Genomic DNA, 253,549 nt, shown 5'->3' on the forward strand with positions numbered 1-253,549 from the left:
GGCTAACATTGAATCCATGCCCAGTGCAGCAAGGCAGGTTTCAGCTTCAAACTCATCTGTATCGACATTGCAAATGTCACTTACCACATCTCTTACATAATCATCAAAAGAAGAGTGTAGATCTTTCCTGGACTCATTCACTGTATTGACTTCAAACTCTTTCTCAATTAATGCTGCTAGTCGGAATTTTAGAGAAGCATTCTGAGAGAGAACATTGTTCCTCAGGTTTCTGAAGTTGAATTTGCACACAACTTGTTGAGGCTTGTTTTCCAATAAGCAATGTTTTAAAGCTTCATGGATTTCTGGCACTTCCATTGTCATCAAACCTTTGGCTTCTAAGAATTTTTGATAATCTGCTTTGTTGAACAGAAGACCTAATTTAAGAGGCCCCCAATTGATGGTCTGTCCAGCAAGTCCAACATTACGCCGGTAGTGGCACAAAGAGTCTAGAAATGAGTTGGCTGCTGCATAATTAGCCTGGGATGCATTGCCAATAAAGGAGGAGATGGATGAATAACATACAAAATAATCAACTTTGCTGTTTAAAGTAGCATAGTGAAGGTTCAGTGCTCCACTAACCTTTGGACGCATGACTTTTTCAAAGAGAGTCTTATTAAGTGTTTCAAGTAACCCATCATGCAGCACAGCAGCACTGTGAAAAACCCCTTTTATTGGACAAGAAGGGAAGTTTTGTCCAATGGCAGTGACTGCTTCCAGTACCTCATCTGATACAGACACATCACACTGGAGAGTGATTATTCTTACTCCATACCTCTTTTTAAGGTTGTTGATATGCAGCTGTGTCTCCTCAGATGGAGCACTCCTTGAGAGTGTAGCAATGCACTTTCCACCCCAGTGTGAAATGAACTTGACTGTTTCAAAACCCAATCCAGATAAACCACCTGAAACTATGTACACTGCAGTCTGTGAGAAGAGCTGCATTGGTCTGGGTTGTAGATATATCTGAGATCTACCAGCCATAGACCCATTGTTATACAGAACAATCAAGGACATAGTTTTAGCAGTGAAGTATGATCCAGCATTCTCTGTTTCACCTTGGGAAGACTGGAAAGCCTTGTTTTGTAAGGATAAAAAATTCCTATCCAAGTGCATCATTTTTAGCCATCTGTGCACATCAGAACTCTGTGTTTTGAGATTAGGTTTCTGAAAAATGTTGCACAGTTTAATAAAGTGGAAGCACATATTCTCACTATCACTTGGAAGAATGCTTGTTGCAGGTTCATTGCTGTTACAGACAAGAAAAATGTGCTTGGCACTGGACGTACTACTTAACTGTGCCAAGCATGACTGATCATAAGGAGGTATGAGGACAAAAACAGGACACTGGTCTAAATGTTGACTAAGTGCATTCAATTCCATTTCTGTAACAACATTCCATCCTGACTTGTTCGCTGTGATGGTTAACACCTTCATCAGAGCAGAGTCTGGAGTTGTGGAGAAAATGCACAATGTCTTGTTTTGTTTGACCTTAAGTAATGCACTCTGCAAAATCTCCCAAGCAAGTATAAAGTAAGAGAGACAAGGAGTGTCCTTCAAAAACTGAAGCTTTCTTGTTTTATGGCAAGCATCCTCTGAAAGGATAACCTTGGAGGCTGCTACACTGGGGTAACAGGAGACTATATGGTCTCCCACTTTCAGTTTCCTTACATCTTTTCCCACAGCTGTAACAATCCCACTAAAATCAAGAGCTAAAAGTTTGTGCATCTGAGATGTATGTTTGTTCCAATATAATGCCTGGCCAAATTTAAGGTCAGACAGACTGACTGGAAAATAGTCTGAGGAGTGCATGCAAATTTTACAAAGCTGCACCTCCACATTTTTTCCATCGATTAAATCATGTACATCATTAGTTGGTATGGCTGACAAACAAGCCATTTCATATGGGTTGGCTGTCTGTAGGGTGAAGCACTTAGACCATGGAGAGTTTACACCTTCGGGTATCTTATTAAGGGCTGTTCGTGTTATCGCTGTTGATTGGACCTGCCCTTGACTTATCAAGACCTCTGGGTATTCATGGCTTTTATAGGAGCAAATTACATAACTCAGTGCTTTTATGTCCTCACTTGACAGTGTGGCAAGATCTATCAGCTGAAAAGAAATTTCCGACAACTCAGCAGCACAGGCCCTTGTCATGCCTGATAGTACAAATCCTGGACTAATGTGATCAGTGGTGCTTTCAGAGGACCTATAAGTTATGACATGAAGCGTGCGCAAGTGCTTGCACTTCCTCATTGTCAAAAGAAGGTGACGGTAAAGCTCACAAATGTTAGCCAACTGCTCCAGGACTGTCTGGGTTTTAAGAAAACTGAGGTTTTGATCGCTCCAGATAAAGAGAATTTTCTCCATATCAGCTGTACAGTGGTCCAAGTGTAATAGTAAATCTGGAACTTGCAAAGAAGACAAACCTACATCAGCAGAAGACAAAAATACAGATGAAGGGTCTAAGTATGTCTTCAGTGCATTAGCAATACCTAAAGAATCCTCAAAGACAACAGCTTTTGGTTTGCTGTGTATGCTGGTAATTGCAGGGAGAGTGAATCTTTCATTATGAAAGAAGTAAAAGTCAGTAACTTTCGCAGCGTCTCCTACAAGTGTGATTCTTACATCCCTCAGTTCAACCAATATGTGTCCTTTTCTGTCTGTGAAGCAACCACATACCTCAAAATATTCTGGCATCTCCTGAGTAAGCCTCATATAGATGACCATTTCCTTACACAGAGGTGCAGTTATCACCATGCTGCCAATTGCAGAGGGAAATCCATGTCTAATAGTGCTGTTACTCAGAGTTAAAACAGAGGTCATCTGCAGAAAATAATCTAATACAACAGGATGCAAATGGTACTTGTATAACTTGTTTAGCACTTGATCTGGTATCCTGACATTGGCTACTGCTTCTCTGAAATCCTCTCCATACTGGATGTCACCCAGCTGTTGAAAGATTGGCCCATACTCAAAGCCTGCCTGGTTAAGTGTGACATATACCTGTTCCCCTGGTATGACTGATGGACATCTCTTCGAAATAACGTCCAAGAGAATGACTTGATGGTCAGTCACAGCTGGTCCTGCTGTATAAGCAATGGTACCTGATGCATGTGTTGTAGCAGAAGACTGAATCTGAAACAAAGTCTTGCCCTCATGTCGCTCAAGTTGCACCTTCAGACAATGTGAGCTCTTACTAAGAACAAGCAAATTCTGAAAGTTTACTGTAAGTCGAAGTGAAGCTAGAGGTATCTTTGGGGTCATAGATTCCATGACAGAAGCCAAAGCCAGTTCAGTGTACAGGGCACCAGGAGCAATGACTATACCATTGCTTTTGTGCTCCCAAATGTAAGGGGTGGTTTCTAATGACAGATTGCATTTGAACATTCTGTTATTACATTTATGGGGCATTATCAGGGGATGGGGGCAGAAAGCTATCATGTCATTACCTTGCCTTACTTCCTCAAAGTATACATCACTTTTAGAACAATCAAATTGATAGACCGGGTAAGACGCAGGTGGTGACTGAAACCCATTATAGAACTGGTCCCAGTCTACATTGACTCCAAGCTCAAATAGTTTGTACACAACAGTAAATAGTGCATCTTGATCTTTGTCTGGTTGGATTGATGAGAGCACCACTGTGTCATTTCCTAATGTCTCCATAATGTTCCTCTGCAGAGCCCTTCTTGGGCCAATCTCAACAAAGATGATGTTCTTTTTGTTGCTGGCCACTTCTCTTACTGCTTGTTCAAATTTAACTGGATGTCTGATATTCCTTGCCCAGTAATCACCAGTTACAAAATCTCCCGGACAGCACATCCTTCCTGTTACTGTGGAGAACAATTCACATTCCAATTCGTGTTGATTTAAAGACCCAATGCTGTCTCTAATTTGAGTCAGTACTGGATCCATCATATGACTGTGGTAGGCAGCAGGAACCTCCAAGACATGAAGGAACATGTTCTTTGCTTTGAACGAGTTCTTTAACATTTGGTGCACACTTCCAATAGCATCTTTCTCACCTGATAGCACACATGACATAGGACTGTTCAAAGCAGCTAGGCACACTTTCCCTGTGTATGCTGGAAGAATTTCCAAAACGTCTGACACAGCCATATTACCAACAACAAGCATCTTTCCTCCAGTGACTTTGCTTTGTAGAACACTCCGATAATAGATTACTTTCACTGCTTCCTCTAGAGACAAAAGCCCAGAACAATGGGCTGCAGCAATCTCTCCAACAGAGTGCCCAAGTACAGCAGTAGGTCTGATGCCCCAGTGCTTTAGCAAGTGAGCTGTGGCAACCTGAGTTGCAAAAAGGAGAGGCTGGACAATGTCTGGCTTTGAAAAATCATCATTGTCAAAGCTGCTTGATATTTTCTGCAAAATGCTTGTAATCTTATAATTCTGAAAGTAGTTTTCAACCTCTCTGATCTTTTCTCTGAAAACAGGCTCCTCTTTCAGGAGCTGCTTGCACATTCCTCTGTATGTAACCCCATTCCCACAGAAGACGAAGACTACCTTGGGGTCTGGTTTAATAGCATCAAACTTCTTGTTTAGGCTAGTTTTCAGCTGTTCCTCTAAATCTGAAAGAGATGTTGTAACATACACTTTCCTGTATTTGTGTTTCATGTGACTTCTTCGGCATGCTGATGTATACAAGAGAGTTGTTAGGTCAACTTTGTTTTCTGTGCTGATTCTTTGATAGGTGTCATCAATACACATTTCAAGAGATTTACTAGTGGCAGCAGACAATGGGAACAATTTCCTTGAACCAAACCTTTCTAAGTCAGAGGATGCAGCATGTTTGTATTCTTTGAGGATAGCGTGTGCATTAGTTCCCCCAAAACCAAAACTATTAATTCCTGCTACCCTTTCTATGGAACCTGTGCAATGCCATTTCTCAGCTTTGGTGGGAATTTTTAGATTGAGAGCTTGAACATCTATGCTAGAACTGTCCTCTGAGTAAAACACTGACGGTGCAATAGTTTCATGCTTCATCATCAGAAGTACTTTAATCAGTCCTGCCACTCCTGCTGCAGATTCTGTGTGTCCAATGTTACTCTTAACTGAGCCAATAAGAAGTGGCCCTACCTCTGAGGGCCGTGCCTTGGCAATAACTTTAGAGATGCTGCCTGCTTCTACTGAATCTCCCACCGGAGTCCCAGTCCCGTGAGCCTCTACGTACTGGATATCAGACAGGTAGGTCCCTGTAGAATAGATTCTATTGAGCAACTCCTCCTGCTGGACCATAGATGGCTTCGTGATTGGAGTGACAGTGTGGCCATCTTGATTAACTGCTGTTTTGCATACAATGCCCCAAATATGGTCAAAATCCTGAAGAGCCTTACAAAAAGAATACAAATTTCTAAACATAAAAGTTGAATATACAATTTGAGTATATTAAACTGTACACCTACCATGTCAAGAGAAGAAGAAAAAACTTACTTTTTTCAATGTTTTTAGAAGAACTATACCACAGCCTTCCCCTCTTCCATATCCATCAGCTCTTTTTGAGAAAGGTTTACTGGTGCCTTCAGGTGAAATCATTTTAGCTTTGCTGAGAGCCACAAAGATCCGCGGTTCAAGAATACAGCTAATGCCTCCACAAAGTGCCATCTCACAGTCACCTAGTGAGAAGAAAAAATATGTCCTAAACCAAGAGAAATAAAAACAATAACAACAACAATAAATGAAATTACAATGTGTTTTCCTTCCATTGGTTACCTTATAGCTTGTAACTTTCATGTTCAAATTATTTGATTTTATTTTTATTGTATATTTATTATTTATGTCTTACACTTAGAACTAGTTAATTCACATCACGGCAAATCCAGCAGTTCATCCAAAAATGTCAGGAGTACAAAAGATCTCCATGACAAAATAGTCGGACCTACCAACTAATTTTTTTTATTACTTATTTTCTTTTACTAAAAAAATTCTTATTCCTCAGGCACAGCCCATACCCTTCCTATTAAATATCACTAACTGAATTATCATGATAATAACACTAATTAAAGAACTACAGTGGTTGTGGAAAAATCAATCTATTCATGTTATCAGAGGCTATCAGGCTATTTGCTTTTATTACAGAGACCAGATAGAGGAAGAATTTGTATTACACACACATGCACGCACACACACACTAGTAAAGGTGGCTTGGAAACAATACATAGCTTTGTTGTTCTGAAAAAAAAAAATCACAGACAGAACTTTGCTCAATGTCCAGAGTATGGCCAGAGTTTTTTCCAAGGGGGCTGTAGGCATGCTGTACTTTATGCTCAGAAAGCCCTTACCTTGTCTGATTGCTTGGCAAGCAGAGTGGACTGCAACTAAAGAGGAGGAGCAGGCACTATCAATGGCAAATGAAGGCCCAGTGAGGTTGAATGTGTAGGAGATCCGGTTAGCTGCTATACTCATAGCTGTCCCTGTGCCATTGTAATGAGTTATTGTACTCGGGCTGTTGTTCAGTAGTGTTTCATAGTCTCTGTTCATGAGCCCTGAAAAAAACAGAATAACCAGAATGTATGCATACACAGCTGCTGTGCACGTGTCAGTGACACTGCTGAACTGATACTGTTCTGTGGTGTGCTAAAATATACTGAAATATTGTTATTATTACCTATATAAACACCTGTTCTGGAGCCACTGACTTTTTCCATGGGAATGCCAGAATCCTCTAATGCTCTATAGGAACACTGCAGAAGAAGCTTCTGCTGAGGGTCCATAAAATTAGCCTCAGCTTCAGAGATGCCAAAAAACCTGTGATCAAACTCATTGAACCTGGTAGAAAAGTAGCAGAAAAAACTATTTTTTTGTAACCAAGAAAATTATGAATTATTGCTATATACTACAGCTGAATTTTGACAGTTTCATTTCTCATATTTTTCTCCTCATTATTTTTCCAAAGTCAGCTATATATGTATGTATATATAAAATAGAAATGGACATGTATTAGGGTTTTTGTAGCAGGATTTTAAAATACTATAAATGCTATGAAAAAGAGCAGACTAAGAGTTTTAGAGCAATGATGAGTACTTCCAAATTAGATAAACTGTGCAGCTATTACACTTGTATATATTAATAATACTCCTATTTTATTGGGCCAGAATTATTGCACAGTTAAATATGTTCACTAAAGCACTGAAAGTGAAATCCAACTAAATCCAGTCATGTACACAGAATTTACAGCAGAGCAATGACTCAAGCTTTGCTGCTAAAATCATAATAATAAACTACGTTTATAATGCAGAACAAAGTTTTCAGAGTTAAAAAGTAGAATGTTTTTATCCGATCACCTGAACTGAACCCCAGTGAGCATTACAATTACTGAGGGGAAAACTAAAGGCAGAAATCCCCACAACAAGCAGGAAACTAAATATCACTGTCTTCAGATGAAAGGTTTCTCTCGGGGAGGATTGGTTTATTGCTACCAGTGACTTTTGCCAATTACTTGCGGCCAGTGATCAAATCTGATGATTTAAATTAATGGGCCTTTATCTAATAAACTATTAAAAGCCATAAATACTAAATAAACAATCAATGATACGTAGGCATAGATAAGCTGTGTGTTAACCTCATAGTCACTTTAGGAGTTTTCACTTTTCACACAGACTGTATAGTAAAAAAATTAACACTATATATAATTATTATTAATTATATCATCATTATATCATTATAATTAATAATTATCTTTATAGATAATACATTTCACGTGGACAAAAAAAAGGCAAACAAGGTTTAATAAAAATAAAGGGAATAATTCGAATAAGAAAATAATAGGGAAAAAATAAGTTACCCATCTATGAATGCAGCTTTAGTAGTTTGCATTTTCCCAAGAATAGTCTCATCAGGATCATACCACTGTGCTATATCAAATCTCTGCTCTGGAATATCCACAGCACAATTTTTCCCATCAACAAGAACATTCCAGAAATTGTCCAGTCCCTCACCTGCAAGGATGCCACACAAATCCTAATTATGTATGTACAATACTCAGGGAGAAACTGTGTGGAAAAGATTAGCACTTACCCCCTGGGAAGCTACATCCAATCCCAACAATAGCAATGTCTTCATCCATGCTGCTTGCCTCATCAACAATTCTTCATCATATTTAGAAACTTTAGCACCGCACTATATACAGCTTCATCATCACTGTTATTCCTGTTACTAAACAGAGTGAATGTGCCCATGTCCACCATATCCCAAGGCCTTTATAAAGCCTCCTCATCAACAAGAACTGTTTAAAGTCTCTTTAAAGAGAGGGCTATTGAGTTACATGTAGGGTTTTCATGCAGCCCACAATTAAGGTGGTTTGAAACAAAAGCCATTAATTACATGGCTGGGTAAAGATAAAGAAAAGGGGGTAACTTCCTATAAGGGGGATATAATGGAGGCATTTTCTCCAGGCTCCAATAATACAGTGGCATTATAGAAGTCTGAACAGTTAGAAGAGCATTCATGTAATCATATATCATTGATGTGAAAATCACAAAGCAGAAAATTACCCCCAAAACAGATCAGTTTCCTCTGTGTGTTCTTTAAAGACAGGCAGTGGCTATTTAAAGCAGTTGTCTCGAAATTATTTTTTAGGTAAAGAGATATAGATTATTTACATTTTATTAAGTCGCTAACAATTATGCTAAATCTCTGAAGTACTTCCGACAGGTTCATTATAGGGAATCTCAGTTATTTCTTTAGGATTTTAAATCTGACATGATTGTGGTACATTTAACTTCTCTGTTGGACAAAACACACACACACACACTCATACTGTCAATTTCCAGCACACTTTATTAGTTATTCACAATTGCTCCTTTTAACTAGGGAAATAATTCTCAGTGAGGATTAATTCACAGAGCAGACACAGACATTACATAGACTCTTATATACAGGGTTGCCATCATAGCTGCTTTACCAGCCACAAAACTGGCCACAGTTAATCAAATACAGATGACTTCCATCAGCACCATATCAAGCTACTAATAAATAGGGCACTAAGTAAAATCAGATTTGCTCATACAACTAAATAACGTATCCTTTTATGATATAAAAGACAAAAGAAAACTTTTGGTACTTAATCCTGTAACTTTTCAATCATCATCACTTCACCCTTTTTCTTTCCATAAAATTAACAGTTTTCACTTTTGCAAGATGGAGGCTGCTATTTAGAAAAAAGCTGATTCTTAGATCTTTTTATTGAAGTAATACTGATGTTACATTCTTAGCTCATATTTAATGAAATGATACGTAAAATTAAAACTCTACTTTGAAGACCGCACAGAAGATTTATCTGTTTGTCCTGCAAGACACATAAAATATTCAGTGGGTGTGTGTGTCTGCCAGATTCAAGGATAACTTCAGGTACACTACTACTGAGACCGTAATTGTTTTGTAAAAGATTTTTAAGCTGCAGCTTGAGTTCATCCAGAAGAACAAGGGTCAAAAGAAAGGTGCTGTTTCTTTATGACCAGCAAAATGCTTTCATTAATGGTGCCACATTATAGCTATGACGTGGTTATATTAGACCAATAAGATCTGGCAAGTTTAATGGCTCTGTTGAAAGATAGAGGTCTGTTTCTGTGGAATGAACAATTGACTGACCAATTGAATGAACGAAAGACCGTCATTCATGGTCTTATCCCAGGGGGCAATTACTGCACTCGTATTTTTACAGGACCTGTAACAGTGAAAAATGCACCAGTTGGAAGGTGGTAATCATGCCTTTCTGCACACACAGGATGACAGAGTTCAGTTGTCAGCAAGTAGCTGTTGTGCAAAAGTGGAAATAAATAAAAAACGCACTGTTACACATACAAAGAAGTTGAAACTGCAATAAGTTGGCTTGGGAAACTGCAATAGCCAAAACAGCTCTATCAAAGTGTCTTTGGACATGAAATTTCAGAAATAAAAATTAAATAGAAATATTTCTCTTCATATTATTTGTTTCTGCTGATTGATAGTGGAAGAACTGACATTATATTAGTGTCCTTCCTCATTCCATCACCTCTGTTTAAATGAATGCCTTTTAGCTCTTTAAAGACATTCTTGAGGACATCATCATCTGGGGTCTAGAGATTTGCCCTCCAGAACCATCTGAATTTCTTTTGCATCCAGAGTCTCATAGGCCAGCAGAGCATCTGCCAGTTTTTTGTGCTCTTTGCTGTATGTCTTGAGGAGTTTCTTAGCACGCTCATATGAATCCTGATGGGGGGAAAAAAAAATAAAAGAACAAAACATGAACAAGTTCAGTATGCCCACTCCTTAAGAGTATGAGCATGTTTTATTGAGTCACAATGAGAAAGGTACCTGTAGCAGCATCCTGACTTCCTGGTCAACTGCAGCTTGTGTTTCTGGGCTATGCTTGGACAGGTCAGAGTAGGTCATGACACCCAGCTGGAAAAGGCAGAGAAAAAAAACAATTGATTCAGACTGATTAGGTTACACAATGAAAAAAAGAGTGGGAAAAGCGACAAGATACAAACAAATAATGTGCATATCACTACTACAGCCCACTTCCTAGAATTAAGAAGTAAAGCCTGGTTATACTTCTCTCTTGACAGGAGTGCACACTGCACCGCAGAGAGGGTTTTTTGATAAGTGTGGGCTGCAGACATGCTTTGCTGCTTTAGCTTGTGTTCCTCCAGGGAACTTTCCTTGCTTTCCTTGTGTGTGTTCATGGGCTGTGCATCAAACAGCCATTAGGTGAATGCTGTCAGCTTGGAGGGAGGTATATCATGTTGCACACTCAGAAACACTGTGAGGAGATGGTGTAACCTTTCTTTGCTCAATTTCTTTCAAAAACAATGATTTTAAAGTGGCATTGTTGTAAATAAGTCTCAGTTGCAAAGGTCATAATTTTAAACAATAAAGCATAAACAGAAAAAAAAATCAAATACAATAAAGTTTCCCTAGTCTTATACAACTATTGTGCCTTCTTTTTATTATTCCTACAGAGAAATACAGAACTTGCTTTTGCATTTGCTGTCCCTTTAATTATGGTTTAACTCATGCAGCACTGCCCTCTAGTGAACACTCTTACATTAAGTTGAAGACTGACCCTTTTATGAGTGCGCACAGGTCCTGATGTGCTGTAAATTAGCCCTAACTTTGTAAATACATTTTCCTTATAGGGCTATAAGATGATTAAAGCAGACAAAATAAACATTAAAAGTTGAAGCTCTAATATTAGAAGTATAGGAACCATAGAAGAGCTATTCATGAATTTTCTTTTCTTTTCTTTTTGTTTAATAAAACTGTGCAATTAAGTGTTTAAAAATTCCGACTGGAAATAAAGTTTACCAGCTACTGATTACTGATGAACTTAATCTCGCTGAACAGTAGAAAACAGACAAATTCTTGCATCATAAACAAGAAAAAAAACATTTTCAGAAAAAGAGGAGAATCACAATAAGTCATAAAACCAATAATTTATAAAATGCAAGCAAGTCATAAAAAACTATCTTCAGGTATTTAATCAGTGATCATACCTTGTCACTCATTCCAAAGCGTGTAACCATCATTTTGGCGATGTTAGTGGCGCCATCAAAATCACTTGATGCTCCTGTAAAGAATGAACCATACTTTAGGAGTGACCCAAACACACTGAACATAGAAAAAATAATTTATCAGTAAAGATGCCGACCTGTAGTGATGTTTTCGTCCCCAAAGATGAGCTCCTCTGCCACTCTGCCGCCCATACTGACATCCATCTGAGCCAACAGCTGAGCACGAGTCTCACTCCACCGATCATTTTCTGGGAGCATAGACACCTGAGTGCCAAAAAAGAGAAAGAAATACAAAAAAATGCTGAATTCATCTAAAAGAGTTTTTTGTGAAATGATTTTAGCATTGACAATAACAAAAACTGCATCAGGATAATTACATGACCAAGGGTGGGTCCACGTGGCATGATAGTAGCTTTATTTATGGGCATGGCGTCTTTGGTATAATACGCCACAATAGCATGCCCAGATTCGTGATATGCAGTGATCGTCTTGTTTTTCTTGTCGATCTCCGCACTCCTGCGCTCTGGGCCTGGTGAGAAATTGTGACAACTTAGTTGCTGGCCTTTCGTAGGCGTCAGGTCCTCCGGCTAGAATGCCTCTCCCCTGTGCACACAGTGAAAAGTCTTACCCATTAGGATCTTGTCTTTAGCAAACTCCAGTTCCTTTAACGTGACCATCTCCTTTCCATCTACAGCAGCTTTTAGTGCAGCCTGATTCACCAAGTTCTCCAGCTCAGCTCCAGAGAAGCCCACTGTTCCCCTGGCAATAATTTCTGCATCTACATCTACAAAGGCAGAAAAAAAAATCAAACAAAATAAAAACAACAAAAAACTCTTATTAAAAATATATATATTACACAAATTTGTATTCTTCCATAATACAATAATACTACTACAATATTTTCTCACCAGGGTCCACTTTGATTTTCTTCAAGTACCAGTTCAGGATCTCAGTGCGTCCTTTTACATCAGGTCTGGGGACTGTGACTTGCATGTCAAACCTCCCAGGTCTCACAAGAGCACTAAATACATACACAGACACAAGAAAGAAAATAAGCCAATGCACTAAAAAAAAAAGGCTAAAAAGGTCATGATATACTCTCAGTACATTTTTTTCTTGGTTCATGAGGTGAGTGGGAGATCTTCATTTAAACACTTTTACAATACACACCGGGTTCTTGCTGTTTTTTTGTGAAAAATGAAATCCAAACCTTTTTCAGATTTTTACAGATACATTTTTAACCTGTCACACTTTCTATGTTCAGTTTTTAAAATACTGAATGTGAATAAATGCATTAGGGTGGTAATGTACCAAATGCATCCAGGTTTGACAACAGACTATTCATACCCAAATCTTTGCTTCCCAAAATGTTTCTGAAATCTCATACTTCCATATTTGCCCCCTCTTGTTTACCTCTCAGGGAAAAAAAATCATTATTTAAACCTTTCCAATTACTTACTTGTCCAGAGCTTCTGCAAAATTTGTTGCTCCAATAACAATAACCCCTTCATTTGGCTTAAACCTGAAATTATACAAGAAATTAAAAAAATAAATAAATAAATAAATTTAGGGCTTATGAACATGCTTTTATAAATACTTTGAGAACAGGACAAAATACTAACCCATCCATTTCTGCAAGGAGCTGGTTAATGGTTTGACGTGAATATGGATGCATGGGTGACTCTATCCGCTTTCCACCCACACTGTCCAACTCATCAATAAAGATCACACAAGGGGCATTAGCTTTTGCCTCTTCTGCAGGAAAAAGACAACAGAAGTATGTGTTTCACTGAATGAACAAGACTTGTAGAACAATAATCTTCATAGAACTAGGTATGCAACATCATCCTAACAGCACTTCATACTCACTGAATAGGTTTCTGATGCGACTTGCTCCAACACCCACAAACATCTCATCAAACTCAGAGCCTGAGGCATAGTAGAATGGCACATCTGCCTCCCCTGCCACAGCTCTGGCAAGCAGAGTCTTTCCAGTACCAGGAGGACCAACTAGGAGGACACCTGCAAACATGGTGTTAATTCAGTCAAAGCCTTTAATGCATTCATTTTATAGACCATATTTTTTATTTTGTTACTGTTTTGGCTATTTTTAACTATCATTAGAGCTATAGATTAGATCTACACCTTTTGGTAGCTTTCCACCAAGTGCAGTGAATTTCTGAGGATTCCTCAAGAACTCAACGATGTCTTGCAGCTCACTCTTTGCCTCCTCCACACCTTTCACATGCTCAAAGGTGACGTTCTTCATCTGGATTGGATCCAGTGCAGCATCCAGACCAGATGTAGTACGGAATCGGACTGTTAACAAACAAAACAAAATGAGGAAATTGATAAAACATAATTAATGGACTTTTTTTTCTTAGATTGGAGTAACAGTGTTAACCTACAGGCAGGCATGTTTTAAAAATCACTTCACTTCATAAATTAGTGGACGGGGTCAACAAACAAACTGTCTGACAGTTAGGTTAATTTTATAGGGATGCTTCAGGTTGGTATAATACAGCAATTTGCCAACTTGGCTATTAGATGGGGTAAAAACGTGGTGCTCATTTACAGATTTTATTTTTGTAACAGATGTATTAAACGTCTAACTAACATCAGTCATGCTGTATGTACTGTAAATAAAACTTTCAGTACAACACTAAAGTTGTATCACTTTGAAAGAGGTCAGATCTTTTTGATCAACTTTGTACAGACCAAACTTGAACACGCAACACACTCTGAGCACTGTAAACAAACAGGTTTTGTGCCATGCATGCAAACACTGAGAATAAGTAAGATGGGAAACAAACCAGTATCAGAAAACGAGCCTTTACCCGAGAGAAATGGGGTTCTTGACAAACCATAGATGCCAACAAGCAAGAGGACAAGCAAAATCAAACGTGTCCTCTTAAGTGAATCTGTCAAAAACAATAGTATTTTTGTGATATACATCTCATTTTCACATTTGGCACCTTACACATAGAAAAGTCTTGTGTAATTATATGCATCAACAAAGGAAAAAGTCTTGTTAAGTCTAGTCTTGATAAATGCATACTAACAATGCAAGTAAGCAATGAACTAAATATTAAAGGTTTAAAGATTATCAAAAGGGTCATGCCTTGGGTCTTCTGCATTAGGGCTTGAGATTTCATGAAGCCCTCGGTAAAACCAGTTTTAAAGGCATCTTGCTGATTATCTGGAAGATTTCTTTGTTTCATTAACTGGTCAAGGCTCTCTGTATCAGCTTTTTCCCTCATAAGAAAACCCTGCAAAGCAGGAGGAAGGTAAAAAGAAACAAAGGTTACACAAAGGAGAGAGACACTCTTAGAATTTCACTAAAAAATTATGCCGTATCATTCAATAATTCAGTAAAACCACCCTTTTTCTTGTGTTATATTGCTTAATTATACACATCAAGACTGCTTCCGAACCTTCATAAATTGTGGGGTATAGCTCTCCGATTCTGCTGGACTCTCATAACTGGACTGAAGGCGCCTGGTTTTGGACCTCAGAGTTTTAAAACCTCGGCTTTGGACCCATACTTTAGAGAGAGAGAAAGAGAGAGAGAGACCCAGTTGCATTGCATGGAGAATTTATAGAATATAATAAAAACAATGTGCTGTGCATAGATAGCTGAAGTGTGTTAAGTTACAAGACAATTGACTTTCACTGAATAACCTTGATTTTTAATAAATGTGGGTTCTCTGGGTTACCTTGCAAGTGCTGAAGATCTGAGCAAAGACCCCGAAGAGGGTGGGAGTTCTGTCTATGGAATATTGGCGAGCCAAAGAGTCCTGGCATACTCTGAGAGAAACCTGGTGAATCAAACAGCAAAACCTAAATATTTTTAATTATAAAAAAACTAATTTTTAAAATGGAAATTAAACAATTAAACAACCTGCACATGTTGAACAAATGGCTCTGTGTAAAACTTTTCCACTCAAATTTTATAATCAAAGCAAAATCTGGAAAAAAAACAACACCACTGGAATGTGGAACATCTTACCATGTTTGTTGTGAAAGAAGGAATCTGTAGACGTGTGCGATGTTCTCCATCTTGAAGATGGAAGACAGACCCTAAGGTCGGTGCTGTCTTTGGGAGCTCGTGGCAGCAGCCTGTTTAACAGCTCAGTGACTCCACTTAGCTTCAGCTCCGAGATCCCCAGGTCTTTATGGATTTGCTTAAGCTGCAGGATAGTCATTGACAAATATGCAAATGTTTGGGTATAAACATGCCAGAAAAAATGTTCCCAGGGTAGCTTCTAAGATAACAGCTGTGCTAAACAAGGAGCTAAATGAAAATTTCAAGTTACAATCTTTTTATCTTTATATATTTAAAGACTTGTGCTTACGCTTCAGAGTTCTGTTTAAGACAGTTAATAGCAAGTATATATGGATGGCAGATGGCTAATCCTGTGAAAGTATATGGTTCTTGGCCTAGTAGCAAAAAATCCTTTCAAATATAAATAAAATAAACTTAATCTTTTGCAGCTGGGTATTATACACAATATTGCCAAAAGTTTTGGAACACACCTCCAAATCATTGAATTCAGGAGCTGGGCTTGGCCTTTTAGTTCCAGTGAAAAGAACTCAATGCTTCTGCATACCAAGACTTTTTGGACAACTTCATGCTCCCAACTTTGTGGGAACAGTTTGGGGATGACCCCTTCCTGTTCCAACATGACTGCACACCAGTGCACAAAGCAAGGTCCATAAAGACATGGATGAGCGAGTTTGGTGTGGAGGAACTTCACAGAGTCCTGACCTCAACCCGATAGAACACCTTTGGAATGAATTATAGGGAAGACTGTGAGCCAGACCTTCTCATCCAACATCAGTGCCTGACCTCACAAATGCGCTTCTAGTGGAGTGGTCAAAAATTCCCATAAACACACTCCTAAACCTTATAGAAAGCCTTCCCAAAACATTTGAAGCTGCTCCATATTAAATTCATGTGCATGTAAAGGCAAAAATCCCAGTTTTGGAATGGCTTGCAGTCTCCACTCTAATTCATCCTAAAGGTGTTCTTTAGGGTTGAGCTCAGTCAAGTTCCTCCACACCAAACTCACTCATGTCTTTATGGACTTTGCTTTGTGCACTGGTGTGCAATCATGTTTGAACAGGAAGGGGTCACCCCTAAACTGGTCCCACAAAGTTGGGAGCATGAAATTGTCTAAAATGTCTTGGTGTGCTGAAGCATTAAGAGTTCCTTTTATTGGAACTAAGGGGCCAAGCCCAACCCCTGAAAAACAACACCTGAATTCAATTATTTCAAGGAGTGTCCCAAAACTTTCAGCAATATAGTATATTATCCCATATTAAGTATGATAATAAGGGCTTTAATATAGCTCTTACTGGCTATTTTATGACACACACCACATTGTTGTTTCACTTTGCAAATGTCTTTCTAAAGACTACAGCTCACCTTTTGGCTTTCACATCTTACAGCTCTTACACCTCAGAGAATCTCACAATGTGCAAACAATGCAAACAAAACTGCAAAGCCATTTGAATGACCCTAATCTACTCTTCCCTTTTTTTTCTAGCAAATTCCCCACACTGTAGTATGTGAACTGCATATATGAAATTTTTTATATTGTCCTACATGAAAATTGGAACCTGGAAACAGTGTGCAACAAGTGATATTAAATTAGCTAAGAGGATCATGTGTAATGTTAGGGGTTTTTGTATAGTGATGATGTATACCTGTGTGTCAGGGCTGTGAGACAGTATGTCCTGATCAGCTGAAAGCTCTCTGTGTAGACTCTGAACTGCCGCAGTGGCAGTGGAGCTGGCTGACACTTTCAGCGAGTGCACAGCATTGATTATATGGCTCAGTGGCACAGTTACCTGAAGGACAAAATACAAACAAAATAAAATGGTCAATAATTCGGAACACACTTCATCTGTAGAAGACGGTGGTTCTCAAAGTGGGGTTTATGAAACATTTCATAACTTTGCTAATGATGGCTTTTGATTTCCACCATTGGAACGAAGTTATTACAATTTTTATTTTGTTCTTATAGTTACACTATATTGACAAAAGTTTTGGGACACCAAATCATTGAATTCAGGTGTTGGGCTTCTTAATGTCATTTTGGACAATTTCATGCTTCCAACTTTGTGTGAACAGTTTGGGGATGGCTCCTTCCTGTTCCAACATGACTGCACACCAGTGCACAAAGCAAGGTCCATAAAGACATGGATGAGAGAGTTTGGTGTGGAGGAACTTGACTGGCCTGCACAGAGTCCTGACCTCAACCCGATAGAACACCAACTGGATGAATTAGAGCAGCTTCAACTCTTCTGGGAAAGCTTTCCACAAAGTTTAGAAGCGTGTTTATGGGAATTTTTGACCATTCCTCTAGAAGTGCATTTGTGAGGTCAGGCATTGATGCTGGACGAGAAGGTCTGGCTCTCAGTCTCCGCTCTAATTCATCCTAAAGGTGTTCTGTCGGGTTGAGGTCAGGATTCTATGCAGGCCAGTCAAGCTCCTCCACATGTCCATATCTTTATGGACCTTGCTTTGTGCACTGGTGTACAGTCATGTTGGAACAGGAAGGGGTCATCCCCAGACTGTTCTCACAAAGTTGGGAGCATGAAATTGTCCAAAATGTCTTGGTATGCTGAAGCATTAAGAGTTCCTTTCACTGGAACTAAGTGTACAACCCTAATCCCTGAATCCAATGATTTGAAGGGGTGTCCCAAAACTTTTGGGATTGCAGTGTATGTTTAAATGGCCATAACCTTAATACAAGATACCCTAAAACAAGTAGGCTTACTACAATACACCAAAACAAGTATGTTTATAAATAATACCAATTTAATTATAGGTACAATTTTAATCAAATGCTGTCTGTGAGTTGTAGGTTCTAATAAACATACAAAGCCAAAAGTAAATGTAATTATACACATTTATATAAGTGCTCCCTCCTAGTATTTGAATAGGGTTTACATTTAGGGCTGACTAACAGCAAAGCAGTCCGAGATCCCATAGTGTAAGCTACAGTTTATGAAAGAAATCTTATGATGTTAATCATTTCCGTAAAAAAACAAAAACAAATTATGTTTAAAAAAAAATAAATAAACAGTTATACAAAACAGCAAAAGCTGACTAGTTTCAGGAGCACACCCCCATCCTACACACTGACCTACTGACATTACTGATACTGAAGTGGCAACAAACTGAAAGCACGCTGTCAGGGCTTCTTAACTAGCTAGTTAGTAAAAAATAAAAATAAAAACCTAGATGTTCAATGTCTCCACACAACCTGCAGGCTAACATTAGCCATATAGGTCACCAAATACAGATAGCGTAAAAATATACATAGTGTAGTATTAATCAGAGATGTTAGCTTAGCTATCCGGCAACACCGGCAGATGTTGCATAATTTCTGACTAGCATGGTCACACTAGGTACACGGTGAACTTTGCTAACTTCACCAGAGCTAACCAGTGTTAGCCAGATAGCCATTTCTAACCTAATGTAATTTAATGATACACTCACTTCAAGTGCTTAGATTAAAACCTAAACATGAAATGACTTTTAATGTCCCTATCTAATACAGAATTAACTTAGAAAATAACTCAACATAACTCAGAGCAGCAGCTAGCTAGTCATCTACTGACTTCAGTGTTTTGACATATTCAGTCAGTTTACTAGAGACAAAACACACACAATCTCATCATTACCTGAGGCTGGAAGGATGTGGTTAGAGAGAACATTGTTTATAAAAAGTGGAGAAGATCTCCGAAACATTCACTGCAAATTCAATCCTCTGCCCTTTTGTTTTCCCCTCTGAGCTAGCTAGCTAGTAAAATACCCTCACGCAAGGTTGCCAGGTCTGTGAGACAAAAAAAAAAAAATTAAATAGCCAGAGATCAATACAGCCAGGTTGAAATAAATTGTATTTTTTATTTTTAGGAAAAGGAAAAGGTTCCTAAATCATGCAGATTATTTAACTAAGCACTTAATATTATTTTGTGTTATATATATTAACATAAATGTAAAAACACTGACAGAAATAAAGACACCAGCTGTACTGTACTGTTGCTGGAGTGGTAACATCAAGGGAACATCTTTTGTACCTTTAGTGAGCACTTTATATTTTATTTTGTATTAGTTTATTTTATAGTTTATATTTTACCCGGAAACTTGGAAGGTAGTTGGACCTTCTAGACCACTGATGTACCTTTTACAGCCTTTATTTTCCTTTAAAAAAAAAAAAAAAAAACCCAAAACAAAACAAGTTTTTGCACAAAGATAAACAATAAAGGTACAAATGATGTAGTATTGATAGTGTTTATTTATGCTTTATTTCTGTGAAGGTTGTTACAAACATGAGAACATAACATACATTTACACTGTAGGCAAAATGACACTTTACATATATTTGCCATACATGAGCAATTCCTATTACCCTATTTTTTAGTTAATTCACCATTCCCCCACCCAACACTTTATTACAACACTTTATAAATCATTATAACGTATTATAAGGTATTATGACCTGCAGTTCACAGAACTCCAGCACCGAGTGTTTGCTGCTGATCTGGCAACACCGGCCACTGGTTTCTTCCTTAGCTGTCCCGAGTATTAAATGATATTAACACACACTGCCATCTTCTGGACACCACCGCGGGTGATCGTAAAGCTCCCCAGAGGTTTAAGTTATACTTTTATAAACGATTTAATTTTTAAAATATATATTTCGTATTTTTGTTAGAGTTGATTGTTTATCAGCGAATAATAAGCTTCTGGTGAATTTACACTATAGAGCCAACGCACACTTACAGTATTTGGGTCTTATGACTGCCTAAAAAACGTTCGTGTATGCTGTTGCATTACAGTTTCCCTTCATTGGAACTAAGAGTCCCAAATCTGTTCGGGCATGACAGTGACCTCAGTGAACTGGATGAACTGGAACGCTAACTGTGCTCCAGGCCTCCTCACCCAACAACAGTGCACAATCTCACTAATGCTTGTGTGGCTGAATAATAATTTTTACCCTAACATTAACCTAATGTCACTGTAACCCTAACATAATGTTTTACTGTCCAGTGTCACACAAATGAGGAGGAGATTCCCTTCTGAGCCTGGTTCCTCTCAAGGTTTCTTCCTCATATCATCTCAGGGAGTTTTTCCTTGGCACCGTCACCCTCAGGCTTGCTCATTAGTAACTTAACTTTAAACTTTATAATTTGTTTTTCTCTATGTTTCTATACTTCTGTAAAGTTGCTTTGTCACTGTCCATTGTTAAAAGTGCTATACAAATACACTGAACTGAATTAATGATGACTCATTTGAATGCTGTCCTTCTTACCTAAAAAACATCAGGCCACCATCTTTTTAAATATAATTTTATTGTGATTTTTTTGTGTACAATTCCACCTTCCTTGCACCAACGTCAGAGTCCTGCTAAATCAGAGAGATCCCGCTACCTAATAATGTTCGTAAAACTGTCTCACTTGACAAAAGACTAATCTGGAGACTCGGGTAAGACAAGCCCGAGTCAGTCCAATCAAAAGAAAAAGACAAAAAGCTAAGACATTTGTTGTCTCCGCTTGAGTGGTTCTACTGTTTCAGTGTTCAGCTAGTTGAAATTAAAACCTGTCTAACAAATAACCTTGCGTTTCTGAAACCACTTTCACACTCAAGATCTCGGTTACCAGTTAGGCCTTTTCTGATGTAATGGCATGTTTAAGTTAAAATAATAAATAAAAATAAATTGCTGAATACCAAACCAAACTATAAAGAATCTGCACAGTTAACGTTTCAACTGATTCTGGCTAACATTTTAAACAGACTCATATACATCTGGAATTAGCATTCAGTGGCTGCATTAGCTCAGAGTGACATATATTTAGTCAAATCAACATGATCATTCCATATAACAAAACATAACAACAACAAAAAAGCATTTGTTGGATAAAATATAAATAGACAAAAACTGGCAGTGCTATATGCCACAACTAAAGATGGAAAATTCCTTCAAGAGTTTACAGGTGAAATAAGAGCGGCTCATGACAGAAGTATGCCCCGGAAATGCTTAGATGAAGTACGTGCATAGGATTTCCAGATGATCGTACACATCAGACAGGAGCACTGTTAAATACCAACATCGCTGTTTGCCAACCTCAAATCAGTCACTGGGAGTTACAAAAGGTCTGTGCAGTCTGTGATGCATAGAAATCTCTAGTACTAACTCTTTAGGACTCAACTCTTGAAAGCATGAATCTCCTTTTCACTGAATCCCTGCTGCTTGACCAGCCTGAAAGGTGATAAAGATATGACATATGCATGGTGGTTAGAAAAAGTGACAAACTATTTTTAAAAGAACCTGACAGCAGTTAAATCTGATTACTTTTATGTTCATCTGTTACAGCAGAACCTCTTGGAGAAGCTATTGATTTCTAGGATTATGTATAATTCTTTAATAATAATGTAGTTCAGTGTTAAAATCTTCATACACAAAAGATTACAGACACAATACTTACTGCACTGCCAGCTCAGTGAAACCAGTTGGCCCACACACACACACAAAGCACTTGGAGTCTTCGGGTCTTTCCAGGAAAGTCTGCAGCATAGTGGTGTCTATTCGTCCTCCTTTACCTGTCCATGAGCCCACAGGCTCTGAGAGAACGTATTCAACCTGAAATCTGTCAAAAGGCAGGATTAAGTGCTTCTGTGATGACGCAAATGTTAGTATGAGCGATGTGTGCACAGCTTATTGGTTCTTATTTGCAGTCAGTAAATGGAACATGCAACAAGTTGCTTATTACTGAGTTATTAACTGGAGTGAAAAGACTTTACCTCGCTTCCTCTGCACACAGCTGCTCCAGTTGAGAGTACCACAGGATGTCTCTCTCTTGACGATTAAAGAAAATCAGCTTGGTCTTTCTGAGAAGGGGAAACATTATTAAACACAGGAAACTGACTGTGCTGTGCACAACTCAAAAAAAAAAAAACCCATACATATATGAGAAATCACATCATCTTCAATGTGGAACTTTTTTTGTAACAGTAAATTTCTGTTATTAACATATTAAAAATGGAAAGAGTTCATTTATTTAAATAAAAAAAATTGCACTATTAACTAGAAAATAGTTTTAAAGATAAATCCATAGCTAGTCTTTTAAATACTCTGCATAAGAGATATTTGATCAAGGTTATTAAAAACAAAATCTGTCATTTTTAAAGTTTATTATTTTCTTATAACGTGACACATAAAGGTAATATATATACGACCTAGTGTTTTTCATAGTGAACTTCATATTTATATTTATTTATGTTTATATTTATATTAAAGTTATATAATAAATGATGAAACAAGGCTAAAAAAAAAAAAAAAAAAAAAAAAAAAAAAGTACTAAAGTTATCCCTAAAAAGTGCTGCAAAGTTAGGTAATTCCACCCAACCTGACAGAAGGGAGGTCCTGTAAGGCTAGGCAGAGGAGGCGAGCCATGGGTGTGAAACCAGTGCCAGCAGCTAAGAGGTACAAATGAGTGACATCATGTAGACTCCTGACTGTAAAGGGACCCTCTGGACCGCTCATGGACACAGAGGCTCCTGACAGACAACAAACAATTTACAGGTAAATGTATGATCATAAATACATACAACTTTAAATTTACATTTTACTTGCTTTTAGACTAAATACTTGTAATGAAGTGTATGAAAGTTCTTAAATAGACAATACATAATGAATTCTACCATTCATGTTGTTAAATAGGTACAGTAAAATCACCAGGATTAACAATACACACACACACTACAAATATTACACACACTACACATGCGCACATACACACACACCGATGTCAAGGTTGCCCAAATGTTGTGTGAACACTCCATCAGGATAGACCTTAATCATCAGATAGATTGCAGAGCTCAGTGTGTTGCTGGAGTGAATCTGGGGCATGAGCACCTGGTCTACTGGTGTGTAGGGCTTTACAACATCGCCGCCTGTTCATAAGAAAACATACATTTATGTAAGTTATGTTTAACTTGGTTAAGTACAGTTTCTATAAGTATAGATCTAATTCTCAATTACATATTTATATACTGGGGATAAGTTGAGATAGTACTTGAGGAATTACCCTGAATGGAAGCTTTGAGGTAGACATGTCTCCCCACAGGGATGTGCATGTGTGCTCCAGGAGGTAACCGGAAACAGAAGAGCTGTGTGTCATGTGTAACTTCTTTCTTCGAAACCAATACACAGTCTCTGTAGAACAGTCCTACATTTCCAACATAAAATTCACAGCTGCATTCACTCAACAGATGTGCACACAGAGTTATTGATTAATGACAGTTTTGTCAGGCATGTAACAGAGGACAGGCAGCTGACTTACCCCGCTGTTTACTCTGAATAAATGAGTCATGGGATTCTAGGGGTTGACCCACTTGTGTCCACTTGGCTTTGGGCACTTTGTGCAGGCACACCTCCACCTTCCCTACTGAACTCACTGTCTGAACTGCCAAAACAAAAAAAAAAACAAGAGAAAACTGTCAGGACACATCAAATCTAACTTCAGGTACTGATGATAGTTTGAGTATACTGAGGTTATGAATTTTAGAGTGAATATTTTAACTTAAGGTAGGTTTTGTATAAAATCCATGCTAATGAGACTCTTTAAGGCTGGTTTTCATTGTCCATACTCTGGACTTCTGCTCTAACAAACCTCAGACATGAGCCATTTCACACATAAGTAATATAATTAAAATAAGAAAAGGATTACTTACCATCAACATTTTCTTCTACTTCATAAGAAAGATCTGAAAACACATTAAATACTGTATATAAAGATATAATACAACTATGCTGGGTCCAAGTTGCATATCAACCTATACAATTACAATGTGGTTTTGAATGGCATTCAATGTATTTTGTAATGTAATTTTGAGTAGAATTGCGTTTTTTTTTATTTAAAATGTTAACCATTAACTGTTTCCCACATTACCCAAATTGCCTTTCGACTACTTGTGAACAGTGATGCCAGAAAGCAATAAACTCTAGCTTAACAGAGTGATGCAGCAGCTCTTTCGTCCTTTAATCTGTCTCACCTCCTCATCTTGGTCACTCTGTTCAAGTAGATCATGTTCCATAGCTTTACCTTTCATGCTACTCGCAACTGCTCCGAGCAGGTCTCCAGCATGGGAGGCAGGCCCTCTAACAAGGAGGCTAAAGGCTACAGCCTCTAGCGTCAGTCGCTAGCTCGCCTCTTGAGATCAGGGGAGTGAGGTTTACCTGCACAGCACCTACTGCTGGCCTCCGTTACACTAATTCTGGTGACAACACCATCCTGCTCATCATATCACAGATCACTAGCTGTAGAAGTCAAATATTTGCAGTACTACCTTCTGTAATGTCCAATTCAACTCAGATTTCTCAGATTCTCTAACTTTGAGACCTGTCTGCTTTCCCCACTTTTTCTGCTTCGTCTTTCTTTTTGAACACTGTAAAATGTTGAGTGATATACAAAGCTCTTGCTATTCTGTTTTTAGGAGCCAACAGCAAAAAGGAGTCATTACTTATGTCTGACATTTCTTTCTCCTATTAAACTCCACTCAACAGTGTAATACTATGATATATAATCTGTCACAGGAATAAATAAAATAAGGCACCAAACAACAAATTAGCACCAGAATCACATCACATTATTTTAACGTAAACATAGTTAATGTGATTTCCTATCAGTTTCACAAACCCCAGAATGGTGGTAAGTGTTGTGTACATTTTGAATGCAGAAATGAAGATCACGCAACTCACTCCAGTGAAGTAGATATGACCAGTGTCCTAAGAGCAGCTCTATCCGCAGAATGTTTCCTTGAAGGTCCACTACTGTACAACCAGATCTAGGAATCTGACCCAGAGGGGAAGGAGGGAGATGGGCAAGAGGATGACAGAGAAGCCACAGAGAATGAAAGAGAGCAGGTTGAAACATGAGAAGTGAGCTGCCTTTCACATCGTAACAACATTGTTATAGTAAACTGGCACGATGAAAACAGTCCAACCTTACGCTTGGTGTAAATAACAATATTAACAGTTTCGTCTGTCTGGAACCAGTCATATCTATAAAAAAGAAGGGGAAAAATATATATATTTTTTTCTGGACCATGCTTACAAATCTAAAATCCTTAATTAAACACATTCATTACTTACAGCTAATAAGACTAATTCAAGTGTTCAATAAAGCTAAAAGATCCTCACTGGAATCAACAGGATTTTTTATAAGCAAGTAAAAGCATACAGAAGCCTAATCAACCTGGATAAATTCTGATGAATGAAATTTCAGCATACCGAGGGCGATTGTCTTTCGGCACTGGAGCAGCTGCTGCTGAATTCAACAGCAAAGTAGCAGGAGGACCAAGACCTAAAATGCAGATAATCAGCTCTCATTAAAGAGCAACTGGATGCTTAATGTTTGTTTATGATGTAGGAACACCTTCATTTATCAGTTATCCAGACATTTACAACTAATATTTAAACCTAAATACTTAATATTCCTCAAATGCATGCTTGCATTCTTACCATTCAGATGGGTGTTCTCAGCTTTCTGTGGCTGTGCTGTGGGAGCATACAAACATCTCATTAGCCACCAAAACTGCTGCACAGCAAAACGTCATTTGTAACTCTTGTAATTTTGTGAGGTGTATAGTCATATCCTAATTAATGACATTGATCATACAACTATTACAAAATCAGCACTCAATAACAGACTGAAAACTTTTATGATGTTGCATTTATGCATGGCTTAAAAATATGTGGATGTTTCATTAAACTTACAAATTATAGACACACAGCATACACTATATTACCAAAAGTCTGACCATCACAACCATGTGCTATCTAAACATCTCATTCCAGATTTTTGCTAACTCTTTTCTGTTATAGTAAATTCCACTCTTCTGGAAGGGTTTACCACTAGATTTTGGAGCATGGCTTTTGAGTTTCACCCATAAGAGTATTAGTGAGGTCAGTTACTGATGTCAGGTGAGGAGGCCTGGAGTGTGATCGGCATTCCAGTTCATCCAAAATATGATCAGCTAAGGTAGGAGCTCTGTGCAGACTCAGTTTGTTCACAGAGGCATTGTCATGATGTGCATGTTTTTAGCCCTTAGTTCTAGTGAAGGTAAACTGTAATGCTATAGCATGCAAAGGCATTCTACATGATTCTGTACCTCCATCTTTGTGGCAACAGTTCGGGAATGGTCCACATACAACTGGACAGTGGAAACCTATGTCCTTATGTAATGTTGGTCATTTAGCTAAAAGATATTTTCAAAAATGATTGGTCTGTACCTTTTATTGCTGTACTGGCCTTTACCACCATCCTGCCCACCAGGCACTCTTTCAACATGGACTCATAATTCACCCAACGGTGGACCTGTCATTGGACATAGAGCACATGGTCTCAACACTATCTGTAAATGTTTACGCAATCATAATTCATTGCTGCGCCACTTAGTGTTAAACTTTACAGAAGCAATACTTCTTGTACAGAAACACACACACACTCCATCTGCTAAACAGTTGAGCACAGCACGATACACAAAATCAGTTTGGGGAATGTGTACACTTTGTGTTACAACCATTTCGCAACATGTTATTTACCTGGTCAAACAGGTCAGTGCCATCAATACCAGCTGCCTTCATCAGCTCCTCCTCCCCACCAGGGTGAAAATCCATGTATGCACTCACATTATACACCATACCTGTAGTAAAACACACAGAGTTAGCAGGGCTCAAGCTGATCCTTATGATTTATCAAACAGCTGCTGATGGAGTCAAGTCAGGATTGTTGAACACAGCTGGAAGGTCCAGATGAAAAAACCATCTTAATCTGACCAGCTGCTGATACACAGCATGAGCTGGTCTAGCTGGTAAAGCAAAGACTTTCTGAGTGAATGCTACTGTGTGCACTTTGAACATGTAGCACTCAATTAAAAATCTTGTATGATAGCACTATTTGTTTTGTCCTCAGATTAATATACTGTTTTGCTTGTATTTCCTTATATGCAATTTGTTCAGGATAAAAGCATCTGCTAAATGATTAAATATAATGCAGTAAAGTGGTAGCTCAGTGCTTAAGGTGTAGGACTACTTATCGGAAGATTGTGAGATCAATTCCCAAGACCACCATTCTTCCCCTGCTGGGCCCTTAATCAAGGCCCTTAAACCTCAATTGCTCAAAAGTACAAACAATATAAATGTAATTCAGTCTGTATAAGGGTATCTGCCAAATACCATGAATAATGTAAATATGACTAATGCAACATCACAGAAATGTTAGCTCTAAGTAAATAACTCAACATTAAGGACATTTCAAATATTTATTCATTAATTTATTCAAGTCGTAATAAAGTGAAAAATGACTTGCCAGATGACAAAGATGGTCAACCAGTCTGACCAGCTAAGCCTGTGTTTTGACAGCTGGTCAGACCACACTCGACTTAATTAAAATATATACCGATCAGCCACAACATTATGCCTAATATTAAGTTGGTCACCCTTTTGCTGCCAAAACAGCCCTTACCCGCTGAGGCATGGACTCCACTAGATCCACTAGAAGGTGTGCTGTGGTATCTGGCACCATGATGTTAGCAGCAGATCCTTTAAGTCCTGTAAGTTGTGAGGTATGGATCGATCCTCCATGGATCGGACTTGTTTGTCCAGCACATCCCACAGATCTGGGGAATTTGGAGGCCAAGTCAAAACCTCAAACTCATTGTTGTGCTCATCAAACCATTCCTGAACCATTTTTGCTTTGTGGCACGGCGCATTAAAGAGGCCACAGCCTCCAGGGAATAGCGTTTTCATGAAAGGGTGTACATGGTCTGAAACAATGTTTAGGTAGGTGGCACGTGTCAAAGTAACATCAACATGGTTGGCAGGACCCAGCACAACACTGCCTCCACCGGCTTGCCTTCTTCTCATAGTTGACAAAATGTTCACTTGCTGCCTAATATATCCCACCCACTAACAGGTGCCATGATGAGGAGATAATCAGTGTTATTCACTTCACCTGTCAGTGCTCATAATGTAATGTCTGATCAGTGTATATAGCACTATTTTGAAAGCACTGTTCAGAAGGGTGGAACTGAACCATGTGCCATAAACAATGTACAAAAACTGTTTAATCATATCATAAAATCATAAAAAGAAAAATAAGAAAAAAAAACTAGCAGTCACCAGCACTAAATGGCTTTTTAAGAAGAATGCCTGTCTAACATTTTTGTTTCATTTGGCCTCACCTCTTATACATGTCCAACAATCATTTCTTGTGTTGTGTTTCTTTAGTTCCTCTTCTGTCACCTCGATCAATCTCCCCTTCAGTCCAGTCAGATCACGGCCACTTTTAGTAAGCCTTATCCAGTCCATAAGACTATGACCTGGCTTTAGGGCCACCTGAATAAACACAAGCATTCTCAGTTAAGTCTCTTCTGAAATTGAGGCACAGGGGAAAAGCTGAGTAAGCTGAGTAAACTGGAACTTGTTGACAGATAACAAGCTGGAATCAACTGGGATTATATAAACAAAATCAGAAGCCAGACTGTTAGAAACATGATGACAACAAGCAGCACACTAATTACAGGGAGATCCAGACCTTGTTCCTGGGCTGGCCGGAGGAAGCGACCCGCTGCTGTGAACTCACTGCAGGGAAAGACTGCGAGGGCACGTTCAGCATCTCTGCTCCTCTAAAACAGCTCAAATTCAGAAGAACCACTGCAATTACAGCGTTAGATTTCAAGCTTCACGGCAAACTACAGCAATAACTTTACTCAAGCGGAAATGTCAAGCTGAGGATGACGAAATGTTTCTTCCTCAAAGCCTGAAAAGTTGGAACATTTCCCCATCCTACAGCTACCATTCTGCACAGTTGCAGCAACTCGCCAGTCCTCTCAGACCGGCCAAGTGTTTTTAATCCAAATAAGCAGCTACAGAAAACGGACATACAAGTACATTCCGTCTTATAAACGTCATTCTTATAACTTACGTCTACATTTAATAACGTTAGCACCGGCTAAGGTGCAGCTACCACAGGCGCACCGATTCGCGTCACTGTTTTTGCTGTTCTAAAGAAACGTCGCGGAGATATGACGACACGGCACATAATAAAAAGCGCCCTCTGGTGTAAAGCTATATTTAAACAGATTTTGCCTCAATAAAATCGCTTAAATTAAACCATTTCTAAATATTAAGAAATCCCTGAAACTGCTCCCACAGTACAAAAAACATGTAAATTAGATGGATTGGTACTTCTAAACTGTCCATAAGTGTGAGTGTGTGTGGTTGTCTGTCTATATGTGGCCCTGTGATGGACTGGTGACCTGTCCAGGGAGTTCCCCTGCCTTTTTGCCCAATGTGCCCTGGGATAGGCCCCAGCAGACCCCCGTGACCATAATTAGGAATAAAGCGGGTATAGACAATGGATGGATGGATGAAACTGGTAACAATTTATAATGCTTTTTCTTCCTTATATAAACTTTATAGATTGTGCCATATAGATTCTGTCACCCATGATTTCTTTTTTTTTTATTATTATTTGGAAGGTGTCATATTTTTGTAAATTGATTTAAGTTGCACTGAAATGCAAATATCATAAAATTATAGTGTTGATTTTACAGCAATTCCATTCATCTTGTAGCACTGGTAAATCTGTGAGATTATGCATAGCCTTAAATATGTAAGTCTTAAATGTCATTTATCACTAATAGCTTTATTATAACACTGCTTAGGAATGGTGTTATTATTTTTCATTTAAGCTATATTGCTTAGCAGATTCATCATTATATTCATTGTTATATAGAGCAAAGACAATAAAACCATTAGCTGAAATGAAATATGCTTTGAATTGATTTATGTCCATCCATCCATATCTTGTACCACTTATCTAGGTCACAGCCTGAAGCCTGTCCCTGGGGACACAAAAGCACAGGACACCCTGAACATAGTGCCAAACCATCACAAGGCACAATTACACAATTTAGAAACGCTAATCCACTTATAACACCTGTCTTTTGACTGAGGAAGTCCAGAATGCAGAGGGGGAACATGCCCCATGCACAGAGAGCAGTGGCAGGAATCAAACCCCCAGCCCCAGAGGTGCACAGCAAGCAGCACTAAGCCACCATACCCCCTGAGTTGAGTCACTTGAATATAATTATTCGTCTTTTTTTTATGAAGAAAACCAAAGAAAAAGAAAAATACAGTCTAAAGGTTTCACCTTATATTTTTAACATGTAACAAAAATCTAAGACAACATTGTTATCTTTCAGCACTATTAACTGTACTGCCTTCAGATTTCCTGTAGTCAGTTTTGTGAAGTTCTGTTCCCTAATCCTAATGAACTGATTATGTTTCAAAACCGTGTGGATGTGCGATATTGCAGAAGACTACTCCAGGACTTCAACTGGCAAAATTATTATCCAGAAAGGCATTTATATCAGTACTACTGTTTACTGATGTGCATAATTAATTCATGTAATTCACACTTGATAATCAGCATTTTGACATCAGGGTGTTTTGTAGCAAAGTATAAAATGAATAATAAAATAGCCTGACCTTCAATCAAAGATGAAAGCAAAGACTGATAACATCTGTCATCCTCCATCTTCACATTTTCTCTTTTTCTGCACTTCTCCTTTTTTATTCCATCAAATCAGTCCAGGCCTGGATTCATTAGGATGTTACTCTTCAATCAGGAATTCTGGATTTTACTCAATCCCTGTTTGTTTGTTAGTTTCAAGAAGATTATCACTGTGAGGTTAATTAGCATTCTAGATGCAAAGTCACATTTTAATTAAAAGTCACCCAGTATGGCATGCGAACAGTACGTTCATGAAGACTGTAGAGGGGACATTTGTAGATCCTGGTACAGGGCTTTTCTTCATGGCTAATCTGCTTAGTGTCACCAATAAGATCTGGGAAAGAAAGCCTTTAAGAAAAATGTCAATGTAAAAGTCCTTAGTGAAAGTATTAAAACAGTATTGATGCATTTGCAGCTCAAGTACAATACTTGCCTCATTTACATAATAGATGGGATTATGGGATATACATTTAGTCCTCAAAGTTGATGTCTTAGAAGCAGGAAAAATGGTCAAGCGTATGGATTTGAGCGGGTTTGACAAGGGCCAAATTGTGATGGCTAGATGACTGGATCAGAGCATCTCCAAAACTGCAGCTCTTGTGGGGTGTTCCCAGTCTGCAGTGGTCAGTATCTATCAAAAGTGTCCAAGAAAGGAACAGAGGTGAACAGGAGGCAGGGTCATGGGCAGTCAAGGCTTATTGATGCACCTTGGGAGCGGAGGCTGGCCCATGTGGTCCGATCCAACAGACGAGCTACTGTAACTTAAATTACTAAAGTTAATTTTAATTAACCAAAGTTAATGCTGGTTTGGCAATATAAGACACTTTATACAGTTTTACACTACAACTGTGTGTGGCAGTTCTCAGCACACATTTACTGTAAGACTTATAATCACTATATTAGACTGAAATCATTAACTACTAAGCACCTACTACACCTCTGTTATTGTTAGTAAATATATTAATTGGTATATAAAAGGTGGATAGTATGTTTTAATTTATATACCCATGCTCACAGCCAGGGAATTCATTTCCTGATCATGTAGCAGATGGTTTTAATTTTACAATCACATAGTACAGTGGTGATATCAGAAACATGTCTTAAGATGGTGAGTAACTTCATGTAGATCCTTCAGCAGTATATAAGAGTAAAAATATAAAAAATATAAAAAAAACTATTTATTTCCTTGAACTGTGCATTTATTGCTGGAGGAGTATAATTATTGGAAGACCCTCTGTACACACACACACACACACACACACGCAAACACACACACACACGCAATTGTATAAGCTTATTATTGCTCCACTGGGCAGTAATGAAGAGGAACGAGAAATGATGATGAGAGAAGCACCTGTTCATAGCAAGGAGCTAGGGAGACCAAAACTAGATACTGGTCCTTAGCACACCTTTCTCTTAACACAAAATTATATCAATTAAATAATACATTTTAAACAAACATTCCTATATTTATATGCTATATTATTTTAGTTTTCTGAACAGTAGGTATATTTGCACTGACACACAACCATTGTTTTTAGATAGCCATCCACAAGATGGTAGTAGTCCTCCAATTTTCAGTCTACGTGCAGTTTAACACTATGCATGAGGTGGCAGTCAACCATTAAAATAAAGCAACACTTCATTTCATGCATGAGTTGATTTTTAAATCCTTGTCTTAGCCAACTTATCTTGGGAAGTATTGCTCCTAAGAATGTGAGATTTCTGCAGTTGTTTTGAGAAGGATTTCTAGGATTGGAGCACTGCTGACTTAACCATGACATACCACTGATATTGGAATAAGTAGGAGGAAAACATGTAAAATATGATTTTTTAAAAAAGAAGCTCGCATAAGACCTCAGATAAGTTCTTCACAAAAAGTAACAGCCTTTTTAGAGACCACCTGAACGTTCTTTGCACATGTTTTAAAATACGTTGCTGGTCCGGGACATGGATAAAATGGCCAGTGAGAGAATGAATATGCATTACTTCACAGTGTTGTGCCATATTTGAAATATAATACACCTGGGAGGCTTTAGAGGGCTTTCTGAGGCTCTTCTTTAGCACATTCTAAAGTGCTCAAGCACTGCTGAGGGGAGTAGCACAGGTAACATAGTGATTGGTCAGGTCAAGTGTTTACGCTAGAGAGAGCAGAGCGAGAGCAATCTTTGCTCAGCATCCTCTTTGTCTACACTTAGTGAAGATCAATGGCTCAATGACGAAGCCTGCTATATTCATCGCGACAATACTGATAACACCACTCCATAGCAGGGAACTTTCATGCTTTTTTTTAGGTAAGAATCACTTGCTCGGATAAAATCCTTTACATTTTAACCTTCATCTCTCTCTCTCTCTCTCTCTCTCTATCTCTCTCTCTCTCTCTCTCTCCCTCTCTCTCCCTCTCTCTCTCTTACACCCATGTCCCCCACCCACACACAAAACCTAAGCACAACGGCACAGGGTAGATAATTACAATTTCAAAACCATTTGCCAGATCATTACCACCTAATCCCCTGTTTCATCTGATGAGTCACGCGTCTCATTTAGCATGGTGCTGGACAGCTCAGAGTTCTTTTTTTTTCTTTTCATAAACATCACTGTCCCTTGGTTTTCCGGTCCATGAGGGCCACGAGGGCAGCAAGAGTACACACACACATGCACATCCAGGCTAAAAAGTATAGATCAAGAAAAAAATCAGGTTTTCTCTTGTCTCTTTCTTACTTCAGCTAGTTTGTTGACTTGCCGCCCCCCCCACCCTTTTTGCTCATTTGAAGTAATTTCAGAGTATATCCTTTCAGCATTTGTCAGCTAAGCACTTATTTGCAAACCTTTTATTTTCTTCATAAATAAATCATAAAGAAGAAGATTTAATGATAACTATATCTAAGTGCTTGAGTTGTTCTCTTTCTATTTCCATTCAAATTGAATTTAAATAAGAATCTGATTTTAATGCTTTCTCTCTTGATCACTTGGTAACATCTACGACGAAATTCCTTCTAACCAAATCAGACACAATTAAATGTCAGGTTTACCTAATCTTTCACATGCGTTCACCTCACCATGTGGTAAGCATGGACTAGATCACCATAGCAACAGTATCAAGCACACTGAACTGATAAATGGGCTGGATGATTTTCATTACTCTGTGTCCAAATATTGTTGAAAAATATTTCCTATTGCCTTTTCATAACTTTATAGCATTACTAATGTTCCTATATATAATCAATGCTGTAATATATTTAATATAACTGAACTTATTTGGTCTGACCTGAGAAAGTTCATGCCAATGCAAGACCTTAAGAGGCATGTGCTAGAGCCAGGTATTTCATTATTACACATGTGACATGATTATAAACACAACTTTATGTTTTGTCATAAATCTTATTCTTGACTTATTTGTCTTCACTCAAAAAGCCAACAACATATGGAAAATTATATCAGCTCAAACAATTATTTATTAATAGCAGTACTGTTTATTAAAGTTTTTTTTAAAAATCTTTTTATATTGAGCAATTAGCACAAATTAAAGTTAACTGAATAAATTCCATGGTAAATTATCAAAGAATGTTACTACATATATGCTCAGATTGCTTTGATATACATCTGTTCAGCCTGCTAATTTGTAACAAATAAAATGAGCTAAAAGATCACAAAGGGGAGTTTATTGGGTTTAGTTTCCAGCCTCTCAAATCAACAGCCCATGTTTCACTGGCCTCCATTTTGACCTCCTGACCTCGTGCTGAGTGACCATGCAGACCGGGCCAGTGTCGCCGCCACAACTGCACAGGTCCTTTGAAACGGATGGTGTTAGTCCAAAAGGGCATAGCAGACCTCGCAGATGAGTAGGTCAGTACTCAATAAATCATGTCTGACTTGTGACCTAAGGTTCAGAGAGGAGAAAAAAGGGAGATCAATGACACAACTCATGCTCCTGTCCCACAGCTCTTACCGTCCACCTTTACCTCTAGCTCTGATTTGTTTATTTTGTCTGCTCCTGGCAGAGGAAATGATTTTTAAAAGTAATCGACATATGACAGGAAATGTTTTCTCATGGCCAAATTGTGTTACTCTGACACTCACCACACTCGTATTGATGATAGATGTGTACAAAACTGGAGCTTGATGTGCTGGAATGTTGCATTCTTCCAAAGAGAGGTCTGCATGAATGGAATGTGTGTTAATCACAAAGGAAAATCTTGAGCCATAGTAAAATTGATGCATTGGGATCACCTACATCCAGATTCATAGCCATAGTCAGCCCCCAGAAGACAAGACCATATCCCATAATATAACTCAACAAATTATGTATTGAAGCACGCTGCAGCTGCAAAGCCCAAGCTAAATGAATCGAGGCGAAACAGCAAAGACTGTATTACTGTGGTAAGAACATACACTAAAGTCAAATAAATCTTTCTTCTTTATTCGTTTTTTAAAGAATTAGGATCAGAATGCTGCTTTTACAACAGTTCATGCCATGTACCATAAATGTTTATGACCCCTTTAATGCTGCCTGTCACAGAATATAAATTATAATCTGTATAATAGGATGTATCACAAAATTCACATCATTGCACAGGATTCCTTAAACTTTTGTAAAAAATTTTGAATGAATATTTGAACATGTACATTTAGAATAGGGCTGCTGTGATTTAAGAGCTGTGACAGATACACACACACACACACACACAGATTGTGTTGAGGGGTTAGATAGGTTGAATAAACAGTTATGTTTTGTTGTAATCCCTGTAAACCCAAGTCCAGACTACGCGCTCTGTAGAGATGAGAGCCGTCACTCACAGTATTAATCTTCTTCTCTCCACCACCATCAGCTGATCCGCTTTCTGATGCAGCTAATTTTCTTTGTGTGTATGTGTGTGTGTGTTTCAAATTCAAATTTTATTTGTCACACACACACAAGCATACACAGTACGGCGTAGTGAAATGGATTTTCGACTGACCATGTCATAAAAAACTAAAGGGGGAAATAAAGAATAGAATGTTCGTGTTTGTGTATTTGTTTTTGCATACATCAGACAGAGGTAAGTAACACATTTGTAGAGAGTTAAAATTACAGAAAGCAAACTGAATTACTATCACATACAATAAAAGCTTAGAACTGATTTTTCTATTTTGTTATGGAGATAGAACTTCTGTGAAAATTTTAAAAAATCTGTTTCAGATCAATCACCTGATTTATATATGAAATATTTATGTGTATTTTACCTTTATTTTTTTCCACATGTGATTTTTATAAACAGTTCAGTTACTTTTACATGTTAATATTTCATGTGGTTTTATATTTCAGATTTGTTCACATCTAAAAATAAACACTTTTGCAACAAATTAGTGCAATTTTAAGGCAAAACTATTCATGTGATTTTGAATTGTTTACATAATCGTTTTTAACGTTCACATCTGTATTGAATGTGATTTTTCTTTCACAGTGTAGTCCCTTGACAGCATAGAAGCCCTGTATGATATGGACACATTTACATCATCTTCACACTTCTCATACTGGTAACATGGAAAATCCATGGTAATGTTGTCCATTTAAGGTCCATATAACCCTTTGTCTCTCTGTTGTTATTAGGCAAGAATCCTATTAACATGTTTACTCACATGTCAATTCACACTGACAGCTAATAAATTGCATCCTACTGCTATTTATAGCCATCACACATGAACAATGACCATACTACTAGTGACATCGACTGGTTATTTTTCTAATATCCCTGCACTGTGTATATAGTGTCCTGGTGTGTGTCTGGTCTGGTAGTAGTTATGAGAGATGAATAGGGGCCTCGCCTCATGTTGAACTAACTTTGATTCTGCTGTATGTGGGAGAACCGCAAGGGTTAAGGCACATGTTCTGAAACAACAGATTGACACTGGCCCCTGAGGAAGATGAAAAGCTCCTCCATCAGCCTTGGAAAATGTTGGCATAATGTGTTTTTATTTACTGGAACTTTCTTTGAACTTAAACACCACATGGTATTTTTTTTTGCAAATCCTACAAAAACACATGGATGCAATTAACTTTTAATTAATAAAAACAAAAATAAAATCTGCAATCTAATAAGTTTGAATGGTATTAATCGGTCACTGAAATGTCCGTGTTTGCTATAATAGATAGATGTTAGTGTCATGTTCAGAAGTAAATGTGTGTGTGTGTGTTTTCTTATTGACAGTAAATAGTCTACAATGTCATGGGTTAAACAGAATGGCCCATCTTAAATATTCAACTCTTGTGGTAATTAGGTGCCTTTGGCGAACTCAGTTGTTTAGCGTGGAACGTGCAGGCTGGCTGACAGGCTTTATCAAGAGCACAGGGCATAATAATCAGTGGAGCAAATGTCATTATCTCTCCCACACACTCTTCCTCATTAACCTAACTTTGGAAATGAGAGTTGTCTTTTAGGGCATAAACAATAAAGGGGCCAAATGAAACAAAAGAAAAAACCCTCTTGATTTCTCGACTGATAATGAAGCAGAAGCGAACAGCTATTTACTACAATTACTAGTCCTATTTTCGTCGGCATTTTCAAATGTACAGAGCTAAATGAAAAGCTCCTAATAATCTAAATCTTGGAAAAACACACATGTTGCACCTCAGAGTGGACATGCATCAGTGCAATTTACATTACATAATTTTGAAGTTAGAACATTTTTAGGTCAGAAAAATAACACAGGGATATACAAGACAATTCTAGAGAGAAGAGACAGGCCAATTATTACTTAAAGATTAGGTCAATTTCTTACAAATACCTTGCAGTAATGATCAGATAGCACACAATGTTTATGATAAGAAAAAAAAAGTTAGGGTTTTTATTGAGTTATTCTTTTGAGAATGTTCATTACAAAATAAATAAACTACAAACACTGTACCTCTACATGGGTTTGGAATAAATCTAAGTGCAGTTAAAAAAAAGAGATAGCACGACATATATAGAAGTCTAAATAAATGAATGAATGATTTGATAAATGGATGATAAATTGATTTCGAATTGAGAATGTCCGTATCTACAGTTAGCACAGGTATAAATGAATACTAAAAGAACTTATACACTGCCACTAGTGCTATAATTAGTTCAGCAAAAATACAGAAACTGTCCTTTACTTTTTTTGTCTCCAGAAATGCAGAGAAAGCAGAAGAGGAGTACATTCTCTTCAATTAATTACGTGATTAATCATTTGGTGCCCACTCTCTCCAAATGACTCCCACTGGATTTTCCTAAACCGAGTTAAAACCGCAGCGCAGTCGTCTGCCCAGACGTTCTGGGTGAAATGTAAATCATTTGCATTTAAGTGCAATAAATGCACACAGCTGGAAGTGCTTGCATGAACTAAACCAGTGAACACACTGTTTCAAATTTTACTTTGCATGTGGCATATTTTGGTTGGGGGGGATTTGTCTCATGTGAAGATTTTTTTCCTCACCTCTTCTTTACACTACCTACAATACTTTCACATCCATTTCACATACTGTTATGGCTTTAGAGGTATTGTACAGTAGGCTGTACAGTATTATTTAAAATACTGAACATTTCTATTTCTTGTTTTGTCCCAGCTGAAACTGTTGCACTGGGTGAGGTAGCGCACTAAGGTTGAGATTTATGCCTGCCGGGCATGGAGTCAAGCTGAGTGTTAATGTGAGCAGAGTAGGAGTACAGCTGGCAGACACTCTTACTATGAAAGAAACACCTCCTCCAACTCCTCTATTCACTGTTCAGTAAAAACAGCAGCACTGTATTACAGCCTGCAGCACAAAATGATGTAATTAACAATTCCCTGTATTTTCTACAACTTAGCAAAAAAAAAAAAAAGCGTGTAATGAGATTTGCCTGTTACTTTCTGAAAGCTATTCAGTGAACGAACCTCCCTATTGAAACAGGACCGTTCTCTGTAAAGTGACACTTCCATCTCTGCATCTCTCTCTGTGTTTTGTCTTTGCATGAGCATCCTAAATAACTTGCTGCTTCCTCGCAAATAGACTCCTCTCTCTGTCACTGCACACCTCTCCATCAGCCTCATTGACAGAAAAACACATCCCTACTACAGCCTGGAATAAAATCATTGTCTCTGTTAAGTACAAGGTTTATATGTGTAGTAACAAGTAGGAGTGAAATTTCACACCTCAAAGATAAATACGAAGGCTCCCAGGCTGCAAGTGTGAATGTGCAGGTAAACAGGTTGACACTGTAAGCACAGCTGAGAGCGCTTAACTCGCCTCTTGCTTTCTGTAACAGGCTCGCTATTGTTCAGCAGTGATGCCTGTGGCTGTTTTCCTTATGAAAATTAAACCTCATTTCACTACATGAGGTAGTAAAAAGCACACCAACAAATTTAACACACACACCATACAATCATCATGAGGATCTTTTAACCTTCCAATGACAAAATTATTAATGCAGCTAATTAATGCTATGTCTATTTAATTCTAAACCAAGCCTTTGAAAATAAAATGTAATTTAAAATTAATTAATTAATTAATTAATTTATTTATTTATTTATTTGTCTGTCTGTCTGTCTGTCTGTCTGTCTGTCTGTTTCTTTGTTTGTTTGTTTGTTTATTTATTTTTTGAAGCAGGTTTCCTTGTGGAAACCAACCAAATGTCACTACAGGTCCAAACTCTTACATATATATTGTGTTTTTATATCTAAGATCTAAAACCACAGCACACACACACACACTACCGATTTGTGCCTTTTTGTGTATTCTTTGTTTTCTTTGCTTAAATCTCATCAGAGTCTGAAGTACTACCAGTGTAAATACTAAAGTCAGTGTAATCTGAAGAAACAACTACAGATATATTTTGCAAACACCAAAATTACTTGGACAGACGATTTGGGAAACAGATTTAAAATGCTTGTTCCTTTGACCTGTTGCTGTTGATATCCATACGTCATCCCTCAAATATCTTTCCCCAAACATTAAGGTCAACAAATTGGATCAAGTCACTCAAACTAGTTCATTGCAGACAGTGCCTTGTGACTCGTTGCTATGGTGTTAATAAACTTAATATCACTAATGGCACACTACAGGACATCTAATCTCCATCTCTAATATTTTATTCTCAGTCTAATTATGTAGGTAAATATGCTTTGAGGAAAACTACCTGTAGTAGGAGGGTATGGATAAATGAGGCAGGAGGAAATAAACAAATCATTTACTGGCATAACTACCATTAGTGAGCGGAATTAAGGGCACAGATGGCAACCACTGCCACAACTCTTAAGTCTTGTACCTGCTTAAAGGACATTGTGCTTGTCAGACATCTGTGTGCCAGGTTGGCATAAAGCCCACTCAGCCACATACCGCCATCTGTCCGCCCTGGCATTTCAGAGTGTCACTCCTTCTTCTGCTTCTTCATCCCTCTCTTCCTTCATCCGTCTCTTCAGGGCTCCCCTTTAACAAATGTCAATTGAAACAAGTAGACAGATGATACCAGAGACACTGCTCACCCCCGCTACACACACGCATACACACACTCATCCAACGCCTCACTGCACCAAGCCCACTTCAGCCCAACAGCAAACACATGCCTGGCTAATCAGCTTAGCATTTAGCGCTGACACTCTCTCTTTCTCTGTCTCCTCCCACCCCCCAAAGTACCCAAATCTACAGACTCACACACACACACAACACTTTGGTGCAGGATTAATATCTAATTATGTCAGGTCACTCGTCCAGATGGACCCTTGCTCATCCCTTTGTGTCCCCTTCACCTCTCACGCAGGCCCTCTGACCTCCCAAGTCGCCGTGGCAACATGTCTCGGTGTCTCTCCAAGGGTAGGATATGGGGATGAGACACACAGGTCCCACTCTCTGGGTAAGGATCACTGAAGACCCAGTAGTTGGTATTCTGGGCCCATCACACGCCTGGTTAAGCCCCATGAATAGATGGATGTAGGAGGGAGGATGGCCGTGGCCATGGCTCTCTGTGTCTGGTGCCAGACAGATGGTCCAGTACACAGAAAACAAGCATTCATTTGAAGAGCATCAATGGCCATAATGTGCGCTTTTTTCTCTCATTAATGTTGGAGGACATAATAGTAGAGAATTGGGAGCTCGTGGTGTGAAAAGAATACGTCTGTGAGAATTTGTAGACTGACATGAAAAGCCCCCCCCCAACACCGCTGTGCTGCCCACGCGCACACACACACCCACCCACACACACTCATACACACACACACTTCTTTAATAACAAGATAAAAGTTCCAATAATAGACATACAGTATATTTTATGTATAGCATATCTTATCTGCAAATAACCACAACGAACAGTTGTTTAACTGTAATTGAATAAAATATCTGTTCTCTAATCTCAAGTAAGATTTGCTTATTCATATCAAGGCACATGTTTACACTGGCACTCTTATCAAAGCAACTTAATGATGTAAGCAGGCAGCTAATTGGCTCAAGTATAAACAATATAAAAAAGTTCAGCGTAAGTAAATCAAAACAGGCGGCTCGGAAAATCTAATAATCAGGTTTTGTTAGAGCGGAACAGCAAGATGGACCACATTTACCATGATGTAATATAAAAAGAAATAGGGACTACAATTGATAGTGTGAAAATTCATCCTGAATTCATTATACTACATATTATAAATATATATATATATATACATTGTATATATACATATATATATATATATATATATATATATATATATATATATATATATATATATATATATATATATATATGTATATATATATATATATATATATATATCTACACCAAACACCGGTTTGTTTGCAGACTGTTGATTGAGTAACAAAAATATTGTTGTCAGATCATTTTTTTAAAAACAAATATGAATTTGTTTTTTAGTCTTTTCCAAATGTGTCTTAAGTCTTTAATTATTTTGACAATTCAACTCTAAAATCTCAATTAGAAAAAACAGACAGAAAAATATACAAACAAATAAAAAACCTTAATAGTGTCTTAAATAATCTTAAATAATTAAATACAGTCAATAATAGTTTTAAGAATTCAATCAATAATAACTTTAGGAATTTAAACAACATAAATTCAAATAACTGTTAATTCAACAAATATTTAGCATTTTTCAACAAATATTTAATCTGAAACAGTCATGTGAACAAAATGGAGTCTGCTGTCTTTAGACATTAGAAATGCAGTTTGGAATATATATGATATATTTGATATATTTATATATTTAATTTCAAACACGTGCAATTATGTTTCAGTAAATGTATATGATAGAAGAGCAGGAGTAGACGTGATTCACACAGGAAGCATTCTGGTTAATGTAATGATTTGGTGAAGAAGGCCTTTGTGGAAACGAACAAATAAAACGTCTCAAGTAATTCTGAAGCACGAGTTTTAGTTGGAAATGTTGCTAAAATGTGGCTTCAGCGCCAGCGCTGCTGAACTTTCAAACTTGACATCAACTACATTCAGTCATTACTAACAATGTATAAGTGGCAGTCATTACTTCCACTTTCAGTACTTAGAGAATTTCTAAGACATATTAAAATTCTTTAATATTAAAAAAATGATGGATTAGTTCCACCAGTTTTCTACATAACACAGCAGTAGAGTAATAATGGTGTGTAGGTCAAGAGGAAAAAGAGTTGAGAACCACAGACCAGAACCATTCTCCAAATAAATCTACAGCACAACAGTTTAGAGCTGTCTTTTTAACAATAGATATTTAATGGGCATCTATAACATGACCAGATCTGTAGTTAACAAAAAAATCAGGCACATCTTCTGCTGTGAAATGTCACATCTGAACATACTTGCTGAATGACTTGTTTTCTGGGCAATACAAACTGATAGCAGTCTGGGGAAGAGATGAAAACAGTCATTGTGGTTTAGCTTTTCTCCAGCTCTGCAGCACACAACTTTCCAAATGTTGAAGCACAGAAGCACAAAGCAGATGGGGGGGGAGGTTGCAAGGAGGGGAATGTTGATTTCTAAACCATCAAGCTTTACGTAGGACTACAGCTTCATGGACATGCCAAGGTTAAAATTTCCATTGCTAATATGAACTTTGCATAAGTGCTTATAATCACAGCATCCCGTCTGCGTGGTTATTGTTTTTCCACTAAAGTAAAGCAAAGCCCTGAAAATTCCTGGGCAAATATAAACTTTGCTTAAGTACTTATATGGCTGTTTTTTCTCCCCATATGGTGGCCAAAAGCACAAGGCCCAGAGAAAATACAAAGCAGTTCAGCTAAGCCAGTCTCCACCCCCACACAAAAGACACAGCTCTTCAAAGGAGCAAAGTCCCTTTAAACAGTTAACAGGAGTGTTGAAGCTCCAAAACGTGACAGTGTTTGAGAATGATTTGCTGAATTAAAGAAAAAACACCCAGAAGCTCACTCAATTCCTCTTAGCTCAGAATCTCACTCCACTGAATTAGAGGAAGAGATGGGATGCCACAATGGTTTCTTTTGTTCCTTCCAAAATAGTATAGGATGCTGAAATAACATCTTTCATTTATAAAGTGTCAAAGTCTCTAGTTAGGGTAAATAACTAAAATAGTGCCATTGAAGTAAAAATGCTAAATAGAAACATGGTTACTACTCAGAGTTGAATCATTCTGAAAAATATATGAAATAATTTCTTTTAAAATATTAATATTTGAAATAGTTTTTACATCTCTTAACTGTCCATTTATAAGGAAAGGCAACTAAAGGGATATAAATTTAATTTATTTTTAATATTTTATTTTTGTTTGGAGCAATTTTTTTTTACTTTTTTGGTTTTATTATTTTATTATTTTCTATATGTAGACTTGCATGAATCAGGTGATTAGCAGCTTATGATGTGAAGACAGAATTCTCAGATTTTCTCAGTCATTGTCATTCATTACATAAAAATCTGTAATTTATATGAAAAGAAATCAATTAATCCCCTAAGCTGGACAATAAAAACGCACAAAAGGACGTTGTTTTTTCCTACCTGCCACATGTGTAAAAATATTGAAACTGTGTGTGTGTGTATATATATAAATTGTTCCACTGTTTGGTTGTGACAGCTCACGGGAGATGCTTTAAGCCCTAACTGGTGTATAAAAGGTTCAGCCTGCAGTCATACTTAGTTTCTATTCAGGAGATATATTATTCTCTGTTCACTCTTGTGTAATATAGGGATAAGAAGAATATTAAGATTTCTAACTAATTGAAGACTTTCATTTCTCTTCCATGGCCTAATTTCAGCATCTCATTATAGCTGAAACATCTTCTTAATGCAAGAAGCATGTTTGTATGTATATTATTATTATTATTATTATTATTATTATTATTATTATTATTATTATTATTATATAATGTATGCCAACATGAAGCAACTTTACAATTTATGTCTACTCAGCAGCCTTGCTCACTTATACGTGCATTAAGCAGTAAGTGTTGATTGTACCGTCTACAGTATAACAGTATAACATGATGGCGCATCGCTCTCCCTCAGAGAGAGTGGTAATTACCCTGTTAATATATTAGTGCACTGAATCGATTACTTGGCTAATCCAATCACAGGCATGCCATTGATCCCTCATTGAGCGTGCCAACAATAAGCACTTTCAGCAGAGCACTGCTCAATAGTGCACACACAATAGGCTCTCTCACAGCTAATTGGCTAAAATAAGCCAAACATTTTGCTTTCTCTAGCAGGGCTCGGATCAATGGCGAGTATGGGTGCTGCATTTAGATGACTTTCTTAACCGTTGGGGTCTCTCTCTCTCTTTCTCTCTCTTTCTCACTCTCTCTCTCTCTCTCTCTCTCGTTAGATTTTGCTGTTTTTAAAAATAAATTTGAATATCCCTCAGCTTCTCAGTTTACATCCCATTTCATTTCATCCTCTATCATATCTCTGTCTTATCCTCTTCTCCTTCACCTCTACTGTTCCTCCCTTTTCAGTACTTCACTCCTTCTCTCCTTCTCTAAGAGCTCCATGTGATGTGCAGCTGGCAGCTGGAGTGGCTGGAGCAGCTGAGGGCCATAAATCAGGTGCAGGCAGAATTCCATATGTGGCGTTGGCATGCGCTCTGTCAGCCATGAAATAAAGATGTAGCGGAGTAGCAGGTCAGAGGTGCCAGGACCATACTGGCTCTTCTTCTCAAACACACACAAAAACACACTTTCATACACACACACACATACACACACACACACATACACACACACTGGATGCTTAACTTCATCATCAAACCACACACTGTTCTCATGTCCCACAATGCCATGATCACCCAGATCAGGCTTCCAACCCCCCGTTGCTCTGTTTGTCCTTCCTAGCACCATGCAATAACTCACAGCTTGTAAATGGACCTGTAGGTTCCAGTGTGATAGTAGATCCCAGCGTGTCTACACACAGATCGCCCTCTCTGTGTAACAGTAACATGACTCTGATGCAGAGTGTCTGAAATGATGTCCAACAAGTCTCAACTATAAGCCTTCTGCCATCATATCACCTGCCTACAGCAAAATTTTTAGACCCATAAGGCTCCTCACAGGCTCTGTGTGGCTCATGTCTGTGTATGGCATATCAACTGTGGATATCTATGATACATTTTTAATAAATAGGAACTAATTTTTGATAGGAAATAGTGTCTTTTTTAATTAGCTTACAAATTTGGTGCTGAGCAGATTACATTTTCTTTTTGCACAGGTGAAGATAAATTTTAGCAGTGTAAATGAAAACATATAGTTATCGAATTTTCAGTATGTTTTTATTTAACCATTTTTGATTTGATATTGTTTATGGATATTGTTCTAGTAAAGATCAGAATCTTTTTTCAGGTTCAGGATACCCTAGTGTTACCACCTGAAAGCCATATTTTATTTACACAACCTGCTTATAATCATCACAAGATAAATAAACATATATAACTCATGAATCAAAGGACAAGTTTCTTCTCACATACATGTGAATCCCTTTTCACCTAAAAGCCCAGACAGTTGATCTCTTAGTCAGGGTCAGGTAGTTGAAGGGTCAGAGGTTGTGGGTCAGTAACAACGGTCTTTGTTTGCATTTGTATTCATGTTTCTCCACCTTTATTGTCTTTGTGGCCTCGGATGGTCAAATTTGTTTACCGTCTACCTTGCAGGAGCTGAAAGAGGTGAAACTACATACCACGATAAGACAAATGGCCACCATGACAATACACACAGACATTTATTTACTCACTCACTTTCCCTTATCACTTATCACAGCATCTATTTTCTCTGACACCCACTGGCATACAGACTCTCACCTGTTTTTCACACACACACACACACACACACACACACACACACACACACACACACACACACACATAATCATTGTAAAAACCTTCCACTGACATAATTATTAATGCAGCTAATTAACGCTATGCTACACCTACATCTGACCCTAATCCTAACCCCTGCTAAGCTATGGGTTTTGTTTCTGAAAAATAGCTGTTTTGTAGAAAAGCATTTTTCCTTGTGGACACTAGCCAAATATCCCCACAAGGTCAACACTCTCAAATATTCCTATCTGTGTGGGGGCATTTGGTCCCCACCATGATGTAAAAACATACCCCAACACATGCACACACACACACACACACACACACATACACACACACCTGTTCCTTTTCCTGTATTAGAGCCAAATCAGAATGAGACATCAAAGGGTAAAACTCAAACAATGACTAAGAGCATGTCTCCAGTTTAATAGCTGCTGGGTTTTTAGTCCATGGCTGATGAGACTAGTCTAAGACCTGTGAAACTGGAGGTTAACCATACACTGTAAAACCAGCTCTGTGCTGCTCCATCTTGTGTCTCCTTTGATGCTGAACAAAGGGCTGGTTTGTCTCAGGACTAAGTCCACTCAGACAGGGCCTGTCTTGCCCACCCAGGTCGATGACAACCGAACAATCCCACAGCACCAAATTCTCACTGCTCTCATCATCCTTCTCACTCCTGCCACCAGCAGTCATAAAAGCAAAAGAGCAAGCTTCAGCCATGTGCCTAAACCACAGTCGTCTCTAGTATTACAATGCAGCTCCCTTAAAAGTCTGAGGACACTGGCACTATGAGCGTTCATGTCATATATATTGATTACAAATAGATTGCTTATTTGCCAGAGAGACTTACTGTAACTTGTATCATCAGTGTAAGTCCACACATAGCTTTTGTAATATTTAATTTTCCACTTTAAAAACTATATATACTGTATATATATATATATATATATATATATATATATATATATGGAGGAAAAATGTCACAAACGACAATAAACTGTATGTAGGATGTCATGATATAAGATAAATATTGTCAAAATAATAATGCTGTGCTTCATAGCAGAGGTAGTAAAAATACAGAAATACTTTACTTAATTAAAAGTGCAGTTACTCTGTTAAAAACACAAGTTTAATTAAATATAAATTGAGGTAAAGGTAGTGTGTATACTAATATATATATATATATATATATATATATATATATATATATATATATATATATATATATATATATTAGTATACAACAACAATATAATAATAAAACAAAAATAATCAGCTTACCTAACTTTAATTGTACCTTTCCAGCAGCATGTATGTCTATAAAGTTAGTAACAAGCCAAGTTGTGTGATTCAACGCAACCAGTCTCTACATTCGTTAAAAAAAGTTTAACAAATCACAGACTAACAATTATATAATGTAACTTTAACTTGAACATATATACATACATTTGAAAATATAAAAATAATAAGTTTGAACATGGAGAAAAATCTAATTTGTACAATTATTTTTATATTTTCCAAATATATCACATATTTATGGATGTTCATGGATATTTATGGACTTTTTACACATCTTTTAATGTTTACAAACATCAAGTACAAAATGTCAAACCTTAATTAGACTCCAGAGTCCCACTTCTAATAATGTGGTGTTTATTGCATTCCTCCCCATCCAGCTTTTTTTGTACACATATTATTACATCTATTTGGGTGGTCATGAGACACAATATATCACTGTGAGTAAAATAAAACTTAAGAAGATGCAGAAGCAGTGGAAGAAGAAGAAGTACTGCAGTCTGACACTACCTCGTCAGTTCCTGCAGAAAGTTCATGGGATTTGTGCAGAAAACATACCCCTGGATGCAGATCAGATATAAAATATCAGTGTCAGTTTTATTGTGATCCAGGAGCATCCTGATCCCACAGATCCCTCACCCGGCTGAATAAACCATGCAGCTGTTATTATGGTAGCAATTAACCGATGGTCACATGGTGCGGGTGATTTGATATGTTTCCCTGAGAGAGGATCTGAACATAAATAACGGTGTTTAATGAGCCCGCTGGTTTTAATAACTCTTGTGCATAGTCTTTACATCTGCCAAGTCACTCACAGCAGTGGCCTGCGTGAAACAATAGTACTCCATTACAGGTATAAAAGTCAGCTAATCATACAGCACAGACGTTTCTCCATACACTGTAGGAAAAATGTCACAAATGACAATAAACTGTATGTAGGATGTCATGATATAAGATCAATATTGTCAAAATAATAATGCTGTGCTTCATAGCAGAGGTAGTAAAAATACAGAAATTCTTTAATTAACTAAAAGTGCAGTTACTCTGTTAAAAACAGAAGTTTAATTAAATATAAATTGAGGTAAAGGTACAGTAAAGGTTGAAAAAAAGTAAAAGATTTCTGTCTCAAGTCACACACTGATTTTAGCTACTGATGTTAATTTAGTGCGTCTTTCACCGAGGAACAAAGGCATGTATGAAGACATTACATTGGTCTAATCTATCTAATGTTAGATAGCATGACATTAACTGAGTATACAAATGGGTTGAATACTAATAACTAGCTTAGTTAAAAAATACAAAGCAACAGAAGCAACACATGTATTACACTGATGGGAATTGGATTTCATTCTTGCTGCTAGATCTGTTAAAAATTCCTTGAAGCTGTATGATGCTATGTTTTTTCAAAGTGAAACATAAGTAAAAATCATGTACTTCAAAATAATTCCAAATAAAAGATAATACAGAGGTACACAGAGTGCACATAGCATAAAAGTGTACATAATTTATATATTGAGCTTTGAATACTTATACATATAGTCTGTGCACTGGGAAATTCGGTGCGCTAAATGCTCTATGAATACTATGATGTATTAAAGGTCCACAATTTAGAATTTAATTAGTGATTGCTCCAGTGGAGATTCTTCTGGAATTGTTCTGGTATTATATTGTACAGAGAGGTGAAGTGTGCACTATAACCATTTGGTTTTCCTTAGTGCAAAATGTCAGTCTTGATTTCAAAAGTTATCACAATACACTCATTCTCTCTCTCACACACTTTCAGTAACTGCTTTATCCTGGTCCTGGAAGCATTGGATGCGAAGCCTCTGCTGGGTGTAATGGAAGAATACACCTTGGATGGCACTATTATAATATATTTTTTAAAACAATCTTCATTTGAATAGTGCTTTAGTGGTGGCTGGGATGGGGAGACTAAGTGTTCTTGGTTAGCAGTGTATACAATACAACTAGGCAATAGCTGTTTTTTGCAGTTCCAAATAATTTGTGAAAGTATTAGACTCATGAGAATTCCAAATAAGCTGGTAGGAGGAGCCCCACACTTTTCAGACTAGAGCCATGCAGAAACAGGGAGAACTGGAGGTGGAGGACCGTATGATGAAGTCGGGAATGGAATGCTCCTTAAAGCAGGCTTACAAAAATATCTGATTTTGATGTAGAATGCTAATGAGCAAACCAGAGGTGACAGTGGCAGGGGACAAAACTTTGAGAGGAACCAGAGTGAAAAGAAAGAAACTCAGAGACTGTAATCATGTAATCATTTACCTCATAACATACCTCAATGCTTTCCTGCTAGTGTGGAAGTCAAGAGTAAGAAATAATCATTTTATTTTGCACCTACTATTTATTCTTTTGTGGCTTTAGTGTCACCTTCCTGTGCCAAGTTGCATTTCAGGATAGAATAGAGTCGAACACATTCACAAGTTATCTGGAACTGCAAAAAAGCTTTTGCCTAGTTGTATTTTGTACACTGCTAACCAATATGGCTTAGTCTCACCACCCCAGCCAGCACATGCTGGGACTTTTGAAAGGTTTACTTCACCTTATTTTATTTCCACCTCAGAATCAATCATTTTGGTGATGGGGTTATAAGAGCATGTTGATATGAAGCAATCAGTTCTGTACAGCTATGAAAGACATACACACCATGTGTTTCTTCACACTTAAAACGAGGAATCAATTGAAACAGGGTGCCTCCAGAGCAGGGATGGAGTGATCTGGTCTCTCTAGAGGTGGTGACAGATCCAGACAGCAGACAGTGCCGGTCAATGCGCTTGGAATGAGGTTCAGATTGAGATGCTGGCATGAGGCTGGACTAAAGAGGGTTGAGGTGTTGGTGGGGTGGTGGTGGTGGCAGCAGTGCCGGGGCTCTATAGTGTCTGATAGGTATGTAGCAATATGGATGTCACTGTCATGTCTGGCCTATATGCACCTCATGTCAATAAGCCATGCACGAAGAGGGTGAGCTGGAGATGAAGAACCATGTGAAGGAGTCGGGAATGGAATGCTCCTGCAATCTACACTCAAAAGATACATAGCCACCAGCAGTTACTTATTACAAAGCCCTGGCTATTAAATCACTTTGCTCTCAGTTAAGAATTTCACAAAGATATTCTAAACACTTTAACTTATTCATGGCAGTAACGCAAACACTTGTCTTGCTAACATATAACAACTGTAGCTTTGATCAATACAAATAATTAACACAAATGGATTTTTCTAAACAACTACTGCAGTAAACAGCTAATTAAAACACACACACCACACACCACACACAAACACACACACACACACAGAAATAAATCTACCCCTAAACTTAACCTGAGAAACCAAAAGAAAATCTGTTGCTGGCTGTTTCAGGTTTTGTAAAAAAAAAAAAAAAAAAAGGACAATATACTAAAAAAACATATTAAAAAATATTCCTATCACATGCAATTTGCTTTTTATACACCCTTTTTTTATACAACTCTATTATGATATATTCATGACTATGAATATCGATTTATAATAATATAATATATTATTACACATATAATTATGCCTAACTGAATCCAACACATTTCATGTGGAACTGGTGTGTCTTTAGTTTTAAATATTTCGTTTTGCATTTATGTGCATAAGTGTTTCTTTTAACAGCTAAAGCATCCGAAAAGTTCATCTATATTTGTCAGAAACATATATGTAAACCGGGTGTCTGTGTGAGAGTGTGTATACGGGGTATATGATCCTCAGCTCCTGTCTCATCAGTTCTCCCTGCAATGCAGACATCCTGTCTAGAATGCAGCATGTCAGACTCAGGAGGGGTGAATGTCCCTTTATGACCTTTTCAGCACCTTATGACCTTCCCAACAAAAGTCACTTTTCTCAGAGTGTGCACACACATACTGACACGTGCAGAAATTCTGATCATCTTAAAAATTTCCCAGGCAAGACCAGCCTCTCAGTGATACTGCACATCTCCCTGTAAGCTCTCACCAACATATATCTTTATCCCCTTGCATGAAATGTTGTCTTTGACATAACAAGAACTCTACAAAACAGGTTAAAGTAATACTGGAGATAACGATAAATGACAAATTGCTTAACACTATATTAAATTATATCTAAACTTACCTAATAATTAAATGTGTGTAATAAATACACAAGCAGTGTAAACCTATTACCAAATACTGTTTCTTGTATTTATATATTTACTTAATAGTAATTCTGCAGACGTGACATTCCTAATGTTATAATGCCTGGAGCCTGGAAATACTTCTGAAATATTTAATGGCAATATTTTTCAAAAACAAATAATACCACTGAGAGGTCATGGAAAACATCCATTTTATGAGGCATGGTAATAGGCATGTAACACTGACATCTAAAGGAAATGAATACTAGAAACCTAACACCATGCTGAGCTCTGTGAACATATCAGGGCATTAAATGTAACCTTAAATTCTGGTATCCTCCTCTTTACACCTCTCATGTCCATCACACCTACATCTCTGGCACAGACTAACACCTTTAGAAATCCTGATGTCGTATATACAACATGGTGAGCATCCTGATGCCAAATATGCCAAATACACATGGTGTATTCCCTGATCTAGAAGGAACTGTCTTGGCTGGAGGTGCATGGGGATGAGCATATTGCCTGCTTTTGTTAGCACAGTAAGCAGCAATATAATGGGGATAGTGTTTACGCAGGTGGGGGCTTCTTCTGTCACTGCTGACGTAAATCTGCCACTTTTGGGTCCGTGTACATACCCACCTCACAGGGTCAGTCAGAAACTATTGCTTCTGTCTGACCTCCTGCTTGTGCCTCCTGTGTTCATTCACGACTACGGCTTAAGTTTTTTTCTGTTTTATGAACCTACTTGAAATGAGCTTTAACACTGCTATGTTTCTGGAAGGTTCTATCATGCTTATATACAGGTCATTATTAGCTTAGACCAGTTCTATGGCCAGTTGAACACTTTCTTTTGTCCGTGACCCTCCCAGGTTGTAAGCTAAGTTTATTCTGTCGAATTACTACAATTTATTCTCACTTTTGCTGCAGGGGACTGAGAAAAGTTGGAGGTGGAAATACCCTGCGGTGCGAGCGACCTTAGGTTATGCAGTCAATAAACCCCCACACTCAGGGCAAGCTGTAAAACCCATTTACACACTTCCTGGTCTCACTAATGCCTAACTCTACATATTAACATCCAATAACAGGCACTTTAACTGGCTCGTTCTTGTCCATTCCAATGCTGATATGTTTTAGGACGTGTTGGTCAGTGAGTTTAGAACACCTTTATGGCTAGACTTTTATGGTTGCACGTGACAAAATATTGTGACTGTCTCTGTAAACTGCCTTGGGTTCTCACTGCAGAACACGATAGGTGCTTTCTGCTTACTCACTGTGCATTGAGGTGAGGTGTTAGCTAATTTTTAAGTGTGTGTGTCTCTCCATATACACACAGCTGGCTGCAAGGTGTGTGTAAGGCAGCTGTGAGGACCTAGCCAGAGTAAACAAGGCCAGCATGGGGCACCTCACCTCCTCTCTCTTACCTTTCTTGTCCAGTGCTAACAAAGCAAGACAAGCAGATGGTCCCACATCTGGAAGGGCTCTGCTAAGAACCTTAATAGACTTGCAACAAGCCTGTTTGTCTTCTTCAAGAAGCCCGACCATTACTTTACACTACATACAACCAAAGCACATTGCTGAAAGAGAAAGGGGAACAAAGAGCTAAATATTTGCCAGTTGTATTTAGTCAGAGAGTGTGTACAGAACATACAGTATCAGATAGCGCATATCGGTTCATTCTTGAGGAAAATCAACAATAAAATCCTAGACTAGACACTGATAAGAACATTAACATTGGAAAAACTAGACACTTCATGGGACAGTGAGCGTTTACTAGTACATATAATAATTCTGATACTTCAACTCAAGTAGTAGTGAGCTCAGACATGTAACTTAATGTATGTACTCTATACTGTAACGGATACTGCAATCATTAAAAATCTTTAAATTGTAAATGCTTTGTGTGTGTGTGTGTGGGGGGTAATTTATTATTATTTTCAAATAAAGCCATATAAGGTATTGATTTGCCTGAAGTTAATAGCTAAAAAATGAAAAATGCCATTATCTACATACACACTAACAGAGTTACACACAAATACTATACATTACCCAATTATCGTAAACAGAATTGCAATAAGAATGTAATTATTGTTATAGGCTATAGTTGAATTTAGCTGCTCCACATTATTAATTCAATCCTACTGTAATTAGAGAATTAGAGAGTCACAGGTTGTTGACTTATTAATGTAATTGTTGCCTTTCTAAAGGTTAGAAGGGTAGAAAGCAATCAGCTTGTTATCTAGAAGAAGAGAAGAAAATGAGAACATTTTGAGAGTGAACAGGGAGGCTGGAGTCTCTAATGGAGGGGTGGAAAAAAAAGTAAAGTGTGCCTCCCAGTTGGAAATCCACTTGCTGTTGACATTAAAATGTAAACCACAAAGGTCTCTATGGTGGTCAGTGAAAAAAAAAGCTCTTAATGTGATGCGATCTCTGCAGAGCTAATCTCTAACCATAATCAAAGTGTGGGGTGGGGAGGGGAGGGGAGAAAAAAGACTAAGAGCTTTGAACAAGAAGCACCAAATGGTGTGTGCAATTAATCTCAGATTCTCCAACACAAAAAAGCAATTTGTATGTTAAAGAATGGGAGTAGTGGGCCACCAGCACTGGGGAGACTCAAGGGATGACCCCCAGGTACCCTCAGCACCAATCTGTTGCCTGCCTTTAATAAGGCACCATGTGCTGGATGAACACTAAGAAGCGGCTGTCTCAGTCGGGAAGGAAGAGGAACCTCTCTCTCTCTCTCTCCCTCTCTCGCTTTTGTCATCCACTATCTCTTTTCTTCTTATACAAGCTCTGACTGCTGTCACCTATTGCGTTCTCATGGTGTGTGTACAGACAGATGGCCACAAGGACCCCTCCACCCTCTCCCTCTCTCTTAACACACACTACAGAGGCTTGCAAATTTAAATGATCAAACTGGAATTACAGCTTTGAGTGAGTGAATTAAAAAAGAGGGAAATAATTTTACACTGCTCAGAAGCATTTTAAAACATAGGAGTCTATTTCGATTTTTGCTGATGAGACAAAACTCTTAGAAAACAATGTGATTTTAATAACTGGATTCCAGGAACTGCATCTTAAATATGGCACTATGCAATGAAAATCTCTCTAATATCACTTCATCAAAGTAATTTTCCTTTTTTATGCATGAATAATAATGAATCTGAATAAAAATATATTACCACTTTGATTGCACCTCATGATATACCCATATGCTTCTCTTTTAATAGAAGCATTACCCACTGGAGTCCAATACAATTAAAAGAAAGGACAAATGCCCTGCTGTATGAGGCAAATAGCTCAGTGCTCTCCATATGTATGAAATTAGCTTTGCGTAACCCTGCAGCGCTAACTTTAATTAGCTTTGAAAATAGCTTGACTTGATCATGTTTTTGTTCAATTTCTGGCATGTTTTGATCGATTCCTTCTCAGGGCAAGAGGAGAAAGGTGACTTTTCTCTTTATCGGTCATACGCCTAGTCCGTGATGTTTGAAGCAAGTAATGCTGAGCTAATATAGCTTTAACTGAAACTAAACCCATGTACGTGTCATAGTAATTAAGAAGTGATCTCTTACCATGAGGAAGTTTGCAGCCAGACCTCACCCAAGCACAGACATATCAGCCAAGACAGACAACAACACTTCTACACAACGGCCTGCACAGTAGTAGATTAGCGAGTCATCAATGTCACAATCGATGCTTTTATATTCATCAACTCGTTGTAACAGCAGAGGTTAATTGGTGTGTAGTGACATTATACAGATCCCACTGCATATGGTGTGCGCCACTGCCAAAGCTTTCTTTGAGTTTGATGTAATTAGGCTATAAACAGGACGGCAACACCATCTGACATTTTATACTGACTGGCTTTGCACTACATGTGTCTGAAAGGTCTTTTTGGACTTCTGGCATTTGGGTGGAAATCTGCATGAGAGTGCAAGTAAGAGGAACCATGCGTGATTTGGATCAGTTTCACACAAGTGGTCTTCTGTAACTGGCATATATTTGTAGCAACAACATCGCACTCATCTCATCCTCAGAGGCTCAGAAGGGCAAGGCTCTGCCTGTGCTGTCAGACTTAAGCTTGATTTTGATGTGATCAGCGAGACACAGAGAGAGGAGAGTCTAGAGAAAACAACACACACACACCCACACACACACACACACACTGTAGGAAAAGAAGAAAGGTGTTCTGTTTCAGGATCAGCCGGCATTAGAGAGAAAAGGTTGTGAAAATAACACCCAAGCACAAGCTGTTCAGAAATCGTGCGTGAAATTGGGAACAGAGGGATTAATAGGACTGTAAAAAGAGCATTTAAGTCTCTCTCTCTCTCTCACACACACACACACACACACACACAGGTATTCATGAGCATACAACACTGTAGCACAAAAATGCTCAGGGGGGTCATTATTCAGGAGTTACAACTCTTGTGGGAAATAACAAGATGGAAAGATGTGGAAATCTTTTTTTCCCTCCACATTGATAAATTCATCACAATAACAGAAATGATGGAATAATTAGTTGAGAGATTATTATAGCGATCCGACATCCATGTGTGTATGTTTTTGTAGTGCTCCTCTGCTTGCTACCTGCCACATTTTGAACCCATCTGTCCATCTTTTAAAAAAAAATAGCCCACACTGCAGTGTCCTAGGTTTATATCAGTTTGGAATTTGTATTTTATTTGTAAAGAATTGTGTACAGTTATAATAGTACAGGAAATCAATCACTAATTCATCTGGTTGTGTATTAAGTTTTTTGTTCATTCAAACACAAACATACAGTGCACACAGATTCACACAATTTTCTCATCTCTCTCTCTCTCTCTCTCTCTCTCTCTCTGTCTCTCTCTGTCTCTGTCTCTCTCTCTTACACACACACACACACACACACACACACACACATGATTGCCACTAAGTTCTAGGTACTGTGCAGTCTCTGTGGGCCTCTTTCCATCTCTTTTAGTCCCATAAGTGCTCCATACACCTAGCATCTCCAGATTTTACCCACTATTACCCACTGTGATGCCCTTCCACACACACACACACACACACACACACATTCTTAAGGCTGACAGCAGGGGTTCACCTGTCTGGACTGAGCTACAACGAGACTCTCTGGTTTCGGAACACAGCGTGCTCCTAAGCCTGGTGGTAAACAGCGTGGGATTAGTCAATCTTCATTTGCACCTTCTTGTCTTTCCTTAGGGCCGACAGTACAGAAATGTGTGCCTTCTGTTTGGTCATTCTGGGCTGTTGCCAATTCCTGTTTGCACTTCTAGAAGTCAAGAAAGAGAGAGACTATAAGGCTTTATGATTGCATGGGATTATATCAGCGTGTATGATTTCCTGTGTCTTACTCACTTTCTCACATTCACACATTCTCTACATCCTGACCTCAGTATCATGTAGTTCTATCTGCCTTTTTTTTTTTTTTACCTACACAGACCCTTACAGTAATGACATATCTTAACATAATATTGCAAATTTCTCAATGAGAAATTATGTGGAATAATTCTGTTATTCGGTAAAAGGGAAATTGAGCTAAGAAAGACAAGTCGATGTTGAGAGACATTCTAACAGGTCATGATTAAAGCCACTCTGTGAATGATTACAGGTTTGTGTAATGGATGACTGAGTGTGGAGTGGGATCGTAATGCACCTCTGCCACGGTTATTCAAGCCGAAGTGAGAGAGAGGAAAAGAATCCAGCGTCTGTAGAGAGAGCTTTAACACGCTGCTGATCCGCACTGCTGCCTCTCCCACCAGCGCTGGATGGGAACAGCGCACAAATTTCCTCCTGTGGATTCCTTCTTGAAGATTACAATCTCCTGCTTCATTCAGTCAGAACATCTGCATGAGTATACAAGCAGCCAGGCGTCAGAAGGAGGAGGAAAAGTGTTTTGTAACACAAATCTGTTTAGGTGGCTGAGAAAGACGACATGCTGCCCTATAATGTGATTGCTACATGAAAAAAAATAAAGTTAAATCTCATCACGTTTTAAAATAAGTGTGAGACAAATGCTGGATATTGGTGTAGCACAAATCCAGACAGCAAGATTTCCATTTTAACAAGAATACATTGTGTGCCAGAAGGCAATCACACAATCACGTCTTTGTTGTAGCAAAAAGCAACAAAGATCATAAACTTTTTCCCTTCGACACTTTTTAGTGGTCACTGCTGTTTAATATGACACTGTCTCAGACAGCAAGATTTAGACTTTACATCTTTCCACACTAAATACTCGAATCCAGCCTGCTGGATAAGAGCATTATTGTGATGGTATTTTCATAGCTTGTGTGAAATAAATCACACTTGCTCCCCATAAATCTGAACTGAAATTAAATCGATGAGACTGCATATGAAATGTAAAATACCTCGTAACACGCTCAAGTTTTGCCAAAACGTGTATTTTTGCAGGGTTGTTAAGTCAGGCTCTCTGCAGACATTTCCTCAGGTCATTTAGATTCCCTGCTCTTAAAGCAGTTACAGCAGCTGTTGGTGAATGAATACAAGCCCCTTAAGGAGCTAAATAACAGAAAGAATTATTTCATGTCATCTGAGTCAGTTTAGAAAATGATTAGAAAATTAGAAAATGTCTGTTTAGAAAATTATTAGGCTCTTTCACAGTAGCATGTAGTATGGTATAAGATACACAAGCCATTTTAAGCAGAATTGATTACACATTGTAACCAGCACTTGGGTGAAATGAGAGGAAGATTCCAGGCTTTGCTATATTTAAGCAAAGTGCAGCATCTATATTTAAATTAGCAGTAATTGTGGGACATGTTTTGAAGGCGAATAAAATGAGACATGAAAGGCAGAGAGCAGAAAGAGCTTTCTGGGAGACAGGTCAGAGGTGTGTGTTAAGTCTGTCTGTGTTACTCACAGTTGCCTGGCAACACATCTGTTAGGACGGCACCGGTTACCATCATGCCGTTCACACTGCACAGAAAATATGGAGGAAAACCCAGACTGGCTACAACAGATCAGAGTCAACAATCTCCAGTTCTGTGGCGAGCTTTCCCTCAAAAATGTCCTTCTGCTGCTGTTCTGGAGAAGTGTGGATTCATGTCATAGGCTTAGTTAAAAAAAAAAAATCACTACAGCAAACAGTAAACATCTATCAGTGGACAGGAGGAAAGCCACCCTGCTTTGTTGACCTCTCTGATCCCCAGTTTAGTCAAGACTAATTGGAGATCCTTCCCTATCGATTTTCATCTGTTCTTTTATTTGAAAAAGCAGCCACACATGAGCGAGGCACATTTATTGGACTTGAAATGGATAGGTCTGAATCTTTTCAAATTGTTTGCCAAAAAATGATTAGAGCAAACACTCATACACTATATCATCTCCTGTTGCAATGGAGTCTGAGGTATTGTTATTTTGGGTTGAATGCTTTTCTATTTTCTCTGAAGCTCTATTTTCACTGCAGAAAAAGGAGTTGATGGCATAAAAAAAAACAGCATGTGTGTATCTAAAGAAATTGATAAACATTTAAATTTATAATTCATAATTACCCATTGAATACCATTCTTTTTAATATTAATTTTTTAAAATATTTTTAATATCTTACTTACATATTCAGAAAATCTGCAGTTGCAGACTGTTAGTGTTTTACAGCAATTATATGTAATTATATAATGCATTTTAAAATTACAGCATGAAGTATTTTTATTTTGTAATGTTTTATAGTTTAGAAATAAAACTTCAGCTTTCAGCAACATTTATTATTTTTGCTGTGAAGGAAATTTAGCATTTAAAATGATATGATAGGTGTAGAAATTTACTGAAAATGTATTTAATGATAGTATATGATTTAAAGTATTCATTCTGTAATTATTTAATTTATAAAGTACAGTGCGGAAAATAAATAAATAAATAAATACAATTTATTAGATTAGATAAAGATAAGATAAAATTTTGATTAGATAAAAATGTATTATTACTAGCTTTTATAATTAAGTGAGGAGAAATGGGTTTTCATACTGTCTAAACTTTTAACCATTTTAAATAAATGTCTATTTACAAAAAAATAAAAAAAACTATGTGACTGGGTACACTTGCCTATTTTATCAGTGGATCGATTGGTTATAAAACTATATAATGAATAGCAATATAATATAATAAGTAATCCAGTTTAAATAAATAAACAAAATAATAATTTTTAAAAAATTACAAAGATTTTATAATGCATATTGTACTATAATGTAGCATTTGTTTGTTTGCTTGTGTTTGTTTACTGAAGTGTGTAATTGTAATTTAGGTCTGTACAATTTTAATTCAAAAGTCTGAGGTACAAAATTAAAGAGGACACTCTGGTATGACTGGAACTATATTTAAAACCAAAATGAAAACTTTTTTTTCCATTCACATAATAAATACATTTGCCACTTGTGCATCAAAACATATTTGAGCTTATTTACATCATAAATAAATTTAGAGAAGGATCTTCCTCACTGTAAGAAAACACTGCAGAATCAAAGAGTGCCGGTTTCTCCCGGCCAGAAAGCAGCCTGAGAGCAGAGGAGACGGACGAGCTGAGGCTCAGACAGCTCTGTCCCTGTCAGTCTGTATCAGTCAGAGTTTCATCTCACAGACCACCAGACCTATCACACCTCTATTACTGCACCTCCTTCTTCCATAGCCATCACAGCTACATTCACTCAGTTCACAATCGCACTGTTCAGTTCCACATCCAGCTTCACCAGTTACAGCCTGAAGCCACTCGATTTCCCCCATCAGGCCATGTGTGTGTGAAAAATATATGAAACTGAGGTGATTGGAACTGAAAAATTTCAAATTATACTGCTAAAAAGTCAGAAGTTCACTGCACCTGCGATTCTCAGTAAACAGCCTCACTGATTAACAGAGCACGGCTTGCTTTGGATTGTAGAAGAGTTTTGGGATATTTGTTTGTTGAAATCAAATGCTGGTATAAGACAAATACTCTGACACATCGAAATATTCATATTTAATTCAGTATTTAGAATTTTAAACAATAATTGTATATATTTCTTGGACGAGTTTTCCAATCGCTGCAATCTGTAATATTCAGAAATACTCACATTGGCATGGCAGCTAATATATCAAACCTGTGGCAAAACCCACCAATAAAAAAACCCAAAACAATGAATTATTGTAAACCTTTAATGTAAGGTCAGATTACTGCTAGATTCAGATACGATGTGTCAGATATTTGTTTGTCTCATTTTTTCTTCATCATACATGGAAAGTGGCTTGTATTTAAAAAGAGACTAATTCATTTGCTTGTGAAAACAATGAATGGGACATGAAATGGGAGCAAGAGCACTCAAATGCAAAAGGTTAAAAGTAACTCATGTCACTCAAATCACCAGAATCATTAAAGACAATTAGATTATTCAATCCTTTGTATAAGTTAAAAAACAAACATAAAAAATACTCATAAAAAAACAAACATTTGATGCACTTACATTTTTTGAGGAGATAATCGCAACTTGTATTCATCAATAACTATGATTTTTGTCTTTTTTCTCATTGGGTCATAGCCCTGTTTATAATATTAGTCTTTCCCCTTGACCAGTCACTTCCTTTTTCAAATTTGTGACATAAAAACCTCCTTAAACAGCTACTCTTGTAAAATATTTTTTGTTTGTTTAAATATTGTTCCTCTGAATCATCAGTACTTTAAATGCATGAATGGAGTTACCTTAATACAGAGGTCTAGAATCCTTCTAAGCAATGCAAATATAAACATAACCGATCTCAGAAGAGGAAACTACAGAACTATTGAGTGTTTTGTCTCTTTTGGGAGACATAGTCAGGGTCTGAGCGTCAGCTGCCATTGGAGATGATGACGGAGGTCCCTTTATGGCTGGTGGTTTGCTCGGCTTGCATGCGCAGATGAGAGGTCATGTCGTAGTGGGAGGAGCTTGCGCAGCCTAGTGCATATCCTCTGAAGCTGTCCGCCTCATAGAGGTGCTCCAGTGTGTAGCCGCTGAGTGAGTAGGCTGTGTGTTTGTCCAGATACTGGCGTGGATGAGAAGGGTAGAGTGCAGGGGTGGGAGAGATGGCGCAGGAGCCTGCAAGGCCCATCTGTTGCTGCTGTTGCTGCTGCGGAGAAGAAAGATCAGTTTGCAGGAAGTCTTTGGCTTTGGCCAACCTCTCAGAGCTGGGGCTGCTGAGACGAGACAGAGGGGTGGGGCTGGGGGCAGGGCTGATCACCTGAGCTGAACCGCGACACACAACTCCCGGTAGCGCTGACTGGGCAAACTCATTACTGAAGCAGGAGCTGGTGCTCTTTGCTAGACCATTGGCAGGCCCTAGATTAGGTTCGGTACCACTCTTCCTCAGCTGCAGCCGGTTCTCCTCCTCTTTTATCATCTGCTGTGTGGCCCGGATCAGTGTCTCAATCTTACTGGGCTCTTGCGGACTCGAGCGGAAGTGCTCAATTCGGTATCGGTCGCCTGAGTCACTGGCTGAGCCAGCATCTGGAGAGCTGACCGTGCTGTCCTCATCCCAGTGGCCTCTCACTGCAAACACCAGAGGCAAAGCATTAGACCAGAAGTCTTCAATCTTATCCTGACAGAGTTGATGTGACTAAAACGATAAATTCTTCATTTGTATTCACAGCTACGCAATACATCATTCAATACTGAAAGCTAGACTTACCATGTAGGCTGTGGATGGAGGTGATGTGGGGCATCGCACACTCATACCCATCTCCATTCTCAGGTGGAGATTTAGGTAGAGGCAGGAGAGAGCGAGCGGCGCCCCACCATGCCTCACGCCCAGTCTGTGGAGTACCCAGGAAGTACCTGCCAGCTTCACAGCGGCCACGCTCACAGGCCTGAGAATGACTGTGACCTTGATGATCACTGGAGGTGTGATGCTCCTCAGACAGAGGCAGGCTGTAGCACAGAGGGCGGGGTTCTGGAAACTGGCGGTACACACAAGACGCATCCATGCTTTCACTTTGATCTAATAGCTGTGGGGAGGCAGAGTCAGTCAGGGGACTCCCACCCCATGGGCTGCTGTCCTGATCAGATTCGGAGCGCTCAGTGTGGAAGCCTGGGTACTGCACAAAAACACACAAACAGATGTCCATCAAACACTGCCTCTGGATATGAAAGAAAGACCAGATATATGCTTCCAGATGTATAGTTGACTGATTTAATGAACAGACTCACGTGTGGGTATGGAGAGAGGCGTGTTTTGGGTTTGGTGCGCGACACTCTGCTTTTACTCGCCTTCCTGCTGTCGCTGACCGGGTTGGATGGGCTACTGTAGGTGAACGATGGTTTGTTGGATGCCGCTTGGTCTAAGGACAGCTGTAGACCTTTATACTCAGTTTCCCTGTTGAGAAAAATCTAAAGCTGAAGTTACAGCTGAAGTCCAACAGGTATTGCACTCAGCAGGCTTAAAATCAATACTTTCATTACCCAAAGACAAGCTCTCTAGCAGAGTGGTGTGGGGCTGTTTGTATAAGTGTGTCTCTGGTGTGTTTGTGTACTAGGGCTTTTTATTTCAACTCTCCCAATGCTGTAAATGCAAGCTAACATCTGTTTGGTAATTAAGACGCAATTGCTCATTTAGAAGAACCCGATGTGAAAGTGTTTGTGTGTGTGCAGGAGAGAAACTGTGTGCATGTGTAAGAAAGGAGGAGGTACAGTTGGAAACCATTGTTTCTCCTGCAGATTGGAGCAAGGCTTTTACAAACACACGACAGAGGGGAAGCGTCTCCGTTCAAATACGCAGTGAGATTAAGAGCTATGTCTGGCTAAACCAAGCTCACACGCAGATCCTGCATGAGGAAATGGAAATTGATTTCTGAGTAAAGTGCGATATGGATTTTTCTTCCCTATGATGATTCAACTTTCAAAACTAAGAAAACTGTCTGGAGAGTCCAGAACATGTCAGCCAAAGATCAAACCATACAGAACATATATACACACACACACTCTCTTATTGAATGATCTTAATTTGAGTTAAGAGTCACTAGGTAAACAGGAATCTATAGCTGAGGTTACAGTTTGTAGATTGGAGCCAAAACAAGCAGAAGGTGATGTGTGTGTATTTTACTTACACACACACACACACACACACATACACACAACTTTCCATTGAAATACTTATATTAATTTGTTACTTATAATCTAACTCTAACTTCAGTAGCCAAAAGGAAACCTGTTGGCTTTATTAATGCTTTCAATAAACACTGGACCAAGGTTTTCCTCATGGGGACCAACCAAATGCCCTTACAATAGCAGAACTGACAGATATTCCTGTCCTTGTGGAGACATTTGTTCCCCACCAGTGTATAAATCACACATGTGCTCCACCACCATACAAACACACACTCACACACACACACACACACACACTACTTATATTTACTATCCTTGTAAGGAGGGTCAACTGACATAATTATTAGTGTAGCAAATATTTTAGATCTATACATTATTTAAAAAAGAGAGAAACCAAAAAATATTTTGGATTTTTTTAGTTTTCCAAATAAAAGCATTTTCTCCTATACAATACACAATGTGATTATAAGGACCCTTAAACATTCAGACACACACACACACACACACAAACACACACACACACACACTTTTACTTTACACTTCATACTGCAGTGAATAAGCAGACATTCTGATAAGCTAGGATAAGAGGCCAGACATATTCACCTGCTTCTGCTGTGAACAAAGATTAGCTTTGCAATTACGAGACAACACACACACACACACAAAAACACGCACACACACACAACAGGGTCAAACAGGGAGCAGGTCTCAGTACCTACATTCACATTTTTAAGCTATAAGAGCACTGAACTGTGGCTCAAACACACCGCTGTCATAACAGGGAGGAACAGAACTCTTAGCAACACACTTAGCAAGCTGTGTGCTATAAACACTCATCATCTTTACAGCCTATTAATTAAGGCTCATAAACACTTCTTTTTATGACTTTGAGCTTGGGGAGCTGCGTGAAGCTGATCTCAGCTCCACATTAGCATGAGCACGCAGCACCTCTTTTGCTTAATGGAGGCTTTTATGGAGCCGAATCATTCACATCTGCAACAGGCAGGCTAAATGAGAGCTATGGCACGGATGTCAGGTGATAGCAATGCTTCCACATGACTATCTGGATGTGCATAGACACACAAAACCTCATTTGACTCATCTGTGCAGCCCTCACTCCCAGCCCCAACATGACGGATGGCTCCTCAGCCAGAGTCGCTTCATTCTTTACTGAGAGTTCCGGAGAAATAGTGATAATGCATCCAAATGCATGACAAATAAATCAGGCTTGAATCAGCCACCCATATAATTCATGTAGTGAACAGAGCCACAGCTGAGGGTGTTGTTTTCACACAGATTTGCCACCTGATAGAATAGCACTACAGCAGCCATGACCAGGTTCCCTTGTGGTCATTCACAACTGTTTACTAACAGCTTATATGTGTAATAAGCACTGCATTTATAGTCAATTCTAAGACCTTTGCAATGATATCTGACATCACTACCCAAGTACTCATAAAAAAATGATGAGGATTTAGCTGAATTATTTTAATAAAATATATAATTTCTCCGTAATTACATTTCGAATGACTGTAGCTTACGAATTTAGGGTTTTTCTTGTCTCCCACTTTAGTAAGCCTTTTTTCCTTTCACACAACAGCAGCACTAACCTCCAGGGTAAAGACCAGTGCACCTTCTCCGATGTGTATAAACGTGCCTCTGCATACTAATTTCTGCTTCTCATGCCACCATGAGCACGAAAGGTTGCACAAGCAGAATGACATGGACAAAACGGAAGTGCCCATTTACGGTACTCGACAGGTGCACGCTGTGCAATTTTTTTAAGCTACAGACATGTTTCAGAGCGGTGCACAGTGCGATTAGCTGAGCAGAAGCGAGAGCACGTCCCGGGTTACTGGGGTCAGCATCGCTTTCACCATACATGGGTGTAATTGTAGGAGTTAGCTGTGAGAACAGGACAGTAAAGCACTAGGCTTATCAAATAAATAAACTCCCAGCAAATCCATAAACCTTAAAATAAACCTTTTTTCCGGTCGTCATAAAAACCTTATTTGTGTTGAAATAATGCTTGATTATTACTTTATTAGTTCATTCTGGCCTGCGCACAGGACTGTTATTTTTCCCAAAATAAATGCTATTCTTAAATATTTTTATTGAAATGGCATTTCTCCCTTCGAAACTATGCACATGTAGTGTTTGGTATGTGTAAAATGTATGTATTTGATAAATATTTTCACATTTAGTTTTTTATATAGTTTGATTGTCCTTGCTAGTCATTCAGCTAACGTTTGAACAATGGTTAAACTGACATGTCGCAGATAACAACAGTAAAGCCGTCAGGTTTATTTAACACGCCGATCACGAGTTAACATGACATCCTAATTAAAATTGAATTCAGCAGTCTTGCAACACATATATGCTATGATAGTAGGCTAACATATAACAGAAACAAATCCCTTCTAATTACATGTAGACAGCAGCTAATAGAACATTATATTTTAGCTGCAAAAATACTTTTTTAAATTTATTTATTTAAATCTTTACGTCCACACAAATAGTGAACCATATTACATTAAATTGAAGGCGTATTATATGCATGTCAACCTGCCTGACATCTTTATAATGAAAGCAAATAACCTCTCGTGATTGCTTTATAAATAGGGTTCAGACCACAAAAGCTGACAGACGTTATCCTTAATGGTGATGTGATGAAAATAGAAAAGAAACGAATAAATAACAAAGCGCATACTTACGTGAGGACATAGTTCACACTGACAATACAGTGAGGTCTGGAGGATCTGCTGTTGTGCACAATGGTTGCATAGCTCTGCACCCACACCCAGCCGCCTTCCTTAGCCAAAAACCTGTAGTACTTTGTAGTGACCTGACCCTTCACCAACACTGCAGACACACAGCGAGAAACAGATCTCACATTAGAGGACTTTAGATGTCTAATTACCTGTTAATCTTATAAAGACAAAAAAAAAAAAACGTTACTGAAACATTTATTCATTGCTCAAATGTTGTAGTTATACTATGATATACATTAGTTGAGCTCTAACACAGTTTCAGTGTTGGATAATCTGCGTCGCCCGCCACCCCCATACCCCCAACCTTCTCCTTCACCATGTATTCCTTCTCTACATTTAATCAGCAGTAATTTGCTGTAATATTACAATGATTAAAACACAAACTCTTTTACAGCTGTGTTTATTGTATTAACCAGCATCTCTTAATACATGGTAAATAGCATAATTGTTGCAGATGTCAATAAAACAGCAACATTAGTCAACTTACAGTTGAATAAATTACATGCTTAATTAAATTTAATACAAATTTAAAACAGTATTATTATACACATTTACAATCTGCATAGACAATAAGCTTGTGCTTGTCTGTGTGATATGAGCTGTATTAAAGATAAAAGATATTAAAGTGAAAAAGAAAAAAATGAACAGAAAACTTTCATTTGAACTCCATAACGCCACTTCTTTCTTTTCATTTAGACTAGGTTTTTTTTTTCCATGGGTTAAGTATACTTTCTTGAAATAAAGCAGTTACGAAGTTTAAAATTCACTACATTCATAATCGGTTCATGAGTGTGTTTTTATTATTCATAATGTATGGATTTATAATTTATTTATAACTCTGTCTTCGTGCTGTATAACTGTAAGGCATTAATATATTAATAGCTCATTAAATGAGAGTGAAGTGCTGTGTTCATTATGAGCAATGGTGTTGTGATTATTCCTGTGGCTACAATATGACTGGCCATGTCAGTGGAGGAAGGTAACCAGAGGAATGAGCAAAAACAAAGCTAACTCACACAAGTGGTGTGCACAGCGTAGGTGAAAGGTGTCACAGCTGTGGACGTGATGGTAAAGAGTCTTCTCTATTAAATCCTGTGGCTCATAGCCAGTAAGCTCCGCCACCCTGGCAAACCGACATGGAGAAGAATAATTACATTGCCAATGTGCACACACACAGCCACCTACACACGCACACACACAAATACACAAAAAGAATTTGTACAAATATAAGCCTAACATGCAAACATGCATGTTGCACAAAATAACAGGTGCATATGCATGTTCATGATGGAACATAAATATACAAACAAAGCTTCACACATCAACAAACACACACATACACAAACACACACACATACATATATACATACATACATACATACATACACACACAGGGGTAAGCTTTGATGGCTGAAAATATTTTGTAACACCAATGTGCCTAATAACAGTACATTATAACTGTAGAGATGCACAATCCATCCTACAAAGGATGTGGATGCAGACTACCTGGAGTCAAGGAAGATGAGCTTCATATCCAGGCTGGCTCTGAACATGAACATGTTGCTGTGGAGCTTGATCTCCGTCACCGCACTGGGAGGCAATGAGTGACCCACGGCGACCAGACCCACGTTCTGATAGCAGCCGTCAAACAGAGACATGTCTAAACTGTACTGCCGGATTTTTAGGTAGCCACTGCAATGGATCACCTTCATGAATTGAAGAAAAAAAGCACAGGGGAATAAAAAATATGAGCAAACAGATACATGTAAAAAAAAAACAAAAAAAAAACCAACCCTCATGTACACATATACATGTTATGTGTATAATATTTCAAAATCATTATGTGTTGGGGCTTACTTAAGCAACATTAAGTGAAAAACGAAGTAAGAAAGAAAGAAAGAAAGAAAGAAAGAAAGAAAGAAAGAAAGAAAGAAAGAAAGAAAGAAAGAAAGAAAGAAAGAGTGTTTGGTGCAAAGATATATCACGTGCAAGCGCCGTGGTGACAAACTAATTCAACAATTCAACATGATTTTTCAACAAAATTGAATTTATAACATTTATAACATATATAACATATTCAGTACACAGGTTTTACAAGGGAAAAGGAAATCCGATCAGATTAGCCAACCTTATAGCCGCCGCACGTCAAGCCTGCGTTTCTTTTGGCCAGGACGCATTTCATTCTCAAAAAGAAAGAGCGCTCCATCTCATACTCTAAATATAAAAAGAGGAGAGATCAGGAGGATCATTTTAAAATCATATACATGCTTGTGCAGTGGGAATGTGTATGAGTTAGGCAGTGTGTGTGTGTGTGTGTGTGTGCGCGCGCGCGCTCTGTACCCTGTACGAAGTGAGAATGGTAAGGCTGGTGCGCGGTGAGCACTGCGGTCATCTCATCATGATCAGCGGGGTGGATGTACTCATAAATACTGTTCCCCGTCAGCTCTACCTGTTAAAATGAACCTCTGTCATCCTGCTCAAACACGCTTTTAGCTACACGAACACAGCAAGGAGCCATGGGGCTCGTAAATAAAATAAATAAATAAAAAAAACAGATAGGAAGAAAATAGAGAGAAAATTTTTGCATGTACTTTACCTGGGACAGGCCTAAATGCACAGAAGCAGTCTCAGAAATGTACATGATCTTTCCATCCGGGGCGACTACGAAAATAAACCCGTCCAAAGTCTGAAAAATAAACAGTTCTAAATGCATGCTATAAATATGTTCAAATGTTTCTATGAAAATGCACACGGATTTAATTGGATTAATTCATTGTCCAAAACGCCTTCTCATGCAATGTCCTTTAAACGGCCGTTTCTTTTCTCTTATCGGTTTCGGTCCCATTATAATCTCTTTTAATATCACTTAATAAATGTTCACAGATATTCACAAAACTGAGTGAAGCCGCTGGATTTCCCGCATTAAACACTTAACATTTTTTTTTAATTAGATCGAAATGTATATTCAGGTGTAATATTAAAAATATTACATTAGCGCAATTTCTTATACAGAAGATTACAGCTGGAAATGTGCCATATATTAAACCAGGCATTATGAAAAACCTGAATAAACTAAAACAAAAGAACTCACGTAAATTATCTTATTAACCACAAATACCAAATTATTCAAAAGCTAGTACACTGTTATTATTATTATTATTATTATTATTATTATTATTATTATTATTATTATTATTATTAGTGTTGGCGGTTGTAATTAATAGCTATTAACAGTAGTACTATAAATGTATCCTACCTGTAGTAAATGGGATCCGAGCTCACGGCCCACATTGTCCAGAGAGCTGGCTCTGCTCACGTGGCCCCATGATTCCCCCAAACCTGGACAATAAATACATTACATTTGATATCAATTCAGCAAGTGTATTATTATTATTATTATTATTATTATTATTATTATTATTAAAGTTGTTGCTGAGCTTAGGCTATCGAACTGAATTACATTTTGTACGATCCGATTTTGAAAAGCAGTGTGAGTATCGTGTAAGAGAAAGTGAGTAATTTGGGATTAAACATGCAGTCCAGCTGTCAGTGTGATGCAGATGCAGTGAGAGGACAGAGCATGCTAAGAGCAGTGCGGAGGTGCAGTCTGCTCTCAGCCCTGACGCAATCCCCTATTGAAATGCAAATTTGCGAAAACAAACAAGGATCACAGCAAAGCTCCGATTCCCATTTTAATATTAACCAAATATACACTTCGGGTTTACACAACAGAAACAATCAAATCATTGCTGAAGCACAACTCAAACACAGACGGCCTGCACATCCTCATTCACCTCTAAACTATGTATGGCTATCCTGAAATATCCAGCACTGCGTCCATTTATACAACACTTCAGCTCATCTGCTAGTGTATTAACATCATGTCTGCTTTAAAAAGGACACTATTAACAGAATCTGATGATGATGATGATGATAATAATAATGAAATCAGACGAACACTAAAATGACATTATTTGGGGAAATCACGTGCTTTTCGGGGTCGACTGCGAAATTTAAAGCTTATTCCCAACAAACAGCTCGGACACAGATGCGTTTAGATATATATACAAAGTGTTGGGAATTTGTGTGAATTTGGGCTTGACTTAACGCGTCAAAGCTTCTAAGGGTTTTTTTTTTTTTTGCATTTGACCTACCGCAGGGGGAAGAAAAACCTAATCTGTAGTTTAAGATAATTACAAAATGAACTTTGTTTGGCTGAAGAAATGAGATCTCTGCACTCTCGCGACTTGAAGAGTTTGTACCGAGCTAAGCGGCTTTCAAACAAAAGCGCTCGTTTGTGCTGATAAAAAAGTAATCCACTGAAGCGCTCCACAAGAAACCTTTCAACTGCTTATAGGGCGAGAAAATCACCTCCATCTTTCCAGCATTACAGACTCGACTGGAGACTTTCCAACAGGGTCCAAATCGCCTAATAACCTGGGCAAGCTGGATGAAAACATGTCTACTTTTACCAATACCCCGCTTAGGGATAGTTGCCTAAATGTCTGTATTTTTAAAAAATAATAAATTCAATATTAGCATATGTAATAATAATAATAATAATAATAATAATAATAATAATAATAATAATAATAAGCCTGCTCTTTGTGGGCCGTGAGATCTCATTTTCTTCAGGTATGACTATCATACTATTGATAATAGCTACCGCCAACACCGCCAATTATTATTATTATTATTATTATTATTATTATTATTATTATTATTATACATTTATTATTTATTATGAACAATTATATATATTTAAAATTATATATATTTAAAATTATATATATATATATATATATATATATTAGTAGTAGTAGTAGTAGTAGTAATATTCCATTCCATATATACAATAATTATATGACTATATAATGATAGAAAAAATATTACAAAAAATGTAATGGTATTTTTGCTTGTTTTTCAGTTAGGGACATTAGAAAAACTAATCGAGATGAAAGGTAAAAAAAAAAAGAAAATGTTGAGATTTCGTAATTACGCGCGTAAGAAACACTCCCACTTGTTAGTTTTCAAATAAAATTAGATTTTCTTCGACAACGCAGAACATTGCTGCTCAGGCTACTAGCATTGTGCTATTACACTGACCCCGATCTGAGCATGCAGACAGCACAACGAGGAGGAAGAGGATGGCAAGAAAATGATGGTTAAAGCACATGTGCTTCTTATATCTGTCCATAGCCAACTGCGCCACTGATGGAGCTCTCCAGTGTCACTGGGAGGACAGCAGCTCACACTCTGGCCTGTCTAATGAACACAAATGTTTAAATGTCTTTATTTATAATCCCGGTTTATAGTTCAGTACACGAACCTGTTCTGTACAATATTTAATCGATTGTATATTCCTGTATATATATATATATATATATATATATATATATATATATATATATATATATATATATATATATATATATTTAAAAAATATATACATTGCCCTTGTATTAAAGGTACTCCTGAAACAAGCAAGTAATAAATTTCACAATGCAGAAAGTGTTAAAATCGCTACTAAAATACTTTTGGACGAGATATTTAAGCTCCAGCACGAGCTTTAGCTGTCAACAATATGAACAGTGAAGAAAGACAGAGGCTTCCATTTTATAAGCTTATTTCCTAAACTTTGGCTGCATGAAGCTGATGATGGAGACTCTCCATGCAGAACCTCAGGATTAATGATCGCTTCAAGTCCTCATGTTCTTAGCTACTCCATCCGCATGTGAAAGTATTAAGGGTCAACAGCAACCCTGACGTCTCGACATTTCCCCACTAGAGCCACTATCAAAAGCCGCCCCACAGTTAACATTTCACTTTGATATGCGACTCCTGAAAGCATGATACTGGGAGGGACTGGCCGAGCCACTTTTTTACATCCTCACGGCCAGGTTTGTACAGGTCTGAAGCCTGTGGCTGGTGCTGGAAGTGTTATGCAGAGCGACATGTGCTGGAGAAGATCAGCGCTAATTGGCGCGGCGCTCCTTCACTCACGGCCCAAAGCTGAGAGAGAAGATTGACTAATCCCCTTTAGCAGCTCCACGCCTGCCTGACTCTGAAAAGACTACATCTATATACATACAAATCCAACACAATCAGTCACTTATTTCAGTGCAAAACGCGACCTAAAAATAACCTAGAGCGAGTACTACTACTACTACTACTACTACTACTACTACTAATAATAATAATACTTTGAGGCATTTCAGTAGGGGACAAAATGTCCGCTTTTATTATACAATTAATTCGTCACCTTTTCTGGCAAAAAAGTGGTGAGCTAATTAAATTACTATTACAAGAAAGCAAGAAGATATATATATTTTATAAATCTATATATTTTGAACAAATTAGTAACCTAAAATAAGAATTAATTTCTAATTTGCAAGACTAGAACATTATTTAAAAATCAACTTATAGCTGATATAAAGCACTATAAAGAGAAATAACTGATATATAATTGTGTGTGTATGTATATATATATATATATATAAAATAAAAAAAGTTGTTTCTATTTTTAACAATAATAATAATAATAATAATAATAATAATAATAATAATAATAATAATAATAAAGTGCAGTAAATAACAGTAAAGTAACAGTTTAAGGTGATGTTTGATGGTTATTATTTGTCTAACCTTCAGGAAACACCAGTCTCATTTTCAGGTAGCTGGTGGTCAGGCGGATGATGGACGCTTTATCGAGCTGAGACGTGATGGCGGAGGGCAGCGGCAGCAGCTTGGCCAGCTCATAAAACTCACTGTTCTCCTTCTCCCGCCGAGTCCGGGCCGCATTTTTCGACTTCTCTTTCATTATCTTCAAAGCTGCACGGTGCTCGACACCCCGCCAGTGTTTGGATCGAGCTTCCAAGAACCAAGAGCAAAAAAATAATAATCACACACGCACACACACGCACACACACGCTTTCACTTTAGCGGAGTTTGACCATCATCATCATCATCATCAGATCACTTGTACACGGAGCCTGGAGCTGGCCTTCTCTCAGATGGAGCGCGTGAGTCGCACACATTCCTCAACGTTTCCCAAAAAATGCCTAACGACTTTGGAGTGTCTTACAAGCATAACGAAGCGACACTGAGACTTCATAGTGAATAAAATAAGCGCGGGTTTTGCTGAGGTTTATCCGTATTGAACAGCTTGTTTCTTCATTCAGTGCCGAATCCACTGGGGCCCTGCACGTCTTCAGACAGGAATAACATCCATAATGAAAGCCGCGCGTGCCTGAAACAACACAATCATAGCACTGAAATTAAAACGGGATCTTAAGAATTAAAATATGTTATTTTATTATTATTTTTAATTGTGCATGTACATTGTGGAGTGAGTGTAGATAAGCATAACTATTCTGATACCACCTGGATAGTGATAGTGAATGGTTAGTGAGATTCAAGGGATGTTACCGATTAACTTAATCGTGACACATTATTTAGAAAACACAGTGGAACACACACACACACACACACACACACACTCACTGACAGCTACATTCAGAGACAGTAAAACATGCATGTTCACCTTTGCATCACAAAACAAACTTTGATTTTCTCTCGCTCCCGATTGAACCATTCCACAACATGAAATATCCAGACTCAGTCTCCTGCCGGGATTCAGCGGGGAACTCCAAAGCAAGTGCAGGAAGAGAAAAAAAGTAGGAGGATTTTTATCCACAGATTTCTGCTGGAAGGATGCGAGAGTCTTTAGTTTGCTTCCATGCACTATTCCAAACTCTCTAGTTGAGCCTGAGGAAAGCCCCGCCTCCACTGTTGTCTCGCTGCCGCCCCTGCTCTCATTGGCTAGCTCGAGCACGATCCTCCGCTCCTATTGGACAGCCGCATCTCGATGGCCGAAGTGAAATGTGGATTTGCGAGAAATGCTAACCTTTGACCCTTACAGATAACATGGGACAACTAGTGCAATAGATTTGGGTGTGTAGAATAGCCTATAGGCTTATCATATAATATTAACCCATTACATTTTTTCCCTCAAACCTTAATATTTTCAGCTATAGGTTTGCCTATTTATAAAGGCTATTATATATATATATAAATAAATAAATAAATAAATAAATAAATAAATAAATAAATATATAAGACTTACATAAATAAACATGGTAAAATATGAATGCAGTAAAGTTTGTACTGGCTTCTACAAGTCACAACCTTCCACCTTTCTATTAGTTTTGATATTAAATTTTCAATACTAAATTATTTAAACCGTACTAGGTCCCCCCCCCCCCCAAAATCTTGTTTATTATACAGGCTATTTATTGTAAATCAAATTCTCTGTTTAATACAAATAACAATAATTACAAATAACTCGTTTCCCTGTTAAGAGAAGCGTAACTCAGCTGAATGCTAAATGCACTTCATTAAAAAATAAATGAGAGTAGGTTATGTTTACCAACTCCACCAGCCACGCGATTTCTTTAAAGTCTATCACAGCAAATAAAGAACAAATAAAACAAGTCCATGTAGCTTAATTAACCGTTATAAGGATATTTTAATTATACTGAAATTCCCGGTTTTAATCGCGCACATTGTAGGCTTTATTAAAATCCTGGTCTATATTTACGCATATAGCTGGAGTGAAAATTTATGTTTATTTACAGGTCACTGTCCTGAGAGAGAGAAAGAAAAAGGGAAAAAAAACAATAATATATATATATATATATATATATTTTTTTCTTTTGTTAAAAAAAAAAAAAGTGAAGGAGTATTTAATTTGTGCATTCTCCTCATGTCATCAATAGCCGTGTTTGAGGAGGCAGCTCAGAAGCAGTGATTATGTGAATAAACTGGAGCTTCCTCTCGTCCTCACCCGTGGTCTTTGTGCTGTTTCGATACGGATGGCTCCTTTAATAGGAAATCACCTGCAGGGAGCGAGCTCAGTAAATGAGGGCGGAAGCGCGCTGAGCACGAAGCACACCGCGCCGCTTTCACCTTTTCCTAAAGCCCGAATTTACTGCTAATTAAACGGCGTCGGCGGAGAAAGAGAACAAGTGAAAATAGCCCAAAATATGGAGGTTGTTCAGAAGAGATTCGAAACACATCACCGTTCAGAGAGAAAGAAAGGAGAAAAAAACAATTCAGGAATTAAATGATGGTGCTACTTTTTTTTTTAAAAGTGCGTTTTCGGACTCGAACGCTTTAATTACGCGTAACGAGACAGCGGCATTTGCATTCATTACCACAAGACACCAAAACACAGCTTCCAATGGTGTAACATTGTAATTTCAAATTAACATAAAACCTAACTCACCTACACACGTTTGAAAATATTTAGCACATTAGTCAAATGCGGCAATTAAAGTCTCCAGAAATGTCCTCTCTGGCATTAGACATGTCCTCTTATTAGCCTGTTTTTTTTTTCTTTTTAATTTATTATTCTTATTATTATTCATAATGCAGGATAAAATGCGACAGATTAATAAACATGTTCACTCGCGCATGAGACTCACACACCATGTTGCTGCTGATCTTTAAAAGTGTTCAGTAAAGCCACAAGACAGGAGGCAGGAACAGGAGAGACACGACTGATGTACAGTAGCTTCAGATAAAGGCAGAGGGAATAAGGCTATTAACACTGAGCAGGAGAAAAAGAGCACAGTTTAAACCCCGTCGAAGAAAGTTATTCCCCAATTTTATTTAAACAAATAGATCAATAATGAAATAAGAATCGATACAGAGTTGACCTGTATTCGTAAGACAAATCTGAAGAAAATCGTGTTAATGTGAAAAGAAAATGATGGTCAGTGATCATATACTGGAAATATGAAGAGAAGCATTTTAAAAAGTCCTGATCCTGATGCACAACAGAGCGGGAGGATAATATGGAAGGTTTTAATTGTGTGTAATAAACATGTTCTGTCCACTTAACATCAACATTCCTACAAACCCATGCAGAAATAACAGGGAAAAATGGCTATGCATGAGGAAAAAAGAAAGAAAGTAAAACCATATGAACATCTGCTCGGTGTGTTATTTTGAAATGCAACAGAGAATAAGTCAAAAGAAGACCATTAAACACATTCATCTGCAATCACATCCTTTTATTTTTCCTGAAGGCAAACAATATATTCAAGGGGCAGACATCATTTAAAAAATTATTATTAAAAAAAAAGAAAGAAAAAAAAAAAAAAAAAAAGAGTGTATGAGCTCTGTTTGGTAGCTAAGCTGTGAAGAAACAAAACAATACATAAACACATGTAAGTTCTTAAACCAATTTCTTTCGTTTTTTTCTTAAATAAATTATTTTTTCCATGACTTACTGTAAACTTTGGCACCTGTATGTCCCTGAGGCTTTCTGGTGCAGGGTGTTAAGGACAGGTGGGGGGCGGGGTGAGAGAGAGAGAGAGAGAGAGAGAGAGAATTTCACGAACCAGATGACTGTCTGCCCAAACGCAGACCTTCACAGAGGAGCATGTTTCACACACCTGCACAGAATTCCTAACCTTCTGCTCTAGCAAGTTCTTTCCAGCCTCTCTGAGCTTGCACACTTCACACACATAGAAACAAACATGTGGCTCACACACTCAAGTCAACTAAGCAAGCGTATTCTAATCCCACCATAATGTGCTCCAATGTTATTATATGTAGTAACAGTAATGCTATTACTATTAGAATCTTATTACCAATCAGCTGTCAGACTCGTATATTTCTCCTTCAAGGCCATTTCGATCACTGCCTTCTCATGCTGCCACACCTGCTGATCTCTACAGCATCCTCCCTGAAACAACTGGCCTGTCTTAGGCTGTGCCACTCTTACACACAAACATGGAGACAGCCAGTATGTGTGTAGTATCACTGGAAAGAGGTCACTTTAAGTTCATTTTGCTCATGCCATCAGTGACCTCGGTGTTGACCTGGGAAGCGATGCTGGCAGGAATCACATTCAGGTGGATGTCGTACTGCTGATCCAAGCCCAGGTAACTGTCGCTCATCAGATAGAGTGTGTAGATACACCTGCAGCAAACAGAGGAATGTTATACTAACATACTGCTGGATAGGAGATGTCCTACAGCTTTGTGTATGTGTGAGTTTCACTTACTTCCCAGTCTGCTCAGGTGTGTAGAAAGCCACCGATGTCAGGTTCCTGTTGCGGATGTATCCCACTCGTTTGATGGCCAGAAGCTCTCTCTTGTCTACTTCACCCAGCACCAGGAACCAGCCCTCGTCTTTGGGCTTGGGGAAACGCGGGGCCTGCGCCTTACTGTCCTGCTTCCTCTGTGAGCATTCACAAAACTCAGTCAGGCAAACAGTTTCAGACTATCAATTAATAATTAAACAGTCTAAAGCAACCAAATCAGGGTTCACGCTTATTTTTAGAACATTATTTCGCTAAACCTTTCCTAACAGATGGAATGTCATCCGAGAATGAATCCCATCTTGCAAAAAAATAAGGCCTTACATCTCCATTTGCTAGATTATATTTCTCAATGAGCTGGAAATGATGGATACAGCTGGACAAACTATTGCGTAAGCTCATAAGAAAACAGTCCAAAGCGATTAAAATGATAAACAACATAAAGAGAAGTTTTATGATGGCATGTGTTAATGTAAGCTCTCTCTACCATGCACTCAGATACATCATTCTGTCTGCATGTCACACACGTCTGTTCCAAACTACAACTAGGCCTATGAACGGATGCTTAAACAGGGTATTAATGGCTAGAATACTGACACATATGTTAGTGCTGAAATGGTTAAATAGCCAATATCAATGGATTAATAGCAAAACCTTAGACAGAACTGACTTTACCCATTTTCTTATTTTCAGTTGTTTTTTTATCACTCCTAATCTAACCTATAAATGTCTCGGTCTTCCAATATGCGTGGGAACCATGTTATGGAGACTGAAATGGTGTGTAGTGATGGTATATGTGTGTGTGTTCTCACTCTTTGTCGGCCTGCATTGAGACGCTGCATGGACACTTGGAGCACATATTCCTGGTCAGCGTGAACAGGTAACCAGCTGCTCTGCTCCCTGATGTTGGTTACACTGGTGGATAGAGCACGCTCAGTCTGTTCCTCACAGCCATTCCACCAGCCCTTCACAGTCAAACTAACCTCCAGCACAGGCAAGTGACTTAGAAAAGCCCATGTCTAATAGATAGGGAGAGACAATCAGAGATAAATAGGGATGATGAAGTTTGTACCACAGTGTGGTTAAAATCCTCAAATCTGATTGGTCAGAAGGTGCTGATCAGTTTTCTATAACAGCAGCTCTGAGAGCCGTGACAGCTGGAATCCAAATCACAGGTTTATATTAATGCTCTCGTTTCTATAATAATTGTTAAACTTGCAGGGACTTTAATGGAAGATGATCTACATAATCTAAGAATAATAATAAATGGATTAAATAACTGTTGATATGGTGAAGCTTTCTGTAAGTATATGCGTTTTTTCCCCCATAACATTCATGGAAGGAACGTTAGGAGTCAGTGTCTACAGACATGTTTATGCTTTGTAGATTCTTAGTAAGATGACAAGGTGCATTTTTTGTTGTATCAACTACAAGAGAGAGAAATAAAGAGAGGCTGCTGAGGGAATGACTGTTGACAGCCGCTACAAAGTCCTGTAAGTGGAAGCTCAGTGGGATTAAATGTGATGTATATACAATATATATGGATGAAAATCAACATTGTTCATTATCAAATTAAAAACTGTAAACACTGGCAAATTGCTGTGGCATAAAAGGAATAAAACACTTGTTATGTTTTCACAAGAGCATGCGCTGTCATGTTTTATTCTTTATTCAACAAGCGATCTCACCAGAAGCAGAATGGAGGCCTACAGCTACACATGAGCTAGTTTCTGCTAAAAATAAGAAAACCACTAATTCATTTCCATGTACACTATAACACACACATGCCAAACAAAATTAAAAAAAATATATATCATATTTCTGTCAGCTATGCTTTATGTGCTTATGCTAGCACCAACATGAGGAAGGAGCTGTATAATAAAATATTAAGAACATGTGCAGTGCGTGCATGTATGAGTGACAGACTGATAGAGAATGACAGAGCTCGGCTGCTGCAGCTCCGTGAGTATTAGAGCCATGAAAGGGGGGGAAACAGCACAGATTCACCCTGCCAAAGCTATTTATGCGAGGATTACATTTCCTCAGCGAATGAGACGAGAACGCGGCGGCGCATGTGCTTATTTAATTAGCAGGGCCGAGGCTGCTGGGGGTGTGTTGTAGAAGGTGGGGGGTGGCTAGAATACTGATGGGGAATGGGCGCTGGGCTCGCCGCTCTGCCCGGACGCTCTCATTACCGTCGCAATTAGCACTTAGATTGGAGCGCTAAACCCTCTCATTTGGGAGGTAATTGGGGATCCTGGTGCTACCTGAGACCACCGTGACCGTCTGCTGCTTTCTGCAAATCACATGTTTGTGAGTGTGTGTATGTGTGCTCTCGGAGGTGTGCGTATTTCATTCTTAGCGTTACAAGAGACAATCTTAAATCCGACAATCTTTTAAGATACTGTCCATCATTTTGCTAACAATAAAATCTTTGCAGTGTAATACCTTTCAGAATGTTGGCTTATATCTCAGTGAACATGTTATTTTTGCGTTCTGTGATGTGTGTAATAATGTGTTACCTGAGTGATCTTTTGGGGCTCTAACTCCTCCTTCACCATGGCTGTAAAAATCTCCTCTCTTCCATCACAGGCAGCTATGAGCTCAGGAAGCCCGTCGATTGGGCCTTGATAACCTCTGGTTCCACCCTTCCCACCTTTGGAGCTCCATTTCCTGTTGTAAACAGTGAGGAGAAAAAGGCAGTCATATAACCGCCTTCATGCCCATTTCGATGGCTGAGCTCTTCCTGCTGTCTCAGCATGGCAGGACATCCAGCCTTCCTTTATCCTCGTCTTACCATTTTTATTGTCTTTCTACCAAATTACACTTCACGACGGGATGTAACCACACTGAAATGAATTATACGGGTAAAAGAAAATCCGGTGCCAACCACAGCTTTGTGTGTGTGTGAGAGAAAAGGTGCACTGGGGCTGTGTTTGAGGCCGTCCAGAGGACAGTGCTGGCAGATAAGCAATGCTAATGGTGTTTGCAGAGTTTGAACAGAGGTGGTAGATGGATTAGGCATGACACCATGTGACTGAGCTATAATCAAAGCACCACAGGTGAGAGGCACCCCTCTCAGGACACTGCTGACAGGAAGTGAACAGTCTCTCTTCTCTCAGACATGAGCAGGATGCAGACAACACTGTGAGTAATGATAAATTCCCTACATTCAAGTACAATTTATATGTCTAGAGAGGAATTTAAGGACAGATGGTGACAGATTTGAAATGAGGTGTAATTATACTAAGTATTATTCAAAAGCAAGTATTAAAATGCATTAATCATACAAATTCATAATCTTCTAAAGGAAGAATCTGTATATCATAAATACAGTTCAACAATTTGAAATGTACACTGATATGAAGATGGTGACAATGCCCAAATTTTACCTAGATATAATAACTTATGCTGTTATCATAAAAACATGTCCTCATCTTAATGACTCAATAATAACTTGGCACTTTATAGTACACACTTGTGCTCTCAGGGAGTTCACACTATAGCCTCTGGCTCACTCATCAGGAAGCTAAATCTACATATAGGCTTCTGTAAAGCTGTTTTGGGACGATGTCTATTGTTAAAAGCAACTGAATTGGTCATTTAATAATGGAGAATGCATATCGGCTGCTTGTAGTTCTCTAACAGTGTATGGATTCAGGATCTTGAGTTTCTAGGTAAATGGGAATCTACACACCTGAAAAGGTAGAGGTTCCGCTGGTCTATATGAGGCAGGGTGAGCAAAGAGGAGTCGTGAAGCCACCTAGCTTGAACAATCATCTGCACCAGGTTACAGACGCTCAGTGCAGATACCAGCCAGCCCTCATTCGCTGCTACGTCCAACATGGCCTGCAGAAAGAAGCCAAAAAAAAAACTGTCACACAAACAGACTGAAAGGTCACTATAAGATGTAAATACATTTATTTAAATATTAAAATTGTGTAAACATTTTAAGCAAATCTATTTATGATTGATATCATTAATAATGTAGAAACCCTTTACGCAACTGAATGCGAATCTACGGCTCAGTCCGACTCTCTCTTCTGTCTGCTGCTCTTGTCTTCAACATAAGGTTAAAGTTTGCTGAGCTCAGCTGCGCTAACAAACTTAATTAATCAAAAAGTCATTTCCTCGGTAACTATGACTAAAAAGCACCTTGAGTGCAGCAGCAAGCCTAGCGAGTTAATCAAAATGCTAATGCAGTACAAATTAAAGTTGTGATTAACATTTCACAGTAGCTGCTTGAGCAAACTGGAGACAGCAATGGGCTGATGTCACCGGAGCCTCTGTGAAGGAGGGATGGAGAAAGGCTGAGGGAGCGAGATCGAGAAAATAAACGATGAGGAGGGATGATCACACAAGCGCTATGTCTCGTTTAACCTGTCTACTAAAATTGCTCTCCACTGCTGCTGGAGAAAACAGATAGAAATCTGTAGCCCTTCCAGTGCTCAGAGCACAAGCACAGCTATAAAGTACCTCATTAGCACAGAGATGACAGGAATTATTTATCTAACCATCAGAGATCTTCTCAAAGCCCGCCCTAATCCAAGTGTGTGTGTGTGTGTGTGTTCCTGTATTCTTGTATATATTCCTGTACACACACACACACACACATATGTCTCAGGAAGGTCTTCTTCACTTTTTTTTTTTCCTACACACCCATATACAGTATATAAACCACTTCCTCTACAATAATGCTTAAAGTCTAGATATATATATATATATATATATATATATATATATATATATATATATATATATATATATATATATATATATATATATATATATATATATATATATATATATATATATATAGATATATATATATATATATATATATATACAAAGTTAGATATTCTTTAATATGTTGACGTGAAAGGATCATGGAAATACTGCTCAGTTTACACAGGATGGCTCTCTATGTACCGAATACCGACATCACTCTGATTAGGCAAGATAATCCCAACAAATGGAGTGGATGTGAATTAAGACTTTGAATTAAGACTCGCTGATATGAAATTGGCTGGTCAGCCTAGCGGACTGTGCTGATTAATCCTCAGACAGAACTCTGTAGTTAGCTCAGCTGTTTGCTAGGAAAGGCTAGCTTTGGATACATGCTGAGAAGACAGGCAGCTGCTGGCAGAGGAGCTACAACCTGGCACAGCAGGAACCTGAAAAAGTAACCACATGGACAAGCATGGCCAATCACTCCCACACACGTGCACATACACACACACACGCACGCACATGCACACACACACACCGGCTGTAGAGAATCAAGCACATCCACAGGCATGAACAATGTCTTACAGATCCGCAGACAGATCCATTCCCAAAGCAAGGCTGCCAGCGTGAACAATCAGCACAGCGCACATCCTCAGAGCAGGCATAACCAATCGCAAACAGATCCACAGGCGTGCCATCAGGCATGAACAATCAACGACAGGTTATCTAGCCAGCTTCGGATGCTTTTATGACACAGCCAGAAACCTGACATCCATGTGGCAATAAATCATCTCCACACCTCCGCCATTTTGCCCCTGGCTCACTGCGGCATTCAAAGAGACTGTTTGTTGTGTGTGTGATGTTCCAAGATTTTATTGGGGTTTATGCGTGATGGAAGAAAAGTTAGTCTTTCATGCTGCAAAGGTAAAAAATTCAATTCAAATGCCTCTAGAATGACAACAGCCTAAATTTAGCATGAAGATACTTTTATGTCTGATGCAGAATTAATAGAAAAAAAAATCTCCAGAGTAAAATGACTTTATGTCAATCTCTATTTGGCGACAGTGACATTTGCTTTAGTGGGAGAAAGCAATGAGCTGCACTGTTGTTTTAATGCATTTGATCTGTGAAGGGATGTGAAATGCTGTGCTGTCTCTAAGGTGCTGTAAGTGTCTGCACTCGCACTGTATTTATAGGCCTCCGGACCCAGGCATACTAACAGCGTCATGAACCAGTTACATGAATAACTGCCAGTTTAACAACAAACCTGGACACACACAGTAAATGCACAAGAGAGAGAGAAAAAAACATTGTTCATCTTCCTAAATAAAATCAAGCATAGGTGTTTTGCAAAGTCTTCAGTCTGGCATGATTCTTTAAATGTCATAAGACGTAAGAGAAATTTCCCAGTGTAGAGAAAGAATGATTTGAGTGGAATATGAACATAAAATTCTGAAACATATGTTTTATGGATTGTACTGTAACTCTATATAGCTGCCTTTAGAGTGATTGTTGAGTGCAGTTCACACAATGCTGTGTAACAGGGCAAAGCCTGAAGTCTGCATAAACCGAGCCTTAGGTCAGGTCTCAGTTGTCACATTGGAAGGGATGAATTTCCTTTTTTTTTTTCCAAAGGAACATCCGAGAGGTCTTCACTGACACATGGAAATGTGCTCAGCTATACCATACACAGGCCTTAGCATCGATTTTATGATGTATGAAGACAAGCAAATCGCTTTGATGGCAATGAAAGCCCCCCAGATGATGGAAAGGGAGGCCGTAGTAAAATGTATAGGGTTTGGATGGCCTCCACTCTAATGCAGCATATGCCAAGAGAACATGAAGGCCCAGCAACAATGGAAAGCAGATCTGATGCACATACATCATGAAGATCAACACACACACATACACAGATACACACACACACACACACAGATGTGCGCTAACCTGACAGATGCGGATGGCGTTGTCCAGGACGGTCTTTGTGTCTGTGCTGTAATCAGTGCAGGGCAGCTGGGCTCGGCTGAAGTGGGCCTGTAACAGCAGGTTGGCCTTGGTGTGCGAGCTGTCGTACGAGTGCGGATTGACCTGCAGGGGAAGTCGCTGGGCTAGCTCGCTGTTCAGCTGATCTTCGTTATGGCGCACAGGAAGTTCAGCATATTCCTCTGCATCCTGAACACAATGCACAGAGAGGGCTGAGGTTATTTGGGATAGACACTCTCACTCCCTTGCCATTAAAAATACACTGCATGAACTCTCTAAAGTAATGAATTAAGAAGAGTGGTGTATAAAGTATATTTTTTTAAAAATAAAAAAAGACTAACATTCTGCTTAGTAGACAGAATTCTAGCATTTTGGATAAAGGCCTTGGTTGAAAAATGGATGACTGTGTTAGTGGGAACAGCTGTATCAACTGGAGTAAATCTCTCTGGTTTTAACATATAAGCTCTTAAAATTCTTTTATATCTAATGTAAAAGGCAGATTTTGCTGGCAGGTTCCTAGATAGTTGACCTTTGGGTTAAAATGCTGTGAAGGGAGATCTTTTGGAAAAAATAAACCCAGTAATTTTCAAAAACGGAGGAATAAACTAAAAGGAAAAACTACATGGTTAAAACAATGTTTAAGATGAATGCATGAAAAGAAAGACAAGATAAAAAAGACAACCTTTCCATGTCAAAATTAACATCAGCACACAGTACTTTTCTTCGTACACCTGGAGAAGAGAAAGGTAAGGGTTTTCCTGAAGGGCCAAACTGTGGCCCTAATGACAGTGAATGGGCTTGACCACACAACCTACTGTTCAGTAGCATGAAGCCTTAACCACTGAACAAATGCCTGACACAGTAACCTTCATCACAAATAGAGGACATGTTTGCTGGTTGCATGTATGAAGATCCATGAGCCAAATTTAGCTGAGATGCAGGACAAGTGTATAGCTATCATTTTATTTTTTAATTATCACACCACAAAATACACTTCACATCCTCTATCCTTATGTCATATGTTTTTGTCCATTTTTATATTTCTTAATTAAATGAAATTCAAAGCTCCCGTACAACACTAATAACAAATCACTTAATATCATAAAGTTCTATCCTCCATTACAACTTAATTCAAATAGAAACTTATAAAGGCCATGAAACATCTGACACCAAACATCTCTTGACTGATTGCATTTTTTCTGAATGTACCCTCCCTTGCTTTTTTCCGCAAGCCTTCGCACAGACTAGGAACATAAACACATTGAAAATCCAAGCTGATCTTGTTTCCAGGTCTAATCTCAGCATGGGTACAGTGTGCCTGTTCACTGCTGTTAAGCATAAATGCGAAGGCACGAGTTCTTGTGTAAGGCCATTCTTCTCCATTTTTTTTAACATACACTTGTAAGAGGAGGCAGTGAGCATATTAGTCACAGCCCTGTGCTTCCCTCAACCACTATCCATCAGTGCTCCAGCTCTGCGCTTAAACACCTCGGAGCCAGGAAAGTGAGAAACGCCGGAAAAATGAAGAACAAAAGAGCATATCAGTGCATGACTTATTATTTCTGAGGGCAATGAGTCAGCATACGAGCCTACAGAGGATAAAAGAAGGCAGCTGATCTGTAAACAGAAGCACTGACACCAAGCTCTCGTACGATATTCTCCGTCTCAGCTGACATTTACATACACAGAGTGCGACCACGGCGCTTTAGAGAGGCTGAGTGAGTGCTTTTGATTCTTCACCAGAAGTGCAGATTCTTTTGACATCCTGAACAGGACGAGTGCTCGTCTGACTAGTCTTTTGGAAAAGACATTTTGAGTGCTTTAACAGCATCATTCAACTCTACAAGCATTCAATGATATTTAGAGGAGTGAAACATAGGATTTAATAGCAGGAGGTGAGAAAGAGGGAGGGAGAAAGAGAGAGAGAACCAAATAGAGAAAGGGTGGAAGAAAGAAATCGACTGGGTGCCTCATTATGACCACGCCACAGTAATTAGAGGCCATTGAGGGGATGGGGGGTCTTTGTGTCCCTGACAGGAGGAGTGAATTGAGGGTATTGAACCTCAGGCTGGGGTGGAGTAGGGGGTTGGCATGGGCCCAGTCTGCCTCATGTCATGCTTTTGTTAGCCAATCTGTGGGGACTTAAACACTGAGACATGTTAAAGGATAATAAAGTAGTGTGCACGTTAATAGGAAGATTGGGACCTCTGTGTGTAACCCAGCCAACAATTAGCACTGCAACATGTGCACTCCCGCTGGCACTGGAGAACATGCACACCATAACTGCCAAAAACAGTGTCTTACTGCTCATGGCACTGCAACAGCTACTGTACCAGCTCATTAACACCAACCACACACACTGTGCTAAATGCTGCTAATCAGTTTTAATCAACTTGCCATGACTTCAGCAGTTCTGAATGCCTCAGTGGGTTAAAAAAAAAAAAAAATTCACAGTAGAGACATATGGCAGCGGCCAAAACGGTTTTGTTTATTCTATTAAAATTGACTAATTCAAAAATATAGACTTGATAATGTAAAGATCAGTTAACTGACATTGGACTATAATTGAAATTCAATATTTTAGAATTCAGATTTGTATTCTACTTGAGATTATTACTTATGCTCAATTTTCTCCAACTAAACATATTAATAAGTGAAAAAGTCCGTCAGCTCCTATTACTGGTTGACATTCTGCAATAAAATTAAAAGGTGGTGATTAAAAAAAAAAAGTGACCACAGTCATTAGGGCTGTGTAACCAGGTGATATAAGAGTATTCTGTAAGAGTTAAGTGTATGGAAATGAAACTGGCTCACATTCTGGTTGTCTATAGTAACTGCTTTGTCTGTCTGTGTCTGTGTGTCTGTCTGTATCTATCCATCAATAAATGTTATAGACTGAAGAAGTCCAGGATCAGGATAGAAGAAGCATAACATTTATTTGATGGACAGACAAAAAAAAATAAAATAAAAGATAAAAGAAAATACACCAGAACTTCACACATGACCCCAAGTGGTTTTCTAAAACTGTACCTAATCCATACCAAGAATAAGAAGAAAAAAGAAAAGAATTAAATTCACATTAGTCAAACACCACACACAAAACTTCACAAGATGAAGAGTGACAAAAATATAACATAATATTTGTATATAATGTGTGAGGAATCCGTGAGGCTCAACCAGGTGCTCTGAATTTTTTTATTTGCTACAGTGGTGAAAAGTTCAATAAATAGCCAGGATATTATTCTACATATTTAAACGATGAGCCTAGCACTTGAATAGATCATGAAAAAATGGTATTGAGTAGTTTATTGAAGTTAAAGCACCACTGGGTTAGACCATTTTTATCATACAAGAAAAATCCCATTACAAATGCCAACTGGTCGCAAAAAAAAACCCATAAGCACATGCTAAAAGAGAGCTCCAGGCAATGGATTTAACATTTTTCTTTGTATCTCTCTTCCAATTTTATCTGTAACTGCTATCCATCTATTCTGTTCTTCTTTTATACACTGTGCTATGGGACGATGCTCTAAAAATCTAATTATCCTTATGGGACCATTAGTTTAAAATTTATTATGTAAGAGGCTATTGTTGCTTCAATAACATAAAAGAAAACATAAAAGTCTTCAATATTTAACAAATCTATCTGTATAAATGAATATAAAATTAAAACAACATAATGGTGTAGTTTGTGAAAAGCATCAGCAGCTTGCCTGCCTGCTGTCTGCATCCACTTCATAGTGTGTGTGTGTGTATGTGTTTGTGTGTGTGTAAGAAGTGAAACAGATGTGATGTCACTGGTCACCACTGAAGTGTAAAAAAGCTTTATGTCCCAATTATGTCAGCCATCAGCAGAGAGGAGGAGGTCAGAGTCGGTGAGCCCCGAGAGAACAGAGGATGTGAAACAGCCCTCTAATAGAGGGAAAGTAAATAGGTGCTAATTGTCCCACTACCCTAGAGAGCCGCAACTGTGTCTCTGTGTGTGTGTGTGCTGGCTGTGCTTACGGTCCTCAGTGAGGTTCGTGTTTTGGGAAGTTCTTACCTACCGTCCAAGCAGGATACGAGCTGTCAATCATCTGACAAGCTGGACGCAGTGATGGTGTACTGATCTAACTGGAGCGTCATTTGTTCCACGTGTGTGATATAAATGTTTAGATCATGTTTCTGCATTAGTGTCTCAGTAGAAAATTTGAGTATGGAAACTTTCCTTTTCCAAAAATGAAATAATTTGTCAGTAGGAAACAAGGACATTAAGTACTAGACCCATTTTCAGGTAGGCATATACTCAGGGAATTGCCTACAGAAACACAAACAAGTCTACATAGGACTTGCAGCATGTATAATATTTTCATTTTAAATTGAAATTTATTTTCCATAACACAAGATACACAACACATAAAATAGTGTTCAGTCTTGGGCTATATTCACATCACATCCTTCTTCGCACAATTCTGCTTTGTGTTGTTTTTTTTTTTTTGTTGCTCAGACAGGATCTGATTCACATTCGCAACTGCACCAAGTGACTCTTATCTGTTTTTAATTTGATTGCACCTGTGCCCTGAAGCTCGCTGCATGAGCGCATTGATTTCTTGTGCAATTATTTCGCTACACTACTCGTTTCCCTCAAGTTCCTTCTTGTTATGCTTGGATTTCGTTTTTCCTTTCACTGAATATACTCATCACTGTCGCTGTCCTCACACTGCTGTTTTGCTGCACTGGATGATGATGATGATGATGATGATGATGATGATGACGATGACAATGATATGCTCACTAGGTAAAAGTGACAAGAATTCTGAGCTGACCATTTTTACTCATGTCACAATACGTATCTGATCTACGACCACGTAATCCTGAAAAAAATCTGATGACACATTAAGACAAAAAAAACCCTATTTTTGCCACTTTAACCTGCTGAGGTAAACGTAGCCCAGGCATGTATAAAGATTCTTTTGGAAGCTTAGTTAAAACCAATACTGTTTCTCTGTATTGTTCTCTGTTTTTAGTGGAATGGGAAATGGCGGGGCATTTTTTAAACACGATGCACATTTTGACCAGTTTAGGATCCAAATATTGATCTGATTAGTTATGGAAGTTTAACAATGCACTACATTAAAAGCAATAACAACTGTGTAGGATTTTGGAATACATGTTTTCTCATTTTCAGTCAAATCTTTCAGCAACAGTTTGTTGGAATTTCTGCTAAAACAGTTCTCCAGACCCCTTTGATGTTACACAGCAATATTACTTTTGCTATTTTATAATTGTCCATGTAAAAGCATGTTTAAATCAATGTGCTCAAGCCACTGATGTTACTGACCGGTTCCAACCTAGTTGAGATTTGGTTCTCTGGACTCTGAATTTCTGCTAAAATTGTTCTCCAGACAAATTTGATGTTACACAGCAATATTACTTTTGCTTTTTATAATTGTCCATGTAAATTATTTAAATGAATGTGCTCAAGCCACTGATGTAACTGACCGGTTCCAACCTAGTTGAGATTTGGTTCTCTGGACAAACAAATATTGGGTGAGAACTAAAGCTTTTGCATTGGAGAAACGGCAAATTGTTTGAGTTTATGCATCAGCACCTTATCTGTGGAAAAGAGCTAAAAAGGGTTTAAAGAGGGTCTTTCTCCATATTGTGTGTGTGTGTGTCCTCACCGTGAGAATGGACAGAAGCTCCTGAATAGGAAGCTCTGACTTCAGTCTCTCCTTGAACATGCGAACAGTCTGGTGTTTCAGGTAATAATAAGAGGCGATGCGGCCATACGTGAGAGGTTCGATGGTGCACTCATCCTGCAGATAAACACAGATTTATTATCCAACCCAAACAACAGCTATAATTAACCTATAGGGTTAACCTGAGGACTGCCAGGACCCCTGCTCCTTCTTTAAAATAACACTGAAGTATCCCAAGTTACTCCAGGCCTGTTGCTATTTTTATTTATGATATATACACTAAAACAAAAGATGGAGCAGTCTGATGTTGCTCTGGTTAGATAGGTGAGTCTCAGAGGATTCAAAAATATGCTCACAAATATAGATTTGTCCACTGAGATTTGTTCATTTCTTTTTGTTAAGGATCGCTTGGTCTTCTTGGACATTTACGATCTGTCAATTAAAATTAACCGAAATGTCAAGACACAAATTATAGCACTGAAGTAGAGAAGAAGAAAGTCTTAAAAGGAATTATGAAATTTACTTCAAATCTCTAATAAGTGAAAAGTCCACATGGAAAAAATATATTAAAAATGTTTTTTTTTTTTAAAAATCACACTAAAAAAGCTACAGGTATATCCTAAGTTGCTAATGATGAGGAAGAGGTAGTAGATCACGTACTGCATAAATGAGATCATGGTATCTGGTCTCCAATGGCTTTTATGCCCTATTAGCAAATTTGGTTAATATATTCCATTAATTATTACTTTAATATACTAAGCACACATACCTCTTGTATTTCCATACAGTAAGAACATTCCAGATCTCTGAGGCTTTTTTCTACCAGATTGGACAGGTACTTGTTTATAGTCTCGTGGGTGATGTCATCTAAATTGTAGTAGCTAGGCATGAAGAAAAAAAAAAAAGATTCATTCAATTAGCTTTAGAATGGTTAGGGCCAGAATTCTTGGCACCATTGGTAAACATTAATCTTATAGTGACTATACGAGTGCAATCTAACCTTCAGTTAGTTCAGCATTTAGTTGAAATTTTATAAGTACTTCACTCATGTTTACCAAGGGCACAAATAATTTTGGAGCTAAGCAGACAGAATACATAAAATTAAATAATTTCACATTCTAAAAAATCTGGGATCACTTCAATCTCAATAACAATTCAAGTATATGTTCATCAAAACCACTCTGTCAGGAACTGTACTGCTTTACACAGTTGTTCTTATATACTTTCCCCCACATGCTTTGATGCTTTGTAGAGCAGGGATGTCTAGTCTTATCCACAAAAGCCCAGTGTGGGTGCAGGTTTTCATTCCAACCGACCATAAACCAGACGCAAATCTACTGAAAGCCAAGATCAAGTGAATAAACAGGTGGAATCAGGTTTGGCTCCTGCCTTATTGGAATAAAAACCTGCGGCCCTTAGTAGATAAGACTGGACATCCCTGTTCTAGAGAGATGCTCTGCCGTACAACTTCCTAACTTCCTACAACTACTTAACTTACTGCTGAATGTGTTTGGATTGTTGAAGACGAAGAGTCCAAGAGTATATATATATATATACTATATGTATATATATATATATATATATATATGTATATATATATGACGAGTATGTCATTTGTGTATGGATGTATATTATATGCTTTGACAGTGTAATGAATTCTGGGTCAGTAAACATCACCGCAATGTAATTTTATTACAACTTGTGTTCAGTGAAACATAACTTCTACATTTTCTCCAACAGTAAAATAACTACCAGCTTACAGGATGCAGGCTGGCAGACGCCGTGGAACTAAAATCACTTCCATGTTTTGCTTAGCATGTGAAAGCTACCACATGAGCCAGCAGACCTGCATACAACAATGCACTTAATTTTACAGAAAACATCTAAGAAAGTGTGTGTGTGTGTGCGCGTGTGTGTACTTGAGAAAGAGAGACAGAGAGAAAATTAAAGAAACATGTACATTCCCCTCCAGCATGCAACACTGTAAAATTAGTTATGCCTGTACAATATGGTAAAACTTCTTCTATGCAACAGAACCAGTTTGCTTATTACTGTAGTGTTCAGTCATCAATCATACTGTGACAATTTCGCTGGCATTTATAGATTGTACTGCTTTGTATGGGGAACTATGATGTTTGTGTGCACTCTGTCATACAAACAGTGCTCTGTACAACATTTTGCCAATAATAGTTTCTAATCATATAAAAAATAAAAAGAAAGGAAAGCACAGTTAACTCTTGAGCACCTTACATGTAGCAATGCCAATAGGTAAAGTTATCCTAAATTAAAAAAAAACAAAACAACTAAGTCATAGTAGGAACTTATAGGAGAGGGAAATTTACTGCTTCTGATTTTCCAATTGTAAAAGTGGTGCTATTAAACTGACCATGTCGATGTTGGTCTAGTACTTTTAACTCAATGATATAGTCTAATAAAAGCAGATAATAAACTGCAACTGAAATCAATTTGTGGATAAATAATAACCATCCTAAAATGTTTGGCTTTACTTCCAGCACAGCTTGGGATATTTAGCCAACCAGCATTGTAAAATCTCATGCCTGACAAGATGTTTTTCCCCAAAGAATAAAGTCAGACTGCACTCCAAACCTTCCTCCAAAGACAGGAAGCAACCAGCAGAATATCTAACACACACACACACACACACAAATCTCTTTCCCTCTCTCTCTATCGCTCTCTCGTATAAAACACAACATACAACATAACTACTAAATCACTTAAAAAAGGAAAGAAGGTTTAATATAAAAGTGACAGATAATTATCATTTCTCTTCATGTCCACAGGCCCAGTAGAAGGGATGTGCAGTGAGTGAATGAGTAATAGGCAGCATTCAGCATGTGTCTTGCTGTGAACATGACTTGATGTGATTAAGCTATTGCCATTACCATTATAGACATGTGGCCCCTGATGGTGGTGAGGTGCTAAGCAGCACTCTTTATGAGACCCCTGGGGGCCCACGCCTCTCCCGCCTAGAGAGACAGCATGCAGCTCTGTCTAAACCACTGAATCACTGCTGATGAGCGATGGCTGGTGTCAAGGTGACCGATTCAAACTGCGGCTTTAAATGTGTACCGGACAGAGAAAGATGGGGCTTGGGAACATGACTTCCTGTTCTCACTCACACAAATAACATCTTCCCACTCACACACTCACATTTTAATGCGTGCACACACACACACACACACGCACACAGTCTTCTTGTAAACAAAAATATCAGCACAAAGGCTTAAAAAAAAACACATTTCCAGTGTCGTCTTGGCACGCATTTATGAACAAGACATACTGAACATATATTTTTCAAATTATACTTTAAAATTTATGCACAAACCTCATACTGCATACTAATCTTAAATAAATCCAGGCTCTAACTAATACAGCATCTTATTTTGGAAACTATTATTATTGACACCCTTCATGGAAAAATGCTAAACTAAATACATAAAACGAATAACACATGCAATCAGTGTTATGAAGTAGTATATTTCTTTCCGTGAAATGCTAAATTGTTCCCACAATTTGGTGACAGCTTCCCTGGAGAGAATAAAGGCACTGAGGTGGCCATAACAATACATTACTTTGTCACACGACCATTACGGGGTGACTTGCATGCTTGTCTGGTGTCATTATCTTGTCAAAAGGCTCATGTACAAGTCGTAACATCCCGGCAGAGGCAGCCAGGTCTTGGACTAAAATATCTTGGTCATTTTCTTTCCTCTTACTCCCTAAGGTTTTGTCTAGCACAATATCTACAAATTATGTTTACTAGAATTAGCATACCTTTGCGATTATTACCTTGTGTTCGACTTGAAACTATACAGTATATGTCTTTTGTAAATGAGACAGCTGGAGGTGAGGGAGTGTTAGGGCAGGCACGTGGTGGGTGTGTGGGGTAGTGTAGGGTTGTCTTATTTTGGTTACACTTAAAATATGCTGCATAATGCTATTAAAATTAACAGTAACCATTGGAACCCAGGCAGGCAATAAGTGGAAGAAAAGTGCTATAGGTACTAAAGTTATCTAAAAATAACTGATTATATCAGCACATTTAACACGCAATAATTCGAATTAAATAAAAAAGCCAAGGTGGAATGTAGCTGCTCATGTTATGCTATAGCATGAGCCCGGTCAGCGCTCACTACACCACTAAGGGCACGGTTCTTCCTAAATGTTTAATGTGGGCTGACAGGCGTGCAAATGCCAGCACTGTGGAATGTTCTGGAATCGTCATCGACAATTCACAGCAGATGTGTATGTCGCCCTATATGACCCCTGCAGCCAGAGATGGGGATAGGTTTGTGTGTGTGTGTGTGTGTGTGATGTTTTAGATCATGGTTCGTGATGTCAGAGTGAACTATGGGGTGGACTCGGTGCTATTGCGGTGGCAAGAAGTTGCCATAGCAACACAATCAGTAATAAGTCTCTGGTGCCATTTCATTCACGCTGCAGAAATCCGATAAAGTGCAAATAATTGCTCAATCAGTCATTACCTATTACACTGCTTTTACTGTTGAGCTGTGATTCGGGTACAGATTATATGTTTGGTTGGTGCAATGACTGTAAATATGAGTGGACAACACGCCACTCTTTACCCCGACTGTAAGGTTCTGAGGGCTTGGGAGTTATTTTTATATTTAAGACTGGTGTAATAGTGTTATTAATTAAGATATAAAGTTGATTTGCTAAATTGTATTCAGATAATTTTCACAAGTACACTGATATGAATAGAAACTATATTTATGAACATAAGTCACCATTTACACTCAACACTACTGATTTTGCAAAAAAAATTAAAAAAAATCACTGCTATTTATGATTTTCATTTTATAATAAATTACCCATCTGAATGCAGAAGTGTTCTTTTATACTCTGCTCATTTGGCTGGTGGAGTGTGTTTAAAAACAAGTGACTGGATAACATTTCCAAGCTGCTTTGAGCATTCGCTAAGGTCATACATTCATTATATTATTATGAAATTTTGCTAATGTTGTCTGCCTTGGTTTATGTCAGAATTTCTTTCACTCGTGTTGGTTTGCTAGTTATAATGTCACTATAATGAGCTACAGCTTAGACATGAAAATAAGCAACATACAAGCAATGGCTTTAGGTGCATGTTGGAAAGTGTCTACTCATGAGACTTGAAAGTCATGTCCAAATCTGTCAATCACCTCATCAGAGTTGACATAGATAGAGAGATATCAGAGTTAACTGAGCTTGTAAAAATTGACCGAACCGTTTTCTCAGAATCATTTCAAATGTATTTGGACTTCTCCAATTGACTACCATGGGAATGGGTGAGATTAAGAACATACTGCAGCCAGCCACTAGAGGGACTCAGAGGGAGTTTGGCTTTACTTCTGAATCTCTGTTACGATGTCCACCCATACACAATCACAGAGCACTTTATTACGAACACATGTACACGTAGTCATTCATGCAATTATCTAATCAGCCAATCATATGGCAGCAGATCAAACAGACATGTTCCAGCAGCTTCAGGTAATGTTCACATTAACCATCAGAATAGAGACATATTGTGATCTAGGTGATTTTGACTGTGGCATGATTGGTATACCAGACAGACTGTTTTGAGTATTTTCAAAACTGCTGATCTCCTGATAATTTCTCAACAGCCTATAGAGTTTACTTAGAATGGTACAATAAAGAAAACCATCCACTAAGCAGCAATTCTGCTGACTGAAACACCTTTTTGAAACACCCTCAAAGGTGCTAAAGACATTCTACACCTGCACCATTGAGAGCATCCTGACGGGAAGTATCACTGCCTGGTTTGGAAACAGCACCAAACAGGACAGGCAAGCTCTCCAGAGGGTGGTGCGATCAGCCGAGCGTACCATCTATACCGAGCTTCCTGACCTGGACACTATATACAGCAAGCGGTGCTGGACCAAGGCCAGGAAGATAATGAAGAACCATTATACCATAACCAAATATTACATCATATTATTATCATATTATAGTTATAGATATTATATCGTGTATAATATATTGTATTATATTTTATTATATTATTATGTTTATATTATACACACATTTTTATATATTTATATTTTTATATACACATATATTTGTATATGTATATCCGATACACAATTGCCTTTACGTAACTATTGGTGTTTTTCATAACTCATCATGTCTTTAATTTCTACTAAGATAGTTTTTATTCTTCCTATTTTTCCATTTATATTTTTATTACCTATATCCCTATACTTTTCTTGTCCACACACTTTACTTTATACTTTATACTCTTCTTCAAATGTAGGACAGTCATAATAAGCATTTCGCTACATGTCGTACTGTGTATGATTTTGTATGTGACGAATAAAATTTGAATTTGAATTGATTTGATTTAGAGGTCACCAGAGAATGTCCAGGCTAGCCAAAAAAGGCTACTGTATGTCAAATAATCACTCTGTACAACTACAGTGAGAAGAAAAGCATCTCAGAATGCACAACATGTTAAACAAGGTGGATGGGCTACAGCAGCAGAATACCGGGTTCCATTAGAGTCAGCCAAAAACAGAAAGGTGAGGCTGCAGTGGGCTCAAAATTAGGCTCTAACAGCATGAATCCATGGACCCAACCTGCCTTTTGTCAACAGTCCAGTTTAGTGGAGTTGGTGTTATGGTGTGGGGAATGTTTTCTTGGCACACTATGGGCCTATTAATATAAAAATTTGAGTATTGTTGGTGACTGTGTGCATCCCTTTATTGCCACAATTTACCATCTTCTAATGATCTTCCAGCATGATAATGCACCATTATTTTTTATTTTTTAATGGTTTTATGCACATGCAGTGAGTTCAGTGTTCTTCAGTGGGTTTCCCAGTCACTGGATCTGAATCTAATGGAAGTCCTTTAGAATGTGATGAAATGTTAGCTAACATGTTAGCTGAGTCTCCTGGGCCTGAATACCTCTCTCTGCAACTGGATCCTGGATTTCCTGACTGGGAGACCTCAGTCAGTCCGGATCGGGAGCAGTATCTCCAGCACCACCACACTGAGCACTGGAGCGCCTCAGGGCTGTGTGCTCAGTCCATTGCTGTTCACTCTTCTGACTCACGACTGTGTAGCAATGCACAGCTCCAACCACATCGTCAAGTTCGCCGATGACACGACCGTGGTGGGTCTCATCAGCAAGAACGACGAGTCAGCATACAGAGAGGAGGTGCAACATCTAACAGCCTGGTGCAGAGCCAACAACCTCTCCCTGAATGTCGACAAGACCAAAGAGATGGTTGTTGACTTCAGGAGAGCACAGTGTGACCATTCTCCGCTGTCCATCGATGGCTCCTCTGTGGAGATCGTCAAGAGCATCAAATTCCTTGGTGTCCATCTGGCGGAGAACTTCACCTGGTCACTCAACACCAGCTCCATCACCAAGAAAGCCCAGCAACGCCTCTACTTTCTGAGGAGGCTGAGGAAAGCCCATCTCCCTTCCCCCATCCTGACTGTGTTCTACAGAAGGACCATCGAGAGCGTCCTGAGCAGCTGCATCACTGCTTGGTTTGGGAACTGCACCGTCTCGGATCGCAAGACGCTTCAGCGGATAGTGAGGACAGCTGAAAAGATCATCGGAGTCTCTCTCCCCTCTATCACAGACATTTACACCACACGCTGCATCCGCAAAGCCAACAGCATTGTGGCTGACCCCACACACCCCTCACACACACTCTTCACCCTCCTGCCATCTGGAAAGAGGTACTGGAGCATTCGGGCCCTCACAACCAGACTGTGTAACAGTTTCTTTCCTCAAGCCATCAGGCTCCTCAACACCCGGGACTGAACTGTTCTACACTCTCACACACACTCTCACTCAGGACTGAACTGTTCTACACTCTCTCACACACACACACTCTCACTCAGGACTGAACTGTATATTAACTCTCTGTCTCTCTCACACACAGATACACACACTCTCTCTTGACTGTGTGGACGCACACACACACACACACACACATAATTTATATTGTTCATTACTTACTGCACTACCTCTACCTGTCATCCGCTGCTATAGTTATATTTATGTTTATTCTATTTGCACTACCTCAACCACTGCTGTGTATTTTTGCACAATACTTTTTTTTTATTTTTTACATCATTTCACTTTATCTATTTTATTTCACTTACATTCCAGTACACATGTTCTTTTCTTTCTTTTCGGTGCTAAGTGTCCTGCGTTCTTTTGTGTTGTCTTTATTGTATTTATTGTCTTTTTTGCACTGTCTTGTCTATGCTCTGTTTGCACCTAGCTGCACACTGTGCACTTTACATGGCTAAGACAACTTCTGTCCTAGCTCTGTGGTGTTGTTTGTTGTTTTGTGTTGAACTTGTTGTTGTATGTTTATGTAGCACCAGGACCTGGAGAAACGTTGTTTCATTTCACTATGTACTGCGCCAGCTATATGTGGTTGAAATGACAATAAAGCTTCTTGAATCTTGAATCTTGATCATCAACTACACAGACTTTGTAATATTTGGGATCAAACAGGTTATATAACAGCAGACAGGATGTGAGATATATAGCATTTGGCAGAGAAATGGACTAATATGGTACATACCTGGGGTTCATGACGAGCCGGCGGAAGAAGTACGTCCAGGTGATGTAATCCATAGCATCCTGCTTGGAAGCAATAGTTCCTGCAGCAATCTCCGCATTCAAGTGATCAGCGAGGACACCAAGCAAGCTATACCAGGAAGATATCATATATCAACATTAGCTGAGCCTTTCTCAACGATTATAAGAAAAAAACTGCTCTGTTCACTCACCTGGACTCAACAGGGAAGGGCTCATAGAGGAATTTCTTGTAGAAATCTTTCTTTATGTCATGTACAAGGATGACTGCTTTGCCCTGGTCATCAAACTGAGGTCTACCTGCCCTCCCCATCATCTGTAGCACATCTGCAGAAGCAATGACACACAGGAGGTCCAGTACATCTGCATGTAAGCAGCATAACAGGCATACACAGTGCAGAGCAGTTGTTACCTGTAATTGGGTAATCCACATAACGATGTGTTTTCCCATCATAGTATTCTGTGCCTTTCACAATCACCAAATGGGCCGGAAAATTCACACCCCAGGCCAGAGTACTAGTGGCGATTAGCACCTTGAAGAGAGAGTTATAAAAAGATTATACAATGCTTTGAGATAATGCAGTAGTACTTTTGTTTCTATGTGGTAAAGAACACCTGAAACAGCAGCTGGTGAAGTTACTACCGAGATTTGTTGGTAAAATGGGGCATTTTAGAGGTTTCGGTGTTTATAGGCATTTGACCATTTACCTCATTACAATGACACACAACTGGTAACAACAACAACCGATGTGCCTTGTGGAGGTACCTGAATCTTGCAGTTGACGAACAGCTCCTCCACGGTCTTTCTGTCTCTCTCGTGCAGACCAGCATGATGCAAACCAATGCCAAAGGCAAGGGTCAGCTTGAGGTTCGAATCCCTCACTGTGGCAATTATATCTGTCATCTAAACCAAAAAAAGAAGATTATCACGTGATCAGAAGAATAATGGCATTCTTATTAATTCACCTGAGTCTCATACATTATAGAAAACCTTAACAGCACATTATTCCATGAAGGACAAAAAAAATCTTAGGGGGAAAAAAAAAAGAAGTTCTGTGAGGAAAAATAGCGATCTATAGAGCAGCATTCAGACTCCCTAAAATGTTTGTATAAGTTATTTAAAGTCTGAGTGGCTGGGATCTCTCCAAAATGCAACAGGTCAGTGACAGTTAGAAAGACTGGATCATCACCTTTATAAATAAATCTTCAAAACCCAGAACTTTCCATGTTTTCATTTTAGTTCAAATTTAAGACAAATGTACTAGTTTCCTAGTGAAGAAAAAGTTAATAAATACCCAATTTTTCAAACTTCTTTTGTGGCTCCTGTCCTTGGGGCCTTTAAAATGCTCCGATTCCTAGTAAATGTGTTCATTCTGTCCTCATGTGATGGCACAGTGAGTTAACCTCTGTGATTATGTTACTAAGCCTCTACCTACAGACCTCATGAATAATTCATAAAACCTTGCAGTCTGATGTGGCACTGTGTTACTATAGGTAGAGAAAGGATTACAAAGGGACAAAAGCAGGTTCTATAAACTGTATTACATATGTTCATATATATATATATATATATATATATATATATATATATATATATATATATATATATATATATAAATTGCTGTATTTGATCATAAAAGCTTAGTATCTGATGAGATAGAAAAGGAGATGTGGAGAACAGTGCAGAGAGAGTGATATGGATGGATGGATAGATAATGGGTGAGCCGGTAGAGGAAGAGGCAGGGGGACCCCTGCTGGGAGACAGACAGCTCGCGCCAGCCGCCTGTCACTCAAACAGCAGGATCTCCAGCCGCTATACGGCCCAGTGCAGAGCTGCCACAGCGGGGTGCAGCATATATCACTGGAACACACACACACATACACACAGCTCAGGCAGCGTGCTGCTTCTTGGCTAAGGCTTTTTTTCCCTTACTATAGATATCCTGATTTTTTCTTTTATGTCTTTATGTATTTGACAAAGCAGTTCACACACATTCACCCGATCCAATACTTTTGTGGTTGTTCTTTATTTTGAACCCAGTACCACCCTTAATCTATCCATAATATTTATTTCATTTTTATAGAAACCCACCACTGATACATTGCTGGTAATGTCCAGTCTTTCATTTGCTACTCTGACCTTAGTCAGACCTTGGAAGGTAACATCATATTCAAGGAAAATATCTGCTAATATGGTCAAATCTCCCTGTGTTCTATTCCTATGTGAGCATTTAAAAGGACAGGAAACGGAATTGTACTCATAAAAAAAGCTTTATAGGGCGGCTCGTCCTTTACACTGTAGGAGTTGGAGAATGGACACACACACACAGCTTGCAGCACACCGCCCTCATAATCGCTGCAATGTCTCACACGTAGACGGCAACTAAAATACTGTATTGAATCTGCCAGTTGTCACTTGTCATTTTGTTGCTTGACATGAGAATATTCACAGATCACAGAAGGTAATCAACAGCAGTCCACAGGTGGAGAATTCAATATAACCATGTGAAGTACAGGGAAAAATGGAAAAAAGGGATCCTTGTTTGCCACATTGTTAAACTAGATCCTGGTTTCAACGATAAATGTGTCTTTTATTACATCAGCAGGTGAGCACTAAGAAAAGAGCAGTATGTTTAGGCGACAGTTAATTAGACACTTCACATGTTTACTGGCCATTTTATCAGGTACGTCTACCATATATGGACATTGTGTAAGGAGTTGCTGCTATGTGGTGTGTTATTCCATCCTCATTCCACAATACCACTGTCGAGCAGATAATATTTGTATAGTGGACATTACACACTGAGATCTGCAACGATATAGTGTCACTGCCACAAGCAGCAACCAAAAATATCCAAACAGCAGCTGTTCTGAGGTTACAGTCTCTCACTCCACACCCACAAACCTAACTAACAAGGCAGGTGAAATTAACGAAATAGCCGGTAAGATAATACGCTGCTAAAAATAGTTCTAGCATCACATCCGCCTTAGTGTATATGCTGTAACTTTAAACACACTAATAAGTGAATGCACACTTAAACAAACTGTATGTGGCTTTGTGAGGATGTGCATTTGTCTGCATGTACATAGCTGAGTGTAACAACGACGTCACCCGCCACAGGTTGCTTCCTTGTTTTGACTGCGAGAGGCTGACTGCTAGTAGACCAGCGCAACATTTTTCCAGCAGGTCCGTCATTGAGTGCTATGACAATATTAGCATACATTTGTACTCGAGGAACCAAAGAAGCTGTTTGCTCACATCTCGAGCAGATCCAAAAGTATGCACAAGACATTTACTCGGAGATGACACCAGCTAATGTCAGTCTGAGCTGACTATGTAATCACAGTAAAACCACAGCTTTAGGAAAACACTTCCTAAAGGAACTTCCACAAGGAACTTCCATCATATCTAGCCTCAGGAGATCAGGGATGGAGAACTGAGGGGTTAGTAAGCAGAGGAAGACATTATGTGCTAAAAAAAAAAAAAAAAAAAAAGTAAAGTAAAAAGAAATGAGAGGCTGGGGTAGGGCTGTCCTTTTTTTTGTCAGTGGACCTACTGATATTTAATGTGTACAGTTTGCAGCATGTTTAATGATGTCAGTAATGTGTATAAGGCTTTATGGAACTCAGTGAAGCTCATATGGTAAAGTCTTTTCTTTAAGAACAGTCCCAGTTTAGTACTACAGATCATTCTGACCTCTCTCTCATCCTGGTGTAACCATTGTTTCGGGTCATCCTCTGTAGCCAAAAATGCGATCAGATCGAGCGCAGTGAGACGCGTCTGCCGCCTTGATGACACAAATATCAGGACTGGCTTGGCAGGGGAATGGCTCCGGATAGCTAAAAAGAAAAAAAATTTATAGTGGAAAAGATGAGTGTGTGACACATTACTTCACAGTAACAGTGATTAGACATAAAGCTGATATTGTTTTTTCTTCTCTCCATTTTCTCCCCACTTTGTTCATCTGTCAATTTTTCACTCACCAGTCAGCTCTTCAATATCATACACCAAGACTGACATTCCTCAAAGACATGTGAGCCAACTGCTGCCAATCATTACTTCTGCAATGATACAATAGGAGGAAAGTGCTATCTACTCTCTTCTCCATACATGAGTTTAAAACCACCCTTGATTAGCTAGTGTCACTGTGTTCGACAGGGGAGAGAAAGTATGCCAATTTTGCTCCCTTGGCTCCCAGCCACGGATGTCTGTGGCATCATGGGGATTCGAACTTTCGATCACTTTTCTGCTGCCCTACTCAGGATCCCTAAATCTATACTGGTTTTTGCTTGCATGTGGCAAATAGAGGGACTGATGTACTGTACCTTGAAAGGCGGGTTTGTTCATGCTGGCCATGCGGGGACAGTAGTGCTGCCCAGGGAAACCTTGAATGTGCACCTCCAGTGGGACTGGACGAACTGAAGGCCGGAAATTAAACAATCCCACCTGATGGAGTGACAGAGAGAGAGAGAGAGAGAGAGAGAGAGAGAAAGAAAGAAAGAAAGATGGCGTGAGCAGCTGGCTGTGTGCCTGACTGTGTGGCCCATCTGGGTAATTACAGCTCGTCATTGTCTCCTGTCCCAGAGCCCTGCTCTCCCACAAGTGGCACAGGCCTGGGTGCGTGTGTGCACATATTTAAAGGGCTGGATAATGGATTGGTCAGGTAATGCTGTGACCCAGTCCAAACAGCAGCAGGCAGATTTATAGAGATCCTTTGCCCCCCTCCTGCCACTAACTGTCAAACAGCGTTTACATAACTACTGCTGCCCACCCTGATACATTAGGTTGTGAATTCAGAAACGCACACACAAGCGCCTGCATGCACACATAGGTTGTGGTGGAAGCCAGACTGTTTGAACACGATGGAGTGTTGCTAACACTATATTAACAATATAGAGTTGGAATGTCAATAAAAACTAAATAAAAAAAAAAAAAGAAGAAAAAAACTACACAGACACATTCTTATAAATAACTTTTAGGATTGTGTGACTAAGGAAGTAATAAGACTAAGACTAAGACTAGTGTCTTAGAAAAAAAGGCAAAAACACAGCCACTTCAATACAACAAAAACAATGAATGGTTGTGTTACTTGCACTAGAGAGCTCACCTGTCCGATGCCCAGCCAGTCTGCGAGGTCTCGCGCGTTGGCGAGTGCAGTGGAAAGACCAACCACTCGCACAGTCTTGGAGGTGTGGGATGAGATGAAATTTGTCCTTGATACAATGACCTCCAGAACAGGCCCTCTGTCCTCCCCTATGCAAAAACAAGATAATATAAATAAAAAGCAGTATGGCTTTGAGGAGTTTCAGTATTAAGTGGAAGAGTGTCATAAGTAAAATTCTTAAACAAAAAATGTTTAGATTGATACTCAAACAGATTTTTTTTTTATTACATTCTAAAAGCAGAAGGTTGTCAGATCTATGTATTTACCGAGCAAGTGGATTTCATCAATAATAAGGATGGCCACTTTCTGAACATAGCTGCGATTTTGCCAGCTGCGGCTGACTCCATCCCACTTCTCTGGAGTAGTGACAATCAAATCAGCCTGCGCTATGGCCCGCATGTCCGGAGTCACATCACCCGTCAGCTCTACCACCCTACAGAGGAGCAAAGGAAGTAACAGAGATGGGGGGAAAAAGCCAGACAGATGAATTAAGAAGAGAACGATCATCAGGCAGGGTTGGTCTACGGATATCTGTCTCATAACTCACTTCCGCCCAAGCTTCTCCTCTATCCGGACTTTCCAGTCTTCAATCCTCTCCCTGACCAGTGCTTTCAGAGGAGCAATGTACACCACCTATAAAACACAGACGTATGGCAAAAGCATCATGTCAAAGCCAGCAATTTCTCAGATATGCACCATGATGTACAGTATACATGATATCATGGTATTTACACCCCCCAATGTCAGTCATAAAGATTCAAACAACCTTTATTAACATTTCTGGCTCAATGTCAAGAAAAGGATAGAAATGAAATAGTTTAAAATTAGAAAATATTATTAGAAAACTGGGGAATAAGGAAATAGGTAAAATAGCAGAAGATACAACTGTCTTATAGCTGATTAAGTATTAAGTGTATTAACACTAATACAAATTAAGAGAAATCTATATTTGCTCATAACTTGCAAAACAATCCTACAGTTACTATTTTTATCTTTATTAAAGCACTAGTTTAGAGTCTCATTACAATCTTAAAGTGGATAGAGTAGAATACAAGGATTTAGGTATTTGAAATTACAGCTCTTTAATAGTCAATAATTTTAGCTATTAAACTGATACTACATTTAACTCCAACATTATTGGTACCCTTGGTAAAGTTAAGTATAAAAGAAAAAAAAAATCATTAAGAAAAATGTCTTTGTGCTGAAGTAGCTTTATCTCACCAAACAAAACCTACTTTTCCTTATCGAAGTATTTACTGTAATAATAAATCTTTGTGACAGGAGAAAGCTAATGTCAGAACGTGCATGTCATAGAAGCTGCTGTCAGATTGTATTTACCAATATTACCAACCTTTTTAATTTCACTGACATTATTAAACTAAAGGGTGAACCCTATAGCATTACCAAGATAAGATGCTGCCTTTCAAGACTGATGGGTTTAATTCATACATCATCCTCATGAATAGCTAAAAGTAGAAGATTAATTTGCCCTGACAATTAGCAAACAAAGGCTGTTATGACATTGTTGAGATGTAAGTCATGCGTGTGTTGACGTATGTGTGCTATCTGGAAAGATCTCACTCAAACTTTCAGTGTGAGGTTACGCTTCGGAGACATATTCCATAACCTTTGTCGTTTAATTAAACCAACAATGCTGATCATTCTGGTGTTGATACACTCACAAACACAGACAAATGACAGCAATGAACATTACAGAAAATACAAACCTTTGCAGTAGGGTACTTGTTGAAAACTCTGAAGATAGCCATCTCTGCGGCGATAGTTTTTCCGGAGCCGGTTGGTGCTCCGAGCAGCACGTTGGTGTCAGTGTGGTACAGTGTGTGGAAGATTTGCGTCTGAATGGGATTGTAATGGGTGAACTTATATAGACTTTCATACTCCCTGTTACCCAATGCTGTCACGGGCAGTGGCTGTAGATCCAGGAGCTCTGTAGATAGATGTGTAGAGAACAAAGAACAAAATCCAAATTCCAAATATTAAAAATAAAAATCACCAAAGTTGGTGTAGAAATTTACTCTACATATGTGTATTTCTGTGTGCATCTGTACCATACACACCTGTGTGTGGAGGGTGTCTTTCAGGTAGAATGAGGTGCTGGAAGTTGATGATACACACGGCCTCAGACCCCAGCCAGCGGTCTGACACAGCACGGATGTAGTACTGTGATGGCATGGGCTCAAAGATCGGGATGGTGAACACCACCTGCTGAGGCTCATCACTCACCACCTGAGGGAGAAAGAGAAAGAAATGAGAACTATATACGTCATTACTCTGAAACAGTGGCTTGCATCATTAAGGTGAGCCAACATTATTCTGAGGTGACAATAATTACAAATATCTCTCATAAAAAATTTCCTCTCATCATCTACAAACATAAATATACATTTCCAATTGAGTTCTCTACACTGATATTGACTAAAATTTACATTAACAATTCAAATCGACTCAATTAACTATTGTATTTGTATAGCGCTTTTTTTCCCAATACACATAATCAAAAGACAGCTTTACAGAAATCTGGCTGTAGGTTTAGATCCATAAAGACCAAACCAGAGGTGTAACAAGGAAAAAGAGTAACAAGGGAAAACTGCCTGAGAAGACATAAAGAAGAAACCTTGTGAGGAACCAGACCCAATAGGAAACCCAACCTCATCTAGGTGCCACGGGATAGTGGGATTATATATCATGAGAGTATCCTTGCATTTCATGTCGCACTGTGTAATCACCATCACCAAATAGAGGACCGACTGCATAAATGTTATGGTGTCTGTGCTTCATTAAGATTTTTTGGTTTTCATTTATACCAATACACAACTGCCCTAATACAACTGACTATGTATAATACATCATAAAAAGCAGTGGTGCTGTAGATGCTGTCTGGCTCACTGCTATCTAGCTTAAGATGCTATATGAAGAATATGAAGTTTATCTTAAAACTAAGATTAGAAAAAGTCAATTAGTTCGCTGATACTGACAAACCTTCCCATTAATGACAAAAAGAGAAGACAGAGAAGAGAGAACAAAGAGAGGTTGGATATCGGATAACTATTCTAGTAAAGCACACATTTGTTGTTGTTTTTTTCTGTCAGTTTAAATGGAGTCAGTCTGTCGGGCCGAAGTACATAAGGATAAGAGTCTACTGCTGCATTCAAGTAGTAGTTGTAAACTCCAACCAGGAAAAGCCAAAGAAAACGAAATTCCTACTCTGGAACTCTGGGTAATCTTCTCTATTACGAGTTCCTTACGAGTGCAAGGATTGATGTCAAATAAACATGGTTGTGTACAGCACCAGAAGTAAACAAAGCTGCACTTCCTACTTTTAAGTGAGTTACTGGTGTATATGCGCAAGTCAACATCCAGACACATTCGCTTGGCTGAATCTATAACTTTGATTGTACAAGTCATTGTTTTGAGGAGAAAAATATACAGTACATCACTCATCACAGTTTGCTGGCTAACTGGGTAACAAAAGACAAAATTTGAGGCGTCAAGGTTTATTCCTGGAGGTTAAAAATGACATCATTCCGGGCTCCAACTACCCACTTCCTAGGTAAGCAGAATATAGTGGGTTTTTTTTAACAAACTTTGTTGTATTATTAGCGTTTATTCCTTAGTCTTTCAACACTAACACGGTGTTAAGCAGCAAAACCATACATTTAGTCCCAAATATGGCAACTGCAAGAGAAAAGTCATGTAACATGGAAGAGGGGAAAAAAAAGAGTATTGGGATAAACATGGACAAGTCTTTATAATTACAGCAGTTGCTCAGAGAAGACACAAATCTACAGAATCTAGGTGAGATTGAAACCTAGGCAAAAGTAGCTCAGCTGATAGGGTTAAGTTAAAGTCACTTTAGATAAAAGCATCTGACAAATGAGTAAAGAAGAAAATGTAGATGACTTTGTGAATGCTAACCTGTTTCTTCTGAAGGAGGAAATACTCCGAGTGATAAATGTGGTCGTTGACGGGATCCTCCACCCACAGCCACCACGGCTCTCCAACCGAGCCATGCACCTGAGGGACGGACACATAACCACGAAGAATGTCATAAGCTTTGGAAGAAATGTCAGCAATATGACAGTGTTCTTTGTTTCACTGGGAGCCAAGGGCATTTCTGCAGAAAGAGTTAGTGTGACTGTGTGTGTGCTGTCTTCCTGCACAGTTGTCACTAATGAGAGTTGAGTGAAAACAATACTGTATACATACATAACCCTGTAATGAGTTTGTGAATGATATCCATCCATTTGGGAAAAATTACAAGCCTCTGAATAAAAAAACACTCTTATTAGAATCCCAGAGTACACGCAGCGAACGGAGTGCTTTGTGTCTGAAGAGGTTTGCAGAGCTGCTGTGTGTACGTTTGCACTGGGATCACCGCTAAGCTTGGGGTGTTCTGTTACAACTCTCCCAAGAGCCAAGCATGCACCGCTAATCGGACACAAGCGTTCATCTTCCTGATTCAGTCATCCCTTCTCAATGGTGCTACAAAGACCTCCTATTCCAGCTGGGGCTCGACTAAAGCTCAGCACTAATCTGGTCCTAATCCTCTCCTGGGCCTTTCTATCAGTTCCTGTAGTGAGAGAGTGTAAGTCATGTTGAAAATAAGCAGGTATGGATATGGCATGGAGTTAAGTTGTGGTGATTGATTAGACAGATCCACATTGCTTAATATGAAAATTTCAGTCTGCAAATTTCAACAGTCTGACTCAGATTGAGCGCTCACGTGGAAGACGGACAGCTCTAGCAGGGTGAATATTCTTGCTTGGAAAATGTCAGAAGAATTTAGAATCATGATACAAGTCCACTTCCAAGTTAACAGCCTGTATTCTCAGGGTGAAAATGAAAGCGAGAGAAAGATCTACGACAGCACTATTAAGAGGTCTGAATGGGTCAGATGGAAAGTTTGTGAGTGTGAAAAAGACTCAGGAGACTCTGAACTCACAGGAGAAGTGAAGTCCTGAGCAGCTGCTATTTAATGAAGTGTGTTTGTTTTCAAAAGCAACAGACTCGCTGCAGCGGGATTCACACGTACGTCTGGAGTCGGCCAAGAGCCGAGAGTTCAGGCACGCCACACGGACAGTGCACATGCACATGCTGTTGCCTTCGAGTCGTTTTTGCAATAAAGATCTCTGACATTATGACAGCTAGTCAACTGTCATAATGTGTTTCTGATTAACGTCCATTAGAGAAGAAAGTTAGAACTGAGAGTGAAGAACACTGAAGAAGTTAAAATTAAAGAAAGTAAAGAAGCAAAAAGTAAGTGACATGCAAACAAAGCAAGGAACATAAACATGACAGGTGTTGAGTGATAGAAGAAGATTGTGTAACAATTTACAGCAAGACACATTATACTTTTATATATTTATTGTTGAACATATGTAAATTAATTGTTGAAACTTATGTTCTAGTAGCTATAAATACTCATCCTCAGCCTCTCTCTTTCCTCTTGAAGATGGCAACTAAGACACAGCTTTCAGCTTACTTGGGACCCGGAAAGCACAAAGTAATCTGTCCTGAAGGTACTGTTACAAAACAATGACCACCCGAGACGCCTTAAGTTTGTATATGCAAATAGAAACATTCTTATAGAAAGCTTTACATTATCTAAGTTCATAATGTCTTTTTTAAAGTAATTCTTAGTTGTTATTAGTCTCATGTTTTGTGAAGTCCATACAAATTTGGAAAACAACACAATAAAAACTAATAATCTATCAGATATGCTGCCGTCTAATCTAGTGTAACACTTGATTCCCGGAAATGATCTGTGATGCAGTGTCACTATATGATTTATTTAACTGAAAAATAAATGACCGTGATATTATTGATTATCGATATATTTACCATACTGCTCACCTATAATTTCAACAATCAGAGGAAAAAAATAAAATTAAATAGATAGATAGATAAATAGATAGATAGATAGATAGATAGATAGATAGATAGATAGATAGATAGATAGATAGATAGATAGATAGATAGACAGACAGTTAGATAGATAGTTAGACAGAATCAGTTCAGTGGGATTTAACAGAGAATGCTGCAATGCTGTGCTGCATTGGTGAGGAAGGAGAGATCAGAGCGAGGGATGGATTCAGGGCCCAGATGCTGGCCATAGAGCTGAAGAAAGCTTCTATAAGGTGGAGGAGCCCGACTGCAGCATAAGAAAGACACAGGGTCCATCTGGGGCTCACTACCTCTCTCTTTCTCTCTCTCCCTCCCTCCCACTTTTGCCCCCTCCTTTGCCACTCCACAGAACAATAGCAGCAGGTTTCAGCCATTCAAGCCCCTGTGATCTTACACACAGGAGAGGAATGGACAGATTAGGCTTCTCTTAAGCTTCCCTAAGCCAGGATGTGTGTGTGTGTGTGTGTGTTCTTTCAGGCAAATAGTGCAATGTGTAGATTCTGCAACAACTGTGATGTTTTGGTTAACAGTAAACACAGCATTATTCAGTAAGGTGTGTACTGAATTAAATAATCTATTGTTTTAATACGTCATTAATAATTATGATCAAACATTGGACAGTACTTAAGTTAATTACTAGAAACATTCATCATGCATTTCAACAGACATAAAAAACCCCCTAAAGTACAAAGATAATCATAATAAACTGTAGAATACAAAAGGCTTAGATTTAACGCAAAATGCTAAATCACATAACTCTGTGTGTGTGTGTGTGTGTGTATGTGTGTGCGTGTGCGCACGGGTTTATACCTGCATGTCATTTCCAGTAATGCTTAAAATGTTTCAAGGTTTTCTGCTTGCATCTTTGTGGAATATAGTCAAAGACACACGTCAAAGACAAAGGAGTCATTATTTTCCATCTGAGCTGCGGTTGCTATAGTTACCTGGTCATTCCACCTGAAGTCGGGGGTGATGGTGAGGCGCACGCGCAATACGGTTCGTGTGATCGGCTGAATGGTAGCTTCCATCAGAATGGCAGGAAGCTGGTGGACACACTGTTTCACCTTCAAGCCAATATTCACATGGTGTAACATGTGACCTGTAACCAGAAACACGCAGCAGCTCTTTAGGTCTCTCCCTTACGCTTATAAGGCTTTTATCTGAAACAGCACAGGTCAGAGATAATCAATCACATGTTTACGTGAGGATTCACACATGTCCCCAACACCAAAGGATCATTATTTTCACACAAAATTTCACACAATTCTTCCTGAACTGCAGATTGACTGGAATTGTACACGACACTATTGCTGTGTGTGAAATCCTCACAAAACGGGTGATAATAGGTTTGTAACACTTATTGCTTATTTACACGGTGTTTATGTATTTAATTAGTGTTTCTTGTCGTTTGTTCAACACTGTCAACACTTCAAAGCTGCTTGCTGAGACAGGATGAAAATGATTCTTTTGGTTTTTATGAGTCACTTGAGTTATATGTCTTTTTTTCCTCTCTCTATATTTGCTCCAAAAAAAAAGGCATTCTATTTAATCTGCAGACCACACAACACCGCTCAACAAGCAGCGAGTTGAACCAGTCACGCAATTTGATGGCCAGCCCTGGGAGTGAATCACTTTCACACATGGTGCTGGCCTAACTAGAGTTCACTTAAAGTGAATCCCAGAGCAACGTTTTCAGGTGAAGCTGTGATCACTTCTCGCTGCTCAGACTGCATCTGTGTCCCCCCAAAAAAAGCAACAACTCTAATACTCACAAAAGGGGTAGGGTTCAGGGGGGGAAAAAAAGGTGGGAAAAATCCTCAAGGGCATCCAGATCGTTCAAAATGATTGAGCCCACTCACCTATCTCATCTTTGCGCATATCTTTAAGCTTGTCCACAGTGAGATTCTTCTCCTCCAGCCTGGACAGCACAGTGGGAGGCAGCGTGGCGAACTGGCGCAGGGGGTGTGCCCATCCCCATAGTCGCTTATCAATTACCTTGCATAGACTGAGCAGCCTGTAGGTCATGGCTGGCCAGCGCTTCCTCAGAGCGATCTCAAACAGAGCCCTCATGATACGTGCAGCATTCTAGACACAACACATAAACAGCAATCTTACTACAGTTTCCTACACAATCCAACAGCATGCTTGATGAAGAGGTCAAAATAGGGGTTCGAATTTGGATCCTTTACATAAAACTTTTTTTAAAGTTCTTTAGCAATCCATACATACATACACTGATGCCTAAAGGCTTGTTTTTATATAGAAAGTTTATATTGATTATAAGAGGTGATCTATAAATAACATGTACAGTCTGATAGAAATTGAATGGAATATTTCTGGTTTGACGGATCTGATCGATAAGCCAGGCCAGCTGTTGCATGTACGTGTGTGGGCGGGCATATGTGTTGGGGGTCCAGATGTTCATCCGCCAGGAAGCTCCTGCTTAAGCTTTTAACAGTCACTAAAACGATAAGAAAGTCAAGCACTCAAATGAAAGCGTGGTATAATCTTTGGATAAACCTAGTCACAGATTTTGTATTCAGAACAACCCTAACATTTATATGATGTGCATCATACAGTTTATACAACTATTTAGGTTGAGAAAAAAGCTTGCAAAACCTTCTGTTATCAGGATTCCTGTGAGATTTATAACCACAACCGCATGTTTATCACTGGTATTTGAGATCATCTGGGTCCATGTGTGTAATTTGAAAACACTTAACCACACAAAAAGGTTATCAAAGAGGTTTAAAAAAAAACACACACACAATAATTTGGTGCGGTTTTACTGTACCACAGCAACTCACAAAAACAAAAGCAAAAACATTACAAAAAAATTCTTTCGTGAGATGAGTAACAGAAATCATTTTGTCAAATAAGGGCCAATGCAGGAAATTCCACAGGATAAGAGTTCAATTACCATTCCATCAATTACTGTGATTATTCACTGTGCAGATATTTGTTCAAAAAGTTCACTGTATACATTTTAGATAAAAAGCTATTTCTTTTGTTAATCTATTAAATAGGCCTCAAGTTCCTGCTTTCAATTTCTCCCCCACCAAATGTACATCTTGCCCGTGTGAATGTGGGCGCAATCGCAGGAAGAAACATCAGGGAGAACCTGGATTTAAAATTAGATATGTTTCAGTCCACAGTGACGGCTTTTGCAGGATCTCCGGGAGTTCAGCTGAAATCAGCCGAATTAGGAGCAAAGAGGGAATTTGCTTGAACTATTTCAACTATTCGGCCACATGGAACCAGTTACCGCAAAAAAGAGCTGGAGAGATGGCTTCAGCAGAGGATGTGAAGACGTAGAATGGGAAGCAGACACGCTACACAAAGGCCTCTCAATTACTGCTAATGCCTTCATGCAAAGATTTTTGTCAAAACATATAAATTCGATCCAATCATAGATCACATTAACTGTTTATATTACCCCAGTTCTGACGGAATGTAACATGTAGCTGATGTTCGGGTTAAATGTACACGAGGATGTTCATGCAAACGCAAAGAAAAAATGCTTCTGGAAAGATTTCAGTTGCGAATCTGATCTGTATCTGTCATCTGAGCTTTTGGCTTTGCTTAAGTTAATGTCCTAGATCATATCACAAAAATTACTCCAAGAAAATATATTGTAAAAATGATTGTAAAAATTATACATCATTTTGACAGTTTGTGTACAATACAACAATCTCACAAGGAAAGAAATAAAATCCGTGTCCGTATAAATATTTCCTCTTCTTTAGTCAGATGTGGCATTAAGGCGTAACTGCTTAAAACGTTACTCTGACTCTGAGAATTGAGAAGTTTTATCCATTCATTCATCTCCATTAACCAACTGTTCATTATCCATTCATTCATCTTTAGTAAAACACTGAACATGAGGCAAAAATACACCCTGGATGGGAAGCCAGTCTTTCACAGGGAACCATTCACACGTTCATTCATATGATCATTCACACGTTTATTCACAGGTTTATTCACACCCTTGCGATTTTGAGTAGAAAATTATAACATGGATAATAATTGTGCAATAATTAGTATTTTACAAGATTACCTGGATAATCCAGTGTTTTTAGTCAGTCACTTATCTTAGCTCCATTTTTCACAAAAAGGTATCAATAAGATTATTAAAACAGTATTGATAATACACTCTAGATGCTTTTCATTTCAGTTTTTGTCAAAAAATTCATGGATGCAAGGAAGATATACTATGCCATATATCTCCATCAGTGTGTGTGTTACCTGAGCCACATAAGACAGGTCAGAGATGAGGGAGAAGCTGTCCACCTCGCCGCGTCCGATGTAGGTCTGCAACAGTATGTTGATCTTGCCGTAGCCGTTCTCTACTCCTCCAGCTGCTGGCAGTTCACAAAAGGAACACAACAACTGCTCCAGTTCCTCCAGCTCCTCGTCTCGTACCTGCGGCGCAGCACAAGGCCGTTAGCCACAACACTTCACGTGAAGGCACATAAGGCATGAGTGAAAGCTGTACTTCAGACACGTTCTCTTAAATCAGATCCCTCCAGCTGTTAGTGCAATGTGGCCTCTTACCTTAACCTGCTCAAATTCCTCTGCTTTAGAGACAATACTCAGAATGTCAGCTTCGGTTTTCTGAGCATTGAACAGATCGTTGAACGTCTGTGAAAACATAACAAATCAATAAGCAATTCGAAACAAAACATGGTTTCAATTCTTACAAGTAACACAATAACATTAAAAGTCCACTACCAACATGTCTTCTCCTTATTATCATCATCACTCAAATACTCTTAAGATATACGTCAAACAGGAAGGGAACTATTGAAGATGTGACCTTGACCTTGTTTTCATATCTAATCAATTTATTTGTCAGTTAAAATAGTTCAATATTAAGCCTAAAAACAGACGTACAGACGGCAGAGATCTCTGACAGCCAGGACATGGGTTTTTGAACATGGATGTGTCACATGTCTGTGTGGCAATAAATTAAAAGGGTCTGAAATAGTCTTTCTTGAATAGCTTCCTTCCAGTATATTATAATAGTATTTCATGCATGCAAATTTGCATTGAGAAAGACTAGACTTGTTTCTGGAGAATGCAATTAAATTCCATTTACTCTTCGACACACAAAAAAGGAAGAAAAGCTTATTACAGTTGCTTCGTCTTATCCTTTGATATATAACCCCTCATTAAATGCGTATGGAAACATAAATGAAAAACAGCACTTGGAAGGAAGTGGCAGAGATGGCTGGCTGGTGAATGTACTTCATCAACAAATCTAGTATAAAGCCTAGCACTTTTTAAAGTGAGTGCATTATTTACACTTATTATACACTGATTAGTGCGGTGTTTATTATCTGTTTAACAAGTGTGCTTTAAAAACTATAAATAGTTATCTCTGTTTCTCATCAGATCTTAAAATACTGCTGAACAGTGCATTGTGTTTCTGCACGGCCACAAGTGACAAACTATAACAAGCGACTTGTTGACTGCAAGTGAACACATGGTACAGAGGATGTGGAGAAAGTGTGCAATTTACTACTATACCTCAATTGTGTTATATTTTATGTAGAAGTGGCTGGCTGTTCTCCCAAGGTCTGTGGAAGCAAAATAACCGGTCCTCTCATCAAAGCGGATCATCCGAGCTTTATCCAGCTTCCGCCCTGCTTCAACTACTAGCTCTTTCCTGTAGAGCTCCAGCCCTGGATCCATCTAGAAAAGAGCTAAGTGTTCATTACAAAGAAGGAATTGAGTGGGAACGATTGTAGAGGGAATATCAGAGAGAAACATTTGAGAGCTGCCATTGGATAAACAGGAAGAGAGGAGCACTGGGGTAGACCCAGATGAATATGAGGAAGGTACTGGTGTGTACCTGATAGGCCTTGTGGTTGATGCCATAAACAAGAGGATTGGCTCTCATTCGTACATACAGGTAGGTGTAGCTCATCCACTTGATGGCTTCATCAACGTTGGTCACAGTTCCCAAAGCCACCTGATTAGGAGGGGCAAAACAGAGCATATGCATAAGAGAATACAGATAAGACACTTCATCTCTTCTGTGAAAGGAACGGCAAATTGCTGTAGCTTATTATTCAATTGCACCACCTGCTGGATATTTTTAAATAATTCTAGAGCAGAGACATTTTTATTCTTATTAGATAATGCTGCCATCATGTGGGAGAACATGGAATTTTCCTACAGAGATTAAGCTTTTACTTCTAAGTTTAACAGACTTGGTAATGACTACATACACTAACCTTCTCTTCACATGCTATGGAATACAAGTTTCTAACTAGAATGTGTGAGATGTTTTTAAGCTATTAATGTTTGAATTAAACCAGCTGAATTCAAGTAATCAGTTAAATGGTCTAACAACTACAATAATAGTCACATTGATAATGTTTTAACTGGTTCTGATTTCCACCACTGTAATATAAAATGATCATGGCTATGCTTTAACAAAGCTCTGGGATGTGGGGTTTGAGAACTACTAAATGAAACTACAGAACTGTTTGACATCCCAAGCTCTGAATCCAAATGTTCAATTAATATCTATCTGAGTTGTTGTACTTGTCTTTAATTTGTTTATGGGAATGGGAATTGATTAAGTGTGTACCTCAGCATTGAGGTTATCAGCCAAACTGGCATGGAACTGACTCTCGATAGGGTTCTGCTGTGTGAGGAGGGTGAGGTAGTGGCTCAGCTTGTCGTGTGAGGTGATGATGGTGCCCTCTCCATATTTATCGAACTGAGGACGTCCAGCACGGCCAAAAATCTGCATCACGTCCAGGATGCCCAGATCCACCATAGCGCCCCTCTTTGCATCGTAGATTTGCGTGCCCTATTGCAAACAGAAACACAGAGTCTCACATTAGTGAGGGAGGGTGAGAGAGAGAGAGAGAGAGAGAGAGAGAGATAGACAGACAGACAGACAGACACCTGGATTTTTAAAAATATTTCACTTGGGTTAAATTCAGTGATCTGACTTACCTTAATGATGACTGCATGAGCGGGTAGGTTGACACCCCAGGCTAGAGTGGCTGTGCACACCAGGACCTTTAGGTAGCCTTTAGAGAACATGTTCTCCATGAGCGTCCGGTCCTGCCTCAGCATCCCAGCATGGTGGATCCCAAATCCTTCTGGAAACATCTCCCTCATCTGTTTATTCCGTGAGCGCTGCACCTGTAGAGTTCATACACACACACACACAGATTTATCCAGGTTTATCTAGGTGTATACTGGCTATGTGGCCATGTATCTCACAAGCACATCAGAAATCCTTACAATTTAAAAAAAAAAAAACATTTAATAAAAGAAATTTCACTTAAATTGTTTAAACCAACTACACTGTGATAGAAAGTAAACTGAAACATTTTAAATTGTCTAAACTATAGCCATTAATTAAACATCCATGCATTAAAAGGAAACTGCTGTCACTATTCAGCCGTATAAGCTGCTTATTTGAAATCTCCTGATTTAGCAACCCACTCAGCTCAATGCAAAGGTTGTTGATGTTGATTACAAGAAATGCTGAAAAAAATAAACCTGTTTTCTTTTTCAGGTGTTAGAAAAACACAGTAACATCACCAGTAACATGTTCATGTGCGCCAGTACCATGCAATCCCCACACACAGGATGCATTAATGAGTGAGGTGATTGAGATGTGTGTTGTGTTGACTGGCAGCAAGAGTCATGACCTCTGCAGACAGTAATGGCCTCCCCATCAAAAGGTTTTTATCTCCTTCTGCCTCACTCTAAATAGAGGTCAATGGCAACCAGGCCCCATTGGCTTTCAGAGAAAAAAAATGCAGACAGAATATGTCTCTCCTTCTTCATCAGCTCACACACAGAATACCAACTAACACAGACCTATCAAAAGGCAATCTCGCTGCACTCGCGTGTCTGTGTGCATTCATGCACCTAGTGTGACTCTGTGTTTCCATGAGCCTCACCAAAACGTCTTCTATGTTATGTTTGGGGTTGCTTCAAGAGTTTCTCCTCTCCGTCCTTTAATGAGGACTATTCCCAATTCCTCAAGGATATGGCCCTTCCTGATAATCAATGCACTGATCCACCCTCAATCAAAAAGCTGTCTGTAATGAGCTGCTCCTTGCCATTGGGGAGTCAAGCGTTTTATTTCCGCTTTTTAATGAAAGGTTTCATGGTGCCATTCACACCATTTTCTCTCCTTTAAAGCTCTGACCACTTTTAGATCACCCATTGTGGCTTCTGTTTTTAGTTCGTTAATTAATGGCTAAAGTGTAAGATGTTTATCCTGGTTACAGATTCTCCTTTACTTTTGTTGCTTACTTGTTGGACCTTTTGTTTTCTAACAAGTTGGTCTCTCAGGACCTGTTTATCTGCCTGTATCTTTATCCCCAGGCTCCTTCCTACAGCGTAATGAGAGTGCTTCATTCTGCTTTCAATTGGCCTTAGACACAGTCAAGGCACTGCAGAGAAGAACATAGCCAATGGGCATAAACACAGCGGGCCAATTCCAGCTCAGGAAAGCCAAGCTCACCCCTAGTCCAACTGCATGCCTTCCTTTCAGATGTGGAGATGTTATTGCCAGGGAACAACAAACAACACTAATTATATAAAAATATGATACACAAATCTTTCTTTTCATCACTTGTCTGCTTGTACACCTCGTTCATACATTCATACACAACTATCCAATCAGACAGTCAAGCATAGGAATAGGGAATCATAATTGATCATGCCATAGTTGCTGATACCAGATGTGATGGTTAATTTGTAGGCATCTATGGTTTCCACTGAATGGCGCAAAAACATCCAGTGAGCAGCAGTTTTGCAGACAGAAACACCCTGTTGACAAGAGAGATGAGAGGAGAATGGCCACACTGGTTCAAGCTGATAGGAAAGATACAGTGACTCTAATAACTACTCTTTCTGACCATGGTGAGCAGAAAAGCATCTCAGGATGCACAGCATGACGCCTTGGGTTCCAGTGGTATCAGGCAGGAAGAGGAATCTGAGTAGGCACAGGCTCACCCAAACAGTTGAAGTTCAAAAGAATTTAGCTTCAACAGCATGAATCTATGGAGCCAACATGCCATATGTCAAGAGCTCAGGCTGGGAGTGGCAGTGTAATGGTGTGGAGAATGTTTTCTTGGCACACAGTAGGCTCAATGATACTAATTGAGGACTGTTCGAACACCACATGCTATCCAAGTATTGCCTGCTGATCAGGTGCATCCCTTTTTGCTTACAATTTACAACATCCACTTCAAGCATGAAAATGTCACAAAGCACAATGTATCTCAAACTGGTTCTACAAGCATGACAATTTCCGGGTACTCCATTGACCTGCCCAGTCAACAGATCTGAATCCTATAGCGCACCACTGGGGTGTGTAAAAACAGGAGATTCACAGCATGAATGTGCAGCTGACAAATCTGCAGCAATTATCTGAGGTAATGGACCACAATCTCAAATGAATTTTTCAAACACCTTGTGGAAGGATTGTAAGGGGTTCCTAATAAACTGGTCGGTGAATGTAGAGTAGGCACAAATAGAAGAATCAAGAATTTCCAGCATGGAAATTTCATCATAGACTTGGAGTGCTTTGTGGCCTCATGCTAGTACAAATAGATTACAGTATAAAATATGATCAAGCTGCAGTCTGGTTTAGAGGCGAGTTACTACAGCAAATTAGGCAACAACAACAACAACAACAACAATTTGTTTACATTTTTTTCATCAGTGATATGTGATGATGGGTCTGCTTGCTGTATATAACATTAAACAATAAACACCGACCAGGCATAACTTTATAACCACCTGCCTAATATTGTGTTGGTCCCCCTTTTGCTGCCAAAACAGCCCTGACCCATCATGCACTGTGTATTCTGTCACCTTTCTATCAGAACCAGCATTAACAACTTCATCAGTTTGAGCAGCAGTAACTCGTCTGTTGGATCAGATCACACGGGCCAGCCTTCACTCCCCACATGCATCACTGAGCCTTGGCCACCCATGACCCTGTCGCCGGTTCACCACTGTTCCTTCCTTGGACCACTTTTGAAAGATACTGACCACTGCAGACCGGGAACACCCCACAAGAGCTGCAGTTTTGGAGATGCTCTGATCCAGTCGTCTAGCCATCACAATTGGGCCCTTGTCAAACTCGCTCAAATCCTTACGCTTGCCCATTTTTCTGCTTCTAACACATCAACTTTGAGGATAAAATGTTCACTTGCTGCCTAATATATCCCACCCACTAACAGGTGCCATGATGAGATCTCAGTGCTCATAATGTTATGCCTGATAGTTGTATGAAATTTTTGGTGTACCACTTGTCCATCACAAGAAAGGCCATCATTCAATACATTATTTAAAGCGTTGCTGATGAGATACTTGACTTGATGAGAGATGAGAGGCATGACTTTTCTTTTTCTTTTTTTTAAGTTCTCTAGCCATTTCTGTCTAAAAACCCTAATATCTGTCTCAAAGCCAAAAAAGCAAAAAATTAATTAAAACCAGTGAGTCAAATATGAAAGGACTAATGGATATTGGTTTCAACCTGTGTTAAGCTGACTTGATTGCTATCTGAAGTTGTCCATTATGAAATATGATGTGAATGTATGTGAGGAACCACAATCAGACACAGCATGAATCATCTTTCCTGAGGGAGAGGCTGAATGGGCATTGAAAAATAAAAAAAGAACGAAAGAAATTGCCCTTTTGTCTGACCCATACTGTGGTCTCCGCTCAGCTGAGGAAAGTCTAGTCTCAAAACTCAAGTCTATTTTCTTATGTCGGCCCTAAACTCTAGAATATTGTTCCAGAGAACAGTAGGCATGCTAGCTAAGAAACTGCTTTTAAATCATTAAACCTCTTCTTAGACTTGGGACATCAATTCAATTATGTTTTCATGCTACAGGTTAATTCTCATACATTTACACTTAATTCACTTGTGATTTATTCGCATCAATTTTGTGCCTTATAAATAATTTTTTTGACCGTTTAGTCCTCTGTATGTCAACCACTCTGAGATTTTAACAGGGCTATATAAACAAAGATGAATAGCCTTGCTCTAAACACATTTTGTGTGCCATAATTGTGGTAGAATGACATTACAAAGTAGTGAACTGCAACATTATATACATTACCATACATTAGCATAATGTTCATACAAGGACATCAAATTTTTAATTACATTTGAATTATTATTGCCATCTGTCTGTCTGTGAGTCCGTCTGTATTGTTGTAAACAGTGAGCGGGTGTGAACAGGCAGAAGGCAGGGGCTGCACACTCTAATTGAAATGCTTAAGATAAGGTTTACTTTGAGGTGTCAGGGAGCATTAAGGCTATGTTATAGGATCCTCAGTTGAAGCGAGGCAGGGACAGCCTCCTCTATTCACATGCTGGATTCAAGGTGGCAGCGCATCAGCTCTGTGATCAAGCCTGATTATGGTTTGCCGTAGAGAGATCGTCTCCCTATGCACTACGCCGGGGCCGAACAGTCCGCAGCAGACACCGCTGATTACCTGTTCCACAGCATAGAGCGGAAAAGACACCCACTACACACAGGGACACTACAAAGACACAGAGCATGTCTGGTGTTCAGCAACGTCAGGCCACAGCCTGCATCACAACGGCCTCCTTCAGCACCATCCTTCTGACTTCTAATCACTCAGCATAAAAGAATTCGCACACCAAAGAACTCATCTCGTTCTTAAATTGGCAGAGAGAAAGCAGCTCAGCACTGATTTGGGGACTGCTGATAGTCATAATATTTCTACTGATGGTTTGACAGAGTCATTAACAATGCATGAGAGGAGTGGGTGAGCATGAAGAGCTGCCACTCAAACACGCTCACATTCTCATTCTCTCTCTCTCTCTCTCTCACTGCACTGTTGACTTTAATGTTCTAAGCATTTATTCATATGTTCCTTTTCCTGGTGGTTTATTTCTCCATTGTTTCATCTGCCAAAAAACCATCGCTTAAAAGTAATAGACAATATAGACAGTTCAGAAAAAGTGTAACATTGTTAGCTGAGGTTAGGGTTGTAGAACTTGAGCCTGGTCTCGAAACGCAAGTTAAAATTGAAGAGAAGTTGAAGTAAAGACTTCATTGTATCTGGTCTTGATCCTGACTGAGCCTTGCTTTCACTTGGGCCCAATTTTAGCTTGTATCTCTTTAATACATGCTCTTTAATCGAGCTTGGCTAGTCCTGGTATTGGACTCGTCAATGGCTGTCTTGACTACAGCTCTACCGCCTGAGGTTGCTTAGGAACAGGAAAAAAGCTACATAAAATGTTTACACATTTACACCACTGCAGTGTTTAAGGCATACTAAAGCACCTTATAAATTCACCGTCCGCTTCAGACTAATCCAAACTGGACAAGATTGGAAGAAATATATGGTCTTTTTTCAGTCCTCAACTGGATCCCAAGAGAACAGCAGTTTCTGAAATACTCAGAGCAGCCCAACTGGCACAAACCATGTACTGTTCCTCCAGAAAGCACATTTTTTCTCTATTCTGATGTTTGATATGAACAAGGACTGAAACTCCTGACCTGTATCTGTGTGATCTTATGCATTGTGCTGCTGCCATATTATTGGCTGTTTAGATACCTGTAAAAATGAGCAAGTGTACAGGTTTTACCTAATAAAAGGACAGTGTAAGTAATTTCTTAAAAAGCTTTAATATATAAAAGCTTTTAAATAGTAAAGCTTGAGTCTTGGCAGTGTGGTAAGTAGGTAAGTAGTTGGTGTCTGCGAGGAGTTTCTCACATTTCTGGATGTGTATATGCATCGAAAGCACCATTCCACTCTGCTTGGGTCATGCTTTGGTCTCTGGAAGCTGTAGAGACGAGTACGTATCTCACCTCGACAACAGCCGATAAAGACAGCCTCAGGTAGTGATGTAAAAATAGATGTAAAAAACTCCAGGCTATATAAATTAATGAGCTAAATCCTGTACTGCAGACCCGTCTCAGGCGGCAGGGGGCTGAGCGAATGGACTGAAACTGACAAGCGTGTTTGAGTACAGAGCGATTCTCAGCCTGTCGACAGCACCTGCCGTCTCCTCCATCCATTAAAAAATCTCCATCAGAACTCCACCCGAGCAGTCCAGTGCAGACAGCAGGCCCGGCTTTCATCCACATCAACGCGTGTTCATTACCGCAAAAAACAACAGCGACAGGATGCTGTCTCAAAAAGCCCATCCCTTTTTAGGAAAAAGTGAATCACTACTGCTGGAAAGACTTCTTCTAACTATCTCACTCTAAACCTGTCTCTCTGTACCAATCAGGTTTTACTACACAAAGACAGACAGGAAAAAATAAATACAGCTAGACCTTCTGAGATAATCTGTCCTGTTCAGTTGCTTTGACTACTACAGCTTTGAATATAACCTTCACTGCTAAACTGGCTGCAGGCACCGAATCTGAGCACTAGATGTCTCCTGTCCTCCATCTTTAGTCAGATGAACGGAAGGCTTGGAGTGAGTGCATGAGTGAGTGAGTGCTGAGAGACATGACTGGGGCAGAGGGCTGAAAGCCAGGGCTTTAGTCCAGGAAGGCGACTGCTGAATTAGCGATCAGGAAGGCTACTGTAGAACAGGCAGGAAACACAGTCTGGCTTTGAACGGGGTTGCGGTCATGCTTGCCAGATCAGCCAGGTCCCTGAGAGAGGGGCAAATTGGGGGCACATTTTTTCAACCCCCTCCCAAATGCAGCCCACTTTTTCAGGCTTTGTGCCCACAACACACAGTGCAGGCTCATCCTCCCTGTCACCGGATCAATGACCCTGCTGTAAGCTGCATTTCTAGTGTAACCTACACACTCTTTTTGCCAGTACAAGGTCCCTTTAACAGGCTTTAGTGATTCCAAACAGCTCAAGGGGGAGCAGGAGCATGTGCAGCACAGAGGAAACTTGTGTAGGGGGCAATTTTCACCTGCGACAAAATGTGGTCTGCTCTTGTACAGAGGATTCAATGCTCTACACAATGCACGTAACTGCAGGCTATAGCGACGGTATGAACACCAGCCATGGCTCCGCTGCTTCACAGCTACATTACACTGTCTTGCTATATAACTGCAGCCACACTCTGGATTTAAGCAATGTTGTGGCATATGCAGTGCGTTAGCGATAATAGGTCGCTGTGTGCTAAGGAGAATAAATGGGGTAGGAGTTGTGGCAGAGACTCGGCCTGGAATCCCCATCCATCATTTCTATTTATAGACTCAAGTCCTTCAAGCGGCTCGTGCTCAGGATCCTGTACAGACTCATGTCCGGTGCTGGGTGAAGAAATAAAACAGCTACTCATCAAGCATGTGCAATCTGACTGTATATACTTATTGATACTCTTATCACATACATTTATATTACTTTTCGCTTTTGTAATTTGGTAGGTGCTTTTCTCCTGTGCACCCCCCGGTACTTGAAATTACAAACAGAAAATACTATTTTAAATAAGGGTGTGGCTTTTCATGCATTTCATGTTATGATTACTAGCATCATGGTGTTAACTAGCTATGCTCTCTGGGTGGGAGGGATGCATCCTTTCTCCCTTGTCCTATCTTTGAGCTTGCGTAAGCGTAACAGGGCAGACAGCATTTTCCTCTGAGTGTGCTATGCTGTGCTATGATGCAGCATGGGCAACAGTCTGAGAAGATGCATTTGGTTGCCTTCATGTGTCTTTAGAGGTCTTAGATTTCCTCCTTCCTGGAAAATAGAGGAGAGATGACTGAGGGATAGGATTTGACAGATAACAAAATTGTCTTAGTCTAATCACCTAATTGTTGTTTGTTTTTAGAAAGATAATTTTAAGAAAATCTTTTCTCTAATCTTTTACTTATCATATTGGCTAAAAGAGAGAGTGTGTCCGTGAGGAAGGGCAGTGCATAGGAAAAAAGTCGGAGGAAAAAATGTTTTAGTTCTGGTCAGCAAGGCCATGTTTTCCTGTACCTTTTATAGCTGTTGTGTATGATAACGTTACAAACGTGTTAAAAGTGCCGGCAGAGGTAGCAAAGTAACGTGTATCACATCCAAAGAGTTTCAGTGTGGTCTGCACTCCCTACACAGAGAAACGGAGGTTGTTGTAGCGTGATTTAGGGCGCGCCCAGTACGAGGGGGGTGTGGACACAAATAGGATGGGGACTGCTGGTGTAAGAGGGAAAAAAATCAGGTCAAAAAAATGAACAGGTGGATAGAGATAGACGGATATTTTAATCAGTATTTTGAAAATGTCAGCAGTAAGGTAACTGTCTGATCATACACTGTGACTAACCGTGACACTGAAACAATCCTATTTCAAACCTAAGCAAGTGCATAAACAATAAATGCCAGTACAGATACGACAAATAACACAAACAAGTGCTGTCCTAGATACCGTCTGAAGAGGTAGTCCTTTAATTCTCTGTGGAGGGAAATAATTAGATAGACTTATTAATCAGACTATTTACTTTATGGGGGGCTCTGGGTTACCTGTTGATTAAAAACAGAAAAATATTTGTCTTAGGCAACATCTTTCTCTGCCTTTCACACTATCTATCCATCTATCTCTCTCTATCTATTCCTCTCTCTCTCTCTTTCTCTCTCTCCCCATCCCTCATTTCAGCATGCACTTAAACGCCCATGCACATCCCCACTCAATTAGAAACTTTTGCTATTTAACAGAGAGTGCTCTGCATAGACAGCAGTGTGATAAACCGCCATTATTACTGCTATATCCCACTATCACTTATTCAAGTGAGTGCATTAAGATATTTAAGCCTGATTGACAGCCTCTTCAAGCTAAGTGATGGAGCAAATTAATGAACAGCGTGAGGGAGATGTGTAGTGGGCTCACTTCTAACTTTTAAAGCAGAATAAATAGGGCCAAATTATATAATTGACCTTACAGGTGCTGTATTTGTAGTGCACATGCATATAGAGGATTAAAAAAAACAGATATAAATATTAATGCAGGGAAATATCAGAGGATAAGCACTGCTCAGATAGGCTCAACCGTGTGATTGAGGCCAGCGTAGGCCGGAGCTGTGAGTCGTCCAAAGGGTTTAATCTGTCTCAACCTTTATGAACCACTAAGAGCAAGCTTCTTTAGCAAGAAAAGCTTAACATGTCCACAGAAACACCTAGAACCTAAAATACAGCTCACAGAACCACATGGACTCACTTTCAGTCTGGTCTCTCAAACAGTCCTAAATCATTACTTCCACTAATGTCATAATCATAACCACAGTTCTCAGAAACTATGACACGGCCTATTATGACATATTTCTCAACAAACACACACACAGACTGATTTCGATAGCTTTGATAAGAAATAGATGAAGATAATCATGTTTGTTGTAAAGAAAACATAACCTTGCTGCTCCAACTCTGTGTTCAGTAGCAGAAATGAGAGCGATGAGATGCACTGCGTTTATTTATACCTGGCTCATATAAATAGAAAGCGGATTAGAGAAGACACTGAAAGAAGCATTTATCTTGGCAAAGCCCCTGGGATCAAGGTAAAGGTTATTAAATGCATCACTCTGCCTTGTGTTGGGAGATTTAAATATAAAGTTAGTGTGTGACTCTCTCTCCTGAGAGAAGCAGCTCCACCCTTGTGTATGTATACATCCCGGATCTTATCCAAAACACACACACAGTGTGAGAGAGAGAGAGAGAGAGAGAGAGAGAGAGAGAAAGCGAGAGAGAGAGCTTTATGGGCACCCTTGGTTTTAAAGGTTAAGAGAGCATGTTTTTGTGGTTAATTAACTTCATCTCACACTAAAAATATGAGAAAAGTCTAACCTTTAATTGAAATGCATTCTATTAAAAAAGCAAACAAGAAAACAAAACACTTCTGTCAAAAAACCTGTAACAATTATTGGCACTGAGATTTTACCATAACACCTGACGAAACTGAACAAAACAGAGCAACGAATCTGACCCTCTTCAATACAGAATCTCTCCAGATCTGCCACTGTCCACTCTTGTAGACTCTCATTCGGCTCACACCACAGGTCTTCTGTGGGGTTTACGTTAGGAGTTAAAAACTTGTTTTTTTTTTTTTTGCTTCTTGGCAGAGTTAGCAAGGTATCATTTAATACATCTCCTATAAGGTCGTTCGGAAGAAAAACATCCCTACATCCTCACAGATCTTCCACCATATGCAACAGTGGGGATGGGGTTCTTTTCAATATAACTATTCTTCATTAAACTCCAAACATCTCTTTAGTGTTTGCTGGTAAAATGCTCGACTTTTGTCTCATCTGACCAGAGAACCTGCTTCCGGTCAAGGTTCCAGTTGTATCCAGAAAACTCCAGGTGCTTCTGTTTGTAGTTGAAAAAACGCCTTTAGTCTTTAGTCTGCAGTTTGTTAGCATACACATGATATCTAATTGTAGATTTAGAGATTTATTGACCTGAAAATGCTTCTGCAACTCTCTAAACATGATCTTCGGAAAAGCGTTTGCTTCTTTAGCCGTAAAAACATGTGCATGCTCACCCAGGCAGCTTCATTACAGCTCTGGTTGTTTTAAATTTCTCAGTTATTGTATATCACATTGGATATGGTCATTTCCATTTCCATTTCTGTCCTCATATTTGTGGAAACAGGGAGTCCTAAGCATTCAGGTGTAAAATCTAAATTTATCAATATAAACTTATATAGTTACATTTTGTACAAAATAGAGTCTAGGTGTGCTAATTAATTGTGCCATATGTTTATATTTCAATTACAGATTAGATTTCTCACATTTCAGTGTGACTTTATACTAATTAAACACAAATCACATCCAGGTGTACATTCACATTAACAACACACACGTGCACACACACACACTCGTACACACACACACACGTGCACACACACACACGCACGCACGCACACACACACACACACACACCAGGCTGGTCCTGTATGGAGGCGTGTTCATGTTTTTTCATGTTTGTCCAGTGAGCAGCATTAACCTAAAGAGAGCAGAACAGAAGCGAGAAGCTGCCTATCCAGCTGCTTATTGATCCCCTCTGCCTGCGTGCAGTCAGGATGAGTCTAATCCATCATGGGCCGCTTCTGCCTGCGCCTCCGCGGACAGATCCTAATGAAGCCAGAGCTCACTCTCTGCTGCACAGCATCTCTCTCTCTTTCTTTCTCTTTCTCTCTCTCTCTATCCCCACTACCACCCAAGCCCAGCTAGTGCTGCGGGGGACAAATGCTGCTCTTAACACACACACACACACACACACACACACACGTCTCTCTCCAACCTTCTCACAGCTGCCACTCCTAACCAACAGAGCCACATGTCTTTGCTCCTGATGGAGCACAACCGCGAGATGACAGATGGGGGGAACTGAAGAGAGAAGTCACATTTTACTTGTGGTTTTATTGAACAGTATGTTCTGTACTGGAGGGAAAACACTAGCAGCTTTTAGACACTTTTGACAAATCCTTTAATGCTCACTAGTGAGAACTTCAAGACAATTTTCAGCAGTGAGCTCCATATCAAATCATTTTTTTTAAGTTAGATTTTAGGCTTTCAAACAGACAAAGAGAACCGGCAATGAAGCAGTCTGGAAAGATTTCTGCATGCAGTGTGCGATCTGGTTCAAAGTCTCACTATTGTCCCGGATTGAGAGCAATGAAATCCTGTCAACATCTTAAAATGTACAAAAACATTGATGCTAATTCAGCTGGAACGGCAGCACTCATTCACTCAGTGTAACACGTAAATGCTTCTAAATTAAACCCAGCACCAGGCCACTTCACACTTGTTACGGTCACTTAGAAAGAATAAAGCTTTTAGGAGGTATATATTTTTGGAATGGTTGGAGCGAATGATGAAAACGAACATTCAGGAAATTACATAGTCCATCGAAAGCAATGAACGTGTTATCAAGGAAATAAAAAGCATCTAGCGCAAAAGAAACAGTAGCAATGCACAGAGATCACAGAGTAGCTCCAAGACCAACAGCCAGAGAGGTTTCTTGTTAATGTGGTCAGTAATGAATGCATAAGGCTTTCGCTCTAAAGCCTTCTCGATTAACTCTGAATAAGCAGAGCACTTGTGCAGAAAGCCTGGCTTGCGGCAGCTGAAGTGGCGCATGGTCCGTGATCCTGCTCGCAGTAGGAGGGCATTCTGTTAGACTAAGCAGCTGGCCTCTACACCTGAGCTGAAGGTTGTGCCCTCAGCAGATTTCTAATTGTCTCTGTTCACTCTCTAATGCAGCGGTGTGGGAAGAGTTTAGCACAGCGTCTCCGGGCTTCATTTCCAACGAGGCCGCGACCACTTGGCCTCCCTCAGACTGTTTACCGCTCTCCCCCTGAGGAGTGAAGCTTGCGAAGGTGACTGACCTCAATTTCTCTCCCTTTCCTCTGCTTTAGAGCTCATGAATAAGTGTTCATAAATAACTTTCGCTCTGTTCCTCCACGGTGAAGCTCCACAGAATCACGCCACAAGTTCACCACCGATCCCAGCAGAAAGGGAAAAAGAGAGAAAGTGCCCGAGCCATTGCCGGAGGGAGGCTATTACAAATTAAACACACACTTATCACTTTGCCTGACTGGTGTATACTCAGAATAGTGGACTATCTATTACAGGGTATATTGTTTATTTTCTGGAAAAGTGTGTTGTGGTTGGCATTTCGTGCAGCGGACAGCTTTCTTTATTGCCTTTAAAAATTTACACACATGTACTGTACTGTTATGTGCCTGGTCATTAATTTAACACTGAAGTAAGATGAGTGGTGTGTTTGCGCACCTGCTTCTCACAATGACCATAATCTGGTCCCTGGTCTGGCTGGAAGAACGTTGACTCTCCTCGGTTCTTGGCCATCTCAATCAGAGTCATGGCCGTGCGCACAGTGGAGTTACGGGCATGGACAAAAACCATCACCTGAAACACACACAGACAAACAAAATACAAGTGGTTACACATCATGGCTTATCACATGGGTATGTGTAGTAAAGTAACGTTCACTTGAAATGAATGTTTTGCTTGAAAATGTGTATAAAAAAATAAAGTATTGGCTAAAATCAGATCTTTCCAACACCACAACTATGGGAAAACACATACTTTATCAAAACAGTTTTTATTTACTTTATATATTGTCTATGATCCAGCTCAAGAAGGAGCCTGCCTTAAGCTGTTGAAACATTGGCTAGATATGTCTGATTTCCTCAAGCAGTGAATGTGATACTTTGACCAGTTTGGCTTACAAGTTATAGTGAAATGGACATGTCTGTGATCAGTGATCATACAGTGAAGTCAGACTGGAATCTGACTATAAATATATGATATGCTGCACGGAATATCTAGCAGTATTTGTCATAAAATTTATTAACAACATGGTGGGAAGTTTCATCATCTCAAAAGAGTGTTTTAAGGTTTCAGTGGAAGTGTACTACCTCAGATACATGACAAGTATTTGGATGGAAATTCTTTATCAATTTTTTATTACCCCACTACAGAAGCCATACGTTACTGGAGAGGTGGCCAGATGCAGGAGATTGTGTGGGAATCAGGAGGTGGGCTACATATATTTTGGTATTTGGTATATTTTAGAATTAGACATTACAAAGAGCATTGAAAGATGTCCTTAGATGTCTTTTGAATTTTGCACATTATATCTTGGGAATGCTCATCACAACAAACACTTATTTGGTGTTTTGATTAAGAAGAAGAAACAAAAAAAGGGGCTGACTAGACGTTGGTTGCTTCTTGAATCTCCTATATCCGATAACTGGTTAGATTTGGTTCATACAATTTATGATTTATAAAAAATAACACTTGTACGTCATCTACGACTGAATCAATCTGCTAGGTTTTGGTTATAATGGATCACTTTTGCATGACTTTTGCATGGACAGATTTTGTGGAAGTGAACAATGCATGATTCTCAAAGCCAGAGTTAGTTTCTGCATTTTATCATGATCTTTCCATTTATTTGGGATTTTACTTCATCACTCAATTTCCTATCAATTTCATATCATAGTTGCCAACAAGGAAAGGGAAGACTGTATTTCTCATGTGGGTATGCTCATTATTATACGTTATTTAACAAAAATGGTTATCCACAACTCATTATAATTATATACCTTTTTTTAAATACCAACCCTCTGTCTCTTTAAATAAACTTTTAACAAACCATCAAATTGTGAACTGTGACATGACTGCTGGTGCCAGATGGGCTGGTCTGAGTATTTCTATAACTGCTGATATCCTGGTATTTTCACACACAAAAGCCTCTAGAATTTACTCAGAATGGCAAAATAAAGAAAAAACATCCAGTGAGCAGCAGCTCTGCAGATGGAAATGCCTTGCTGATGAGAGAGGCCAGCAGGAAAATGGTCAGACTTTGAGCAAAGACTAAGACAAAGATTGTACTGTGTACAATCGCGGTGAGAAGAAAAGCATCTCAGAATTCAAAACACATCAAACCTAGAGGTGGATGGACTACAACACCAAAAAACATCTGAACAGAAAGTTGAGGCTGCAGTGGACACAAGCTCACCAAAACTGGCCAGTCATAGACTGGAAAAAACGTAACCTGGTCTGATAAATATTGCTTTCTACTGAGTCGCACAGATGGCAAGGTCAGAATACGGTGCAAACAGCATGAATCCATGCACTCAACCTGCCTCGTGTCAGCAGTACAGGCTGGTAAAGGTGGTGTAATGGTTTGGGAATGATTTCTTGGCACACTTTTTACCCATTAACACCAATCAATCATCGCTTGAATGCCACAGCCTATTTGAGTACTGTTGCTGACCATGTGCATGTCTTCATGGCCACAATTTCCTATTTTCTAAAAACCTACTTCCGGCATGATAATGCATCAGGTCACAAAACAAAACAGTCATGAGTGTATGCTTTTATCAGTGGAAAATAGAAAGCTATTCCTTCATGTCACAAGCATAAGACAAAGCTAGATCCATGACTCTGGTGATCCACGACTCTGGTGCTATTGTAGTAGCCAGAGCTCTTTCCTTCTCCGTCTCTCTCCCTCTCTCTCTTTCTTTCTCTCTGTGCAATCGAAGAAGCCTGCATCCTGCAGTACACCCATGGCCACAGGGGGACACAGCAGCATACAGCAACATCTTTTGTGAAAGGACAAAGGAGTGTAATTTTTCTATTATACTCAGACTGCCCTTGCAAATCAGTCAATACCCTAGACAAAAACAATCAATAACAGAAATACAAGACAGTTATGAGATGGTAGCAAAAGACCTCGCTACCCCTCCTCTCCTGCCTTCTGCTTGTCCTTTGAGGACACTGTAATGTACTGACAGTAAGGAGAAAAGCATGCACACTATGTACCTGCTTTACTCTGCTTGTGTGTGTGTGTGTGCTCCAAGAGAGTGAGAGAGGGTTAGATGAAGAATGTGTGCAAGGAGAAACACACACACACGCGCACACAGAACACCTCTGCACTTTTCTCAGCTACTGATTCGGTTTGAGAAAAAAAAATATCGCAGTCAGCTTTCTTTAACACATTCTAACTCACTCTGACCATATCATTGCTGAATTCAAGCCACTTTTTGGTCCTTACAGAGAGTAAAGTTCCACAACTGCAACTTCCACAGCTGAATAATTACAGATTTGAAACATCATTTTGTGTCTAGCTGTAACTGTGGTATAAGTAACCTGTTTTTGTTATTCATAGATAGATAGATAGATAGATAGATAGATAGATAGATAGATAGATAGATAGATAGATAGATAGATAGATAGATAGATAGATAGGCAGTCAGAGAGACAGAGAGACAGACAGAAGTCACATTTAAGACTAGATATCTAATATGTCTTTATATGATTAGGGATTAAAGGATTAGTTTGTATTTATATAATTTCTGATGAAACATACAGACATCTTAATCTCTTCAGCATCATGTTTAATGCTCATGTTCTGTTCACTTTGTAAGGGATTTCGCACTGAGCCAGGCCATTTCTATCCATTTTCCTGCCACAAAAGTAAAACGGTGAATCATAAGTTTTGTGATTGATTTAACTTGCTTTATATTCACCAGACCAGCCATTCTAATACTTATTAATCTCAGATTTAAAAAAAATATATATAGTCAGGTCTGTGATTTATTTTTCATGCTTTGTTTTCCTCGTGTTCATTAAAGAAATCCAGCCAAACCATGTCAAGTCAAGTTGTTAAATGTTAAATGTGTTTACTGGTGAATGAATAAATGGATCATTTGAACTATACGAATATCAGAGTAAAGGTTTCTCATTTCTAGCCTAGGTGTACTGAACATGTTTAAACCATCAGACATGATCCACTTCATGATTATAGTGCTACAAACTACTAGTGCTCAAGTTTACCATGAACCAAATCCATACTCATCTGTGTGAATCTCTGATCAGTTTTCAGTCCTGACCTACATGGCTATGACTCTGCAAAAAAAAAGTTTTCCAAAAGCTGCAGGCCTGATTCACAATAATATTACAAGAAATAACTGCAAAGAGAATGTATTGATTAAAGATGATGAATGAAGTCTTATACACAAAGTATCATGTGACGGATTTTTGCAGAAATGGGTAGCATGGTGGCGTAGTGAGTAATGCTGCCACTTCACAGCTCCAGGGTCTCCAGTTCACTTCTGAGCTTGAGTTACTGTCTGGGCGGGGATTCCATGCACCTTCTCCCTGTGAGCCTCCTACAGCTTCTCTAGATTCCTCCCACCTCCCAAAAACATGTCTGTAGGTGTACTGGATATTTTAAATGACCATATGAGTGTAAATAAGTCTGTAATTTTGTGTGTGTATGCATGGTGTCCTGAGATGGACTGGTATCCTACCCAGAGTGTATTCCTGTCTCATGCCCAGTGCTCCCAGGATAAGCTATGGATCCAACATGACTACTGAAGATGAATGAGTGAGTATTTGTAAAAAGTGTTGCTTGCACTATTTAGAATAAGGCAGTGGTAGCTCAAGTGGTTAAGGCTCTGAGTTGTTCATCGGAAGATTGGGGTTCAAGCCCCAGCACTGCCAAGTGGCTGCTGTTGGGCCCCTGAGCAAGGCCCTTAACCCTCTCTGCTCCTGGGGCGCTGTATCATGGCTGACCCTGTGCTTTGACCCCGAACCTCCAAAGCTGGGATATGTGAAGAAAGAATTTCACTGTGCTGTAATGTCTATGTGACAATAATAAAGGCTGCTTCTTCTTCTGTTATAGTTCAGAAAAGTCTGACATCTGTCTGAATAATCATCCCAGGATTCCATGTGACTGACAGACATTGCAGGCCAAAAATTTGTGGACAGCTGACCTTCACAGCCATATGTGCTTGTTTAACATCCCATTCCAGATTTAGTCCACTATTTTGCTGTTACAATAACCTCCACTCTTCTGGGAAGGCCTTCCACTAGATTTTGGAGCGTAACCGTGGAGATTTGCTCATTCAGCCATAAGAGCATTAGTGAGGTGAGGTGCTGCTGTTGTGCTAGGAGGTCTGGGCTGCAATCGATGTTTTAGTTCATCCCAAAGGTGTTCAGTGAGACTGGAATCAGAGCTTAGTTGCAGGCCACTCAAGTTATTCCACATCAAATTTAAAAAAAGTGTGTCTTTATGGAGCTCACTTTGTGCCCAGGGACACTGTACTGCAGGTTTGGACCTCTTAGTTCCAGTAAAGCGAAACTGTAATGCTACAGCATACAAAGACTTTCTGTACAGATCTTTGCTCCCAACAGTTTGAGAAAAGCTTACATGGTTGTACTGATCAGGGATCCACATACTTTCAGTCAAATAGTGTGTTTAAGGAAAAGTAAGGTATTTTCAGAAAACAGATGTCTACAGAGAGCTGAAGAGTAGAGCAGCATGAGCACAGGGTGCAAGGTGAGTGAAATCATGCTGATCCATCACAGGGTTTCAGGAACACACACATTTGCATGTAAAGACAATTTAGCATAGTGAATCTGCCTAGCTGTATAAGTTTGGGCCATATAAGGAAACCGAAGGAGACTGGAGCTGCGAGGCAGCAACTTTATCCACTGTACCATCCCTAACATAATGTGCTATATACAGAAACTATACAACTCTTATTATCAAGAATAGCTAAAAACAATGTGACTCACTGCGTGGCAGCAACGGCTCACTAAGTTAGAAGTTAAAAAAAGAAAACCGGATAAATTCAATGCCTTATCTAGGGCTCTTTTTTTAGTGCTGAGGATGTCTTAGAGGAGGTGTTTGTTTACATGCCTTCTCCTCTGCCACTACCTGAAAGCAAACTTAGCAATTTGGTGTTTATCACAATAATGAGGTCCTACAGATAATTGTCAGTTAATTAAACCATAATTGCTAATTTAAGGACAGCCTCCCAAAATAAACAAATAATAAAAAAAGAGAGACACATACTTGAACACCTGCCAGTGTTTTCCACCACCACCCAGAGCAATCTGTATTTCTTCACTGTGCCAGAAAGAAAAGAGGGAGACCGAGAGAAACACTCACCTGAAGAGAGAATCCTAAACAGCTGTTCGACAAGCTGCTTTGCTAGTGTAACAATATTTATTTATCACAAGATCTTAAAAACTGAAGTGGTGAGACAGTATGCTCCATGAGCATGAACAATTCTGCCTGCAGTGATGTTTAATAACTTCACAACCATAAAAAAAAGTCTGCATTTTGCATCCTTCAGACAGTAAACAAGAGTCTCACCAAACAGATCTGCTGTTTTCTTTAATGATGTCATTTCTAGTACAAGCTGATATATTTACTTTCAAGACTCAAGATGTCCTTGCTAATGAGTCCAGTAATATAATTCAGGACATTAGCACCTCAAAGCACTCGAGGCTCAATAGAACAACTGTTTTAGTCCTAAGTGAAGGGGCAGTCGTCACCAGCCCACATACACAATCTGACACAGAGCTCTTATCTAAGCGTGGATGTATAGCTGAGGCACTGAGAGTGTGTGTGAGATAACAGATGTCTGGAGGAGCAGCTCAGTGGAAAGCTGACCCATATGACACTCTCCATGCTTCATCACTGCATAATCAGCAACACCACTCAGACCGTGTGTCCTTCACTTTGCATAGGATGATCCAATTAAATAAAAGGCTCAATGTACACAGTAATCCGAACTCTGGACTGATAAATAAACTGTATGAATATATTTAATTCAAACTAATGGTAATGCTTCATATTATTTTAAGGGCTAAATAAGGTCTTGTTTTCAGTCTTTATTATACCACAGTGTGGTTGAAAGCTCAAAGCTGATTGTTCAGTAAGCCTGCATTATTTTTGTATAGCAGCATTGGAATTCTGGCTGTATAATGAATATGAATATTATTAATGTGCTGATTCTAATACATGATTGTTTATATAGAAACAACTCTTACACAGGGACTATCTAAATGATGATGAACTGATTTAAAACAGGCTGTTTGTGATTTGCCCCCTTGTGTGCATTTTTTTTGTCAGTGGGTTAGTGGTTAGCATGTCACACATTTGGGATTGGGGGGTTTGAGTGAGTGGATGGATGGATGGATGGATGGATAGATGGATGGATAGATGGATGGATAGATAGATAGATAGATAGATAGATAGATAGATAGATAGATAGATAGATAGATAGATAGATAGATAGATAGATAGATAGATAGATAGATAGATGACCAGAATATCTGGGTTCAAGCCCCAGCATCACCAAGCTGCCACTGTTTGGTGCTTGAGCAAGGCCCCCAACCCACCCTGCTCCAGGGGTGCTGCATCATGGCTGACCCTGCACTCTGACCCCAATCCCCAAGGATGGGATATGCAAAAAAAGAATTTTACTGTGCAGTAATGTATATGTGACAAATAAAGACAACTTATCTAAACTTAACAAGGATGGATGGATGGATGGATGGATGGATGGATGTTTGGATGGATGTATGGATGGATCACAGTCTGGACTGTGTTATTCCTCACTGAATAAATATCCACAGTGCTACATAACTGGAGATGCACTGGAATACTAAAAGGGCGAACAATTTCATTAGTATATGTGACATGGTGGAATAAATTTCTATATTTCTACATTTCTATACAAAGAAATCTAAAATGTTCTCCTCATACATACAGCTCATACATTAGTCTTAATTCTCTCTGGACTGCATCCAGTTATCTAGAACCTTAAAATGAAATGCCCCCAAATGAGTGATGGAGAATAATCATGTTTTTCTTGTTGATATGCATACACTCTGCAGAATGAGTAAATATATACTGAATTAAGGAAAAGTTATCTAATATTTCTCATAATGTGATTATTATAATAACAAATATTCATTACTAATTTAAAGTTTTTTAATGATTTCATTCCATGAATAATTTTCTTCCTTCTAGAAATAAATGCTTGAATTGAGCATTATATAGCAATCGAACCGCAAGTGAAATAAGTAGGAATATTATAGCTATGTAAAAAAAAAAATCTAATAAGGGGAAACACAGGGTGAGCTTGCCTATATTCAAGCTATTTATACTTGCTAAGTTATTATACTGCAGTGAACCTGAACTTTTAGGATCATTTCCTGCAACTCTATGAAAATCTCAAGCTCTGTGTCCTAATGAACTTCTCACTCTCATTTTCCGAATCAGATAGAACAATAAAACACATTCTACTTAACCTTTAGAACCTAGTCTATATATTTTTTTAACGACCTCGTGATATTGTAATTACAAGGCACGCTTTCATGTTACTACGTTGCTCTTTCGGGACACAAAAGGCTACTCAAATATCATAATATGACATGTAAATGTTACCCAAACTTCCAAAGTAAGCATGGTTTTAATTAATCAAGATGGAAGTTAAATCACAAGTGGGTTTCAATGAAGGTCAAAAAAAGTTGTGATTTCACTTGAGAAATCTGTTTAACAATACTCATGCTATTTATCACTGAATTTGTTTTCCTAGTTATTTATTATTGTTTTGTGTTAATTAACAACAAGTGCAATTTTTTGAGGGCTAATATAATATAATATAATATAATATAATATAATATAATATAATATAATATAATATAATATAATATAATATAATATAATATAATATAATATAATGTGTTCTATGGAATGAAGTGAGGATTGTGTAGCAGTTGATGATAATACTGTTTGAAACTTAATGAATGAAAGTGTGTATTATTTGGTTTCTCTTATTTGTGATAATGCACTGAAGCTTCCATGGAGAATAGCTGCACAGTCGCTAAGCCTTGAACAGAATGATGAGTCTGGATCTCAAATTGCTCCTCATTGTTCATATTGTGAACTGCTTACTGTATGTTCTAGAAGGAAATCTTTTCTACCCCATGTAATTTACAGAATCTGAGAGTGGAGTGACTAAACAAGGAGCTAAAATCAAAATCATTTAGTTACTAGTTTGGAATAATAAGGCTATCTAATACTGAGTATAAGTATGTTTAGTAGAAAATAATATAGTTATTATAGTTATTCTAATATCTATAATATCTATCTAGTAATATTTATAGTAATTTCCTGAGTAACTGAATAATTAAACTTGAACTATGACTGAGGTGAAGGTAGATGTAATTATTTACATGTAGGCCTTTTTTTTTCATCCCGTCCATCCATTCTCTAAAGCGCTCATCCTACTGGGTCATGGGGAACCTGGAGCTTATCCCAGGAGACTTAGGGCGCAAGGCATGGTACACCCTGGACAGGATGTCAGTCCACAGCAGGGCACTCTATATCTCTCTCGCTCTCTTTTTTCCCCCTACTTGTCTCTACAGCACTCCAGCAGTATGTCACAATACAGAGATCTTAAAAATGACGTCTGATTCAACGCAGAGTACATATCCAGTACTCCCTGGGTTTGATTCTGAGAATTAAAACAGCTGGAGAGCAGCTCTGTACAGCTGCAGTATGCAGTCAGCAGTGTACAACTGCAGCAGAATAAGGAGGTCAGATCACCTTGGTTTTAGCAATTCCCAAAAAGCCTGAGTGCTGCAGGCTGATATAATGAACTGTGTCTTTACCTTGATGAAAAAGCCTAGAAGTCACAGGGAAATATTGGACTACCACAGTCTACTCAAGGACACTCAGTGCCCTGAAACACAACATAATACCAGACTGAGTCACTCGCATGTTCTGAGAAGCAAAAGCAAGCAGATACATACTAAAAATCTAGAGTAATGAGCAATTTATTTATGGTATTTGTCCACGTATAAAATAAAAAAGCTCGGATTCGAAGTCAACCATGCAGAGAAACTATATTATCTCCTCTAACTGCTTATGAGAAGACTTCCACTGTGTAGAGTTTCTCTATGATGAAAGTCAAATGTGGCCTTGAACACTAGAATCTGATGAACCTAAATCTATCAGGAACACTACAGTACCCCCTTTCTCTCAGAACATCCAGTTCTTTGTGGGATAGATTGGGACAGATTTGTGGCATTAAAGGGAATGTACATGGATGCAGATAAACCATGTCATTCAAACGATACTTCATTGGCACACAGTGAGTCGGGAAAAAACATCAACCTTATTACAACGCCACAACCAGCCTGAATTGTTAATACAAGGCATGCTGGGTCAGTTGATTCATGCTGCTGAAGCCAAATACTCCTTCACGTCACAGCAGAAATCAAGATTTATTCTTCCACTGTGGAATTTGGGTGAGTCTGTGCCCACTGTAGCCAAAGATTAGAAGTAGAGTCCCATGTGGTCCTTTGCTATTGTTGTTCATCCACCTCAAGGTTCAAATTGTTGTGCATTCTGAGATGCTTTTCTGCTCACCATGATTGTAAAGAGTGTTTATACGAGTTACTATAGACTGAATGAGTGAAAAATGTGAGTTAGAAATTAAAATCTGACAAAAAACAGCTAACTTGCTTTTCAGCTAATAGCTAAGCTCTTTCAACATTCAAAAAACATAAACGCATACTGCTTATTGCGCTCTTCTTACTTCTCCTATTTCTTTCTTCTTTTCGATTTTAAAAAATAGCTAGAAAAAGGTCCAGGAACCTTTGCAACAAATGTTATTTAGTGGGTTGTTTTTATCATGTCGAAGCCTTTAGGGAGTAAAGGCTCAAGCTGTTACTGAAATCTTCCTGAAGCTTATTAATGCTCTGTCTGCCGGTCCAGGTCTCAACAGAGGAGCTAAAGGGGGTATTTCATAAAGAAAATTCCATCCATCATATGCCCAGATGAAATTAATATATGTCACCGGCAGTTCTGACAATTTAATATCAAGCTGAGAGAGTAGCTTCTCTCTATGGCGCTATGGCAGCATGCCTAGAAATCACAAATATACTGCAGATCCACATAACAGCCCCAGCTGCTTAAAGCAGAACTCAATCAGTGTCTTCTTAATACAGGATAGATATACTCGTTTATAGTGCCATGGTGTACATGGCTGGATACTGAATTCAGTGAAATTCTAATAGATTTTCCCACTTCACACATGGTCACGAGTGTCCTAATCAGAATATGTGTGAAAAAGCAGTTCAGTTGTACATGCAGTGAAAATGCAGATACTTTTTAAAAGCTCACTTGACACAGGCTTAGATCAGCAAGAGGCTGAAATGTTTGCTTTATTTTACAGGTATAATGTAGCTTGATATATAGGGTCATTAGTGATATTTACAGAATTTTAAATAGTGACAAGAAATCAGTTTAGCAAATCGGGTGCATTTTTTAAAAGGTACAGGGTTTTGGATTTTTGTCAAATAATAAAAAAAAAGTTTTTGAGTTGCCAAGGAAATTCTGCATTATGGAGAGAGACAGGGCTGCTGGGCAGGAATTTTTGAAGCACAGGTTATACAACAACTCGAGTATATTTTACATCATCATACCCAAAAGAATTATGGTCAAGGATCCGCTTGCTGTTAAATTTCCAGCATGGCATCAGCTTGCTGAACATCTCTGTGTTCTGATCCTGATTTACATTTACGGCACTTAGCAGACGCCCTAATCCAGATCGACTTATGTTTTATCTCATTTATACAACTGAGCAACTGAGGGTTAAGGGCCTTGCTCAGGGCCAGCAGTGGCAGCCTGGTGGACCTGGGACTCAAAAACTGACTCAAAAACATCTGATCAATAGTCCAGTGCCTTCACCACATCCTCTCCCATGCCTGATTAACGAACGTTAGGTCGAGGCATCAGTCAGGTCACAATCACAGAGCACTGAAATCACAATAAAGTACAACACAGCCCGAGCTAACCATAGAATGCTAGATAAAAACAAGCCCTTGCTAAAGGAAAGAAAGAGTTCAATTATTTATCTAGTACTCTCTAAATCATGAGATTAATCCTTAATGAGAAGCTCGCAATATTAAGTTTGGGCAACAGAGACAAACTCCTAAAGCTTATATATTGCAGATTTATGGCACATTTGTGTCAACCTTGAGGTTTACGAGCAAAATGTGGCCTGTTGCCTTGTTTCATTCGGTCTATAGATATTTGATAATAATATTAAAACAATGCATAGTGCACTACTGCTTAACATTTTCATACTAGATTGAACTTACAGCAGATCCATAGCATAGTTTCTGCCCTCATTCCCACTCACGCCACTGTACAGTGTGGGTGGACTCACATATCACGGCGCTGAAATACATCAACACATCCGGTACAATCAGTCTCATATTCAAATCACGAATGTATCGTCCAGTGTAGGGTTGAGAAAACAAACGCTAACGGAAGCCAAGACAATTCAGATGGGAGACGTAGGATATGTATGTTCTTTAAATATATGATACAATTCTGTGTGAGTTTTTAATTCTCGTTCTTACCAGTATCCATTTGCAATATAGGAAAAACAAATATAGCTGTTATAAGACGTTGCACAATTAATTATTTTCAGTACTAAACTAACAGGACACACAAATTAAACCAAACCAAACAAAGCAAAGCAAAGCAAAGCAAAGCAAAGCAAAGCAAAGCAAAGCAAGAACAAACAAACAAACAAACAAACAAATAAATAAATAAATAAATAAATGTAAAACAAAAAAATGAAATGAAATAAAAAAAAAAGAAATGAAATAAAATAGTGGACTACTTTACCACTTTTTCCATAGTGAATTCAGTGCTAAACGTATACTTTACTCTTATTCGTATCAAAATATTAAAGCAAAATCCCGCATTTCCCAGTGTAGTCTTACATAACATGAAGCTGACTGCAAAATGTTTCATCTTGTGTAAAATATTACATTAAGACTGCTTTTTAACCATCTGTCTGCATTCCTTTACCGTCTGTCTCGCTGCTTTTACCATCTCCATGACTAGTCCACATCCTCACAGTGAGGTAACCATGACTATATATTATTAAACCCTTTATTAAATGATTTCACTTTATAGCTCATACAGATGAAGAGTTTCTGCTTGGTTTTGTGAGGTTATTAGTGTTAGCTAAGAGAAGAAATAATCAGCTGTCATGGCTAGTGTATGGTCTTTTCAAAACCTGGGCAGAATTTGTATTGGACACTGGTATAATTACATAAATTACATAAACATTTAAAAAAAAAAATCATATTAAACCTTTAAACTAATTCTTCAGTGCTAGCATCGTATGTATTGAGTGTTGTTGGGCATAATGTGCTGGCTGTGTTATGAAAAGCATGAACTGTTCCACTAAACAGATGGTGTAAATAAGCAGGCTGTAAATATAGTGCAGATTTTGTTCGATGCTGAGAAATTCATATCTTATGATCTCCTGCCCTGTCTCAGTTTAGCCTCTCTAGCTATATGGCTTACTTTACCACCTTCATCTTCTCCCTTCACTGATTTTTTTTTAGACAATGGTATTCAGGTAGCATTAATGCTAATTAAATGAATTAACTGCAACAGTGATCACTCTGTTGTGGGGCCATAGTGCTGAAAGCAAATGTTCATTACTTCATATTGGCAATCATTCCCTTTTAATAGCTACAGGCCAAGAGTCAAGGATGCAATATGCAGTTTCAGAGTTATTAAGGATTTACGTGATGATGTGCTGATGCGTGCTCTGTGGCCAGAACACTGTAATTCAAAAGTACTTTAATCCTATAACCTAAAGGACTAGACTTTCTCTTTTCGTGAGTCCCTGCATAGAAACGAAGTGAGATTTAAAACATTGATCACGTGAAAACGCTCACAGTTCGATTGTGGAGGCTGTGTTATCACAAGTTTTCATCACTACGGACTATTGAGCATTTTTAAAATTGAAAAATGATTGAGTATTGACTGTCATGCAAGAGGCTAATGCGCTAAGCGTCCGTGTGTGTGTGTGTGTGTGTGTAGGGGGACACAGGAAGCTCATTACTGTGAGCAGATGGGCAGAATAAGAGAGGGCTGAATTCACAGCTTTTCCTGTCCCTTTTGAGTTTGTTAGTGTGGGAGATAAAAAGACATAAGGGGCAAGCAGACATGCATGTACACACAAGCAGACAAATAACACACACACACACGAGTGTGATTTAGCATTTTTTAAGTTCATTTTTTTGTATTCCACAGTTAATAAGGATTAGCAGTGTGGTATGTTAGCTGTTATGTCTGTTGAAGTGCATGATGTGGGTTTCTAGTGATTAACACAAGTACTGTCAAGTGACAGCAATGTTTGATCATAACTATTAAATAGGGAGCAAAGCAGAGATTCTTTAAGGCATTGCAGATCTGCACTGACTGATGCTACATCGATGTACAAAACAAAACTGTTGCAGAATTTACACAGTGCACGATTTGCCTGAAAGGACACCTTCTGAGATTCAGTCTCAGAGATGTGTGATGCAGGTAATGCCAGCTGGAGGTTAACTAATGACACGTCACTCAGTTTCTGCTGCTAGGCATGCTCTCACATGGATTCCCCCAAAGCTCTGCACTTCTCAAAAACAGAAAGAAGTCGTTCTTCCTAAAGACTGTGAAGCTCATACAGATCGTCTGTTCAACACGCTTGGTACAGTTTATCTTTATACTATATAGCTGTAGAAGAGTAATGATTTATAATCCCACTCTCCAGTGTCACCCAGAAGAGGATGAGTTCCCTTTCGAGTCTGGTTCCTCTCAAGATTTCTATCTCAAGTCGTGCCAGGGTTTTTCCTCGCCTCTGTCGCCTCTGGTTTGCTTCTTATGAATCTAAATCTACATCCAGATTTCTGCGAAACTGCTTTGGGACAATGTCTACTAAAAGGAACAGGATCACTTTTTAATTATATATTTAACTACTTAATTAAAACTTAAAAATATGAAGAATAGGTAGAATTGCACGTTAAGTGACAAAAAAGTTTAAAAACACATTATGACAGAGTTATGTGAGGCACTGAACTGAGGATGGTAACTATCGGTCTAGAGAGACTACGAAAGATAAAAGACAATTATTTTCATGTCAGACACTAGAGCCCTTTATTCTGCTTTGTAGAAAACTGTTTTATAATTCTACTTCTATTACAACAACAACACAGCCTCCTCTCTCAGTTAAATACAAAATGCCAAACTGTACCAAAGACCCAAGCCAGGCACATAACATCGGTTAAGCATGTGTGGGTGTGCGTGTGGTGGTCCAGGAAAAACTGTTGAATGTCAAACAGCGCAAATAAAATCAATAGATAGATAGATAGATAGATAGATAGATAGATAGATAGATAGATAGATAGATAGATAGATAGATAGATAGATAGATAGATAGATAGATAGATAGATAGATAGATAGATAGATAGATAGATAGATAGATAGATAGATAGATAGATAGATAATATATTATACTAAAATAAAATAAAAAATAAAATAAAATAAAATAAATCAGGTATGGGCCAAACTTTGTTTTTCTGCCTATTACATTGTTTGTCATTGTAAAAATAAATAAATAAATAAAATAAAATTATTACTGATATAATTATAAATAAGAACAACTATATTTCAACAATGTGTATATTTTTGCAATGATGATACTGGGTAAGAAGCTAGTTTAACAAGCACAGTGGTAAAAATAGTCATCAGTGTTCTGCCTAAATCTGTCGAAAACCTTGCTAGCTAAGTGTGATTTCCTCACAGAGTGAATGTCATGCTTTGATAGTTATGTGCAATAGCAAAATGAAGATGAGCCTCGGTCACATTTATGGCGTTTGGGGGATGCCTTTATTCAGAGCGAATTATAGAAATGAAAGGACATTACACTTTAAATGTATCCAATTTATTCAGCTGAGCAGTCGAGAGTTAAGGGCCTTGCTCATGAGTCCAGCAGTGGCAGCTTGGTGGTGCTTTGAACTCATGACCTTCTGATCAGTAGCCCAATGCCTTTCACCCCTGAGATACCGCGTCCTGGTCCTAAACCTAATCAGCTCTGTTTGCAATTAAATACTGAGTGCGTGTCAGGAAGGAAATATTTCAGTTCAGGACTGCCAAAAGCCTTCAGGACATTGCAGTAGGACATATATTGAAGCAGAAGGATTTTCCCAGACTGGTTAAGTTCTTTATTTTTATTCAAATCTATATTGTGCGCAAACATGCTAGACAAAATAGGATCGAGCATGCACCTTGGAAATGGAGTCATTATTTATGTTATCTGCTGAGTTCTCAAGCTGTCAGAATGACCACAACAAACACGCTTACTGTGTACTTCTGTTCTAGAGAGATACACACAACGTTTTAAGTCATCCCGTCACTCACTGGCATAAATGTATGTGCGCGCTGAATTGTTACGTTCTTCACAGGTCACCTGCTTTCAAACCATAAACTTAAAAAAAAAAAAAAAAAAAAAAAAAGAACGGCTTTATTGCAGCCCACCATTCATTTGACAACAATCAGCTTCATGATTATAGTTTGGGTGGAAGAGAATTGGCAGTGACTGACACTGGAGAGAAATCTGAGAAAACAGAGAATCTTGAATCAAGCAGGAGGAATAAGTGAGTGAGCAGCAATTATAATTCTCTGGGCATGGATGTGGTGTTTAAGCATCTTTCAGTTTAGTGATTTGTGCGTCTCTGAAACTGAGTAAGAGGCATGAGTCACAAACTGCCCCGGAGTGGAGAAGTCTGAGATGCTAAAGGAACAGGATGAGCCACTCTGGATCTGATTTAATAAGTCATTATCAGAATTTTGGACTCTTGCAGTGGACATATCCAGACTCCAGGGCTTTTTATTCTTTTCAGATGAAACTATATTAAGCTGCCAAGAAATGGACTTTGTGTATGGAGTTTTTTCTCCTATTCTCATCAGGGAAACCTGCATGAATAAACAGTCCTTAGAACATGTGACTTTCAAACTGTGGTTAATGATGGCATTAGGGGAAACACACACACACACACACACAATACCTGATGTCCAGCTTTAATCTGCTCCAGTACTTTGTTGTAGCAAACCTCTTCCATGTCATGCAGCTGCTGGATCTGAACACGACACACAGAATACACAGATGTAGCTTTGCACTGTAACATAAAATCTTTCACACACCTCATATAGCTCATGCCTCATATCATATCTAATATCACATATCTTATCTCTCTCATATCACCCATTTATTATATATCCTATCTCTCTCATATCTCATCTCTCATAGATCATATATCTATCATATCTCTTGTCTCATATCTCATCTCTCTCATATCACTCTCATATCACTCACATATCATATATCTCATCTCTTTCATTTACCATATATATTTCATTTCTCTAATATCACTCACATATATATCTCATCTCTCTCATATCACTCATTTCTCATATATTTCATTTCTCTCATATCACTAACATATCATATATCTCATCTCTCTCATATCACTCATTAATCATATACATCTCATCTCTCTCGTATCACTCATTTCTCATATATTTCATTTCTCCCATATCACTCATATATCATATATCTATCATATCTCTCGTCTCATATATCTCATCTCTCTCATATATCTTATCTCTCACATTTATCATATACACTATATTGCCAAAAGTATTCGCTCACCTGCCTTGACTCGCATATGAACTTAAGTGACATCCCATTCCTAATCCATAGGGTTCAATATGACGTCGGCCCACCCTTTGCAGCTATAACAGCTTCAACTCTTCTGGGAAGGCTGTCCACAAGGTTTAGGAGTGTGTTTATGGGAATTTTTGAACATTCTTCCAGAAGCGCATTTGTGATGTCACACACTGATGTTGGACGAGAAGGTCTGGCTCTCAGTCTCTGCTCTAATTCATACCAAAGGTGTTCTATCAGGTTGAGGTCAGGACTCTGTGCAGGCCAGTCAAGTTCATCCACACCAGACTCTGTCATCCATGTCTTTATGGACCTTGCTTTGTGCACTGGTGCACAGTCATGTTGGAAGAGGAAGGGGCCAGCTCCAAACTGTTCCCACAAAGTTGGGAGCATGGAATTGTCCAAAATGTCTTGGTATGCTGAAGCATTCAGAGTTCCTTTCACTGGAACTAAGGGGCCAAGCCCAGCTCCTGAAAAACAACCCCACACCATAATCCCCCCTCCACCAAACTTTACACTTGGCACAATGCAGTCAGACAAGTACCGTTCTCCTGGCAACCGCCAAACCCAGACTCGTCCATCAGATTGCCAGATGGAGAAGCGCGATTGGTCACTCCAGAGAACACGTCTCCACTGCTCTAGAGTCCAGTGGTGGCGTGCTTTACACCACTGCATCCGACGCTTGGCATTGCACTTGGTGATGTATGGCTTGGATGCAGCTGCCGGCCATGGAAACCCATTCCATGAAGCTCTCTGCGCACTGTTCTTGAGCTAATCTGAAGGCCACATGAAGTTTGGAGGTCTGTAGCGATTGACTCTGCAGAAAGTTGGCGACCTCTTCACACTATGCGCCTCAGCATCCGCTGACCCCGCTCCATCAGTTTACGTGGCCTACCACTTCGTGGCTGATTTGCTGTCGTTCCCAAACACTTCCACGTTCTTATAATACAGCTGACAGTTGACTGTGGAATATTTAGGAGCGAGGAAATTTCACGACTGGATTTGTTGCACAGGTGGCATCCTATCACAGTTCCACGCTGGAATTCACTGAGCTCCTGAGAGCGACCCATTCTTTCACAAATGTTTGTAAAAACAGTCTGCATGCCTAGGTGCTTGATTTTATACACCTGTGGCCATGGAAGTGATTGGAACACCTGATTCTGATTATTTGGATGGGTGAGCGAATACTTTTGGCAATATAGTGTATATCTCATCTCTCTCATATCACCCACATATCATATCTCATCTCTCTCATATCACTCATTTATCATATACATCTCATTTCTCTCATATAACTCACGTGTCATATATCTCATCTCTCTCATATCACTCATTTATCATATACATCTCATCTCTCTCATATCGCTCACATATATATCTCATTTCTCTCATATATCTTATCTCTCACATTTATCATATATATCTCATCTCTCTCATATCACTCACATATCATATATCTCATCTCTCTCATATCACTCATTTATCATATACATCTCATCTCTCTCATATCACTCAAATATCATATATCTCATCTCTCTCATATCACTCATATATCTTACCTCTCACATTTATCATATATATCTCATCTCTCTCATATCACTCAAATATCATATCTCATCTCTCTCATATCACTCACATATCTTATCTCTCACATTTATCATATATATCTCATCTCTCTCATATCACTCACATATCATATATCTCATCTCTCTCATATCACTCACATATATATCTCATCTCTCTCATATCACTCATTTATCATATACATCTCATTTCTCTCATATAACTCATGTATCATATATCTCATCTCTCTCATATATCTTACCTCTCACATTTATCATATATATCTCATCTCTCTCATATCACTCAAATATCATATATCTCATCTCTCTCATATCACTCACATATCATATATCTCATCTCTCTCATATCACTCACATATATATCTCATCTCTCTCATATCACTCATTTATCATATACATCTCATCTCTCTCATATAACTCACATATCATATATCTCATCTCTCTCATATCACTCATTTATCATATACATCTCATTTCTCTCATATAACTCACATGTCATATATCTCATCTCTCTCATATCACTCATTTATCATATACATCTCATCTCTCTCATATCGCTCACATATATATCTCATTTCTCTCATATATCTTATCTCTCACATTTATCATATATATCTCATCTCTCTCATATCACTCACATATATATCTCATCTCTCTCATATCACTCATTTATCATATACATCTCATCTCTCTCATATCACTCAAATATCATATATCTCATCTCTCTCATATCACTCATACATCTTATCTCTCACATTTATCATATATATCTCATCTCTCTCATATCACTCAAATATCATATATCTCATCTCTCTCATATCACTCACATATATATCTCATCTCTCTCATATCACTCATTTATCATATACATCTCATTTCTCTCATATAACTCATGTATCATATATCTCATCTCTCATATATCTTACCTCTCACATTTATCATATATATCTCACCTCTCTCATATCACTCACATATCATATATCTCATCTCTCTCATATCACTCATTTATCATATACATCTCATTTCTCTCATATAATTCACGTATCATATATCTCATCTCTCTCATATCACTCATTTATCATATACATCTCATCTCTCTCATATCGCTCACATATATATCTCATCTCTCTCATATATCTTATCTCTCACATTTATCATATATCTCATCTCTCTCATATCACTCAAATATCATATCTCTCATATCACTCATACATCATATATCTCATCTCTCTCATATAACTCATATCTTATCTCTCACATTTATCATATATATCTCATCTCTCTCATATCACTCAAATATCATATATCTCATCTCTCTCATATCACTCACATATCATATATCTCATCTCTCTCATATCATTCATACATCATATATCTCATCTTTTGTCATATATCTTAAAATCCACCCATCCATCCAATCACGTATGGGTCTAACTGGCTTTTCCAATAATTTTAAAAAATCTTGTCAGCCATTTTCCCCTTATAACTACATTTGTATTTAATATTTTTGCCCAATGACAGCTAAGTAGAACATGCACTGTTAGATTTTATTTACATTAATGAACTCCAAACATTATTTGGCACTTCTATGCATTATTCAAACAGGAAAACTGAGTCAACACAAGAGTACAGCCCAAAACAATAATGCTGTTAGGAATGTGGCAGGGCCTCCACAGTGTATTCGCTAATACCAGAGAGTTCAAAACACTTATACCGTTGTCAGTCACTGCAGAGTCCTACGCTGAATGGTTCATTTGCTATATGTTTTTAGGGAGGAAAAAGTTTTTTTGTTATATATTTGAGTGATAATGCAGAGATGGAGTTAAAGTGCAGAGCACCTATGCTAAGTGTGTGAAAGCTGGCAGGTCTGTTGTCATGACATTGTGTTTCATTAGGACGGTGTGTAAAAACCGCTATTCACAGTTTACCTTGTTTGTAGTCTTAATTCCAACGAAGGTTTGTCCGAGAGGAACAGGACGAAAGCGGCCGTCGAAGAAGAACAGGCCGATGTACGGGTTCACATGCAGGAATGATGCCACGTCCAAGTAATTAGGCAGCGTAGCAGACAGGCCCAGGATGCGAATCATGCTCTGAGTTGACTCCACCTGCACAAATAAACAATGTAGCACCACTCTTCCAATGGAAAGACAGATTTTTTGAAAACACTGGAATTTACACTGCATTCAAATACAGACAGGTAGAGCAAGGAACAGGCTGTTACTCAGTATAGCCCAAGAATGATGAAATAGCCCATAGCTTTATTTTGACTGTTGAGTAGCTCATTACATGCTTTACATTTTATTAAAATATCCTACTCCATCATTACAGATCTAATTAGGAATATGAATAGCAGATAGGCTGACACTAGTCAGAATTTATTGAGCCACTCACTTATCAACAGATGTATTTTATTCACTGACTGACTCAATGAAGCAAATATGACCAGCACACAGTGTGACACCAAGTACAGCATTCTGCATTTCAAATGACCAGTAATGAATGAAAGAAAGAGAAACGGACATGCACAGATATAAAAGAGGGAACGGAGAGAAAGAGACAGTGTGTGTGGTGTGTGTATGACAGAGAGCGCTCTGTCCCTCCTGTTGTGTACTTGACAGAGGAGATTGGTTAGACTTTTAATATGATGCACTAGCTGTCTTAGTAATCTAGATATCTCACTACCTACAGGTACAAAGCAAAGCACAAGCACTCTGAAGTTCTGCCTATCTGGCACTGAGAATGAGAAACATCACAATAAAACAAGCCACTGTAACAATACAGCACAGACCATTTCCACTAGATTCGTCTTATCACTACTGATCATCTACCTATCAGCTGAGAGCAGCGATCACCTTTACCACCTCAAACGCAAATTCCTACGCTCTTGAGCCGTCTTTAAGCATCAGGTGAGTTTCCGAACGGATTTAAGGTGTAAAGCTTTTTCATCAGTGACAGAAGAAATCCTTATTAAGACAGCTGCATTGAGTAAGAGCTGCAGCTTTGTCACGTTTTTTATTCGATTCAAGGCAATTCACTAGCACTCAAATGCACTTAATAATAATAATAATAATAATAGTAATAATAGTAATAATAATAGTAATAATAATAATAATAATAATAATAATAATAATAATAATAATAATAATAATAATAATAATAATAATAATAATAATAACACTCTCCCTTGATGTTATTTTCATATTTAGAATATTACCAGAAAGCACAAACCATCATTCCAATACTATTTAATGTACTTTACCTTGGCACAAAATGAAGGACACTTTTACAGTGTGTCCTCTATTTCAAAATAAAAAAGAAAGTGTGGCTTGTCTTCATAAACAGCTTTGCTGAAAGCATTTTTATGTCTGAAAGGAAGCATTAATGATCCTCAGAGGAAATCTTGCCCCATGCTGAGGATTTGAAAAAAGGGCAGGGTATAAAATAAAATATGCTTATTGCCCGATTAACACTAATCGCTTGATAACCACTAATTTACATATTAATTATTCGTCCCAATCTGGCATGATCAACTTCTGCCAAACATAGACGCTGACGACAAGGTGTTCAAGTTCATTTTAAAGCAGGACTTTGTAACTTTGGTCCTCTAAACTTGCCGAGAACGATTTTTCACTGCCCTTTCTCGTGGATCTGATGATTATATACGGGCAGTAGATATTCAAGGACTATTCGTAATATCCGTAATTAGAGAGCAAAGTGTCACTATGTGCTGTATATCACTTTCTCCTCAGTTGTAAACAGCAATGTGAATGTAATAGGTCTAGCCATTAGCTTTAAGACTGGCAAGTAGCAGTATATATTATAAGTATGAGTTGAAATGGAAGAGAAAGAAGGTAGCACAGGAAAGCAGACTGACCACAGTGTAGTACTGTACTGCATGCTGAGAGGGGAGATGCAGTGAATGATTTTTCTCAAGAAATAATGATAAGAATGCAGAACATAAAGCATAAACATTAATCTGATTTACTGATGCAGAAGTTTGAACATTGCCTGAAAATGTGTGCTCAATGTCAACTTTATCAGCTACACCTAACACTTATCTACACGCATGGACCGTTTTCTCTGGAAAACCAACCACCTAGATGAACTTTGCACAAAATAATTGCTGAGCATAGCAGCTGTGCTTGCATGAGTCAAACCCAAATTAACCAAAATGATTGAAAAAAAGATTCATTTTAATAATATTAATAAACATTTATATTGCATGTTGTCATGTTTACTGGTTTTTGACAATGGTGCAGTCATGTGAGTTAGCTAACTGCCAACTGCAGTTTGGCAAAACATTATAATTGAGCACAAAAAAAAAAAAACTTTATAAGATGACCCGATCAAGGACTTGGGGGGGGGGGGAATCCATCCTTACAGCATAAGCTCTAAAAGGTAAAGACCTATGCTTGTATTTTATTTTTAAGGGTTTCATTTAGTCTAGTTTTATTGAGGCTTTTGTTCAAAGGGCCATATGGCTGATGTTCATAAATCTATGTATAGAACAGTGTGCTGTGTGGGCTAAGTAAAGGTTTTTTATTCAGACACTTTGTGGTAAACAGCACACAAGCTGCATGTCAAGACTACAGACTCTAACATCTCAAGAAGAATAAAATGGCTTCTGTATAATCAAGTCGGAAAAAAAAGTTCTCTAGATATACAGAGCATGTTTTTCTGTGTCACTGAATCATTGGGGAACATCGCTAAAGTGATGCAAAAAAAAAAAAAAAAAAAAAAAAAAATGGAGAAAAGTCTGACATTACCTGCCTGAGCTATGAAATGCACACCACTCTGACCAACTACTGCCCACACAGACAAAGCTGAGTTTTGTATTTGGAAAGAACTAGAACATATCATTAGACCAGTAGTTGTACAACAACAAGCACTTTCTACATGGCCTACTAGTGGAACAAGAAGCTAGGTGAGTCTGAGAAAGTGGCAAATATCATAAAGCTTGTGACGGTTTCAGAGTGTGTATCCTGTGCTGGAGGAGTGGGCGCCATGAATGACAGAATCCAGCAGCTTCAGCTAGCACAGCCAAAATAAGTGCCATGCTTCACTGACTCTAAAACAGATAGAGATCCACAAGAAGATTGAGGTGCCACACTGATCTAAATGAATTCCAGCACAGAGAATCGTCTAGATTTTATAAGATACTACGCACGTTATACATCAGGTTTGTTTTCTGTCCTTAAAGGTAAAATGGTGCTCATCACTTAGCGTAGTTTCCCCTCTCATCCATCTTTTATTGATAAGGCCACATTTTTCTACTTCTGCAGGCAAAGTCTTGCTTAATAAGCATGATCTCAATAATTTAAAGATAAGAAAAAAAGGTATTGAGGTTTTGGATTTGATTCTGAGCCCAAAACACAGTGTAAAACATCGAAAGGCTGATTTCTGCAGTGTTTCCAGACCTGCAACAACAACTAGATGCATGTTTGGTGGTCTGGGAAAACCAGCTGAATTCTGGAAAATAGCCAAACATGACAATAAGTTGAGTTTTAACCTAAATTGCTTTTGCCACCTAGAATAGATGTTGACAACTTCCACTCTAAGAAGACAAAAATATCTTTCATCAATCCAGCAAGGAAATGCTTTTATTAACTTTCTAAACCCACCTAGACTTTCTGCAAAGATTTGGAGAGGGAAAGGGGGATTATGGAGTGGATAATACCTGTACATCATTGTCACCATAGTGACCATGTTTCCTCACACAAAGACTGAAGGGAAAAATATGTCTTCTTTTTCCAGTGAACAGTTTGTTTGGCTAGATTCAGATCTTACAATATTAGTTCCAAATTTGCTCAACGGTTTACTAGATAATTGAATGTTGTTAACGGTCAACTGCCTATTACTCAAAAAACTTTAACAGATGTTAGCTTAAATCATACACTATATAGCCAAAAGCTTGTAGAAACCTAACCATCACACCCATACGTGCTTGCTGAACATCCCATTCCAGATTGAATCCTCCCTTGCTGATATAATAGCCTCCGCTCTTCTGGGAAGGCTTTTCCACTAGATTTTGGAACATGGCTGTGGGAATTTTCTCATTCATCCACTACAGCATTAGGGAGGTCAGGAAACTCAGCATTCCGCCTCATTCCACAGGTGTTCAGTGGGATTGAGGACAGGGCTTTGCACAGATCCCTCTTCCACAAGCAAAACGTCTTTCTGGACCTCAATTTGTGCACTGTGGCATTGACATACTGGAGCATGTTCGGTTCCTTAATTCCAATGAAGGAAAATCTAAATTCTACAGCAAAGACATTCATGACAACTGTGTACTTCATACCTTATGGCAACAAGTTTGGGTCTATAAATTGATGTGATGAAACTTCTACTCATATATTGTAAGTTATTTTTATTTATTTATTTTTAATAGAATTAATTTTGATGTCCTCTTCTAGTCACAATCCACTCCTGTACAAATTAATAGACTACCCTCTTGTGAAAGCTACAAGCCAGAATATCACTGTTATACCTTGCCCTCCAAAAGTAATGAACGACAAGACCAGTTCCTTTTTTTTCTGATATAAATTGAGATACTATTGATTTAAGATTAAAATAATGAATATGAAATGACTGATCAGAATTTCAGCTTTCATTTCCATATATATCTAAATGGTTAAATAAGAAATTGGAACCTTTTGCTTGAACCTACCCATTTTTCCAGTGCTGAAAATGTGACAGTTTCTTATTGTCCTGGTGTGCACTGTTAAACTGACTGTTTAAAGAATAAACAGCTCTGAATATCTACTCTTGATATAAGCACTTGGTTTCACCAGTGAAGACTGTATTTGTTGTTTAAAAAGGATAAACCAACATAAAGACCAGTGAGCTGTCTATAGAAGAAAAGCCAGTTGTTTTAAAGCTGGGAAAGAGGGAAAATATATCAGAGTCTCTGCATAAGCACTAGTCATAGCCAATAGAGCTATTTAGTCCTGAAAAAGTCCTGAAAAAGAATAAAACCACTGGTCCACTAACAACTAGAGATGATACTGGACAGGAAAGGAAAACACAGCAACTGGTGACAGAAACATAGCAAAAGCAGTGAAGAAAAAACCCAAAACACCAGTCAGTGACATCACCAACACCAACCACAGGGCAGGGGTGAAGGTATCACAAGCCACCATTCAAAGAAAACTTCAAGATGATAAATACAGTGTCCATACCACAAGGTGCAAACAGCAGGAAGAATCAGGGCTGGACAAAAGTCCAGGAACCAAAATTAACCTTTACCAAAGTGATGGTAAGGCCAAAGTGTGGATAAAGAAAGGATCTGCTCTTGATCCAAAACATGTCAGCTCATCGGTCACGCTTGTTGGCAGTACTGTCATGGCTTGGGCGTGCATGGCTGCTTCTGGAACAGGATCACTAATCTTTATTGATGTAATTCAGGATGGTAGCAGCAGAATGTATTCAGACATCTACAGAAACATTCTGTCTCCCAATTTACAGAGAAATGCATCCAAACTAATTGTGAGGAACTTCATCATTTAGCAAGAGACTGATCCAAAACACACTGCCAACACAACAGAGGAGTGAAAGTATTCAGATTGGCCAAGTCAATCACCAGACTCAACTGAGCATACATTTCACCTCCTGAAAATTGGCTGATCTGCCATTGAAGCTGCCATGATCTGAGTAGTTTGACACACTTCGATGTAAATATCAGGAAATGAAAGCTGCAATTCTCATATTTAACATTTGATCTGAACACAAATGGCTTCAGTGTGTAGCAAAAACAAAATAATTGGTCTTGTTCCAATACTTTTGGACGGTATATTGTTTTGCTTTTCCTACTTTTATTCTGATAAACGTCTAATTCAGGGACAATTAATAAAAAGCTAACTGAACGATCTCAAACAAAATGAAACGCATGAAACGCTCTCGTAAGCTCGACTGATTGCCTACAACAGTGTTTATCTGTTCTAGCACCTCCATCAAGAGCTTTTGCTCTTGTCTGTTCATTCATGTTAGTCTCTTTCATTCCCATTGTCCTCACCTGTTTATCTCTCCTTCTCTCTCATAAAAAAACCCTCTGGAATTACAAAAGAATTGTTTTGTACTTTGAACGGAGAAAAAGGAAGGACACGGCTCTGCTGAGGAACTCCGTCGCCAAGAGGGCTGTCTCCTTCCACAATACCTCTTTAGCTCTTTTATTAATTTCCTCCTTGAGACTGACACCTGACTGCAGCTCGGCGGAACGGAACACGGATACGGGATAGTCGGGAACGCAGGCTCACATCTCTCTGCCTGTCAGGATTTGCATAATCATACTAATATCCCAAACGGCCAGACTGATTCCTGTAAGGGGGCCTGCCAATCATCATCAGCGCAGCTCTGTCACTCACACAGCATAATCATGCAGCAGAGAGTGCACAAACATCCATGCGTGCACACACACACACACACACACACACACACACACACACACACACACACACACACACTAGAGAACTATTCAGTAAACAAGATGTATAATCGAATCTCAAACTTATGATCGTGAGTCATAATATCAGGATCACAATAAAATTTCACGGACAAATAATATCATTTATACATTATTATATATTTAACCAAACAGGTAACTATAAATAACAAAGGTGTAATGAAGGGGCGTTTTCTATTGCATTGCATGAATCGATACAAGGCTCGATTCAGTCCAGTCTGCATATTGCTCAATACATTCCCCAGACTGCAATAAACAATTCAATCCCACATGCCCCCTCTGCAAAGTAACTTCCCCTTTATCTCAAATCAGTAAAGCTTATAGGCATTGTAAAAAAATAATGCACAAAGAAAACACTAACAGACACAAACACACACACACACAGACGGCATTTCCCAGTTACAGTCTAGTTTGGAGTATACAGACAGTTTAAAACAAGACTTTTGAGCTACAGAGATCTCAGTGTCACTTAAGCCATGTCTACTTGGAGGTCACACCAGCAGGGTTGCCAAGGTCATGGATTTAAAGCTAAATGGAACTGTTTTGAAATGAGACTCTGGGTGGTAAAATTAAGTCCATTAACATTCAAACACTGAAAAAGAGAAGAAAAAAAATGCATCATTCTTTCCCAAAGCCTGAATTCTTTTGCCTGAACAATTTCAGGTGCATTTGCAAGGTGTTTGAACAGACCTGGCAACCCCGCACATAAGTAATGTAAAAAGCCATGTAAAATGTTAAAAAAAGCAACATTACCTTCTATCTTTCATTCTTTCTTTCTCTTCTTTCTTTTATTCTTTCCATCCTTTCCTTCTTTCTGTCCATCCTTCCTTTCTTTCTTTCGTCCTTTCCTTCCTTTCCTTCTTTCTGTCCATCCTTCCTTTCTTTCTTTCTTTCTTTCGTCCTTTACTTTTTTCTTTCCTTATCCTCTTCTTCCTTCCCTTCTTTCATTCTTTCCTTCCCTTCTTTCAGTCTTCCTTCCCTACTTTCATTCTTTCCTTCCCTTTTTTCATTGATTCCTTCCCATCTTTCATACTTTCCTTCCCTTCTTTCATTCTTCCTTCCCTTCTTTCCATCTCTTCTTTCATACTTTCCTTCCCTTCTTTCATTCTTCCTTCCCTTCTTTCCATCTCTTCTTTCATACTTTCCTTCCCTTCTTTCATTCTTCCTTCCCTTCTTTCATTCCCTTCTTTCTGTCCTTCTTTCTGTCCTTCCTTCTTTCTTTCTGTCCTTCCTTCTTTCTTTCTGTCCTTCCTTCCTTCCTTCTGTCCTTCCTTCCTTCCTTCTGTCCTTCCTTCCTTCCTTCTGTCCTTCCTTCCTTCCGTCCTTCCTTCCTTCCGTCCTTCCTTCTTTCCGTCCGTCCTTCTTTCCGTCCGTCCTTCCTTCCTTCCTTCCGTCCGTCCGTCCTTCCTTCCTTCTGTCCTTCCTTCCTTCCTTTCATTCATTCCTCCCCTTCTTTCATTCTTTCCTTCCATTTTTTCATTCTTTCCATCCCTTATTTCATACTTTCCTTCCCTTCTTTCATTCTTTCCTTCTTTCTGTCCTTCCCTTCTTTCATTCTTTCTGTCCTTCCTTCTTTCTTTTCTTTTTTCCTTTATCCTTTCCTTCCTTCCCTCCTTCCCTTCCTTCCTTCCTTCCCTATTTCCTTCCCTTCCTTTCTGTCTTTCTTACTTTTTCTTCCGTCCTTTCCTCCTTCCTTTCTTTCATTCGTTTGTTCTTACTTTATTTGCTTCTAAGACTCTTGATGGATCACACAGATAATCATTATTAATGTAAGACTGAATGTATGAATTAATTAAAAGTTGAAACCTTGTAGTAAGACACCAGTCTATCATATAAAAGTTGCATTTTTGAGTATTGTTACGCAACTCAATGCAAGCCATCACTCTTGGTGAAATAAAACTGCTGGCAGTGTGAGTGCAGCATTACATAGATGGCATTCCGGATGCTCACCTGCCGCAGCGTCCTGGCCACCAGACTCTCCAAGACAGGTCCTCTGTCCTCATGCAGCAGGTGCACCTCATCCAAGATAAGCAAGCGAACAATTTGGGACAGAGCCACATCTCCAACACTTTTCCTCGTCACCACATCCCACTTCTCCGGAGTCGTCACCAACATCTGCAAGAGATAAGCAGAACGTCAATCAAAAGGTGTTGACCACGGTTTGGGGAGCATGCTGGATCCTGTCCAGAGGAACCTTTAAGCTATTGTTTCATCCTACGATTATCAGCCGGATGTCGGGTTAGAATAGAGCTTTTGAGAAACTCCTTGAGGACTGCTACAAATAAACCTGAAGATAATCATGCAATGTTGCCAGAAATGGCTTCTGAATGAGAGACGCACAAAAACCTCATATCATACGAGGCAACTTTTCACAGACATGTCGGAAGGGAATGAAACACAATCGAGTTTTATCTCAAGAATTTTATCTACAGTGGTTTCACACTTATGTCACACATCTTAGGAAAGCATAAGTATTTAATACCCATCTCCTACACTTATTGCAAGGCAATTAAACAACATTTTAGGCAGAAAAGCACAACAATTCCTAATTTATAGCCCACAAGTTTGCCAACATGTCAGAGAGTGTGGAAATCCCTGTTAAACACTTTCACTAAAAGCAGTTCATTAAATCCTCTCTAGTTTGCATTTAAATCAATCTGCCTGGCCATTAGAGACTGGCGCCGGAACAGAAAGTGCGCCTCTGCCGTTAATTAGACTGCCGCTAATCTAAATGGAAGCCCTGGCACCCAGGTAGCCGTGCCAGAGTGCTCACTTTAATTACAGTACAAAGCCAAAGAAAGAGAATGTATAGGACTTCATAAAGGCTAAGCATTGTTTTTATCCAGCAAGCTGGCATTGAAGCACTTTGCCTGATGGAGTGCAAGTTTTCTTGGCAAGAGGAAAAAAACGCACAGAGAACAATGAGGTAGATGCTCTGCTTTAATCCGAAAGTAATCGCCAAACATTACAGCAAGGATGTGTTCTGGGTTTCTGGCATGTTTTCTGGGGACTAGCCTGAGGAGGAAGGATGTGTAGTCCTACTGAGGGGAGCAGCAAGGGGGGGGGTGGGGGGGGCAGTACGTTTTTGATACAGTTCACTCACAGATCACTTGTCTATGGTAGAAACTGTAGGAGCTTGGGGGAGAGGTGGAGAGACTCTGAGGGAAAAAAAAGGTTTACTATATATCTTCCTAGTCAAAGAAAAATGTCCAGAAATTAAAGAATGTGTGAATTTACTAGCCTACATCTGCTTAAGTAAACCTGATGAGTGACACGTGCTTCCCCAAGTGCCTGGCACTTTCTGTAAAACCCTGGACACTACATTTTCTCCATCAACAGGCTTGACATTTCTGAACATGAAGACCGAAACAGCTGTCAATCATTCCAGATACATATGCTGATTGGCTTGAAGGTCAGCAGATCTGGGGGTGTGTCCACTACAGGGCACAGGACGTATTATCGTCATCAGAGGCAGTGATGAACGCAGGTTTGTGTAGAGATTTGTGTGGTCAGGTCTCCCCAACACAAAAACAACAACAACAACAACATTACATCTCTTAATTAATTTATTCCTCTGTGAAGCTGCCACCACAACAAGAAACCTGCCACTCTGTTATCAAGCAAATGGCAAATATTTACCCTGGGCCAGAGGAAGACATGTGCGCCTTCATACACACACACACACACACACACACTTGCGCGCACCTGACACTGCTGCCAAATGCTTGCCCAGCCTGCCCACTGTTTCTATGGCAACCATAATCAGCCTTTTAGAGTGGGCAGAGAGCGAGAGCGCGAGAGCGAGAGCGAGAGCGCGAGAGAGAGAGAGAGAGAGAGAGAGAGAGAAACAGGGAGTTGTTTTGCTGGTAGCAATGAACTGATGCTTTGTAAAGACAATGCATAAGCAAAAAGGAAAAACCCATTCAAATGACAGATTAACTGTCTTTGAGGGGAAAAAAGCCTACAACATCAGAGAGATAGATCGCAGAAGAGAGGAGAAAAGAGAGGCAAGAAAAACCAACATCTGAAACATGAAATGCACATCGCTATCTTGTAATCTAGTTTTTCTTTGGGAGTATCCATGGCATTCACATAGCTTTCTCTAACAAGAGCTGTATGGTAACGCTTGCTTCATCACCAAAAGCCCTTTGTCGTTCCGAGCAGGCCACGCTTCAACCCTTTCACTCAATTTAGCACTCATGGTACTAATCAAGCTATCAGATATACAATGAATCTTCCACATCACAGATGGCAGGCATTCATTCCTTCACTGGCACGAGGCATCTTTTTCATGACTTTTTCTCCAGCCATTCTGGGACCATTTCCTTTCCCTAACTCACTTACTCCATCTTCCTCATTCCTGCACCCTGACAGTCAGCCCCTTACTATTTGAAAGATCGTGGACTCTTCTTTCAGTCAGCTTATGGTTTGTTGTATTTTGTTCACACACAAAGCATTAAAGAACCAAACAGCTCCCACGAGTTCACATGAAATGGGGAAGAAAGACAAATCAATGCATTAAAAAAAAACAAAAAAAAAAAACACCAAACAAAACAAAACACAGGAGTCAAGTGCAGTTCAGCTCAGAAGTGTTTCACCTCTGTCTCAACTTCACTGAAGGGAATGTGGCCCAGGGCTTTGGAAAGTCAGTCTGGCAGCTGTTCAAAACATGCTCGATCCAGAGAGCAGCTTCAGTCCTGGAGAGAGCTGCTCTCTGAGCTGAACCTGTACACGAACATGTTGCTTCCAGAGCCTGTAGGTCAAATATATATATATAGATACACACACAAGTGTGTATGCGCACCCAACACACACACATACACACACGAACAGCAACACTGGTGGCAGGTGTGAGGCAGAGTATTTTCACTGTTTCTCCATCACATCAAATTTGATGTGAAAACCATGTCCAATTTCCTCCGCTGGAAAGGGCTGCTGCAAAGAGCGCAGCTCTGCATGCTGCATGTGTCCTCCTTCTACACAGAGAAGCATTGTTTACTAGCTCCACAGAGCAGGTGGGGGAGGGAGGAGGGCTCAAGAGCAAAACAGTGAGCAAAGGAGACAGTAGGTTACTGTTCATGCCCTAACTCGGAGTCTCATTACAGACAGCGTGTATGAATACAGCAAGAAAAAAGAAAAAAAAGAAGAGGCATACAGGGCAAGGCCAGCCTACACTGACTCATATCCTTACTTCACTCACAGAAGAAGGGAAGCAAGTAATATATCGCCTTTTTTTGGTTTACTTTCATCTAACAGTTATGAAGTACAGGAGATTTCCTCCTGTAGTACAAGAGACTACAGACCATTCTCTGCATTCTGATGCTGTGACACTGCACCGGCTTGGGACATAACCTTGGTGATTGGGACGTAACCTTTTCCATCTCGGATATAATCTCGTTTTAAGGGATTTCGAGATGAACGCTTGAGACTGACATCAATTTCTCCTTTCTCTCTTTCCATCATCCATTACGTTGTTGCAGATACACTGATGATATTATTTTTTAAAGATCCATTGAGAATCTTTCAAAAAAAAAAAATCACAGTATACCCAATTTAATCTTAGAGACCACTTCCACATTAATTTGTATTTGTGCAACATGCTGTAATTCGATTGCTTAGAAGAAAACCCTTTTCCTTCTACACTTTCTTTTTTTTTTTAAGACTTGATTGTATTTCAATCTAAATGCAAGCCTGCCTCATTGACAGCACAAACTCAGTCATCAAATAAGCAAGACATTTGTATCACCATGTGTCCACTGTATGAGGCATTTTACAGTAGAACAGTTTCTATGGTAACAAGAAAATGAGAGAAAAGGCTGAAACCCAAGTGCTGGAGACTGACAAGCTCTCAGGGAGGGAGGGAGAGAGAGAGAGAGAGAGAGAGAGAGAGACAGAGAGAGAGAGAGAGAGAGAGAGAGGTGGGGGTGAGACAGAGAGAGAGAGAGAGATGGGGAAACAGAGACAAGGACAGATATATATTTAAAAAAAAAAAAAAGAGCAGTAGAAGTGAAAGAAAGGACATAGTCGATGGAAGCTCTGTTAGGCTGTACCCTGCTACTTGTCCTCAGTGAAGCTGGACGATGATCTCCACTGATCAATATCTAATGATCACCTTCATCAGCTCAATAAGGCATGACTCATGCCTGATGTTTCCGATGCCCTTCTGATTAACCGAGCAAAGCGTGCGGATTCTGTTAGTCTGAAAAAGGCACTCTGAGCACTATTAAGAAAATAAATAAAAATAGGCCTTCATATTCAAGACAAGTGCAAGGATCATGTTCAGTACAAGTGCCTTTTAAAATAAGACACCCAAATTAACAGTTAAGGCAAACATAACAAACTGAATGCATAGTGTGTGACAGAACAGACATGACCACAACACACTTTTTTAAGTGAAATAAGAAATATTCTTGCTTATTCTAGCAGGCAATGTAAAGTGCATGCACACACACACACCTATATGTGTGTATACACACATGCACACACACACACACACACAGACTGATGCAGCCCTGACAACCCCAAAGAAGATAAATGAGTAGCTCTACTCTCTACGGGAAGGGAGCTGGGCGGCTTAAACGTAGTAAACATTTTTACAAATAGGTTGTCTAATCTCCCTCGCAGAAACCCTGAAATGATCCTCAAACTGTTTGAGCATGTCTGAGCGCTGATCGGTGCAGGAGAGCAAGAAGAAGATGCTTTTAAATCGCCGTCTACTTCTAATTAATATCATATGTAAAGTGTTTTTTGACACTTCTTGTATGACTGCAGTCAAAACATTGAGCCTTTTTTGCAGTTTTTTTTTTTTTTTATAATTTCAGCCGAAATTCACTTCCGTGACTTCTCTAATCAATGTAAGAATTCATTTCAGGTATAAATGTGTCCAATCTTAGCCAAGTTCTATATGTGTGTCTAACATAAGCCAAGTCAAACACACACTGATTGACTGTATTTCTCAGTCATGAAATACAACACAGTTACCTCCATTTACCATGACGAACAGAAAGGATGCTGTATCAGTGCAAATACCAGCCAAAGGACACGGCTTCTTAAGAGTCTCGGTTAATACGGGAGTTTAAAACACCTGTGCAACTGTCAGTCATATCAGATTCATATGTCAACTGGCTGATCACAGTTTTTATTAGGAAAAAAGGAGACTTTTTGAGTGATAATTTGTTCCAGTATGCTCTGATGTTAAAATACAGAGAGGAAGGTTGGCAGGTCTGCCGACAGTGTTTGAAACACTCGTGTGAGAGAGTGAGAAGTGACTCAAACCTTTTCATCCTGCCCATTAAATAATCGGTCAGTTAAAGTAGCACTAATGTCTTTTATCATAACTGCTTACGCTGACTTTTAGAAACGAGTGTAATTTGGTGGAAAGTGAATTTTCAATAAATCGGCTAGCGAGCTGCACAAAACACAGACCTTCTCTTATGTATTTTCCCCTCTAGCGCCCCCTTGGGTTTTACCAAACACTATTTTAAATAATGTCACGGTGTGTAGGGGCTTTGCAGAGTCACATCACAGAGCTGTGTGTGTGTGTGTGAGTGTGTGTGCATGTGCATGTGTGTATGTGCATGTGTGTGTGTGTAAGTGAGGAGCTCATGCCTGCCTCTTTCCTGATCTGCTTCCACAGGGCTCCTGTGAGCACTCTCCAGGGTACGGCACACACAGAGCACAGCTGCCAATTGCTCTGTATTCTCCCGGCTGTTCATTGCAGAGGAGCCACCCTCATCCTTTACATGGCCTTTCACTGGGCCTGTCACCACTCAGCTATGCAGCTCGCGAACAAAGATAAGGGCTCGTTTCAGACTCTTCACTGCCACCCGTGATATATCAGTTCAGTGTGTGAGAATGCCTGAGTGAGCGAGCAATCAAAAGCCTGAGAGTCTCATCAGTTTTCATCTGCTTGCTTGAAAAAGTTGCTAAGATGGAATATATATATATATATATGTATGTGTGTGTGTGTATTATATACATGCATCATGAAGTATAGATAGAGAGATGAATGGATGGATGGATGGATGGAATAAGAAGAACACATCCAAACACAAAACCGTGGAACAAATGCATCTTTAGTCCAATTTCTGAAAAGGAAATAAACTTAATGAAATCATGTGCTGATTATATATCATCTTATCTGTTTAAAAATATGCAGCATGGTATGTATTTAAAAAAGAACAAATAAACAAAACAATATATATACATTCTGTTAAATGACATTAAATTATATTACACTATATTGGACCCATTTGGTATATTGTTACTGGATAATTCAACCGTTATAACAAGATTTTTTTTTTTTTTTTATCAGTGTCTACAAACCTGCACTGTATCCGATACACCTGCTGTCTACTCATCATTTTAATTTTATTTATTTAGTTACACACAAATAGTAAATAAGCTCAACTTACAAAAAAAAACATACCTACTGCATATACTAATTACACACAAACTGACAACTTATTTTAGGGTGTAACTTTAAAATAGAATTACAGTTTAAAATAAGTTGACAATTCTGGTGTAGTTACAATTCAGTCTGAAAGATTACACTATGTAACATGATTTTTGTTCCTGGGTAGTGAGTAACATTTTCCAATTACTCTTGATGGAAAATGATCAAAAATAGGCATTAAGCACCTTGAAGTTTGGGGTTGGGCTTTTAAGAGAACGAAAACCTCAAAATTAGCCCATTTTACTAAAACAAACTGCCTAAAACTAACCCAAACTCTTTATTTGGGTTACAAAGAATGGGGAAATAACACTTATTTCCTAGGAACAAGAAAAAAGTAAAAAATTGTTACATAGTGTTATTTCATATCAGATGTAAAAAAAAAAAAGAAAGAAAAAAAAAAAAAGATTATTTTAAAGATTAAAAATTTATCTAAACAGTGCAAACGTCCCAAGATTCAATATCATTGCATATAATAAGCAAGGCTTTATTTTTAATACTTTCCTACCGTGGCTTTCAAACCAAGTCTGCCGTGACGAAATGAGAATTAAAATGCTATTAGGTCAGGTTTTTTCTGTCATTACTACATGAAAAAAGCATAAAACATCCCAGGTTATGAAATGTACAGATTATAATAACATGGGGCACGGCAGGTTAGTTAGAGAGAAGGTGCTTCTTCGTTTCATACTGAAAGCCCACCTGCAGTTTTCTAAGCAGCAGAGGCTGGAATAAAGCTAAATAGAAAGAAGGCAACTACAAGCACATTCAGCAGGCACTATGCTCCAATGCTCCAGTCAGGCCCAAGCTGCTGATTTCACAAAGACAAGACCATTAAAACATAAATCTGTTACAAATAAAAAACACCTTCAAGCAAAAAGCAGGATAACATTAAGATGCATCTGATGTAACACAGGGGGGAGATACCCACCTAAATACACCCAGAGTGCAAACACTGCAACTTTCACAAGAAAGAATGCTAGATCTACACTATATTGCCAAAAGTATTCGCTCACCTGCCTTGACTCGCATATGAACTTAAGTGACATCCCATTCCTAATCCATAGGGTTCAATATGACGTCGGTCCACCCTTTGCAGCTATAACAGCTTCAACTCTTCTGGGAAGGCTGTCCACAAGGTTTAGGAGTGTGTTTATGGGAATTTTTGACCATTCTTCCAGAAGCGCATTTGTGAGGTCACACACTGATGTTGGACGAGAAGGCCTGGCTCTCAGTCTCCGCTCTAATTCATCCCAAAGGTATTCTATCGGGTTGAGGTCAGGACTCTGTGCAGGCCAGTCAAGTTCATCCACACCAGACTCTGTCATCCATGTCTTTATGGACCTTGCTTTGTGCACTGGTGCACAGTCATGTTGGAAGAGGAAGGGGCCAGCTCCAAACTGTTCCCACAAAGTTGGGAGCATGGAATTGTCCAAAATGTCTTGGTATGCTGAAGCATTCAGAGTTCCTTTCACTGGGACTAAGGGACCAAGCCCAGCTCCTGAAAAACAACCCCACACCATAATCCCCCCTCCACCAAACTTTACACTTGGCACAATGCAGTCAGACAAGTACCGTTCTCCTGGCAACCGCCAAACCCAGACTCGTCCATCAGATTGCCAGATGGAGAAGTGCGATTCGTCACTCCAGAGAACGCGTCTCCACTGCTCTAGAGTCCAGTGGCGGTGTGCTTTACACCACTGCATCCGACACTTTGCATTGCACTTGGTGATGTATGGCTTGGATGCAGCTGCTCGGCCATGGAAACCCATTCCATGAAGCTCTCTGCGCACTGTTCTTGAGCTAATCTGAAGGCCACATGAAGTTTGGAGGTCTGTAGCGATTGACTCTGCAGAAAGTTGGCGACCTCTTCGCACTATGCGCCTCAGCATCCACTGACCCCGCTCCATCAGTTTACGTGGCCTACCACTTCGTGGCTGAGTTGCTGTCGTTCCCAAACACTTCCACGTTCTTATAATACAGCTGACAGTTGACTGTGGAATATTTAGGAGCGAGGAAATTTCACGACTGGATTTTTGGAAAGGTGGCATCCTATCACAGTTCCACGCTGGAATTCACTGAGCTCCTGAGAGCGACCCATTCTTTCACAAATGTTTGTAAAAACAGTCTGCATGCCTAGGTGCTTGATTTTATACACCTGTGGCCATGAAAGTGATTGGAACACCTGATTCTGATTATTTGGATGGGTGAGCGAATACTTTTGGCAATATAGTGTATATGTCTATACCTCTCTCAGTCACTAATCACTCTTTATGACCATATGGCAAATCATACATACCACACACTGAACTTTCATGAGCAAGAGTTACAACAGCGGAAGATCAGCTCAGGTTTCAATTCTCTCAGAGTGAAAACAAAAAAAACATGGTTTGCCAAATGTAGGATTTCTGCTGCAGAATGCAGACAGCAGGGTGAGAATTACGTGTCAGCAGCATGAACCTGAAGCCGAATGTTTATATAACAATAGTTTTAACATCCTTCAGCCTCAGAAGTACTTCACTTGCAATGCTGATGAAGTGATGGACATTTCTCTGAAAAGCCTCATTTCTCTGAAAAGTCTTAGAACATCCATTACTTGTACTCTGTAGTTAGTTTCTGCCTTCTTCTTTAGCCTTATACACAATTATTCTTTACACACACACACACACACACACACACACACACACACACACACACACACACCACTTTATTAAATTAAACACTGCTCTAGAGACTGTCTTTGAAAATCCCAAAACATGCACCAGCCCTTCTGGTGCCAACATGGTCAAAGTCAGAGATCTAACTTTTTCTTTATTTACATTAACTGAATCTCTTGAATTGCATCTGCATGATTTTTTGCATTGTGCTGCATCCACATGATTAGCCTATTACACACACCTCACACGTTAAATAGACATGTCCTTATAGAAGTCTCATAGCCTTAAATTATGTGAGGAGTCACATGTAGGTGATATACACCGATCAGGCATAACATTATGAGCAGTGAGAGGTGAAGTGAATAACACTGCTAATCTCCTCATCATGGCACCTGTTAGTGGGTGGGATATATTAGGCAGCAAGTGAACATTTTGTCCTCAAAGTTGATGTTAGAAGCAGGAGAAATAGGCAAGCGTAAGGATTTGAGTGAGTTTGACCAAGGGCCAAATTGTGATGGCTAGATGACTGGATCAGAGCATCTCCAAAACTACAGCTCTTGTGGGGTGTTCCCGGTCTGCAGTGGTCAGTATCTATCAAAAGATCATGTGGGGAGCAAAGGCTGGCCTGTGAGATCCGATCCAACAGACAAGCTACTGTTGCTCAGATTGCTGGAGAAGTTAATGCTGGCTCTGATAGAAAGGTGTCAGAATACACAGTGCATGAAAGAGGGACCAAAACAATATTAGGCAGGTGGTCATAAAGTTATGCCTGGTCGGTGTACACTATATAGCTAAAAGCTGATGGCCATCTGACCATCACACTCACACAGCTCTTGAAAGCACACAATCTGTCTAGGATGTCTTTGTATCCTGTAGCTTAGACAGAACAGAGAAAGATGGAGAGGCAATATTTGGTTGAGGCCCAGCATGTCTGTAAAGAACGTGATTTTCTGGGTATGAGTTTAAAGAGCCCTATTTATCAGGCTCTTGATCATGAGAGCGTCTGAAGCCAAACTGATCTCTTTACCAGTCTGCCGCTTCTGTCTTCTCTTCTCTGTGAAGCTTCATGCTGATGAAAGCATCCATACCCTCAGCTACTCAGCACTGAAAACTCAGCCTGATGACCTGCATACATTATGGTGTATACACACACACACACACACAACTCCCATACACACATACAACCATTATCTTTCTCTGACTCTCATTTAGTGAAACTAGTTGTGGGAATTGATTGTTTATTCTGGGGTCAACAATTCCCTAAACAGACTGGAAGCCAATTTCTTGAAAAAAAAAAAATTGCAGTATCCATTAAGAAAATAATCAGTATTCACGTAGGTGAAATCTAATAAGGAAAGAAGACAGTCAAGTGTAAAAGCCTCTACTGATGATGCAGATCTCTTTCCACGTCTCCCCTGTAGAAAACATCAGCAGGTGGCAGTGAGGCATCTGTTTCACAGGCTTCTAAAACCATGCTGGAAAAATCAGGTTTGCCTTTCAGAGTTAAGTAGTAAGCTTTATTACAACATCCTCTGTAAACGACAGCTTGATGTCCGTAATTGTTCAATTCTAATTTGTGATTATATTTTAGACCACAGTGCTGAACATCACACCCTAGATTTAGTCCCCTTTTTGCTGTTATGTTAACCTCCACTCTTCTGAGGAGGATTTTCACTAGAGACTGGAACATGGCATTTGTGTGCATTGATTTGTGTCCATTCTCAAGATTAGTGAGGTCAGGCACTGTGTCAGGTGAGGAGGTCTGGGGTGAAATCAGATTCATTTTATCCCAGAGGTGTTCAGTGGGGCTGAGGTCAGGGCTCTATGGATTCATGAAGGTCACTTAATGCACAGGGGCATTGTCATGCTGGAACATGTCTGAGCCTTTTAGGTGCAGTAAAGGAAAATTCTTAAATCTACAGAATATAAATATATTCTAGACAATTATGTGCTTTATGGCAACAGTTTAAGGAAGATGGACATTAAGAGATGAATGTAATTGATCAGTGGTGTCTACTACCTTATGGACATACAGTGAATATAGCCTGCTTACTTCACATAATCTAAGGATAATAATAAATAGGACACCTTTATTTAGAATGTAAGGGGTCTCAGGTGTGAGTGCTATGTAAATGCCAGTTTAAGTTTTCTGTCTTGAAAAAGTCTTTAGCACAGTGAATCTCCATAACTGCTGTTAATTGAAAATGGTGAAGAAATGGCTGTTTATATCTGCTGTACAGTAGATATAAACAAACTTGTCAGGGTTGCTGGATGATGTGGACAAAGTTGAGCTATTTTCATTCTTAATATAACTACAAATATGTAATTATTGGCAGATTGCTGTGGTATAAGAAGAATAAAACACTTCAGGATGTCCTGTTACAGGATATCATATAATAGTTAGCTCCAGGTCACCGGTTATCACTCCACTCGTCCGAGTTCAGGTACAATTCCACTTCTTAGTTTGAAGCTGTTACTACAGTAGAGTTAGTGCATCATCAGCAAACATGACAACTGATATTTTCAAGGATATAACTCTTGGCTTAAAATATGAAAGCTCGTCAGCTGAAGATGAAAAGGAAGTCAGGATGCTAATTTTACTGGAAGCACGGGACGTACAAATCAATGTGAGCTAATTAGCGAGCTAGACAACATGCTATAAAGGGATTGTGGCATCTTCGGGACCTGTTTCCTCTGGCGGAGCAAAAGTAAACAGACTATCCGGCCATATTGAGTCTGAAATGTCACTTTCGTGATATTAATTTCTTGTTTATAGAGCTGTATAGAAGCAATATCGCATGAGTAAGTGTGTAGTTATACTGAATATCGGCTCAGCTGTAATTAGCTACGCTGCTTCCCCTGCAGGTTTGTGCAAGCGATGAATCAAAGGTGTGCCAATATTCAGTATAACCGCATTCTTGCTCATGCGATATTGCTTATATAATCAGTGGTAATGGCCGTCCACTTCCAATCACACCACTCTGACATTGATTATTTTGCTACGACGGTACGTCCCATTGTGGTTTACTCCTTACATAAACAGTATAAAATAGAAAAAATTCCTGACAATGAGAGCCTCTATATCTCTATATAAAAGCACTGGCTAGGTGAAAAAGTGAATGTTTTTGGTGATGCTCGTCTTCAATGAACAGTTCTGGCGTGGAAGCAATCTAATACGTTGACTGGAATCTCTCATTTCATAACAAGTCAATAAAGCAGTAGATGTTAGCAGTCTGAAACTTCAGCAATTCTAAAACATCATTAAACTATAAAAAACACAACTCACTAGCAGTTAAACACAATATAAAAATATTTCCTTTTCTTTCTGTACAATAGCTTCCTATGTGTTACCTGTGTGCGGAGAATTTCCCCTTTGGTCAGCTGCATGTCGCCTGTCAACTCTTTGACAGCGATGCCCAGTGGCTCCAAGCGCTTACTGAAGTAATTAGTCATCTCAGCAGCTAAAGCCTTCATAGGAGCTACATATACTATCTATAGATGGAGACAAGAGGGAGAAAGAAAGACAGCATGATAAATGAATGCACATCATGGTATCATTTGTTCCTTGGCAACCAGCACAAAACACTTAGTGCAATATGAAGTAGAGCAACAAAGCAGGGAAAGTTTAATGGTGATGTATGAAGATGGTTCTCCTCCTCCTCATCATCATCATCATGGAAAAGTTTGTGTCATAACATTATACAGGTTTAGGTATAATATGTTTAGTTGTAAAAAATTAAAGGGGAGTGTTTTTCAGGATTTCCTTGTTCAAAGGTCTCTTTGCATATCCTTGTATATAATATATAACAAAAATGAAAAGAAAACAAATACATCAAATGCCTAATTGCTGTTCTTAAGATATTTATAGCCACACAATAAGTATAAATCACAGAAATGTTCACCATGTATACACAGATGTCACATAAAAAGGTTACGTACATCATATAATACAATATTTGATGTTTATTCTAACTGCTTGTTATAATACTTGAGTCATATTGTTATAATGCTTATCATTATAGAACAGTAGTTCACATGACCACAACATGCAACAGTTTGTGCACCCCTGTCTATCACACCCACATGTGCTTCCTGACATCCTATTTACAACCACGGTCCATAATACAGATATGGTCCTGCTGTTGGTTATAATAACCTCCTCTCTTCCAGGAAGGCTTTCAGCTAGATTTTGGAGCATGGCTGTGATCATTAAGCTACAAGAGCATTAGTGAGATCAGGCTCTGACGTCAGACGAGGAGGCCTGATTGTGCAGTAAGTGTTCCAGCTGGACAGATGAAATAATAAGCAATACAAAGACATAATGCTACAGGATACTGACATAATTGTGTGCCTCCAAATTTGTGACCACCTCCAAAAGTGGCGTCATCAGGTGTCCACATACATTTGACTATAGTGTATATGTAGTCTAAATGTGCAAAGAAAATAATGGAGTATTGCATGTAAGTTTTAAACCTCCTCAGCATTGTTTTGTGGTTTCAGCTTAAACATGGTTTCATTCTGGTTTGGGCAGCAAACCAAAAATATTCCTGGATTGTCTCTGTACAGAATAAAAAGCACAAAACATTTTTCCAACAGTAAATATCATAATCTATAACTTGTCAACCTCCCCATGTTAAACTAGACCTAAAGATATTTTTGAGAATGACATTTTTAGAAAAATCCCTTAAATTGTCTGTATTTTTCTAGGCTAAGGTAGAAGTGGTGTGCTGAGCTGAACTGTACAGTCATACACCTTGTCTTATTGTGAAACCATAACAACCTCTCAACCTCTCACACACACAAAAAACTAATCAGGATTTCCCATGATGCTGTAAGGTTCAAGAGAAGGAGGATGAGAGCAGTGATTATTCAATTATTCAACACAATTCTCCTTTGTAGAGAAGAGACTGATGTTCAAGAACATAATGTACCTTAAACTGGTCTTTGCGGATGACGCCTCCTGGCTGCAGGTGCTGTCGGATCTCGTGCAGAACCGTGAGCATGGCGATGTTGGTCTTGCCTGCTCCGGTTGGAGCGCATATGAGCATGTTCTCATTGGTGTTGTACGCCGTCTCAAAAACAATGGACTGGATCCTGTTTAGCCGTTTCATACCTTTAAACACCAGCTGTCCGATCTAAAACAGGAAGGAAGAGAGAAAGACAGACTGAAGGATGTATACATAAAACACACACAGGTAAAGTAGACTAGAAAAAGAGCAGGCAACAAATAGACAGTAGAGACATGCAATAAAGTATCATGATAATTCCAGTATAATTTTAAAGATGATTCAATCAGACTGCCATACTGACACAAACACGGCTTGACATTGTTTATATTTTTAGATTTAATATTATTTATTTGGTCAAAAATGTCTCTGCTAATTAAATTCATTTCACAAAAGAAAAATCACTAGCTTCACACCAGCTTCTGTAGCAATCAAGTTTGTTAACCGAAGAAACTCTGACCAAAGTCGACAGGATATTCATGTCAAGATCTCAAAAGGTTTCGTTTTTTTCTTTGCCTGCCTGCAGCCACTTAGCAAAAGAGAATGTGTGAGAAGCAATTGTTGCCTTCAGTGTGAAAATCTCTTTACGCAGTAGCATATTGCAGGAGGCACTGTTAAAATTCCATCTGCATTCAATTCTACTAATGTGACAAAGGTGTCCACCATCACCTCACATTTCAACACGACATGTAGAGCGAAGACAGAACATCAAACTGCCTCAAACTTTCTGCCCTTAAGTCAACAGGCTTTATAAATCTGATGTGAAATTCTTCCCAGCCGACAGACTTCTGCATTTCTGGTGATCGAGATGATGACTGAGAGTAAGTTCATTACAATTACAGGAATTTACAAATGAGCACTAACACAACGTGGCAGAAAAAATAACAGTTATGTAATTAAACCTCAAGCACGTAACCAGTCACATACTGTATATTCATGACGCATACCAAGAAGTAAACATGGCTAAGAGGGCAGAGAGTAGGCTGATTTCTGACACTGAGGACAAATCAGTTACAGATGGCTGCACTACATAAATATTCATTCATCGCAGGAGGAAACCCACGTGGACACGATGAGAACATGTAAAACTACACACACAAGGTCAGTCTTAAGAACCCCGAAGCTGTACGTCGGCAAAACGTGCCCTGTCCCAATGCTGCTAGAAAAATAAACACTCAATTAGTTATTTTGATATCATCTGAAGACCATATTGACCATCCATAACAGACAGCATGGTTCAACCAATTACTCTGACATTCAGGAAAAAACAGAAATTCTGTAGAGTCTGTTTAGGCTGCAACTTTTCCAAATCTTAAACTTATTTATTCCACACTACACCAGCTGGAGGGCAGCTACATGTGCGAGACACATATGGTGAGAGGGAGAAAGCAACAGGCCAAGATCTGCAGCAGCCAAAACACAAGTACCGCACCATGAGTCCAAAGCTAATTAGACTTCTATCTGGATAGTATTGGCCGAGTCCATCTACTCCGCACTCCTATTCACCACAAACGTTGTCTCCAGTCTTGACTCGCAAACAAATCTTCCAGACAAGAAAACAACCTAGACTCTCAGTCCAAGTCAAGTACAAGCCAAAGCAACACTGGTGCATACTGCAATATGTCCACGCCTCGTGTCGGACCAATTAAGCTCCAGCTGGTGTTTCTCTGTGGGTCTCTTGGAAACATTCAGTGGTGCAGTAAATGGCTGAGGGTCAAAAAGTCATCAAGTCTGTGGAGGAGGGGTCAGCTCTGAGTGGTGTCAGGACCCGTCAATCAAACCTCCTACGCTGACTGGCTTCACCATGACAAAGCACAAAAGATTACAGCCTTTAATCTCTCAAGAAGTATGATATATATAAAAAAAAAAAAGAAAGAAAGAAAAGCCCTTCAAGGAGGTACATTTAAGCTGCTGCTGAGAGGAAATATTTTTCACTATGCTCTGCTCCTTAGAGTCTAGGAGTAGACTGAGACCAACAGTGACCCAGAGCAATAACATTTGTAATTAATAACTCATCATTCCACAGGCGAAACCGCCGGGACCTGTCTGCGCTGTTTCCTCGCAAAACTATAGAGAGGAACCTGCAAAATAAGTCGAACATATTTTGTGTGAAGAGATCATGTCAGGATGGAAGGATACTGACTTTCAGTTTGTTCATTCCTAAATAAAAACAACGATGCAAACGTCTACTGAGCATTCTTTCTCTCTCTCTCTCTCTCTATTCCTCTTTCACACAGCTGGTCAGGAATGCCTACAGCTCAGAAGGCACTGTCATTTATTTAAGAATTCATTAAAAATATGTCTTTCCTTCGTTTCAGTCCAACGCTCATAAAAAGCAAGAAATACCCTCTCCCTCTCTCTCTCTCTCTCTCTCTCTCTCTCAATCTCTCTCTCTCTCGCTCGCTCGCTGGCAGGAATAGACAATGAAAGGCAAAAAAACTTTATTAATGCATCAAAGAGCAACGTTATTAGTGTCCACTTATTTCAGAAAAGCTGAAGACACTTGTGAGGAGAGAAAATGAGGGAGTAAGAGAGACAAGCTGGGCCGCTGAGGTTGAGTCTGTGGGGAAGCCCTAATGTGGTCTGCTTTAACATTACTGAGGGAAGCATTTTCATCTAGATAAGCCTGCTGTCAAGTACTCATAATCACCTGCAGCAGCATGATAAGAATAATTATTAAAAAAAAAAAAAAGGACAGATATCGGGCCTGGTTTATCCAACTGGATGTGAACAAAGCAATTCGTAAATAATTTGCATGAGCACCTGACACAGAATTGTGGTATTCCTGAAAATCCTGTTAGCTGGGAAAAACGTTTGCAGAGCTCTTGGGTTTACATAAAGAGACTCACTAATGGTTCACAAGTGATAGGCTTTAAAATCATATAACTGACAGCATTACTGATTTTTACACTGCATCGACAAGTTAATATCTCTTCTTTAATTCAAATACACACATTCTACATTCATAAAAATTCTCCTTCTTATTTTTTTTTCTTAAACGACCTTAAACAAAGCAGGTTAGAACAAATCCATGTATAACTAGCTAATCATTTATGACCAAATAAGTACTGCTGTACATAAAAAGAGAAAGGTATGTGTGTATGCGGTAGCTGCAGAGGCTTAGCTGCATTATTGGAGGATTCAAGAGATCCAACTTCTCCTATTAAACTAACCAGAACCAGAACCCACACAATGCTGTCCAAAACAATACAATTACTTATACACACTGATCCTCTTGAAACTAACTCCACCCCCTGGACTGACACTGATAAGCTCCACCCAGGTGGGAGGATCTGGATCAAGTCTGACTCCACCCCATAGCCTTTATGTTCTGGAGGAGGGTTATTTATCACACACTATACAGAAGGCACTCTTTCACCACTTATTATTTTGCCATTTTAAGCTCTCTGTGCTTGTTGGAAATTAGAAGCCGTTTGGCATTTAACAACCTATGAAAAAAATGAAGCAAAAGAGTTACTGAAACTTTTAGAAAACTGGCGTAAATTTTGTCTTAGCCTACAAAAACATTTAATAAGCTGCCCAGTGTCAGCAGATTGGCAGCAGGAGTGTCTGCATTTCTAAAACGGCTCTTGATATTAATGATATTAACAGCAGACATTTCCATTGTCCATCTCAGTAAACAAGTGACAAGTGTGAACCTGTGCACCTCTCCTAACAGCCTGGAGCTACCAGCCTCTGTAGTCCCACCAATTATTTTTCTTAAAAGGGAGGTGCTCAAAACACTGACTTATAAATATTCATCCGTGAATATGGCGCTCTCGTTCGCATGCTTTCACTTCCTGCTCAGCATTGTGTCACCGTGCCGACCAAACAGCTGCACTCATTTTAACAGCCCACTTCGTTTTGATTTATCGACTTCGTCTGTTCGAAACAAAAGCATCGAGGTCCTCGCACTCCTTACACATGCAAATGCATGCAAATGTATGCATGCCCCAAATGTTCACCTTGAGGTAATGCAAGCATGTTGTAAATACTGACTTGCCACTGGTGAAGTATTTCCATAGAGGAACTTCAGCCTGGTATTATGTCATGATCTCAAAAAAAAATGTTTCAGTTTCTGCCCCCCCAGATTCCAAAACACATCTGTATTATCATGCTAATATATGCATCTATCCCTTAGATAATAAAGACAAACCGGTGCAGGAGTAATGATCTCTAACGTTCAGATAATCCTTTCCTCACACATATACTGTACCTGAAAAATCTAATCCATGTGAACTCTGTCCTCAGTGACACACATGCCTAAAGCAGCTTTTCACAGCTTGACCCACAGTAGACTTGCGCTGACTGGTGGCATGGAGGTAAACACTGTGCTCACCGAGCGTCTGATCAGATGCCCCTGGGTGAGGATAAAGCGTTCTGTTGTGCCTGATAACATTTATTTGCCCTTAAATTAAAAAGTAACTAATATGACCAGGAATTTAATTAAATCAATAACACAAATGTAGCAACACAGAACTACACTTTTTTTGGACAAAAGTATATGACCAATCACACTCATATGTGCTTGTTTAACATCCCGTTCCAGATTTAGTCTCCTTTTGCTGCTGCCACTATATTATTAATCCACTCTTCTGAGAAGGATTTCCACAAGACAATTTATGTGAACATTCAGCTACAAGAGTATTATGAGGTCAGCTAGTGATGTCTCGTGGAGAGCCGATCCAATTCATCCCACAGGTGTTCATTGCAAGGCTCTGTGCAGGTCTCACAAGGTCTTTTTTGGCATACTGTGTCTTTCTGGACCTTGCTTTGTGCACAGGGATATTGTCATGCTGGAACAGGTTTTGGCCTGCCCCTTAGTGTCAGTGAGGTGAGATAATATTACTACAGCAATATAAAGATACAGGCATAATGCTACAGAATACAAATACATCTGACATAATTGTGTGCAGCCAAACATACGGGTGTGATGGTCAGGATATACTGTTCTACTGTGACTGTTCTGGTCATTTAAGTAAGACAGCACAGTGGAGTTCTTTTCTTCGCATATCCCAGCTGAGGAATTTGGGTCAGAGACCGGGGCTGCTATAAATCAGCATCCCTGGAGCAGAGAGGGTTAATTTGTATGATACAGCATCCCTGGAGTAGAGAGAGCAGAGAGGGCCTTGCTCGAGGGCCCAACAGTGGAGCTTGATGGTGCTGGGGCTTGAACCCTGATCCGCCAATCAACAACCCAGAGCTTTACCCACTTGAGCCACCACTGCCCACAGATATAATTTTTCCATACCCATGCATGTGCCCCTTAGTTCTAGTGAAGGGAAATTGTAAAGCTACAACACACAGACATTCTATACAATTGTGTGCTTCCAACATCGTGGGTCTCATGGTCAGATGTCCACCAACATTTGGCCATACAGATGACATCATTAACAAATGGAGGTAGGGGTATGCCCAATAATCACAAACAATTGATTACTCACTGATCATCCACTGATAATAAAAAAAAAAAAATCCTAAATTAAAAATTTATCTGCATCAGCAGCCACTACACACCATGATATAATCACTATGGTTAGGAATCACCTACAAAAAGATGCTTTATGTTTGTAATATGTTTTTATTTGCTTTTAAATGTGTTTAAATTCATCATTCATTAAATTCAAAGCTTATTTTGCATGTCCCTTTAATGGCCTCAAGTCTTTGGCTGTTGTGTAGAAGAGCTTGTGTTGTTTATCTCGCAGCATCGTTTTCACTCAACATGTGTTTAAATGTGTGGCGATGCAACAAATGTACTAGATACATTTTGACAGGAAAAGCAGTTTCTTTACACCGAAAAGTGGCTTCAAACAAACTAATAAACTAAACACCTTCATTCAATCAAGTTGTAGCATGCGTGATGATAATCTAACTGTCCAATACTGATAATGTACTGTACACATGATATATTTTTGTCAGTCATTATGAGAAAGCACGTAGCATACCAACATCATAATCAGTCTCAATTCAAAAGCGTGACCTGGACGAGTGGTGAAGATCAGTTTAGAATTTAGCTTTGTTATTTGGCACCTGGACTTGACATGATGCTATATACGTTAGCAGAAGATTTACTTAACTCTCAATGCTAGCACAGAAACTCACAACAAAAAAAGGCTTTCAGAAACCAAGGCCAAACATCAGCAGTTTTGCAACAAGTAAAGTACAAAGACAAATCAGTACTGCAGAAGAGTTTAACAATCCCTGTGTTTTTGACTGACTGTAAACCTCTAATCACTTCCTGGCCTCTAAAGCTACATTTCCAGAACTGATGCATGGTGACCTCTCACTTGTGTGGGATTGATGAGTGCGATTTTTGTCAGACAGACCTATACTAGTAATGAAACACCTCAAAGTAAAGACTATATTAAAATGATGTTTTGTTACATGTTTCATTGCAGTGGGCAGAAGAAATCTGAAATCTTTCTAATTTAATCACAAATATATACATATATATATATATACATATACATATATATATATATATATATATATATATATATATATATATATATATATATATCTTTTTTTCCCGTTTTTTCTCAGCAACATCAGCCATGGCTAGGAAATACAGAAAGAGAAGATACATGGGCTCACTGTCCACTTCATTAGGAACATGTGCGCTTTCATGTAGTTATCTAATCAATCATATTTCAGCAGTACAATGCAAAAACTCAAATACAGGTTAGGAGATTCAGTGCATGTTCACATCAAACTGAATATGGGAAAAGCTGTGATGTCTCTGTTGTGTTAGTGGCAGATGGGCTGGTTTGAGTATTTCAGAAACTGTTGATCTCCTAGGAATTTCACATACAACAGTCCCTAGAGTTTACATAGAGTGGTAAAAAAAATGAGCAAAAAAAAACCATCCTGTGTTACAGTTGTGTGTGGAAACACCATGTTGATGAGAAATACGAGGAGAATGAACAGACCATTCTGAGCTGACAGGAAGTCATTATTCACTCAAATCCGCACTCTTTACAACCGTAGTGACTGCATAACTGAGCAGGTGTACAGGGGTTCCTATTAAATTGGACAGTAAGTGTACAGTTGCTCTGTGCAGGCCACTCACGTTTCTCCACATTAGCCTTGGCAAACCACGTCTGTATGGATCTTGCTTTGTGCTCACAGGCACTGCAATGATGAAACAGCTTTGGGCCCCTGAGTCTCAGGGAAGGGAAACGGTAAAGCTACAGTATATAAAAAAAATTCCAGACAATTATGTGCTTTCAGCTTTGTGATATCAGTCATGTTCACTTGCTTAAGTGCACACAGGGCAGTGTGCATTGATTTTTGATGGTGGTATCTGTATTTAATCAGTTTCCTTTTCGATTTGAACCGGATCTAAGCTTGTAACCGTTATTGGAGAATGCTGGACTGTTTTTCCAGTTCAAACAGGTTTTTTGTTACACCCCTAATATTAGTAGCTCCATTAATTATTACATAAATATTCTGTGTGAGTTTACATTTGAAGTTACTGCTGAGTCAGTTCCAGAAATCAGTCAGTGAGACAGATGTGAGAGATGTAAAAGAGATGCGAGAGGATGATGGTGAAGGTCAGGTAACACACCCCAGAACAGCTCAACCAAGGGACTTAAATCAAACAGTTATAGTTATTAGGAATATGCATGGCACTTAAAATATCTGTGAAAATGTTCATATATCAAATCTCCACCTGCCATCCATCCATCTATCCATTAATCCCCTAAGTATATATATCAGACCTGTGACAAGCACTGAAGTAAGCTAGTAACATTCACGTATTTACTTGGAACAGCATACTATTTATAATCCTTTATCCTTCTCAATGAAAGCAAAAACACACACACAAATTAACCCTCTGTGCTAAATCCTGACCTAACAAATGACCACACTTTGCTAGCAATGGCATTGTGCTGTTATTATTTTGTGACCCATATAAAGCTCACCTGTGTGTGTGTGTGTGTGTGTGTGTGAGAGAGGGAGAGAGAGAGAGACAGACAGAGAAAGTGTTACAAGGAGAATTTGAGGTTCCTTCTGGTCTTCTGTGAGTCCAACACAACCTGACAGTCTAATTAACAGTGTGGATGCTCAGCCATCGGGCCATATGTGCTTACTGGGGGAAGTGGGAATACACCATCAATTCACCAGTGACTTTAAACACACTAATTGGACCCTCATAGAGCCTAGCAGAGATTTTACAAGAATTCTCAAATACCCCAATCTCCTCTGTCTTTTTCCTCTAATTACCCTGGTTTTAGAACTGTGAACAAGAAGGAAAAACCTCTCTCTCTCTCTCTCTCTCTCACACACACACACACACACACACACACACACACACAACAAGGAACTTGGATACTTATCTGAACAGTGTGTATATGGTGCAAAGGTTTGCGTGAATTAGTGTATAAAACAGAGAGTGCACTTTCATGTAGAAGCGGCTGCTAAATAATTAAATTTGGTAATAGAAAACTAAGAGATATAATTGTTGTCGTTTGCATGCTATCCTTTTAATTACTTTTTGGTTCCGTTTCATTCCATTTGAATTGACGACTTGATCAAGTTTTAATTGCCAGTTTTAGCAAACAGCTTATCTGCTTGCCTCAAGCCCACACAGCACAAAATGACCTGCTTGAGTGATACACACACAAACAAACCCACAAAACGAATGCACACTTGTGCATAATTTAAACTGACTTTCTTTTTATTGAAACGCAAGCGCACACACACACACACACACACACACACAGAGAGACACACGAGGAGAAAAACATAGACCTACACAGCAGATGCGCCATATCTGACAAGCTGGGAGATGCAGATGCAGCAAACAGGAGGTCCATTCATTTCCCTTCAGCAGAACTGCAGGAAGCGAGGGAGAGAGGTAAAAAGCAGGGGGAAGAGAAGAGTAATTTATCACGCCATCGTCAGGCAATTGTCCAAGCAGAACCCAAATCCGAACGAGAACAGCGCAGCAGCCTGAAACCACCTAAGAATTAAGCATTATTGTCTATTAGCCTGAAATTCACACCGCTCACCTTCCCACGCAACAAAAAGCTACAAAAAAAAAGCCATGTATCACCATTATTAATTAACACCCTAGCTGTCAGGCTTGACTTTAAAAAATGGCAGAAAAACAGAACAAAATTTAGCTCAAATGTGAAGACTGTCACCTTTTTCCCTTCAAAATGAAAGCTGCCAAAACAGCAGGACACTTTGGTGTTTCTTGATATTTAAAAATGCATGAAAGTTGATGGCATTTAGCTGCTTCACACCAGACACACAAGGATGGCATAGAGAGAGAGAGAGAAAGAGGGAGGAAAAAATAGTGGGGTTGAATATCTTCCGAAACTAAAGCTAGAAGTGAAACAATTAGGGGGAAAAAATTCACAGTGCACTCAAGCAACCCGTGAAAGAGAACGCAGTTTCAAAGCTGAAGTATTCATGTGTGACTTCAGCCAAGGAGAGCAATTATCACAGCGTGACCCAGTGAAGACTCGAGATGGTGTAAACACAATGGAGTAAAAGCACTAGTAATGAGTCCGTATTAGATTACTCAGGAGTAGTAAATTAGTAGTAAATTAGAATAGCAGATTAGCTGGAATCACAACAAGTTTCATACTTTCCAGCAGTGGGAAAGATAGGAAGCTGTTGGTGAGGGGTTATTTAATATAGGATCGCTTTGGCATATGATATGCCAAATGAGTCAGCATATGATATTGCATTTGCTAACAAGTTGCTCTGAAGTACTCATGTGATGGCAAGTGTGTAAATGTTGTGGTGCTGCAAAATGTACTACTCTCAATCTCATAGTGGAAGTACGATAAAGGAGACAATTAACCTTAGTTAAATATACTGTAAGTTAACTCAGTGTCTTGAGGAAACCTTGAGAAGGTGGACTGTTATGACACACATTACAGGGTTTTAAATACTGCACTTAACCCTGGGTTATCCTAGTCCTAAACCCCCTGGGTAAAGGAATGTTTCACAGTGGTCATTAGAAGCAGAGTTAGCACCGCATTTTACCCGGGGTTATGAAGCCCTGTTCTGAAGCAGAGTTAGCAACGCTTTTGCAGAGTTAACCTCACTAAACATTGTTTACAATGTGGTGTTAGAATGTTACAAGCAAATGCTTAAGAACAGAATTCATTTCAGCAATCATTACATTTATGGCATTTGGCAAATGGCCTTATCCAGAGCGACTTACATTAACCTCATACAACTGAACAATTGAGAGTTAAGGGCTTTGCTCAGTGGCAGGTTGGTGGTCCTGGCATTCAAACTAACAACCTTCTGATCAATAGTACAAAGCCTTAACCACTGAGCTACCACATCCCTCAGAAATTAACAGTGTGTGCCTCATGTCATGTGAAACACAAAACGCAGAAACATTTAACAAAAACCGCCTAGTATCATCAGATGGCAAAACACTGAACATCACAGAAGTGTCAAAAAAAATATTAGCTAGCTGTGAAAGATAACTTTCTTGGCTGAAAACGTTAGACCTGTCCTTGTTTTTACTCACTGTTGCAAAAGTGTCAGAGAAGCTGTTATTTAATGCTGTCCTGCACCATTTTCATCCAAACATGACTGGTAATGTCAAATAACAACATCAACCCGGGGTAGAGGAATGGACAGTGTGAAACGGCAGATCATGAATATCCATGAAGATTAAATGTAAACCCTGAGTAAAGTATAAGACATGGAACAACTTACAGGAACACTTAAAGCTTAAACCGTAAACCTCTAAAGCTTAAACCCATTTTGGAATGCTTTCAGGACAATGACACTTAATCTCTGGGAAATATATAAGGTAAATAACGTTACTCAACGTGACTCAAGCTCTCCTCCCTGTCAATCACAGCGACACTGGGAAACGTATACAGCTGTGAACTCATGCGTGCAGGTTTTCTAGAGGTGTGTTACACGATACTGTGATGCGGCAGTTCGAAAAGGTGTCACGTGTCTTGAACCCGGGGTAGAGGAATGGACAGTGTGAAACGGCAGATTATGAATATCCAGGATTAATTGTAAACCCAGAGGAAAGTATAAGCAATGTGAAATGTGAAACAATGTGATTTTATTTTTATTAATTGGCCTGAAATGTGTTTTTAGAACTGTACTAAGACAGCTAGTGTTCTCATCATTCATACCAACCTGCTAGCATTATGATCACTTGTTTTCTGTTATCTGACACGTTACATGCAGACTACAGACATGGAACAACTTACAGGAACACCTAAAGCTTAAACTTAAAGCTCAACTTTGCTAGTTGAATTTATGGCACTTGTATATCATTTTGTCTAGAGTCATGTTGGAAGATATTTTATTGTTTAACTGTTTGTTGTTTTCTTTGTTTTTGTTTCTTTTTATAATATGTTAATTTTATGTCTTCTGCCTTCATGGCCTGGTTAATTCAATTTATTTTCATCCTGGTTACTAACTGACTGATTATCCAACTAACTAGGTAGCTAACTAACTAACTAACTCAAATAACTCCTGTCATGTTTTCATGCATGTAGGTCTTATGATACTCAAATCTGCGCCTTCCAAATGCCTGATGAATTGTAAGCAATATAAAACTTTTTTTTTCTTTGCAAGTATATGAATTAATAAAACGTCCGATTTAATTTCATGTACAGGTTTCGTGCAAGTATATAAACAACACAGGTTTTGATTGGAACAGACTAACTTCTGCTAAAGCATCGTAAAAGTATCCGGTAACAAACAAGCTGTTACTCATCTTGAATAATCTGGGAAGAGCTGCTTATTATTAAGTGGCTTCCTGCTACTTTTGAAGTCTAATGAGATCTGAGTTTAAGCACTTCTCTATGCTGTAGCTCTTCTACAGTGTACTCTCAGTCAAACAATGCACAGCTGGATACCGCTGAGCAACAGTAAATCAAAATACCTCACATCTGACAAGTTATTTCTGTTCCTGGAGTAATTCATTCTCCCAACTGTAATGCTGAGCCGGTCAATTTTGCAGATATGCAGCTTACTAGCTGTAGCTTTCTGTACCATTAATCTCTGGCTTGCTTCTGCATTAGCTAGTGAGTCAGAGAAGGGAAAAAAAAAAAAATCAAACCGTTAGAGATGACACCAGTCTGATATCCAGTAATGGTATCAGGCACATATCAGCAGAAAATGGTGGATGGGATATGAGGGGGGAAAAAAAAGACCAAATCTACTTTCATTCTGAAACAAATCTACCTGAAATATCACAAATTGCTTGTAGCGCAATGCAACATAAAGCATCGCAAAGTGAATCAGAGGGAAATAGCAGCCAAGGCTTCAGACTAATGGCGTCCTGGGGAAGATAAAAATAGTGGAAGGGAGGATGTCAAACCCATTTTGGAATGCTTTCAGGACAATGACACTTAATCTCTGGGAAATATATAAGGTAAATAACGTTACTCAACGTGACTCAAGCTCTCCTCCCTGTCAATCACAGCGACACTGGGAAACGTATACAGCTGTGAACTCATGCATGCAGGTTTTCTAGAGGTGTGTTACACGATACTGTGATGTGGCAGTTCGAAAAGGTGTCACGTGTCTTGAAGAAAGCACGTGTTCACTTTCACCCTCCACGGTAGCTGTTGTATGAAGGCTGTAATTGGTGAGCAAACTGAGAAGAGAAAATGGGGAATATAATTAAAAAAGAAAAAAAACACATGGTTAGACTACCACGTGTAAAATGTCACTATGCACCTATTACACAGCAGTAACAGTGAGCTCTAAGTGGAGAGAAAATAGCTGGCTACTTTGCTCATGTTGGAGTATTCAAGATACCATATAATAGCTATAAAAACACAACGGTTTAGTCATGTTTCCCACAATGTGCATGCTGAAAGATGTGGAAAATAGAAGTGATTTCACTCTGGAATAGACGGAAACAATACACATCAGGATGGCATGATGCCACTAATGCCTTAATACTGGTGTGTTATCTATAGAAAGATCCATATTAGCAACATACATTTCTATAGAGCAGCCACAAGAGCTTGAGAAGAACAAGCTCTGTGATTATGTCAGAGCAGTGTGAGAAAAGTAACATATTGTACATTACATGGCACATACAGTGAGTCTGGAGAGTATTCAGAGCCCTTCAGCTTATGCACTCTTATAGAGTCCATATAAAAAATGAATTAAATAGACTCTTTTTTTTTGCTTTTACTCTACACACAATAATGCATAATGATAAGCAAAAACAATCAATCTGTTTGTTTTTTGTTTTTTGGCTAATTCTCATTTAAATAAGTATTCAGACTCTTGGCTAAGGCACTCCAAATTGAGCACAGGTGCCTTCTGTTTGCTGTGATTATCCTGAGATGGCTCTAGATTTGGCCCGGAGTCCAGCTGAGGCAAATTCAACTGATTAGACATGATTTAGAAAGTCACACACCTGTTTGTATGTACCAGGCCATGAACTCACCCTCAACCTCTGTGATCAAATTGTGTTGAGCTACAGATCTAGGCAAGGGTATAAAAGTATTTGTGAATGGTTCCATAAGTCTCCATCATTGTGAAAGGGAAGTTTGGAACCACCAGAGCTTCTCCTAAGGCAGGCCGTCTGATCAAACTCAGTCACCAGGTTAAAAGGGCCTTGGTCAGGAAGTTATACAAGAACCCAATGACCACTCTAATGGAGCTTCAGAAGTCCTGTGCAGAAATGGGAGAACCTGCCAGAGGGATATTCATTTCAGAAATACTCCATCAATCAGCCCTTTATGATAAAGTGGCTAGATGGAAGCCACTCCTGAGCAAAAAGTCATATGTCATACACTTAAAGGACTCTAGTAGCATGAGGAAATGGATTCTCAGGTCTGACGAGACAAAAAATTACCTCTTTGGGCAGAACTCCAAGTGCTACATCTGGCAAATCCAGGTACTGCTCATTTACTGACTAATACCATCCCTATGGTGAAGCAGGGTGGTGACAACATCATGTTGTAGCTGTGCTTCTCAGTGGGAAGGCCTGGGTGTCTGGCTAGTAATGAGGGAAGAGGTTATACAGAGGTTCTTCAAGAAAACCTGTTCCAGAGTGCACACAACCCCAGACTGGGGCAATACTGGTGTGACTTGGGGACAAATCTCTGTATGTCCATGACTGGCCAAGCCAAAGCCCAAAGACTGCACAGAAATGGTGGCAAGATCTATAGTGAGATCTAAAGAGGACAGTTCATAGACATTTAATCTGATCAAGTCTGAGAGGATCTGTTAGAGAGAAAGTGTCCAATTCCAGACGTGAAAAGATTGTAGAGATGTACCCAAAAAGACAAAGCCAAATCTGCTTCTACACAGTACAATGTTCAAAAAATGTAAAGGGCCTAAATACTTTCTGAATCCATTGCTGTTGTTCTTCTTTCAGCTGCTTCCTGTTCGGGGTCACCACAGCGGATCATTTGGTCTGCATGTTTCAATTTGGCACAGGTTTTATGCCAGATACCCATCCTAACACAACCCTTCCATTTTATCCCGGCTTGGAACTGGCACTGAGAGTTAACTCTTAAGTAGCTGGGTTAGCTTCCTGCCGAGGGAATCGAACCTGGGCCATGGCAATGAGAGTGCAGGATCCTGTCGCTGGACCAGAAGGAGGCCCTCTGAATTCATTTTTGTAATGCTTTAAATTATATGACTACAATGTATAGTCTAGTCAACTGACTGTGTTAGAAGTGACAGCTGATGGTGTAGTACAAGAACTTAAACTGTAGTACTGGAAAAGTGTCTGGAGTCCTGTAGTAGCTAATTCTTTTAATATGACAGAAATTTCACTCCAATTTGCACTGTGATGTTTGTTATTTTTGTGCATGTCAGGTTGATGGTTATGTATTTCCTGTGGAGTCAATGAGTGTTTAAGCAGCTGGAGTTTTTCAGTCATTTTAAATAGCTAACTTAGGTGAACTGCTATAGTGAGAAAGATTTCATTTTAAACTTTAATATTAAAAAAATATATATATATAAGTATCAGGCACTCGTGGGTTCAATATTGTTGCAGGTCTCTGTTAAATAAATCAGTATTACTCTATTTTTAAAAAGCCTCAACCTCAAAAAAAGTCTTTTTCAACTTTATATTCAAGTCATCAGGATCATCAGGGTGAAGATTTCCCAGTATTTAAAGTAGAAAATATAACTATAGAGATCATCACTGTAAAGCTGGGTTCACACATACAGGATTTTATCACTGCAAATCGCCGGTTGCTATATGAAGTCGCCAGTAGTCATTCCTACTACCGGTCGCCATAGTAACATTGTTTATCAATGGGTTGTGCTGTTCCACTTGTCAACAAATCATTGTTCTTGCTGTTAAAATAAAATATGCTGGAGGGAGATTTGGTGTTTGTATATAAAATTCAGCAGTGTATACATGCATCATCATGCAAGATGAAGGGGAAGCAGCGTGTGCTCTTGGCTGCGGATCACTTACGCTCTACTGTATTCATTCCCATTCCACAGTCGCTGCACCAAGTCGCTACATATTTGCATAAAGTTAAACTTTCCTCAACTTTGTTGTGTCGCAGGAAATGAATGATCTCTGGTCGCTTTGTTGCTGCGAGTCGCTGTCTGTGTGAACGAAGCATACAAATTTTTAACAGATGTACAAATGTTTTTTTTGTTTTTTATTCAGAGTTTCCTTTTAAGTGTGTTTAACTTCTCAAAGACAGAAAACTGAAAGGTGTAAAAAAGCACTACATTCACTATTATATTTATATATACAAGGAGTGTTTGTGCTGTTTTTCTGTACCAGATTAACATGCACCTGGCTTGCATATCTGAATAAATAACAAACACACACACACACACACACATATATATACACAGGAGGTAAATTAAAAAAAAAGGATTAGAAAAGGCAATCATGCAAGATTAATTATAGATGTGTTTTTGCTTCGGTGCATCGTGCCAACAGCAGCCTACACACACTACACACTAGTAGAAGTACGTAGGTAGTGTGTTGTCCCTTGGTCATGTAAAGGTCATTCTAACTTCTGTGACTGTTTCAGAATCCTCAGAGGACTACAAACCTCTTAAAGCAGGTACATATTTTTTGCGGGTTCTCGCCGTGTTCGAGTGGACTCTCTTCGAGCTCTTTGCCTGCGGCTTTTACAGTAAAATGAGCACATAGTTTGAGTTAATGACTCTTGTTACTGATACAAAGGAGAGGCAGTGAACACTCCTGATGCACAAGGTTTTAAATAACATCCACTCGTTTACAACATTTATATGCGCTTCTGGAAATGCATTAAGGTCATTAAACTTCATTAGGGCAGGCAGAGGCCGTGCAGCCCGGAGCGGAGCAGACTGCCGCTGTCCAAGCCGCTGAAAGAAATCATCATTTATATCCCACAAATGTCACATATGGTGTTACATGTATTCATATCCAGACAGCTATGTAAAATGAGCATAGCGAGACAGTGTTATTCCACGTTCTGTTGTCTATTTCCAGGTTAGGAAATTATAAATATTTACTTTTTACAAATTAGCAGACTGAAAAAAATAAATAAATAAATAAAGCTATCACCAAATGAACCAAATTGATATCTTTTCCCTATATGCATGCATGAGAATCTGTATTTATTAAAAAAAAAAAGAAAAGAAAAGAAAAAAAGGAAAGGAAAAGAAAAAGAAAAAGAAAAAGGATGTAGAATTCTCCATCAGGCCCTAAAGGAGCTCTTCCACATATTTATTCACAAAAATTAAGAAGGCTTTTAGTGGTGTGATGAGGGGATGGTAGTCCATGTGATTCATTAGTTAAAAAGGATCTCTAATAAATTCTCCACTTTTAATGTTCCACAGAGCTATTAAAGGCACGCCTAGCCACCATGTCCCTGTTGCCCATTACAGCTTTCAATAAATGACAATCACGCTGCGCTTAAAAAGAACAACAGAGAGGCTTCTCTGGTCTGTCTTTCGAAAAGCCTCTAATAGCATGTAAAGACTTATTAGTTGCTCCGCAGTGACACTTTAGAAGAACAAGGCACTTTGTTTCAGAGTTGCAGGAGCTTTACTAAATGAACGGAGCTGCTGCTCCTCTTCTGTTAATTTGCAGAACTCAGCTTAAGGGCCTCCATATCAATCTTCATCAGGCCCAAAGAGGGGAGCAAATCTGCTTAAGCTGCAGGCGAATACATCAGCACTAAGATAAAGCTTCTCAAAAGCATAAGTATATAGTGCTGAAACCTAAGCAAGAATCTAGTTTCAGGCGTGATTTGTCTTTTTGCCACTCTGCTGGAAATGACTTCCGTATCACCAAGTTCAGGGCTGAAGGCGTGTTTTAGCCTGCGCTGTAGCGGAACAGAACATCCTCAATGTGCTCAGAAAAGCTGAATATTCATGTTGGCTCACACTCCATCTATCCTTCTTTCTGAGAGAAGAGTAAACTTAAGAGTAGTAAAGCTGTGTTGCTGTTATTGTTCTCTGAATGCCATGTCAGCATCACTTGGTTATTTTTGTGGTGAGATCAAGGCAGCTACACCAGGATGTTCTGTGGATTCTTACAGTATTACAGCAAGAAAATCGTACCACTTTTCCAGTGTCATCAACAGCTATATAAAGTCCTTCAATGTGATATTTAATAAGAATTCTAGGATTTTTCCGGGTAAGGCATTTTGGAAGACAACTAAATATGTACTTTCTGTGCTGAAGCTCTGTCTAGAATTGTTAAGAGCAGGATGGTGCATTAGTGTATTAGCTGCACAGTTATTCTTGTTTTACTGGAGTCCCATGATGGAGGTTCTTTACCGTTCTGAATGCATGTGTAAGTGTCGAGTGCTGAATACGGCATCTTGTGTATATACGGTCGGATCGTGTCTGCGTTTGAAGGAGAAATGAAGGTCTTGTGTTTAGAACAAGGTTGATTCCGTGTAGTTTGTTATGAACGCACTGTTCTGTTTGCCACTTTTTCGAGATGTAGGAGTTTACTATTGGTCTGAGATCTAATGGTGGGATTTGACTAAATATAAGCGTCAATTTGAGTGCTTTATCAGCAGTGTCTGCTTCTTCATTGACAGACAGTCCAATATGGCTTGCATCAAATTTCTTGAAAAACAAATTGTATCTTGAAACAAAACATCAATTCAGAACATACAGCAAGATTAGCAATAAATAAATAAATAAATAAACAAACAACATTAAAGGAGCCCAAAGGGGGGAAAAAAAAGCATTCGTCTTGGTCTCCAGGTGGGATTTGTACAAGGCGATGTATGATATCGTTTATAACAAATGTCAAGAAGAATGGGCAGAAATTTGACAAGCAATATTGGAGAGACAGGACAAGAGGAAAAACCTAGCAAGCAGAGAGAATACCCAGCATCTAACCACAAAAACCCTAGCATATGTTAGTGGAGCTGATGGCTCTGCGCTAAAAAAAAGAAGCATGAATGATAAAACATGTAGCTGTTAAACTGATCCTTAACTGCAATCTGCTGAAATGTTTGGAGTGATGAATAAACAGCAGCTTGTTTTGCTATGTACCATTAACTAATACAATTAATTAATTATTATAATCAATAAGGAATATTTAATACTAATGCAAACAATTACCAAAATCAATTAGTTATTATAACTGATCTATCCATATAATCAATTTATAATTAATTAATAAAAGCTTTACAGTCCAGTTCACATCCATGTTATGCTTGAGACAAGAGGTTTGTGAGTCGCCGACAGATTCCATCCGTTGAGTTCAGACAATTTAAATATCAATTAGGAATATGTGCTGCCTGCAGCTTTAAGACTGAAAAAAAATTGTGTAGTATCCTCTAATACGCAGTTCTTTTTCTTTTCCTATACGAACCGTAATAGCCTGCTGGAGCAAAGCAACAAAACATCTTACTCTGAAGTAGCTGAGCTACCCTTGTCCATGCTGCCAAACAAATAGAGCTAGCCTTCATATGAGATGACTTCACTTGCAAAATAATGGGGCTTCAATTAAGAAAATGTTTATCAAGGCTATACAAGAATACAATAAGTGTCTCTGCTGCTGTTCAATACAGAACATGTGCATACACAGTTTATATCAGTTACTGAATATTGTGACTAGGTTTATTCATATTATTTAGTGCTGCAGTTTTGCAAGCATTACTGATCTTTTAAAAGATAATTAAACCCTAACTAAATACTGATGCAAGCAACTTGCTTCTACAGCCAACTGGTAACCAGCTTCTAGCTGTAATGAGATAACATGTACATGACACACATTTTGTACATCTGGCCACCACCACTCTTCTTTTTTCCCCTGAATCAGCATCACTGCTGCTCACACATGCTGGTTGAAGCTTACACCTTTACAAATCTATACTATTAGCAATCAGTCAGTAAGAGTTAAGGGGCGTATGACATGATGGTGGTTATACTGCACACGATCTCACTCAGCTTTAGGCAAACACAGCTATTACCTGTTCAACTTTTTCATAGACCTGAGCATCAGTACAGAAGAAACATTTCTGAAGAACGTTTCAAACAAATTAAACAAATCGCCTTCATAAACAGAAAACAAAATACTCACCACCCAGATATATGACAGAAAAAAAAACCCACAATAAATACTTAAATTAATAAAAAAAAATAATAATAATACAAAATCAAGACCAACAACATTACCTGGGGGCTGCATCCACTGTCAACAAGTGTAATCTTTCTTGTAACTACTGTAATTATATGGCACAATTATATATTACAAGACACACACACACCAAAAATGAAGGAAGCTACTGAAGTAAAACAAATTCAAACGTTTCACCTTGATGTAACCTTGACTCTGTTGTTTGGATCCAAAATCTAATCAGGTCATATGCTGCTTACAGTAATGACTCCACACACATCCTGCAATTATTCACCCACTCCCTCTTGTGATATCACAGTAATGAAAATCTAGGCTAGAAGCACGGACTCACAGATGGACTGATGGCATACAGAAGTCAGTACAAAGTAAAAGTAACATTTACTGAAAACAAATGTGCCTTTTTTCCTCCACTGCATCCTTTTCCTTTTAGTGTGTTGTTGTTTTTCTGTAAGAATGGTATTCATGTTAGGTCTGACTGCTGCTTTAGCTGAAAAAGCAGAAAAGTGCAGTTTTGAGGAGTCTCCCATTTCCCCCACCCCCCGCCTCCATAATGCCACTGCTAGAAGCTTTTGTCTGCCCATACAGGTGAGCGTCTAATGCTCACACAGGGAATTGCTGGATTTCATGGCTGAGGCAATGTTTTGAATGCAGATTGCATGTGACAGCCTGTGTGGTGACCTGTGTCTTTCCTCCCGCTCACATAAACATATGCACCTGAGCCTCGACCAACAAACAGCACAGATACAACAAGCATGGAAAAGGCATGACTAATTAGTCCACTCAAAGCCTAAAATTCACAGATCGCTGCGTCACACACTGTGATACTGAGAACTGGACCCTGAAACAAACCCACAGACAAAAGCCTGTCATTAGGATTAGAAAAAAAAAGGGCAGCAGAGAGCAGAGGAGGAAAAGGATCCATGCGGTCATCACCCACTCAGACACGAAGAAGGCTGAGACTCTAGCTGTGTCCGAAATGACATTCTACACACTATGTGCTCTACAGCCTATTGTATGAATTTTAAAAGGAAAGTATCATCTCAAATGGGTGTTTACTAATGGTAAATGACGTCAAAGACAAACAATGTCACCTCTAACTTTAGCAGAACATGATGAATTTTTTAAACCACACAACATGGGCTAATTTAAAAGACATCTAAGATGTCTCGTCCACTGAAATGTTGTCTGCCACCTTGATATTTTTTCGTCCGGCGTCTATGCCTGGTATTCCCGTCACTCTATTTGTTGAGTGCTTAGGTTTTTTTGGTTGAATAAGTGCAACATCCTTGTACTTGAAGTGCACATCTGGAATTTTTCAGCTCCTCACACTATTTATCCAACTAAATGAATAAACAGTTACTTAGATACTTATGCACAGGATACTGCACAAGTATGTGATTTGGTGTACACCTGTAATCAGTGGCTTCCTATAGACTAAGGATTCTTAAGGCTGTTTTAAACAACCTGATGATGGATGTAAAGCTTAGGATGACCAAATATAGTGCAAGAAATGTTCCATTTAGAGCAAAGATTTTTCACTAGCACCACTTCAATTACACATTCTGCTCTCAGCCTCCCACTCCAGCATTATCTCTAAACTCTATGGTGTGCAGGAACCATATCACTTAGCCTTAGATATCTTATTTTCACAAAATTTTCCAGTGATTAAAGACTCATTTACTATGCCATTGCAAAAGAGTAAACAGGACTGCAGAACAGGGACGTAACCAAACGCAAAGACATTATTCAGATTAAACAGATAATGTGTCCTAAACTGATAAATACAGATATGAAAAAGAAATGCACTCTTTTCTTTTTTTTTGCCTCTAAGGATGCTCAACAGAAAGGTTCACATAGCATCTGTTTATGAGTAGAGATCCTGCAGGATGCAGCAACAACAACAACAACAAAAACAACAACAACAACAAAAATAGCCTGGAGATTTTTAACTTTCAAGAAGATATAAAGATTGCAGGATAAATAATGACCACATTGATTAATCCAAACACGATACATTCATAGCGTTCATTCACCCACTGTTTAGGGATGTAGCTGAATAAAAATACATTATTCTGAATAAACAGATACAAACAGGAGATGCTTATTTTTTTGTTTGCTTGCTTTAGTAGCCTGATCTAACCACTGCCTCACTGAGCACCAAAATAAACCCCTATTTCTATACAAACTAAAATCTGCTTTTTGTCATAGAGCTGCTGCTCCATATAGATGCATGCAGTTCATTTACTTTACACAAGACAGTGTCTCTCTGATGAGATTCCAATATTAATCAATTAATTAATGATAAGAAAACGTGATTCATCAGACCAGGCCACCTTCTTCCATTGCTCCGTGGTCCAGTTCTGATGCTCATGTGCCCATTGTTGGCACTTTCAGTGGTGCACAGGGGTCAGCATGGGCACCCTGACTGGTCTGTGGCTACGCAGCCCCATACGCAACAAACTGTGATGCTCTGTGTATTCTGACAACTTTCTATCAGAACCAGCATTAACTTATTCAGCAATTTAAGCAACAGTAGCTCATCTGTTGGATCGAATCACACGGGCCAGCCTTCACTTCCCACGTGCATCAATGAGCCTTGGCTGCCCAGGACCATGGAGTGACTTTTTACATTTACATTTCTGGCATTTGGCAGATGCCCTTATCCAGAGCGACTTACATTTTATCTCATTTTATACAACTGAGCAGTTTAGGGTTAAGGGCCTTGCACAAGGGTCTGGTGGTGGCAGCTTGGTGGACCTGGGATTCAAACTCACAACCTTCCAATCAGTAGTATATGGTGTATATAGCAACCCCCCCCCCCCCCAAAAAAAAAAACAAAAAAAAAAACACAGCAGTTCTGTTATTATTAGGCAGTTATCGCTGTCATTTCCCTGATTTTGGAAAGACATCACTGATTTGAAAGACATTTCCCTAGCTTACTCAGGCACAGTAGATAGAAAACTTGCCAGAAAGCTCCACAGGGTGCCTGGTTGAGCCCAATTATAAAGTTGAATGTTGTAGCTGGAGACAAATAAACTTATGTTCTGCAAATGAAAATGATTATTATTCTCTAAATAGACTTATCTTCAGACAGCTTCTTTTTGCAGGCCACCAGAATGAAGTAGTCGAGCACCACTAGCACAAACCACTCCATCTTCCATGCACTGCACTTCATCATCCATCACAAACATGTACACTGGAGTCTGACTGATGGATAGCACTAATATCACACTGTACTTGTACTGTATGTGCAATACACCACACTATGACAGTTTGGACTGAATACAATGTTTACACTGCTTACGTATATCATTATGTTAATAATTTTGAGTATTGAATGTCCTCACTATGTCACATTAGGGTTGCATATACATCATTTTTGCACTGTGGGAAACTTGTATAAATGTGGGACTTCCCTGCAGCCCTGTTTTTTATTTTCATCAAGTATTTCCAGGGACACCGTAATAGCCTTCTAGCCCACTTCCATTTCTGGTTCGAATTCAAATAGAGATATGGATGTGGCACACTAAACAAATACTGAGAGCAGCATTGTGTTATACCACTACACACAGCATTAGGCAACAGGAAAAAGAGTAAGATACTAATATGTAGAAGACTAAATCTGAAAAGCTACATTTCAATGCAGCTTTCGAATGTATATTTATATTTCTGTCATTTAGCAGTTGCCCTTATCCAGAGCAACTTACATTTTTATCTCATTTTATACAATTGAGCACTAAGGGCCTACCAGTGGCAGCTTGATGGACCTGGGATTCGAACTCATAACCTTCCGATCAGTCATCCAACACCTTAACCACTAAGCTGCCACATCCCCACCAATAATGTAATGGATGAATCTGAATAATAATAATAAAAACAACCACATATGTATGTACAAAGAGAATATATCATTTAAGGTCATTCAACTCCATTCAACAGAAGAATAACAGACATTCAAATCCCAGTCATGTGCTGACCAACACAGCAAAAAGTCCATGTTACACATCATTTAAAAATAACAAGACATGTTAAAGTTGTCTAGGGATGCTTTCACACTAAGGATGGTTTGCATGAAAGATCAGTAATGTGAAGGCTGTGATATGGACCAGGAAGCTCACTGCAGCACAGAACCCCAGGCTGCCTATAGGAAGTGGTGTTAGTTCATTTGCCCTGGAACTGTGCTTCGATTCCTGTGAATGTGAACGCAACTCGTACTCGGATCTCGGACTTAGTTTCCACACACGTACCATGAAACACCATTCAAAAGTAGCACAAAGTCACATTGTCCTGGACATTTGATGAATTATGCCACACAACAAACACAGACAATCTGCAAGACATAATAATAAAAAAATAAAGAAAGAAAAATATAATGAGTCACGTTGTGTTCTTCATGTGTTTGTAATGATGTAAGATGAACGCAAATGCACCTTCGACAGAATCAAGTCGAGTCTGAAACCAGACCAATGCTGCTGGGAATCCTGGGAATAATCAGACTCAGATTCGGAAACTATTGGATAGTTCCCTGATTTTACAAGAAAAATAAATAAATAAATAAAGATTAGCATATATAAATTAGCATATATTTCTTATGCATTTATTCCTCGGCCATACATATTAAGGTTTATAATAAAAGCAGTACATCAGCTTTAATGGATGGAAGGGTGTACATTTTCTGTACCAGAATGTTGGGCAAATATAAAAAGTCTGTTTTATAAAGACAATTCACACCACTGTGCTGTTAATTCTCTAATCTGATTGGTCAGAATGCAGGGACTAATTTTCTTTAACAGCAAGGCTCGGAAAGTAGTGCCAGTGTCTCAGCCCATAAATGCGCTTGTTCTAACAGGTTGTTGTTCCTGTAATAACAGCTCAATCACAGAGACATGTACAGTGGAAGCTCCACAGATTACAAAAAATGTGTTATTATTTAACAAAAGATATATCTTACACAGAAGATGAGACAACCGAAAAGCTGAAAAGTGTGACATACGTTAGAACTGAATCAAATTTATTATTTTTTTTTAGGAAATCCAGATGTTTACTTATGCCAGATGGGGTATGTTAACAAAATGGAGATTATGTAGAAACATTTAACACTTTTTGTGCATCCTAAATGATGTACTATGAACTACACACTTACAATATGCACTCTAGTGTGTAGTGTATGAATCTTAGAAGGACAGCATCGTCTCATATGGAACACTAATGGGGTTTTTTCTGGAAGTATAAGCCATTTCCCAGTCAACGGCAAATGATGTAAAATGCATATAATGCGACACCGCTAGCTTTAGCAGAATATGGTGAATTTTTATAAATTTATCTAATTTGTTCATTTATTTTCATTTAATTTAATATAATTAATCCAACATTCCACACTGATCCAACATTCCACACTAAAAATTGCTTCATCTAGGGACTTGTGCACTTCTTCTTGTTGGAATTTTCAGTGTGAACAAACCTCTCACACTATTTATGCTACAAAATGGCATGGATTAGTGCATATGTATATAATCTGGGATGCACCTGTAGTTGCAAAATGAAAATGAAATAAAATTTGACCCTCATACCAGTGATTAATTAAGAGGCTTTGTTAATATTTATGGGACACACCCTGTTGTTATTTCCGATAGCTGCATTGGGTTTTATTTAAACAGACATTATTTTATTTGTCCCTAACAGCGTCTGAAAACTTCCTAAACTAACACAGTCATGACTGTTGAAATTTCTGTTTCGTTGTAACTTTCATGTCAAGAGAGTGCCACTTTTCAGGTGCATATTATTTCACCTGGAATCTGCTATCCAAATGTTTTTTTATATATGAAATCTTAAAAATCTGAGAGAAGTAAAGAGATGAACAGGTGTAAAGGGAGATGAAGGGTGTAAAAACAAACACACACACACAAAAAAAAAAACACACAGACCTCATCTAGCTCAGCGATGTAGACAGGTTTTTCCTGGAAGCCGATAGGCATGGGCTCATTGGGTGGGATCTCAACCTGTTCGAACATCTTATTATTCTCTCTCCGGATGTTCTCAGGCAGCAGCATCTGCAGCAAAAAACAAAAATCAACAAACAAGTACAACAGCAGGCTGCATTAGCCAAAACCAGTTGCAATTTAGCACCGGGCAAAGAGACAGAACCATTAGCATCCATTAGCTCCCCACAACCCTGACAAACTCAAACACTCCTAACTGCAGCCAAGGCCAGGCATCAGCCTCTAAACCTCCAAACACACTGCAGCTGCATGTGTCAGACTGGCTGAAACAATTCCTCTAGCTTTCCACTGCAAATAAGCCTGATGGACGCTGTGGAAAGAGATTTTAAAACAAACAAGCACACATACACCTATATCCTCAGTGCCGTTTGCTCTATATACCACATGCTGTCCCAAATAGTGTTTAAGCAAACCATTTAAGAATTAAAATAAAGATATCATGACACAGACTAATAAAACCAGGTGCTGGATAATCTACTCAGGGAAGATTCAAGAGCTTTATAGAGGATTTAAAGTTTCAATTCTCACAGCCTCTTACACAATTAGAGCTGCAGATTACCTTAGAGCCTCCGATGAAGGCAGAGGTCTTGATGGCTTCAGCATACGCATCGTAGACATGAGGGTAGTGAATGCGCTCGTATTCTCTCTGACGTCCTAGCACGGGGGAACGGCGCGCGGTCAGCAAGGCCTGCTCTCTGGAGAGAGAAACACACACACACACACAGTCATCATCAAGGGGCCAAACCTGGTGCAGAGTGAAGGGAAAAGATATTATAATGAAATGGATGTGACTGTCACAGAGCTGACATTACAATTAACTGATAGCTCCTGGTTAAAAACTACAGAATTCATTCTCTCCAAAAAGAGTTTAAACTGATAATGATAATGTCATTCTTGATACACTGTGACCTGTCAAGCAACAAGCTCTCATGGCTTAAAAGAGCTAAGCTACCTATAACTATCACATACTTCTGCTTCTTCTGCAGCATTAATAGTGTGCACACTGAAAATTCCAACAAGATGAAGAAGTTATATTTGTATAGAGCTTTTTAACAATGGACATGTTCTCAAAGCAGCTTTACAGAAATATAAACATATAGAATAGACATGACAACGTTTAGATCAAAACTATATTTATCCCTATTTAACAAGCCTGAAGAAAAAGCTCCCTGATGAAGAATGTGATTATAAATATTGTAATTTTTAAAACTGTATATAGTCAAGTGGGGTTGTGTAACCAGGTGCTTTTAGGCAACTCAGATTACGAGAGACCCAAATGTTCTACAATGGAGATCTGAGCACAAAAGGAACAGCAGTTCAAAGCAGGCACCATTGTCTCCAAGTGGTTCTATCAACTGTAGTCCCATGGGTCTCCAGGCTGTCCGCAGGGAGCCAAGCGACGAGACTCCAACCAGAAGTAATAGTGCAGGAGTAAGAAGTGCACTTCAGGTATCTGGATGATGCACTTATTCAACCAAAAAAAAGTGTGGGATGCTGGATACTTCATGTACTTAATATTTGCAGCTTAGCTGAGCCTGGTGCATGGCACATTATTAGCCCACGTTATGAAAAATTCACCATATTACATGTGTTTCACATTATTTTGCATGGACTAGGAAGCAGCTTCCAGTTAGTAAAAACCTGTTAGAGATGATACTATCCTTCTACAATTATAGAGCGCATAGTCTAAGTGCATAGTGTGTAGTACTTCATTTGGGACGAGGCTAACATTTCTATAAGTAGGTAGCTATACTACATGCAACTACGTAAAAGCAGAAGCAAATCTACAAAGAAATATCTTGTAGTAAAAATGAAGAAAAGCTGCACTGAAATTTTCATTTTACTATGCAGCTAAATTCTGCACAAAATAAAGAGATTTAGCTTTCCACTAATAATAGTAATGAATATGTGTCATATCACATTTCCTTAACCTGAAATAAATCAGCTGTTTCGACATTTGCTGCTATATTCACTTGCTGTTTTATAATATAAGCAAAAAAAAAAAAAAAAAAAACAGATATTCATGTTGATAATACAGTGGAACCTTGGCACACGAATGAACTCCCTTGCGAATTTTCGGCTTAAGAATTGAAATTTTGCAAGAAATTTGCAATGGCATATGAAATATTTTCAGAATACGAATGAACCAAACCGAACGGCAACTAAGTTGCACTAAGTTGCCGCTCAAAACTCGTTTGCGTCAGTGGAAAGCCAACCGAAGCGAGTTTACGAATTTTATTATTTTTTTCGAGTAAGCAAAAGCTGTTTCGAAGTCAACCCACGATACCAACGTTGCCTTCGGCATGCATTAAAAAGCTATTTTTTGCACATTTTTTTATTAACAGATTGCCCAAGCTTGGTCGCATGACTTCCTGTTAGTAGCCTTAACATGGAATGCTTAGCTTGGGTCAGTTCTTTGTAAGCAGTCATACAGTTTACATACGCTTCGTATTAGTAATATTTTTCAGTGGCTGGAACATATCTCCATTTACATTATTTCCTATGGAAAAATTCATTTCACAGTACAAAATTTCACCTTAGGAACTCCTTTTCAGAACAAATTAAATTCGTATTCCACTGAGGTTCCACTGTACACGACCATTGATGCTAATCACTCCTGATCACCTTTGTATTTTAACCAGCTGGTTAATCAACACAACAAACAACCCAACTTTACACTGCTGCTTACAGCTTGACAGTATTTTCATTTCCAGTTTACATATGGTAGAAACAAACATGTCTGTAATGCGTTGCCATGGAAACCCTTCATGCTGATAAACAGTGATAATGGCCATGGATGTTCAAAAGTCTTATTTTCATGGTTAGAGGACCACATCCTGTGTATCTGAGTGAGCTGAGGTGGATTCACCTACACGCATTCCACACTAAGCAAAAATACCAAACTCTTGCTAATGGAGATGACCGTTACTTTATTATAATTTGTTTAATGTAAAAAATCCTTATGGGTCATCTACAATCTTCCACGTACAGGAGCACAGAGATGCCCACAATGGATTAGTGATTGACAGGGAAGAGAGTATACCATTCCACCCACCCTGAGAGCACAGACAGCACAGATGGCTTCAGATTCCAACTCTCAGTCTCCTGCTGAAAGAGGGCAAAAACTACACAACTGCATCTCTCGGGTGAAATGGTACAGTGGTTTGTGTTGGTTGAACAAGTAGCTACTTAAAAAAGCTATATATTCGTTTAGAAAATAGAAAAGCAGTGTCTGGAGTCCGTGAGGTCAAATCCCATCGATATCACAGTGATCCGTTAATGGCCATGTACTTTGGGTGGACGGGATAGCATACAATCTCCCTCCTGTCAATCACAGAGACAGCAGCCAATCACAAGAGTCTGAGATTTCAGCAATGTGGAAGAGGGCAGACTGTGTGTGTGTTAGAAGCATCACTATATTTGTAGCTTTTTAAATCCGAACACTGGATGCACTCTGTCTAAGTGCACTAACACTGCAGTGATCGATTGGGCAATTCCACTAAAAAAAAACCTTGATCTTATCAACAGTAACTAAGCTGGAAGTGTTAACTCCTTTATTTCCTCAATTAACAGACCTTTAACCTGCTCTGCCCTCAAAGCTGCAGCTGGAACATACACACACTCTCTCCCACATACACACAATACACATACTCTCACATATATACACATACGCATATACACATGGGCTCACAAACAGCACAGACACTCAGACACACACACACACACACAGGCTCACAAACACAGACTCTCAGACTCTCCCACACACACACTGGCTCACAAACACACACCCTCTCTCCCACATATACACAACACCCAGACTCCTCCATACACACACACACAGACACCCACACACCAGCTCACAAACACACACTCTCTCCCATACACCAGCTCACAAGCACACTCTCTCTCTCTCTCTCTCTCTCTCTCACATACACACACACGCAAACATGCACACACACACACACTCTCACATATATACACATTATACACATACACAGACAGACACCCATACACTGGCTCACAAGCACACTCTCTCTCCCACACATACACAAAACACACACAGAGACACACACACACACTCTATTGGATTATAGTACTGACCTCAGAGTTGTGCAGTGACACAAACATTAAGGTGCAGCACAGCCTCTGAACTCTGTGGTTTAACTTCTCATCTCTGCAGCTGCTATAAGATTTACTTTAACAAGGCCACTTTGGTTTTAAGTGAATCTCTTTAAGAGACCTGGTACAGGAAGAAAAGGGTTTTTTTCTATCCCTTTCAGTTTTCCCTAACACCTTCAAGGACTTGTGATTCTTCTCAGATAGCACAGTGAAATGTGGCGAGTTAATGACGGCGTGAGAGCATGTAAACCCAAGTGAAGATGAAACACAGATACTGCTAAAACGGCAATGTGTACTGATTTCCTCTTCTTCAATAAACACACTGATTAAACATATACAGAGGCGTCTGTTTCAATAATAAAAGGAGGAGGATCAGAGGGTGCAGAGAAAAAGAGAGACAGAAGGGAGGAGATCATACGGTTACCTCTGCAGTCTCAGTTCCTTAGGGTCAAAATAAAAAAACGCTTCTGACGGTTCTCCCTCGTCTCCTCGCTTCTCCCGCTTCCTCTCCCTTTTCTCCTCCCGACGGTAGAATTTCATCATCTGCCTCTCCTGCTCAGACTGAATGGTCACCTGACAGCCATATGTGGGTTTAGCAGACTCCACATTTTTCAGCATCCCATCTGCAAAACAAAAAAAAAGCCTACTTCAAAACACAGTAGGAAATCATGCAATTAATAATTCTCTTCTGAAGCACACTTAAAACAGCCGTCTGGCAAAAGTAACTTGTTTATAACATACTACTAACAATGTTGTTATAATATAATAGCACTATCATTGCAATGAAACATATTATAATGAAAGTTACTGCATCAGGCAGCAAACCTGAAGTCAGAAGCTGCTGTATAAAATGTAGCTTCACTGTTTCGCTTATTCTGAATCAAATAACTGTGTAAATGCTAATATTCATTAGGGAACAGTTAGTTCCAGTCTACTAATTTGATTAGGCGTGTGGTGTTCCAAGCGTGCCTGTATTTCCTATCACTCCACTCGTCTGGGTTCAGCACCTTAAACTCTACTCCCTAGTCGAAAGCCGCACTACAATAAAGATAATCAGCGGATATGGCAAGCGATACTTTTCAGGAAGTCAAACTTTTGATTTTTAACATGAAAGCTCATCAGATGACGATGAAAAGGAAGAATGGATGACAAGTTTACTCTAAAGCACCTTTAACAGGAATGTACAAATCAACAAGAGTTGGCCAATGTGCTATAAAGTGAGTGTAGCTTCATAGGGATGTTTTTCCACTAGGAAAAAAAACCGAAACAGAACATTTGGCCAAACTAAGTCCAAACTGCTGCTTACTCTATATTATTTTCTAAGCTAGTGAACTGTTGTATAAAACAATATGCCACGTGCAATTGTGTGGTTATACTGAATATCAGCAGGGCTGTGATTAGCTACGCCGCTTAACCTGTGGGTTGGTGCAAACGGCCGAATCACAGCTGTGCTGATATTCAGTATAATCACACTCTTTCAGATTGCTTAAATATTCACTCAAACAAAAATGACTCATCTGTAAAAGTCCCTCTGGGATTCGGGATCACAGAAAAATCATGTAAAATCACCAATATTTGGAGGAGCTTGAAATTTAATCTAAATTACTGCAGATTTTACGAACATTTAAGCCGAGCTGCGTCGTGTGTCATCACCACAACATGCATTTCAGTCAAAGCCCACTTCGATTCACGTGTGTTACACATGAATACAGCGGCCATAGTCATTGTCATTCTTTCTTAAAAAAAAAAAAAAAAAAAAAAGAATCCTGTGCTTTGAATTAGAATTCAAGTAGAAATTTCGGGGGGGAAAAAAAAAGAAAAAAAAAAGAAAAAAAAAAACGCAAAGCAAATCAAGCATGGATGCAACAATCACAAACAAAATAAACCTCCCAGGACAGTGGTGGCTCAAGTGGTTAAGGCTCTGGGTTGAGAATCAGGGTTCGAACCCCAGCACCACCAAGCTCCACTGTTGGGCCCCTGAGCAAGGCCCTTAATCCTCCCTGCTCCAGGGGTGCTGTATCATAGCTGCCCCTGCACCCTGACCCAATCCCCCTAAGCTGGGATACATGAATTAAAGAACTCTGCTGTAATGTATGCGTGACGATAATAAAGGCTTCTACCCCTTCCTTACTATAACAAAGAACTAAAATCTTTCTTAAAAACTATTTTTTAAATTAATAGTAGTTTCTTTCAGACATGTCAAAATAAAAATAAAAAATCCTCAGGACTGCTGCTGGCACGCTATATTTGGTTGATGGACTGTCATCAACCCAGCAGTGAAACTCAGCTGTGCTTGTTACACTCGTCAAGCCCCGCACACACTACCCAATGTTTACTGCCTGAATTCTACTCAGCTTTCAAAATCTTTCCTTTTAAATATTCATAACATCAGCTGCACATCGAAATGTAGAAACCTGTCTGAAAACTCTTGATCAACATGATCCCCGACAGCCAGATGGTCAGATCAGCCCGAGTCCTCAAAGTGTCACAGGAAATGTAGTGTGTGTGTGTTATTCAGCAGCCACACCAGTTCCACATCTGTCCAGATGTCTCATCACTGACCTGGCTGATCTAACCAAACACATTCCAGTGTGACAATGTTAATGGTATACAAGCCTTGGATTATTGACACCGTTACCTTGTACCTTGTTCTTTGTTTCATCTGCTTTAAATCACTCTCATTCCTTCTCAGAGCGTTCAGAGCCTAGATTCATGTCAATGGATTCAGCCAGCTAGAAATATAATAAAGCCACTTCATATCAGACAGAAAAAACACTGAAGCTACACTAAAGAGACTGAAAACAGTTAAATTGTTTTTAATATATTTTTTTCCTCCTAGATAAATGCATTTCAGGAGGAAGGAATATATCTAAAAATATCCGACAATAACAGGATTGGTGAGAGTGTGAAATTACCCAGGTCTCCGAGCAGGAAAGCCCACTTATTTTCTATTAAATTAGCCAAACGTCAGTGATATGTTGACACTGCTCGAATTGAAGGCCTGGAAGGAATAATCCCTAATCTCATTGACTCTCTGGAAGACGCAGGTGAAGCAGTCTGGCCCCAAGACAGTAAGAAAAAACTACAGCAACCCAGCATTCTGCTGTAATGGGAGAAGGAGAGATATGAAATATAACCCAGTCAACAATATTGCTGCAATATCAGCAGCACAGACACAAGACACATGAATAAGACACAAATTTACAGAAAACACTGAAGTAAACGTTGATGAAAGAAGGCTATTATGTTGTGGGTGTTACGGTACAGCAGTATGACCATACATCATAAAAACCATCTGAAATATGAACACAGTTATGGTGCTAGAACCAGTTTACATTACAAAATCACATTCCAACCATTCTAGTACACCTCACAATGAGCTCCCAGGTGACAAACCAGAAAAACATACGAGCTATTGTCAGGAGACAGTCAGCTCCAAATCCTGACGATACCACACTCCACCATGAGCGAAGTCTAAGAGAGCAAAATAGGCCATGCAGTTTGGGCAGGAGGGATTCTCTCCTGTCAGTCAGAGTGACACAAGCAACTCTGTGGGGATTTGTAAGCTCAGGTATGAGTAAGAGGGTAGAAAGCGATTTCCTGCAAGTCCGTTCAGCTGGGATTTGAGAGAAGCATTCGAAAAGAGTGACTTCGTTCTCACCGGCTGGTAGATGTGTGATGGGGAAAAGTAGGTAGTGGGTGGAATTTGGGAAATAACCAAAATGGGACCAAAAGAGGGGGAAAAATGTGGGAGGGAACACCTATACAACTGAATAAATTATCACTGATTTCCATAAACTTTGAAACTCTTTAAAGCAGGGTTTTTGTGTATGCTGTGGAACCTCAGCATACGAATGCCCTTACCTTACAAATTTTCGGCTTAAAAATTGAAATATTGCAAGCAATTTGCATCGACAAAGTATTTTCATCATACGAACAAACACCAGCTAAGTTATGCGTACATCTGGGAGCCGTTCAAAACATATATGCAGTGGAAAGCTAAGAAAAGCCAACCGAAGCGAGTTTACGAATTTTAGAGGGTTTTTTTCGGTCAGCGGAAGCTGTTTTGCAACGTTGCCTTTAGCATGTGTTCAAAAGCAACATGATTTTCCGCACGTTTTTTTGTTGACAGATTGATGGCATGGGTGGACTGTTCTATTTTTAGCCCAAGCTTGGTGGCACGACTTCCAGTGAGGACCCTTGACATGGAATGCTTGGCTTGGGTCAGTTTATTTGTAAGCAGCCATACAGTTTACATTATCTCCTATAGGAAAATTCATTTCACAATGCAACTTTTCTCCTTAAGAACTTCTCCAGAACGAAATTCGTATGCCGAGGTTCCACTGTATATCTTATATGTATATGGGGCTCAAGGCTTAAGGCTTTAGGTTACTAATTAGAAGGTCAGGGATTCAAGCCCCAGCACCCCCAAGCTGCCACTGCTGATGCTGTATTATGTCTGACCCTGCTTTCTGACCCCAGCTTCATAAGAATCTGGGATATGTGAAAACAAGAATTTTATTGCATTGTAATGTAAATGGGACAAAATAATGGTTTCTTATCAATATTCATACACTATACGTCATACTTTAATATGATCCACCTTCTGAACCTACTTGTCTGCAACTATGAATAAAAGGCTAATAGCCTGGGCATGTAATCTGCTTGTACGGGGCAAGTGGCCTAGTGATTTGTCCAACCTGTGACTTAACATTCAGGATAAAGATAAAATTTGTGATCTCATTTATAACATGCAAGTGCCAAAGGTTTAATTACACCGAGAGTGCACCGAGATCGGAAACACCAGGTATGGCATTATATAAAAGGCTGAATTAAAAGAAACCGATCAATCTGATTCTGAAAGCACAGGAGCTCATTCATTTAGCCAAAACAAAGAGCCAACCCAGGCTCCAGGAAAACTGCTCCGTCATGCTGCAAGCTAACAGGCTTTAACTTAAGAAAGAGGCGAGGGTTTCATCAGAATTCATTAAGTAACCTCCCTGTTCTGCTGTCATATCAACAGAACAGGGAGATGACCTAATTAATAATAATTTATACAACCACATATCGAGAGCTTGAATATGCTTGGTGAAATAGCACACACCAGCTGTGCAGCTTGTTGGTTTATTATTTAACAAAATGGTTAATTATCCAGACTACTGAGGAAAACTGCATCTTTACATGCTGTTCCCAGCCTGGCTATAAACAGCTGTGTGCCTCCAAGTGACCCAAAGCTATTAGTTTATTACTGTGAGCATAATTCCCGCTACATTATCCAGGCTTCCCTACATATCGCTATTATGTTCACTGTTAGACTCATTGATGTGATACTAATGAACTAATGACTTTATAAATGGAACAGGCTTGTGCTCCGTTATAAATAGTGCCTATATACGCAGTTCTGGTTTTTGTTTTAATACAAACGAGAAGAAAAAAACAAAAAAACACACATTTTGATTCGGCATATATTTTATCAAACACAAATTTATTACATTCATATCACAAATCAATTACTCAAATTTTGACTAAAATAAAGTTCAGTGAAATGATATTTGTGCTCCTTCAGCCTGCTCTATTCCATGAGATTAGGGATGTAGTCAAAGCTCCACCCCCTTCCACCCCATGTAAACAATCTCCACCCCTTTCCACCCAATGAGGACAATCTCCACCCCTTTCCACCCCATGAGGACAACCTCCACCCCTTTCCACCCCATGTAGACAATCTCCACCCCTTTCCACCCCATGAGGACAACCTCCACCCCTTTCCACCCCATGAGGACAACCTCCACCCCTTTCCACCCCATGTAGACAATCTCCACCCCTTTACACCATGTGTAGACAAAGCTTCATACCTTTCTGTCTCATGGAGACAAAGCTCCGCCCATTTTCACTTAATGTAGACAAAGCTCCTCCCCTTTCCACCTCATGTAGACACAGCCCCTCCACTTTCCACCCTATGTAGACAAAGTTCCACCCCTTTCCATTCCATGTGGATAAAGCCCTGTACCTTTCCACCCTATGTACACAAAACCCCACCCACATTTCACCCTATGTACACAAAGCTCCACCACCATAATCTTATAATGTTTTGTTTTTTTTCTTATTATTTGTAATGACTTTCTAAGCTGACAAGTTCTTTAGTATCGATAGGTACATGACAGGTTGATGCTGTTATGCCAGACATTTCTACGAAGCTGGTTCATCCAAAGCACTGCCTTAACTGGCTCTCTGAGTGATAAAAATATAACTTCTTATGTAAAGCTGTCCATTCAAACAACTCAAAGCTATACAGGTTGCATTTATATACCTGCCAAAGAGGAATGTCACTAAGGTGGCTTTCACACTGGGTACATTTGCTGTGAATCTGAGTGTGATTGTTCCCAGCACCTCCTACAGCATTGGTCTGGTGTCAGACTCAGTTGATTTCCATTGAACCGCAGTGCATTTTCTCTCATCTTATGTCATCACAAATGTACACAGACGTGACTCAGTATAAAATTTTGGTGCCATTATGTTAAGGAAACTATTCTTGTCATCATCGGGTGAAACACAGGCACAGGTGACTTTACTTCCTGAACAAGTGCAGACCCAAGTACGAGTTGCGTTCACATTCACAGAAATCGCAGCACAGTTCCAGGGCAACCGAACTAACACCACCTCCTACAGGTAGCCTCGGGTTCAACGCTGCAGTGAGCTTCCTGGTCCACATCACAGCCTTCACACTACTAATCTGTCATGCAAACCATCCTCTGTACTTGCCAAACTGCAAGACTGAAAGCATCCTTATTCAGTGTCCAGCTTAATCCCCTTCACCAGAAATAAACTGCTTCATCCTGTCAAAGCACTGCTGATGATTCCTTTAGTTTTACTGTATTTCTTGTAATTTTTTCAGAGCAAGCATAATCTGTCTGTACTGGATAGGTTTCCAGGAAATTTTACAACAGACTGAGACTTTTCAGCAGAGCGAAGCATGGTATTTTAAAAAATGACCAAAATCGATGTCCATATAAACACAGATAATCACTCCAAATAGGTTTTCTCAGCAACAGAATCTACCTGTACTGAGCCCATGGCTTAAAAAAAATATGTTTCTACATATTTTCTAGGCCACTTTTACTAGAAAGAAAATAAAAATGTACTACTGCGGACCTAAATTTGTAAATGCAGTAAACTGAAACTCAGTTTGTAAATGCTAACTTTGTGTGCATAAAACATGCCCCAGGCGATCATTACCTCTGAAACAACCCGGGCTGAATCTGTTTCTCGTCATATTATACATTTCTGTCTGGCTCTTACACCTATTCTGGATAAGCCAGTTCGTCTTTTCTTCCCCCAAATAATATTTCCAGCCTGCGAATCTCATTTCTGTGCACTCTAGTTCTAGGCTTGTCCATCCTCTCACTGACAGCGATGGCCCATCAATACTCAAAAGGTTCTTTTGAATTTTTCATGCTGTCTCTGACACCCTCTCTCCCACCCCGTGATTTCCATCTCAAAGGCAACTCTTCTCTATTCGTCAGCACTGCATTTGGGACATGGTCACATCTGTATCTCCACAGTCCTGTGCTGACACCAGGCTTGTGTGGAACTGCACCACTTTTTCTTCCTTCCTCTCTTTGATGTGCTTCTGTCGCCTGGATTTTGGCTTCACTCTGCAAGTACATGTGCTCTCCATTACGCTGCATAAGACCGAGGCTATTTCTGCATTGTGTTTCCATTGCGGCATTATTCATTAAACCCTCGGTTGAGGTACCGAAAAAAAAAGTTTATTTCCGTTATAAAACCGTGACTTTTTTCTTTTAAATATCACACTTGCATTAGAAACTACATCATGGAATCCCTTAAAGAAAGGAATCAACCCTCCAATAACATGATGTGCAAAAGCTATAATATTTGAACACTCTGATAATAATAAAATGCCAAGACTTTTCCTGATGCTTGTTATGACACCAAGATGACAAAATAAGCAAAGTCAAAAATTTAGTGTGCTTAATTTATGAAGTATTGTGTTCTTAATTTCTGAGGCTGCTGTGATAACTGCAGAACCACATTGTGGCAGAAAATCTAGCAGATGTAAGCAGGCTTCAAGACAGTAATAAAATGGATATAAAGTATTAATTGAATAAGATGTTCATCTGCCTTTAGGTTGAATAAAGGTCACAGCTGGTTTAGAGAAAAAAAACAACAAGGTGGTCATATTGTTTCTGTATTAAAATAAATACAGAAATTTTACATGATAAAAAAAAAAATCTTCATATGTTTTTCTGAAAATCAAACCAAAAATTAGGAGCAATACTCTGACCTTGCACCTAGCTATTTAGTAATTATGCACAAAGATCAGTTAAAGGTTAAGGTTTTGCATCATGGCATTAAATGCTTGGACCCCTACAAAAGACCATGTACTATTACAGCTGATCAGCTCTTGACAAGCCTACACAATGAAAACCCACCTCTCTTAATGGGATGCAAAGAGTGGGCAATTTTATCCGCAGCTTTTAGCCGGTCTTTTGACCTCTACCCGTGATTGTCAAGGTAACTCGCATCTCACAAGCAATCTGGCAAGTGAACTTTTTGACTAGCCAGGAGCCCATTAGCTCTTTTTCACAGCGCACATCTGTAGCCATAGAACTGGATTAGAACAGACAACAGGATCGTTTGAAAGAACGTCAGACATGCAGGAACACAGAAAGACGAAAAAATTCGACAGAGGAATGAAAGAGAGCAGTGCTGTGTGCTTTACTGCCAGAGTTTACTGCCAGAGTCACAGCTGACTTTTAAAGTCAATATACAAGTCTTTAAAAAAAATCAATATTAACACTACTCATACTGGGTTTTTTCTAGCAAGAGGTGTTGAATGAGGTTAGTCACATCATCAACAAGGTTTACAATCTCTTATAATCACAGTGACCTTAATGCATTCATGTATAATGCAGAAACATCACTGAGCTTCATAGAAGCAATTCACATGATCATGTGAAAGCAAGAGACAATGAGAAAGCTGACTGAAGTGCAAAGCTGAAATGTAGTTCCATCACTTATTTATCACTTATGTTGATTAACTATCCTTTAGATATTGGATAATATACTATTTGTCATAGCAGGACCTGTGTTAAGCTTTTTGTCAAGGACATGAGGAAAAATTAAACCCAGGAGCACACAGGAAATTCGACAAGGACAAAGTTTGATAAATACTTATTATTCAATTACACAGACCGAGTCACTCAAGCCAGCGGCTTCATCAACTTCCCTATTACTTGATTAAACTGATTAATAAATGGTTGAGATTTTCTAACCTAAATTTCCATCTGCTAGCACTTACCAGTGCATTCAGTCTTTTGGCAGCTGGTAGTTGGTCAGATCAAGCTGGAGTTTTTAAGCAGGAAAAGTATTCTTCTGGTCATTAATATTGCACACAGTCCTGATAACCTAGCACACTAAATAATGCAATCTGATTCGGCTGGAATCAAGCAACTACTTTATAAAGCCTTTCCAAAAAAAAAAATCACAGATTTATAGAAATGTATTTTTCTCAGCTCATATGAGAACACATGCATAGATGACAGTCACATAATTAGATGGATTACAGGGGGAAAGTATATCACACCTATTAGTTTACTTCAAACCTGAATGAAACTGAGTTGATTTGCTATTTGGTTTGGTTGCCAAAGACACTGTCTGACCAGTGTGTAGGAAGGAAAGAGGCTGAAATTGTATTTCTTTATATAGATAGATAGATAGATAGATAGATAGATAGATAGATAGATAGATAGATAGATAGATACATAGATACATAGATACATAGATAGATACAACAAACCTGTAGCAATGAAGTAAATAAATAAACAAATAAATAAGGATTTTTGTTGCTGTATTAATTTATGTTTATTACTTTCGGGCCAAATGTTCAGAAATTTCTGCAGCAATAAATGGACTGTGCAGAGAGGGAAAATTTAGCAGGGTTGGATTTAACCAGACTCAATGCTGCATATCTAAAAGCACTGTAATTTGCACTCTCTGCTATTTTTAAGACATACAAAGTGCACTGTGGTTAAAATGCATTTAAAAAAAAAAAAGTCCGTTTCCTGTATGTTTCTTCGGGGCATGTGCACTTAATCATTTATTCTAAATGCTACAGTCGAATCATTAGTTAAGCACGGTATGGCAGTTCTGTCACTGCACAGTGGAGGACAGCATCACTATCCGCATCACTATGAGCTTCGTCTTGTTGTTCTGAAGCTAGCAGACCAAACGACTCACCGGGTGGGAAGCTGACTCTGCTGTCTGATGGCGCAGACAGAAGAGAGTCCACGATCTCAGACCTTTTCTGGAGAAGCGTTGAGATCATCTCAAATCCCTCGGGGCCAATGAATTCAAACAGCTGAGTGGATGAGACAGAGAGAAGAGATAGAGTCGTCAGTGCATCAGGCCATATGCATGAAAAAATAAATTCTTACTGCAGCCAAAAACATCATCCTTTCTATATGCCAAACGTGAGCACTCATTATCTCCCACATTGCTAAATCTGGAGTAGAGTCTCATCTGCTGCACAGTCTGCTGAACACAGACACCTGGCATTTAGCACCAGAGGAAAACAAAGCATACAGTCAGCTCCAGAATTATTGGCACCCTTGCTAAAGATGAGTAAAAAAAAATGTCTATAAAAACGTCTTTGCGGTTCATTATCTTAAGCCCACACTGAAAATATGAGAGAAGCCCTTAGTTCAAGTACATTTGCTCTAATAAATAAATAAATGAATGAATGAATGAATGAATGAATGAATAAACACTCTGTGTCACAATTATTGGCACCCTAGATATTTTGATTAAAAAAATGTAATTAAACCATTTATATTTTGCTTTTAACTCATTAGAAACTCATCCATCGTCATCCACAGCTTCCTGTTTCAATGAAGTATAAATATGAGATGCTACAGAGGCGAGTCCCTGAGTCGTTCATCAACATGGAGAAGATTAAAGAATACACAAATGAAATGAGGGGAAAAAAAGTGTGCTGATTTCCATAAATAAGGCAACGACTTTAAAAATAGACCTGTGCCTGAAAAATGACCATATCATGCCATACCATATATACTTTTCCCCCCACGCACACTGAGGAAGATGGCTAGAGAGGCAAAGATTTCTCTGCAGACCACAGTTTGAGATTTAAGAAGCAATGTTGAGGTCACGAAGTCTCCAAATTCTACAATTAGACACCACCTCCAGGCGAACAAACTACTCAAAAAGCATGCCAGAAGAAAGCATATTCTTCCATCCAACAGTACACATAAGGGTCTGGAGACGAGTTCGGTGGATTGTTACTGGAACTTTGGCTGGAATCAGATTCTATGGTCAGCTGAAGCATAAATAGAGCTTTTTTTGGCAATGAAAACTCAAGGTGGGTTAGAGAAGTGAAAATAATCCCCACTGTTATATTTGGTGGGGGTTCTGTGATGATGTGGGACAGTTTTTCCGAAGGCCCTGGAAATCTTGTTGGAGTATAAAGTATGTTAAATATTGTCTCAGCTCAAATGTTACAACTGGATCTGTGAGCTGGACAATGATTCTAAACATATGTTTAAATATACATAAAAATGATTAAAAGACCAGAGAAGCAGGTGTTGGGCTATTCCAATCTCTTGACCCGAACCCCAGTGAGCTGAAGAACATTGAAGGATCTAAAGAGTCTGTATTAAAGAGTGATCTCAGATTACTTGCTCATATTTCCAGAGAGCCATTGAGCTTATTAACCACAACAGACATTACTCACCACTCTGTTTTAAACCCATTTTGTCCAAGAGTGGCAATAATTCTGGAGCTGTCTGTTCCTGGACACCGAATCATATGTAAGATAACGTTCAACATTTAAACCTCGCAGACAGACATTTCATCGCAAACATGGCAGTACAATAAAAATGTACAAATCTAGAAGGATGAGACAGACAAGTATGGGGTATGGACTGAAACATCTGAAATTCCTTTCCCGGAGTAAAAGTACTGACATCCTTAAAACAGCTCCTTAGTAAGCTAGACCTTTAGAGATCTCTAAGCTGTCCATCATTACATTAAGCTAAACAGTTGCTTTCAAACTACAAGCAGAGATTTAAAAAAAATAGCATCAACTGAGTAGAGGTAAAGCACCCAAAGGTGATTGATTATGTGATGATATGAGAGATCTGATGTGTTTCCTTCATATTGAAGCCTTTCATTAGTAGGAAAAAATATACACACACATTATATATATTATACTGTATTTAGACTATACACACACACGTGTGGGTTGTAAGTTTACTTTATACTGCTGCCTACACAAAATACATTTTTAAATTCTGAAAATCTTGTTTTGTTTTTTTGACAGAATTTGTTTGGTGTGGAGTGGACAGCATGGTGTCACATCTCGGTCTCACAGCTCCAAGGCTCCAAGTTTTCAGTCCTGGGCTCTGGTTACTGTCTGTTTTGCATGTTGTCCCCATGTCTGTGTGGGTTTCCTCTGGGTTCCACAGTTTCCTCCAACCTCAAAACACATGCTAGTAAACAAACTAAACTACCCCTGAGTGTGAGTGAGTGTGTGAATGTGTGAGGTCTCATGCAGGGTATATTCCTCATTCCTCATCTCACACCTAGTGTTCCTGCGACAGGTTCCGGCTCCACTGTGACCTTGACTCAAGTGGTTACTGAAGAATGTGTGTGAAAAGCAAGTGTGTGAGTGTTAGTGAAACATAAGATAATAACATTGCTAGTATTGTTGCTTGGAAGTGTGGAAATCTAAAGTGATGAGTAATGCAAATATTTGTAGAGGAATGCTTTTGAAAGATTTCTAGATTTTCTGTGTGACTGAATGTTAGATGTTTAGATATTCTTTCTCCGATGTAGGAGTTTAGCATTAATGGCCTTTATAATGGCATTGGAATCATTCAGATGTCCCAAAGTTTCAGAGCTTGACTCTGTGCACAGGCTTGATGTAACATTACATTTATCAAAGCAAACTGTATCCTAAATTGCATTTCTATTCCACCATTCTATATTGAAATAGAGGATACCATTTACAGCACCATAAACATACATAAAGCACAAAGATCAGCTGAAAAAGACTGTTTACATAAATTCAGTTCTCTGATAAATTACCTTCAATCCTTATCATCTAATAGCTCACTCCTCTATTTGTCTCCTAATTCAAAGGTGTACCATTTGCTGTTGCAGCAAATGTCATTTTTAAAGCAGAAATGTAAAATATTAAAAAGCTGGGTTCTACCATTTGTATGCCCTCCCCCATACCTCTGTCAAGTTTAAGGGCAGTAAGTGGAAATGCTTTCAACTTTGCCATTAACTTTAGAGTCACTCGCAAAGAGAAGCATGGTGGGCTTCACAGACAAAGGGCATCCCACATCTGAAGACGCCAGGGGGAGAGTTAGGTTCCAAATGTCACCTACGTGAGGAACATTAAAAATATCTCAGGTGCTACACTAAGACTTGGGAGATGATGGAGGTTTCGTGCAAGAGGCACAACAGTCAGCTGATTACAGATAAGTAGAAAGAATAGAGAACTAAGGCAGAGGAAAAGGGGACTCAACAAAAAACCCTGCTGATTTACATTTGATTTGATATTCAGTTGAAATGTCTGTGACAAACAGATGAGAGTCCAGCTCAAGATTGAACACGGTCATCAAAGCCTGAAAATCTTTCCATCATCTCCACAGACACCAACATCCCTCCTCTCACACATCCTACAATAAAATGAAACCAAACTGCTGCTAGATCATGTGACATGGATTGTGCAGCAGACTAGCAACCAATAATGTCCATGGATGTTATTAAGTAATGATTAAGTAGCCTTTATTTGTCACAAATAAATTACTGCACAGTGAAATTCTTTCTTCGCATATCCCATCCTTGGAGGATTGGGGTCAGAGTGCAGGGTCAGCCATGATGCAGTGCCTCTGAAGAAGGGGGGTTGGAGGCCTTACTCAAGGGTCCAACAGTGGCAGTGGCAGCTTGGCAGTGCTGAGGCTTGAACCCTGATCTTCCGATCAACAACCAAGAGACTTGAGCTACCACTGCACCAATATGACTAATAATAATACACATAATAATAACAATAATAACAATAACAATAATAATAATAATACTATGACTGGATAGTGTTATCCAGTGTATGACCAAAGGTTTGTGGACACCTGACCATCACACCAAGTACATGTTCTTTTTGAAAAGATGAATCCCCCAAATTATCCTGCACAATTATTTGCTTCCAGCGGAGTGGCAACAGTTAAAGGCCCACATATAGGTCTGATTGTCCACCGAATTTTGGCCATATAATGTACATAAACGTATCGTTCACAAGTTGTTATACTGATTGGTTGGATTGCAAAGTGTGCAATAAGTGTGCCAAACCCTTTTAATAACATGCCAGTGGTTCAAAGGCTTAGGCTCTGGGTTCATGATCAGAAGGTCTTGGTCCAAGATGCCACTGTTGGACCTTTAAGCAAAGTCCTTCACCCTCTCTGCTCCAGTAGTGCTGTAACATGGCTGACAATGCACTGTGACCCCAACTTCCTAACAAACTGGGATATGAGAGAATAGAATTTCACTGTGCTGTAATGAATATGTGACAACTGAAGGTTTCTTCTTCCTCTAAAATAACATGAAAAAATATGTGCAATGTTCGAAGTCACTGACCATCACTCCTGTGAAAGCTACAGTCTGAATATGAGAACAAGGAGAACATTTTGTGCAACTGTAATTTAAAAAAAAAAACATGAATAAATAAATAACATTTTCCATTGTTAAGGAAATATAAACAACTGTTTCTACCAGCATCTAACATTTATGGAAGGATATAACTTTGGGTTGTTAATGGCCTACCCCATCACTAAAAATATTCTATAATAGCATTGTACTGTTCCTCTTAAAACAGTGGATGATCATGTGTTTTGGAAGAAGCTGTGCTGCAAGGGTTAGGACAGTAAATATACACTGGCTCTCACCTCATTCTGAAGCTCATCATCACTCTTGGTAGAAGCCAGCATCTCAAACAGCGAGGTACAGAGCTCCTCTGAACTGGATGAACCCATGTTGCCTCCACTCAGGTACTTCTCCACCTCTCTTCTAAGGATGGATCGGTCAGCACTGCTGCTCTGGCTCACTGACTGTGCTCCAGCACTCTCTAAACCAATGCTACGCCCACCGGCATGGTTGCTCAAGAAGCTATTGAAGTCCAAGCTCAGCTCCTCACTTTCTTCATCCTCCCACGGAAGACTATCTAGACTGTCTAGGACATAAGTGTCAAAGGAGAAGGCAATGTTCCGCCCAAAAGGCATTCCATGATTTATAGGCTTGTTGGACGTATGGGACTGAATGAAAGCTTCCACCTGGGACTCTCCATGCTGAGCCACCAGATGGCTGACTGCAGCACATGCCGCGTCGGCTGCTGAGGCCGGGAATGGTCCGAACATCTGCTTAATGGCCCGGGTCTCTTCATGGCCGACCTGCTCTTTGTTTTGGAATGTCTTGAACAGGAAGACTGCAGCGCTTTCAATGGCATCTTGTCCGAAATCTGTCCCCACTGCAAAGTTCACAGACAACATAGGAAGCACAGTGATTACTCTGTAGACCCACAAAATGAGAAAATGCCTATGTACCATGTGAGGGAACAATTAAAACCACTTTCACTTCACTGCCCATACTTTTGCTGGTGAAGGAATACTTCAACCCAATGCTAGCCACAGAAAACTTTAATAACGGGGGAGAAAAGGGCTGAATGTCCAATTAAAGGAGAAAATATGAGCAAGAACCGGGAAGACAAGAATTTGGGCCAATTAAAATTCTCTGAATGTGGCTCACTCTCTACCTACCGCTCCATTGTCTATAAGTAATTGCTCATATCTGTGCATTTTAAAATGTGTAAACTTGGAGAACAGTAGTTTATTCCGGTTGGGGATGTCTCTGAATGGCCTGTTTACAAACTGGAGAGAGGATACTGCGTGAATTGTATTGAATGTGCAATCACACCTTTACTACTCTTAATGTAACAAACATTTCGCAGCTAAGAAATATTCGCTTTCAAACAGCACAGCACTGTAGAACTTGTAGTAAGGGGTTTACTGGTGTAGGGGAAATGTTAGACTTTGTACTGGGGCTTGTAATTAGGAATAGTAAATCTAACGTTTTAAAATAGCTTCATTATTTCAGTGCAACCTTTGTCTATGTGATTTATACCCAAGCCTGTTAGACACATTTACACTTTGTTTGGCATGAAAATAGATTTCTAGCAAAATCACCCAGACAACTAATCAGCTCTTTTACTTCCCTTCATTGTTATTTTATTGAATTTTTTTCAAGGTTAGACTTTTGTACTGTACAATCATTTACACTGTGTATATTCACAATATAAATTCTGAACCATTTTTTTTTTTTACTATAACATGCCTCATTTCAGTTTCTAGAACATAGTAACACTGTGCAGAACAGAGTAACAGTTCGGCTCCTAAGCAGATAATCTTTAACTACACCCCAAAGTACATTTTAAAGATATTCAAATGGGAAAATAATTGTTGCTTTGTTAATTAAGCTACAGCATCATCTGGGCATCATCCTGTTAAACACCACTGAGCTGTTTATCACAGACTTTTATCAGAAATAAAATAAAATAATAAAGAGCCTTTTTGCTTTTGATTTCTATCACATATACCCCAGGCCTGCTATGTGCAGAGTCTCACTTGCATTCACAAGAGCTATAGTGGGATTAGTGGAAGAGAGAGCCCTGCCATGTTGCAATCCGTGCCCTGCTGCTTGCAGCGCGACCTACCTCCCTTGTCCCCTGACGACAGGATCAGAGCAGTAATATGAGCTGTGTGATAGGACACAATATGCAGCACAGTTTGACTAAGACTGCATTCTGGGGGATTTGCATCTAATCTAATTATAAGTCACATCAGGAAAGCTGAACACTACGGCGTTGTGACATTCACCTATGTGCTTAGTTATGTTCAGTACAGGCGTATGCTGGTGATGTGAGGTAAATGACCTTAACTTTATGTTTTTGCTCAATATTTAACACTTGCTGTTGTCTAAAACTGGATTTAGAGGGTGCAATGTCATCAGCCTCGGATTATTACTTGTCACACAGTATGAGATGATCCCAATAAAATCTTGCCTGGATTCTCTAACGGACTATGCAGTAATGTGCGTTCTCAATGTCAGATTAGTCCATGAAGATGCTCAAGTGATAAAGAAAATTAGTACATTCATCAATCAGCATGAGCCGGGCTCATGTATGAAATGAAAGGTCACATAAACAGTGAGCTGGCAGTAATGAGGAAATGAGTTTCACCATTGCTGCTACCATATTTTTTTTTGTAGAGTTTCTTGTTATCCTATGCCACCCTCATACTGCTGGGTTTAAGACACACAACGGAGCAGTTGACACTGCTAAAAATAACCTTGACACTGCCAGAACTTTATCACCTGTGTCTTCAGTCGCAACAGCACCAAATCGGCCTCCGCAGTAAGCATGTCGTATTATGCAATCTAAGATTTCCTCTCTTAATACACAAGCAAAGAATTATTTTAGAATAGTGAGTTTCTTTGTCAGCGAAGGCAAAAACCATGCAGTAAATACCCAACTAAATGCAGTTTAATGTACAAGTGATATGGGCAAAACATGCCTGAAAATTTGATAAGGTCAAGGGAAACATTTCAGCACATAAGATAATAGTAAGTAGGTGTGGATATTGCTTGCTGAACATTGTACTTCTTATCACGATAAACACAGTTCCGGTCAGGAATAAAATAGGATGCAGGAATTTTCTAGATATCAGTTAAATACTGTACCTATTTGCTTGGCTGCTTGAAGGAGATTTTTCAGCTCCTGAGACTCTTTCTGTTGCTCCTTCTTCTCTAGCTGTTGTGTAAAAAATTGTACAACCTTTGCCCAGGTCAGACCCTCTCTGGCAAACAGCTCCTGCCTCTTCAAACGCTTGGCCTGCAAAAGAAACCTTTATAAACACACGATCTAAAACAGAAAACTCACTTTATGTCCTTGTTGAAAGCTGGAGGCAATCATTAAAAAATCATTTACATTAATAAAACATTCATATATAACTGCAGTGACAAGGCCCTGTTTGAATTAGAATCAAGTTTAGATAATAAACTCCTTTAACACCATGCCACTATATAAGCAAATCTCAGTGCTCGAGCGTATGCTCAGAACAAAGCTCAGTCTTTATCTCTTGCATAAAGAAGCGTGTTTGCTACTTTAAACAATTTAGAGCTAAAAGCTGTTGATAGAAGATAATCAGAAGCGCAATCTACCTCCTCCTAAAAAGCCAAAAGAGGCCAGGAGATGGACTGATTAATGAAAAACAAGATGGGGAGGGAAGTGAAGGATTGAGAATGTGTCTGGCACAAACACATAAATAATGGAGGAGATACAGAGGACTAGCTTAATAGAGATACATGTTCAAGGACATAACATTGAAAACTGTCTTCCATGAGTCTAGTCACTTTTATTCACCATATACATTTACTAGGAATGTATTAGGAATTGGTCAGTACATACAACACACACGTCAAACAACACAAAACCATCCTAATATTCAAATGTTGCACCTAATATAGAAATAATGCACCCATATACATATATATATACATACACACAACTACTGCACCTTAAGTGGTAGCCTTAGTGGTAATTGGTGGTAGAAACAGCAGCTGGATGCTGTTCAGAGTGCTACATTTCTCATTTTCTATTACACTATAATATTTTGTAAATGTTACCATCCTATTGTTCTATTCCATGCTAGTATTTTGTACATACAATGTACATAATGCATGCATGCATGTGTGTGTGTGTGTGTGTGTGTGTGTGTGTATATATATATATAAGCATATTTCTGATAGATGGTAAATGACATTTCCTTGCTATGTAACTGTACTATGCAATGACAGTAAAATCGTATCTATCTATCCATCCATCTTTGTATATCAAATTGTACATGTTGTCTATGAGTATACTCAGTATATTTAAAATACACATTTTGTATTTTGCAATTATCTATTTTTCCTTTAATAAACTAACATTTATTCTCACTTTAATCTAATTCTGTATTACTTAATAATGCATCGATTTGATACGAGCTTCAGACTGCATTACATACAAATAATTTGCAATTATTTTCTTCCTCAGCAATTTATTTCTTTAGAATGTTTTGTTAGTATTTTGCAATTAACTTGTTGTATTACATGCTATTATTTGGCTGTCGTTATCAGCCTAGTTTCCTATTACATACTAGTATTTCACAATTTATATTTTATATTCTAATATTTTGTGATTATCTCATTGTGTTTTAGATGGTAGTATTTTGTCACTCTCATTTTTATCTCATACTAGATTTTTTTTTTAATCTAATTTTGTAATACATTATGGTATTTTGTAAATGTAACTATTTTCATTGTAGATTCCATGCTAGTATTTTGCAATTATTTCATTTTCTATTTTACAATTCTTACTAACTTCACTTTGTATTACAGAATAGTATTTCACTCTCCTTATTTTATATTTCATACTAGTTTTCTGGAATTATCTCATTTTGTATTACAGAATTTTTTTTTGGAATTATCTCATTTTGTATAACAGAAAAAAAATTTGGAATCTCTTTTTGTTTACATTATATTATTTAACAATTACACTGTTCTGTATGATGTTATATTTAATGCTTGATTGAAGTAATGATCTGATTTTGAATTATATATTAGTATTTTGTAAGTATCTCATTTATTTTTTATTTAATTTTAATTTAATTTTACTAGCTTCATTTTCTAAACACCCTCAGATTTTGTAATTATGTCAATTTGCATTAACAGAAATTCACAATTATCTCATTTTTTACTTTACACTAGTAAATTAAATTGTCTTAATTTGCATTATACAATATTTTGTATTTATCTAACCAACTATTTCAAACTAGCAATTTGTAATTATCTCAAATTGCATTAACTACTATTATTTCACAATTGTCTCATTTTGCATCACATAATTGTATTTTGTAATTATCTCATTTTGTTTTATGTACTAGTAGTTTGTCATTGTACCTTGCTTCAGTGATATTTCACAATTTTTATTCATTAATTTCACGCTTAATTTCAGACATATACTAGAATTGCATGATCAGAAAATTGTGATTACAACAGAAACATTTGTTTTGAAAACAAGTTGTGCCTTGCCTTTAAATCATACAGCTCGAGTGAGAGGTCCTCCTGCTTGCTAACCGTAGAGAAAGAGCGCAATGCACTGGTAAGTCGAGGAGGAGCCATGGCTCTGCCGTTCAGTCAACCATCAGAGGGAAGACGTAGTCATGCAGCAAAAGTGCCTGTTAGGAAAAATCAGCAATAGTGAATATTAATGTGACTGCTTTACATATCAGCATTCATCTCAAGTTATGAGTTTCCTCTGATTGTTTTACATCGTGTATTAAGTGCTGTTTCCTTTAAAGCTTTAACTTTCAAGAACTTTGCTGGTCACTAGACAGCCAAAAAATACCCAAGAATATATATATATTTTTTAAATATGCATATAATAACTGAATTCAGTTATCAGTCCCTGTTGAGATCCCATAATTTTACCACACTTCTCACTAACAAGTAAAACACATCATATACATCAGCCATAACATTATGACCACCTGCCTAATATTGTGTTGGTTCCCCTTTTGCTGCCAAAACAGCCCTGACCTATTGGGGCATGGACTCCACTAGATCCCTCAGGGTGTGCTGTGGTATTTGGCACCAAGATGTTAGCAGCAGATTGGATACTTACAGGACTTAAAGGATACTTCTGATAGATACTGACCACTGCAGACTGGGAGCACCCCACAAGATCTGCAGTTTTGGAGATGCTCCGATCCAGTCGTCTAGCCATCACAATTTGGCCCTTATCAAACTCGCTCAAATCCTTACGCCTGCCGATTACATCACCTTTGAGAACAAAATGTTCACTTGCTGCCTAATATATCCCACCACTGACAGGATGAGGAGTCAAGTGTTATTCACTTCACCTCTCAGTGGTCATAATGTTATGGATGACAAATATACGACAGATATTGTAATGATAATGATAGTATATTCGTCAGTTTTATTATTCACTAAAAACATGACCAAAGTGCTTTAGGTAAACAAATCCCAGATTGTCTAGTTACATAATGACCACAAGCATGAGGTCAAATCATTCGCAATTTCAGTTCAGAACTCCTTCGTCTATGAACAGATAGAGTAAGAAAAACTACTTCTTTTCCTCTTAATCGCTCTGTTTTTTTTCCTTTGGTCCACAAAGTTTATTAATTACCGCAACAGCTATCTTGGTGAAATGGTAGATAACTGGACATTCCCAGGACAGAAATAAAAATCGAAAGGGTGTAAAGAAAGGTTAATGAGTTCTTTCATTAGTGTGGGAACCTCCAAAAATGGCGTTTCAAAAGAAACCGACTGACAAGTTGCTGTTCAGGCTGAGCACATACGGCTCATCACCAAATGTGTGTAGAATAAATAACTGGAGTGTTAATGGATGTTTTTCATTAAGGCTACAGTCAAATGTGCACGATGATGTAACTACCATTCACTGAGTATCAGGTAAAAGAGCAACTTTTCATCGTTTAGCTAGAATCAGACAGTTAGATTTTACTGTGACTGCCGGATATTGTAGTGATGTAAGCCGTGTCTGTTCTGCAGAACCGTATACTGCACAAAAACTACATAAAACACTTGGCACCTAATGTTAGCTAGCAAGTTCAAATATATCCCTGGTTGAAGGGGAAAGATTTCTCTGCCGTCTGCTAAAATCTCACAGCACACAGCTCGAGGTCAGACCACAGGGTGCATCGAGGGGTTATATCTCTGAGGCATTATCTAGCTAGATATTATACAGAGAGAGCAAAACTATCATGTCTGATTATTAAAATAGTGAGTAAAATGTGCATACTGATGGCAATATCTTCATAAAACAGTAAAAACAGTAAAAAAAATAATCAAACTAGCTTCCCACTCAACACTTTTATTTTTTTTTTCTGAAACATCATACTGGCTTATTATATAAATTTCACAAATCAACTTCCATTTTCTAGCTTCCAAACAGAAAAAATATCTACTTAGAAAAAAAAAAGTATAATTATAAACCCATTTTCTTTTTATTGATTAGATTGGACTTGACCACGGTGTGAGTACCAAGTAACATCTCTGACTGCCTGAGGCTCCGGTCAGCCTCTATGTAGTCATATATCTTTTGTGTTTGGCTCTGGAGCCTGATTATATTTGACACATCGGAGTTGGTGTATGACATATACACACAATTTTCTCACTAATTTTGACCCAACACACCGACATGACTCTGACTGAGCGCCACTATTACACGACTGTCAGGGAAACTCACGCCAACTCTGAAACATCATATCAGCCTAGACACCATTTTTTTCCCTTCGCTGACTTAGTAATCATGTTTATTTGCCCCCCCCAATCTTAAATTCTTTATTCTTAGACTCTAAAAACACTATTATAATGTACTGTATAAAATTCCACACTTAATAGAGGAAATATCTAGAGTTACAATATGAAAATCAGAAAATCTCATGGAGATGGAAATATTATAATATCTTCATACCACACAGCCCTAATTGTACCATAAAGTCAAAATCTAAAATATATCTAGATTTCTTTAAAAAAAAAACATCTTTGAACACACAAAAAGTCATGTGTAAGGATCTCCAACAAAAAGTGAATAAAATATAATCTTTAATTAGCACTTGACACATCATTAGATCACAGGCTGGAGTTTTTTACAGCTTCGGTTATAAATTTTAGAAGATGTACTGATATCGGTGTGCGTTAGAGGGAGCGAAGCATAAAGGGAAGCCCATTCTCCAGCTTGCACTGTGTAATAACTTTGAAATAGTCAACAGAAAAAGCTATTAGGAAGCGGCACGTCGGAAACGCCTTTTTTAATCAGTCAGGATGGAGTTTGCCTGGATGAGCAAACTGGATGAGTAAAGAATGTACTTCCTCTGAGTGAATGTGATTGGAGAAAGAACAGACTTCACTATTTGGCTGAGGAGCTCCAGTGTGCTGAATTATTTGTCTTGCAAATAAAAAAATTTAAAAAAGTAGACCGTAATAAAGGAAGGGGTTTTGGTCTAGCACACTTTTATTTAACTTTAAAGAAAGTATGGTGGACACTCCACAGAAAAGTCGTTATATCAGACGCAGCCGAACACCAATTATTAGCAGCGACAGCTGAGAACTGCTCATACGTCTTTCAGTGCAAAACAAATACGGAGCCCAGGGAAAACAATACGACAGCAGAGAGTGTGAAAGATCGTGTTTGCGAGCTGATCGCACATGAACATCACACAATGTCATAATTATGAGTAGGAAAATCAGGATTTTCTTTTAACTTAGATTCTTAGTAAGAAAATGTGTTAGAATCAATGGATTATTTGTACTTATTATATTTGTTAAGCATTTGTTCATCTTAAAAGCTAATTCCACTTATTAGGAGTTTGGTATCTACAGTTATTAAAATACAAGTGTTGTCTCCACAGCAGATCATCTGGTCTGAGTATTTTCATCTTTCCACATGGTTTTATCCCTGATGCGGTCCCAGACTCAACTCTCACATTTTGTCCTGGCTTGGGACCTACACTGACAGTTAACCCCTCAATGGCTGGGTTGGTTCCCTGCCCTGTAATCGAACCCGGGCTGCACTAATGAGAAAGCAGGATCCTGTTGCTGGCCCACCAAGGGACAAATTATTGAAATACAAGCAAACTGGTTAATATTCAAGCACCTATAGGAGAGAAATGGTTTGATTTTTGACACAGCACAGGCATTATGTTAATGAATTCTTATTTTGTAGCATGCCCCATTCTAACCCTGTCTTCAGATCTCTGTAGGCTGTTAGTGAGAAGTACTGCAGAATTGCCTGTCTGACGAACATGACAGTAGAAAAAGAAGAAAGACAGAGAGATAATAAAAGTTAAATATACTCTACACTACTTATGGGTATTTAGCAGTGACATGTCTTTGTCAGGTTTCATTATGTACAATAAAACAAGCTAATTAGCTGCACAAAATAAGAAAGCATTTTACAATTACGATATAATATGCAACAACACATAGCTTACAGTGACTTCATAAATTGATTTAAGACATAAAATCAAAACATACCTGTTTGTTCTTCATTTTCTAAAACCATGCCGTATTTTTGCGGTTACTTAAGAGAAGCTTCACCTCCGTAAAGCTCTAACTAAAGTGACTGCATGCATCTGACGTCATAATTCACAGAGTGCATCAAGTCGAAGCTCCACAACAAACAACTAGAAGACAATGGTGTCATAAATATATGACAGGTTTAATCACAACATCAGTTTCAACAAGTTTCCTTATTAATAGTATGAATGATGTAGAGTAGGCGTGATCAATTCTCGCAGTATTAGAAAACTCCAATTCCATTGTGAAATCTCATGAGGATGATGGCACAGATTAGAGCTATTACTATAGTACTAAACTTAGGCACGTTAGACACATAAAAATCCCAGGCATCACGTCAGGGGTCTCCACTTAGGTGTGAGCTTCGGGGGTTAGGTGAAAATACGTGGTGTATGTATGAAAACTAACTGTGTTATCCATCCATTCTCATTCTCTACACCGCTTATCCTACTGGGTATATGGAACCTGCAGCCTATCTCAGGAGACTCCAGGCACAATGCAGGGTACTTCCTGAAAAGAAAGTCTATTGCAGGGCACAAATCACACACACCATACAATTTAGAAATGCCAGTCAGCCTACAACACATATTTTTGGACTGGGGGAGGAAGCCAGAGTACCAGGAGGAAACCTCAGAGGCACTGAGAGCATGTAAACTCCACACACATGGCTTTGACAGGAATCGAACCCCCAACCCCAATGGTGTTAATGTTACTCAATTCAATCACATTGAATCTACATACACAGAAAATTCAACAAGCTTTTTTTCCCCCTCAGTGCTGCAGGGTAACACATTTACATACAAATCACCTTAAAACTTTTGACCACCAACTTCCTGTACTGCTCATTTTCGGTTGGTTTACTTTCAGTACGTCAACAGCGTTATTTTAATAATCCTCGGCAGTCCCAAAGCATGCATGTTACAACAGGAAATGATTTTTTATTTTAATGGTTAAAACTGCATCTGACACTCCAGAGTTGGTTTGATGAATCAAACCGAACTGTTTTAGGTGAATTACGGGTTCATGTACATGCATAATCTTTATCCAGATTCTCAAGACATAAAATAAACTAATGTAAATTGGGCTGAAGATTTTTATAATTCAATTTTTCCAAATCCCTTATACACATGAAATGATGCCATTGAATCTCGAATATATAATAAATAAAAATACATGAAACCCAGTGTTGTCCACTCACCTGGTCTAAAGATTATAGTAAATTATACAGTAACAGACTGTGGTGTGGATTTCCTAAAATTTCTAGAAAATCCTGATCATTCAAAGAATATTGTCCCATAGTTCATGCTTCAGCATACCAAGAAATTTTGGACAATTTCAACTTTGTGGGAACAGTTTAGGGATGCCCCCTTCCTGTTCCAATATGACCACACACCAGTGCACAAAGCAAGGTCCATAAGGCATGGATGAGTGAGTTTAGTGTGGAGGAACTTCACAGAGTCCTGACCTCAACCCGATAGAACACCTTTGGGATGAATTATAGCGGAGACTGTGAGCCAGGCCTTCTTGTCCAACATCAGTGCCTGACCTCACAAATGCGCTTCTAGTGGAGTGGTCAAAAATTTCCATAAACACACTCCTAAACCTTGTAGAAAGCCTTCCCAGAAGATGTGAAGCTGTTATAGCTGCAAAGGGCAGGCCAACTCTATATTATATTCATGTGCATGTAAAGGCAGGTGTCCCAAAACTTTTGCCAAGATAGTGTATTTGAACTCAGAAAAGTAAACTTCTAAGTAAAATCATAGCTAGGGTTGGTACAATGTCAGTTACTCACAGTTTCCTAGCAGCAGGTCTTTGATCAGCTTAAAAAGACTGGATTATAAATAACCAAGCAACAATATAAGAGCTTTTTGAAAAGGTCATTCTCAAAAATAATGTATTAATCTTATAAATGTACCAGTGGAAATAACAATGGGTAACATGTATCCCATCAGAATGGACATGTCTGTAAAGATTCTATTATCTCTTGCGAGAAAAGAGGTTTAAGGTAAGTTGTTGGGCCTCATCAGAAAGCCTACATACATGTTGCTAATGACCACGTACAGCTTACACAACCATAACCTTTAAAACAAGTGCTTAAAACAGAGGTCAAAAGTTGTATTATAATGCGATATATGTAGTGTACATGGAATTTTTTTGTGTAACAGCCTTGTGAAAAAACTTCCATCACTCCCATCAATTGAACATAATTGCTACCAGACACTACAACTTGTGGTCAAATGAATATATTGTTGAGTCTTCAACTGTTATTTATTATAGATGGAAGAAGACTGATTGCTGATTGAAGAGTAGTGTAAAAGAGTTCTTTCTATTAGCTGTGAATAGATGTTTTTTTTAGTTTGTTTAACACAGTTATTCCAATTCAATGAGATCTGTTGTAAATGTTTTGAAAAAGGGGGTGAAAAATGTGTGAAACAAATTAAAAAGTGTTAAGACATTTGCAAGAGAAGACTTATGCTGTGCTAAGAAGGTGATGATGAAGATCAAGTGGATCCAGATTTCATTAAGCGTGTTTTAGCAAGTGAGAAAAACTGTAACATAACAGAAATACATGTCCAGAAACCATATACAAGAAGAAGAAGAAGAAGAAGAAGAAGAAGAAATGAAAAAATGAAGAAGAAAGTGATGATGAAGATCAAGTGGATCAGTTTCACTGAGCATGTTTTAGCAAATGAGAAAAACTGTAACATAACATAACAGAAATAGATGTCCAGAAACTGTATACAAGAAGAAGAAAAAGAAGACAAAAAATGAAGAAGAAAAAGACAAACAAGAAATAAAAAGAAAAAAAAAAGATGAAGAAGAAGAAGAAGAAGAAAAACTAATGAAGGGATGTGGTAGCTTAGTGGTTAAGATGTTGGCCTACTTTTCGGTAGGTTGTGAGCTTAAATCCCAGCTCCACCAACCTGCCACCAGTGAGCCCCTGAGTAAGGCGTTTAACCCTCAACTGCTCAGTGGATGAGAAAAGGATAAGGGGGTCTTACCAAGTGACGTAAACGTTTTATCTTTTTCCTTTTTGGTGTTTTATATACAAATAATGTGCAAAGAGAATTTCTGTACAATGATCTAGTTAGTAATCAAATCTTTCATGTATTTATTTGTGTGCTTTCACACGGCTGATTATTTACATTAGGTTGATTATTTACATTAGGTTGATTATTTACATTGGGTTATCATACCGTGAAGATTTCAAACCCAAACATCCCTAATCAGAGCCCAGAGCAAACTAGTCCTCATCATCACAGTTACAGTAGAGGTGTACTGATACAAAAGGCAGCACAAAATGAAGAACTCTTTAACTAAGCAGTGTACTGGCTTACAGTGTTATGTAAAGACCTACACCACACTTAAACTAGCTGGTTATCCTTTCACCTAGCTGCTATGGTCAGAACACCGGCATCAAAGTCCACTATGCTGTTAATAAACGCCTCTTTAGCCTGCAAGCAAATTTCTTTAAAAAAGTATGGAGTATGGCACAGTATTACAGCTGAGTAACTAATATTACAGATTAACTATAGCTACAGATGAACTTCCAGTATGTCAGCATAGTGCTGTTTGTCACACAGGTAGTGACACTTTCCCATCCAGTTTAGCCAAGGCTACAAGCTAATCATATAAACAACAGCACGTTTTATTCTCACTGATCCCTTTCAGATTAAATGACATTTCACCAAGCGGCTCAGTTCTTAAACACACCGAAACAGTAAAAGATATATCAGCCACCCAGAACTCACCTACCGGCTCTCAATCAATCCAATGTGCAGTAAGTTTCAGCAGGCGATTCAGCTAACCTAATGCTGCGTGTGCTCAGAGACAGCATGAGCCGAAGGGTGTTGTGGGTATTGTAGTGTTATAGGGTTTACAGCTGGGTTCGTCGTTACAGGCAGTTTCGGTTTTGTTGACTACAATATCCAATCGTACGACGTATGCGGAAGCACGAAGTAAATAGTGCGACAGAGAGGCAGTCACAGTATAAAAAGTTTGGAGATAGGAAGGTAAAATATGCTAATGAGTTTTTGTCCGGGGAGATGGTGGTAGGAATATATAATAATAATAATAATAATAATAATAATAATAATAATAATAATAATAATAAAAATAATAATAATAATAACAAAACGAATACTTTAAAAAATAAAATAAAAATAAATTTATTATTATACTTATTATTATTATTAATATTATTATTATTATTATTATTATCATTGTTATCATTAAGTATTATTTTTTAATACTTATTAATAATAGTATAATAATAATTATAATAATTAATAATAATTATTATTATTATATGTTTAATAATATGTAAAATTAATAATTATCATTATTAAGTATTAATGTTAAGTAAATTAAGAAAAATGTGTGAAACAAATTAAAAAGTGTTAAGACAAAGAAGAAAAATACAAAGAATAAGACAAAGAAGAAGAAGAAGAAGAAGAAGAAGAAAATGGAAAAAAAGACAAAGAAGAAAAAACAAGTATTAAAGTATTAATAATACTTATTATTATTATTATTATTATTATTATTATTAATAATAATAATAATAATAATAATAATAATAATAATAATAATAATAATAAATGAGGTATGAATAAATAATCTGAGAGAAAATGTTAAAGTAAAATAGTAAACATGTGTTGATTAGATTAGATCATTTGGATCAAATTTTATTAAATTAAATTAAATTAAAGTGTAAGCTCATAGTTCCAGGGTCCTTAGTTCAAAACTAAACTCTGTTACGGTTACTATCTGTGTAGAGTTTTACATGGGGCCCATCTCAGTAAGCTTCCTAGCTCCTTAGGTCATGAATCAGTATATCATATGGCATCAGCTTGGGCACTGGCTCACTACACACTGGGAAAATGGTGACTTAATTTCTGGTGACATGGCTACAAAGTCACATTGTAAAACGTCACCAATGGCAATAACAAGTTACTGCAACACTCTTAAGAGATGCAACCAGGCTTGAAGGCTCCTTACTTCCAGCAGGCTTTGGCACTATTTCAGCTGACAGTGAACAGCCTTTTGTGCAAGAAAAGAATGAATCTTCGAATTTTCACATTAGTCACTGTGAAATCCCAAACATATAAAATTTTTATGTCATATAAATTTGTTAGTTTAATCACACCTGTGTTAGTCATGGTACTTTAAGCAAACTAAAATAAACCGCATATAAAATGGCAGATAAAATAGCTGATGTGGGTTAAAAATTAAAAATACCTGATGTGAGTAATCATTTCAGAGGCTCCTGCTTGTTTAGAATGAAAACCTGCACACACACATCGGCCCTTTGGATAAGATTGGACATTCCTGCTATAGCGGTCAGACAGCTTCATGGGTTGCATGAGATTGGGCCTGAAATGTTGATAGCACGGATAAGGCTGAGGTTGCTGGGGGACTCACTTTTCCAGTGTTGTCTGGAGATCTGGGGCAGTTTCTGTGCCCTGGCAAAAAAAGGATAACTGTCCCTGTTGGAGAAAATGTGAGCAGTGGGTGTCCTCCAGTTTTGGAGGAATCACACTCCTCAGCCTCATGAAAAGTGTATGCCAAGACTCTGGATCTGGTAGCTAAACCTATCATTCTAAAGGTAAAATGCAGGTTCTATACAGGCTATGGAGTAGTTCACCAGCTCACTACTGGACAGTAGTCAAATCTCCTCAAAAACAATAATGTATAACATTCAAAACATGCAGACAGATTAAAAAAAATCATACAAATTCATTAACAACCACAGTGGAATAGTTTTCAGAAAGTCATTGTGCTCTAATAGATTACACATGTGATCAGAATCATTCATGATGACTTTTGGCTGTTATTAATTAGCTTATTTACCTCAGATAAATCTGAGTTTATCTAAATCTGAGTTCTTTAAACTCACTGATTAACACATTATGACTGAACACTAATAAAAACAGATATGAAATCAGCATTTTGGTGGTGAATAAGCATGTGGTGGCTCAATTCTTAAGGCTCTGGTTACTGATTAGAAGGTGTGGAGTTCTAGCCCTAGAACAGTCACTACCCTTAACCCTCTAGAGGCATTGTATCATGGCTGACCCTGTTCTCTAACCCCAGTCTCTGAACAAGAAGAAAAGAATTACACTGTGCTCAAATGTATATGTGACAAATAACAGGTTTCTTCTTCATATATCTGATCTCAAAGCTGAAAAAAGTGACAAGTAAAACAAAATATAGTCTGTAGTATATCTGATCTGTTTCCATTAACAGTTTATACAAAGCAAGATATAAGCTACAGTGAGTAATTGCTCACCATCCACTTTAAAAGAAACACTTGTACATCTGCTCATTTGTGCAGTTATCTAATCATCCAATCATGTGGCAGCAGTACTATGCATAAAAACATACGTATACAGGTAGCTTCAGATAATATTCACATCAAACATCAGAATGGGGAAAAAAGTGTGATCTCTGTGACTTTAACCCTAGCATGGCTGTTTGTGGCAGATGAGCTGGGTTGTGTATTTCAGAAACTGCTGATTTCCTGGGATGTTCACACATAACAGTCTAGACTTTAGGTACAGAATGGTGTGAAAAACAAAAAAAAAGTCAGATACATTTGAGCTGTCAGGAAGGATATACTAACACAAATAATCACTCTTTATCTGTGGTGAGAAGAAAAGCATCTCAGAATTCACTTTGCATCAAAGCTTGAGGTGGATGGATTAGGTTACACTTTTGTCAGAAATCTGAGATTCGTCGATACTGGGAAGACCTTTTTTTGAGTCTTCAACCGTCATTTTCATTAGCCATTTTGTGAAACTCTAGAAATTGTTGTGTATGAAAATCGCAGGAGATTAGCAGTGTCTGAAATACACAAACGAATGATTATTTGAGTTAGTATATCCTTTGTGGCAGCTCAAATTTATCTAGCCAAGAAGATGTCTCAACAAGATGTTTCAACAGACCTCAATGTTTTTTTTGTTTTTCACACCATTCTGTACAAACTCTAGAGACTGTTATGTGTTAAAATCCCAGGAGATTAGCAGTTTCTGAAATACTCAAACCAACCCATCTGCCACCAATAGCCATGCTATGGTTAAAGATCATACTTTTTCCCTGTTTTTAACATTTGATGTGAACATTAACTGAAGCTCATGACCTATATCAGCTCGATTTTATCCATTGTACTGTTGCCTCATGATTGGCAGACTGGATAGCTGCATCATTGTTCATGTGAACAGGTGTTTCTATTAAAGTGGATAATTAAATGGATCAGTGTGGCAGTTGAATACATTATTGCCAGTAATATAGTGCAATATGCAACTGGAAGATGAGCAAATATTTGATATAGATAATGAGGCTCTAATAAAATTTGGTATAATGACTTGAGATGACTTGAAATGCTGTATATACTTCCAGATGATAATGCAGAATGTGTAGCCACCTTGCTTACAATTCCTCACTGCACCGGGAGCACATGAGTGAAAGAAGCAGCAGACACATTGTTAGCCAAAACAAGTCTCAGAGAGCTTTCTATACAGCCAGACTTTTCTCACAAGGGAGATGGTCATTACCTCAGTAAAACACTAGACAATTGCAGGAGAGATACAACAAACTTCCTGCATATCAGGAGACATTTTGCCTTTTCACTTCCCTTGCCAGACAGGATGAATTCTCCCTCCAGCTTTATACAGCAGCCTCTTATACTTAACTGACCATAAGTCACAAAACATGCAACCTCTCATAGCATCAACTTAATAAAATCCACCCCATACTATTCAATATCAACCAAAAAGCTGCATCCACACCCTCCTTAAATATTTGTCCTACTGTAGATGGATACTTGCTATAGTATATTATGATAATTTCAGTCTCTGCAACCCCTGAGCTGAGGACATAGATAATAGCGTCGGCCTCTTGAAATGTGCTGACATGGTTCCCATCAAGCCAGCCCTAAATTACTCCCTGCTCATCCTCCTCCATCTGTTTGTTCAGACCTTTTGTTGTCTCATTTTGTAAATGCAGCACTGTGATCAATATCTTCATTTGACTCATCATTCTAATAAAGATGTTCTAATAACACTCAACTTACAGGTGGACGGATACGTGCAGCTGAACAATGTAGGCTTAATGATGCCTAAATGAAGCAGCGAATTGCAAAATATTCTGGAAACTGTTTGCTAAATTGTAAACTAGAGCAGCAAAAGGTATTTGTTTATCTTCCCTCTCAACTGTATTTTTGTATCTTACATATGATAGGCAGTGAACTTGTCTTGTACATCATTTTTATTCATTATTTCTTTGAACATGGATGAAGCTCACCTGAGCGCAACACTTAGAATTATGAAAAATACCTGAAAAACTACACTTCAGTTAAAATTTAAAATGTGGTATCATGCTTAAAAATTCACAACTATCCACTAGAGTTCGTTGAGTGGTTACTGGAGTGGTTACTGCTTGTCTATTTATGACTTCATTTCTCAGTAAATTTGGTCATACAGTTGTACAAATTCACACATTTACTTTATTAAAGTAACTCTACTACATAAAAGGTGAGTGGTAATAATAGTGAGGCCTTGTGAAAATATGATATCTGTAACATCTGTACAATTTTTAATGATTTCTTTAGTTGCTTTTAAATGTATTTCATGATCAGATTGGGAATCAAGCAAAAAAAGAGAATTGTTATACATTTATTGTTACACACACACACAAACTTTATTCCAGTAAAGCATAAAACCTTGTATTGTATAGGGACAAGACGTGACATTAAATCAAATATTCATAGTCATTAATAATATCCATAGCATCAAAAATATCTATGAAATGCGCAGAAAACAGACCATCACCTGAATATAGCCCAGACCTGTGACAAGCACCGAAGTAAGCTAATAAAATACAACAGGAATTAAAAGCTCACTGGTTAAAAGGTTTAAATCTCAACAACACCAAACTGCTAGCGCTGGGCCCTTAAGCAAGGACCTCAACCCTCAATTACTCACTCAGTTGTGTACATATTAAGACTAAGATAAATAGATAAAGAGTGTCTCTAACATTGTAGACTTCTAATATTTGTTTTAAAAAAGCCAGTGGATTTTTGACATTATCTAAACACTGACTACATTCAGTATATACTGAATAATATAATACATAATAATACTAATATTGTGGTTAAAAGTGTTGCACGCTTTTAGTAGTGATCAAATATTTATTTGAGGAATATTATATTCTAACTTGTTGCGCTTGCAGTTATTTTAAACAAACAAACAAAAAGAACCAAAAGCACACTCTCTAGCATAACACATTTGTTTTGCACCAACAAATGGTGCATATGAAAACCACAGCTTAACATGCTGCACATTCATCCACACACAGCTCATATTAGAGTTGGCTACTGAGCGATGCCACACCGTCCCTGATAGAGCAACATTCCTTGCTCTCAGCCAGAATAATATAAAAAAAAACCTCTCTCTGACTGCTGCAGGGAAAGGGGTCATTTGTTTGTGTCAGTACACCCTGCTAATGTTCCTCCAGAATGCCGCATGCTGCCGTCTCTGCAGCTCTAGATACCTATCCTAATTATTCATGTTGTGAAATGTGCTCTGTGGAAAAAAGGCCTTATCCTGTGGAGCAGCCACAACTGGATACATCTTAATAACTCACTCCTGAAATGTGGCATCCAGTGTTGAGGGCATCAACTTTCATAAAAGCACTGAATAGGGGTGTGTGCATGTGTGTAGCAGTCTACATATTCTGTGATTTATTCCTGCCTTCTAAAACAATCCTAATTTTAGACAGACTATTTTATACAGCACAATGGACACGTTGACTATAAATGTAAATGTCAAAGTGGAAACAAAACAGCTTCAAATACCACACTGGCCAAATAATTCATCTGAAGGACACCCTATGTGCAAGATATTAATTTAGCACTATTTTAGTGAAAACAATTGCTCTAAGTACAAGGGCCGTCAAATTTTGTGTTGTATTCGTCATTTTTTTTTTTTGACCTATACTGTCAGTTCTTGTACATGAACACTTTCCAGAGTCTCACCTCACTGGCACAAAAAGCTGCTCATTTTTCTAGCCTTCAGCAGAGGAGATATGACCCATACGACACAAATGAGAAAGCACTGCATTACGGATGATGGAAACATTGTCATTATGAGGAATAAATGGCATCACTAAGGCCCTAAATTATTTCTGCAGTTTGCAGCAGATGATCCTGAAACTAAGCATTTAGACCATCGTGACTAAAAAAAAAAAATCAAAAGCTGAAGAATTAATTTGCTAGAATTAAGTGTAAGGATTAGGATTAAAGACTAAAATTCAATCAGGGTTGGCAATAAACATAAAGACAGATTGTTCTGATTGCCTAGCAAAATTCTCAGTGTATACATTCACTCTCTAACCGGCATAAAGAAATAACTTCATTTGTGAAGTTAATTTGGAACTAACTGCTTTTTGGCACAAGCTTGGGACTCATGACTGTTGGTTGTAAACATATACATATAAACTGTACATTCTTTCTCTTCTGTTAATGTACTCATCTGTCAGAATGAATCACAGATCCCAGGATAAATTTAGTTGAATGGAGGTCAATGTGGGATAGGTTAAAGCTGGTCCAAAAATAAATCTTGTATGAGTCAGACAGGGAGTTGATGCTTTCACCCCTTCGAGAGTGTAATTATGCCAATGTGTTCATAGTGTAAAATAGCTCCAGTAAATGGAATGAGAATGAAAGCCGGGTTTTTTAAGACACCATATTTTAATGGCCACTCAGCACTGAAAGATAAGATACATCACTCTAACACAGCGCAATTCCCCAAGATGCCTCCTCTGCATGAGCCCTTCCTGCCAAATTGATCAACACACAACAAGAAGGACCTCACAGCTAAGCAAAACTCTCAGACTTGAGCAAATTTATCAGAGATGACCAAACGACGATAAGCAAAGACGGTTAATATTCAAACGAAGGCAAACAATTCAAAATGGAGGATAAAAAGAATACTCCAGAAAGTTTTATGGAGTATACATCAATGCCATGAACAGAGAATGTGAAAGTGGGTGACACTAGAGGATTCTGGGAGTCGGGTCTTCTGGGGGATGGAGCGGTGACAGAAACACTTGTGGGCGTTAGCAGGCTAACTGTTAAAACACTCAACTCGAATGCAACTCAAGGCTTTAATGTAAATAGTGATAGATGCTGCTTGTCCTTATGAATTCTTAAGTAAATTTAGTGCACGGCATGCAAGTGTGAATTATGTCTATCTGTGTGGAGTTAGTTAATTCAGTTAGTAGTTTGGTAGTTTCTTGGTTAAAATAAATAAATGGGATATTTTACTCATCCATGTACTGAGTAATAAGAAGATCTAACATGTTTAGCAAATGTTCCACAATATTGAATGCAAAAAACTATAAACAGATAAAAAGTACCAATTAAAGTGCAAAGTACAAAGTACAATTGTTAATATTCTCAAATTGCTGTGATATAAGAGGAATAAAGCACTTCAGGAAGTCTTGTCATAGAAAAATAGAATTTTCATTTTCTATTTTCCTACATAAACTATTATGTGTATACATTTTAACCCTGATTTCTGTTATGTGGAATATCTACTTAAAGGTATGAAGATTACGTCATAAATATGCACATGCCAAACGTCCTCCTTTGACATGCAAGGATATAACACATCGATATACTCACCGCACTCTTCTACAGAGGAAGATGGAGTAACAGAGTTAGTAGCCATCACTTAACTTTGGACAGAACGTCTGAGACAAAATGGGATGTTGAAAAATTATAGGGACATTTAATAGCACTTGTAGCAATGTGGATCACTTGGACTGTCTCACATCCCTTTAGGGTGAAACAGTAGTTTGGTCTCTGACTGTGAAATGTGATTCACTGTTACTCTTTATTGATTCAGAAGATGGACAGATAGGTAGGTCTGACAGAAAACAGTATATAAAAGTTTAATTACTGCACTGATTGAAATTATTAGTCTTTAAAGATGCATTAAGTGTGTTTCCATTCTGGATAGACTACATAAACAATAAATCCTAGCCTGAAAGAACTTCCATTGCATAGCTGGATTTAAACATTATTCAGGAAGTGTTACTACTGTCTTACAAATGTATTAAGATTCCCCAAAACTTGTAATATTTGTTGTTGGATGTAGGATTTGCAGTTCTGACATCCTCTCTGGTTTTATTGGTAGCAACACAAAGAAGAACAGAAGAAAATTTCATGTTCTAACATTCTCTGTCATTCTTCACATCATTCTTCACTGCACACATTCATCTGATGACTGATGACTGCACTGCATTTTACACACCATGCTCATGTATTCCAGCATTAGAGGATGTAATTACTGTATCTGCTATTTTTATTGTCATTTTCTTAATATTCTAAAAGCATTAGGATAAACATTTCATTGTGCATTCTGACATATCTGTCAGTTCCAGAGGGTTAGAGAAAGAAGAATCTGACTTGCTTTTAACAAGAGCTAGTTGTTGTGGGTGCTATAATACGATCTCGCTCTGTTCACGCTGCCTCGATCCTGGACATCACGGTGAACCTGTACAATAAGTTTCTTTTGACATACTATATATATATATATATATATATATAATAGGTACCAGGAATCATACTTTAAGATGAACTAATAATTATATGTTTACAAACATATAAATATATACAGTATATAGTTTATATAGAGTGTAGAGTATAAATATAAGTATAATTTAATAAATTAAATTATAATTTTGAATGAAATATTACATATTAGATTTAAATGTGAAGTTTTCACCTGCTATATAATGTATTTTGAACGTGTTTTATAATGCAATTCATTTTGTACATACAGAAACAACTTTAAATCCTCTTCAATCAAATTCTCTTCTGTTGTCAGGAAGTGATGAGATCAAATCCTGGCAAGCTCTAATACAAAATATTGCAATCCATCTGCTGATTGTGAAGCTAACATAGCGGCTCTGATCATAAAATACAAACTGAAATCGTGCAACAAATAAAACAATACTTACTTCTGCATTTAAATATGGCTTTTAACCACACTAGACATGCATACATAGATGATTTCATACCAAAAAAATCCCCAAGCAACATTTCATAATGTCAAGATTATTGACAAGGATTAGCTAGACAGCTCCTTCCCTACATTAATACTTTATTTATATCATATATATATCATATATATTGCTATATATTAAGTGATCATTGACTTTGGGTAACCTTTGCTCAGCATCTAAACAGATTTTACTTAGCAATTAGCAATAAGCTGAAGTGAACTGAAGAAGCTATCCAGCAGTTACTCTGATATTAAAAGACTTTTCAAACTTTTTATTTAACTGTTTGACTCCTGATTTGCTCTCAGGCGTTCTATTTATAAATAAAATTAACCCACATCTAGGCTACTGTAACATATGCTCACTGTGCTCACTTCTCAATAAAATATTTTGCCAGACTTCCGAGTACATTAAAGAGTACATTAAGACACCCTTCTTACTGAGCACACTACCATAAAAAAAACGAATCTGCCTGCCAATTAGCTTGAATCATAAAACAAAAGCAAATCTCTAGTATTGGCAATGATATTTACACATTTCCTTTTGCACCATGATTTTCAAACATTTTCACAGCATTCGCTCAATCGATTTGTGGAAAAAGTAATAAGTGATTTAAGACACTGAGCAGTAAAGGCACAAAGAGCTCTGATCATTTTGACAGATGCACGTAGCACCAGAGAGCTTAGTTCTTAGACAAGATACAGTGGGCATTTTAATGAAAATGTACTGCTCAGCATGGAGGAGAGTCATCCTCCAGCCTCTCAACTGCACTTTTCGATGATCAACCCGACAAAGACACAAATGAGCAGATTGATTTAAGGCCTCCAAACGGCCAGACCCCATTGCACCGTGAAACTCCATCCATCAGCACAGCACAATAGCTTTCTCAAGCACATCACAGGTAAGAATCACTCCATCAACTCAGGCTTGAGAGATGGGGAGCTGAGACTAACTACAAATGAGCTCTCTTTCTCACACACTAAGCAAGTCATCATGACAAACACAGTAAATTCAAAGAAGTGGAGAAAAAAGAGAGTGTTGTCGACAGTTTAGACTGCCATAGTGTTTATTGCACGCGAGTTTTCTTAGTGACAAAGTAAAACTGTAAAAGAAACGAATACAAACAAAATTCCACTTCTTTGCGAGTGTTTGTAACTATTTCACTGACTTTCTTAAATAATATGTTCTGTGTGCCCTGGAACTAACTGTTGAATGGCTGTGGAAAAAAAAAATTGGAGCACTGTGTCCCCAAAGAGTATTAAAATAAGTTGAACTGCCACATTAGACAGAACTATAGCTGGCTATGTCTACAATCCATTTACTTCTTTTTTAAAATAAAAAAAATTCAACCTAGTGGAAAAGTGGATCACTTCAGTTGCATAAGGTCAAGATCACACACGTAAATGTAAAGTGTTCAATAAACTGTTTAACAGAAATAATAATAATAATAATAATAATAATAATAATAATAATAATAAATGTCATGTTACTGCATTGTTACAAAAAATAATTCATTTTAATTAATTTTAATTTAAAAAAATATTTATTATAAAAGCTCCTGTTTTGTGTGTCTGTGTGTGTGTGTGTGTTTTGTGCTACAGCAGTTTCCTATGTCAATTACTTACTTATGTTCCAGATATAAATAAATATGGCATGCTTTTCAGAACATACTATTGTGAGTTTGAGGAAGACTATCAGTAGTTTTCATTTCACTATTTGCAAGCAATGAAAGTACAAACAGCTCAGTTTAGTGTCCGAAATTTCCTAACTGCACCGCTAATAAATATACAACATATGCCATGTGTTCATGAAAATTAATTCAGGTTCTGCCTATGCATTTTATTGCAAAATCATTGTACCATAACACACTGCACTAATTTGAATACTACTAAGTTAACACTAGGATCTCCACAATAATAAGTTTTTCTCCTCCCCATAAAACATTGTTTTATATTCTACTTCCAAATTTGCTGACAAACTCACAGTTGTGTGATTTTCATTGGAATAGCAGCAGAAATTGATGATCAGGCCCACTAAGGTTTGGCATAGCCAAGCATAACCCTGGCAAATTACATCTCATGCTTCACTACACTGTCATTCAATTTGTAATGGAAAGATGATTAATAATATGCACATATCTCTAAAATACTTTGCACTATTAAAGATTGAAGGAAGCGTCCCTGGAATTCATTTGTTTTAGTCATCTCCTTTTTTTTGTCAAAGAAATAACCTGCATTTTTCTCTAGCTCTGAACTCTTTAATAAAACTCTTGCCAGGTTTCCCCCAATTCATTTTGCCTCTGAAAATATAAATCAGTTTAAAACAATATTGGACTGTAAATGACTGATTCCACTGTCATAAATGTTTTAGGCAGAGTAAAGTGAAGCAATTTACGGTTCTCTTGCCTGTACAATATCTGTCAGGGGGCGAATCGCCAAGGTGCTAGAGAGAGGGAAGATGTGGAGCGAATTTCAATCCGGACCTCTCCTGCATCAGCCTTTTTCAGGGTCACCACTTTGACTTGACTAATGCTTGGTGAGTGAGACTCATTCCTGACTCCATTTTCACAGTTATGTCTTTTGAACAAAGGCCAAATGCAGGATCCAGATGATGCTACGATATATATATATATATATATTATAACTGTAGGTATAATATCAGGAACAGTGTTGGAACTGCCCCTGATATTCGAATATTCCAGTAGTGCTTACTTTAGGAAGTTTTTGTTATTTGCACATCTAACTGATGGCTGTAAGTAAATCAATCGCTTTCAATCGCTCAACATTGGTGTGCATTTTGAAGCAGATTGAAGCAACATTATTGATTAAGTCAGATCCATCATATCCAGGATGCTTCTGATGCCAAAATATACAACACTGTCAAAATTGAGGAACCGATCATAATAGGTTGCAGGTGTCAAGTACAAATACCGTACAGTAAATCTCCATCTTTCAGTTTGCTATTAGGTTAGTTTGCTCAAAAAAAAAGGAAGGACCTGAGTGTGCAAAATGGGGGACACCCTGGACCCATTGCAGGACACAATTGCACACAGCCACTCACACACTACAGACAATTTAGAGATGCTACTCAGCCTTCAATGACTGTCTTTCGACCTGGGGGAGGAAACCGGAATACATGGAGGAAGCCCCGGGAGAGCATGCAATCTGCACACACACAGAACAGAGGAAATAGATCCCCAGCCCCAGAGGTTTGAGGCAAAACTGCTAACCACTTAGCCCCCATGCCCCCCCCCCTTTGTTATTATGGTGAGGAATAATTTCTTCTTTTGAATAACCAAGCTTCCTTTAGGCACCATTCAGCAGTGTAATATTAATGCAGTGCAAAGTTAAATGTTCTGGTTTCTGTATTATCCCCAATGCCAGCCAGAGGATGATAGACATCCTGCCTTGAGCCTTGGTCACTTCAAACGCTTTTTGCTCCTTCTGAAGTGTTTTTATTCTTGCCCAGGCATCCTTGGATTTTTCACTGGGGGTTTACACACTGATGTCTGTGATTTTGTTTTGTTAAAGGTGCTATAAAAATGAACTGCCCTGTAGTTTCAGCACACACTTTCTGTGGTTCTGATGTACTGTATCCTACACTGCTGGTATCAAATGTTTTTAATAAAAGGGAAAATAACTATGTAGCATAGTGTATCTGAGACTGATCATTCTACATACATAAACAGGTGTTACATGAAGGATGCAGTATGGCAGCTCATAAGTGTTGTTTTGAAGTCATTCGAGAGTATTTCAGTAAAAGAAAAGGATGGTGTGTCTCTGATCAGTGGATGCACAGAGGAAGAAGGAGCAGTGAACAAAAGAGAAAGGGTATTGTTAGAGACAGATATGAGTACAGAACCGAATCACAGTGACCATAGACTAGTGCATCAAACTTCTCTCTCTTCAAGAACAAAGCTCACTTCTGTCAGTGCAGCCAGCTCACTGTGATGCTGCTACCCGAGCTGAAAGCATATCTGAAAGCGTGTAAGCTCAAAGTGATCTTCACTTTGAGTACACAGACAAATAATCATTTCAAAGGTTTTTTCCCACCAATTTTTCTATTTTTCGCCTGTTTCTCTGGCAATGAGCCTATGTCCCTTCATGAGAATGGTGTACTGCCTATTGGTGAGGCTGTTGGAGGCTCTACTGTGAGAGGGTGTGTGTGTGTGTGTGAGAGAGAGAGAGAGATTGAAAAAAAGAGAGAGAGAGAGAGAGAGAGTGTGTGTGTGTGTATTGGGACATTTTAAGGTCGAGAAGTAGATCTGATAGGATAGACTCTAGATGCAGGAGGCAATTCGTCAGGACAGTGCTGCTCTATTCTATCTCTTTCTACACCTCATTCCCAAGTGCACCCTCTTTACCTCAATCTCTTCTCAGTGTAAACCTGAATTAAACACGGGCTCATATAATGTGAGGGCATGATTGCAGTGCTAGATCGATAGGTTTTTAATCCCTTTCCCATTGCTCTCCTATCCACTCAGCCATTTTTGGTGTTGTAGCTAAATGCACTTTGGCTCTCATTTTGATGCCTCCTGTACCCTCTTACCTGCTGGCAATTTGGTCTGGCTCAACATTTTACTCTCCTATATTCTTGATCAAAGTCTCTCGCAAAGTCTTTCAGTGTAATTTTCGTCTTGTCTGAGGAACAGATTCTTTTGAAACCCTATCTCTATCAGGGGAATGTAGGTTTCAGAGTTTTTGGATCATATTGTATATGGAAAAGTGAGAATCTAATGATTGAAAGCTGATATTGCATCAATACATAACAGATCTCCAACTTACATCAGGTTCTGTGCAGAGATACATTTCTCATTCAAGTGAATTGAAAGAAATAAAACAAAAAAGAATTAAACAATTCGAAAGAATAAACAAATCTCTTTTTGCATCATCCACTGTCCAACTGAGGAAAAAAAACTGGAGGTCTTTGTCAGCATTAATTTAATGAAGATTCTTTCTTAGAGTGTTATTTTCTGACATTTCTTTAAAGGTTGTGTCACATCACTTGGTGATATGATTTAATAAAGCTTCTGAGTCATGTGGAAAATGAATGAATTTTGATTAAGACACCAATCCAAGGGCCTTAGGCTTGTTTACCCACATGCCAATGAGTTTCTACTGTATTATTTGGACATTCAGGCAATGAGAAATTTCTGTCCATGTTCAGAGGTCAGGAGGTCTATCTTCTGTAATGGAGCCTTTCTTCAGACTTTTTGTGTGTGCATAAGGCCCATATTCAGAATTTCTCTGTATTCTATTTATCTAAGTCCTGTGTCTTGTTATATCTTGCTGAGCCTCTTAACCAGTCTACTATAGATACCTCTAGTGAAGAGGAAGAGGAAGATAACAAAAGAGAATATTCCATCTGCTTCTCATATGAGGTGGTACTGCACACAGAGCATTTCTAATTAGTGTCAGGGTCGACTAATTATAGACTGTGAAGAAACCTTTAATTTGCTTTATTGAGGGGGTGAGGTGGGGGTGGCAAAAAGTAAATTGAAAATAGTAAGCACTACAATTTTTCCAACACCATTCCTTTTAACTTTTGTGTGTTTTTTTATTTTTTTTATTCCCATACAAACACTCTCCTTGGGATAATGGCTCTGGTCCCTGCAGCTGATTCAATAAGGAAAGGATATGAGATGACTGATATCAAACATGGCTATAACACCTTCTTCTTACTATGAACAGTTACACTGTTTAGCTACAGACTCAACTGAAGTGAAAAGAGATAAACATTATAGTCTATACATGTATGGCCTATAGTTTTCTTGAATTATCATATTAAAATGCCTAGATTTTAGTTTTAGCTACCAACTGGTTCGTGATTCTACAGGGTGTCTAAAAAAACAGGTACCAGAAAGAGTAAACCTACATAGATTTAATGCTGTAGTTAATATTTACAACATATGCTCTACATATTCATTCTTAAACATTACACGTTTTCTCAGCTGATATATAGTTTTATGAATTTTCAACATATTAAGATTGACATCAAGATTGAGATTGCTCAGCCTCTCCCCACTGGTTCTTGAATTCGTATCCAGACTGTATTATACTCCTAAATGTACAGTGAATAAACTTCACTTTCTCAGAATATTATTGATCACCAGACATGGCCTGTATTTGTATTTAGTGATATTTCACTTGGTTTGTGATTCTGACAAGGAACAGATAATGCTTTTATCCTAGTTATGGTCTTTGAAATGTTGTTAATTGTGTTCAATAGTTCACTAAAGGCATTGGTTTGGTGGGTTAGGGCTTCATGTTTTGTCCTGGTGGATTAGTTGGAAAGTGGGAATACATTGGAAAGGAAATTAGATAAATAGAAGCCCTGAAGGCAGCTGCTTCACATCCACAACCAACACTCAACATATATATTTTTTTTCTTCCCTGCCATTTTTTCACATTTATTTGAAGGTAGGAAGACCAAGTATATGTTGAGCATCTTCTCTCTCTCTCTCTTATTAACCAGACTTATAGGAAGAGAAAGCCATAGTTATTTAGAGTTTGGCTTTTCTGTTCACCAAAATTATTGCTTGTCGCTTACAATATTAGGGTTAATTCACCTATTCACATCTTAACCACTTAATACTGGTCAGTGTCACTGTAGATCCAATGCATATCCAGAAACATTGGTTAGGATTATACCCTGCCAATCCATCACAGGGCAGCACACACACATTTACAGTGGACAGTTTATCAACTGGTATACGTTGGGAAGAATGGAGGAAACTGCAGAACCCAGAGGACACAGAGGTCCTGCACAGAAAGTAATCTGAGCTCACGATTGAGCTTGGGATCCTGGAGCTGTGCAGTGGTAATACTATTTACTGTACCAAAATAATGCCCTGAATCAGAACAGTGTACTGTATATTGTAATATAAATATGTATTGGTCATAAATGATTAGGAATCTGTTATTAATAGCTATTTAAATAAATAATAGCTTGCAAGAATTTGCTTTATGGCAAAAACAACAAAATGAAGATTACAGTGCAGGTTTATTACCTTCTGTGAGATACCTATGAGTTCTTGCATTAAAGAGAAATGCATTTCAAGACACTTATGAAACACTAGGAAAAGCATTCAGTTTCCCAGTGGCTGTGTGTGAGCCAAGTTTTGAAAAACTGGAGCATTAACTCCTACTTTACTTTATAAACGATAAAAGCGATTCTCCAGTTGAAGCTTGAATTAGAAATAAGCAGGTGTTAGGCCACTTACATGCAGCCTGAAAGCAGAGGTACAGCGCTGCAGAGCTGTGGATGAAGGACTGATAACTATTGATGATGTGCATCAGTGCAAAGCCATTACTGAACACATGATGTTGCATCTGTTTATGCTCACATTTTGTATTTTGTTTTTTTCATTAATTAAACTTGGTGCTCTGAGTGGGTTTTTATGTATAGAGGTGCTAGGTGGGTATTCAGATTTGGCATCGAAAAACCCATCCTTCTCCCACTGTGCTTGAGTGTTTCCACAGTAACGTTAAGGAGACACATTCCAGTAAGAGGCATGACAGGTGGTGAGGGCGAGAGCTGATCGAGACTGTAGGGTGCTCCACCTCTGTCCTCATGTGGGCCAGTGGTGAACACCCAGGCCTCATTAAAAACCTAACAAAAGATTCTGCTGTCAAAAGATCTTATTAAAGCCATCCCACATCAAAAGAAGCTGGAAGGCTTTAATGGGGTTGTTGTATAAATAACTGTTATGGAAGCAAAAAAAAAAAAACCCAGTCCCCATGAAAGTATTGGAAAAGTAAGGCTATTGTGTTTTGTTTGATTCGAAGGCGATCAAAAGAGGAATGAGGTGATAGATGAGAACTTTCATTTCCTGATATTTACATCTAGATGTGTTAACCTCTGTGGTTTGTTTGATCTCACTAATTTTCCTAGTGATCAAAAATATTGGAAGGCGTTTCTTGTTGCCCATGTGTGACTTATTACAATGACACGCAATCAATAGCTCTGAATGTCTACTCTTGGTTTGAATCCTAGCTTTAACCTGTGAAGACTGTATTTGTTAGGGACTATTTATTAGGGGGAAAAGCAAGTTTCATTTTAAAGCTGGGAAAAGAGGGAAATTCAACCAGAGCAATTACACAAACACTGGTCATAACCAATATGACAAATTAGAATGTACTGAAAAAGAAAGAAGCCTCTGGTGTACTAACAACCAGACATCAAATAGGTTGGCCAAGAAAAACAACAGCAGGTGCTGACAGAAATATTGTGAGAGCTGTGAAGAAGGGGTGAAGGTATCACAGTCCACCATTTGAAGAAGACTTTAAGATCTGAAATCAATACCAGCATGCAAACCAGTAATCAGCATAAGTATCGGAATGTCAGTTTGGTATTTCGCAAAGAAATACAGAGATGAACCACAGAAGTTTTTGAAACCATGATTACCCCAGCTGAGCAAGAAGAGGTGAACCCCAGAACAAATCTGAACTGAAAGAAGCTGTGCTAAAAACTTGGAAAAACATCACAAAATAGATTGCAACAGTTGTCAGTAGATTGTTGGCTTGATGCAGTTATACCAAATATTTACTTGTATTTACTTTAAGACTATCACTTTCTATACTTTTGCTCACTTTTGCTCAAATTGGGTAGTCTGCCACCAAATGTTCCATGTTCTAGGTTATTTAACACATCTTAGAAATGAAAGCTGAAATTCTGATATATCAGCTCATATATCTCATTTACTCTCAAAACCAAATATCTTCAGTGTATATTAAAAACCAAAAGAATTGTACATACAGTATAGATGGAAATTAGAGAGTGTGTCTATTGATAACATTATGTTTTATACTGCACTGACTCACTGTGTGCCTGTAATCAATCACAAGAAAAAAAAAGTCTGTTAGTTATATTATTTTATTCCAAAGCACTTTAGGAATTTCATATCCGATAGTAACAGCTAATCTGTAGCCACTTGTATGGCAGGCACTCTGCATAATGTTACTGTAATAATGAATGGATTAAAAGAAAAATGTAAATGTGGCTTTGTAACTGTCTTTGTAATAAACTTTCCATCATGGGTAAAGTCTTCAAAACAAAAGGCTATTCAGTTCCTTGGTAACATTACAAGCTAGTGAAAAGAAGAAGGTGGATATAGCTGCTATAATGTAAGTGATAAGAACAAATATGTCTTGTGTAGTTATAAACTTAGTTATAGTTATAAACTATTATCTTCAGCATTATCCTGTTCAGGGTCATGGTATTCTGCATGGCTGTCCTGTGTGCATGGTGGGAGAATTTACCCCATCTGATACTCCAGTTCATCACAGGACAAAAGTACTGTGTGACATGCCATTCTTTAATTACTAAGAAAATGCACATCTGGGCAAATTGGTGTGTAAGAAGAGTAAAATACTTTGCAGCCTGGTTGTAAGAAAGTAAACAGCACCTCATTATTGATTATTTTCCTATAATAGCACATTTCTTTATGTACAGCTAATACACTGTAGCAAGTGTGTAGGTTTTCAAATAAACTTTTTGCTCAAAAACATTTTACATTTTAAGACACCACCCTCTCTCTTTGGAAATCATATTCACAAAACCGAGGTAGTGTAACAAACAACTATACACATAGGACAGTATTTCCTCATCATTCATGTATTAAAATGTTGCACTGAGGTCTGTTTTGTATGCTGCTTAATCTGTTTCAGGGTTAATCTGGCTGATTTTACAGCCCTGGTTGACTGCTGTGTAAGCAGGTGCTGAGAAACTTGCTCATAGTTTCATTCATGTGATGGTGTTTGTTGCATAGCCTGTGTGTGTGTGTGTGTGTATTTGTGTGTGTGTGTGTGTGTGTGTGTGTGTGTTTGCAGGTTGGGTATTACTTCCTCCGGCAGATTAGGTGAATAATTAATTTCCTCTCCGATATGGAAGACTGGCTGTAATTAAAGAGATGAGAGAGGCAAAGAGAGTGCCTCCCACCATCTTTCTCTCCCACTGTCTCTCTCTTTCTTCCTTTTTCTTTTCACACACTTTTTTTAGCTGTTTGAGAAATTTTGGTCAATAAGACAATGAAAGAAGCCAAAAAACAAAAAACATACTACCTTATGAATCAGTCCATTAGCGTAACTATAAAAATAAACATCTGACATGCATTATATGCTAGATGTTCCTGTTTACCTGGGGCTTAGCTACAGTATATGAATTGCACAGGGCAGAAATAAACCATGACACCGCAACTCTGACTAGACTGAGAGGTCTATTACTCTTATACGATGCATGGAGAGTTTATAAATCATAAATAGCTCAGGTTGATTTAAATCAGCATTACTGTGCTTTGTGCTTTTGACCAAATTCCTGGAGTAATACAAGAATAAAGCAACTATAACAGCAATACAATAATACCATTATGTGGACATTTAATTTGCACCAATTAACAAATTCAAAGGCAGCCTTGTCCTTAAAGAGCCCTAACTGGTAAGTACCACTGAGGGTGCTCTTACTAACCCAGCACATGCAGCATACCTTTTGACTCTTCAGGGTTCAAGTGAGTTCTTATATAGTATCTCTCTATATACAATTACATCATTTATTTGTTTATTTTTAGTAACCATTTTATCCCTAACCCTATCCTGAGAACATTGGGCATGAGATGGAAATACACCTTGTATGCGACACCCATAACTCAACCCCACATACAAACACACACATCCACCCCCCCACACACACACTCACCCATTCACACCTAGTTACTTCATGTTGCCAGTCCATCTTCTGGTATGTATTTAGGAGATGGAAGGAAACTAGAGAACCCTGAGGTAACCCATGCAGACACAGGGAGAAAATGCACAATAACTCCACACAGACAGTAAGCAAAGCTTTGAGGATGTAAAGATACCTGGTGCTTCACTGTGCTTCTCTCACTGTACTAAGTCATAGATAGCTCTGTTTTTTTTTTTTTGACCAGACCCTGTGTGTATTGGGAACTATAAAGCAAATATGAACTTAATACAATAGTGACATTATATGGCCATTCATCTTACACCAAGGAACAAATCAGACATAACTGGCCATTTACTTTTCACCAAGGAACAAATTCCTAGCCTCTTGCCACCCCATATATAAAACTCACGACATGCCAGGACCCTGTCTTTCTTTGTTTTATTACATGCCTTAGATGCATTTAAACATTATAGTATTGCATTATTAGTAGATGCATTATCAATAAGATTAAAAATGACACAGATAAAACTGAGACAATCTGGCATCCCACTTTAATATTTTTTCCCCCCTGAAATGACGTGTAGAGCAAAAAAATCTGTGTTAATTGTCCTGTTTTCATAGACACCCCGAGGATGGGTCGCACCCCAGATGCGTCTCCGCGTGTCTTTAAGCAGCGTGCGCTTTGGCCGACAGGGGGCGTGGCTTGTCCACGGGCCGCACGCGGAGAGGAGAGAGCAGCCTGAGCGCGCGCTTTCCTCTCCGCTCCAACGGAACAGCTCAACTACTTCCTCCGGCTCTGAGACTGCTCTCCAGCTCGCGCTGCTTCTGCCAAAGCAGGTAAGTGTCTACTGCTATCCCGTTATTTATTCAGCTACAACTAAACGACTTGACAGTTTTCATTACGAGACTCTTAAAAAAAAGCAGGAAAATGTTAGAAATGTAAATGACGCCCTTGCGATCCGGTAACTTGTGACTCACGTTGCGGTTTAAAAACCTAACGTAGAAACGACGCACAGATAAATTAGATTTAAACTTCTGAACTAGATCGGATCATTTCTCGCCATGATGACGTGTTAAATATCTCGGACGGTTATGAATGATAGTTTATAACCAGTGTTGCGTGACCCTGTGTTGGTGTGTCGCCCCCCCCCGCTTCATCCCACCCCCCCAAAACCCCCCCACATCATTTGCGTTGAGAAAATACGATGTGATCATTAAAACCCACAATAACCCACAGACTGCCAGCTCACCGAGGCAGATTAGATTATCCATATACAATCTACTAAAAGTAAGATGTCTGGGCAGATATGCGAATATCCCTGCTTATTTAGCGCAGATATTCGGATAAAGTTGATGTGACATTTTTTTGGCGATGAGGTCAAAGCCATAAGTGACCATGAAGCCTGCTGGGCAGAAATGAGAATAATACGTGCACTTTTAATTGAAGTGGTGGTGGGGCTTGATGTAAGCCAGAGACTTATTATAGGATAAGAGTTGCGTGCCAGTGCTAACCCCCGAAAAACGCGTATAATTTATAGACGCTCCAGCGCGAGGGCACTCCGTCTCTGTTCTCACTGCCTATATGGAAGAAGAAAGCTTTATTCGTTCATATATGCAGAGGGAACAGAGAGGAATTGGGCATTGCTGTGATTTTTCTCTCGACATTGAGGAAGATTTTCTTCACTCTCATGGGATGTTTTGATTTTAAGAGCCCACTTTTGAGCAGGCAAAAAGTTCAATACTCGAGAGAAAAATAGCCTACGCATTAGGATTTTTTTTAAACGATGGGAAAAAATGCAAAAGGGCGGCTTTTAAATGCTGCATGCCCACGCTACTAATAGCACGCCTGTAAGCTGTATAGTTTCAAATACTATATGAATTAGATGGTTATTTAAGCCATTTTGATGCAAGGTTTTCTCAGGAGGTGCGAAATACGTTGATATGCAGAAAGCAGAAACATTATTCTGCATAGACAGTGAAGAATGTGGGCTTTTGATAACAGTGTGGATTCACATTTCATGTTAATACAAATAATCAGTCTCTGGATCCACTGCCAGCAGAAAATGTCGATCGTCAGCGGAGTGACAGTTGAGAAATCCCCTCTTAGTCATATGCGTGCTCCTGGCGCGCACAGAAACAGAGCTATGTTATAAAGCGATATGCTTGGACTAGGTTAAGGAATAGGGTCGTTACTGATTACATTATATATATTCAGTGGTTTTAATAAAGATAGGGATTTGTATCTAACTGATTTCCAATAGAATCGCGTTTGTTTTCCTTTAGGCCTCGTTATCGCTGTCCATGGTCCTGAAATCTCTTCAGCCTTTAAAGGCAGTTATTTTAGGCGGCATTTAGTACATCAGCTTGTGCATTCTTATATAATATTTAAATTACATAATTTAATACATTTCAACGTCAATCATCCTAACGATAAATGTGGAATAAACATAGGAGCCTGTAACATTATCTTATAGTTTACAGTATGAAGGGACTCTTGACATCGCTCAGTGAACTGGCAGATCACGTAATGTCAAGGAAATAACGCACAATAACGGACTTTTTATTGGATAAAATTAAAAGTCCAAAAGTATGACTGCCAAAATAAAGTGCAACATGTTGGTTATAATCACTATCTAACAACTTTACGCTGAAATACATAAAATCTGATTTGATTCCGTTGTTTATTACTGAACATATCTCAACTATAGTCAAAACTCGTTTTTTGTAACAATTAATCATTACTGAAGCCTATTAATTACAAAGACATGAGTATTTGTTGCCCTGAACAACGCGTGTGCTGTGTGCCGCTTGTAGCCGAAAATCTCCACAGCAAGCGTATCACCACAATACTACAACCCTCATACAAACTGTTGACTTTTTGCCTTGATCTTTATTCTGGGTCCGTTTACGGGGCTTAGGCTATAGTCCAAAATCAACAGATCGATTTTTATAGCTTTACGACAAGCTGGATTCGGGGGCCACATCTGATGAGAAAATTTGCGAGATTACCGAGGACGTTTGGTGGCAGGCGACGCGGCAGAAAAGAGCCGTGTTTGGAGCTGATTTATGGAGGCGGATCGATGT

The 253,549-nt window shown here is 38.7% G+C and overlaps 5 protein-coding genes and 1 long non-coding RNA gene across 10 annotated transcripts in view; all 6 read right to left on the reverse strand.

Annotated features, from left to right (window-relative positions):
* Window positions 1–8,432, reverse strand: part of pks1 (polyketide synthase 1) — an 8,666-nt gene extending 234 nt beyond the window's left edge. The window contains exons 1-7 of the mRNA XM_058387238.1: window positions 8,341–8,432; window positions 8,035–8,105; window positions 7,802–7,955; window positions 6,626–6,786; window positions 6,300–6,503; window positions 5,452–5,633; window positions 1–5,349 (exon numbers count right to left, since the gene is read on the reverse strand). The exon at window positions 1–5,349 is cut by the window's left edge and continues 234 nt beyond it. Of these exons, the coding sequence (XP_058243221.1) occupies window positions 1–5,349; window positions 5,452–5,633; window positions 6,300–6,503; window positions 6,626–6,786; window positions 7,802–7,955; window positions 8,035–8,105; window positions 8,341–8,432 (6,213 nt within the window). The remainder of the gene's footprint in view (window positions 5,350–5,451; window positions 5,634–6,299; window positions 6,504–6,625; window positions 6,787–7,801; window positions 7,956–8,034; window positions 8,106–8,340) is intronic.
* A 341-nt stretch (window positions 8,433–8,773) lies between these two features.
* On the reverse strand, window positions 8,774–19,348 carry yme1l1a (YME1-like 1a). 2 transcript variants are annotated; one of them, XM_058398126.1, is made up of 18 exons: window positions 19,206–19,348; window positions 17,220–17,363; window positions 15,520–15,700; window positions 15,227–15,328; window positions 14,945–15,054; window positions 14,632–14,779; window positions 14,348–14,431; window positions 13,656–13,829; window positions 13,380–13,532; window positions 13,133–13,265; window positions 12,970–13,032; window positions 12,419–12,531; window positions 12,139–12,294; window positions 11,888–12,039; window positions 11,648–11,774; window positions 11,493–11,566; window positions 10,312–10,398; window positions 8,774–10,206 (listed from the first exon to the last, which is right to left on the reverse strand). In XM_058398126.1, exons 1-18 carry the CDS (start codon window positions 19,236–19,238, stop codon window positions 10,063–10,065), a joined length of 2,178 nt encoding a protein of 725 aa, XP_058254109.1. In that variant the 5' UTR covers window positions 19,239–19,348; the 3' UTR covers window positions 8,774–10,062. The 2 variants fall into 2 exon arrangements, with proteins under 2 accessions (XP_058254109.1, XP_058254108.1); XM_058398125.1 differs by having other exon boundaries at window positions 14,324–14,431.
* Window positions 19,349–20,857: 1,509 nt separating this feature from the next.
* On the reverse strand, window positions 20,858–29,597 carry LOC131360332 (cytochrome b5 reductase 4). Of its 2 annotated transcripts, XM_058400661.1 has the most exons (16): window positions 29,124–29,597; window positions 28,771–28,924; window positions 27,131–27,231; window positions 26,819–26,903; window positions 26,048–26,083; window positions 25,817–25,889; window positions 25,531–25,588; window positions 25,286–25,379; window positions 24,259–24,291; window positions 23,868–23,990; window positions 23,613–23,753; window positions 23,329–23,478; window positions 22,932–23,082; window positions 22,327–22,413; window positions 22,011–22,172; window positions 20,858–21,784 (listed from the first exon to the last, which is right to left on the reverse strand). In XM_058400661.1, exons 1-16 carry the CDS (start codon window positions 29,202–29,204, stop codon window positions 21,730–21,732), a joined length of 1,584 nt encoding a protein of 527 aa, XP_058256644.1. In that variant the 5' UTR covers window positions 29,205–29,597; the 3' UTR covers window positions 20,858–21,729. The 2 variants fall into 2 exon arrangements, with proteins under 2 accessions (XP_058256644.1, XP_058256655.1); XM_058400672.1 differs by lacking the exons at window positions 28,771–28,924; window positions 29,124–29,597 and adding an exon at window positions 28,053–28,222.
* Window positions 29,598–56,604: 27,007 nt separating this feature from the next.
* LOC131360136 (uncharacterized) lies at window positions 56,605–59,252 on the reverse strand. Its single transcript, XR_009205854.1, has 3 exons — window positions 58,164–59,252; window positions 57,449–57,638; window positions 56,605–57,064 (listed from the first exon to the last, which is right to left on the reverse strand). It is a non-coding gene; the product is annotated as an uncharacterized LOC131360136 (long non-coding RNA).
* Window positions 59,253–60,922: 1,670 nt separating this feature from the next.
* On the reverse strand, window positions 60,923–74,371 carry sim1a (SIM bHLH transcription factor 1a). 2 transcript variants are annotated; one of them, XM_058401722.1, is made up of 12 exons: window positions 74,169–74,371; window positions 73,271–73,874; window positions 69,882–69,964; window positions 69,222–69,311; window positions 68,966–69,074; window positions 68,754–68,839; window positions 68,132–68,331; window positions 67,642–67,748; window positions 66,569–66,716; window positions 62,958–63,123; window positions 62,440–62,845; window positions 60,923–62,300 (listed from the first exon to the last, which is right to left on the reverse strand). In XM_058401722.1, the coding sequence occupies exons 2-12, from the start codon at window positions 73,443–73,445 to the stop codon at window positions 61,603–61,605; spliced, it is 2,268 nt and encodes a 755-aa protein (XP_058257705.1). In that variant the 5' UTR covers window positions 73,446–73,874; window positions 74,169–74,371; the 3' UTR covers window positions 60,923–61,602. The 2 variants fall into 2 exon arrangements, with proteins under 2 accessions (XP_058257705.1, XP_058257790.1); XM_058401807.1 differs by lacking the exons at window positions 69,882–69,964; window positions 73,271–73,874; window positions 74,169–74,371 and having other exon boundaries at window positions 68,966–69,070; window positions 69,222–69,290.
* A 2,337-nt stretch (window positions 74,372–76,708) lies between these two features.
* On the reverse strand, window positions 76,709–230,582 carry ascc3 (activating signal cointegrator 1 complex subunit 3). 2 transcript variants are annotated; one of them, XM_058393115.1, is made up of 42 exons: window positions 230,473–230,582; window positions 222,692–222,837; window positions 220,301–220,451; window positions 217,456–218,033; window positions 212,732–212,852; window positions 202,899–203,097; window positions 198,915–199,050; window positions 198,281–198,406; window positions 172,742–172,945; window positions 171,162–171,302; window positions 158,655–158,819; window positions 150,175–150,351; window positions 146,005–146,076; window positions 129,537–129,671; window positions 116,800–116,991; window positions 116,426–116,650; window positions 115,682–115,801; window positions 115,357–115,521; window positions 114,382–114,468; window positions 114,073–114,249; window positions 111,687–111,912; window positions 110,772–110,926; window positions 107,839–107,937; window positions 105,981–106,149; window positions 105,630–105,850; window positions 104,450–104,535; window positions 104,169–104,335; window positions 103,846–103,991; window positions 103,064–103,184; window positions 102,435–102,577; window positions 99,504–99,641; window positions 99,150–99,270; window positions 98,932–99,064; window positions 98,724–98,849; window positions 90,897–91,008; window positions 90,110–90,244; window positions 84,411–84,635; window positions 81,433–81,584; window positions 80,258–80,408; window positions 78,548–78,754; window positions 77,700–77,875; window positions 76,709–77,614 (listed from the first exon to the last, which is right to left on the reverse strand). In XM_058393115.1, the coding sequence occupies exons 2-42, from the start codon at window positions 222,779–222,781 to the stop codon at window positions 77,467–77,469; spliced, it is 6,618 nt and encodes a 2,205-aa protein (XP_058249098.1). In that variant the 5' UTR covers window positions 222,782–222,837; window positions 230,473–230,582; the 3' UTR covers window positions 76,709–77,466. The 2 variants fall into 2 exon arrangements, with proteins under 2 accessions (XP_058249098.1, XP_058249105.1); XM_058393122.1 differs by having other exon boundaries at window positions 230,477–230,563.
* Window positions 230,583–253,549: the final 22,967 nt, after the last annotated feature.

Source organism: Hemibagrus wyckioides, linkage group LG01, assembly GCF_019097595.1.
Source record: "Hemibagrus wyckioides isolate EC202008001 linkage group LG01, SWU_Hwy_1.0, whole genome shotgun sequence".
Taxonomy (NCBI): domain Eukaryota; kingdom Metazoa; phylum Chordata; class Actinopteri; order Siluriformes; family Bagridae; genus Hemibagrus; species Hemibagrus wyckioides.

What these genes read in the sequence shown, in the direction of transcription:
- ascc3 (XM_058393115.1), bottom strand. Translation starts at nt 222,781, where the DNA reads ATGGCTCCTCCTCGACTTACCAGTGCATTGCGCTCTTTCTCTACGGTT. An exon ending in CTGATAACCTCAATGCTGAG is followed by an intron (nt 115,802 to 116,425) that starts GTACACACTTAA and finishes CCTCCTAATCAG; the next exon opens with GTGGCTTTGGGAACTGTGAC. An exon ending in ACCTGTCTTATGTGGCTCAG is followed by an intron (nt 111,913 to 114,072) that starts GTAACACACACA and finishes TGTTGTGTCTAG; the next exon opens with AATGCTGCACGTATCATGAG.
- LOC131360332 (XM_058400661.1), bottom strand. Translation starts at nt 29,204, where the DNA reads ATGCTGAACGTGCCCTCGCAGTCTTTCCCTGCAGTGAGTTCACAGCAG. An exon ending in TTATTTACACCAAGCGTAAG is followed by an intron (nt 25,380 to 25,530) that starts GTTGGACTGTTT and finishes CCTCTGGGTCAG; the next exon opens with ATTCCTAGATCTGGTTGTAC. An exon ending in CTGTGTGCAGAGGAAGCGAG is followed by an intron (nt 22,173 to 22,326) that starts GTAAAGTCTTTT and finishes GCCTTTTGACAG; the next exon opens with ATTTCAGGTTGAATACGTTC.
- yme1l1a (XM_058398125.1), bottom strand. Translation starts at nt 19,238, where the DNA reads ATGTTCTCTCTAACCACATCCTTCCAGCCTCAG. An exon ending in CTTCTTTCACAACAAACATG is followed by an intron (nt 15,329 to 15,519) that starts GTAAGATGTTCC and finishes TTGATTCACCAG; the next exon opens with GTTTCTCTCAGAGTATGCCA. An exon ending in CTCCTTGCAGAAATGGATGG is followed by an intron (nt 13,033 to 13,132) that starts GTTAGTATTTTG and finishes GTATAATTTCAG; the next exon opens with GTTTAAGCCAAATGAAGGGG.
- sim1a (XM_058401722.1), bottom strand. Translation starts at nt 73,445, where the DNA reads ATGAAAGAGAAGTCGAAAAATGCGGCCCGGACTCGGCGGGAGAAGGAG. An exon ending in TGACGTGCGGCGGCTATAAG is followed by an intron (nt 68,332 to 68,753) that starts GTTGGCTAATCT and finishes CAATTCATGAAG; the next exon opens with GTGATCCATTGCAGTGGCTA. An exon ending in AGTGTGAACTATGTCCTCAC is followed by an intron (nt 63,124 to 66,568) that starts GTAAGTATGCGC and finishes TTTTCTCAACAG; the next exon opens with GGAAACTGAGTATAAAGGTC.